At 37.1% G+C, this 288358-nt stretch overlaps 2 protein-coding genes across 4 annotated transcripts; one reads left to right on the top strand and one right to left on the bottom strand.

The window, feature by feature from the left end:
* Positions 1-11779: 11779 nt before the first annotated feature.
* On the top strand, positions 11780-16970 carry SERPINA7 (serpin family A member 7; the record flags this gene model as incomplete). The annotated part of the gene is made up of 5 exons (XM_079910600.1): positions 11780-11831; positions 13386-14021; positions 15100-15373; positions 16078-16225; positions 16773-16970. The coding sequence occupies 5 exons, from the start codon at positions 11780-11782 to the stop codon at positions 16968-16970; spliced, it is 1308 nt and encodes a 435-aa protein (XP_079766726.1).
* Positions 16971-59849: 42879 nt separating this feature from the next.
* NRK (Nik related kinase) lies at positions 59850-223468 on the bottom strand (the record flags this gene model as incomplete). Of its 3 annotated transcripts, XM_079911238.1 has the most annotated exons (29): positions 59850-59945; positions 61653-61792; positions 64443-64602; positions 67374-67523; positions 67814-67956; positions 69580-69684; positions 73326-73484; positions 75323-75466; positions 77626-77781; positions 78227-78413; positions 81480-81816; positions 83359-83723; positions 84783-84880; positions 87683-87777; positions 89942-90009; positions 102616-102723; positions 105003-106170; positions 106584-106647; positions 122196-122371; positions 123437-123515; positions 127648-127702; positions 129579-129709; positions 132350-132440; positions 133939-134049; positions 137119-137244; positions 145624-145695; positions 147011-147067; positions 216318-216383; positions 223412-223468. In XM_079911238.1, 29 exons carry the CDS (start codon positions 223466-223468, stop codon positions 59850-59852), a joined length of 4764 nt encoding a protein of 1587 aa, XP_079767364.1. The 3 variants fall into 3 exon arrangements, with proteins under 3 accessions (XP_079767364.1, XP_079767365.1, XP_079767366.1); XM_079911239.1 differs by lacking the exon at positions 67814-67956 and having other exon boundaries at positions 64443-64578; positions 69584-69684; XM_079911240.1 differs by lacking the exon at positions 67814-67956 and having other exon boundaries at positions 64443-64578; positions 69584-69684; positions 77626-77766.
* Positions 223469-288358: the final 64890 nt, after the last annotated feature.

The following is a 288358-nucleotide window of genomic DNA, read 5'->3' as shown; positions in this document are numbered from 1 at the left end:
ATAATACACCATAATCAAGTGGGATTTATTCCAGGGATACAAGGATGGTTCAACATCTGTAAATCAATCAATGCAGTACATCACATTAACAAAATGAAGGATAAACGTCATCTCAATAGATGATCCTCTCAATAGAAGGTCATCTCAATAAATGCAGAAAAAGCATTTGACAAAATTAAACACCCATTTATGATAAAAATCTCAACAAATTGGGTATAGAGGGAATGTACCTCAACATAGTAAAGGGCCACATATGACAATCCCACAGCTAACATCATACTCAATGGTAAAGAGCTGAAAGCTTTTCCTCCAAGAGCAGAAACAAGACAAGGATGCCCCCTCTCACCACTTTTATTCAACATAGTATTGGAAGTCCTAGCAAGAGCAATTAAGCAAGAAAAAGAAATAGACATCCAAATTGGAAAGAAAGAAGTAAAACTGTCACTATTTGCACATGATAAGATGTTATATATAGAAAAACCAAAAGACTCCATTAAAAAACTGCTAGAACTAATACAAGAATTTAGTAAATTTGCAGGATACAAAATCAATATACAAAAATATGTTGTGTTTCTATTCACTAGTAACAAACTATCAGAAAGAGAAATTAAGAAAACAATCCCATTTACAATTGCACCAAAAAGAATAAAATACCTAGGAATAAATTTAACCAAAGAGGTGAAAGACCTATATAATGAAAGCTACAAGAACTTAATCAAAGAAATTGTAGAAGACACAAATAAATGAAAATCTATGCCATGCACATGGATTAGAAAAATTAATATTGTTAACATGTTCATACTACCCAAAGCAATCTACAGATTTAATGCAATCCCTATCAAAATTCCAATGGCATTTTTTTATAGAAATAGAACAAACCATCCTAAAATTTGTATGGAACTGTAAAAGACCTCAAATAGCCAAATCAATCTTGAGAAAGAAGAAAAGAGGTGGAGACATCATGCTCCTAGATTTCAAAGTATATTATAAGGCTATAGAAATCAAAACTGTATGGTACTGGCAGAAAAACAGACACATAGATATCAATGGAACAGAATAGAGCACTCAGAAATAAACACACGTATAAATAGTCAATTAATCTACAACAAAGGAGCCAAGACTATACAAGGGGGAGAAGACAATCTCTTCAATAAATAGTATTGTGAAAACTGTATAGTCACATGCAAAAGAATGAAACTGGACCATTATCTCACACCATACACAAAAATTAACTCAAGCTATATTAAAGACTTAAATTTAAGACTGGCAACCATAAACTAGAAGAAACATAGATGGTAAGCTACTTCACATAGGTCTTGGTGATAATTTTGAATCTGACATCAAAAGCAAAAGCAACAAAAGCAAACAAACAAGCAAAACCAAGTGGGACTACATAAAACTGAAAAGCTTCTGCACAGCGAAGGAAACCATTAACAAAATGAAAAGGCAACCTACTGAATGAGAGAAAATATTTGTGAATCATATATCTGACAAGGGGTTAATATCTAAAATATATAAAGAACCCCTGAAACTCAAGAGCAAAAAAAAAAAATGCAATTAAGAATGGGCAGAAGATCTGAATGCATATTTTTTCCAAAGAAGACATACAGATAGCCAACAGGTACATGAAAAATGCTCAACATCACTTATCATCAGAGAAATGAAAATCAAGATCATAATGAGATGTCACCTCACACTTGTTAGAATGTCTATTATCAAAAAGAAAACAAATAACAAGTGTTGGTGAGTATGTGGAGAAAAGGGAATACTTGCGACTTGTTGCCGGGATTTAAATTCGTGTAGCCACTATGTAAAAGAATATGGAGTTTCCTCAAAAAATTAAAAATAAAACTACCATGTGATCTAGCAATTCTACTTCTGGGTATTTATCTGAAGAAAACAAAAACATTAACTCAAAAAGATACATGAACCCATGTTCATAACAGCATTATTTACAACATACATTAGCCAAAGTATGGAAACAGCTTACATGTCCATCGATGGATGAATGGATAAAAAAATGTGACATACGTACATATGTGTATATATATATATATATATATATACACACACACACGAATATATATATACATATGTATATATGTATACATATATATATTATAATTCAGCAATAGAAAAGAATGAAATCTTACCATTTATGACAACATGGATGATCCTTGAGGGCATTAAGCTAAGTGAAAAATGTCAGATAGAAAAAGACAAACAGAATGACCATCAAAAAGTCTACAAACAATAAATGCTGCAGAAGGTGTGGAGAAAAGGGAACCCTCCTACACTGTTAGTGGGAATTGGTACAATTGTAAATTGGTACAATCACTATGGAGAACAGTATGGAGGTTCCTTAAAAAACTAAAAATAGAACTACCATATGATCCAGCAATCCCACTCCTGGGCATATATCCATTGAAAGCCATAATTTGGAAAGATGTATACACCCCAATGTTCATTGCAGCACTATTTATTTACAATAGCCAAAACATGGAAGCAACCTAAATGTCCATCGACAGAGGAATAGATAAAGAAGATGTGGTACATATATAAAATGGAATATTACTCAGTCATAAAAAGGATGAAATAATACTATTTACAGCAACATGTTGGACTTAGAGATTATCATAATAAGTGAAGTAACTCAGAGAGAGACAAATATCATATGATATCATTTATATGTGGAGTTAAAAAAAATGATACAAATGAACTTATTTACAAAACAGAAACAGACTTAGAAAACAAATTTATGGTTACCAAAGAGGAAAGGTGGGGGAGAGGGATAAATTAGGAGTTTGGGATTAACATATACACACTACTATATATAAAATAGAAAATCAACAAGGACTTACTGTTTAACACAGGGAACTCTACTCAATATTCTGTAATAACCTATGTGAGAAAATAATCTGAAAAAGAATGGATACATGTATATGTATAACTGAATCACTGTGCTGTACACCTGAAGCTAACACAACATTGTAAATCAACTATACCTCAATATAAAATAAAAATTAAATTAAAAAAGAGAAAGACAAATACTGTATGTATATGTGGAACATAAAAACAAAAACGAAACTTAAAATAAAACAAAACCAGGGCTTCCCTGGTGGTGCAGTGGTTGAAAGTCTGCCTGCCAATGCAGGGGACACGGGTTTGTGCCCCGGTCTGGGAAGATCCCACATGCCGCGGAGCGGCTGGACCCGTGAGCCATGGCCGCTGAGCCTGCGCGTCCGGAGCCTGTGCTCCACAACGGGAGAGGCCACAACAGTGAGAGGCCCACATACCACAAAAAAAATAATAGTAATTAAAAAATAAAGCAAAATCAAAAACCCAAATTCATAGATACAGAGAACGGATTGGTGGTTGCCAACAGTTGTGGGTGAAGAGTGGGAGAAATGGGTAAAGGGGATCAAAAAGTATAAACTTCAGTTATAAAATAAATAAATCATGGGGATGCAATGAACAGCATGGTGACTATAGTTAATACTCTATTTCATATTTTAAAGATGCTAAGAAAGTACGTCTCATCACAAGGAAAAATTTTTTTTGTAACTATGTAAGGTGACAGATGTTAACTAGACATTGTGGTGATCATTTCACAATGTATATGCTGAATCATTATGTTGTACACGTGAAACTAATATAATGTTATATGTCAGACCTCAATTTAAAAAATATTTCTTTTAAAGAAGAAGAAAAAAAATGCTGAGAGGTCTAGACAAAGCTTCTGAGCCTTTTGATACATTCCCAGGTCCACAGGGAGGCGTGGACCTGCGTCAGTCACAGGGGCTGACAACATAGAGACCCCAGCAAGGCAACCTCCCTGGATTTGGCCACAGTTTCTCTGGAGCAGGAGAGGGAGAAGGAGCAGAGAGTGGGTGAAGCAACTGACTAGGATGGACAGCTGTTTCCTGGCTAGGACTCCTGGGGGCGTGCAGGGTGGGCCTGTTCAAGCAGCGATCAGGCTTCCCTGGAAGGAAGTGGCAACCAGAAGGCTGCAGCTGCTGTTGCTGCTGCTGTTTGCATTCTGTTATCCTGGCAACGGCTGCCATAAGGGCAATCTGAAGGACAGAGTTTGTAGTAATGCACCCCACACTGTGCCACTCTCCCTTTATTAACTTTAGCTAGATTACCTCTGGTGGGATCTAATTAAGTTTCTAAGGTCTCTTTGGGGCTGCTGGACAAAGCAATCTTGAGGGGTACTACACTTCTTTTCTCTCTTGAAGTTTCAACAACTTGCTGACAGCAGGGTGTTTATTGGCACCAGGGACATAGAGTACAAGTTACTCAGCTTGCGCGACAGCACCCCTCCCATCTCATTGTTGGAGAGCCCTAAACAGTGGCTACGATATTGCTTCCCTAGCTTTCTTTGAACCCGTCTGTTGGATCACTTGTCTGACTAGCCAGGTGAGATCTGCCAGGGAGTCAGGCATTAAGGAGGACTAGAAATTGCCCTCAGAGCTGAAAACTTTATATAAAAATATGCTAACACACTCTAAGAATGCCCCATGGCTTCCTCTAGCATTTCCCAAGACCCATACGCATGGCTGGCAAAGTGCCCCATGGGACTTTTAGACTCTTGCAAATAATCCACTAGCAACCTTTTAATATGCCCTGCAGACTCTGCTAATACCTCTCAAAGGTACTGCGCGGGATCTTCAGGCTGTTTGATTTTCCAGGATAGCATTGTGGTTAATTGACCGCTTGGCTCTCTACACCAATTTGTCAGGAGCTCAGTTGAGCTGGAGAGAAAGCTGATCTGCCAGATGTCAGAGTAGCTGTTTAAGACAACAAACCAAAGTGAAAGTAACACTCAAGCCTTACTTAAATCACTTACTGCAATAAGATAAGCAAAAAGCTAAACTGGAGAAAGTGCTGATTCCACTCTTTTCCATTTTGCCCATGGACCAGTACCAGCACAGGGTCAGATGGATGAACACAGACATGGAGATTGTCTCACTGTCTCACTGGAAGGAGCCCTGAACAAAATGCTCCCGTTGTTTTACGGTCCGAGGAGCTGGAGAATAGGAGAAGGGGAAGAGCTAAGAGTGTAATGAGTACTGATTCAGAAAGGAGAAAATGTGTCTTCAAGGTTCCTTCCCTCTCCATCCCCCACCCAAGGAGATTTCAGCAGAGGCACCTGAGGAAGGCCTCTGCCAAAGGCACCTGTTAAAAAGGCCCCCAAGTGGAGGCACCCAGGCTAGGAACGCAGCTATGTGTAAGAGCATGGCCAGCCAGGAGAGGCTGATTCCTTGACAGCACCGCCCTCCAGAGACTTCAATGCATTGGTTGTACAAGACATCTGTTGTAGGGAGAGCAATGTTCTCTTGTGAAGTCTGCCAGTTAAAGCCTTTGTAATTGCCTATGGTCAGGCCTGAAAATCACACATAAGTTTTTAACCACGAGCCAGACTCTTCATTTTCATTATATTTTTTAGTGGGTTTTTTTTAAGTGGATGCTCTAGGGCTCACCTTAACTTTTTAATACATCTTAACTTTTTAATATCAGCTTCAGATTTATATTAACTTAATTCCAGTTAGATATAGAAACACTACTTTTATATAGCTGTATTCACTTTACCCTATTTTGTGGTATTATTGTTATACATGTTAACTAATAAATGTTACAAACCCAAGAATACATTGTTATAACTATTACTTTATATAATTTTATGTTTCTTGAAGAATCTGAAAGAAGGAGAACAAGTACATGTTTATAGCTTTTGTTATATTAACCTTATTTATCATAGCTGGTTCTCTTCATTTGTTCCTGTGAATTCAAGTTACCATCTGGAGTAATTTCCTTAGTCCAATACAGCTTTGCTCCTACCTTCCACCATTGTGCTGTTTTTGCTAAATATATTACATTTCTATATGTTATAAGCTCTACAATATATTATGTACATATTTTTAATACAATTGCCTTTTAAATCTGTTAAGAAAGGAAAGGAGAGTAAATATGCTTGTATACAGTCTTTTTATAATTACATAGTTACTGTTGCTCTTTGTGTGTGCATGTGTGTGTGTGTGTGTGTGTGTGTGTGTGTATTCAAATTACAATCTGGGGTCACCCATTGTCAGCCTGAAGAACTTCCTTTAGTATTTATTGTACATTGAAGCTGTAGATTGCTTTGGGTAGTAGAGTCATTTACACAATGTTGATTCTTCCAATCCAAGAACAAGGTATATCTCTCCACCTATTTGTATCATCTTTGAGTTCTTTCATCAGTGTCTTATAATTTTCTGCATACAGTTCTTTTGTCTCCTTAGGTAGGTTTATTCCTAGATATTTTATTCTTTTTGTTGCAATGGTAAATGGGAGTGTTTTCTTGATTTCACTTTCAGATTTTTCATCATTAGTGTATAGGAATGCCAGAGATTTCTGTGCATTAATTTTGTATCCTGCTACTTAACCAAATTCATTGATTAGCTCTAGTAGTTTTCTGGTAGCATCTTTAGGATTCTCTATGTATAGTATCATGTCATCTGCAAACAGTGACAGCTTTACTTCCTATTTTCCAATTTGGATTCCTTTTATTTCTTTTTCTTCTCTGATTGCTGTGGCTAAAACTTCCAAGACTATGTTGAATAATAGTGGTGAGAGTGGGCAACCTTGTCTTGTTCCTGATCTTAATGGAAATGGTTTCAGTTTTTCACCATTGAGGACAATGTTGGCTGTGGGTTTGTCATATATGGCCTTTATTATGTTGAGGAAAGTTCCCTCTACCGCAGGTATGCTAGCAACAAATTCTTTAAGCTTTTGTTTGTCAGGAATGTGTTTATTTCACCTTCATTCTTGAAAGATCACTTTGCTTGATATAGGATTACTGGTTGACAGTTTTTTTCTTTGAACACTGTATTTTGGCCTCCATTGTCTCTGTCTCTCTCTTTATTTTTTAAATTGAGGTATAGTTGACATACAAAATTATATGTTTCAGACGTATGACATAGTAATTCAACATTTATACACATTACAAATTAAAAACCACAAGTGTAGCAAACATCTGTCATTGCAACATTATTGACAATTATTGTTACAATAACTTATAATAATAAGTTATTGCAATATTATTGACAATATTCCCTATGCTCTATATTATATATCTGAGACATTTATTTTATAACTGGAAGTTTGTACCTCTGAATCTCCTTCACTTATTTTGCCCAATCCCCCACCACTCTCCCCTCTGGTGACCACTGGTTTGTTCTCTGTATCTCTGAGTCTGTTTGTTTATTTATTTATAAAATATTCCACGTATAGGTGAGATCATACAGTATTTGTCTTTTCTGACTTATTTCACTTAACATAATATCCTCAGCGACCATCCATGTTGTTGCAAATGGCAAGATTTCTTTCTTTTTTTAAGGCTGAATAATATGCCATTGTGTATATATATATATATATATATATATATATATATATATATATATATATCTCACATATTTATCCATTCATCTATCGATGGATACTTAGGTTGCTTCCATATCTTGGCTATTGTAATTAATGCTTCAAGAAACACTGGCATGCATGTATCTTTTTTTTTTTAACATCTTTATTGGAGTATAATTGCTTTACAATGGTGTGTTAGTTTCTGCTTTATAACAAAGTGATAAAGTCATACATAAACATATGTTCCCATATGTCTTCCCTGTTGCGCGTGCATGTATCTTTCAAATTAGTGGGTTTTTTCTTTTTCTTTTTTTTTTTTTATAAATACCCAGAGGTGGAATTGCTGGATTGTATGGTAGTTCTATTTTTAGATTTTTGAGGAATCTCCATACTGTTTTCCACAGTGGCTGCACCAATTTACATTCCCACCAACAGTGCACGAAGGTTCCTTTTCTCCATATCTTCACCAACACTTTTTTGTTGTCTTTTTAAAAATTTTTATTGGAATATAGTTGATTTACAATGTTGTGTTAGTTTCAGGTGTACAGCAAATTGAATCAGTTATGCACATACATATATCCACTCTTTTTAAGATTCTTTTGCTTTTTGTTGTCTTTTTGATAATAGATATTCTGATAGGTGTGTGGTAATATCTCATTATAGTTTTGAGTTGCATTTCCCTGATGATTAAGGGTATTGAGCAGCTTTCATGTATCTGTTGGCCATCTGTATGTCTTCCTTGGGAAAATGTCTATTCAAATTCTCTGCCCAATTTTATTCAGATTTTTAAATATATATTGAGTTGTGTGAGTTTATTATATATTTTAGATGTTAACCCCTCACTGGATATACTATTTGAAAATATCTTCTCCAATTCAGTAGGTTGCCTTTTGCTTTTGTTGATGGTTTCCTTTACTGTGCAAAAACTTTTTAGTTTGATGTAGTAACATTTAGTTATTTTTGTTTTTATTTCCTTTTCCTGAGGAGACTGAACCAAAAAATGTCACTCTGACTGATGTCAGAGAGTGTACTGCCTATATTTTCTTCTAGGAGTTTTATGGTTTCAGGTCTCACATTCATGGTTTTAAACCAGTTTGAGGTTATTTGTGTAAATACTATAAGAAAGTGGTCCAGTTTCATTCTTTGCATGTGGCTGTTCAGTTTTCCCAACACTATTTATTGAAGACACTGTCTTTTTCCCACTGTATATATATTCTTGGCTCCTCTTTATAAATTAATCAACCATATAAGGATAGGTTTATTTCTGGACTCTCTATTCTCTTCCATTGATATCTATGTGTCTGTTTTTGTGGCAGTGTCATATAGTTTTGATTACTATAACTTTGTAGTGTAGTTTGAAATCATGGAGTATGATACCTCCAGCTCTGTTCTTCTTTCTCAAGATTGCTTTAGCTATTCAGGGTCTTTTGTGCTTTGTACAAATGTTAAGATTATTTGTTCCAGTTCTGTGAAAAAAATTTTGATGAAATTATGAAACTTTGAAATTGATTATCTGGTCTAGTAGAGGTAAAGGGAGTTGAAAACCCTATAAGGGGAATATCAAATGAAATGACAAAGTAATTAAGTGGTACTCTGAATTATAAGAGAGATACATATTTTTAGATCTGGTTGAGTTTATTGATATGGCTGCACTTCCTAGAGATTCTTTATTCAATGTGCTAGCTCCGGTAGCTTTACACGAGACCAAAATAATTATTTTAAATATAAGAACTACCATACGACCCAGCAATCCCACTACTGGACATATACCTTGAGAAAACCATAATTCAAAAAGAGTCATGTACCAAAATGTTCATTGCAGTTCTATTTACAATAGCCAGGACATGGAAGCAACCTAAGTGTCCATCAACAGATGAATGGATAAAGAAGATGTGGCACATATATACAATGGAATATTACTCAGCCATAAAAGGGAACAAAACTGAGTTATTTGTAGTGAGGTGGATGGACCTAGAGACTGTCATACAGAATGAAGTAAGTCAGAAAGAGAAGAACAAATACCGTATGCTAACACATATATATGGAATCTAAAAAAAAAAAAATACAAAATGGTCCAAAGAACCTAGGGGCAAGACGGGAATAAAGACGCAGACCTACTAGAGAATGGACTTGAGGATATGGGGAGGGGGAAGGGTAAGCTGGGACAAAGTGAGAGAGTGACATGGACATATATACACTACAAAACGTAAAATAGATAGCTAGTGGGAAGCAGCCTCACAGCACAGAGAGATCAGCTCGGTGCTTTGTGACCACCTAGAAGGGTGGGATAGGGAGGGTGGGAGGGAGGGAGATGGAAGAGGGAAGAGATATGGGGATATATGTATATGTATACCTGATTCACTTTGTTACAAAGCAGAAACTGACACACCATTGTAAAGCAATTATACTCTAATAAAGATTTAAAAAAAAATAAAAATATATAAGTTTTAGAGAAGATCTTACACATTAACAGTCAATCCATCAATTTCATCTTAGGGAGAATGTGTTACCAGAAAGGAGAACTGAACAGTAGTCTGGAATGGGAGGGAGGTGGAGTACAGGGACTATGGAGACTTGGGGTGGGGGAAGAGAATCAAGATAGTAGATGAAGGGGAAGAGAATGAACAGTTTCTGGATCCCTGCTATGTGCCAGGTACTATATAGTAGCTATATATATACCACCTCTAAATTTTACTTGATACTCCTGATAACCACATGATGTGGGGATTGTTATCATTCTGCTCTAGAAGAGAGGAAACTTAAGTTCAAGAGTGTTAAGTAACTTGCCCCAAATTACACAGTTCTTACATAGCAAAGGTATGACAGGAGCACAGGACTCCAGAGCACAGAACAGGGGAGTCTTTGTGTGTGTGTGGGGGGGCGGAGGGCTGCCCTTCTCATTTGTCAGCAACAGATCTTGCAGTTGCTACCTGCTAGCAAAGCTCAGCTGAATCAGATACAGCAGAAAATAAGCTGTGCCATTGTCTGACTATGCCGCCAGAGGGCACAACTTTGGAAGTTTTCTTTCTGGATAGTCTGCCTGTTTCGTCTGAAGCAAATACTTATAACTGAGAGAGCAGACTGTATGTTGTATATCAAGAGTGAGTATGGACTGACTTCAGTGTTGGGAGATCTGAGCTTTCCATTGCCTTGCTGCAGGACAAATACACCCATGACCATCCTATATGTGAGGTGTGCCCTCTCCTGTTCAGTTTGGGCAGTGGGTGTCAGGTAGTTGGAAAGATCCCTTGGGTTCAGGACTGATAGCAGCAGTGGGATTTTGAAATCCCATTATTAAGTGTGGTCATTTCCACACAGTAGGAGCTCTGTCTATGTTTGCTTGAGAAGAAACAATGTCACAGTACAACCACCCTCTATCTAGTTACTGCTTTGTCAAAATCCTCCAGTGGCTTTCTAGTGCCCTCAAGGTAAAGTTTGCACTATTTAACCTGGTTTCCAAGTCCTACCATAGACTGTGATCTAAGTTTATCTCAAACTAGCTCCCATTTCCTCAACATTCATCCCAATCTTAACATACACATATCCTTAACATAGTCCTGAAGAAGTGAGTGTCTGGAATTAGATGCTTCATATCACATCCTGCACATGGTAAATACTCAATAAGCAGGAGTTTCTACTACTACTACTACTAGACCTAGAAATTGGCAGAGGCAAGGTCGAACTCAGGTCTCCTGACTGAGTCCAGTGCTCTTTGCTCCCACTGCTTCTTTGCAGCACACAGTTCAGTACATAGTGAATATCGAACAATGAAATCTTTGATTCCACACTCCTTGGCTCCTTCTGTGTTCTCTTTTGGGGTCCTGTGACACAGGCAATGGCACAGATGATTATAGTGACCAGAGGACAGGACTGCTTTCCCCCTGAGCAGACATAGATGTGTATAGCATCAGAAGTCTAGCATTGGAAGCTACCTTTGACATCATCTCCTACAAGCCAATGCATAAGTAATTTCTACAGCACCCATTAAAAGAGATACACCCAGCCTCTGCCTATGTATATTTTTCTCTCAAAAGGCTGCTTATCCCAGCACTGTTTGGCTGTGATGGAGAAAATAATCTTTGCCCTGCTGCCTTTTGGCATGTTTGCCCTTGGTTCTCATCCTGCCTGGTGAAAAGACACATTTCCTAGCATGAACATGGGCCCTGCCTGCTCTGACAATCTTCTTCCTCTCTTGTTATAGATGAAGGATGTGGCAGCAAAGCAATCATTCAAAGTTCTATCCTTATCATTTTTCACTTTGTTCTTTTTGGCCTTGGTTTTGTACACCAGCTTTGAAACTATCACCCCAGGGCTAATGCCTGGGGTTAATGAGTAACTAAGAACACTCTACTTTTGCAATACAGGGCATGTTATAAAAATGGAAAGATTTTGCTTTCTGAGAGATGCAAGTGGCTTCTTGGGCATGTGCTGTAAGTACATTTTTTCTCTTTTGGAACCTTGAGCATCTCTATCAACAAGTCAGAATCCCAAATAACCATGAGCTCCAAATTATTACCTCTAGAGGCCAAGGTCTCTAGAGGTAATAATCATCTGATAATTGACCTCCTACCAGCCTCTGTGACTTTTTCAGAAAAAGGACTTTGGTGACAATGTGGAGATTGGATAGAAGGGTAGAAGCAGGGGGATTGGAGTGGGAGAGACTGAAGGTCGTGTGACCTGCTAGGAGCTGGTGAAGTAGTTCAGTCCATGAACTGAGGCAGTGACAGTAGAAAGGGAGAGAAAGGAACAGTTTTGAGAGGTATTTAGAAGGTAGTACTCATAAGGCATCATGACTCATTAGATGTGGGAAATGAGAATGAAGAAGCCCCTAGGATGACTCCCAGGTTTCTGGCATGGGAGCCTCAATAGACAGTGAGGTGGAATGAAGATGAAGGAGCAGCCTTGAGGGTGAAAAATATGATGCGTTTACTTTAGGAAACTGAGATTTCCAAATTGAAACTGAGGTATGTGTGGAACATTCTGTTGGCTATATGCAGTAGGCAGCTGGACAAATGGCTGGGAACACAGTACACTCTGCAATACAGTATGTAGTTTTGTGCAATGGCAGTTTAGTTCCTGGAAGTGGATGAGATCACTCAGGAAGAGAATGGAGGGCTAGCTCTTCCTTCCTATCACTCATATCCATGGTCGCTGGATTCCACAGCTGACTCCCTTTCTCTGCTGCCTCATACTCATCCAGGCTCGGAGAATCTTACATCATATTTTCTGGCTTCTGCTCTAATAATTAAAAGAAACCTGAATGAGTTTGAGAATAATAGTGATAAGATGTCTTGCAACTTAAATATGACTCTTTAGATGATACTGATGGTGAGAGATCTGAAATGCAAAAACTATACTTTAATCTTCCTGTTGTTTAGAAATATTCCTGTGACTTCCATGTGTTGCATGAATGCATTAATTTCAGGTCATGACCTTATACATGGCTCCATAAACTACCACCCTTCCATTCCAATTAAACATATCTTGTGAAAATTATTCTCCTTTGTCTTTTATCCAAAGAAAAGTACAGGTATTCTCTTATCTCTCATAGATTTTACCTTAAGAAAAACACCAAATTAAAAAAAATTTAAATTCTTATCTATAAAAAATAATGTAAGCAGAGAGATTGCTAATTTTATCTAAAGAGTCTTCCTTCTCCAAAAGGTTGCCTCTGGTTCAAATAAAAAGTAATTCAATTTCCATAAATTTGATTTATTCCCAGAGTTTTCATATGTCACTATTACATCTGAATGACAGTCCTTGCCATTATTTCTGTGGCCTCAGGAGGCCACCTATTTCCTGCTCCTATTAGATGTGGCATCAGTTTTTCAGGTGAGAAAGGCCTCCCCACAGGCCCTAGTGAGCACACCAGTAAATATTTTCTACAGTTTTACTAATCACAATGGGTGAATATTACGTGTTTCTGGTTCAGAGTTTTCATCCAGCTAAGATCCCCAATGGTTTTCTCACCTCATCTCTTATAGATTACCCTCCTTCCAAAATGCCACTGTTCTTCTATCTGGTTTTCTTGGTACTTGGGCTTCATTGTGCACCACCTAACAGCTGTGAAGGCAAAATAACCTCCTGCCTTTCCCCCCAACAAAATGCCACTTTCTATAAGATGTCATCTATCAATGCTGACTTTGCATTCAACCTGTACCGGAGGTTCACCGTGGAGACTCCAGATCAGAACATCTTCTTTTCCCCTGTGAGCATCTCTGCAGCTTTGGCCATGCTCTCCACTGGGGCCTGCTCCAGCACCCAAACTCAAATCCTGGAAAGCTTGGGGTTCAACCTTACAGACACCACAATGGCAGAGATCCAGCAGGGCTTCCAGTACCTGATTTGTTCCCTGAATTTTCCAAAGAAGGAGCTGGAATTACAGATGGGAAATGCCCTTTTCATTGGGAAGCAGCTGAAACCACTGGCAAAGTTCTTGGATGATGTCAACAACCTCTATGAGACTGAAGTCTTTTCTACAAACTTCTCCAATGTTTCTGCAGCCCAGCAGGAGATCAATAGTCATGTGGAGAGGAAAACCAAAGGGAAAATTGTGGGCCTCATCCAAGACCTCAAACCAAACACCATTATGGTTCTGGTGAACTATATTTTCTTTAAAGGTAAGGTTCTAAGATGTCCATTTCTAGTTCAGTGTTCCAATAATTTCATGGGGCACTTGGGGAAGCTCGTGGTGTCTTCTCACTGGCATCAGTAGGTGTCCCTTATACTACAGTGACCTGCTTCACTGGACATAGCTGTGTGTAGTTTTGGATCTTCCAGGAGGGATACACAGCTCGTGGATGAGCCCAGGAAATTTCTAGGGAGAGGGAACTTTCAGAGAGGTTAGTTAAAATGGTATGAACACCTTCCTCACATCTAGCTACAGAATCATGGTTTCCAAAAGATTTGGTGAGGTGAGACAAGCTTGCACTTGGCAGGTAAACAGAATTAGTTTTAAACCTTAAAGTGACCCTCACTTGCTGTTCATTCTTGGGCATGTTACATAAAGACTATCATGTCGCTATCATGTACTATGTACCCACTATATACTAAGCACCATGCTACATGTGTGGTTTACACACATTTTGTCTCATCTAATCTTCACAAGTGCCCAGGTTCACACAGTTAATAAGTTTCAGAGCTGGTATTCCCACCCAGGTTTGTCTGATTCTAAAGCTGGTGCTTGTAACAACAAGAATCATGTGACTCTTTCCTGAAGGTGCTGTGCCCAAATGATTTCTGCTGGTTCTACAGCACATGTCAGCCATGTTTGGTGGAGGAGTGAACGATTCTTGGCCACAAATCACACACTTGTAGACGGATAAAACGGCAGAACAGATCTGTTGTCTCATTTCACCCTGTGTGTTGGATGTGCTTATGCCTTTTTACGGAAGAGGAAACTGTGGCTCTGATGGGTTTAGTGTAAGTATAGTGGTTCTGAACACAGATGGAACATCTGTTGAACATGGAGTCTAACAACCCTGGGTGTGACTCCTCGCTCTGCCACCAGCTACCTGGGAGAACATGTAAAGTCACATTCTCTCCCTGATCCTCAGTTACTCATTTGTAAAACTGGTTGACAGAAGGTACCTACCTCTGTGGTGGTATTAATTACTAGATTAGATGACTGATAGAGAAGTTCATATTGGCACAAATACTGGTTTTAAACAAACAACTCTCTTCTCTTTGTATTTTAAGCCCAGTGGGCAAATCCTTTTGATCCATCCAAGACAGAAGAGGGTTCCAGTTTCTTAGTGGACAAGACCACAACAGTGCAAGTGCCCATGATGCACCAGATTGAACAATACTATCACCTGGTGGATACAGAGCTGAACTGCACAGTGCTGCAAATGGACTACAGCAAGAATGCTCTGGCACTCTTTGTCCTTCCCAAGGAGGGCCAGATTGAGTGGGTGGAAGGGGCCATGTCATCTAAAACACTGAAGAAGTGGAACCGCTTACTGCGGAAGGGGTAAACATCTTAGATGATGTGAGAAGTGGAGGGTGGGCATAATGGCACAGAGACCGAATTCAGCAGAAACCCAGAGGCAGGAGACTCACTCTGAACCACTTAGGAGGTGTGTGTTGATCACTACAATATAGTGAGGACATACTCTTTGCCAATCCCTTTGCTGGGCACTTTACATACTTTATTTCACCTAAGCACATCAACAAACCTGCAAAGGAGATAGTATTATAGGCATTTTTCAAATGAAGAAATCAGGACTAGAAAAATAAAATGAACTATCCAAAGTCAGCCAGCTAGTAAATTGGTGCCTTCCCCAGAGTCCAAGTGGAGCTTGGGGGATGGGTAGGATATTGATAGATATTTCATACTGAGCTGGAAGTGCTAGATGGAAAACGATGAAATTCCCCCTGGTACTACCCATTGACATTCATGCCACTGGCTTCCCAACCTTCATGAACACCCCCAGAGATTATAAGTGGGTCACATCTTCCAACTTCCATTGTTGCAGTCCCAAATGGGCTGAACCAGAGAGCATTCCTTCCAGGATAACTTCTGAGGTTTTGGTGCCACGTGTTGGCCTGCATAGTAGTGGTTGTCAATACCTAGGGGAGGAGCAGCGCCCAATACAATAACATGGAGACAGAGAGGGAGGGAATCATGAGCTTGGTGTATTGATAGCCATATGTTCCCTTCCCCTTTCTCCACAGGTGGATTAACTTGTTTGTTCCAAAGTTTTCCATTTCTGCCACATATGACCTTGGAGCCATCCTTTTGAAGATGGGCATCCAGGATGCCTTTGCTGACACTGCTGATTTTTCTGGACTCACAAAGGACAATGGTCTTAAACTTTCCAATGTAAGTTGGTAGATTAGAGTCCTTTAATATCCTTTAGATGTAAGAGCCATTGAGAGTCAGTTAATTCAACTCTCTCATTTTATCAGTGATAATTCTGAAGCCTGTAGAGGCAGAATGACTTTTCCTAAGCCAGGTTTACTCCAGGGCCATTCTCATTACCCCCAAACAAGTCATTGTAACAGTTACTTCCATCCTTGACCTTCATGTCCTAAATGATTCTGATAGAAGAACTTAATCATAAGAATTGACTCTGATGCGATACAGTTCTTGAGGAGGTGGCGGGGGCAGGGGAAATCTTAATAAGTGACTTCTAGAGGCAGAAAGCCATGGAAAGAGTGGTGGTTCCTTGACATCTAGCTCTAAAATCACCAGAGAGTCATTAACTACACTTAGACAAGTGTCCTTCATATTCAAGCACCATCAACACAATACAGGAAAGGGGTGGCCCCATCCTTCCTTCTTCTTTCCTGCTTCTAAACTGTTCCAAAGATGTTTCCTGTTTCTTCAGGGGATCAGCAATATTTATTCTCCCCCCCCCCCTCCACAGGCTGCCCACAAGGCTGTGCTGCATATTGGTGAAAAGGGAACTGAAGCTGTCCCTGAAGTCAGATTTCTGAATCAGCCTGAAATAACTCTTCTTCATCCTATCATCCAGTTTGATAGATCCTTCTTGTTGTTGATATTGGAGAAAAACACCAGGAGTATTCTCTTTCTAGGGAAAATTGTGGACCCAACAGAAGTGTAGTTGGGAAAGAGGTTGTTGGCTAATTGCATGTGCTTATTGCAATGAGAAATAAATAAATAGTATAGCCTGATGTGATCGATGTGGGCTTGGATGTGCTTTCCTTTGTACAGGGGTGGAGACTGGACCCTAGCCGAACTGCATTGGGTGTGAAAGAGGCCACTCTTATGTTCAGATAGTCAATGAGTGACTCATTACCCAAAGCAAAAGAAGGCCCCATGTCAATGCACTCCTCTTTGTCAGAACCCCAGTTAGTTAGCTCCAAGGAATTTTACTGGGCTGACAAATGCTCTGTCTTCTGCCCTCTTGGAGAATAGTTGAAATGCAGGTCAGGTCCTCCTAACCCATTATTTTCATAATAAGTACAATGAATATTAAGCAACATAAATGCAGTAGATTATGTATGAACTTCTCAACCTCCTTCCTCCCACCCCATCAAAATTGTTCTCTGTGTTCTTGCCAGAACTGCCATTGGTGGGTTGTAAAAAGGTGTTTTCACTACAGGACTGAGTCACCGACTGAGAGCTACTGCTAGGGATGTCGCTTTTGTGACCTAACAAGCATGGGACAAAAAAGCAATAGAGACAGAGATGAACTTCACTGTACAAGCCCACCTTGCCCCTAAAAAGTTTCCTTATTGATAAGCTATAAGTTGGCAGTGGAGAAGGAAAGTGATTCATTCATATTATATCTCATGGCCCTTCCTTTTCTGTATTCTAATCAGACTCCTTTCCAAATGTTGTACCTCAGTCCCACTTGCTCAAGTATAAATCTCCTGGTTAGTTTCACTGAAGTTTGATACCTCCCTATCCTCAGATCCTTCAGCAATTTTCCCTTGTCTGTTCATGCCCTTCTACCCCCATCCACCATACTAGACTTCCTCTCAGACAATACGTATTCAAATCTCCAATATTAGAATTCAGTACACATAAATAGTACAATGACTGTTAATGATGTACTGTCTGAAGTTCTAGCCCTAAGACGAAACTCTTCAGTGACAAGGAAATAATAATAAATGCATCAGTGCTTTTGCAGATATTGTGCTTCCAGATTGAACTAAATAGATATGTTTAGAAAAGTATGTAGCCCACAAACATTCTAGTGTTTTATTAGACAATTTGCATGGAGGTTTGCTGACTCCTGGTATAGTTTGCATTTTGGTTTTATGGATAATAAACTGGAAGCCCAGGAAGGGAAGGTGATTTATAGCACAGAAAAGTCATCACTAACATGCAGTTTGGTTTCACTGAAGTTACAATACAATCCTGGCTCTGCTACTTATACTGTTTTGTGATCTTGGACAACGTATTAAACCTTGCACCTTGTTTTCCTCATCTGTAAAATGGGAACACTAATAATATTCGTGTCAGCAGGATTTTGTGAACATTCCTTGCTACAGAATATGTAATGTTCTCATCACAGAGTCAGACATCTGATAAAAAGCCTTGTAAATATTAATTGTTTTTCTTGTTGGTCAACATCAGCCAGGAGCCTAGTGTCAAAGCCAAGGTTGTAGTGTGGGTCTCCCAGTTTGCAGATTTATGTTCTCTGGCACAGACCCTACATCCAGAGGCCAGAGTTAATGTTATACAGGCACCTTCCTAAACCTCCCCAAATGAATTGGATCAGAGGTTGTTCTTGGAGGAATATCAGTTTCTCCAGGGGTAAGTCAGGAATTACCAAGACACTGTCTTTCAAGCAGAGACTAAATCTCATTCAATCATTCATTCCTGTAGCCAGATCATGAAGAACTACGACTATTCACCATATAAATCTCAGCTTATTCTAGCAAACTAGGACTAGAAGATAACTTCCTTAATTTCAAAAATGTTAACCATAAAATACCTATACCAATATTTCAGTAGTAAAAGTTCACAGCAGAATTTTTACTAAATTGGGAAAAAGACAAGTATTTTCTCTATCATTGTTTCTATTAAACTTATACTGGAGGTCCTAGTGAATACAGCAAGATAAGAAAAAGAAATACACATTATAAAAAATGTAATGTAAAGGAGGAAACAAATCTCTCTACTCAGAAAAACCAAGAAAAATTTGTGGGTAAACTCTTAGAACAAAAGGGAGAAAACTTGTTGGGGGACAGGGTACAAAAGAGTAGTGGCATACATCGTATGAACTTCATCAGCTCTGTTTTCCTTTCTCCATTATAACAGAATCATAGCCACAAGGCTTCCCTGATATATTGCATTTCCTAGCCTCCCTTACAACTAAGTGTGACCATGAGACTAAGTTCTAATTAATGGAATATGAGTGCAGGTGTGTTGTGACATTTACTGGTCAGGGCATTACAATAGTTGGGTACCTCCTTCACTCTTTTTCCATCTCCTTTGAACTGGATTGTGGACTTACTTATGAACTAGTTTGACCACCAAGCAGATGAAGAGCTTTTTGGCAGTCTGGTGTAATGTATGTGCCTCTTTTCAGAATAGTTTAAATGCCAAAAATTTTAGGATTACAAAGGCCATCAGTAACATTGAAATATAATTATAAAAATAATACAATTGAAATGACTGATATAGTAATATGTATGCTTCCATCATAACATATTAATTAATAAGATCTTATAACTGGTATAATAAATACATTCTTTCCAAAGTAATAGGAAGTATAATTGTTTTGAAATTATGTGAACTTTGTTTGTGACAAAATCACAGGTACATTTGCCACTACTGTGGTTTGTGGCCCACAGTTATAAATGAACAAAATGCTAAATTTTGGTTGGAGGCTGGCAAAATTAAATATGAATTTTTTTTCATAAACAAATTTATAGATTCTCAGAATTTTGCCCTTAGACATCCTTGAAGTTTCTTTGGACTCCAGGTTAAAAATTCTGCCTTTGCAGAAAAACAGGATGGAAAAGACCTGATATCTAAATACCCACATGGAAAAGAGGTGGCCACTGACCTAAAATTCTTATCCCAGATGATTAGGTGACCAGAAATAATTTTCTGTCTTCTTTAAGAATTAGACTTATTGCTGAGTCTATTTACTAATCAGGCTGCCATAACAATACTACAAACTGATTAGCTTAAAAAAGAAATTAATTTTGTCACTGTTCTGGAGGCTAGAAGTCTGTGATCAAGGTGATGGCAAATTCCATTTCTGTTGAAATCTTTCTTCCTAGCTGAAGCCTTTGTGCTATGTCCTCTCATGGCTTTTCCTCCCATGCATACATGTGTGTGGAAAGAGCAAGTGAGCTCTCAGGTATCTCTTCTTATAAGGATACTAATCTTATCAGATCACGGCCCCACTTTGGTCACGTCATTTAACCTTAATTACTTCCTTAGTCCATATATAGCCACACTGGGGGAGGGGTAGGGCTTCAATGTATGAATGGGGGGAGCAAATACATTCAGTCCATAACACTAGCCTTATTCCAAGTCATACAGAAATTGGTAGCACTAGTGGGGATGTTGCTGGTTATATTCTCCAGGAAGCAGACAGAGTTCATCATACAGGATGTTTACAGGGAGTTTCTTTGCGACCGATGCAATGAAATGGATGAGGCTTCACACAACTCCCTCAATCAGTCATTGGATATGGGCCAGACATCTCTCTACAGCTGAGGCTATCCTATAAAGGTCTAAAGCTGAAGACTTTCTACTGACAGGACACCTAGAATCTGGAAAAACAAGTCCTTTCCCTGAAGAGGAATATGTATGGTACATCTCCATGTCCAACACAATCTATTTCTTATGCTGCTTAAATCTACTTCTTCATATAAGTCCAAGAAGCAGATCCTCCAGAGTCCTCCACTATCTGTTCTAGATTCCTATTCTTCTCAGCTGACCTCTGTACCTCACTTCGTGACATGACTGAGACCCTCATCCCTGACAAGTCTTGAACACTTCTCTGGCCAAGGTTGCTACATATGTCTATTTCCCATCAAAACTGGTCAAAAGAGTATCAAAAGGCACCATTTGGATTGCTCTGGTGCCAAGCATATTCAGCTTGCTCCCACTGTGTAACATTTCTTCCTCCTCCTGATAGAGAGGGTCAATTGCCTTTGCCTTAGATGGTGTAATAGTCTGAATCCATTTTTTAATGCTTGACTGCTAACATCTTCTAAGCCTCACCCCTCCCTATTCCCCTTGTGTACCACATCTGGGCAAGCTTATAAGTAACTAAGGTGTTCCCTCCTTTGGTGCTGATGGGAGGTTCAAATCACACAGCATGTACAAAAGAATCTCCATACCCTACGCACCATAAAACCCCAAGCCAGTTTCATTTCCCTGATCTCTGAAGTCATTTTTGGACGAGCATAAGAAACCAGCTCTTTTGAAAAATCCTTACTATGTAAGTAATAAGACTTTAACATGTGTATGTGTGTGTGTGTGTGTGTGTGTGTGTGTGTGTGTGTGTGTGTGTTTACCAGTCTTGACGTCTGAAACAAATTTTGAGCGGGGGTCCATTCTGTGTCTATAAGGATGGCCACAACAGATGGTGACTCCTCTTGTTGTTTGCTATTCCCTGAACAAAAGAATCCTGAAGTGTCAACACAACATCCATAGCTTATAGTACAATGGGACTCTTGCTGGTTTTCATGGGAGAAGTGTTTGTCTTTTGGAGATCATGATCTGCCACCCTAAAGAGCCCAGAATTGTAGGAACAGAAAGAAAAATTTCATCTCTGGACTGTCTTTAGATACAAGACTACAATATCAACTCTTCCCTGGATCTCTGCTCTGCTAGCATGCCCTGCAGATTTTGGACTTGCCAGCTTCCACAATCATGTGACCCAATTCCATAAAATCAAACAATGGATTTCATATACATTATATGTGTTGCTCATTTCCAGCTGAGGCCTCACTAAAGTCACCTTAATGTCCATATTTCTAGATTTCACTGTAAAACTCTTCCAGCATCTACCCGTTACCCAGTTCCAAAGCCACTTCCACATTTTTAGGTATTTGCTATAGCAGCACCCTATTTCTCACTAACAAAACATGTCATAGTCTGCTTGGGCTGCCATAACAAAATGTCATCAATTGGGTGGCTTATATGACAGAAATGTATCTTATCATAGTTTTAGAGGCTAGGAGTCCCAGATCAAGGTGCAGTAGGAATTATTTCTAACAAGTATTAGCCTCCTGCCTTATAGATAACCACCTTCTCACTCTATCCTGACATAGACTTTCTCAGTGTGTGTGTGTGTGTGTGTGTGTGTGTGGAGAGAGATCGCTCTCTCTCCTTCTTCTTGTAAGGTCCTCAGTGTTATCAGATTAGGACCCCACCCTTATGGCTTCGTTTTTAGCTTAATTACAGTCTAAAAGCTCTATCTCCATATACTGTCACATTGTGGATTAGGGTTTCAGCACATAAAATTTGGAGGGACATATTCAGTCCATAGGAGTGGTCCTGCAGCATTTAAAATGCCAACAGTATACTTCTGGACTCTAAATAGAAAGACTTCGGCCTGAAAAAGTCTTCAAGAAAAAAGGCTTGTTACTATTTACAATAGCCAGGACATGGAAGCAACCTAAATGTCCATCAACAGAGGAATGGATAAAAAATATGTGGTACATATATACAATGGAATATTACTCAGCCATAAAAAAGAATGAAATAATGCCATTTGCAGCAACATCCTTGGGTCTAGAGATCATCATACTGAGTGAAGTAAGTCAGACAAAGACAAATATCATATGACGTCATTTATAAGTGGAATCTAAAAAAATGGTACAAATGAACTTATTTACAAAACAGAAATAGTCGCAGATGTAGAAAACAAACTTATGATTACTAGGGGGAGGGGGGAAGGATAAATTGGGAGATTGGGATTGACATATACACATTACTATATATAAAATAGATAACTAGTAAGGACCTACTGTATAGCACAGGGAACTCTTCTCAACACTCTGTAATGACCTATATGGGAAAAGAATCTAAAAAAGAGTGGATATGGGGCTTCCTTGGTGACGCAGTGGTTGAGCGTCTGCCTGCCGATGCAGGGGACATGGGTTCATGCCCTGGTCTGGGAGGGTCCCACATGCCGCGGAGCGGCTGGGCCCGTGAGCCATGGCCACTGAGCCTGCGCGTCTGGAGCCTGCGCTCCGCAATGGGAGAGGCCACAACAGTGAGAGGCCCGTGTAGCGCAAAAAAAAAAAAAAAAAAAAAGAGTGGATATATGTATATGTGTAACTTATTTACTTTGCTGTACACCTGAAACTAACACAACATTTTAAATCAGCTATACTCCAATAAAATTTTTTAAAAAGTCTCATTAAGTCTCTTCAGTTAGAGAGAAAATGGTAGAATAGAAAACCTTAAAAGCCCATTCTTCCACAAAAATAGTAAACTGGCAAAACCTGTCAGAATCAATTTTACCAAACTCTGGAAAGTTATTAATATATACACACCTAACATAGGAGCACCAAATATATGGCAGTTATTAGCAGACCTAAAGGGAGATATTGACAGCAACACAATAATAGTAACAGACTTTAACATGCCACTTACATCAATGGATAGATCATCCAGACAGAAAGTCAACAAAATAACTTCAGCCTTAAATGAAATACTATAGCAGATGGACTAATAGATATATACAGAAAATTCCAAAATGCTCAGGCCCAGGTGGCTTCACTGTCAAATTCTACCAAATTTTTATAAAAGAATTAAAATGAATTATTCTCAAACTCTTGCAAAAATATAGAAGAAGAAAGAACACTTCCCAACTTATTCTATTAGGCCAGTATTACCTTGATACCAAGGCCAGACAAAGACTTCACACACACACACACAAAACAACAAATACCAATATCATTTATAGATATAGATGCAAATATCCTCAACAAAATACTAGTAGGCTGAACCTGGCAACATATAAAAAGTATTATACACCATGCCCATGGGAGATTTATCCCAGGAAAGCAATGGTGGTTCAACATACAGAACTCAATCAATATAATACAGTATATTAACAGAATGAATAAAAAAGCACAATAACATTTCAATAATTGAAGAGAAAGTGTTTGAAAAATTAAACACACCTTCATGATATAAGCAATCAAACAGGTAGGAATAAAAGGGAACTTCCTCAACATAATAAAGGACATTTGTTAAGAACCCAAAGCCAATACCATACTCAATAGTGAGAAACTGGCAGCATTTCTCCCCAAATCAGGAAAAAGACAAGGATGCCCAATATCACCACTTATATTCAATATTTTACTGGCATTTATATCCAAAGCAATTAAGCAAGAAAAATAAATAAATATCCGACAGATTGGAAAGGAGGAAAAATTATTTCTATTTGTAGATGAAAACCCTTAAGAATCCATAGGATACTACTGAAACTAATAAAGAAGTTCAGCCATATTGTAGGATATAAAGCAACATACAAAAATCAGGTCTATATCTATATACTAGCAATAAATAATCTTAAAGGAAATTAAGAAAACAATTCATTTACAATAGCATCATAAAGATTTAAATATTTAGGAATAAATTTAACTAAAGAAATGCAAGACTTGCAAATTGAAACTATACAATATTGTTGAAAGAAATTAAAGAATACATAAATTAATGGAAAGTCATCCGGGGTTCATGGATTAGAAGACTTAATATTGTTAAACTGGCATTACTCACCCAATATGGATCCACAGATTAAATGTAATCCTAGTCAAAATTCCAACCACCTTTTCTTGCAGAAATGGAAAAGCCGGTCCTAAAATTCATAAGGAAGTACAAGGGACACTGAGTAGCCAAAAAATCTTGAAAAAGAACAAAGATGTAGAAATTACACTTCCTGGTTTATAAACCTATGCCAACCTATAGTAATCAAAGCAGTGTGGTACTGGTATTGATAAACATGTGGATCAATGGAATAGAATTTAATTCTACAAATAAACCCATACATCTATGGTGAGTTGATTTTGGACAAGGGTCCCAAGACCATTCAATGAGAAAGTATAGTCTGTTTGACACATGATGTTGTGACAGCTGGATATCAACATGAAAAAGAATGAAGTTGGACCGTTATATCACACCATATACAAAAATTAACTTCAAATAGAAAAGGTTCTAATTAACTCAAGTAGATAAAGGTCTTTGAAAGGCTTATTAAGACTTCATTTAAACTGATACACTCAGTCTTTCAGCAAAGATCAGATTATAGCTGTTTCCTTCTCACCCAACCCAACAGATTTAGATGGCCTCAATTAAGAAAAGAGGTTGACAGAGAGTGAGGAAGCAAAGAAATAAGGTAGACTTAATCGTGTCTAGCAAAAAAGTTGGATATTATTGCTGTCATGTGGGACTGAACGAATGCAAATAGACTGAAAGCTTATTGAGTTTTGAGGCAATTGCACTGACAGAGAAACCACAAACTTGTTGTAGAAGAGTTTATGACTGTATAGCCTGGTCCCCAAACCTGTACCATCAGGAAGAGGGGTGTGGAAAATTGTGTACCCACCAAGGAAGGAAATATCCCCCAAACCCACTTGAGATATTACTATGGATAGCAATGGACAAGGGAATTTCTCACAGAGAGAAGATTCACTATCTAATCAGTGAACCTCCCTCACTACCAGGGCAGAGTGTCTTCAGACCTGATCAGTAAGATTCCATCATTGCTATGAACAAGTGATCACAGTATATCTTTCATTCTTCCGTTTTTATAATGGAAGTTTTTATTCAGCTTACTCTGTCCATATTCCACCATTGTCTATTGGAGACGTGGGAGAGACTTATAATTTAACTTTTAGTTCAAAAGGATCTACATGTGGACCTCATGGAGAGGACTGCACATCACCCAGAGATCCTGGATTTTGAACTGAATGTAGTAACTGGTTAGAACATTGGCTTATCTTCTTTGGAGAGGGAGTCAGTATATTCTAGATGTGAGAAGGAAGATGCATACAGATATATATAGCTAAGGAAACACTGTAGATGAGGGAATAAAGGCTCCAGGGGCTTAAGGAATTTTCCCAAACTTAAATGGCTTTTTTAGTGTTGAGACAGGATTCTTACTGCCATCTCACTCTGGAGCCTTTGCTCTTGGCTAGGACATTACTTGTCTCATGGAAAAATAGTAGAAATAAGGGCATTGCCAGCAGTACTGGTATTTGTACAGTTACTTCCTGCTACAGCAGGAGGCCACCCACAGGTAAATAGAAAGCAATTAGCAAAAGCAGTCAGAAAGCTTCATCATTTTTCAACATTTCCAAGAAGTTAGTTGGAAACTTGGAACTTGGAATTAAAGGCCCAGAAGCAGAGGGGGACCCACAAACCTTCTTGATGCATTCATTCATTCATTCAACAGACATAAATGGAGGGCCTATCATGTGCCAGGATCTGTTCCAACAAAACAAAACAAAAATATTCATGGAGATTACAATCCAAGTGTGGAAAGACTGACAGTAAACTAAATAAGTAAAATATATTAGGTCTTGCATAGTTATGAGTATCATGGAGAACAATAAAGCAAGGAAGAAGGAAAGTACAACAGTTCAGATATAATGGTCCCTTTCTGTGGGTTGGAGAAACAAGGGTTACTCTTTCTGTTTGATATACCACACTTCCCAGAACCTGAGATGAAACACCCTCACAAGGTCTAAGTTGATTTTTGCTCCCCCCATCACCTATTTGTTTTATTTCCTTGCAAATTATTAACTTTGCAAGGTACGATTTTGCAAGGGTTTGTCTCAGTCTGCACCTCCCTTCCCCTATCCTGTTGTGGCAATTGTCTTATCTACTTTCCATCTCTCTACTGCCCATCCAACAGGCCTGTTCTTTGCTGATTGTGGGCCTATGACTCCTGATGTTGTTCCACTTATTTCCTGCCTCTTATCTCAGTCTTTTCTTATTCATTCAAGGAGCCAGACTAGCACCACAAGTGTGAGTTTTGGAATCAGAGGAACCTGAATTTAAACCTTGGTTCTATCACTTACTGGGTATGGGAACTTTGGCAAATCACTTAATGCCTGAATAGCATGAGATGAATATAATGCTAGGAAAACAATCTAAACTTGTTATTTAGATTGACAAGTTGGCATCAGAATGTAGATTAATGCGACTCTTCTCTGGCAGTACATCCGAAGGCTCAGATCAGGCAAGAATTAAAGTTTGAGTATACCACTGAACAATGAAGTCCAACTGCTACGGTGCTGGTAAAAAGAAAAGGGTATATTAAATGGAGAGTGGAGTAAGGAAGTCATAAATGCTAAATATGATCTCAATACCAGCTAAAGAAATATGGGTTTTGCAAATAGGTCTTAACAAGTAGGTTCTTTCTTCCTGGTCATGGATTTATACCTATATATTTTAATTAATATAGTCCCTTTCTTCCAAAACTGTACATAAACTGTGTTTATGATGGCGAAATTTAGTCCACAAGTTGAGGAATATTGAAGTATAATCACAATAAGTCTAGAGGAAGTATGAGCATTACCCATAGATCCTGGAATTGGAGGTCAGTGAAGTGACTGAAGAAATGTTGGAAAGTGACAGAATTTATTTTGGATTATATATAAGATAATTGTATCTTTTTAGGTAAGAACATTTTTGGAAGAAAGTATTTGAGAAGAAGGAGATGTAGATATTGGGTAGCCCTAAGCATGGATTCTAATAGACATGTATTGCTTTTTAGCAACCCAGCATCAACTTTCCCAGTTCTTATTGTACTCCAGTTTCCTTTTAAAGAAGTACCCTTGCCTTTTATATTAAATCTACTTAAATCAATGGCATTTCTCTCCTCTAATGAAGGGGCAGGCATATCTTGACCTAAGTTAGAATAATCTAATGCTCTGTGGCTAGATTTTGGATCTTAATAATAGGGACACAAGAATGAAAATGTCTGAGGTCTAAGCAATCCACGTGTCAGTATCTTCATCAGACCAATCATGCTACATCACCACTTTTGATTATTCCTAGCCCAGTTGTCCAGTTTCCTGTTGGTTCTCTGAGCTCTTAATATCATTATAGCAAATTCACTTTTTAAGTTTGCCTGAGTTATTTTCTATTTTTTTAACTTTAAAAAATTAAAGAATTTCAATATGATAAACCAATGATGTACATGGGTACTAGCATTAGAGCATGGGTTTAAATTCTGGTCCCACAACTTATTTAAACTCTCTGGGCCTCAGTTTCTTTAGTATTTGTAGAAAGGAGATGATTAAAATGGCACCTACATCATAGAGTTATTGTGTGATGTGTCCAATAAATGTTAGCTTTTACTATCATGTAACTGACTAAATTTTCTTAAATTAAATATTCCTACCCTTTTGTCTTTCATTGCCATGTTATAAGGAGGAATCCCCTGTTGCCTGGGCAGCTCCCAGACATGGAATTTTATTGTGCTGATTGGTATAATGGATAGAGCTGCAGGACTGAAGGACCCTTAAAAGATTTGCTCAGTTTACCTTTGAAAGGTAAAGGTAAACTGAGCTAATTCTTAGGAAGAGGTGACTATTTCAAATTGATTTTCAATGATTTTTGGATATCGGACTGGAGTCTTTTGAATATAACGTTGTGATGTAACTGATCAGAGACAACAAGCTTTACATTGTATTAATTAAAATAAATTAGGTGTTTGTGCGATGTTATGGGGGAGGTTCTTCCCCTGATATGTTCCTGGGAGTTTCAGCTGAAGCATTCTGTCTTGTCCCCTCTGCCACATAATTTCTTTTTAGGCAATGTCGATCAATACTTCCTCTATCTGTGCTCATTTCTCGATTGTCTTCTGTAATTAAGTCTTCATCACCAACATGCACATAGTTAAATTTTTGACCTGAATAGTCTCTATGGTTCATAATATTCCCATTGGCCTGCCTCAGAGTTCTAAAGCACTTTGTCAATATTATTTAACTAATGTTTACTTTGAAAACACTGAGGACCTTTAAACTCTCCCCATTAAGTACTTTACTGTTTCCATCTGGCAGCAACAAGTTTTGCTAAAGACAGGGTTCAAATGTCTCTTTCCCTGGTGCTAGAGCAGGACTACTTGAGAAAAATCTCTGCTTTTAATAAAAGTGACTTTAACTATGAGAGGAACATCTTTTCTTATTGCTTATCCTAAATTATGCTCCCAGAATTTGCTAATTCTGTGGGAGCTTGGATTTATTTATTTGTTTATTTATTCATTCAGCTGTGAATCTTCCTCTTTATGGGAATGTAGCCCTTTTACTCCCCAACAATGCTGCATTTGTAGCAAAAGGCTTTGAAAATCAACTACATTTTTGATGTTCAGGCATACATACAAAACATTTAATGGTAGTTGACCCTTAGTAGTGGGGGATGGAGATGTGGATGTTGGGTATTTAAATTTTTATTTTATACATTTCTTTCTTTTTTAAAAAAAAGGATCATGTGATGCTTTTATAATTACACATTTTCCTAAACTGTAGATCCTTCCTTATGAAGCCATTTTCTAAGGAAATCTATTATAATAATACTCTCTATATCTAGGTATTTTATCCAGCTCAAATTCATGCTCAATCATGATAATTATTTTCTTGCATATGCCCTTGACTCCCTTGCTCTTCTTTCATTTTGGCACACTTACTTGGGAAACTAGAACCTTGATTAAATCCACCTTTCTTTCATACCTGCACCTGAAAAGCTGACCATGACTGGAGAAAAAAATTGCACAATAAATTAATGACCACATACCTAAAGTATGTTTTTAATGCTGCCAGATACCTTGTTATTTGTTTTAAATCCATTAAATCTCCCATCCACAAAGGTGACTATTTCACAGCTTCTTCTCTCTCTTCAAATCTCTAATACCATCTCCCCCATCTTCTCTCTCAACTGATTTCTTTGCTTCCTACTTTGGAGATAAATTGAAACAAAGGGGAATTTCCACATACTCTCATCACTACTTCTAACCACTTATCGGCATCTGCACCCATATACGCTAACTTCCTGCTTGTACAAAGATGATCTTTCCTTACTTTTCTCTAAAATCAATCTTTTTTGCACTAGATTGCATATTCTTTTAACCACTTTTGCTTAAGCCCCAGAGATTCTTCCTTCACTCTCCTATAAATTCTTATTTTTTTCTCTCTAGTGGATCATTCCAATAAATACACAAATTTCCTATTACTTCTTCCATCATAAAAGAAAAGTTCCCTGATATCACTTCCCTGTTATCTGGCACCAAATTCTTTTACTCACTTGCACAGTAAAACAAAAATTTTTACTAATACTTGACGTATACAATTTCTCTCATCCCATTCTCTGTTCTCTCTCTCTCTCTGCCCCCTCTCTCTCACACATGTGCATACACACTCATCTTTAATATAATTCACATGTATTGAAATAATTATATTGAAAGTGTACATTCAATGAGTTTTCACAAATGTATACACCCTCAAAATCCATCCTCAAATGGAGATATAAAATATTTGCATCAATCCAGAAAGTTTCCGCATGTCCCTTTGCAATGTCTCCACATCATTTACTGTTTCCATTTCTATTACTATAGGCTAGTTTAATCTGTTCTTAAATGTAAATGTACTTAATAGTCCATAGATAGATGCTTTTATGCCTAGCTTTTTTACCTCTGTATTGTAAGGATTGAAATTCCATGTGCTGCCTTGACATCTTTGAGACTCACGTAGCCCCAAATGGTTAGCTGTGGGTTCTCCTGATCTCACCATGTATGCTCCACATCCAGCAGGGAAAGCTTCCCACCTAGTTAGTCTCTTTATCAGTGGGTTCAGCGGCACCCAATCGGGTCCTGAACCTAAGGTGTTTTACTTCCATGACAACCCGTGAAACTATTCAAACAAATTACAGGTTTGTTTAAAGGTACTGTTTTTCACACGTCTGTATTTTTATATACTTCATTATAATATTTATATAATTTTATAGTAATGATTTTGGATTTGGGCAGAATTATAAATTTCTGTAATGGATGAGAATATCTTGTTTACTTCATACCACCAGGCCTCAAGACTGGATATAAACAAGGGAATGAGTATAGACAGAGAAGGGAAATAAGGACTGAACCCTGGGGAATGCCAGTGTTAAGGGGTTAGCTAGAATAGGAGAAACTAGAAAGGGCAGTGAGAAGAAGCTGTCAATGAGGTTGTAGAAAAAAACATAAGAATGCCATTTCTTGGAAATCAAGGGAAAAAGGTTTATCAAAGAGAAGGTGTAATCAACTGTGTCAAATGCTGTTGCTAGGTCAATTAATATGAAGTCTGAACCACATATGATGCACCTCAGCCCTGGGGTCTGACACTGGGAACACAAGCCCCCTTAGCTGTTTGAAAAACAGTGAGACTTTTAGTAAATGGCTGTAAGAAACAAAGACTCTTCTTGAAGAGCATGTGCATAGACTTGCACACTCACAGTCACAGCTCAGTGGCAGCAGATTGAAAACTGCCTAGAGTTCTGGCCAGTTTTCCAGGACTGCTGCAGCACACCCCCAGCCCACACCAGGCTCCTACTCCAGCCCCTCTTGCTCCGGTGTTGCTCCCCACTGAGACGGAGCCTACCATTGCCAATGAGAATGCACACACTTGAAGGGAATAGAGGCAGCTCAGACCTGACCCTGCCTCTGACCAGAGCTGGGCAGCGATTACCAGCTTGCATGTCCCTGTACACACTCCAGAGAAAGTGAAGCTAGCTCCAGGGCAGAGACAGCCACTGCAGGAGCATGCATTCCTCTACACACTTGGGAGAGGGTGGGGGCTGCTCAGTGGTGTAGTACCCACCCCTCTGGCCAGGACCCAGCCTCTAACTAAGGTATGCATACCAGGGGAAAAGTGAAACCAGCACAGAAGTGCAGCACCAAGCCCTCAAGCCCCAGCCATGTCCCAGACCAAGATGGAGACTGCCTTTATACCAAGGAGAAACCCAGTTCCCTGAGGGCTCCTGCTCCAGCTCCTCAGCCCCCAACCCCACCCATGATAAGGGGATGACAGCCACTAAGCTTAGGAAAAGTCCTGACTTGCACCTGGCTTTGGTTCTAGTCCCTCTGACTCCAGCCCTACCTCCCACTAAGGTGGTGGCTGCCAGCACACCCCAGGGAAAGATGCAGCCCATGCTCATTTCAGGTCCAGCTCTTCCACCAAACCCACTGTGCACAAGCAGATTGCATAGAGATACTCCCACACAAGGGCACACCTTGAAGACTGGGATGGGTAAATATTTCACCTAATTTCACAGAGACAGAGAAAGTTAAACAAAATGAAAAGACACAGGGACATGTTTCAAATTAAAGAACAAGGGGGAAAAATCACTGAAAAAAACCCCTAATGAAACAGAGATAATTACCTGATAAAGAGTTCAAAACAATAGTAATAAGAATACTAACTGAAGTGAGGAAAAGACTAGATGAACATAGTGAGAATTTTAACAAATAACCAGAAAATATAAAAAAGAAACAGTCAGAGCTGAAGAATACAATAACTGAAATGAAAAATACTTTAGAGGGAATTAACAGTGGATTAGGTGATACAGAAGAGTGCATAAGTGATCTGCAAAATAGAATAATGGAAGTCACCCAATTAGAACAGTAAAAAGGAAAACAAATTTTAAAAATGAGAATAGTTTAAGGGACTTCTGGAGAAACATCAAACATATATTTTTAAAATTAATTAATTTATTTTTGGCTGCGTTGGGTCTTTGTTGCTGTGAGTAGGCTTTCTCTAGTTGTGGCAAGTGGGGGCTACTCTTCATTGCAGTGCACAGGCTTCTCATTGTGGTGGCTTGTCTTGTTGTGGAGCATGGGCTCTAGGCATGAAGTCTTCAGTAGTTGTAGCTCGTGAGCTCTAGAGCACAGGCTCAGTAGTTATAGTGCATGGGCTTAGTTGCTCCACAGCATGTGGGGTCTTCCCAGACCAGGGCTCAAACCCGTGTCCCCTGCATTGGCAGGTGGATTCTTAACCACTGCACCACAAGGGAAGCCCCATAAAATGTATTAACATTCATATTATAGGGGTCCTGGAGGGAGAAGAGAGAGAGAAAGGGGTAGAAAAATTATTTGATGGAATTATGGCTGAAAATTTCCTGAACCTGAAGAAGGAAACATATATGTCCAGGTACAGGAAATACAGAGTTCTAAACAAGATGAACCCAATAGACCCACAACAAGACATATAATTAAGATGGCAAAAGTTAAAGAAAAAATGACAATTCTGAAGGCAGCAAGAGAAAAACAAACAAGAGTCACATACAAGGGAACCCCCACAAGTCTATCAGCTGATTTTTTAGCAGAAACTTTGCAGGCCAGAGGGGAGTGCCATAATATATTTAAAGTGCTGAAAGGGAAAAACTTACAACCTAGGATACTCTGCCTAGCAAGGTTATCATTCAGAATTGAAGGTGAGATAAAGAGCTTCTTAGACAAGCAAAAACCTAAGAGTCCATCAATACTAAACTGAACTTATAAGAAGTGTTAAAGGGTCTGCTTTAAGTGAAAAAGATAAGGCTACAACAAGAAAAATGAGTTATAGGAAGGGAAAAATCATACTGGTAAAGGCAAATGTATAGTAAAGGCTGTGGATCAGCCACTTAAATAAGCTAGTACAAAGATTAAAAGACAAAATTGTAAAATCAAATATAACTACAATAAATAGTTAATAGATAGACAGTAAGATGTAAAATATGACATCAAAAACACAAAACATGGAGGGGAGAGTAAAAAATGTAGAGCTTTTAGAATGTGTTTGAACTTAAATGATTATCAGTTTAAAACAGGTTAGATATGGTTATAGGTCAGCACATATGAACTCCATGGTAACCACAAATCAAAACCCAACAGTAGATAAACAGAAACTAGAGAGAAAGAAACAAAAACATAACAATAAACAAAATCATCAAACCACAAGGGAAGAGACTAAAAGAAGAAAAGAACAGAAAAAAACTACAAAAACAACCAGAAAACAAATAACACAATGGCAGTAAGTATTTACTTGTCAATAATCACTTTAAGTGTCAATGGATGAAATGCTCCCATCAAAAGACACAGGGTGGCTTAATGGATAAAAAAACAAACCATCTATATTCTGTTTACAAAAGACTCACTTCAGAGCTAAGGCCACAGACAGACTGAAAGTGAAGGGATGGAAGCAGATATTCCATGCAAATGGAATTGAAAAGAAATCTGGGGTAGCAATACTCATATGAGACAAAGTAGAATTTAAAACAAAGAAATCTATAATAAAAGACAAAAAAGAGCATTATATAGTGATAAAGGGATCAGTACAAGAGGATATAACTTTAGTAAATGTATATGCACCTAATATAGTAGAACTTACATATATAAGGCAAATATTAATAGACATAAAAAGAGAAACTGACAAGAATACAATAATAGTAGAGGACTTTAACACTCCACTTACATCAATGAACAGATCATCCAGACAGAAAATCAGTAGGGAAACAGTGGACTTAAATGACACACACATTATAGCAGTTGGACTTAAAAGATATCTACAGGGCATTCCATCCAAAAACAGCAGAATACACATTCTTTTCACATGCACATGGAATGTCCTCCAAGATAAATCACATGCTAGGCCACAAAACAAGTCTCAACAAATTTAAGAGGACAGAAATTATACCAAGCATCTTTTCTGACTACAAGGATATGAAAATAGAAATCAGTTACAGGAAGAAAAATGGGAAAAACATGAAAATGTAAATACTAAACAACATACTACTAAACAACCAATAGGTCAATGAAGAAATCAAAGGAAATCAGAAAATACTTCGAGACAAAAATAAAAACACAACTTTCCAAATTCTATCTGACTCAGCAAAAGCAGTTCTAAGAGGGAAGTTTATAGTGATAAAGTCATACCACAAGAAACAAAAAAAAACCCTCAAGTAAACAACCTAACCTACCATCTAACAAAATTAGAAAAAGAAGAACAAACAAAATCCAAAGTTAGAAGAAGGAAGGAAACAATGAAGATCAGAGTGGAAATAAAATAGAGATCTCTGACCAAATAGAAAGATCATTGAAACCAAGAGCTGGTTTTTTAAAAAGATAAAAAAAATTGATTAGCCTTTAGCCAGGTTCATTAGAAAAAAAGAGAAAGGACCCAAATAAACAAAATAAGAAATGAAAGGGGAGAAGTTACAATTGATATCACAGAAATACTAATATCATAAGAAAATACTATGAACAATTATAAGCAAACAAATTGGACAATCTAGAAGAAATAGATAAATTCATAGAAACATACAATTTTCCAAAACTGAATCAGGAAGAAATAGATAATCTGAACAGACTGATGACTAGCACTGAAATTGAATCAGTAATCAAAAAATTCCCAACAAACAAAAGTCCAGGATGAGATAGCTTCACAGGGGGATTCTACCAAACATATAAAGAAGAGGTAATACCTATCCTTCTCAAACTATTCCAAAAAATTAACAGAAGGGAACACTCCCAAATTCATTCTATGGGGACACCATTACCCTGATATGGAAACCAGAGAAAGACACTACAAAACCCCAAAATTACAGGCTAATATACCTGATGAATATATATGCAAAATATCTTCAACAAAATATTAGCAAACTGAATTCAACAATATATAAAAAGTATCATACACCGTGATCAAGTGGGATTTATTCTAGGGATGCAGGAATGCAAGATCAATATCTGCAAATCAATGTGTGACACATATTAACAAAATGAAGTGTAAAAATCACACGATCATCTCAATAGATGCAGAAAAAGCTTTTGACAACATGCAACATCAATTTATGATAGAAACTCTCAACAAAGTGAGTATAGAGGAAATGTACCTCCACATAATAAAAGCCATAAATGACAAACCAACAGTTAACATCATACTCAATGTTAAAAAGCTGAAAGCTTTCCTCTAAGATGAAGAATAAGACAATGATGACCACTTTCATCATATCTATTCTGCATAGTATTGGAAGTACTAGCCACAGCAATTAGACAAGAATAATACATAAAAAGTATCCAAATTGGAAGGGAAGAAGTAATACTATCACTATTTGCATATGATATACTATATATAGAAACCCATAAAATCTCCACCAAAAAATATTAGAACTAATAAATTAATTCAGTGAAGTTGTAAGATGCAAGATTACTATACAGAAATCTGTTGAATTTCTATACACTAATACCAAACTATCAGAAAGAGAACAATCCCATTTACAGTAACATAAAAAAGAATGAAATATCTAGTAATAAATTTAATCAAGGAGGTAAAAGAGCTATACTCTGAAAACTATAAGATATTGATGAAGGAAGCTGAAGGTGATAAAATAAATAGAAATATATCCCATGTTCATGAATTGGAAGAATTAATACAGTTAAAATGTCCATACTATCAAAAGCAATCTACAGATTTAATGCAACCCCTATCAAAATACCATGAAAATTTTCATAGAACTAAAACAAATAATCCTAAAATTTGTATGGAGCCACAAAAGATCCCAAATAGGCAAAGCAATCTTGAGAAAAAAGAAGAAAGCTGGAGGGATCATGCTCCCTGACTTCAGACTATACTACAAAACTATAGTAATCAAAACAGTATGGTACTGGCACAAAAACAGATACATAGATCAATGGAACAGAGTAGAGAGCCCAGAAATGAACCCACATAATATGTTCAATTAATCTATGACAAAGGAAGCAAAAATATGCAATGGAGAAGATAGTCTCTTCAATATGTGGTGCTGGGAAAACTGGATAGCTACATGTAAAAGAATGAAATTAGAACATTTTTCACACCACGTACAAAAATAAACTCAAAATAGATTTAAGCTGTGACAAAGTGAGAGAGTGGCATGGACATATATACACTACCAAATGTAAAATAGATAGCTAGTGGGAAGCAGCTGCATAGCACAGAGAGATCAGCTCGGTGCTTTGTGACCACCTAGAGGGCTGGGATAGGGAGGGTGGGAGGGAGGGAGACTCAAGAGGGAAGAGATATGGGAACATATGTATATGTATAACTGATTCACTTTGTTATAAAGCAGAAACTAACACACCATTGCAAAGCAATTATACTCCAATAAAGATGTAAAGAAAAAAAGACCTAAATGTAAGACTAGAAATCATAAAATACCTAAAATAAAACATAAAATGCACGAAGTACACTCTTTGACATAAATCTTAGCAATATTTTTTTGGACCTATCTCCTCCACCAAGGGAAACAAGAGCAAAAATTAACAAATGAGATCTAATTAAACTTAAAAGCTTTTGTGTAGCTAAGGAAGCCATCAATAAAACAAAAAGACAAACTACTGAATGAGAGAAGATATTTGTAAATGATATGCCTGATAAGGGGTTAACAGCCAAAAAATATAAAAGAGTTCATCCAACTCAATATAAAAAAAAACCAACCTGATTAAAAATTGGCCGAAGATCTGAATAGACATTTTTGCAAAGAAGATATACAGATGGCCAATAGGCACATGAAAAGATGCTCAGCATCACTAATCATAAGAGAAATGCAAATCAAAACCACAATGAGATATCACCTCACACCTGTCAGAATGGCTATCATCAGAAAGACAGCAAATAATAAATGTTGGCAAGGATGTGGAGAAAAGGGAACCCTAGTACACTGTTGGTGGGAATGTAAACTGGTATAGCCACTTTGGAAAACAGTATGGAGATTCCTCAAAAAAAGTAAAAATAGAACTGCCATATAATCCAGCAATCCCACTCCTGGTCATATACCTGGAGAAATCTCTAATTCAAAAAGATACATGCACCCCAATGCTCATACAAGCACTATGTACAATAGCTGAGATATGGAAGCAACCTAAGTGTCCATCAATAGACGAATGTATAAAGGAGATACACACGCACACACACACACACACACACACACACACACACACATACACACAATGGAATATTACTCAGCCATAAAAAGAATGAAATTTTGCCATTGTGACAACATGGGTGGACCTGGATGGTATTATGCTTAGTGAAGTCAGACAGAGAAAGACAAATACTGTATGTTTTCACTTATATGTGGAATCTAAAGTATAAAACAGTTCTTGCTCTCCTACAGTCTATTTTCAAAAAGTCAGAGTAATCCTTTTAATACTTAAGTCAGTTCATGTTTCTTCTGCATAAAACCATCTAATGACATCCTCTCAGAATAAAATCCAAAGTCCTTTAAGTGGTTTAGACTTTAACTTTATGAATTCTTCTTCTACTATTTGTTATCTCCATCAACTACAGCAACTTTAACCTCCTTGCTCCTTGAACTTACTAGGCATGTTCCAACCTCAGAGCCTTTGTGCTTGCTATTTCCTCTTTCTGTAATGTTTTTTGTTGAAATAGACATATGACTTGCTCCCTCACCTATTTAAAATCTTTGCTCAAATATTAACTCAGTGAGACTTACCCTGACCACCCTCTTTAAAATTGCAGCCAACAATTCCAGCACTCCTCCCCTTCAGCATGTTTTATTTTTCTGTAATATTTCATCTTCTAAAATACTCTATACTGTACTTATTAATTTTCCTTATTTAGTGTCTCACTCTCCTAGAAAATAAGTTCCACGAAGACAAGGATTTTGTCTCTTTTGTTCACTGCTATGTCACCAGCACCTAGAAGAGTTACTAAAAAAATACTAGATACTCCAGAAAAGCTGGTAAATTTTGAATCAAGCTCCACCTGGACTGCTTTTAAGGCTATTCTTAACGTGACATGTGTCACATCCTGAATTCATCCATTCTCACCATTGTTACCTTGCTGCCACTGCACAGATGCAGGTGATTCCTATTGCTGACACTCTCCACCTATAAGTGCTAGTTACTGCTGCCACCATTTGGGGCAAACTTGACCAATGTCCAGCTTCATGGATCTCCTGTCCAAATGCCACTGGTCACTTATGCAACCTCAGTACTCCAAACTACAACTTAGATTTTGCCTGAGTCATTATTTTCACCATCACAATGTGCTTTTGATATATTCATTTGTTATAATCATCTCTTGGTCTTAAACTTGGAACTATAAGGAAATGCCTTTTTATCACATCTCTGTGCTGGTTTAGAAAAGTCTAACAGTAAATATGCAATAACTCTTGTGCTATAACACATTTTGTTTTATGCTCACAGCTATTTCTTCTCCTAGGACACAAAGGTGCTTCTTGGGAGTGGGGTTAAGGTGAGTTCAATCGTCTTGGACTGAGTATGCCTTAATGTTGTCAGAAGGCCACATACTGTACCGATACTTACTGTTCTCTAACTTCTGTCTCTGTTACATGGGTGACTCATGTTGCTAGACTGGGTTCATTTGCAGGGCCCTAAAGTCTCTTCTGTCATACTCTCTGCATATAGTTTGTCAGATATACTTCTATGCAGGGCACATAAACCTTTAGTGTTCAAGGTTAAGTTCTTTCCTAGGAGATGAATTGCATCTAATAAGGGCCTTGATCAAAGATGGCGCTGCTATGGTCTAGTCAACACAGACTCAATCTCCTCCACATATCTGTCAGATGTGTTTAGAAGGGTGTTTATATGAAAAAATGAAATCAGATTTAGTTTCATGGAGTCAAGATTCTTTTACTGAGACTGTGTATCTTTTCAGCTGTATCTGGGGCAATATTGTTGGGGAGAAGACACCATAGATTTGAAGACTGTGTGATCCTGTCTGGGAAAGCAGTGTTCTGATATAGTCAATAGGGCCTAAGGCCTGACTGCATTCCTGGCCTTTAGTTCTCCTTTTGAAAAATATTTTATCCTTATGATGTTTAGGATTAGAATCTGCGGCCAGTGACTAAAAAATTCAAAATTTCCATTGCTTAAATATTTTAGAAATGTATTTCTCTCATGTAAAATCTGGAGTTTCATATGTCAGGGGTGACATGGCAGCTCTGATCAATGAAATCTTAGAGAACTTAAGCTCCTCCAGTTCATTTTCTACCTTGCTGGGTGGGGCCCTTACCTTTAGGTCTAAAGCATCAACCACGTTCCAGGCAGCAGGACAGATGAAAAGATAAAGAAAAACGTGCAACATGCAACCTTCAGCACTTTTATAAAGAAGGTTGTTGGAAGATGTCATGTGACACTTCTGCTTTCATCTCATTGGCCAGAACTTAATCACATGTCATACATAGGGAGGCTCAGAAATTTATTCTTTATTCTAGGGAGCTACATTTCCAACTAAAAATACTATTATTTGGCTGATTGAATCGAAGGGCTTGTAGTAGGCTTGAGAAAAATGCATATTAGGAGCAATCTCTGCTACCACACTTCTCAATTACATATATATGTAGTGCAGTTAGCATCTATAGGTATATGTGTGTGTATGTAGGTGCTCATGTGTGTAATGGGAGTAGTCTTTATGCGAGAGGTGGTATGAAATGAGATAGTGGTTTAAAACATGGACTTGATTCCATTCAATTTTGCTGTAAACTTAAAACTGATCTAAAAATAAAGTATATTAAAAATAGGAAAAATAACCCATGATCTTGGGTCAGCAGACCTTAGATTTAAACCCTGATTCTTCTACTTATAGGCCCTATGAACTTGGACAAGTTATTTCACCTCCCTGAACCTCAATTTGTCATCTGTAAAGCAGAAAATATATCAACTTTTGGGGCTACTGCAATTTTAATATCAATAATATATATAACTTGCTCAAGCACAGAATTTGACACATAGTAAGTTCAACAAATAGCAGCTCATATTAGTTATATATATGTATGATTATTTACATAAAAACTCACCTATATATCCATATGGAAGCCATTCAAACAACAATTTCAAAATTGTTGTAGCATTGCGTATTGATTTTCAAAGAGATAGTGTGGCTTTCTGAAAGGGCCTTAAAGTCAGAAGAGCTTTTAACTCAGATGGCCTTAAGCAATTCACTTACAATTTTTTTCATTTCCTTCCTTCCTTCCTTCCTTCCTTCCTTCCTTCCTCCTTCCCTCTCTCCCTTCCTCCCTTCTGTCTCTCTCACTTTTTTTTTTAAAACATCTTTATTGGAGTACAATTGCTTTACAATGTTGTGATAGTTGCTGTTGTATAACAAAGTGAATCAGCTATATGTATACATATATCCCTATATCTCCTCCCTCTTTCGTCTCCCTCCCACCCACCCTCCCTATTCCACCCTCTAGGTGGTCACAAAGCACGGAGCTGATCACCCTGTGCTATGCAGCTGCTTCCCACTAGCTATCTATTTTACATTTGATAGTATATATATGTCTGTGCCGCTGTCTCACTTCGTCCCAGCTTACCCTTCCCCCTCCCCTTGTCCTCAAGTCCATTCTCCACGTCTGCGTCTTTATTCCTGTCCTGCTCCTAGGTTCTTCAGAACCATTCTTTTTTTAGATTCCATATACATATATGTGTTAGCATATGGTATTTGTTTTTCTCTTTCTGACTTACTTCACTCTGTATGACAGACTCTAGGTCCATCCACCTCACTACAAATAACTCAATTTCGTTTCTTTTTATGGCTGAGTAATATTCCATTGTATCTATGTGCCACATCTTCTTTATCCATTTACCTCTAGATGGACACTTAGGTTGCTTCCATGTCCTGGTTATTGTAAATAGTGCTGCAATGAACATTGTGTTACATGACTCTTTTTGAATTATGATTTTTTCAGGGTATATGCCCAGTAGTGGGATTGCAGAGTTGTATGGTAGTTCTATTTTTAGCTTCTTGAGGAACCTCCATACTGATCTCCATAGTGGCTGTATCAATTTACATTCCCACCAACAGTGCAAGAAGGTTCCGTTTTCTCCACACCCTCTCCAGTGTTTATTGTTTGTAGAATTTTTGATGATGGCTATTCTGACTGTTATGAAGTGATACCTCATCATAGTTTTGATTTGCATTTCTCTAATTATTAGTGATGTTGAGCATCCTTTCATGTGTTTGTTGGCAATCTGTATATCTTATTTGGAGAAATGTCTATTTAGGTCTTCTGCCCATTTTCGGATTGGGTTGTTTGTTTTTTTGATATTGAGCTGCTTGTATAATTTGGAGATTAATCCCTTGTCAGTTGCTTCGTTTGCAAATATTTTCTCCCATTTTGAGGGTTGTCTTCCAACTTTTTTTTCTTCTTTGCATTGTAGTATCAAGGATCACAAAAGGTAATGGAAATGAATTAGGGAAAATATAAAGTACATCCTCTTTAGCATCCCTGGTCTCTACACACTACATGCTAGTAGCACCCACCTCACTCATTTGTGACAATGCAAATTATCTTCAGACATTGCCAAATGACCTCTGGGGAACAAAATTGTCCCCAGTTAAGAGCCACTACTGTAGGCAATAAAATATTGAGAAAGTAATGCTAAGTGTTATCAGTTTAGAATAGAATCATTTAATAAAAACTCTATTAAATATGAAATAAACTTAAAGCATTTTCTTTTGTAGTCTCCTGGTGTGCAAAGTTATTCTTTCCATAATCACAGGTTCATAGTGGAATGGCATGCAGGAAGCTGGAATTTTAAAAGAAAAAGACAAAATTATATGATACTAAAATTGTTGTACGTTCTATAATACTGCAATTGTTTTTAATAATCTGGTATGAAGTAGAATAATGAAACAAGTGTCACCTGTATAACCCACCCCTAGGCCTTCTAGTGAACTCATCCAGTCTTTCAACATCTCAGTTTCTGAATACTAATTTTGAGCAAAGGAGTAAAATTTTGGGAGGAAAATCGGCCTGAATATTTGTCAGTTTTCTTGGAATATTCCAAAAACATCACTATATCTATTTTCATAAAATAATTGAACTTGTCCCTTATTTCTCATACTTGAGCCTATAGCGCCACTTAGTGGCTAGTATGGTTCACAGGAAAAGCAAGTTTAAGAGTAGTTTTCTTCCTAAGGTCTAACAGGAAAACAGGTGCTATTCCTATTTTCTGATTTTGTTACAACGCTTATTTAAAATAACCAAGTGCAGCAGAACTATAATACAAATATCAAACAGCTGTAATTTCATCTAATCTCAGGGAAAAATTATATTCCCCCTTGATATTGCATTAGAGGCCTAAGCTCAAGTCCAGGTGAAGGAACTCCTTTTCTCTCTTGTGCTGCCTGAGTTTGCTCCAAAAGCAGCAATTAGAGCAAGGTAGAGGAATCAAGGGAAAAGGAATAGCTGGTAATAGCATAAAGGAGTTTTCCAGTGAAGAGGGTGATGGTGCCACCCAAACATGCCACGCAGAGCTTATGAAAATATTTTTTGAGGGGAGAGGACTTTGTTACTTTATTATTAAAGTAATACAAACAATTCAGAAAAGTATGAAGAATAAATAAGATAATATATAGTCCTACCTCTATGTAGATAATTACTTTTAACATTTTGGTGTGTGTGTGTGCATTTGTGTGTGTATGTGTATTTTCTATGCACAAGAGCTATAGAACAAATTGTTTTTCTCTCTGAAACTGCTACACTAAATTAAACTGAAGATTAATTTCAATTACAATTGAGGAACACAACATCCATTATTTGGTGAATTATTTTGTAATTGAAAAAGTAATATACGGGCATGACTAAAAATTCTAAGAGTACAACAGGATAGATAAAAAGATGTTTTACCCAATCAGAAACTGTTTTTCCTTTCTCAGAGACATTGTATGTTAATGGTAAAAGTTATTATGTAATATAGTAGGTAATATAAATAATATGATTCTTAATTATACTATATACATTTTTGCACCTTGTGTAATCCCTTTAATGAATCTGATTTTCCATATTGGCCCACATAGATAAACTCCATTTTTGTTAATGGCATATTTTCTGCTGCATAGGCTTACTATACTTTTTAAACCAATCACCTGCGGATAGAAATTCAGTATTTTTCCCTCAGTCCAGTACTTTATTACAACCAATCCTGCAACAAACATTCTTGTGCATATAACTGTGTCTGAGTATATCTGTAGTATATATTTCTACAAGTAAAATTGCTGGTTCAAAGGGAATGTGTGTGCTGAATGCTATTGTCAGATTGCCTTGCAAAGAGATTGTAACAATAGAACACAAAAGTGGCATAATATCAAAATCTTTAACCTTTGCTAATCTGACAGATAAAAAATGGGTTTTTTTGGTTCTCATTCCTGTGTTTTTTTCATTATGAGTGGGCCAAACATATTTAATAAGTTTATAAGTTATTCATATTTCTTTTGATGACCTTATTGTTCATGTTTTTAGCCTATTTTAGTCTATTGGGCTTGTATTAGTTTGGCACTGAAAGGAGAACATTATACAAGGATATGGATTCAGATAGTTTATTTGAGAGATGATCTCAGAAAGCAGGAGTTGGAGAGTTGGTAGAGTGAGAAAAAGAGGAAGGAAAGACAATAAAATGATGTATGGATGCATTATATAGGCCACTGCAAGTTTTAGGGACAAGATGGAGCAGACTCATTTCTCCCTGCCCCTTTCCACCAGGTACAGCTATAAACTCTGAATTTACAGTGCATTTGGCAACCAAAGAATTCTAAAAGGTGGTAATAGGGAGGCAAGGTTGTTGGGACTCCCAAGACTGGAGAAACAACACAGTGGCAAGTTATCATAAGTATTCCCAATCCTCAGCTGAGTAAAAAGAGATAGCCCAGATAGGATCATTTCTCCCCCAGATTTAAAGAGAGTCCCTCTGACAACATCAAGAAAGCCCAACACTACTAGAAAAGGAAATTTATCAGTAACCTCATGAGAAATAAGTGAACAAAGGAGGCACTCTTTCACCCCGCTGGGCCAGAGACTCCAATCCCACACTGGAAAATACTGGGGGTAGCCTGGTAACACCAGCAAGAGGGGTTCCACCACAATAATCAGCCCAGCCTGGAAAGCTCCTTTGTCTCCACTAGCATGAGACTCCCCTTCCCAGCCCAGAGACATTAGTTCACCAGTAGATGAGCTCCTACAACAACTGACCAGCCAGAGATATACACTCCATCATCCACAGACAGAGGAAACTATGCTACAACAACCTCATTGCCAGGGAAGCCTCTTTGGACCATGGTTTGAGACTCCCCTCTCCTACCCAGAGAACCAGGTACCTAGGACTACCCAGAGAACCAGGTACCTAGGACTAGGGAAACATCTTCCACCCCAGCAGCAGGTGGGAGCTACAGCAGCACCAGATAAACCAAACAGACCAAAATAATACTGCAAAGACTCTGAAAATAAATAAACTGTCATTGTAACCACAGATCACAAAAGTAGACCAGGACTTTGGTGTTAAATCTAGGCATGATGGCTTCCTGCTTAGATAAAAGATTTAAATGCGAGTCTCCTAACATAATCAATAAAATGTATAGGAAATATAAATCTATCATACCAAGAATCAGGGAAATCATAACTTGAATAAGAAAAGATAAGTAACAGATGCCAAAAGTAAGATGAATCAAATGTTGGAGTCATCTGGGCATCACTATCATGGTACCATAAGTCGTCCTTCGTATTTGTCCTCCCACTTCAACAACAAAACTTTGACAACCATCTATGAACAAAATCGCCTCTCTGAGATCCAGCACAATATGCCAAAGCACCTGGGAGGAGTCTCATCCACCTGTACATTGGATAGAAGTCAGACAGACCTTGGTACTGGTTTGGAATTTGCAGGAGACAATGAACTGGTTCTAGTCCCTATCGCCTATGGTCTGCAAACAACTGGAGGACGCTGACTTGAGCCTGTGATCTCTCCCAGAGGAGAATGGGAGAGTAGATGGGTAAACACCTGGCTTTCCCAGCTGTGTGGGACACTGCCAAAGAGACTCATTTCTCCCTCATAGCATCTAGAGTATTAACTTGTGAGCTCCACTACTGGGAGGAAGAAACAGATCAGGGGAGTGGCATAAAAGATTCCTGGAGGGTATTAAAAGGACATGATTCCTACTGACTGCATTCTGGACTCAATTAGGAAATCTACCCAGAAGCTGTAGGGAAAATCTCAACCACAGATCCCCTGGACTGGCCCATAGACACCCACAGTGTATTGCATACCAAATCCACACCTCCTCCAACTCTGTAGCTGGCTCCCTGTGGTGACCATGAGAGTGTGATTTGGAAGAAGACTAGGGAACATTCACAGAAAGCAGGCCAGGGTTTGTGGGCAAGGGAGAAAGCACAAACTTGAGCTGTAGTATCTCCTTCAAGAAAGCAAAAGAGAGACTATCAGCAACTGGCCTGATGCACTGTAGGATCAAGAGAAGCCATACAAGCTTAAGAATTCTGCCACAAGAAGGAACAGGAAGCAGGGAACAGCTGTATCCATACAAGGTCTGAGAGACTCTCAGAATTTACAGCAGGACTGATTAAAGGTATTTCTACCCTGAATGCAGTTAGTAAAGATTGGAGGTGGTAACTGTTATTTCAAATGTGAAAGCAGCAACACAAACCTCCAAGGAACATGAAAAATCAAGGAAACATGACAGCACTAAAAGATCACAATAATCTTCCAGTAACCAAACACAAAGATATGGAGATCTATGATTTATACAATAAAGAATTCAAAATAGCTGTTTTAAGGAAACTCAGTGAACTACAAAAAAACCCACAGGCAATTCAATGAAATCAAGAAAACAGTACACAATCAAAATGAGAAATTTAACAAAGAGAAATCATAAAAAAGAACCAAACATACAGTCAGAGCTGAAGAATTCAATGAATAAAATGAAAAAAACTGCAGTAAAGAACATAAACAGCAGAATAGGTCAAACAGAAGAAAGAATCAGTGGAATCAGCAAGATAGAGGATAGGGACTTTGAAATAACCCGGTCAGAGAACAACAAAAAGAGTGAAAAAATCCTATGTGATCTATCAGAGACCATAAAAGAAACCAATATACAAATCATTGGAATTCCAGAAGGCAAAGAGAGAGTGAAGGGGTCAGAAAGCTTATTAAATAAATAGTGGCTGAGAACTGGGGAGAGATTTAGACACCCAAATTCATGAAACTAATAGGTCACACCATTATTTCAATCCAAAACAATCTTCTCCAAGACACATTGTAATAGAACTGCCAAAATGACGACAAAGAAAGAATTTTAAAGGCAGCAAGTTGAAGAGAAGTTTGTAATCTACAAAAGAACTCTCATTAGACTATCAGTGGATTTCTCAGCAGAACACTTACAGGCCAAGAGAGAGTAGGATGATATATTCAAAGTGATGAAAGGAAAAAAAAATTTGCTAACCAAGAACTCTCTATCTGGCAAAGTTATCCTTCAATGAAAGAGAATAAAGACTTTCCCAGACAAACAAAAGCTTGGGGAATTTATCCCCACTAGACATGCCTTACAAGAAATACTGCAAGGAGTTCTTCAAAAAGAAATGAAAGGCGCTTCCCTGGTGGCGCAGTGGTTGAGAGTCCTCCTGCCGATGCAGGGGACACGGGTTCGTGCCCCGGCCGGGAAGATCCCACATGCTGTGGAGCGGCTGGGCCCGTGAGCCATGGCTGCTGAGCCTGCACGTCCGGAGCCTGTGCTCCGCAACGGGGGAGGCCACAACAGTGAGAGGCCCGCGTACTGTAAAAAAAAAAAAAAAAAAAAAAAAAAAAAGGAAATGAAAGGACACTATTTAGTGACAAAAACATGTGAAAATACAAAATTCAGTGGTAAAGGTAAATACACAGTTAGATTAAGACCACTCTAATTCTGTAATATGATGATGTGTTAACTACTTAACTATAGTATAAAGATTACAGGACAAGAGTATTAAAAATAACTGTAGCCACTATAATTTGTTAATGTATACATAGTATAAAAAGTGGTAAATTGTGACATTAAAAACATAAAGGGGGAAGTAAAAGGGTACAGTTTTTGTATGTGATTGAAGTTAAGTTTTTACCAGCATAACATAGAGTGTTTAAATATAAGATATTTTATGTACGTTTCATGGTAACCACAAGCTAAACTCCATAGTAGACTCACAAAAATAAAGAGAAGGGAATCAGAGCATACCACAGTGGAAAATCACCAATTCAAAAACGAAGGCAGTAAGAAAGATAGCAAGGAACAAGGGAACTACAAAACAGCTAGAAATCAATTAATAAGATATTAGTAAGTCCTTATATATCAATAATTATTCTAAATATAAATAGATTGAATTCTCTAATAAAAAGGCATAGAATGACTGGATGGATTGAAAAAAAACATCCAAGTATATGCTGCTTACAAGAGAATTGCTTCAGCTTTAAGGACACACTTAAGCTCAAAGTAAAGGAAAAGATATTCCATGCAAGTGAAAACCAAAAAGGAAAAGGGATAGTTGTCCTTATATCAGGTAAAATAGATTTTAAGCCAAGAAAAATAATGAGACAAAGAAGGTCGCTATATAATGATAAAGAGGTCAACTAAACAAGAAGAGATAACAATTGTAAATATATACATACTTAACATCAGAGCACCTAAATATATTAAGCAAATACTAACAGATCTGAAGGGAGAAATAGACAATATAAAATAATAGTATCGAACTTTAATACCCCATTTCTAGAAATGGATAGATCATCCAGACAGAAAATAAGCAAGGTATCACTGGACTTGAACCACACTTTAGAACAAATGAATCTAACAGACACATACAGGACATTCTACCATCTACCAACAGCAGAATACACATTACTATCAAGCATGAATGGAACATTTTCCAGGATACATCATATAATAGGCCACAAAACAAGTCTTAGCAAATTTAAGAAGACTAAAATCATACCAAATATCACTTCTGACCACAATGGTATGCAACTAGAAATCAAAATGAAGAAACTGGAAAATTTACAAATATATGGAATTAAACAACATTTTCCTGAACAACCAATGAATCAAAGAAGAAACCAAAAGGGAAATTTAAAATATATTAAAGAAATGAAAATGTAAAAACAACATACCAAAACACATGGGATGCTGTAAAAACAGTTCTAAGAGTTTAATCAGATTCTTGAATTGTTAGGCTTATGTCTTTCACCATATTTGGACATTTTCTGTCATTATTTCTTTATATTATTTTCCATACTACCCTCTCTTTCTCTTCTCTCCATCTGGGACCTTGATGGTACTCAAAAGTAATTAATCCAAAGACATCCACTCCAAGGCACAGAATAATCTTCTGAAAACAAAAGGCAAAGGAAAAAGTCTTGAAAGGAGACAGAAAGAAAAAAATGTATTACCTATAGAGGGGCATCAACTAGAATGAGAGCAGTTTTTTCATCTAACACCACGGAGGTCAAAAGGAACTGGCACATATTTTTCAAGTGCTGAAATAAGAGAACTGTCAATTTTGGATTCTATATCATGTGAAAATAGTCTTCAGGAATAAAGGTAGAAATACGTAAATTCATTCTAGGATTAAAGAAAACTAAAAGGATTGGTCTCTAGAAGAGCTACACTGAAAGATTGGTGAAGGGGTGTTTTTCAAACAGAAAGGAAATGATACGAGAAGCAATCTGGAGACTCAGGAAGAAGGAAGAAAAAAGGAAAGAGCCAGAAATATGATAATACAATAAACTATCCCTTCCCTCATGAGTTGTATAAATTATAATGATATTTACATGCCATTATCTAAAAATGATAGTTGAAGACTAAAGCACAATCTGATACTCAAGTTAAAGATATTTTAAAATGGAGAAGGTAAAGGGACCTAAATGGAAGTAAGGTTTTCACATTTTACTTCAAGTGGTCAAATGTTGATATCATTAGGCTATGATGAATCCCATAAGTATATATATAATTTAAATTTTTTTGAAGTATAGTTGATATACAATGTTGTGTTAATTTCTGCTGTACAGTAAAGTGACTCAGTTATACACATATATTTTTCATATTCTTTTCCATTATGGTTTATCACAGGATATTGAATATAGTTCTTTGTGCTATATAGTAGGACCTCATTGTTTATCCATCTTATTTATAATAGTTTGCATCTGCTAATCCCAAACTCCCTGTAATTCCTTCCCCCACCCCCTTCCCCTTGGCAACCACAAGTTTATAAGTCTGTTCTCTATGTCTGTGAGCCTGTTTCTGTTTCATGGATAGGTTCATTTGTGCCATATTTCAGATTCCATATATAAGTGATATCATATGGCATTTGTCTTTCTCTTTATGACTTACTTTGCTTAGTATGATAATCTCTAGGTCCATCCACGTTGCTGCAAATGGCATTCTTTCTTTCTTTTTTTTTGAGGCTGAGTAATATTCCGTTGTATATATGTACCACATTTTTATCCATTTCTTTGGAGATGGACATTTAGGTTTTTTCCATGCCTTGGCTATTGTAAATAGTGCTGCTATGGACATAGGGGTGCATGTATCTTTTTGAAGTTTGTTTTTTCTGGGTATATGCCCAGTAGTGGAATTGTTGGATCATATGGTAACTCTATCTTTGTTTTTTTGGGAGGGTCCATACTGTTCTCCACATGGCTGCACAAATTTACAAGACCACCAACAGTGTAAGAGGGTTCCCTTTTCTCCACACCCTCTCCAGCATTTATTATTTGTAGACTTTTTAATGATGGCCATTCTGACCAGTGTGAGGTGGTACCTCATTGTAGTTTTGATTTGCATTTCTCTAATAATTAGTGATTATGAACATGTTTTCATGTGCCTATTGGCTATATGTATGTCTTCTTTGGGGAGATGTCTATTTAGGTCTTCTGCCCATTTTTAGATTGGGTTGTTTGTTTATTTTTGTTATTGAACTGTATGACCTGTTTGTATATTTTGGAAATTAAGCCCTTGTCAGTCGCATTGTTTGTAAATATTTTCTCCCAGTCTGTAGAATGTCTTTTCATTTTGTTTATGGTTTCCTTTGCTGTGCAAAAGCTTGTAAGTTTGATTAGGTCCCATTTGTTTATTTTTGCTTTTATTTCTATTGCCTTGGGAGACTGACCTAAGAAAACATTGGTACAATTTATGTCAGAGAATGTTTTGTCTATGTTCTCTTCTAGGAGTTTTATGGTGCCTTGTCTTATGTAAGTGTTTAAGCCATTTTGAGTTTACTTTTGTGTATGGTGTGAGGGTGTGTTCTAACTTTATTGATTTACATGTGGCTATCTGACTTTCCCAGCACCATCTGCTGAAGAGACTGTCTTTTCCCCATTGTATATTCTTGCCTCTTTTTTCAAAGATTAATTGTCCATAAGTGTGTGGGTTGATTTCTGGGCTCTCTATTCTGTTCCATTGATCTGTATGTCTATTTTTGTGCCATTGCCATGCTGTTTTGATTACTGTAGCTTTGTAGTATTGTCTTAAGTCTGGAAAGGTTATGTGTTCTGCTTTGTTTTTTGTTTTCCTCAGGATTGCATTGGCAATTCTGGGTCTTTTATAGTTCCATATAAATTTTAGGATTATTTGTTCTAGCTCAGTAAAAAATGTCACAGGTAATTTGATAGGGATCACACTAAATCTGTAGATTGCTTTGGGTAGTATGGCCACTTTAACGATATTAATTCTTCCAATCCAAGAGCATAGGATATCTTTCCAACTTCAATTTCCTTTATTAATGTTTTGTAGTTCTCAGCATATAAGTCTTTCACCTCCTTGGTAAGGTTTATTCCTAAATATTTTATGTTTTTGATATAATTTTAAAAGTAATTGTTTGTTTACAGTCCCTTTCTGATATTTCATTATTAGTGTAAAGAACCAATAAGTATATTTTAATACCCAGTGTAACCACCAAAAAATTATACAAAGCAATACACTAAAAATCATTATAAATAAACTGAAATGGCCAAGTAGCCCACAGGAAGTCAAGAAAAGAGAACTAGAAGAAAGAACTAGAAGAAAAAAAAATAATACAATGACAGAATTAGGTTTTAAATTACTTATAGCACTAGATACTTGCACTGTAAACAACGAAATGTCTCAAACCAATAATGTAAGTTCCTACCTCAAGGAAATAGAAAAAGAAGAGCAAAATGCATCTATAAAAAGCAGAAGGAAGAGAATAATAAAAATAAGAGCAAGAATCAATAAAAGTGAAAATTGGAAAACTATCTAGAAAATCAACAAAACAAAGACAAGGTTTTCAAAAAGTCAATAAAATTGATAAGCCTCTGGCAGGACATACAAAAATAAAGAGATAGAAGACATAAATCACCACTACCAAGACTGAGGCAGGGAATATCACTAAGGATCCAGCAACTTAAAATAATTGGACCACTCCTCAAAAACAATACACTACTAAAACTCAACCAAGATGAATTAAACAATCTTAACAGCCCTATAACCATTAAAAAATTTAATTCATAGTTTCACAGCTACTCCCCAAAAAGAAATCTTCAGGCACAAGTGGTTTTGTTGGAGAATTCTGCCAAAAATGAATATATCATATAAGCTGTAGATTACATGAGTTTGGAGCTCTGAAGAGTGGTTCAGACTGGAAGTAATTATTTGGATGTTGTCTGTGTATAGATGACATTAAAATGCACTAGAATAAATGTTATCACCTAAGGAGAAATTGTAGATAGAAGAGATATAATATACTAGAACTGAACCCTGAGATACTACAACATTTAGAGATCACGGAGATGAAAAGAAATCAGAAGAGGAGACAGGAAGAAATGAGACCAGTTAGCAAAATTGTTCATGACTGTAGAGCCACAATCAACTGCACTAGTGATGTAGGAGACAAATCAGGAGAGAGTGGTATCCCAGTGGCCAGAGAAGAAATTATTTCAAGGAGGAGGGACTGATCAATTTTGCCAAACATTGCTGATATGTTAAATGAAAGAGGACTGGGAAAAACTGGCACTGTATTTAACAATGTAGAGGTCATTGATGACCTTGCAAAGAACTCATCAGCTCTTTCTGTGGAATGATGGGAATGAAAATCTGACTGGAATTACTATAAAAATGATTTGTAGAAGAGGAATTGCAGAGAATCAACTTAATACATGGGTGGATAAGATGGTGGGAGCTACTGATTGCTTTTATTTTCTCAGTGAAGAATGCAGGTCATTAGGTGAGAAGGAGAATCAGTGGAGGCAGATTTTAGAAGATTAAGGACAGAAGAGAAAATATGAAATTTTCATCTTCCCATATGTAAGTGGGAAGAGTGAGTGGAATAGGGAAATGTTGTATAAATTACTGAGTTGCATTGCCAGCCCACTGGTGGCTTTCAGGAATGAATTCAAAATGAGACAAGTTAGCACAGTTGTGTGTTTTCTATAGCCACAATCCGCTGCACTGATGTGGGTGTGGAGGAGACAAAGAATATGATTCAAGGAAATTTATAATTTTGCTAAGCTAAAGAAAGGCAATGAAGTTAAGGGCCCATGCATAGGATTGATTATGTTGATATACCACGAAATGTTAGCTGAGCCAATAAGGGATTGAGAACTTCTCTGAGTGAGGGTGAAGGGCAGTAAAAAGATGTTAGGATCATTGAATTGTGGGTCCATATGAAGTCAAAGAATTTTTGGAGTCCAGTGATGGAGTCAGTTGGAAAATGACGGTGGTGGTCTGAGACTGGAACAATTGAACCTAAGCTTGTAAAAGTATAATTAATGGTAATGATACAGTCTAGAGTGTATTACTCTGGAGGTGGGTGGCTGAGATAATGTGGTCAAGTTTAATTGGATAGTAAGCCATGGATTACAGGCCAAAGGATATTGACAGAATCATCTAAGTAGATATTAACTTTATCAAGAATTAGAAATAGTGTTGGAGGAAATGACAGCAAGCCAGCATTAAAATTTTTAAGGAATGAAGAGGAATGATGTGGAGGTCTATTCATGACTGAAACAAGGATGAGTAATGGATAGTATAGTCTGATAGCAAGAGATTCAACAGTGGAGACTACCAAGGAAAGAGAGACAATGACTTAGAAGGGACAATTGTTTGGAAGCTGCAACCGGGCACAAAGGAAAGGGTCAGGGTACTAGGGAGGGGACTGTAGAGAGAGTAATGAGAAGTGATTAGACATTTCTGTACTTCCTTATCATTGCAATAATAATGTTTCACTTTGAAATGTTCATTTCTTTGATTACATTAAGTTGAATTATTTTTTCATATGTAGGTGACAGGATAAGTAATTGTGGTCTTAATTTGTTCTAACTGAATTTACTCTCCCCAAGTTTATGGATGGGTCCTTTTCCTTGGGCAGGTACAAAGGTTATACAGTGGAACTCAAGGTAAAAATTGTGTCAAAATCTCATGCTGGATTTTTGTTTACTTTTTGCTTAAGCTCTTTGACACAATTTTCACAAAGGGAAAGGAAAGAGGTAATTACATTTTATATGGGATGAGGTGAGGACAGAAGTACAAGAGCTTAACAGGAGAGAGAGAGAGAGAGAGAGAGAGAGAGAGAGAGAGAGAGAGAGAGAGAGAGAGAGATATTCACCAGGAATAGGAAAGGATATGAGGAACTGTGGTTACTTAAAGCAGCAGGGACCTATGCCCACCCAGCACCCAGGGAGGTACTGTGACCACCGTGGATATGACCCTAGGTATCTGGGCTCCCTGCTTTGACAAAGATTTCCATAGCTACACAAGACACAGAAGTTGCAGAGTCACCGCAAGAGACTAAGTGAGCAATGAGTGTAACAATCTTGACCAGTGTAGACTATAGATCGGTGGGGTACCCCTATTTTTTCTGATCCCTCAGACCTTCGTACAACCCTAGTAGCTAAATAAGGAAAGAACAAATAATGATTAAGTTTAAATTTCCTCTCAGACTGGTGGGATAAGAGTTGGAGTTCAAATAACCAGTTTTTGTTTGTTTTGGATTGGTTTTTGCACATACAGGTTTGTGGAATAAAATTCATAAATACTTTCTACACTGTGAAATGAAGTGCCTATTTTCCCAGCCTGTCGTATAATATTAATTTTACTTTTAGAGAGAAGATTTTCATTTTTGTGTAGTCCAATTTACTTTGAACTTCATTATATTCATTTCTCACTATCTGGACTTGTGAGACTCAACTTCATGGTGTTAAAAGTTTGCTTTTAGAATTTTGGAAATATTGTTCCATTTGGCATGCATTTTAATGGCTACCTGCAAGTCAGACACACTCTTTCATCAGCTAAAAAAGTACCTTCAGGGGATGCCTGGAATTTGATATATCGGTTTATGGGAACATAATTTTAAATTTTGGGATCAATAGTATATTGACAAACTTTGATGACCCTTAAATATGTCTCAGGATGCTGCAACGTTGAGTCATTCTTGTGAAAAAGAATCAGATTCAAATCAAATGTTTGTACAAAACAGACAGTTATATAGCTTGTTTTTGTGCTGTTTTTATGTTATTAAATAACCTTTGTCATTTCTCATGATCCTTGGGTAATTACTAAAGGGGCATAGTGGTCCCTTATGTGTTGCTTTTAAAGGTAAACAAAACTTTAAAAGACACCCTTTTAGTTTTGTTTTGACCTACTCTTTGTTACATTTCAGGTTTGTAGGGTAAAGTAATTTGAAGTTACCCAAAATAGGTCATTACACTTTGGTCACTGGAACCCAGATGGTACTCTGATTAAACAATTGGATTTGTGAGTTTCCATTTCAGGCTGTTGTAAATTAAATAGCACTAAGGACAATCAAATCAAAAAGACTCAGTTTTCCCTTTACTCATGTTTTTATTGGGTCTTTGCTGTATAAGCACCAAATGAGGCACTTTGATGTATGGGATGGCAACATTATAAGAAAAAGTTAATCCCAAACCTGATTTTGTATTTCTCTACAAAGTAGGCTGTGCACTAGCTGCTGAAAATATAAATCCATATAGAATCAATTTTATTCCCTTAGGAACTATTCTTCTTTAATCAGTTGCCATGGTTGTAAACAATATAAAATGTAATACTGACAATGTTTTTTGAAACATGTTGGCCTTTATTACATTAGCTGTCTATTAAAGAGCAGGCACACTCAACCTGACTATCCTTAGGTGAGGGTTAAAGGACCTATAAAGAAAAAAGTGTTATTATACTGGAAAAAGATTGTTAATAGACTTGCAGTGTTGGAGTCTGTAAACCCACTGTTCCCTTTGAGAATGATAAAGTTACCAATAGCGATTTCTATTCATGACCTACACTATCCCATCCTTCGGTAAAGGATCCCCAGGATAATGCCATCTTTCAGCCTTAGGGCATCACCCTGCCTATTCTAATTCCAATCTGTGACGATATTTTTGTTCCTTGGCTCATAACACTGTCCCTTAAAGTAGTTGAAGTCGGTGGGTCCTATGTATCAAGCCGAATGAGTCAATTTGATCATAATGAAGTATTTTGAATTTAGCCTCTAAAAGCCTGAGCAAGCATGTCATGTCCACGTAACCCAACTCCTGAATGTCTGGCCATACTTGACAGATTAGGACCACACCAATTGGCTCTAACAGGAAAGTCTGATGAACACCTCTCCAGAATGTTCTGAGACAATAGGATCTTCATGGGACCGGTCCTCTAACGCTTTTGTGACCTGCTGAGAGAAGTGCTATTCCTCTCCTGATCCTAACTGAAGAACTTGGCTTCCTTGACAATCTTCCATGTTTATCTTCCATTTTCTACCATCACTCTGCACTAAACCCTTTATTGAATGTTAATAAACTATAAATCTTTACTCCACTTTTTGGATAAAGTTTCTCCTCTTTTTTCTCCACTGGACTTCAGGACAGACACTGGGATGGGATGGGAAGGAAGTCAACATTAAAACTTGCTCAGGTTTTACCCATACCCTGTGAGTCTGTGTGTCTGTTTAAAGTTCCACATATTTAGAGGAAAACTAATCCCACCACTGTACCCAGAAAGATTTTACTTTCTAATTCCACCACTGTACACAGAAAGATTTTAGTCAGGTTAATATACCTCTCCTTGGCTAGAATTCCTAATGGAACAATAGGCAGAACATGTAACACCTCCCAATCAGTGCATTATTATATACTTTATAGAAATGAATATTCCTTGAATGAGTCTTAATTCTGAGGTATTGGACGAGTGTATTTCAAATAATGACATCAATCAATACATTTAAAAACATTTTATTTTTAGAGGTTGAACAATGATTCATTGCAGACTTTCTGATGAAACAATTAGCAGTCTCAAAGATTATTTCAATAAATTTTAAAGTTAGAGCACAGATTGAATATAAATTGATTTAAATAGGCACAGTTTTGAAAAGAACTGAAGAGTACTTAAAAGATCCCATTGAATTCATGTGGCACTATTCCTAGTTTTATCGATAGTGTCTCAATTAAATGTCCTGGCAGAAAACACTTAGTGATTAATTTATCTAGAAACTGGTAGCACTGAAAATATTAAAATGTATGCATTCTAATGGTTTGCATGTGTATGCTTCTATGTATACATGTGTGATTTCTGCTTTGCCTATTTTACTATCTTAATGATTATCCTTTCTTACTGTTTCCTCTGAGGCTCTTACCTTACTTCAAGAGACCTAATCACACTGAACTTTTCTTGTCAGCCCTTTGCATACATCATTTTCTAGCTTTTGAACATTTTCAATAATTCCTTCTATTTTGGACAAGGGCTTTGGTGAAAGAACTAAAGTACACTAAAATAACACTGTACTCTGTCCCAATGCTACTCACAACTTGCCAGAACTTTCATGCTTCAACTCACAGGACTCGGGAATCTGGCTTTTCAGAAATCCCCCTCAATGCTTCTCTGGTGGGCCAGGGCTTCCAGGTACTGCTGCTACAAGGTGAGGTGTAGTTACTTTTTCTGTCACTGTGCACTGACTGTGAAATTTAATTGTCCCTTCACTTTCTTGTTTCAGCTGGCAAAGGATGTAAAAATTCCAGATGGATTAACATCTAAATTGGAAATATTCATTACCTACAAACCACTTTAAATATTTTCAGTCCTTCCTAAGTTGGCTATCCAACATCTCAATCTCCTTTCTTAATATGTGCCCAGCTTCCTTTCCTCATTAGCACCTTATCATTTAACGCTCAATTACACATTTGCAATGTCTCTTGCTTGTTTACTTTGGGACACCTCTGTAGATGCAGTTCACTATTGTGTATATTTATTAGAATAACAGCCACAGAGCACAATGGGAGTTGACTTCCTAAAATAGTTTACTGTCTTACTGTGTTAAAAATATGATTTTAAGATAAAATTTATTTTTGAACCTTAACTGAGTAAATATTATGAAGAAAAAATGAATTCTTAAAAGACTTGATTCTACACGCTACTTAAATGAGAAAATTTTCTGAAATTCAAACATAGCAAGCTCCATTTGCTCAGCGATGAGGTACTTGCACAAAGTTCCCCATGGCCTTTTTGGTGTACAAATTTATAATAATGAAGACTACTTCTAAGGAAATAATTTGACATAAAACTTTGTTTTCTCTTTAAACTACTGCATTTAAAAAGTCATTTGAGTTGTAAACACTCAAGGATAAGCCAGTTTTAAGATCACATTATTGTGTCACAGTAACAGAAATGTGAATCACATTTACTTTTAATTCATGGATTCAGGTTCTCCTAAATTCTCATTATTGAGCTACTACATTCTTGATATAAGTTGTTAGGAAAATCCAAATCATCATTCCTGGCGCCAAGGTGCCAAGAAATAACGTGCTATCATGAAATCACACATAGTCTGCTTTTGTATTTTGGTTTAACCAGGTAGCTTGAAAATTATTATCCCACTAGCACCGTCTTCAGATTTTAGAAGCAGAACTAGAGGAATTATAGTGAGGTATACTTTGTGGTAGTTCTGTTGCTTCTCTACTGCTCCAGAACTAACCATGGTATTGAGGATGGATATGCAGAAATGATGCTTTTCACCAGGTAGCAATTACCATAGGTGACCAAACGCCACCTATCTATGGCGTCTATAACTTATTGGAGTGATGACTAGAATGATTTTTTCACGACTATAAATTTGTAGACCTAGGTATTTGATGAAAGTTGTATTTTCTTTCAAAATCTTTTTTAACCTATTACATTAAGTCCCTACATGTGGACTTATCACTTTTAGATTAATTTCTGATATTACAGAAATAGAAACATGAAAAACACAAGTATTAGCAGCCAAAACTTTTTGCTGTTACATTTTGTAATTTTTGTTTAATGACTGGAGTGAAATTTTTATATAGTTTAATCTGGAATCAGGAAAATATTTAATGCTTCTGATGGTCACACTGTTGGCCAGATAAGAATTTTGATAAATCAACCAATTTGTCTTTGGGGATAGAATTTGACGCCTACTTTAAAGTATTAAAATATACAACTTATTCTACAGTACATGTGTATAGGAGTTCAGTCCTGTATTCAGGCTTGCAAGTGTATTATTCGGTGGTTTTTAAAAACGGCTATTGCACATCTTTGGAGTTTCTGAGGAAAATCAAGCATCCGAGGCTTTCTTCCTTTCTTCTTATCAGGAGAAAACCAGCTTAACATGGGGTGAAAGAACACAACTGTTCTCTGTCTGTGGGCTTAACTGTCATGGAGCAATGAGGAAATGGGTGGCCTTTTCCCCTTTATCACTGTAGTTTTCTCCAGGCATGCAGGTTGTTCAGCCTTAGTCTGGTTTATGTTTAGTCCTTATTATTTTCATTTCATAATCTAACCTTTGGTTCTTTATAGGACTTGGCAAATTTACATATGGTTTGTTGCTATTTTTATTTTTTTCCAAAAAAAACCCCCTCATTTAGGGCCAATTCTTTTGAAAGCTGTTTGGAATCTAACTTATTACAGGTTTCTTAACTCCATGTTGTAAAATCTGAATATAGATACTGTCCAAACTGTCCAAAGAGTAATGTTTGAATTCACAGTAACAAAAGTTACAAGGTTTGTGCAAAAGATATTGTACACCATTGGAGTACATAGAGCTTGCTATAGTTAATTTTATATATAAAGCTACATTTCTCATTAAAACTATTCTGTGCTACATTAAAAGTATCTGATTTAATTTTTCCCTACCAGTAAAACTGTATGCTCATTTAATATCAGAAATTTAAAATGCAAATTGTATATTTATGATGTTTGTAATTGTTATAATAAATCATTGGAACCTTTTAAACACCATAAGTGCTTTGGAGCTCTTCAAGTTTTCCAAGGGTCATGAAGTAAACCCGGCTATGGCGATTGCGCAGGATAGAGGTAAAGAACAGCTTTAAAAAGAGAGAAAGAGACACCATCAGTAAATATTTAATACATTGCAAACTGATATTTGATAGGTACAACTATAACTTCAATTTATCTTCACCAACGAATAAAATATTAAGCCATACTGTTTTTCAGAAAGGGATTTCCTCAGATTAAAGAATACAAATTTAAATTGGTATGGAGTCTAAATTACAATTAAAAAATAACCTTTTACCATATCCTATAATTGTACTTCATATAGTTTAAATAAAATTAGATTTTTGTAGGTGGAATTCATCTGCTAAACTTCTTGATTGGTTTGGTTAACAATTCTCCTTTGCTATTTGTTTAAAATCTATTTTTATTCAAGCTGGCTTTCCTTTTTCTTTTAATATATGGAAAATATTACCTTATTTAGATGTTCACATTGTTGCTGGTGTTTAAGTGGCCACTGAAATTTTCTACTTGGTGCAAGTCTCTATTTCAGTGGAACAGACTGACATCAATAGACTGAGATTATGAGCTAAACCAATCGGCTTAGAGAGGAACATGTTGTGTAAATATGGTCTGTGCCATAAAGAAAATTAGGACAGTACAATAATATAAATAGCAAACAGAGGTATCCTTGTTAGGACTAAGGTTTTCAACGTCCACAATGGATATACTTAGGAAGGTGTGTGATGTAATGATGATGATGATGATAATAACACTAGCTACCCGTGATTTAACACTTTTATGTGCCAGTCAATCTGTGAGATGCTTACTATATACATATTATTGATAATTTTCAGAATTGTTCCCAAAGTAGTTATTAATATTCCCATTCCTGAGGTGAAAAAGCTAAGGTTCAGAAGGACTAGTCGAACTTCTAGGTTTTTACACGTAATTAGGTGGCAAAGCTGGGACTGCATCCTAGATCTATCCGATCTCAATCACTGGTTCTTGCCATTATATCCCTTTATATTACAAAAAAGTACCTTTTCTTGATGCCCAGTGCTTTACCCTGTTTGTTCTGATATTAATTCAAATCCTTTGCAATTTCTTCCAAATGTGAATGTTTTCTGGTCTTATTAGAATTATTTCTTCACGCTATTATTTCTCATAACATGTCGGGACTGTAATGATGTCATGCAATTCATTTTTCCATCTAAACTATATGAATTGGTTAAAATTGATCACATTACACAAATAATTGCCAAATCTTGATTTTATTTTTCTTTCCTGTGAAATGGACATAATAATGTCCACTTGTGAAGATTAACTATGATAGCTTCTAAAGTATTTAGCACAAACTCTACCATATAATTAGGTGTTCAGCAAACATAAGTAACTTTTTCCTTCTTCTGTTATTGGATTACGTTGAAAACTATAAAAGGCAGATTTACTCAAGCATTCTTTTTCAAAATATCATATTAATATGAACATGAAAAGAACTATGCACCAAAGACAATAATGGAATTTGTAAGAAATAAAATAAAGGCTAAACTTTGCTTTGGACACAATTAGAAGTTTTACATTTTTGAAAATGATTTCTTTTGAAATCAAATTTCATGATTTACCAAATCAATGCTTCTAATGCAAATTGCAAAATTATTTTTATTAATTTATTATATTATTAAGAGTATGCCAATTTGGGAAATATATTTATAGCCAGAAAGAAAAGGATATAAATTTCCTTAGTTAATTTCATCACTTGCTTTATTTTTGCTTTAACTGGGGGATGTAAACTATACCTTGTCACCTCGGGTACACAGAAATCTCAGCTTCTTAATTGACCTGCGCTTCAGTTCACTTTCCAGAACCCTTGACTGCAAAGAGCGGACTTCAATGGCTTTTTGGCCCCATCCTGTGGCTCGCTGTGAACACTCATAAGCTACAATAAAAATTTAAAAATCAGAAAAACATAATATCTTTCTGTCAGTGATAGAAAATTATAAACGCAGTCAACATTTGATTATTAAGAGGGACATTATTACAGTTCAGGTAAATACATTCCTCTTTTCCTGCTTATAAGACTGTTGTTTGGCCATTATGCTGCTCAACAGTGTTGTTCAAACCTGCTATGTACTATCACCATTGTGACCAACTATTTAACATTGTGAATAACTAGATCTCAGTTAATGTTTGTATTCATATTCTCCAATACCACAGAAAAAGCTAAGGGTTAATCTAACCCTGTTTGTAGAAAGTCAAATCTAGCTACAGTGATTCTTTATTTTATAATCTAGTTGAGGTACAACATCCTGTAAGGGTTTCTACTTGTGCTTAAGTGACATATATGGAAACCTGACTAACTTTTCAAAATTAAAACTGCTAAAAAATGACTCGCTCAAATAATGACTTTAGCAACTCTAATGTAATTCAATTAATTACCATGTTATACATAGAACTAAAGCTAATTTGATACTGCTAAGCGTTTCTCTTGCTCAGGAAATTTTTATTAAGATATAAACTATTGGACCCTGTTTTATATTACTCAGTGACAATAAAGACTATGACAATTGCTTTAAAGCAGAAAACCTAATTATGTAAATAGCTATATAGTCAGCTGACACTGTAAGGTATTTTCTGACATGGGGAGCAGTATTTTTTCCAACAACTGCATACAGCAAAATTTTCTAAACATAATGCACAGTGTACTTGCTGAGCCCAAATACACAGTTCACATGGCATTACATAATTTCTATCTTAATTCTAAAACACATTAATCAGCCACTTAACCTAGCTACTGAGCTAGCTTGTGTATGGGATGGAATCCAGTGATTTAGTTCAGAATGCTTAATGATACTTGCTGTGATTGCTAAGTCTCTATATATTTGTTTGAAAAGCCAAAGCAAAGATCTTATTCGTAAAAACATTCATTATATCTAAAGGAATGTAGATTGGGAAAATCTGGATCTAGGTTAGTTTTAAATAACAAAGCAGTTGTTTTTAGACAGAAAAAGAGAGTAATTGATTTTCTTAATATTAGTGTTATAATGCAATCTTTATATACGCTCAAAATACCCTTCTTACACAGACCAAAATATCATGTTTTTATAGTGCTATAATTTAGTTTACACATAGAGGGATGCTTTTCAATTTTAGTGACTTAAAATAGCTCTTTGTTTTAGGTCAGAAGTTGTCCTGCCTAAGGACAAGAACTGTACCAGATGACTTTTTAAGACCTCTTTGAGTCCTATCATTGTCTACATGTGGCATAAATATGGCATAAATATAGGGGTTCTGTTTCCCATTTGAACTGAATTTCCTTATTCCAATTTCTGATTAATATATTGATCACAACCACTGTAAAGGTTAGAACAAGATTCATTATTTCAGGGTTTTTTTTTCCCAGATCTGTCAATTATATTGTAAGCGTTTACGTCTTGTCACAAAATGGTTTTAAACCCTCTGTGAGTTCTTACCTTTTGAAGAAATTGGAGGTTTTCAGGATAATCCTTAACACTATGTATGCAAAAGGAAAGGATTCTGCAGATGCAGTGCAAAGTGCCATCATCCCATAATGGAAAAAATGTCCATTAAAAAGAAGTTCTTTCAAACTGGTCTTTAAAGCCACATGTGGATCACATTTAGCCATTTTATAGAGATTTCAGAAGCTTCTGGCTTCTTTATTGATAAACTATTTTCTCTCTGTCTCTCTTGTCCTCCTTCCCTCCCTCCCTCCCTTCCTTCTCTCTCTCTCTCTCTCTCTCCCTCTCTCCCCCCCTCCCTCCCTCCCTCACCCTCTCCTTGTCCTTCTCCCTCTCCCTCTCCTTCTCCCTTCTCCTTTATTTGCTTCATTAACCTTATCTTACTTCCAGGAACATTTATCTTCAAGCAAATCATTCTACTCTCTCTCTAATATTTTTACTGTTCATATGCATTATTCTGTTCCCTATCTAGAATCACCTCTGTAGTCATCAAGACTCAGAGAAATACGAGTTTCAAGTTATTCAGATTGCCCAGATCAGCAGTCCTGCGATGGTCAGGAAGAAAAAAAGATGTCCTGGTCTAATGAAGATGAAAATTTTGTAAATGAAGTTTGACGAAATCTTAGTGACAACCTATATGTCACATATTCAGTTTGTATTTGATTCTTCACAGAAATATTACATGCTGAACAGAACACTATTGACTGTATAAAATGGAAGTATTTTGCTCTTCTCTTATGACTATTTGGCAGTCTCCTAAGATAAAGGTAAACCCCAAAAATCAATGTGATGGAATGAAACACTTTCAACACCTGTGTAAAAGCTGCAAGCAAAGGTATTTAAAATAAAATTACAGATTATTGTGGAAAAGAATTACTTTCCTATTTTAATTACATGATTATTAAAAATGAACAACTAAGACAGCCATAATCAGTCTCTTTGTGATAGCCTTGTGAAGTAATTAAGCATAAGACAAACATACACATTACCTTACAAGGGAGTAAGTATGCCATATCCCAAATTAACACTATATGCCTTGAGAAAAAGTGATACTTCAGGAAATAGAAGCTTTTCTGGGATCATCTGAAAGGAGAAAAATTTTATACATACCTACTGAAGATGGTATGTCTTTCCACACTTCAAGGATCTTCTTGAAGAGTTGTTCATTTGCTTCCATGGAAAGGGCTTCGGCATTGAAAGTGAGCATCATGCCAATTCCCAAGGAATCAGGTAAAATGATGATATTCTGTGGTATAATGATTTCCAGGGGCTGGAATTATGTTTCATAAGGATTTACATGTCCAACATTTTATCACTACTACTTTCATTGAAGCAGTTTGGTTGAGCAATAAAGACCAAAAAGGGGTTCAAAATGCAGGGAGGAGAGAAATTTCTATTTCAGTACTAAACAACATGCTATCCAACACTTGAAAAGAGCCTTCCCTATGTCATAAATCTGTCACTGTTTAATATTCTCCTTTATATTTAGGAGAAAACTTTGTAAAAAGCAGAGATATACTTCCAACACAGAGAAATTCATTGAAATTTCACAAACTATTATGTATAATGATAGAAGAAACATTACTTGTTTGATTTCAGATTCATTTCAGCACACTAATTAATACTTTAGTAAGGAATGTGTGAACCAAGTAACAAATACAAAATCACTGCTTATCAACCAATTTATTCAAATCAGAAATAGAAAATTAACTTTAAAATAGCTTGAGTTTAAATATTTACAAGGGGCAGCTTTATAATATCCTTCACTGCTTGAAATATATCCTCCCTTCACAAAAATATGGAATTTCTTATCTAATTTATATAATCTTAAAATATCTTCAATTCAGAGATGTATTAGGTGACAGAAGATGAAATACTAAGAAATATCTAAGAATTTCTAAATTTCATGATGCATAAAACAATGTGACAAAACTTGCCTAAACTACAGATATTGTCACATTAATCATATTTCCCTAAAAATCGAACAATTAATTCCTCTATCATTTTTCGAATTTAGCAAGTTAAAGGAAAAAATGTCAGAAACTATACTTGCCAAACCCAGCGTACTCAGGCCAAGTGCTTGAGGCCATGTCTCAGTCTCAGCAACAACAATTCTTAAAACTAAAATGGGGATCCAGAGGCGAAAAGCAATTTTAATGCGTTCCCTGGGCACTCTCATGAGCAGTTGAATCAGAAAAGAGATGAAGGAAGAGAGAAAAAGAAATTCAAGAAAAAAGATTGTCTCAAAAAATTTGTTTAAAATAGATCTGGGCTGTTGTAAATCCAGAAAGCCTCAGAGGTAATCTTCTTGCTTCTCAGATGATTCCTGAAGTAACCAGATATTCTGTAGCTTTACAGCTTTTGTAATCTAGCACTTTTGGAAAAGTATTATTTTTAGTACATTCTGTTTCAGAAGACACTCTCTCCTCCTTTATATTAGAGTCCTTTCTCTTTTAATGGGTCAAGACACTAGGGCATTTAGCTAAAAATTCTATTTTTTAATACACTTAAGGTATCCTAATTAGGCCAGAAAATGACTTTTTAAAAACCTCACCTTCTCTTATTCTTGTTTCCATAATAATTAACTGATCGTTTCAAAAGAAAATAATTCTTCTTGCTTAGTAGTCAAGTGGAACACAGAATTCAATCTTCCTAAATGACTTTCCAAATAAGTATAAACTTGGACCAACACTGTGGTGTTCAATAATGCACTACCTTCAAAATAAAGGCTATCTGACATGACATAAAAAATAAGATGCAGGAAGTGATGGAAGACACTCCAAGTGAAAAGTACTATAATATTTATAGTAAAATTAACCTACACTCATTTAAATGGCTTTGGCTGGGCTTGGTTCAGTATTTTCTGCCTTATGAACAGTGATTTCTATATAGTCATAGGTGACAACAGAATGATCAGCTAATTAGATTGTTAAATATGACCAAAACTTTAAAAAAATTCTCCACTAATGATCTGACAATTGCTCCATGTAATCTGTCAGAGATATATAGATAATTCTGAAAGCTGTGCAAAATATCACATTACTACAGTGGCTTAGCAGTACATAAAAGTTTTCTCCTGGAATTTTGTATAATGCTAAACTGCTAAAACTTTAGTGATTGACAAAATGGGGAATTCAAAAAGGGTGAAGCAGAGATTTGTTGGTTCAGTCCTTCCTTTTTAATATAATTTTCAATAGGACAAATATCATTTCTACCATCAAATTTGAGATATAGGAGAATTATATTATGTATGGTACGTGTGTGTGAGGGGTATTGTGTTATGTTCAATCTCTTTAGACAAATGATGTGTATAGTATTTTTACAACTATCCATATTTTAGATGCTGTGCCATATTTTCATATTTATAATTATTTGAGTTAAGAGTTGATGTGCATTAGCTTTTAAAATGCTGAATCTTTGATCAGAAATTCTAAGTATAACTTATACTGTAAGAGAATACTTTATGATAATTTGCTATATATCACAGTTAAAGTACTACAATCTGGATAAAGAAAGGACATACACATAATAATGTTGCAATACTGGTGTAATTTAAAAAAATCTATTAATGCATTATGAGGTGCAGAAGACTAAAGCAAGGGTTGCAAACTCATATGGCTACAAGGGCCAGTTATTATAAATACATAATGGTGGATGGATAGAGAATGTATAGCATATGTTGCATCTAAAAGTGGACAGGCACAAATTGGTTCCAGTTGATTATGGCCAGATAGTAATGTTGGCCTGATATTGTCAGATCATTGGTTTTTCAATAGAAATCCAGATTTTAAATGTAAATGATATTCACTTAAAAACAAACAAAAATCACTGTTGCAGACAAAATCTATCTGCGGAACAGACTTAGCTGTCTGGACTAAGAAACCATCAGTGATTTTTGTTTATCCATTACTACTTTCTGGCACTTTATACTTACCTTTTACATCTCAGTTCTAATATAGATATTGATACTCATATTTTTAAAACTTTAAGAGTTTTGACAGTTGGAAAATTGTGTTATACAGTAATTTCTAGGGATCTTACATTATTTGGCAGGGTCACATCAGACATAACCTCAGATTCTGCATCAATGATGTGATATCCATCTGCTGAACTGAAGAAAATCTTTAGTCTTTTTTCAGAACCAATAGCCAGGTCAACTGTCACTGGCTTATGACCAAGTGTTGGAAACACCTGTAGATATAAAACCAAATATGGCCAAAAGGCCAAAAATGACACTCTGTCTAAGGAGAAAATTCCCCTGCCCTTTTGTTTAACAGGTTTATAAAACCCAGAATTATTTTTAAAGTTACGTAATATATTTAGAGACCTATGTATTATAACTTTTCTTAGGTCTGTTATTACAATAAGAATGATTATATTCAGGTTCTAAATATTGAGTTTTCCTTCGAAGGCCAAATCTCCAAAAATCATAAGAGCCTTGTATGGCCCTGTACTCTGTTTGCTGTCTTTAAATTCCTTGCCTTGAGCTTCAGCAAATGAAGGAGCTCATCTGGTCTCTTAAACCGGTTTGCTGGATCAGCTGCCTGTATTTTTGCCAGTATTCGTATATAGGCTTCATAGGACATGTAGTCTCCTTCGGAGTCTGCTGATTGATCAATGCACACTTGGTAGGGAATGAGAAAGGCCAGACATGTTAACCTACCATAGACTGGATGTACTCTAGGCTCTTATGGCTCCTAGTCCAAGGAAACAAAAAGCCAAACAGGATTCATTGCCAAGTTCAGGTCACAGTAGAGGACTGGGCATCACAGGTTTCACCACACTGTAGTCATGAGGTGGGATTCAAGAACTGGAGTGAGGACTTGGACCAGGAATTGTGTATCAGGCTACACAGACTGTTGGTACTTACCTTCTTTGCTTTCCAGCTCCATACCAGGCAGCTCTGACCAATCAGCAGACACCCAAGAACAAACCCATATCCAAATACTGACAGCTGACCCAAGGCCCAATTTAGGGAGATCAGATCAGGGATGTGATTTGTGTCAGGACAGACCCAGACTATCTATATAGTAGTCTGTGCTATTTATAAAAGAACATATTTATTGTACAAATAGACATTGAGGAGTAGTCATAGATATTAACCCATCTTTATTGTATACATGTGATGTTTTGGCCTACAAAATATACCACGTAATCAGATCCTGACCTAAGATACAATAGTATTTCACGAATATGTTGTTGGGGTCTATCATGATGTATCCCTATCAGTGCTTTGTAAAAACTTGTCCAGGGACCAACCAGTTCAAAATCTCCTGGGTTGTTTGCTAAAAATATAGATTCCCAGGCTCCACTTCAGACCTACTAATTTGGCCTGGAGTTGGGTCTGAGATCTAAACTTTTAACAAATGCTCCAGATGATTCTTATGTATATCCCAGGTTAGGAGCTACTGGACTCTATGTAATATTGCCAGCTCATTAATCAGTCCTTATTACTATAGAATAAATACAAAATAATCTTATTTATGTTGAATTCTGGAGCATTATAAAAAGATAATGAAGATAAAAATAGTCCCTAGTTTATGAGATGTGATTAAAAATTTAGTGTTTGGGACACTAAATGGTTACCTTAAGAGGCTGATCCATAGAAGTTCAATTAAACCATAATAAGGGTGGAAACAGTACTCATAATCCAAATAAGCCTAACCACCATTCCTTGTAATAGTTCTAGAGAAGAATGTGTTTAGAGATCCAGCTTGGAAGGAATATAGAGCCATCCTTTCCTCCCCACCCCCATCTACTGTAGCCCTGGTAATTAGAGCAAAGCCTTTCTCTTCCTTCATTCCTCTTCCAGGTTCATTCCTCTACCATCCCTCTACAATGGTAGAGGTTTCCCCCTTTACCATTGTCACACCTTTCCTTACCTTCCCTCTGCTCTCCACCCCCCACTAAGAGAGAACAGGGACTTTCTCAGCTTCAAGTCATTGGGGTGGCACCCAAAGCTTGTGTTTGTGGCTTTAGAAGAGAAGGTCTTCATGTTGACTACAGGAATTGGGAGTGAGGAGCTGGTGGGGAGGTCCTTTAAGGGGAGGGGTCAGGGATTTCCCTCACACTCTCCCTTGGTGTGGTGCCTGTGAATTATCTAAAAAAGGGTTAAATGATAATTATTGACATGGTATATTTAAATTACATTAATTGTAGAAGAATGGTATATATTTCCGCTACTCTATTCCAAATACTGTTCTGTTTACAATTTCTCAAAAGAAAAACCAAAGGAAAAGGAGACCACTCACTTTAATGGCAGTGCTTTCATCAAAGGACTTTGGTGCCCATGCATACAGGTGAATTGATGATTTCAAAGCAATTGCAATATATGTTGTTTCTTCATGTTGCACTACAGTGATAAAATACAAAGAAGTAACGATGCCACAGAGTTAACAAGAACACTCAAGTATTTGTGTTTGTTGTTGAAAATGTCATAATAACAATGTAAGACCATAGATCATTTATTTTAGAATAGTTATTTGGTTACAATTTGATTCCCAAAAGAAGGTGACAAAAATACTGTATAGTTTTATGGAGTGTATGCATTAGCCTTTAAGAACACTCTAAATTGTACACTGAAAACTACAGAAAATTGCTGAAAGAAATTAAAGAAGACCTAAATAAATGGAAATACTTCCTCTGTTCATGGACAGGTAGACTTAACATTGTTAAATGAGAGATGTGATTAAAAATCATCAGCAGTCAGCAGTACTGACCTTAAGAGGTCAGTACTATCCAAAGTGATCTACAGATTCATTGCAATCTCTATTAAAGTCCCAATGCCCCCCTATGCATAGATGGAAATGCTGATTAAAATTCACTTGGAATTGGAAGAGGTTCCAAATAGCCAAAACAATCTTGAAAATGAAAAACAAAGTTGGAGGACTCACGGTTCCCAATTTCTAAACTTACTACAAGCTACAGTAATCAAAACAGTGTAGTACTGACCTAAGGACACGCATATAGATCAATGGAGTAGAATTGAAAGTCTACAAGTAAAGCCATTCATTTATGGTCAGTGGTGCCAGGACTATTCAATAGGGAAAGAATAATCTCTTCATCAAATGGTACTGTGACAACTGAATATCCAAGCACAAAAAAATGAATTGGACCTCCTACTTCAATCCATATATAAAAAATAACTTGAAATGGATCAAAGACCTAAATGTAAGAGTTAAAACTATGAAACTCTTAGAATTAAATATAGGAATAAACCTTCATGGCAATAGAGTCTATTTGACACCGAAAGCATAAGCGACAAAAGAAAGAAACAGATAAATTGGGTTTCATTAAAATTAATACTTCTATGTATCAAAGGACACTATCAAGAAAGTGAAAAGGCAAAGTATGGAATGGGAATAAATATCTGCAAATCATATATCTGATAAAGGTTTAATGTCCAGAATATATAAAGAATACTTACAACTCAACAACAAAAAAATAAATAAGCCAAGGAAGATATACAAATGATCAACAAACACTTGAAAAGATGCTCAACAACATTATTCATCAGGGAAGTGCAAATCAAAACTATAATGTGATGCCACGTTACACCCACTTGGATGGCTAGGATCAAAAGACTGACATTTACAGGTGTTGGTAAGAATGAAGAGAAAAATGGAGCTTTCATACTTATGGCAATGTAAAACAGTTCTGTCAGTCACTTTTAAAAATATTCTGGCAGTACTATCTAAGAGAAAAGAAAATATGCACTCCAATGTACAAAGACATGTATGAAAATGTTCATAGCAGAATTATTCCTAATAGCCAAAAAGTGGAAAAAGTGCAAACGTATAAAACAATGGATGTATAAAAAATTGGATAAACAAAAGGTGATATATATATATATATATATATATATATATATACAATGCAATACTATTCAGCAATAAAAAGGAATACTGATACATGTTGAATAGGTTAAAGCATGGATGAACCTTGAAAACATTATGCTAAGTGACAGAAGCTTGTCACAAAAGACCACATAATGTATAATTCCATTTAAATAAATCGTGGAAAAAAGACAAATCCACAGCAAAGAAAGTAGATCAGTAGCTACTTAGGACTATGAGGGGAATAAGGTAAGAGGAATAAAATATGGAGTGACTGCTAATGGCCATGAGGTTTCTTTTTGGAATGATGAAAATTAGATCATGGTGATGGTTACACAACTCTATAAACATACCCTAAAGCCTTTAATTGTACACTTTAATGGGGTGTATTTTATGATATGTAAATTATTTCAATAGAGCATTTTTTTATTAAAAAAGAGAAAAAATATAAAAAGTATATGCTTGCTCTTGGCTAGACCTTCTGGCTCTCATGAAATATTTTGTCCTACTTCTAGATTTATATTTGTGCTAAAACCCCGCTTCTTTGACTGAGACACTGCTTCTATATTCGCTAGCCAGACTTCATCTGAGACTAATATATACGAATTCTCTCTCTCCTCTCCCCTCCCCTCCTCTCTCCTTCTCTTTCTCATTCTGTGTCGCTGTCTCTCTGAGTCTAGCTTTGCTTTCTTTTTTTTTAAACCGTTCAGAAGTAGGTCAAAGAAGCATGATTAATAAACCCCCAAGAAGCAAAGGAATTCTTTGTTAAGCAAATAGTTCCAATAATTTTAATAAACGACAGTAACTGATGTCGGTCCATTATTTTGTTGACCTTGGAAGGCCATGAAAATACCACGCAAGTATGGCTATGTTGTTGTCCTCCTATGTAAAGGTGCTACTGTTCCACCTGTCAGTAGGACAAATGTTATTGGTTGTTATGAGAGCTGGGATGGGTTGGAATGCAGTCAGCCAGGAAAACTGGACTAAACTAGTCCATCTGTTTACCAAAAGCATAGATTTGCAAGATGATTATCTTTGTAAACTCTCTCTTATTCAACTAAAAACTCGATAAGTTAGTAAGAGGCAGTTCTGCTATATAAACTTTTGGGTTAACATCTGGGAATATCTTTCACCTCTGGCTACCACATTTATGTAATATGATTTGGAGGAAATTAGTGATACATAAAACTAGAAGAAAGTAGTATATTTAGTTGATGCCTAAGTTGTCTGGGTGCTCATTCCTACCTTTATTGGTGTTTGTGTACATATGTACACACATATGGAAACCTATCCTTGGAAAGGCTCTTTGTATGCAGAACAAAAACGGTCAGTCAGTGTAGAAATATACTGCTGCAACTCATATTATGCGATTCCAGCTATCTCTTACCTATGCCACTAGTTCTGCCTCACAGGCAATTAGTAAAGAGGAAAGAAGAAAACAAAGGCTGAGAGTAGAGGGGATTTGCTTCAGAAACAGAAAGAATTGGATAACATTACTTCCAAGTTGTTGACAGATTAGAGCAGGACTCTAAGACCTTGGATGTGTTACTCCATTTCACAGTGGATGGTTGTGAAGAGACAGGGGAAATGAAAACACAGTAATCAGATAGGAAATATTTAGCAATTATACTCATGAATATCGACAGTGGGAATGAGAGCCAGCAGATAATTGATGAATTTTCGTTTTGACTCATGGTAAAGTTTCCTGGTCAGTATTAGGAGGGATTTTCTGATTTTGAAAAATAGGAATTATTATGTGATCCTATTTTATTGCTGTTCCAAGAAAAGATAATGTCATATAAATCTCCTTGTAGGTTATTGAAGATACATCAACACCATTTATATAATTGAAGTTAGATAGAAGCAGGAAGAAATATCAGTTCATATGAACTAATTAGAGTGACTGGGAAGGGAAGAAAGGTGAGAAAGTGAACCAAACTTAACTCCAATAGCTATTTCAGTCAATCTATATTTTCTCAATAACAGCCAAGATTGTGACATAAAAGACCTGAAAGGTATCTCAGTGAAATTCACTCATTTTTGTATTTGAAGTTGCAAATTCTTTTCTTTCTCTACTTTGCCTTTCACAATAATGTTCTTCACCAAATGAAGGGAAGCAAAATTTATATAGCTATAGTAAACACGAAATGAGACTTACAGACACTGAAGTGTTCACAGCCTGTCAACTTATCAATAGCTTTGCAGGCTTCCTCTGTCTTGAGCATTTCCTCTTGTCTTCTTTTACTTTCTGGATCATCATTCAAAATCTTGTTTCTCAGCCAGGTCAAATGATACACCCGAAGTCTGTTCTTATGGCCTAATAAGAAAAGATACAATGTTTCAATTCAGTCTATTTTTTTTTATATATTAGAAGAACAAAAATGGTAAAGGTATTTTTGTCTTTTTAACCAAATGTTTTCATTAAAGTAAAAATGCACTTTAAAAAATCTATGCTGCATCAGAGTCTTCCCTTTAGAGTTTGGAAATGTGATAGCAAAGTCTCTCAGTCTCTCACTTCCAAGAGATAGCTGAAGTATCTACCAGCTACCTATGTAGAAGCAAATATAAAATACTTCTTTGGGACAGGTTAAGACTGCCACTGTGCAGGCAACAGAATCACCATCCATTCATTTGTACCTTAGCTTCTTATCTAAGTCATGACCTTTCTGGGATTCAGAGACCCAGAAGCTATCTCTGGTAGTGTGTATATATGAGAAGGGTGTCTTATGTATTGCTTGTTAGGCATTCTGGGCCAGTGAGATGGGTCTTTGTACTCTTTCATTCCAGTATACTTACGAAGTAAGTCCCATCAAATTTCTACAATTCCTTCAGAAAAACAAGCCATTAAAATTACACATTTCTTTTCATATATAGTGACTTTACATCCATTTTTAGGGTTTATGACTGTAAGATTCCTGGGCCCAACAGTAAGATTCTCATTTATGTAATTAATCTTAAATATATTTTTATACAACATTTTTGAGCAGTGTTAGAATTCAAGCATCTATAGCTATTGCCATTCTATTCTCAAATGGTAAAATAAAATTGAAATCCAAACTATTAGATATCTTTCTATACTGACATCCTCAGTACTATTTGATGCAAAAATAATCCACATTTAAGAGAAACTTAAGAATTAAAAAGAGAACATTTGGGTTAGAGAAAGCTGGATAAAACGTAAAGAAATCTGTTATCCAGATGTGCAGTCTGTAAGCCACCCAGATGTTTTCAAAAACTAAATGTTGCTTCTGTGTGCCTCAAGCAATTAAAAATGAATGACCAAAAAATCATGACACTTTAGTATATCTGTAGAGGATTTCTCTAACCAAAACTTAAAGCAAAGTTAATCATATTTAGGACTATACATAATCATTAATTAATGTGCAATATCATTATTAGGTACAGACAGGAAGTATATAAACACATAAAATTACTGTGATTAGCATAATTTTATTCTACAGTCGAACCATTTAAAAAATTTTTCCTAATCTTTCAACAGTCATTTTTTTGCCTAAAGTCAGCATTAATGTTAATGCTTTCCTGATACCAAGTACTGTTTAGTAATCACAATAATTATGAACATCCATATACTTGGTCTTTCATATTTCAAGGTTCAGGATCTGACTGACCAAAACTAAGAAGTTCAACTACTATGTGGGAAGAATGGAGAGATCTTAGGGGATCCATTCTTGTTACTAGTCCTATCTGTAGGCCCTTATTATACAGCTGTGGCAGAGACAACAGAGTCTCATTTTTATCCAATTATTGTCCTTTTTGTTCTTTGTTGCTTCTAACACAAGAAAGGTATATAGTGGTGGTTAGTGTGGTCGTGTGTGCATGGGTGGGTGAAGCTGTGAGTTGTGAAGATGTAGGTGGCTACTCAGAAAAGACGTGAAAGGATGCAAATGGCATGGTTTTTCTTGTCACTGACCTTGGACAGGTACATTGCAATCAAATATCCAGACACCAAAGGAGAGTCAGAAGTTTAAATTGTAAATAGGTAAGAAAATACAAGTAGGAAAGCCTGGTGTCCCAATTAAAGTGTATATTTATAGTGCTTTCCTATGAATACTTTCACTTGAGAGAGTCTTTAGCCCAGTTTGAAACCTAATTTATCTGCATAATTACTCAGTTAATTTTAGTTCTTAAACAAACCGGAGATGGTAATCAGCAAATTGAGTGGCTCTACAACTTGAATTTGACGGAATGGTCTTCGCTTTATAAGTTTAGTAATGTCTGCCTTTCCGCTTCTGTCCATCAGATACAGATTTGATCGAGTTCCCAACAGCAAATTCACTCCTGTTCGTATATGAAAAGAAAAGTGCTATATTAGCTCAGATTACATTTTTATAATTGAATTTATACTAGTATTTTTGCTACTCCAGTGTGCTGATCTATGTAAAGGTGACGTTTATCATCTTAGGCTAATGTTAACTTCATTCTGTGTAAAAATGAACTCTCTGCCAACAGAACAAATTTATTTTCATTAAAATATTGAAGATAATACCCTCTGGCAATATTCTACTGGCTGGTGTCTTGTTTGCCATCACACAAATAGAACTTTATGTATATCTCAGCACCTTTCAGTAGTGTCCCAAACTTTATAAAAATCAATCAACCTTTTTGAAAGTTACCATTAAATATAAAATATGCCTAGTATATATCAAGCCTTCAATTCAGTTGATTTCTCATTGCTAACTGTAACATGGTTTTAATGCTTTTAGAATAATTGCATGTAAATTGTTTTTAAATTGAGTGATTCTGTGTTCACACATATATTAAAAAAACGTATATTGCTAAATGCCTATAAAATTAGTTTCTACTTTCATGTATTTACACTCCTACACTCTGTTATTTGTGTGCTGGCTTTATTCATTCTAATAGAAACACTGTTTATAGACTGAATGAGAAGACTAAAATAGCAGATTGAAGTAAAGTTAGAATATACTTCAAATGGGGGTCAGTCTCAAGATGGTGGAGTAGAAAGACCCTGAACACACCTCTTTCCATGGGCATACAAAAATTACAACTATTTACGGAGCAACTGTGTATCAGAATGACCTGAAGACTAGCAGAAAAGATTTTCCACAACTAAAGACATAAAGAAGGAGCCACAACAAGATGGAAAGGAGTGGCAGAGATGTGGTTTAGTAAAGACCCACACCCCAGGGTCGATGACTCATAAACAAAAGGGATATCATAACCACAGAGGTTCTACTCAAGGAGCAAGGGGTCTGAAACCCACATTGGGTTCCCCAGCCTGGGGGTCTGGCACTGGGAAAATGAGTTCCTAGAACATCTGCCTTTGAAAATCAAGTGGGGCTTATGTTCAGGGGAGCTGGAGGGCTATAGGAAAAGGAAATTTCATTCTTACAGGGCATGCACAAAATCTCACATGCTCCAAGTGGCATGACGCAGGGCAGATGCAGTAGTGTGAAAGATGCCTGGGTCAGAACCACTTGTTGTTCTTAGAGAATCCCCCTGGAGAGGCATGAGGCAGCTGGGACCCCCCTGAGGACTGACACTGGCAGCAGCCATTTTGGGGATCTCGGTCTACCACATTGACACATATTATAATCTTTTATTTTTCAAAATATAAAACCACAAATGATAAAAATGAGTTACTAGACATTAAGTTCATCTCTGGGTAGTTGCCTGACTGGAATGATAATGAAGTAAACTTTGCTTTCTTGTTATCCAATACATTTTATTAGTAGAACTTTGAGGATGGCTTATTTTTTTCCAAATTGTTTAATCCACATAACTATAATGTTTGCTACACTGCTCTATTTTTAATTTAAAATTCTGTCTCCTGTTCAATCATACATTAAGCAAAGTCTATAAAACTGAAGGTAGGATGTTGGCATTTATTTGGGATTTTTCCCTTCCTTGCATTCATTTATTCTGTTTCATTTATGATTCAGACCCGCTTGAGGTAAAATATTGTCTCAGCATTACCAATGTGGTTACAATTCTTCTGGAACAAAAGGTTGAAAAAGTCTATCAAAGTTAAGATATTACACAAGGAACTTTCTCTACAAATCCTCAAGATATTTTAAAAACAAGAACCTGAAGAAATTTCTTTTAATATCTCATTAGGTATTATATGTTGCATTCTGCCCAAATTAAAAATGCTAAACTTGAATTTTCAAATAATCATAACCTAGTCCAATTTTATATTTTAGCCAAGTTAATTTGGGCCGTAAAGAAAAACAGAATAAAAAGGGTAGGAAGTAATTCAAACAGCAAACTGCATTGAGTAAAAATAAATCAGCAAATAAATAAATAAGCAAGTTAACTACTGTGTGTGTATATGTATGTGTATATATGTATATACTTGGAAATGGTTTTTCAATAGCAAACACATGTTTACATCTATGATTTTTCACAAGTTTGCTATATAGATAAAAATATATTCTTTAAAATATAACAACTCAGTTTTAAGAAACAAAACTCACCCCACAAAGAACCACAGCAGATCTCAGAAGTGAATTCCTTTTCATACATGTGGATTAGTGGTTTTTTACATTCAGGAGAGACATAGAGTGGGTTAACATTGACTTCAGAGGGTTGCTTAGATGATTTCTCAGGTACTTCCACTAATCCAGCATATACTGTGAAGAGAAGATATTGAGAGAACTTACACCATATGCGCTTGAGTGTTTCCACAAATGAGACATAGCTTAGAAATATTCCTTTTCCTTTACTGTATTTTATTTTTTTATTGGAGCTATAATTTCTATAAATCCTAAACCATCAGTTAACACAAATCAAGATGGTCAGAATACATTTCTGAATATGAATATACTTCAAGTTACTGTGATTAAATTGCAAGTAAAATCCAGAAGAGGGACCCAATTTCTCAATTGTAGTTCAAATTTAGGTGCCATAAAGACTAAGTGAAGAGTAGATTTAAAAATATATATACATCCATCTGAATTTATGTCAAATGAGTATCAGAATGATTTGATTCTTTTCTGATAATGAACCAGTGGTCAAACACTGTATTTAATATGTGAACAGACTGCAGCATTCAGAGATTATATTAAATACACTTACAGATGGTACTGGCAAAGTCAACATTTGCAGCCCCTTCAGAACCTTTGGAAGGAGATGAGTGGCTGGCAGAAAAACCTGATTCTGTTGATACTTCTGATATGTCCACAGTGTCATTCTCATCACCAGGTGCTGCAGGTGCAGCGCCTGAGGCAACGGCATTTGAGGCTTCACTTCTACCACCTAACTCCTAAAAGATGATTAAAAATTTATTTTGACTTTATTAGGAAATTAACAGTGAGAGAAATATGATATGCCTAGCGGTTATTTGAAAAAGAGAATACAAAATTTGTAACATCTTATAATTCTTTATCCTTATAAAATCCACATTTACCAGTAGAACTCAACAATGTTATCAAAAAAGAAATAGGGCTTCCCTGGTGGCGCAGTGGTTGAGAGTCCGCCTGCCGATGCAGGGGACACGGGTTCATGCCCCGGTCTGGGAAGATCCCACATGCCGCGGAGCGGCTGGGCCCGTGAGCCGTGGCCGCTGAGCCTGCACGTCCAGAGCCTGTGCTCCGCAACGGGAGAGGCCACAATAGTGAGAGGCCCACGTACCGAAAAAAAAAAAAACCAAAACTAACTAACCTATATTGAGACAACTGATGCCAAAGTAGAAATTCAAGGAGCATGAACTCCTTAGCTGTATAATTTACGGACCTAAAATTTGTGGAGTTTTTACTATGCATTAGATACCCTGCTAGGCATCTTATTTACATATTGTTGTGAATCCTTGCAACAACCCAAAAAGTAAGATCATCTCCATTTTACTTACAAGGAAACTAAAGCTTAGCGAAGTTATATAATTTATTCAAGGTCATAGAGATAATTAAGAGGATCAGTTTGAAGCCAAAGTCTGTTTGATTCCAAAGCTTACATTCAGCTATGCTATGGTAGATTCAATTCCATTTTGTCAAATGACAAAGCTAATGATAGAAAATCAACTAACACAAATTCAAGAGTGTGAACATGCTTCAGTGAAAATTTAGCCAGATTCCATTAATTTACAGAGAAGAAATTCAACGATAAAAGTCACAAAATGTGACAGAATTTATGTGGGATGCCATATCCTGTGGAAAAACATACCAACAGGTTTTGGTAAGCCTGTTTGCTGATAAGCATTTCTTTGTTTCTAAACAGTGATTGAGACAGCTGTGCTGCCCTGTCAAAGACTTGTTTTTATGACCTTTCCTGCCACAAAAGTGTTGCCGCATAGCAATGGGAGATCAGCTCGGTGCTTTGTGACCACCTAGAGGGGTGGGATAGGGAGGGTGGGAGGGAGGGAGACGCAAGAGGGAAGAGATATGGGAACATATGTATATATATAACTGATTCACTTTGTTATAAAGCAGAAACTAACACACCATTGTAAAGCATTTATACTCCAATAAAGATGTTAAATTAAAAAAATAAAAGATTATCTCATCCTAAAAAAAATTAAAATAAAAAGATCCATTTACTCTGTAAACGTCAAAAACATTTCTTAAGATAACTGGAGATAACCAGGGGTGCTATGAAAACTGTGCTGGGACATCCTTTTTTAATGTTTTTAATTAAGATAAGTAGGTAGGCAGTTAGGTAGGTAGGTAGTAGGTAGGTAGGATGGATGGATGGATGGAAAGATAGCTAGATAGACAGATAGATAGATAGGTAGATAGATAGATAGACAGATAGAGAGGCAGACATAGATACTTTCCCGCTGATGTTGCTTTCCCATTGGAAACCATCTAGGGAGTTTCCTCCTTCCTTGTTTTCTTTGTTTCCTTCCTTCATTGATTTCTTCCGTAATTACTGTATGCCTGCCATAGACGAAGCCCTAGGTTGGACCCTGGGATTGTGTGAGTAGGTAAAGAAAAGTAATCAAGGATGGATTAAAAATAGTTCCTGCCTTTTAAGAGTTTACAATCTATCGTGACAGAAGAGCAAGTAAACAAATAAATAAATTACAAAGTCATAAGTACTAAAATAAAACGATGGGCAAAATGCTTGCAAGTGCAGATGAAGGGGTGTGTAATTCTGCCTTGGGAAGTCAAAGATGATATATGAGTTGGATCATGAAGGATGACTAGTTCACAAGCAGAGAAGAGGTAAGGGGAAGCCTTATAGACAAAAGGAAGTGCTTGAACATGGTCACTAATTCATGAAAGAGCATGGCATCTTCTAAGCTAGTTATGATAGGACAATAGGCTGGGAAAATAAATTGGCATGATTTTTCCTTTGTCTGGAATCTCATCTCTGTTTTCAGATATCCAATACTCCCCATTTGTCAAGAATTAGTTCAAAACCCACGTGTTCCAGGAAATCTCTGTGATAATTCCTATTTATCTAGCATATGTGAAGCTACTTGAGTATTTTAAAACATATCTATAAAGTCTGTAAATATTTTGTGAATGACAAAATAATTGTCTAAACACAGTACACTACTTCTGTTTTAAATTGTATGTGTTAACACTTCCTCAAATAGTTAAAATAGAAGATAACAATTCCACTCCTAGGTATATAGCTCAAAGAATTAAAAAGAGAGACTCCAACAACTGATATTTGTATACCAATGTTCACAGCAGCCAAAGGTGAAAACGACCCAAGTGTCTATCAACATATGAATGGATAAACAAAATGTGATATATTCATACTACAGAATCTTATTCAGCCTTAAAAAGGAAGGAAATTCTGATACATGCTACAAAATGGATGAACCTTGAAAATATTATGCTAAGTGAAATACAGACACAAAAGGACAAATATTGTATGATTCTGCCTATATAAGGTACCTACACAGAAAGTAGAATAGAGGTTATTAGGGACTGGGGGGAGGGATAATGGGGAGTAAATTGTTTGTTTGAGATGATAAAAAATTTCCAGAAATGAATAGTAGTAATTGTTGTAAAACATTGCGAATGTACTTAATTCCACTGAACTGTACACTTAAAAAATGGTTAAAACATAAAATTTTATGTTATATGTATTTTATCACAATAAAACCTCCCAGAAAAATGTGTGTGTTAAGAGACACTATCCCAAGCATGTGATCTGAGTAATAAAGGTAAACAAATAAGATATTTTTGTCCCTGGAAGAAAATAGGAACCATCCAAATTAGAAGAAATAAAGATCTATCTACAGCTATAATTAAGAGTCTTTAAGGCTTTGGGATAGAAGTTTAAAATATATTTGTAATGGCTGGAAATATGACATATCACACGAAGAAATGCATTCACAAGGAGAAGAGTTCATTCTCCTTTTCAAATGGCACATTACCTCTGGTTTATGTTCAAATTCCTGGGATGCTGGTCTCTCCAATACTGGATCATGTATCTCTGAGCAATTTTCTTCTCCATTGAGTTCAAGGGCTTCACTCTCTTCATTGGTTCCACTGATTCCCTCATTTCCATTACTCTCTTTGCCTCTTCTTCCACTGCCTGTATTGGCTCTGTGTCCTTCATGGTCTCCAATGGCTTCACTGCCCCTAATGGCTGTACTTCCTCCGTGGCTTCTACTAGCTCTCTGGCTTCCATTGCTGCTGAAAGTTCCTTCCCCTCCATCACTTCCATCTTTACCATCTTGCTTGTAACTTCCACCTCTGCCACAGCTTGGTCTGATAACAAGATCCAATTAATGATAGAAAACCACCCAACAAAAACATATTTGAAAGTCAACAAATGAAACAAAATTAGTATGCCTTACACATATGTACTATCTCCAGGCATGTTTCTGTTCTATGTGAACACTACTGGTATGATATAGATATGAAAAATGTCCCTATGTCTTGTCAGTCTTAAATATTAAATTAACACCATAGCCACTGTCAATTCCCTGGCTGCATTTGGATGGCAGATGGAAGAGAACTTGCATCCTTTATTAGGAACATGTGTTAGGTTAGTAGCAATAATATGTTTTATTTTCTTAAACCGTAGACTACTTCATGCATTAGCAACTTCACAGCCACATGAATGATCAAGCCCATATTTTTGGTTCAACCACAACATATTTAAATAATTCTTATAATATATGTAATTTATGTTAATTTAAACATGTGCCTTTATTTTCTAACATGTGTATTGTCTGCTTTGCAACAGATTTCCATTGATTGTTCTACTATTATCATCAGGAAGTTCAGTAATATAGATCTCATTAAGTTAAGATAGTCACTTAATTATTTGCTAAGAACACCAAGCTTAGCAAAATGTCTCAATGATCTTTTGCATAAGGGACAACATAAATATGTACCTATGATAATTCTAAAAGCAAATGAATTTAAGAACGGAATTCCTGGTAGTTTTTTAGTTGGCAAAAAAGAAAAAATGTTGAATGAATTGTAGTCTGTTCTGTCATGTATATCCCCAGTAACATTTGAAAATTAAAATAAAATATGGATTTCAATATTATAAAGCAAACAATTCTCCCACTGTTAATTACTTTTCTAAAAATATACTATATTAATGAATCACCTTTGAGAGCAGTTTAAATACAAACCATAAGCACATGTAAATAAGAACACACTGGCTGCTTATAGAGCAGGAACAAGTAACTATATATATATATATAGCATACTGGTGGTATGCCAAAAACACTACTTCACTAAATATTACCTCTTTGAGCAGCTACTCTATAAGAAGATAAAATTGAACAAGCACTGAATTTAGTTACAGCAGTCTTCAGAATCCCAAGGATAATGCTATGTTAGTAAGTTGGAGCTTAAAACTATCAAGTAGGTATCATGTTTGCACTTCATTTTTCTCAGCAAATTTAGAGATTTTGTTCACAAACATCAGGGCTTCAACTTACAATTATTAATAGGCACACTACTTAATTTGTCAGCCCATTTCTCACACTCATTGTGTTTTACAGGGTAGAATGATTCAGTAGCATTAATTTTAACAGAAACACCCAGACAGGTCCAGTTATAAAGAACTTAATAAATAGTTGAATGCTAATAAAATATAGTATTACAAGAAATGCAAAATTAAGTGTTTTGCATTAAAATAATTTAAAATCTATTGTTGAAAATCAACCATTTACCAACATGCAAGTGCAATTCATTCATCCTCTTGGTAATAAATTTTAAAAGTAAACCAAAGATGCAAATAGTTTTGAAATGATAAAATATGGATAATGCAAGTAATCCAGAAAAACCAACCTTGGCCAACTAGGAGCATCATCACGACTATTGCCTTTGTCATCAACAACCTCATCATTGTCATCATCATCTTGGTCTTCACCAGCATCATTAGCCTGATCAACCTGGTTATCCAACTCATCACAGCCATTGTCATGGTCATAAGTATCTTCATAAGCATCATTAGAATCATCATCATCACCATCAGTATCAGCACCAGCATCATAGAGTTCAACATAATCACCATCCTCTTCAGGTGGCTGAATGACAGGTGCAGGAGTTAACCAATCATTCCGGAAGATTTCAGAGAGTGCATTATAGCCTACCCATTCATTTGTCAAGTAAACGGGGGGTGATATTTTTCCTACTTTAAATCCATCTGGAACCTGTGTGCACAAGAAAGGTTAATGTAGTCTCTAGTAGCCTTTCATTTTCTTCTAGATTGGAAAGCTTCCAGGCTGATAATATTTTAAAATGTATTTTCAATTGAAATGAAGATGTTCACTCACTATATAGAGCCAACATTTTTGTGAGGATGAGCTGCCAAAACCCAAACCTCAGGCTATGATCATTAATGGCCTTTCTGGATCACACAGGGCAAAATTTACTCACTTTGTTTTATATTAGTCCTACTTATCTGCTGAGAACTAGACATTTGGTTTTGGTGCTGGAGAAGAGAACAGATGATTTAACATTCTAGAGAAGACTGTCACTTTTTTCCTTTTGCTTTATCCTTTGATATTGGGATTAGCTCTTAAAATTGATACGTTAATTTCCCAGCTCTAGTTTTATACAACATAGGTTGTATTAAAGTAATGTAAACACTTCTAAGAAGTAAATTCATATAAATTCACCTTTAAGTATGGTATGTGTCCTATAAGCAACCTCTGAGCAATCTGAAAGGGGTGTATGTGTAGTAGGGTAGAGGTAATTACAAAAGTAAAACAGAATGATCTGAAAGCAAACTGCAAAAATAAGTAGAAGGCCTTTTTATTTATGAAATCGGAAGGCATTTTATTTTTTGCTAAATGTTTTATCTTTATGCATTGCCTCATCATCCACGAAATATTAGACAAAAACTGAGCATCTAAACCTTACTCCTTAATTTGAGATTAGCTTCTGCAAATAGCTTTTTATCACTCCTCTCCCGAATATGTTATGACACAAGAATGTGAAAGTAAAATATTTTATGATAGATTAAATGTTTTTATATTTTACATTACAAAACATTTTACATTAAATGTTTTTACATCGATTAAATTTAATTTCTAGATTTCATATTCTGCATACTGACATACCAATAGAAATATATATTTGAAAGATTAATTTAAAAACTGAACACTTTAGCCTTTCCCTCGAATGAAGCTGAAAATATGTAAGTTAAAAGAAATTGAAATTTAAAAAGAACAGATATAAATGCTTTAAGAGTTAAGATGGAAACCTACATGGATGTCAACCAGCAACCTCTGATCAATAGTAGAATAAGGTGGTGATGACTGGGACCTCCTCCTGGTCACAGGGCTCTCTTCCTCAGAAGAAGATTCTGTGGAATGCCAAAAAGACATTAGTAACAGTTGTGATCACAGCCATGGACTTCATTTTTATAGTGTACCAGTTCAATCCCTTGGTATTTTTCTTGTAGTCTCTTTCCATTCTGGAGATATCACTTGGTAAATTCTTATGGGGCTAAGATCCTATGTTCTGTTTTCACAGACAGTGACAGGCTCAAGGTTTGTTCTGTTAGACTTGCATGGCTTTTTTTTTTTCAGTATTAAGTGTACACTTGCTAGGTATTTCTCTCTATCTGTGTAACAAGGTACATAATAAGACTGGTATACAGATAGTCCCATGGAAAAAAGAGAATGTATCAAGAAAAGGAAGGGCTGGGTGGTATTTCTGGCCTCCCATACTAACCAGTAGAAAAACAGCCCAACAGTATACTAGAAGATGATGGATTAGACAAAACTTTCAAGAGGAGAGTTGACTCTTGAATCTTAATCCCCCAATTTCTACTCAATGATATATCTTCAAGTATTTCAATACAGTTGAAAAGTGAACAACTGAAAAGTGGCAAATCTTAGCCTTTTTTTTTTTGTTTGTTTGTTTTTTTGTTTTTTTTTTGTTTTTGTTTTTGTCTTAGCCTTTTTTTATAAAGCCAGGAACCCTTCTATAGAAGCTCTCTGCAATAGAACTTTCTGCAGTAATGGAAATGTTCTGTATCTGCATTGTCCAATACAGTAGCCACTATCCACACGTGGCTATTGAGCATTTGAAATATGGCCAGTGTGTCTGAGAGGTTGAATTTAAAATTTAACTTCATTTTCATTTTAGTTTTAATTTTAATAGCCACATTTTGCTAGTTGTATCACAATGCACAGCTCATTTCTATAGTGTAAATATTTCCATTTAAAATGCAAATTTGTCTGGATTAGAAGTCTGGATTTTTTTTTTTTTTGCGGTACACAGGCCTCTCACTGTTGTGGCCTCTCCCGTTGCAGAGCGCAGGCTCCGGACGCACAGGCTCAGCGGCCATGGCTCACAGGCCAAGCCGCTCCCGCGGCATGTGGGATCTTCCTGGATCAGGGCACGAACCCGTGTCCCCTGCATCGGCAGGCGGACTCTCAACCACTGCGCCACCAGGGAAGCCCAGAAGACTGGATTTTTGATATTAAGATTTGTGGTATAGTAAATAACATCTGTGGTTAAAATAGAGTGAGAATATTTAGGCTCAAAGATCAGTAGATCTGGGTGAGTGTACTTAGAAAAAGCTTCACTAAGGGGACTCTCATGTCCCTTTTTATGGTTTTTGTGTGCTTGGAATTTGAAGATAAATAGTACCATCCCTCTTTTATTTGCAGCCTTGATACATAGCCAAAGTATTGACACTAGAACTCGAAAAAGCATGTATTTGAAAACATTTCTATCTTTTGAGAATATTGTACTGAACACATCTTACACTTTATGTTCACATCGTCTGACACTGTTGTACTTTTGCAATTTATTATCTTTCCGTAGGAAACTATTTTCTCTCAGGTCTTTTGGTGTATCATTAGGCTAAGTAAGAAGTTTGGGTGAATGTCTGAGATTTTGAGGCAAATTTGTAGTAAGGTGTTCTGATTTCCTGCATCATGAAGTATTGAGTCTCATGGGAACTTCAAATCATCTATGTAGCACACACAATAAAATAAAAGAATTTTAGAGCTAAAAAGAACTTTAGCTATTATCTACCCAGATACTCTCCCTTTCTCCCTCCCACCACTGTTCATAAACGTTTTGGGGCCTATTCCAGAGTTTCCTTATTTCAAAATATACAATATGAATAAACCTTAAAGTTTTAGCTGTTTCTTCAGTATTAGCAAAATTAACCCTAGTCAAACCAGAAAGATTCTGGGGAAAAAAGTCCTAAAGTTTCTCTTCACACAGGCTTATCTTATTTCTCACAAGATAATATTTCTGCACAAGGGGACACTACCATTTAAAAGAATTATGCCATTATCTGAGTCTCCTAAGAAGAAGAATGGGGTTTTAAAATTCAGGTCTTCGACTATATGATTTTCATACAGTGTACCTATATATCCATTTAATTATTGACATTTTAATAAAATCTATATGCTATATTTTACAGCCAACTTGGGGACTCAGTCAGGCATTTTTCCCTTACTTAACTTACTTGAATTGCTTAAAAGTAGATAGTGCAAGATTTTATGACCCAAGGCATAACTTTTCACTTTGTTTATCTGATATGTCACAAATCTATAATTCATTTAAACTCTCTCAAAAGTACATCATAAAATAAAATACTTATTTGAAATTCATATCACAGTTTGTAAAGTTATTTTCTATGATTTTATGGATTAATTTTTCATTTTGAGTAACTACATTAATTTTTAACATTTAAGAGATACTGTATATATCTTACTTTGGGGAGGTGAAATAACAAACTGATAAATAAAACACATGCCCGCAACTACTCCATTTAATATTTCAATATTCTAAAGATTGCCTATAAATTTTAGCCTGTTGTAGAAGCCTCTCTCAAATTCCTTTCCCAAATTTTTCACACATGGTTTAGAAACTAAAGCTGACCCCCCCTCCCGCCTCCCTAGACACATTCTTAACTACTACCCAACTGAAAGAAGAAACTTCAGAAAAATTACTTTCCATTTCTCAAAGGTCATCACTGATCACCTAATTGCCAAATCCAACGGCCTCCTGGTCTTAATCTTACTTGGCTTCCCTGACACTATTGATTCATTCCTTCTTGAAATTCTTTCTTAACTTTTGCAAAATAAACTATTAAACATTAACTCCGTTTTGACTGTTTAAACCTTGTGCTTTGAATCACCTGATGCTGCTGGGCAATTTTGAGGATTTTGCGAACTTCTTTGTCTTATGTCAATGGGCTTCTGAGCTTGTTCCAAAAGAGACCGCTGAGGAACACTAATGAAAAGACAGAAAAGCATGTGTCACATCCTAACATTCATAAAGGGAATGTACAACTCCACATCAAGACCAACAAAAGTTTTAAGTATATGGGTATATATCAAACTAAAAAGAAGTAGAGCTTAAGTAATATTTTCCAATTTCCCCAGATCTGCTCTTTTATCTAGAAGAGAGAAACAATTTCCAAAATATAAAAAATTGTCTTTATACAAGTATGTTTCCTTCACATATATATTTCTAAAAATTTCTATGAACTTTCTTTAAGCTAATATTCAGACATTATTGCTACCTGGGTAAAACAGCAAGAAACATAAATTTATAGTGTATGTGAGTATTTTAACATGATAAAAACTAAGTTATTTTTATGTTAAATATTCCACTATTATAATCCTTATTTCAAATGCTTGGAATTTGTGTTTTTTAATGTCCTGTTCCTAATTTAGATACATGGATAAATAGATAGGACACTTTAGTTTTCACTATTCAAATTCAGGGAATATTTAGAAAGTTTCTTTGGACCAGTTCTGCTAAATTTTATAGCTGCTTTGGAATTTCTAAATAGGAAGGACTTTGGTTATTGATTTAGGCCTAGAACAGACAAGAGTCTTTTCTATGACCCCAAATTTCAGGAAAGACTTAAGTTTCAGTTAAATTGATTTCATAAATATAACTATATTTAAAGTAAATATATATGCAATTCATAAATTCAAAACCCTTTTTTGTAAGAAGAACAACCAATTCCAGTTTAGTAGCAATATTGATTTTTATATACCCCATGCTTAACAGTTATATTGATTTTATATCATACCCCATGATACCAAAACAGATACACAAAACTAAACTGATTTCTCCCCCTTTGTTGTCAGAAGGATCATGACAACTCATTCATTGAATGCATAGTAAGAGAAAGTTCCCAACCTTGCTTTAAAATTTTTCAAAATTTCTGTACACCAGTTAAATCTAAGGACACAAATACATGGGGGTTTTAAAGAATAATAAGATAAGAATATACATGCTAAATACTATCAGCTCTATGCTATCTGACCATACTGTCCAGAATCTTGAATACAGTAAGTACTCAATAAGTATTTACTGAATGACTGAGTGAATGAATATAGGTTAAGTTCTCTCCACTATGAGTTGGAGTTGGAAGGGGTATGATTTTCAAGGAACATCTAAATTAAAATTTAGCATTCAAAAAATATGTCATGAAGAACCTAGGGGTAAGACAGGAATAAAGACACAGACCTACTAGAGAATGGACTTGAGGATATGTGGAGGGGGAAGGGTAAGCTGTGACAAAGCGAGAGAGTGGCATGGACATATATACACTACCAAACGTAAAATAGATAGCTAGTGGGAAGCAGCCGCATAGCACAGGGAGATCAGCTTGGTGCTTTGTGAGCACCTAGAGGGGTGGGATAGGGAGGGTGGGAGGGAGGGAGACGCAAGAGGGAAGAGATAAGATGGGAACATATGTATATGTATAACTGATTCACTTTGTTATAAAGCAGAAACTAACACACCATTGTAAACCAATTATACTCCAATAAAGATGTAAAAAAACCCCAAATATAACACATTGCATACATCTAAAATATGAAACATGATCTTTGAAAATTACTGAAGATTATCAATATTACAGAGTTAAAAATTACAGTGACTGGTATAAAATATTGCTATAATATTGAGTTTTAGATTTGATTTTCCCTATAGGTTATTTTAGGTTTGCCCATTCTGTGGCATTAGGTTCTGAGGTTAGCGATTGTGTGTGTGTTTTACCATGTAGTACATCACAAATATCATGTAATTGAAGTGTACATGATACACATGAAATTTCACATCTTTTTATTGTAAATTACTAATTGAACACTGTCCAAGAATTCACTGCTGTTTGTGTTATTAAATTGTGAATGTTACCAGATAATCATCAAACTAAATAACACTGAGATTGCAGTATGTCCAAAGGTGAAAGATCTAGTTAATGGATTGTTGCAGTTTTAAGGTTTTAAATATGGGCCGGTGATATCATTGATGACTATGTTGTCATTAATATTTTAGTTTTGAATTCACACAGAACTTAGTATCAAATAAATAAGCTTTAATTTCTCATATGACAGTAAATCAGAGTAATCTGAATATAGAAATCAGAGACACATACCTTGAAGAGAACTTGACACGATGTACACGATCCTGGTTGTAAGGCATAGAAATAGATCTCTCTTGAACCTTAAAGATACAATGCAATACTTTGGTAGAATTCTGAATCATACGTTTTTTGAGTTATTAATTCATGGGAAAATGTCATTCTTCACGAAGAGATATTTTCTTAAAAATCTAGCTTATAAAATCTGATTTTCATAAATAGATTGTATTTCATTATTACTTATAGTATAACATTAGAACTACTTAACCATAATTTTTGAATACATCCTTGAATTTTAGTATAACAACAGATTCTGGAGATCATATAATAAAACACCCTCATTTATTATTGAGGAATCTGTATCCCAGAGATGGAAAATGACTTTTCTAAGAACTTTACATCAAGTCAAAGGATATCTTTAATCAGACTGTAGGTCTCCCACCTGCTAATTTAATGTTCTTTCTATGTTTTCATATTACTTTTTATACCAAGTTCAAACTTCTCACTCACTCACCCTTTCTAAAGCTAATACTAGATTTTCAAAAGTTGTAACACACATACACATCACTAAAAACCTCTCAGGAGTCTAAAGTATTCCTTCTTTATTTTAAAAAATTTTTTATTGGAGTATAGATGCAATATTGTGTTAGTTTATACTGTACAGCAAAGTGAATCAGCTATATGTATACATATAGCCCCTCTTTTTTTTTTTTTTTTTTGTGGTACGCGGGCCTCTCACTGCCGTGGTCTCTCCCGTTGCGGAGCACAGGCTCCGGACGTGCAGGCTCAGCGGCCATGGCTCACAGGCCCAGCCGCTCCGCGGCATGTGGGATCCTCCCAGACTGGGGCATGAACCTGTGTCCCCTGCATCGGCAGGTGGACTCTCAACCACTGCGCCACCAGGGAAGCCCCCCTCTTTTTTGGATTACCTTCTCATTTAGGTCACCACAGAGCATTGAGTAGAGTTCCCTGTGCTATACAGTAGGTTCTCATTAGTTATTTTATACATAGTATCAATAGTGTATATATGTCAATCCCAATCTCTCAATTCATCCCACCCCCTCTTTTGCCCTTGGCATCTATATGTTTGTTCTCTATGTCTCTATTTCTGCTTTGTAAATAAGATCGCCTGTACCATTTTTTTTCAGATTCCACATATGTGTGTTAATATACAATATCTGTTTTTCTCTTTCTGACTTACTTCACTCTGTATGACAGACTCTAAGTCCATCCACGTCTGCACAAATGACCAATTTCGCTCCTTTTTATGACTGAGTAATATTCTGTTTTATATATGTACCACATCTTCTTTATCCATTCCTCTGTTGACGGACATTTAGGTTGCTTCCATGTCCTGGCTATTTTAAATAGTACTACAATGAACAATGGGGTGCATGTGTCTTTTGAATTATGGTTTTCTCTGGGTATATTCCCAGTAGTGGGATTGCTGGGTCATATGGTAATTCCATATTTAGTTTTTTAAGGAATCTGAATACTGTTCTCCATAGTGGCTCTATCAATTTACATTCCCACCAACAATGCATGAAGATTCCCTTTTCTCCACACCCTCTCCAGCATTTATTGTTTGTAGATTTTTTGATGATGGACATTCTGACAGGTGTCAGGTGGTACCTCATTGTAGTTTTGATTTGCATTTCTCTAATAATTAGTGATGTTGAGCATCTTTTCGTGTGTGCGTCGGCCATTTGTATGTCTTCTTTGGAGAAATGTCTATTTAGGTCTTCTGCCCATTTTTGGACTGGGTTGTTTATTTTTATTGATACTGAGCTTCATGAGCTGTTTGTATATTTTGGAGATTAATCCTCTGTCAGTTGCCTCATTCGGAAATATTTTCTCTTATTCTTTGGGCTGTCTTTTCGTTTTGTTTATGGTTTCCTTTGTTGTGCAAAAGCTTTTAAGTTTAACTATGTCCCATTTGTTTATCTTTGTTTTTATTCTTATTACTCTAGGAGGTGGGTCAAAAAAGATCTTGCTAAGATTTATGTCAAAGAGTGTTCTGCCTATGTTTTCCTCCAAGAGTTTTATAGTGTCTGGCCTTACTCATCTTTAAGAAAGTATGTTTTTTTCACTTTACAACTTGACTGTAATGTCATAATCAGAGTTTCAAATACTTTTCAATTCTAAATAAATAAATTTTTATTTTATTAACTATTCATTCATCTCATACAGCAAAAGACTCAAGAAAGAGCACATATAATGATCCAGCTTCCATCAGCAGTGCAGATTTACCTTCTGCCAGCATTAATATATAGGGCCATGGAGTGTTGCCTTGCCTAATTTAATTTTATATCTCTAGGTTTCTACTCAAAATAGTTTTTAGCTACCCCCCAAAATAGATCATTCTGACATTCAACAAGGCAGTCATATTAGATTCTTTAGAAAGGAAAATTCAACATGTTACAATAAAAAATAAATTTAGCATTTTCATGCTGATAACATCACGCTATAGTTTCTAGAAACTATAATAACCTTACTACACTTTTTTTTCTCTTATGTAGTAACTTATCAAGGTTGTCTTTATACTCCAACAGACAGATACATAAGAAGTGAGAAATGTTGTCAATCGTTCACATGTTTTGTTAATGAATGTTTCCAAATACAACCAGATGTTTGGCAGTATGCAGGATAAGCATCTGACTGACTTTTTCCACTTTTGATTCAGATAACTGGAATCATATTGACCCAGTCTAGGCCTCCTGGTTCATGAAGCTGATCTCAGAAAGTTTATTGAAACTAGTTTACCAGAGGCCAAAATTACTCAGAAGAGATAAAGGACCAAAATAAGTAAGGCTAATGCCTAATATGAATTGACTGTATTTGTTCTGAAAAATGGGGAGAAGAAAATGAGTAGTAAGAATAGCATATGTTATGGCAAATGATGTATTCCAAATCAACCAGACACAGCTCATTATATTTTGGGCTTAACGTATCATGCTTATAGTAATAATTCTTATCTGAGAGTAAGAGTAAAGTCATCATTTAATAAGGCAGAGAGGGGGACACATTGCCTCTTGTAATTAAATAATAAAATCCAGCCTATGTTCCTTCTGCCAGTAATTAGTATTTATAAAGCAGTACTCTGTTATTCATTTCAGAGGACTGTTAGTATCAGAAAGAACATATTTATAAAGGATGGACCCAGCAATTCCTCTACTGGGCATATACCCAGAGAAAACCATAATTCCAAAAGACACATGTGGATAGCTTCAAGACGGCAGAGGAGTAAGACATGGAGATCACCTTCCTCCCCACAAGTACATCAAAAATACATCTACATGAGGAACAGCTCCTACAGAACACCTACTGAACGCTGGCAGAAGACCTCAGACTTCCCAAAAGGCAAGAAACTCCCCACATACTTGGGTAGGGCAAAAGAAAAAAGAAAAAACAGAGACAAAAGAATAGTGATGGGACCTGCACCTCTGGGAGGGAGCTGTGAAGGAGGAATAGTTTCCACACACTAGTAAGCCACTTCACTGGCAGAGATAGGGGGTGGGCGGGCGGGGAGAAGCTTCGGAGACATGGAGGAGAGAATAGCAACAGGGGTGCTGAGGGCAAAGCGGAGAGATTCTCGCAACAGAGAATCACTGCTGACCAGGACTCACCAGCCTTAGAGGCTTGTCTGCTCACCTGCTGGGGTGGGTGGGTGCTGGAGGCTGAGGCTTGGGCTTCGGAATTCAGAACCCAGGGAGAGGACTGGGGTTGGCTGCATGAACACAGCCTGAAGGGGGCTAGTGCACCACAGCTAGCCAGGAGGGAGACTGGGAAAAAGTCTGGAATTGCCTAAGAGGCAAAAGACCATTGTTTTGGGGTGCGTGAAGAGAGGGGATTCAGAGTACCACCTAAACAAGCTCCAGAGATGGGCGTGAGCCATGGCTACCAGCACAGAACCCAGAGACAGGCATGAAATGCTAAGGCTGCTACTGCAGCCACCAAGAAGACTGTGTGCAAGCACAGGTTACTATCCACATCTCCCCTCCTGGAAGCCTGTAGAGCCCGCCACTGCCAGGGTCCCGTGATCCAGGGAAAACTTCCCCGGGAGAACACACGGCGCGCCTCAGGCTGTTGCGATGTCATGTGGGCCTCCGCCGCTGCAGGTTTGCCCTGCATGCCGTACCCCTCCCTCCCCCTGGCCTGAGTGAGCCAGAGTCCCCAAATCAGCAGCTACTTTAACCCTGTCCTGTCAGGGCGGGGAACAGATGCCTCAGGCGACCTACATGTAAAGGTGAGGCCAAATCCAAAGCTGAACCCCAGGAGCTGTGCGAACAAAGAAGAGAAAGGGATATCTCTCCATGCAGCCACAGGAGCAGCGGATTAAATCTCTACAATCAAATTAATGTACCCTGCATCTGTGGAATACCTGAATAGGCAACGAATCATCCCAAAATTGAGGCGGTGACTTTGGGAGCAACTATAGACTTGTGGTTTCTTTTCTGCACCTAATTTGTTTCTGGTTTTATGTTTATCTTAGTTTAGTATTTAGAGCTTATTATCATAGGTAGATTTGTTTATTGATTTGGTTGCTCTCTCCCTTTCTTTATATATATATACATATATATATATATATATATATATATATATATATATATATTTCCCTTGTTCACCCTTTGTGAGTATGTATGCTTCTTTGTGTGATTTTTTTCTGTATAGCTTTGCTTTTAGCATTTGTCCTAGGGTTCTTTCTGTCGGATTTTTGGGGTATTTTTTTAGTATAGTTTTTAGCACTGTTATCATTGGTGGATTTGCTTTTTGGTTTGGTTGCTCTCTTCTTTCATTAATTACTTTTTATTTTTAATAATATATATTTTATTTTTTATTTTAATAACTATTTTTCTTTCTTTCTTTTTTTTCCTCCCTTTTCTTCAGAGCCATTTGGCTGACAGACTCTAGGTGCTCCAGCAGGTGTCAGGCCTAAGTCTCTGAGGTGGGAGAGCTGAGTTCAGGACATTGGACCACCAGGGACCTCCCAGAGCCACGTAATATCAAATGGCGAGAGCTCCTTCAGAGATCTCCATCTCAACGTGAAGACCCAGCTCCACTCAACGACCAGCAAGCTACAGTGCTGGACACCCTATGCCAAACAACTAGCAAGACAGGAACACAACCCCACCCATTAGCAGAGAGGCTGCCTAAAATCACAATAAGTTCACAGACACCCAAAAACACACCACCGGATATGGTCCTGCCCACCAGAAAGACAAGATCTAGTCTCATCCACCAGAACACAGGCACCAGTCCCCTCCACCAGGAAGCCTACACAACCCACTGAATCAACCTCACCCACGGGGTCAGACACCAAAAACAACGGGAATTGTGAACCTCTAGCCTGTGAAAACGAGACCCCAAACACAGTAAGTTAAGCGAAATGAGAAGACAGAGAAATACATAGCAGACGAAGGAGCAAGCAAACCAAATAAATGAAGAGGAAATAGGCAGTCAACCTGAAAAAGAATTCAGAGTAAAGACAGTAAAGATGATCCGAAATCTTGGAAATAAAATATACAAGAAATGGGCTTCACTGGTGGCGCAGTGGTTGAGAGTCCACCTGCCGATGCAGGGACCATGGGTTCATGCCCCGGTCTGGGAAGATCCCACATGCCACGGAGTGGCTAGGCTCATGAGCCACGGCCGCTGAGCCTGTGCGTCAGGAGCCTGGGCTCCACAATGGTAGAGGCCACAACAGTGAGAGGCCCGCATACCGCAAAAATAATTTAAAAAAATACAAGAAACGTTTAACAAGGACCTAGAAGAACTAAAGAGCAAACAAACAGTGATGAACAACACAATAAATGAAATGAAAAACTCTCTAGAAGGAATCAATAGCAGAAAAACTGAGGCAGAAGAACGGATAAGTGACCTGGAAGATAAAATAGTGGAAATAACTACTGCAGAGCAGGATAAAGAAAAAAGAATGAAGAGAATTGAGGACAGGCTCAGAGACCTCTGGGAAAACATTAAATGCACCAGCATTTGAATTATAGTGGTCCCAAAAGAAGAAGAGAGAAAAAAAGGCACTGAGAAAATATTTGAAGAGATTATACTTGAAAACTTCCCTAATAATGGAAAGAAAATAGTCAATCAAGTCCACAAGCACAGAGGGTCCCATACAGGATAAATCCAAGGTGAAACACGTCAAGACACATATTAATCAAACTATCAAAAATTAAATAAAAAGAAAAAATATTAAAAGCAGCAAGGGAAAAGCAACAAATAACATACAAGGGAATCCCCATATGGTTAACATCTGATCTTTCTGCAGAAACTCTACAAGCCAGAAGGGAGTGGCAGGACATATTTAAAATGATGAAAGGGAAAAACCTACAACCAAGATTACTCTACCCAGCAAGGATCTCATTTAGATTCAACAGGAAATTAAAACCTTTACAGACAAGCAAAAGTTAAGAGAATTCAGCACCACCAAACCAGCTTTACAACAAATGCTAAAGGAACTTCTCTATGCAGGAAACACAAGAGAAGGAAAACACCTACAATAACAAACCCAAAACAATTAAGAAAATGGTAATAGGAACACACATATCAATAACTACCTTAAAGGTAAATGGATTAAATGCTCCAACAAAAGACACAGACTGGCTGAATGGATACAAAAACAAGACCTGTACATATGCTGTCTACAAGAGACCCACTTCAGACCTAGGGACACATACAGACTGAAAGTGAGGGGATGGAAAAACATATTCCATGCAAATGGAAATCAAAAGAAAGCTGGAGTAGCAATTCTCATATCACACGAAATACACTTTAAAATAAATACTATTACAAGAAAAAAAGGACACTACATAAAGATCAAGGGATCAATCCAAGAAGAAGACATAACAATTGTAAATATTTATGCACCCAACATAGGAGCACCTCAATACATAAGGCAAATGTTAACAGCCATAAAAGGGGAAATCGACAGTAACACAATCATAGTAGGGAATCTTAACACCCCACTTTCACCAATGGACAGATCATCCAAAATGAAAATAAAAAAGGAAACACAAGCTTTAAATGATACATTAAACAAGATGGATTTAATTGATATTTATAGGATATTCCATCCAAAAACAACAGAATACACTTTCTTCTCAAGTGTTCATGGAACATTCTCCAGGACAGATCATATCTTGGGTCACAAATGAAGCCTTGGTAAATTTAAGAAAACTGAAATCTTACCAAGTATCTTTTCTGACCGCAATGCTATGAGACTAGATATCCATTACAGGAAAAAACCTGTGAAACATACAAACACATGGAGGCTAAAAAACACACTACTAAATAACCAAGAGATCACTGAAGATATCAAAGAGGAAATCAAAAAATACCTAGAAACAAATGACAATGAAAACAAGATGACCCCAAACCTATGGGATGCAGCAAAAGCAGTTCTAAGAGGGAAGTTTATAGCAATACAATCCTATCTCAAGAAAGAAGAAACATCTCAAATAAACAACCTAACCTTACACCTAAAGCAATTAGAGAAAGAAGAACAAAAAAACCCCAAGGTTAGCAGAAAGAAAGAAATCATAAAAATCAGATCAGAAATAAATAAAAAAGAAATGAAGGAAACAGTAGCTGAGATCAGTAAAATGAAAAGCTGGTTCTTTGAGAAGATAAACAAAATTGATAAATCACGAGCCATACTCATAAAGAAAAATGGGAGAAGGCTCAAATCAATAGAATGAGCAATGAAGAATGATAAGTAACAACGGACACTGCAAAAATACAAAGGGTCATGAGAGATTACTACAAGCAACTGTATGCCAATAAAATGGACAACCTGGAAGAAATGGACAAATTCTTAGATTAGAAAAGCATGACCTCCCGAGTCTGAACCAGGAAGAAATAGAAAATATAAACAGACCAATCACAAGCACTGAAATTGAAACTGTGATTAAAAATCTTCCAACAAACAAAAGCCCAGGACCAGATGGCTTCACAGGCGAATTCTATCAAACATTTAGAGAAGAGCTAACACCTATCCTTCTCAAACTCTTCCAAAATATACCAGAGTGAGGAACTCTCCCAAACTTATTCTACAAGGCCACTATCTCCCTGACACCAAAACCAGACAAAGACGTCACAAAAAAGATAACTATAGACCAATATCACTGATGAACATAGATGCAAAAATCGCCAACAAAATACTAGCAAACAGAATCCAACAGCACATTAAAAGATTCATACACCATGATCAAGTGAGGTTTAACCCAGGAATGCAAGGATTCTTCAATATATGCAAATCAATCAATGTGATAAACCATATTAACAAATTGAAGGAGAAAAATCATATGATCATGTCAGTAGATGCAGAAAGAGCGTTCAAAAAAATTCAACAGCCATTTATGATAAAAACTCTCCAGAAAGTAGGCATAGAGGGAACCTATCTCAACATAAAAAAGGCCATATATGACAAACCCACAGCCAAAATCGTTCTCAAAGTTGAAAAACTGAAACCATTTCCACTAAGATCAGGAACAAGACAAGGTTGCCCATTCTCACCACTATTATTCAACATAGTTTTGGAAGTTTTAGTCACAGCAATCAGAGAAGAAAAAGAAATAAAAGGAATACAAATTGGAAAAGAAGTAAAACTGCCACTGTTTGCAGATGACATGATACTATACATAGAGAATCCTAAAGATGCTACCAGAAAACTGGTAAACGTAAATCAGTGAATTTGGTGAAGTAGCAGGATATAAAATTAATGCACAGAAATCTCTTGTATTCCTAAACAGTAATGATGAAAAATCTGAAAGAGAAATTAAGAAAACACTCCCATTTACCTTTGCAACAAAAATAATAAAATACTTAGGAATAAACCTACTTAAGGAGACAAAAGACCTGCATGCAGAAACGTATAAGACACTGAAGAAAGAAATTAAAGATGATACAAACAGATGGAGAGATATACCATGTTCTTAATTGGGAAGAATCAACATTTTGAAAATGACTCTACAACCCAAAGCAATCTACAGATTAAATGCAATCCCTATCAAACTATCACTGTTATTTTTCACAGAACTAGAACAAAAAATTTCACAATTTGTATGGAAACCAAAAAGAGCCCAAATAGCTAAAGCAATCTTGAGAAAGAAAAACGGAGCTGGAGGAATTAGGCTCCCTGACTTCAGACTATACTACAAAGCTACAGTCATCAAGACAGTATGATACTGGCACAAAAACAGAAATATAGATCAATGGAAGGATAGAAAGCCCAGAGGTAAACCCATGCACGTATCACCTTATCTTTGATAAAGGAGGAAAGTGTATACAATGGAGAAAAGACAGCCTCTTCAGTAAGTGGTGCTGGGAAAACTGGACAGCTACATGTAAAAGAATGAAATTGGAACACTCTCTAACACTATACACAAAAATAAACTCAAAATGGATTAAAGATCTAAATGTAAGGCCAGACACTATAAAAATCTTAAAGGAAAACATAGCAGAACACTCCATGACATAAATCCCAGCAAGATCTTTTTCTGACCCATCGCCTAGAAAAATGGAAATAAAAACAAAAATAAACAAATGGGACCTAATGAAACTTAAACGCTTTTGCACAGCAAAGGAAACCATAAACAAGACCAAAAGACAACCCTCTTAATGGGAGAATATATTTGCAAATGAAGCAATTGACAAAGGATTAATCTCCAAAATATACAGACAGATCATGCAGGTCAATGTCAAAAAAACAAACAACCCAATCCAAAAATGGGCAGAACACCTAAATAGACATTTCTCCAAAGAAGATATACAGATTATCAACAAACACATGAAAGGATGCTCAACATCACTAATCATTAGAGAAATGCAAATGCAAATACAGTGAAGTATCACCTCACACCAGTCAGAATGGCCATCATCAAAATATCTACAAACAATAAATGCTGGAGAGGGTGTGGAGAAAAGGGAACCCTCTTGCACTGCTGGTGGGAATGTAAATTGATACAGCCACTATGGAGAACAATATGGAGGTTCCTTAAAAAACTAAAAATAGAACTACCATACGACCCAGCAATTCCACTACTGGGCATATACCCTGAGAAAACCATAATTCAAAAAGAGTCATGGACCACAATGTTCATTGCAGCTCTATTTACAATAGCCAGGACATGGAAGCAACCTAAGTGTCCATCGACAGATGAATAGATAAAGAAGATGTGGCAATATGTATACAATGGAGTATTACCCAGCTATAAAAAGAAATGAAATTGATTTATTTGTAGTGAGGTGGATGGACCTAGAGACTATCATACAGAGTGAAGTAAGTCAGAAAGAGAAAAATAAATACTGTATGCTAATACATATATATGGAATCTAAAAAAAAATGGTTCTGAAGAATCTAGGGGCAGGACAAGAATAAGAGGCAGATGTAGAGAATGGACTTGAGGACACGGGGAGAGGGAATGGTAAGCTGGGAAGTTCTGAGTGAGTGGCATGGACATATATACACTACCAAATGTAAAATAGATAGCTAGTTGGAAGCAGCTGCATAGCACATGGAGATCAGCTTGGTGTTTTGTGTCCACCTAGAGGGGTGGGATAGGGAGGCTGAGAGGGAGATGCAAGAGGGAGGAGATATGTGGGTATATGTTTATGTAAAGCTGATTCACTTTGTTATAAAGCAGAAACTAACACACCATTGTAAAGCAATTATACTCCAATAAAGATGTTAAAAAAATATGTACAGCTGCATGTAAAGGATGTTTTAAAACATCTATCATGCCATTCTGTGTGTGTATGTGTACAGATATGGAATTAAACACATAAGAATATATAAAAAATAAGTCACATGCACCCCAATGTTCATTTCAGCACTATTTACAATAGCCAGGTCATGGAAGCAACCTAAATGCCCATCAACCGACAAATGGTTAAAGAAGATGTGGTACATATATAAAATGGAATATTACTCAGTCATAAAAAGGAACAAAACTGGATCATTTGTACTGATGTGGATGGACCTAGAGACTGTCATACAGAGTAAAGTAAGTCAAAAAGAGAAAAACAAATATCGTATATTAATGCTTTTATGTGGAATCTATTAAAATGGTACAGATGCACCAGATTGCAAGGTAGAAATAGAGACAGAGATGTAGAGAACAAACATATGGATACCAAGTGGAGAAAGCAAGGGTGGTGGGGTGGTGGTGGGATGAATTCGAAGATTGGGATTGACATATATACACTAATATGTATAAAATAGATAACTAGTAAGAATCTGCTGTATAAAAAATAAATAAGTGAAATAAAATTAAAAAAATAAGAAGGATGATTGTCCATGACATACATCATAATGGACTACTGTGAAGTATCTTGAAAGAGGAAATATAGTGATCTTGGGCCCTTGTCCTAATTAAGAACAGCAATGAGACTCATGACTCACTATGAGTAAGGCAAGAATTTCTGAGTTCTTCACCCATCCACCTATCTGTCCTTAGTGACCAAAAATTTTTTAGCTAGCTAGCTGTAAGGAATGCTGTCTATAATGACACTACCTTGTCCACACAGGAATTGAAACTGCTACTTGGTCCTCACCAATACCATGTGCTAAATATCTATTAATAAACTCGTGAAAACAAAAGTCAACCTGGACACCAGGACTGACTTGATTATTCCCATAAATCTAAGAAAATAAGTGACAGATTAAATAACCCAGACCCTGTCATAAACTACATCTCAGGACAGAAATGATCAAGGGAAGAAGTATGTGTGATTGTGTTACAAGCTGAACTACTGAATATTTCATGGGCAATATTTTTACTTAGAAGAATGACTGATGAGACAAACTGTAGTTATTCAACTTGGGTATCTGGCAGGCATTTTATTTAAAATCAACAAAGTAAGCCTATCAATTCAAAGATAAAACAACTGATGTTAGTTGTTAGCAATGATAAAATTGAGTTTTCAATTGAATATTAGAATTTTAAACTCATCTATCACTGTGCATTTGACAGCTTATCAATACTCAATAATTTTTATGATGAAATTGATGATATTAACAAATGCCATTTTTTGGTGTTGTAAAATAAAACATGTAAATATTTGGAAAGATCTACATATACAGTGAACCAATATTTTCCGACTGAGCAATGCACGAAGATACAAAATTGTGTATGAGCAAAACATATATTCACAGCACACAAGAGACTTACAGATTTTAATATTACTGAATATTCAAAATTTCACTGATATGGTTTTGGACTCCACTTCTCTAGTTGTGGTGTATTTCAAAGAATATCCACAATTATCTGAAAAATCTATGGAAATTCTCTTTTTCCAACCACCTATATGTGAGAAGTCAGCTTTTACTCATATACTTCAACCTAAACAACATATGGCAACAGGTTGAATGCAGAAGCAGATATGAGAATCCAGCTGTTTTCCATTAAGCAAGATGGAAAATTGTTATTTTCACTAAAATTTGTTTCTTATATTAATATCTAATAGTTTTCTTACTTTTTAAATGAAGTAATAAATATTTTAAATTTTTTGGTTTTAATTTCTAATACATCATACATTGAATGACACAATCCAACTAAGTAAAAGCTTTTGGGGTCTTCAATGTTAAAGAGTATAAAGACATCCTGAGACCAAAATGTTTAAGAACCATTGTTCCAGGCACTTATTAGTGCCACAGCAACTCATATAGAGAAACTCACCTCATTTTCTTTAGGATTTGGAATGTATGGCTGCAATGGTTCTATTTGGACTTCAGCCTGAATCGAATGAAATACTTCATCATTATCTGATGATTCATCTTCCTTTTCCTTGAAACAAAAAGGAAAATAAATATTTTAAACTGTAAATAATAACCTGTAAATAATACGAGCAATTCCCATCATCTTAATGTTCAATTAAAAAAATAATTTTCAAATATTCAAATTGATTTAAGCCTCTAGTTTCTAATAGTTTTTGGTCCTGGATCCCTTTCAGAATCTGAGTAATGCTACAGATTCTTTGTAGAAAACTGCATACAGACAGACACATATCTCTGCAAGTATTTTCAGGGGGATCACTGGCCACCTGCAACTCACCTATTAAACCCAGGTTAAAAATCTCTGGTCTAAAGCTTAACTCATAGCCGCAAACTGTCATATTTAATAAGCGGTTATAGCTACAAAGTTTGGTCCTCCTGTGCAGTGGAAGATCTGCAACACAGCAGTGCAAATATTTCTTCTTGATTGAGTCCTAGTAGTTTAGGAAAGTTTCTGTTTTCCCATTTAAGCCAACTGATATTTCTTCAACTCAAACAGAATAATGGGAATGTGTTTTCTTTCCTTCTAGTGAGTTGAAGCACTCACATATGTCTTTAAACGCTAATAAATTTTCAGGTATTTCAAAAGACCTATGACTTTGACTAGAACATCAATAATTTTCTTTTTCTTTATGCTTTCTTTAAGAGTTACACATAAAGGCAGGAATGCCTATACAAGATCCTAGGGTCATGGGATTAGTAACTATTATTTAGTGACTTTTTCTTCCATTTTAGAATGGCTTCTCACATAAATATTTAAAACACTGAATGCCAATAAGTATGGGTCATGCTACTAGTCTTGCAGAAATGCATAAAAGTCTTTTTAAAAAATGCAAAGCCCATTAGATCCAATTGTTACTAAGGCTCATTGGGAATAGTCATTAGCATTTTAGATGCCTTAATGTCAGGCAAATAGTAGCATTCTAGACTCATGCCACCCTTTCTCTATTTGGTTTCTTTTGCTTCTTATCTTCCTGTTTTTTGGGGGACTAGACATTCATTTCCCCTTTTGGGTCTTTCTTTTCTTGTTGCTTTTACCTTTTCTCATGTTAAACATATCAGGGAAATAGTATTTGTTCAATTAACTCAATGGACAAAAACCAAAAGTCTCCCTTATTCAGACATTCAGACAAGGTTCATTTGTAATAACTACATTAATTATTATTAGGTAAATGGATGTTGATACCAGGGTTTAATTTAGGATCTTCACAATGATTCCTTTTATGTAAATGGATGCTATGAAGTATTAGGAAACAACTGCTCTCCTGGTCTTTTTGACCTCTATAATTTGCTTACAAAGCCCACAAACCCTTCAGGATCAGATTAGATTTGCCAGATTGTATCCATGAACTCCAGCCCAATTATATCCATTTATATTAGAGAATTTTGAAAGAATGAAGTTTTGTTGACTAAACCAAAATAAGATAAAGAGATTAACATATTGTACCCCACACTTCAAAAGAGTGCAGAGATGAATTTGTAACTTGTGTCATGTTCTATGCAGGTACTTCATCAATTATGTAAAATGAGTGAAAAATAAGTGAGACAAGTCATACTTATGGTAACCATGTACAAAATGTTTTAGAAAATGCTTTTCCTTCTCAGTTTGACCTTTAACATCCTGATGTACAAAAGCTAGTGCAATTCTCTTAAATAATACATTCAGCATTCTATGGGAAGGAAGAGCAAAATAAACTTAGAAGTTGGAGGAACAAAATCAAATTTGTTTTTGTGTTTAGTTTTAATGAGTTATATTTGAAATTTTGACCTATGAAAGTAATTTTTTTTTTTTTTTTGCTGTATGCGGGATGCACAGGCTCAGCGGCCATGGCACACAGGCCAAGCCGCTCTGCGGCATGTGGGATCTTCCCGGACCAGGGCACGAACCCGTGTCCCCTGCATTGACAGGTGGACCCACAACCACTGCGCCACCAGGGAAGCCCTGAAAGTAATTTTTAAAGATCCAGTATAGTAACTTTAAATGTGCATATGACATCCCTTTATTGGCTAAGGGAATAATAGGTAGAAATTTAACTAATAATTAAAGCTATATCTCTACAGAGATATTAAGCAATTACCTGGGTCATTCAAGCAAATTTTTCTTTCTCAAATTTAGTCACAATTATCTGGAAATTTCAGGATAATTTATTTGAAGCACAAGTTATTTAGATAATCTTCTCTGGGACACAAGGAATATTTATTTCATTTGGTTTTTACAGAGAGAACACTTGAGTATGAACTAGCATATTTTCTCTGCATATTTGACTTAGGAAAAATATCAGAAACTCTTACATTTGCAACTTGTCTCAATTCTTCCTCATGCTGATTAAAGATATCCTCCCATCTGCGTTGGCGCCTTTGCCTATGGGCTTCTAAATCTGATAGCTCAAACTCTTCAGGTCTGCGTGACAACTTTGCCCGGAACCTCTTTGGTGATAGTCTTTTTGCCAATGCCTGCCTTAGACTAGAAACTTTTGATTTTTTCTTCCGTGCTTGTTCTGGTTGAGAGTAAAACACGTCTGATGACAGGTTTTCCATCAGTGTTTGCAGTAGACCAAGCGGCTTTGAATTATGTGAGTTTGGTGCTCGAAGTAAGTCTCTTGATAGTCCCTCTATCAGTGCTTGAACAGAGCCAACTGCCTGCGTGGGCTCTAGTGCCCAGGCCTGTGCTTGAGGTGACCTTTCATTTTGCCCCTCTACTGGAATGAGCACCTGAGTATCCAAATGTAGTGGCAACAGCACGTGGTGGTTCTGTGACAGTAGGGGCAGGAATACCTGGGCATGTACTCGTAATGACTCAGGTTCCTCTGCCTCTGTCTCTGCCTGTGTAGGCTCAGCAGCCTGTTCCTGTACCTCTGGCTGCTCGGGTGCCCTGTTCTGTTCCAGCTGCTGTTCAGGTACCTGGTTCTGTCTCTGCTGTTGTTCAGGGACCTGGCCCTGCCTTTGCTGTTGTTCAGGTACCTGATCTTGCCCTTGAACTTCCTCTGGTACCTGGTCCAGATCCTGCAGCTCTCCTGAGGCCTGGGGCTGGGCCTGAGCCTGCTGCTCTTTGGGTACCTGGGCCTGTACCTTTAGAGGCCTAGGGGCCTTAACCTGAGCCTGTAGTGGCATAAGCATCCAGGCTGTCCTCCGTAGTCGTGGAGGTGCCTTCATTTGCATCTGTAGGGGCCTAGATGCCTTAGCCTTAACCTGAGCCTGTAGTGGCATGAACACCCGAGCTGCCCCCTGTAGTCGCTGAGGTGCCTGGGCTTGCCCCTGTAGAGGCCTAGGTGCACTGTCATGAGCCTGTAGTGGCATGAACACCCTGGCTGCTCCCTGGAGATGCTGAAGGGCCTGAACCTGTGGCTCTTCTCGATCAGGTAACCACCTTGGCTGAGACGGTTCTCCATGCAGGACTCTAAGTGGTCTGCATCTACTGCTCGTAGGCAATCTCAGAAGCTCATGAGTACAAGAAGGTCCCCTAGAAATAAACATACAAATGAATGCTGTACAATTAGAGTTGTCAGTAGAGTGAAGTCATTCAGGGGAAATGCTTTTATTTTAAAAGATGAACATTTTCTGCAATAAAGGTATCTTCAGTAAATCTTTCTTGAATCATTCCTGTAATGTCTGAAAGTCTTTGCATTACTAATATATTCAGTACAAACGGTCTAATAATATACTTGATCATTCTATTACCAGAAATTAAGGACTCTTTGGGTAGTAATAAAAACTTTTCCTCAACATTTCCACTCAAATATCTCTTGCAAATACAGATCTGTTTTTATTTTATCAGAAAGGATTAAGTTTTCTGAGTCACATACAACAGTATGGAATCAACTGTCTTACATGAATTGCTAACATCAAATTATATATGTAATATGTCTAACGCACCTGAATCTTCTCATGGTATACTGCTCCTTAATAGCTTCTTCTCTTTCAAAGATCAGAGGTATTCCTTTTTATGAAAGAGGAAAAAAATGCATAACAGTCAACAGAGATTAAGATAATCCACCTTAGTCAATGTGCACCTTTACTGCTCAGGAAGCTGAGTGAATTTATAAGGACAAGAGGACTGTAACCCTTCACATAACGCCTAGTTGGTAATGTAGACAATATCCTTGTTCCTAGGCCTACTTCTGCAGCATGGTGCATCTATTCCATAGAGACTAATTTCTCTCAGCATAGGAAAAATATTTAGCAATCTGATTGCTGCAATTCTAAAGAGGAAAAATTGAGAAAGGTAAAAAGGGAAAGGGCCAAGAGAAACTAGATGGTTGGTGAGCATGGCTTACAGGTGTGTACTCTGGATTTAAGGACTTTATGGCTTGGGCTCACATCTATCTTTTGTCCTTTCAATGAGAAGGTAAAAAATCTAAATTCTGGGTTTTACACTTGACACACTGAAAATGTTTGGCATCTTTCCTGTCAGCTGTGCAGTACTGAAATATAGAAGCTTAAAAATAAAAGACTTTTCTTTTGAATTTCCTATATTAAAGACTTCGGGAATGCGGCCCCCACTTTTCATGCATCACCTCAGGGACTTCTATAGCCTCATGAAGAAGCTCAGGGTAAAGGCACAGCTGCCAAAGCAGGAGTAAGAGATACTTGACACCAGGAGGGAGATCCCAAAGAGGCCGCAGCTGCAGAAGGTGGGAGTCCTGGTCACTGTTGGCCTTCCCTGAGGGCTTTGACTGGGTTCCTCAGGCTGTGCACTGGCTGAGCATCACCCGCCTCATGGACCCATCCTGCCTCACGTCACCAAACCAGTCGCCCTATTGCCAAAATGAGCTAAAGTCTGAAAATTGCTCAGCAGGACCAGGCATAGCACGAGCCTCCTATCTTGTGGTTTCACTTGCCAAGGACCACTATCTAAATAATTCCGTGTGGCTGACAGGGTCTTGGTGCTCCAGTCAGGTGTCAGGCCTGAGGCTCTGAGTGGGAGAGCTGAGTTCAGGACATTGGACAACTGGAGACCTCACAGCCCCACATAATATCAATCAGTGAAAGCTCTCCCAGAGATCTCCATCTCAATGCTAAGACCCAGCTCCACCCAACAGCCAGCAAGCTCCAGTGCTGGACGCCCCTTGCCAAACAACTAGCAAGACAGGAACACAACACCAGCCATTAGCAGAGAAGCTGCCTAAAATCATAATAAGTTCACAGCCATCCCAAAACACACCACCAGACGTGGCCCTGCCCACCTGAAAGACAATATCCAGCCTCATCCACCAGAACACAGGCACCAGTCCCCTCCACCAGGATTCCTACACAACGCACTGAACCAACCACACCCACTGGGGGCAGACACCAAAAACAACGGGAACTATGAACCTCTAGCCTGTGAAAACGAGACCCCAAACACAGTAAGCTGGGCAAAATGAGAAGACAGAGAAATACACAGCGGATGAAGGAGCAAGGTAAAAACCCACCAGACCAAACAAATGAAGAGGAAATAGGCAGTCTACCTGAAAAAGAATTCAGAAAAATGATAGTAAAGATGATACAAAATCTTGGAAATAAAATATAGAAGAGAGGACGAGGGGAAGATGGCGGAAGAGTAAGATGCGGAGATCACCTTCTTCCCCACAGATACACCAGAAATACATCTACACGTGGAACAACTCCTACAGAACACCTACTGAACGCTGGCAGAAGATCTCAGACCTCCCAAAAGGCAAGAAATTCCCCACGTACCTGGGTAGGGCAAAAGAAAAAAGAATAAACAGACACAAAAGGACAGGGAATGGGACCTGCACCAGTGGGAGGGAGCCGTGAGGGAGGAAAGGTTTCCACACACTATGAAGCACCTTCGCGGGTGGAGACTGCGGGTGGCAGAGGGGGAAGTTTCGGAGCAGCGGAGGAGGGCGCAGCAACAGGGGTGCGGAGGGCAATGGGAGAGATTCCCGCACAGAGGATCGGTGCCGACCGGCACTCACCAGCCCGAGAGGCTTGTCTGCTCACCCGCCGGGGTGGGCGGGGCTGGGGGCTGAGGCTTGGGCTTCGGTCAGAGCACAGGGAGAGGACTGGGGCTGGCGGCGTGAACACTGACTGCAGGGTGCTAGTACACCACGGCTAGCCGGGAGGGAGTCTGGGGAAAAGCTGAACCTGCAGAAGAGGCAAGAGACTTTTTCTTCCCTCTTTGTTTCTGTTGCGCGAGGAGAGGGGATTAAGAGTGCTGCTTAAAGGAGCTCCAGAGATGGGCGCGAACCGCGGCTAAAAGCGCGGACCACAGAGACGTGCATGAGACGCGAAGGCTGCTGCTGCCGCGACCAAGAAGCCTGTGTGCGAGCACAGGTCACTATCCACACTCCCCTTCCGGGGAGCCTGTGCAGCCCGCCACTGCCAGGGTGCCAGGATCTAGGGACAACTTCCCCGGGAGAACGCACGGCACGCCTCAGGCTGCTGCAACGTCACGCAGGCCCGCCCCGCACTCCGTGCCACTCCCTCCCCCCCGCGGCCTGAGTGAGCCAGAGTCCCTGAAGCAGCTGCTCCTTTAACCCCGTCCTGTCTGAGGGAAGAACAGACGCCCTCCGGAGACCTACATGCAGAGGCGGGGCGAAATCCAAAGCTGAACCCCGGGAGCTGTGCGAGCAAAGAAGAGAAAGGGAAATCTCTCCCAGCAGCCTCAGAAGCAGCGGATTAAAGCTCCACAATCAACTTGATGTACCCTGCATCTGTGGAATACATGAATAGACAACGAATCATCCCAAATTGAGGAGGTGGACTTTGGGAGCAAGATTTATGATTTTTTCCCCTTTTCCTCTTTATGTGAGTGTGTATGTGTATGCTTCTGTGTGAGATTTTGTCTGTATAGCTTTGCTTCCACCATTTGTCCTAGGGTTCTATCTGTCCGTTTTTTAAAATTATTATTAATTTTAATAACTTTATTTTATTTTACTTTATCTTCTCTTTCTTTCTTTCTTTCCTTCCTTCCTTCCTTCCTATACTTCTTTAGACAACGAATCACCCAAATTGAGGAGGTGCACTTTGAGAGCAAGATTTAGGATTTTTTCCCCTTTTCCTCTTTTTGTGAGTGTGTATGTGTATGCTTCTGTGTGAGATTTTGTCTGTATAGCTTTGCTTCCACCATTTGTCCTAGGGTTCTACCATCTATTTTTATTTTTTTCTTAATAATTAATTTCTATTTTAATAACTTTATTATATTTTATCTTACTTTACTTTATTTTAATTTATCTTCTTTCTTTCTTTCTTTTCCTTCCTTCCCTCCTTCCTTCCTTCCTCCCTCCCTCCTTTCATTCTTTCTTTCCTTCTTTCTTTCTTTCTACTCCTACTAATTGCTTCTTTCTACATTTTCTCCCTTTTATTCTGAGCCAGGTAGATGAAAGGCTCTTGGTGCTGCAGCCAGGAGTCACTTCTGTGCCTCTGTGGTGGGAGAGCCAACTTCAGGACACTGGTCCACAAGAGACCTCCTAGCTCCACATAATATCAAATGGCGAAAATGTCCCAGAGATCTCCAACTCAACACCAGCACCCAGCTTCACTCAACGAGCAGCAAGCTACAGTGCTGGACACCCTATGCCAAATAACTAGCAAGACAGGAACACAACCCCACCCTTTAGCAGAGAGGCTGCCTAAAATCATAATAAGTCCACAGAAACCCCAAAACACACCAACAGACGTGGATCTGCCAACCAGAAAGACAAGATCCAGCCTCATCCACCAGAACACAGGCACTAGTCCCCTCCACCAGGAAGCCTACACAACCCACTGAACCAACCTTAGCCACTGGGGACAGACACCAAAAACAACGGGAAATACGAACTTGCAGCCTGCAAAAAGGAGACCCCAAACACAGTAAGATAAGCAAAATGAGAAGACAGAAAATATGCAGCAGATGAAGGAGCAAGATAAAACCCCACTAGACCTAACAAATGAAGAGGAAATAGGCAGTCTACCTGAAAAAGAATTCAGAATAATGATAGTAAAGATGATCCAAAATCTTGGAAATAGAATAGACAAAATGCAAGAAACATTTAACAAGGACCTAGAAGAACTAAAGATGAAACAAGAAATGATGAACAACACAATAAATGAAATTAAAAATACTCTAGAAGGGAAGAATAGCAGAATAACTGAGGCAGAAGAACGGATAAGTGACCTGGAAGATAAAATAGTGGAAATAACTACTGCAGAGCAGAATAAAGAAAAAAGAATGAAAAGAACTGAGGACAGTCTCAGAGACTTCTGGGACAATATTAAACACACCAACATTCTTATTATAGGAGTTCCAGAAGAAGAAGAGAAAAAGAAAGGGACTGAGAAAATATTTAGTTGAAAATTTGCCTAATATGGGAAAGAAAATAGTTAATCAAGTCCAGGAAGCACAGAGAGTCCCATACAGGATAAACCCAAGGAGAAACACGCCACGACACATATTAATCAAACTGTAAAAAATTAAATACAAGGAAAACTTATTAAAAGCAGCAAGGGAAAAACAACAAATAACACACAAGGGAATCCCCATAAGGTTAACAGCTGAACTTTCAGCAGAAACTCTGCAAGCCAGAAGGGACTGGCAGGACATATTTAAAGTGATGAAGGAGAAAAAACTGCAACCAAGATTACTCTACCCAGCAAGGATCTCATTCAGATTTGATGGAGAAATTAAAAACTTTACAGAGAAGCAAAAGCTGAGAGAGTTCAGCACCACAAAACCAGCTTTACAACACATGCTAAAGAAACTTCTCTAAGCAAGAAACACAAAAGAGGGAAAAGACCTACAATACCAAGCCCAAAGCAATTAAGAAAATGGGAATAGGAACATACATATCGATAATAACCTTAAATGTAAGTGGACTAAATGCTCCCACCAAAAGACACAGATTGGCTGAATGGATACAAAAACAAGACCCATATATATGCTGTCTACAAGAGACCCACTTCAGACCTAGAGACACATACAGACTGAAAGTAAGGGGATGGGAAAAGATATTCCATGCAAATGGAAACCAAAAGAAAGCTGGAGTAGCAATTCTCATATCAGAAAAAATAGATTTTAAAATAAAGATTATTAGAAGAGACAAAGAAGGACACTATATAATGTTCAAGGGATCGATCCAAGAAGAAGGTATAACAATTGTAAATATTTATGCACCCAACATAGGAGCACCTCAATATATAAGGCAAATACTAACAGCCATAAAAGGGGAAACCGACAGTAACACATTCATAGTAGGGGACTTTAACATGCCACTTTCACCAATGGACAGATCATCCAAAATGAAAATAAATAAGGAAACACAAGCTTTAAATGATACATTAAACATAATGGACTTAATTGATAATTATAGGACATTCCATCCAAAAAGAGCAGAATGCATATTTTTCTCAACTGCTCATGGAACATTCTCCAGGATAGATCATATCTTGGGTCAGAAATCAAGCCTTGGTAAATTTAAGAAAATTGAAAATATATCAAGTATCATTTCTGTCCATGACGCTATAAGACTAGATATCAATTACAGGAAAAGATCTGTAAAAAATACAAACACATGGAGGCTAAACAATACACTACTTCATAACGAAGTGATCACTGAAAAAATCAAAGAGGAAATCAATAAATACCTAGAAACAAATGACGATGGAGATATGAGGACCCAAAACCTATGGGATGCAGCATAAGCAGTTCTAAGAGGGAAGTTTATAGCAATACAATCCTTCCTTAAGAAACAGGAAACATCTCGAATAAACAACCTAAACTTGCACCTAAAGCAATTAGAGAAAGAAAGACAAAAAAACCCCAAAGTTAGCAGAAGGAAAGAAATCATAAAAATCAGATCAGAAAAAAATGAAAAAGGAATGAAGGAAATGATAGCAAAGATCAATAAAACTAAAATCTGGTTCTTTGAGAAGATAAACGAAATTGATAAACCATTAGCCAGACTCATCAAGAAAAAAAGGGAGAAGACTCAAATCAATAGAATTAGAAATGAAAAAGGAAAAGAAACAACTGACCCTGCAGAAATACAAAAGATCATGAGAGATTAGTACAAGCAACTCTATGCCAATAAAATGGACACCTGGAAGAAATGGACAAATTCTTAGAAATGCACAACCTGCCAAGACAGAATCAGGAAAAAATAGAAAATATGAACAGACCAATCACAAGCACTGAAATTGAAACTGTGATTAAAAATCTTCCAACAAACAAAAGCTCAGGACCAGATGGCTTAAGGCGAATTCTATCAAACATTTAGAGAAGAGCTAACACCTATCTTTCTCAAGCTCACCCAAAATATATCAGAGGGAGGAACACTCTCAAACTCTTTCAACGAGGCCACCATGACCTTGATACCAAAACCAGACAAGGAAGTCACAAAGAAAGAAAACTACAGGCCAATATCACTGATGAACATAGATGCAAAAATCCACAACAAAATACTAGCAAACAGAATCCAACAGCACATTACAAGGATCATACGCCATGATCCAGTGGGGCTTATTGCAGGAATGCAAAGATTCCTCAATATACGCAAATCAATTAGTGTGATATACAATATTAACAAATTGAAAGAGAAAAACCATATGATCATCTCAATAGATGCAGAGAAAGCTTTCGACAAAATTCAACACCCGTTTATGATAAAAACCCTCCAGAAAGTAGGCATAGAGGAAACTATCCTCAACATAATGAAGGCCATATATTACAAACCTACAGCCAACATCGTCCTCAATGGTGAAAAACTGAAGGCATTTCCACTAAGATCAGGAACAAGACAAGGTTGCCCACTCTCAGTACTCTTATTCAACATAGTTTTGGAAGTTTTGTCACAGCAATCAGAGAAGAAAAGGAAATAAAAGTAATCCAAATTGGAAAAGAAGAACTAAAGCTGTCACTGTTTGCAGATTACATGATACTATACATAGAGAATCCTAAAGATACTACCAGAAAACTACTAGAGCTAATCAATGAATTTGGTAAAGTAGCAGGATACAAAATTAATGCACAAAATCTCTGGCATTCCTATACACGAATGAAGAAATATCTGAAAGTGAAATCAAGAAAACACTCCCATTTAGCATTGCAACAAAAAAGAATAAAATATCTAGGAATAAACCTACCTAAGGAGACAAAAGACCTGTATGCAGAAAATTATAAGACACTGATGAAAGAAATTAAAGATGATACAAATAGATAGAGAGATATACCATGCTCTTGGATTGGAAGAATCAACATTGTAAAAATGAATCTACTACCTAAAGCAATCTACAGATTCAATGCAATCCCCATCAAACTACCACTGGTATTTTTCACAGAACTAGAACAAAAAATTTCACAATTTGTATGGAAACACAAAAGACCCCGAAGAGCCAAAGCAATCTTGAGAACGAAAAACGGAGCTGGATTGGTGCTTTGTGACCACCTGGAGGGGTGGGATAAGGAGGGTGGGGCGGAGGGAGATGCAAGAGGGAAGAGATATGGGACATATGTATATGTATAACTGTTTCACTTTGATATAAAGCAGAAACTAACACACCATAGTAAAGCAATTATACCCCAATAAAGATGTTAAAAAAAAAAGAAAAAGAAAAACGGAGCTGGAGGAATCAGGCTCCCAGACTTCAGTCTATACTACAAAGCTACAGTAATCAAGACAGTATGGTACTGGCACAAAACAGAAAGATAGATCAATTGAAAAGGATAGAAAGCCCAGAGGTAAACCCACGCACATATGGTCATCTTATCTTTGATAAAGGAGGCAGGAATGTACAGTGGAGAATGGATCGCCTCTTCAATAAGTGGTGCTGGGAAAACTCGACAGGTACATGTAAAACTATCAGATTAGATCACTCCCTAACACCATACACAAAAATAAGCTAAAAATGGATTAACGACCTAAATGTAAGGCCAGAAACTATCAAACTCTTAGAGTAAAATATAGGGAGAACACTCTATGACATAAATCACAGCAAGGTCCTTTTTGACCCACCTCCTAGAGAAATGGAAATAAAAACAAAAATAAACAAATGGGACCTAATGAAACTTCAAAGCTTTTGCACAGCAAAGGAAAGCATAAACAGGACCAAAAGACAACCCTCAGAACGGGAGAAAATATTTACCAATGAAGCAACTGACAAAGGATTAATCTCCAAAATTTATAAGCAGCTCAATAACAAAAAAACAAACAACCCATTCCAAAAATGGGCAGAAGACCTAAATAGACATTTCTCCAAAGAAGATATACAGACTGCCAACAAACACATGAAAGAATGCTCAACATCATTAATCATTAGAGAAATGCAAATCAAAACTACAATGAGATACCATCTCACACCAGTCAGAATGCCAATCATCAAAAAAATCTAGAAACAATAAGTGCTGGAGAGGGTGTGGAGAAAAGGGAACACTCTTGTACTGCTGGTGGGAATGTGAATTGGTACAGCCACTATGGAAAACAGTATGGAGGTTCCTTAAAAAACTCCAAATAGAACTACCATATGACCCAGCAATCCCACTACTGGGCATATACCCTGAGCAAACCATAATTCAAAAATAGTCATGTACCAACATGTTCATTGCAGCTCTATTTACAATAGCCCGGAGATGGAAACAACATAAGTGTCCATCATCAGATGAATGGATAAAGAAGATGTGGCACATATATACGATGGAATATTACTCAGCCATAAAATGAAACAAAATTGAGATATTTGTAATGAGGTGGATAGACCTAGAGTCTGTCATACAGAGTGAAGTATGTCAGAAAGAGAAAGACAAATACCATATGCTAACACACATATATGGAATTTAAGAAAAAAATGTCATGAAGAACCTAGGGGTAAGACAGGAATAAAGACACAGACCTACTAGAGAACAGACTTGAGGATATGGGGAGGGGGAAGGGTGAGATGTGACAAAGCAAGAGAGAGGCATGGACATATATACACTACCAAATGTAAGGTAGATACCTAGTGGGAAGTAGTCGCATAGCACAGGAAAATCAGCTCGGTGCTTTGTGACCACCTGGAGGGGTGGAATAGGGAGTGTGGGAGGGAGGGAGATGCAAGAGGGAAGAGATATAGGAACATATGTATATGTATAACTGATTCACTTTGTTATAAAGCAGAAACTAACACACGATTGTAAAGCAATTATACTGTAATAAAGATGTAGAAAAAAAACCAAAAAGAAACCAGGGAATGAATGTGCAGGTAACAATTCACCATAATGCATATTTTACATTAATTCATAAAATATGTAGCAAGTGTCAATGTGATATATTCATATATATGAATATATATGCATATATTCATATGCAAGTATAAATATTATTATATGGTTGTTAACTGAAGCAGAGTTTAACCTCAACATGCATTTTCCCTAATTTTACCTTTATTCTGAGAGAATGAGAATAAGTTCTGTACCTGCTTATGCTCAGGGGAAATCAAGTCTATGCATTGAGATTTAAACAATCCAAACTCATTAAGAGGAGGTTGGGGAGGGTTTACACAAAGTCTAGTTTAAATACTGAAAACTGAAATAAATTTTTAGAAACCATGAAAAAATATATACAAGAAACATTTAACAAGGACCTAGAAGAACTAAAGAGCAGGCAAACAGTGATGAACAACACAATAAATGAAATTAAAAATTCTCTATAAGGAATCAATAGCAGAAAAACTGAGACAGAAGAACGGATAAAGGACCTGGAACATAAAATAGTGGAAATGACCACTGCAGAGCAGGATAAAGAAAAAAGAATGAAAAGAATTGAGGACAGTCTCAGAGACTTCTGGGACAACATTAAATGCACCAACATTCGAATTATAGGGGTCCCAAAAGAAGAACAGAGAAAAAAAGGCACTGAGAACATATTTGGAGAGATTATACTGGAAAAATTCCCTAATATGGGAAAGGAAATAGTCAATCAAGTCCACAAGCACAGAGAGTCCCATACAGGATAAATCCAAGGTGAAACACGTCAAGACACATATTAGTCAAACTATCAAAAATTAAATACAAAAAAAAAATTAAACCCAGCAAGGGAAAAGCAACAAATAACATACAAGGGATCCCCATATGGTTAACATCTGATCTTGCAGCAGAAACTCTACAAGCCCGAAGGGAGTGGCAGGACATATTTAAGTGATGAAAGAAAAAAACCTACAACCAAGATTACTCTCCCCAGCAAGGATCTCATTCAGATTCAACAGGAAATTAAAACCTTACAGACAAGCAAAAGTTAAGAGAATTCAGCACCACCAAACCAGCTTTACAACAAATGCTAAAGGAACATCTCTAGGCAGGAAACACAAGAGAAGGAAAAGACCTACAAAAACAAACACAAAACAATTAAGAAAATGTTAATAGAAACATATATATCGATAATTACCTTAAACGTAAATGGGTTAAATGATCCAACCAAAAGACACACACTGGCTGAATGGATGCAAAGAAAATACGTGTGCATATGCTGTCTACAAGAGACCTACTTCAGACTTAGGGACAAATATAGACTGAAAATGAGGGTATGGAAAAAGATATTCCATGCAAATGGAAATCAAAAGAAAGCTGGAGTATCAATTCTCATATCAGACGAAATAGAATTTAAAATAAAGACTATTACAAGTGACAAAGAAGGACACTACATAATGATCAAGGGATGAATCCAAAAAGAAGATATAACAATTGTAAATATTTATGCACCCAACATAGGAGCACCTCAATGCATAAGGCAAATGCTAACAGCCATAAAAGGGGAAATCAACAGTAACACAATCATAGTAGGGGTCATTAACACCCCACTTTCACCAATGGACAGATCATCCAAATGAATCTAAATAAGGAAACACAAGCTTTAAATGATACATTAAACAAGATGGACTTAATTGATATGTATAGGACAGTCCATCCAAAAACAACAGAATACACTTTCTTCTCAAGCGCTCATGGAACATCTTCCAGGATAGATCATATCTTGGGCCACAAATGAAGCCTTGATAAATTTACGAAACTTGAAATTGTATCAAGTATCTTTTCTGACCACAACGCTATGAAACTAGATACCCATTACAGGAAAGAATCTGTAAAAAATACAAACACATGGAGGCTAAACAATATGCTACTAAATAACCAAGAGATCACTTGAAGAAATCAAAGAGGAAATCAAAAAATACCTAGAAACAGATGACAATGAAAACACAGTGACCCAAAACCTATGGGATGCAGCAAAAGCAGTTCTAAGAGGGAAGTTTATAGCAATAAAAACCTACCTCAAGAAATGAGAAAAATCTCAAAGAAACAACCTAACCTTACACCAAAAGCAATTACAGAAAGAACAGCAAAAACAACAAGAAAACAACCCAAAGTTAGCAGAAGGAAAGAAATCATAAAGATCAGATCAGAAATAAATGATAAACAAATGAAGAAAATGAGAGCAAAGATCAATAAAACTAAAAGCTGGTTCTTTGAGAAGACAAACAAAATTGATAAACCACTAGCAAGACTCATCAAGAAAAAAAGGGAGAAGACAAAAATTAACAGAATTAGAAATGACACTGGAGAAATAACAACAGACACTGCAGAAATACAAAGGATCATGAGAGATTAACACAAGCAAGTATATGCCAAAAAAAATGGACAACCTGAAAGAAACGGACAAATTCCTAGAAAAGCACAACCTCCTGAGCCTGAACCAGGAAGAAATAGAAAATATAAACAGACCAATCACAAGCACTGAAATTGAAACTGTGATTAAATATCTTCCAACAAACAAAAGCCAAGGACCAGATGGCTTCAAAGCCAAATTCTATCAAACATTTAGAGAAGAGCTATCACCTATCTTTCTCAAACACTTCCAAAACATAGAAGGGGGAGGAACACTCCCAAACTCATTCTATGAGGCCACCATCACCCTGATACCAAAACCAGACAAAGATGTCACAAACAAAGAAAGAAAACTACAGGCCAATATCACTGATGAACATAGATGCAAAAATCCTCAACAAAATACTAGCAAACAGAATCCAACAGTACATTAAAAGGATCATACACGATGATCAAGTAGGGTTTATACCAGGGATGCAAGGATTTTTCAATATACGCAAATCAATCAATGTGAAACACCATATTAAAAAATTGAAGGATAAAAACCATATGATCATCTCAATAGATGCAAAAAAGTTTTCGACAAAATTCAACAACATTTAAGATAAAAATCCTCCAGAAAGTAGTCAGAGAGGGAACTTACCTCAACATAATAAAGGCCATATATGACAAACCCACAGCCAACATTGTTCTCAATGGTGAAAAACTGAAACCATTTCCACTAAGATCGGGAACAAGACAAGGTTTCCCACTTTCACCACTATTATTCAACATAGTTTTGGAAGTTTTAGCCACAGAAATCAGACAAGAAAAGAAATAAAATGAATTCAAATTGGAAAAGAAGAAGTAAAGCTGTTACTCTTTGCAGATGACATGATACTATACATAGACAGTCCTAAAGACTCTATCAGAAAACCACTAGAGCTAATCAATGAATTTGGTACACTAGCAGGATACAGAATTAATGCACAGAAATCTCTTGCATTCCTATACACTAATGATGAAAACTCTGAAAGAGAAATTAAGGAAACACTCCCATTTACCATTGCAACAAAAAGAATAAAATACCTAGGAATAAACCTACCTAAGGAGACAAAAGACCTGTATGCAGAAAATTATAAAACACTGATGAAGGAAATTAAAGACGATACAAACAGATGGAGAGATATGCCATGTTCTTGGATTGGAAGAATCAACATTGTGAAAATGAATCTACTACCCAAAGCAATCTACAGATTCAGTGCAATCCCTATCAAACTACCAATGGCATTTTTCATAGAACTAGAACAAAAATTTTCACAATTTGTATGGAAACCAAAAAGAGCCCAAATAGCTAAAGCAATCTTGAGAAAGAAAAACGGAGCTGGAGGAATCAAGCTCCCAGACTTCAGACTATACTACAAAGTTACAGTAATGAAGACAGTATGGCACTGGCACAAAAACAGAAAGATAGATCAATGGAACAGGATAGAAAGCCCAGAGGTAAACCCACACACATATGGTCACCTTATGTTTGATAAAGGAGGCAAGAATATACAATGGAGAAAAGACAGCCTCTTAAGTAAGTGTGCTGGAAAAACTGGACAGCTACATATAAAAGGATGAAATTAGAACACTCCCTAACACTATGCACAAAAATGAAATGGATTAAAGACCTAAATGTAAGGCCAGACACTATAAAACTCTTAGAGGAAAACATAGACAGAACACTCTATGACATAATTCATAGCAAGATCCTTTTTGACCCACTTCCTAGAGAAATGGAAATAAAAACAAAAATAAACAAATGGGACCTAATGAAACGTAAAAGCTTTTGCACAACAAAGGAAACCATAAACAAGACGAAAAGACAGCCCTCAGAATGGGAGAATATATTTGCAAATGAAGCAACCGACAAAGAATTAATCTCCTAAATATACAGGCAGCTCATGCAGCTCAATATGAAAAAAACAAAAAACCCAATCCAAAAATGGGCAGAAGACCTAAATAGACATTTCTCCAAAGAAGATATACAGATTGCCAACAAACACATGAAAGGATGCTCAACATCACTAATCCTTAGAGAAATGCAAATCAAAACTACATTGAAGTATCACCTCACACCAGTCAGAATGGCCATCATCAACAAATCTACAAACAATAAATGCTGGAGAGGAAACCAGCAAGGAACACTCTTGCACTGTTGGTGGGAATGTAAATTGATACAGCCACTATGGAGAACAGTATTGAGGTTCCTTAAAAATCTAAAAGTAGAACTACCATACGACCCAGCAATTCCACTACTGGGCATATACCCTGAGAAAACCATAATTCAAAAAGAGTCATGGACCACAATGTTCACTGCAGCTCTATTTACAATAGCCAGGACATGGAAACAACCTAAGTGTCCATCGACAGATGAATGGATAAAGAAGATGTGGCACATGTATACAATGCAATATTACTGAGCCATAACAAGATACGAAATTGAGTTATTTGTAGTGAGGTGGATGGACCTAGAGACTGTCATACAGAGTGAAGTAAGTCAGAAAGAGAAAAACAAATACCGTATGCTAACACATATATATGGAATCTAAAACAAAAAAAGGTCTTAAGAACCTAGGGTTAGGACAGGAATAAAGATGCAGACATAGAGAATGGATTTGAGACACAGGGAGGGGGAAGGGTAAGCTGGGACGAAGTCAGAGAATAGCATTGACATATATACACTATCAAATGTCAATTAGATAGCTAGTGGGAAGCCGCCCCATAGCACAGGGAGATCAGCTCGGTGCTTTGTGACCACTTAGAGGGGTGGGATAGGGAGGGTTGGAGGGAGACACAAGAGGGAGGGGATATAAGTCTACATATAGCTGATTCACTTTGTTATATAGAAGAAACTACCAGAATATTTTAAAGCAATGATACTCCAATAAAGACATTAAAAAAAAAAGAGTTTAGGACAACTATATTTACATCTTCCATGTAATCTCCATATAATCGTGTCTTTTCCTGCAGGTTACATTTTGAAAATCTTGCAGCTCTGGTAATTAGCGAATTCTCAACTAGATGTGTGGTCTTCCTGTATCCATTTGTGACTGGTCGGCTTCTGTGTTGCTGGTCCAATAAATTCTCCACCATGGGTAAATAAATTAATTCCTTCTGCTTCTCACTCCAAAATAAGATATGTATATTTATGTAGATGGAAGGAGCTCACTGCAATCAATCTTAGAGTGAATCTGAGAATGCCTGCTATCTTTTTCAGGCTCCCCCCTTGCTATTCCATTACCACTCAACCCTGCCTATGGTGCCCTAAGTTAAATGCGGAATATGGTATACAGCCTATAAAGTTAGAACTTCCTAAGTAATTTCCTCTGGGTTTGATGAACATTCATCCTGCCATTTTTGACATTAAAATCTAGAAGCTTACTTTTATTTGCATAAATGTGTTCCTTTAATTTCATCTTAAAGTTGGAGATTCGTACATAAAATCAACTTTGTATGGTACACTGATATTACTTCAAAATTAGTAGTCAGAAAATGGATAATTACAAATCCATTTATCTCATTGGAGTTAATTAACATATTAGCCAAAAAAGAATAATAAGATATAGATTTTGTTATCTTTTTAAAAATTTTATTTCTTCAGTTAGGAGTTTTCTTAAAATGAAATTGGCATATCACAAAATTCTTCTGGAGGCCTTCAAAGTCTTTGTAAATATGAACACGTGCCAGTTGTAACTGACAAAAAATTATAATCTTATGTATATATATATGATCAGGTAAGAGACAATGAATTAAATGCATATGGCATATTAGTGGAAAAACTAAATATCAGTGGTCTCAGAATTTTTACTTTCAACCTAATTCTTAAATATTTTTTTCTGAAAAAATTTAATAAATTTTGCTCTCATTTGAATATTTATTCCAGTAAAATGAAGATTCACATATTCTACCTTTTTTCTGTCTCTTTTTAATGATTCCAGTAAGGTGCTTCTTTAATGACTCAACAACATGCCCTTCATTTTTTATATTCCGAACAAATGGGTGATGAAGCATGTTTGCAGAAGTAGGACGAAATAAGAAATTTTTTATCATGCACTTTTCCATGAAATTATGGAACTTGCGGGACCTAAAAGAAATGAGTCAAAGAGATAAAAGAGCATTCTCAGGCCTGCCACACCTCCTCCCACCTCCACCCACATGCCACTCTGAAGGTTGTATTTTTGAAGAGAGTTGTCTCTAGCTATTAATAGTCTTTTCAATAGCCAAATATTCTGCAGTTTGACAATATACATTACACAGCAATGCCATTCAAACCTCTGAAGAGGCCAGAGTCAATGGCATTTTCTACCCAAATAATAGTAGAAACTTCAATGAGTTCGGAAGTATGTACATGATAAAAAGTCAAGTGGTGTGAAGGCAATTAAGTGGTTGATGTGATTTATGTAGACCATGAGACTAGATTGGTCATCCCACAGTAGTCATACTTTGAAGCCTGAGTGTTTCACTTGACTATATGCACTTTAAGCTATAAAGGTGCCAATGTAATGATCCAGAAAAGGGTGTTAATAGTACCATGACTAATTAATCTTATAAAATGGCCCACAGAAACAGATGTGACCAGAGAGCCTGAATCTGTGGGAAGGGTTAAATTTAATCACAAGGAAGAATGTCTGCAATCAAATCATAGTAACCACTTCTACCAGGAAAGCAATAAATACTAAGACAAGCAAGAGCTTCAGGTACTAGATCAAAAAGCTTCAGGAAGAAAGATTCCCAAGTTTAGTTGGGCTGTAGCACGCTGAGAGAACAAGTCCTCTTTTCTAGGTCTTTGGATGTTTAGTTTAATGGGTAAAAAGACTGGGCTATATATCACAATCACTGACTGCCTATCTGGGCTCAGTGAGAAACTTCTCAAATGGCTTCCATTAGTCCATCCCATTACTGAAGAAATAACTGAATATGCCACTAATGCCAGGACAGTAATGTCATCACAATATACTATGGAGAGTATTATTTCTGATTGGCTAGCTAGCTCTTAATGAACACTAGTCATTTAGACCCCCTTACTTAAGGTATTGGTTTTTAGGAAATATTGTCCAATAAGGATGTTGAAGCAGGACTGACCAAATGAATTCTGCTACATAAAAATGTCAGGTTAATGTGTTTAAGAGATTAAGTCATTCATCTTTACCATCCGCTGGATTTGACTTTGGGAGCAGATTCTCGCAAAATAACGAATAGGGCTTCCAAAGGCTGAAGGTTACACAGGGCTGCAAAGTAAAATAGATAAGCTTAGAATGAGTAATAAGGGTAACTACAGAACACACTTCTTATTCCAGAGGGGATTCTCACTATTCTTTCACATATCATGTTGAATAGATACTAAGGAATAGATACAAAAGAATGTAGTTAGAGGAAAGCTGATTTTAACGCAAACAGTCCATTATATAAGATCCTAAAGCTTCACTATTGCCAGGTGTGACAAATAATAATAAATTACACTAGATAAAAATTTTGAAATGTGTGATTGATAATTTATATCTAGAGAAGTAAACAATACAGGTGGAGACAAGCACTCTTCTGTGTTTTGTACTGCAGGTATCTACAGCTGTAAAATTGGAATATGTAATTATAGGCTGAAAAAGTCAACCAGACTAATAACTATTTGCAATAATATATAAACAATGATTTAGTAGTCTAAAAAGAGGAGAATAATCTGTTTTGGAAGCTGACAGTCCTAGGAAAAGAAGTAGATAGAGTAACTATTAAGAACACACCCTCTAGAGTAAGATCATCTGTGTTCAAATCCTAATTCTACCTTTGTGACCTTGGGCAAATTACTTAACCTCTCTGTGCCTTGGTTTCTTCATCTTAAAAACAGGAAATATATCAAGAATTCCTTCAAAGAGTTGCTATGAGGATTAAATGGCAACCTACATATAAAAGTGTCTGGCACAGAGTAAGCACTTAATAAATATTAGCTATTGATATTATAAGATTTTAACTATCTGGCACCTCAATTCTGTGCCAAATTACTAGACTTTCATTCTCTTTTTTTAGACACACAGCCATACAAAGAAAAGCCTATTCCAATATGTGGTATATAATTTCATTACCTCATTGGCTTGGGAATTCTGGGATTTTCTGTAAGTGTTTAAATATGTGTCTCACTTCACTTATTTCCTCTTGTGTTTTGATTAAAGAAAACAGGCAGTGCAATAATTCCCCCAAAGGAAAGCCATAGTGTAAATTTCATCTAACACTAGAAGTGTGCCATTCATCTGAGGACATTTTGATATTAATAACTCTTTAGAGGCATCCTTCCTCTCCCAAAATACATCTCCAGAGAAATTACAATGTCGAACTGGCCTCTCATAGTAGTAGAAAGAAACTCCCCAGGGTAATTTCATTAGAGTAATATAAAGGCAATTGTTCAAAGGTCAAACTTTCGTTTCAATTACATGGGTATAAATTAATAGAAGGTGCAGGTATATAAATGAGGGCAAAATTAGCCCCCAGCTCAAAACATCCGGATAATATTTGATTCTCTTCATTCCTTTACTGTGTCCAATCAATCACCAGAATCTGTCCTTTAAACATACTGTAAGTAAATTTTTACAATATTAAGCAGTTGTCATTTATTAACATCTGAGCATCTCAGTTAACTAAAAACATCTTCAGTGTCAAGAGTTAGGGCATAGGCTGGGTAAGTTTTCATGAAAGGAAAGGAGAAGTCCACAAATGAATGAGGCATAGGGTGGGTACAAGAACTATGTCAAACAGCAATTGTGGAGGTTTCCTATATTGTTTAATTTTAGGAATTCCAGTTAATGTCCCCTTCACCCCATATATCCTAATGTTGCCTAAATTTTCACCATTAGAAGCTCATTCCTTTGAAGTAGTAAATCTACTTTAAAAATACATATCTTGATAGATTAGAAACATTAAACTGGGTGTAGTTTGAATTATTTTAAATAACGTGGTTTAACACCTACAATATGTTGAGATCCAAAGGAATCTTCTGAATACTGAAGAAATGGATCTCCTGATGGGACAGGGGTAAAGACACTCAGGTAAAGATTGATCTGGGGTGTAAGGGAAGGACACTACAAGGAATAGAAGTAGGACTATAAACAAGCATGTCTGATAGTATTACAAACAATCTCTACAACACCAAGGAGAATGCTAACATAGGAAAAGATACAGTTCTGATTAAGGTAAATTGGCTGGTGTAGATCCTTGACAAGGAAGGAGAGTTGGAGTAAACTGTCAATCCAGTCCTGCTTCTCCAGGCAACGATTCACTTTTCTATAAAAAACAAAGAAACTAAGAACTACACATATTCAATATTAATTGACCTATGATATTCCGGTGTTTGAATAACTACTAGTAATGTTCTGGCCTTGGTTTAAAGGACTGCACATCAAGTTTGAATTTCTATCCAGAATCCAAGGACTTAAAGTCCTGATGTGCAAGGGTCCTGATTCTCTCTCCTCTGAGAGTCCCTACAGCACCCTTTTAGTGAGAAGGTATTCTCTATTTCTTTTTACTTCCCTGGGAGAGACTCACCAAAGGCAGAAGGGGATTTTGTTATTTGGACCTCAGAGGTAATTATCACATAACTGTCACTTTGGAAGGCCATCCTTTGTGAGATGATAAATATCACAACCTGGGGGATTTCTGTATTTAAATTGATGACAGCCATTTCCATCCAAAATTAATACTCCAGGCAATAAAGGAGACTGGTGAAAGACAAATGTTTTAGCAGTATGGCTATTTCAAGTTGTTCATGACTAAAGTTGCACCATTCCAATGACTACTTATCCAGGCATGCTGGTCCTATTTTCTACTGTGAGTTAAGAATCTCCTGGTCCTCAGCTATCTTTTGCAAAAAGTTGCCATTTGTGTATTCTGTGAAGAACTCCCTCTCTGTATTTCTTCTGTGAGTTGCTCATTACGCCTCTTTTCTCCAATGATTTATTGTTTTAGAATAAAAAAGTGAAACCAAAAAAGGTGAATCAAAAAGTACAAATCTGTAAAATGTAGAAAGCTAGTCTTTTTGGAAAGACAATAGAAATAATATACTACTTGATGCAGTCATTCATCCTAACCAAATACATGCATCAATATTCATGAAATACAATATGTGTATTTAAAGAGAGCAAGAGAGGAGGAGGAAGAGGAAGAGTGGAGGAGCTCAATATAATTTAAGCATGTTTCATAAAGAGAAATAATCATGAGATAATGAGGAATAATATGTACCTTCCCAGTTTCATCTCAATTATATATATGTGGAGTAAACAATTTTTCCATCATTTAAAAACTCACCCAATATAGGTACTTTGTAGCTTTTTGGGCACTAGCAGAGACGCAGCAGTGACCTGATCTCCACATCTGGCTCAGCTTTAATCCAAGCCCGTTCTATGATATGTGATATTCCAAGGGACACCAGGAATTCTTAACAATTCTGTTACCACTATTTCTACTCCCATTAGCCTTGAAACACAGTGATAATATAGTAGATACTGTGCAGATGAAGCAGGTAGGGACATGGGAACCTACAAGATCTGCTTGGAGAGGGAGAAGCAAAGCAATTCCAACCCCTGCCCCCTGACACACACACACTCCAGGCACTTCTCTCACTTCTCATCAATACTAGGAATGTATTTATTATTTATATCCTTGGATTTAGGTATTGAGGACAACAAATATGCTCTGCTTATGGGGTCATACATTAGATGGTTATTAATCATTTATACACAAGTTCACATTCTATTTTCACTTTCCTATCAGAAAACAGTGTCCTGAGAGAACAGAATGCTGACAGGTCATTTAAATGATGGGAAGGAGGGGGAAACAAGAGGAAATGAAGCCTTCTGAACAATTAGGGGCAATGAAGTGGCTGATAGGAGCAAGGAAGGCACCAATGATGAGCTAGACTGACTCCAAAGGAAAATAAAAAACTTACTTCTCAATGTTGTTGAGGATTGGCTCAATTAAAAGTAACTACTGGGGGATTTTCTCAACTGTCACAGTCTGAAGTAGTAGCAGGGTATAACTGTAAATGTTTGGGAACCTAAATATTCCACCAGTGAATATGTACTGAATGCCTTTATATTCTGTTTGGTTAGGGCTATCAGGGCCAAATGTTATTGAGGCTAAATTGAAACAACACTCAATCATCCTAAAATAAGATATCTTAAGAGAGAAAAATACAAACTCTTCTTATAGACATATCTGGCCATTCTGACTGCAGCGTTCGGTAAGCAGGAAAAGGCCACCATTTATAGTTTGGCACATAGTGTGGCACCTTTGTAGCCAGTACAAGCTAGCTAGTACAAGTGACAGATTTGTACAACATGTTTCCCTAACTTTGAACAAACAACAAATATTTTTACTCACGAGGAGCCCCTTCAGCCATTTCAATAGCAGTGATTCCCACGGACCACACATCACTCTGCAAAAGAAAAGATGATCAAAAAAATGTCACTTAAAAATGGGAAACTGATAGTATTTAGAATTTCAAAACAATCTTTGGCTGAGGGGAGATGTCAATGCTACAGCCATTTTATGGGTTTTCTATAATGGGGCTTCATTAGAGACTGATGTTATAGGAAGATCTTATTGACCCTGTGACCAGCCAGTACTACACTACACAACCAGTTGACATGGGATGGGATTCAATGTAAGGAAAATTCATCTTGGATGTATTGCTATTGTTACCTTAACTGAAATAACAGAAGGAATTTATTGTAAAGAAGTCCTATCACATACTACTAGCTGTAAAGAAGTTGGATCTTAGGTAAATGATTTAACTCTTTGTATCTCAATTTCACCTTATGTAGAGATGATAATGGTATACACATCATAGAACTAGTATAAGTATTAAATGAAATACTATATATAAGCACTTCAGCAGTGCCTTGAATATAGTATATTGAAGATAGAATTATTATAATTCTAGGAAATTATGGTCTAGGAGGCTCCAGGAAATGACCCTCACTACTATTAACTGTACTTTGTTTTTTAGAATGTGGAAAGGGCACAGGGCTAGAGGTGCACTGTTTGGCTTAATGACTCCTAAGCAAGTTAACTGAATTGTTAAAACACCTGTTTATAGATGTCTTGGCTTCAAAGGGTTGTTGTGATGGTTTAAGTTTTCTTTAAGTTACATGGGACTAAAAATTAAAGACATATAATTAAAATGGGTGAAAGTCCTTGGAAGACTGCCAAAAATTGTACAGCTATAAAACATTATTTTTTTTACAGCAAGCCACTTAAAGAACATTACACTTCCATTGTCTCCATAGCTCCTAATAGTACTGGGCTATAATAAGCTCTCATCAGGTCTGCTTGCAGATCAAGCAGGGGGCATTTAAGGGAAAGGGAAAAGAGATGAAACTTGAATTAATCAACTTCAAGTATTGAGTCCTAGGTTCCATACAACGAAACCACAATGAATTGTTTGGATGACTTATGATGTGGAGAGTGAGTGTGGTTTTTCCAGTCTATAGCAAATGGAGAGTTTTCTTTCCACACCAGCTTTTTGAAATGTGTACATAGATGTATATTGTCCAAATTGCAGTTTCAGTGGAAATTTTAATAAACAGCATGAATTGTTACTTAATTTGTCTATTCCACTGATTTTCTGTGGTTTGGAGGTGAACCATGCCAAGGATTTTCTCCATTACTCTGAGTAATCAAATTATTATTTTTTTCTCTCTGGAGCTAAGTTACTGTGGGGATTAATAATTGGCTTTACATTTATTCATTTTTAAGTTTACAAAGCACTCTGTCCCTGGAAGTTAAATTTCCATATAAAGCCACATAATATAATATTTTTACCAAGAAGTTGCAAGCAATATGAACTAGACATTCTTCCTCAAATATGGATAACTCCCAATGGTCTACTTTGTCTACATTCTTAGAAAATATTATTTTTATGCACATCATTAAACCACATATAGGAACAGTGTCTAGCATTTCTTATTAGAGTCTATGTGAAAGAAGCAACTGCCTGCTTTTTATAGGGAAATCAGCTTGATGCTTTGTGATGACCTAGAGGGGTAGGATAGGGAGGGTGGGAGGGAGGCTCAAGAGGGAGGTGATATGGGGATATATGTATACATATAGCTGATTCACTTTGTTGTACAGCAGAAACTAACACAACATTGTAAGCAATTATACTCCAATAAAGATATAAAAAAGAATACATTAAAAGAATCATAAAAAGGGAGCTGCCTGCTTTTTATTCTTTTATTTCATAACTTAAAATAAAAAGTCAAAAGTCCTTTCCAAAATTTGATTCCTACTATCTGAATCCTTACACTTACTCTGTAATCATAGGAGCGTCTGGGGTCCTCGTCACAGTCAATCACCTCAGGTGCCATCCAGTATGGTGTCCCAATGAAGCTATTTCTCCTCCCATTAGTTCTGCTCACCTGGGCACTCACTCCAAAATCCACTGCAAAATTCATTTGTCAAAATAATTAATCAGTAACAAAAAGGTCAATAAATTATTGCTTTAACTTGGAAAGCCAATACAAAAGCCACAATGGATAACAGATTTTCATTCCAGCCCAGCAAACTTTACCATGAAGTCTACTCCAGGAACACTGGGAAATAGGCTTTTGCTGGTATTTATATTGGAAAGAGAATCAGCAGTGCTATTATAAATCTACAGTAGGTTTGGCTGAATGTTTACCATGAATATTAAAAATAAAGTTCCATCAGTACACCCTGAACCTCTGAAGTGATAACATATGTAGTATTTGGACCTGCCACCAAGCTGGAGGAAGACCAGCACTATAAGCAACATCTAAGAAATCTAAAACTTATTAGTACTTTATTAGGAAGTCTCATTTGTGATATTAGAAAGCCCTACCACACTGATAAAGAAAAAGGAATTTATGCTAAAATTTAGTTTAAGTTCTTCTACAGATCTTCTGAATCAGATGCAAATATTTACTGCAGTATCCATATCTTAGCTTAGACTATAAAAGGTCAGTCTTCTATTCATCTGTGGGATATATTATATGAAAATATTTAGTATGGTATCCTCAGAAACAGACAGAAAAAAGGCTAAAGTAGACTGGGGTTATTTAGTCCAGAAAAATAAGACAGGGATGAAAAATGAAGTAGATTTCCTAATTTAGAATGGTTTCCAGGAATCTAGAGGATGGCTAACAACCTTGACTGAAAAGTAGTTTAAAGAACTTGGGAAAGGAAAAGAAAATTTTTAAAGTTAAGAGTTTAAGGCAGTGTTAAAGGAAGGACTAAGAAGAACAATAACAACAAAATGTCCATAATATATGAAAATCATCATTGGGTGTTGCACGATCTCATTAGCTAGATATTTTATTGAGAATAGGTTACATCAGAGCTCAGCATTTTCACTATCCCTGAGGGCCAACATTAAGGGCCAAGAAATACCTATGAAGGCCATAAACTGATATATGACATTCAGAGAAGAAAATGAAAGGAGAAAAGACTGGAAGAAACAGTGATGAATGGAAGAAAAGGGAAAAAAGAAAAGCTGAAGTTAAAAGTAGAGATGAGACCCCAGCAGTGGCATCATTCACCTTTTCTTTAAAGACCTAGGTACCAGAATATGAGGATTATTGATCAATTGCAATTGCAGCAGAATCACTGTCCAGTCTCTTTCCTTTCTGTTACTCCCTTTGGCTGTCATTGAGTTTGGTTTCTGCAACTTTCTCCTTATAACATGTTGTTTAAAAATATGCTGGGATCTAAGAAATCTAAAACCAAATGTATAAGGATTATGTATATAATAAGCCTGATTAAATTTTACTCTAGTGCTAAAAGGTCTCTCCTACAGAGTCAAGTACATGATCTTTAGTGCATGGACTTTGTGACAGGTTTTTCAGTGGCTTTTCACGTATTTACAATTTCTCTTCTGTGTTGCAAATGGTAGGGCTGGCCAGCAACTTGACCCAGATATATGGTAGTGCTGCCACATGTGAACAGAGTAGCTGTGTGACATACTATCTACCCTGCACACTTGAATGTGAGATCCAAATGACTCTCATGAATTTTAACACAGTGTCTTAAAATTCTGTTTCTAGCTTTGTAGCTTGTAGACACAAAATACACAGTACATTTTCTTGAAATTACTTTTCACTTATTTTAAGAACAATTATTGCCTCATGCTTCTTCCAGAAATATTCAGTGAAAAGCATTCTCAGTGAATGAACAAACTCTCTTCTTTGGTTATATTTATTTAGCAGAAAAATGGGAATGATTTTAAAGTCATGCTAGAGACATGGTAGGCAAGAATTGATATGATTAAAAAGTAATGCAGGGTTTGATACCAGTGATTTTATGTTCTATTGTATATATCAGTGAGGTCATCTGCCATTACATAGTACTGACATTATTCATATGGTATTATTTAAAAACAAATCAACAATATTTATTTTAAACCTTAAAAGGTGCAATATATTGTCCCCTGTGTGCCTGTGAGACATTATGTGTAGTTTTTCAAATAAATTATGCCATTCTGAACCCTGGAATAGAAAGCCAGGAACTTTTTGGTATTTTGATTTCTAATTCTCAATTTGATTTGGATATTACTGGAGCATTATTTCTAACTGATATCAGTTCTTTAAATATTTGAGGGGAAATTCCAATGAAGCAATTTGTGCTTAAGTCATTTAAAAGTTCTTTGATTTTCTTTGGAAAATATGGCTCTGTGATGTGGAAGAATTGTCTTTTTGTTTAATCCTTGTCCATGGCGCAGAAACTTCCACATAGTAAATACTCAATTCAATTGTTAAAATAAATGTAATAGCTGAATCTATTAGAGGGTTAAGCAATGATCAAAATGTAAAACTCCTATTATACTTGAAAAGTTGTTTTTATCTACATGATTTCAGAGAAGCAGTTAAGTGCATCTTTCTCTTGTCCCAACCTCCCTTCCCAAACAAATTTTCAAACTTTGACTTGTTTTGCAGGCAGGGAAGACACGGCCTAAATAAGTAGAGGGGATTGTTAGTGACATGATAGAAAACACAGTAATCTTAAAGGATTTTTCTCTATTAAGATATTTTGGGCCTCACTTAAAGTATTACAAGAATAAACTTACCTAGTTTTACTTCAGCATTATGAGTCAGTAGCACATTCTGACCTTTGATGTCCCGGTGAATTACACGGTGTGCATGAAGATGAGCTAAGCCCTGCATATATATACATATATATATATATATATACACATTTATATTAAAAAGCAACATCAGTATATATTTTTCTCTTTTTCTGGTACTCTTCTTAGTATTTTTGAAAAAACTTTTGGTAAGAAAAATGGCCCAGATTTGCATTTTTCAGACAAAATTCTTTCTTTAGGCTGGAATTACCACAACCAGTTCCCAGACATACTACTTTTGGCTATAAGGAAAGGAAAATAAATCAGGACACCCATGAAAGAAACAAAACACCAAAAATTAATGTTTGTATACATTGGGCCATTTACCGTCCTTTCTAGCCTCCATTTTTCCAACGAACCATATGAGTAAAGACCTGGATATCTTAAATATCATAGCTCGCATTGTTTTACTCTATTCCTCATCCAACCATTTGTTTAGTCCAAAATATTTTCTAGTCAACCTTGTAGGCTGAGAATTTGGGGGAATATGGAAATTCATTTTAAAGCATTTGCCATTTGTATTGGCTTACCATGCTGTCTCCAGACCATTCACCACTAAAACTAACCCTTGACCTGGCTAACCCATGCCCTGGCTTCAGTGAGATTGCTCTAGATACAAACTGGGGATTAATAACAGAAGTAACAGTAAAAACAGCTAATATTTATTGGGTCCTTATTCTTGGCCAAGCACTTTGCTAAGTGCTTTACGTGGAGTAAATTACTAAGTCCTTATAGCAACCCTTTAAGGAAGGTGCTAATACCACCCCAAATTACAGATGAGGAAAATGAGATTTGGAGAAATTAAGTAATTGGCTCAAGGACACACAACTAATACATGATGAACCAGAATTTAAACTCAGTCCAGAGTTTGCACTCTTAATATTTACACTATTACCACAAGTGAATCCAATTAAGATGACAGGAAAGACATTCTAATCTTTTATCAGTGGTGCTGTTCAGTTCTGTTAATATCCTTCTTGGGTGACTCTAAGCACTTAAGACACAAAGAAAAATTTGAGTTTGGTAGATCAAGAAGATTGGCACTTTCATCCAATTTGTTGTTAAAAATAAGGAACGTTTTAAAAGTAAGCCATTATTCAGAGAGAATATCTGTCTGCAAAACAGTTTGTAGATGGTTTGGAGCCATTGAGTAAAACACTGACTTCTCAACTTATCTTAATCTCTAATGACAGTGCTATGCTTTTTAAAAAAAAAAACTTTAAAAATCATAACAACATAATAAATACTCCAAGTTGTCATATCCCTGATCCACTGAACACTACAGTCTGACTTTGACAGAGCCATTAAAGGCCACGATTTGGAAGGACCTGGTTAGCCATCTGCTGGCGTACCTTAAAGTTTAAGGACATCATCTGAAAATCTGCTTTCTCTAAAGCCTTTTTCAGTATCCTGACCCAGAAGTTATGTTAAGAATTCTCAAATCATCCTCTATGAGCAGGTATAAGGTACATTGTATATATTACCACCAGGTTTTTTCAAGACCAGGGGAGAATGACTATATGAATGCTCACCTGGAGGATTTCTCGGCAGATATAAGCAATCCAATCTTCTTTCAAACTCTGATTTCTGGTCATTCTCACTACATCAGTGACTGAGCCTGCTGCACATAACTCCATCACCATCTGCAGGGAAGCCAGCAAAGTATCAAGGTTTAGGAAGTAATTCTCTGAAAATATCTGGAGAGTTTTAGTTCATATGGCTTGTATTTATATGCAATGTTTAGACACTAAGACATTGCAAAGACTGGCTCAATTGTCTGGTAGAATGAAAAAGAACTGGGAAAAAATCCAAAGATCTGTGGAGGGAGAGAAGGCAGGTACCACACCAGGGATTTTTAACCAGGACCTGGGATTTGAGCTAAGCCTTGAAGGATAGGTAGTGTTTGTATATGCTGAGAAAGAAAAACGTTCAGTTTATTGAAAACCGAATAAGACTTGCCTTTAGAAAGAAGCTTGTACAGGGGTAAGTCTGAGTGATGACTGGAGTAGAACAAAAAACACAGTTGAGGGAATAGTTTGCAGGTGGAGAAGCAGGATATGGAGGATCTCAAAACAATTTACACTTCAACATTAAGACTAGATTTTTTTAAATTGTTGTTTTATTTTCAAATTCTAGAATATTTTCCCCAAGAAACTGGCAAAATACAACTCCAAGGGGGAAACTGTCAGTTCCATTACTGTAGGGCATTTTTTTCCAAATAACTTTACTGCTAAAGAAAATCTATTTTAAGGTTAATACTTTGACAGTATCTCATTCAGATTTTACTTTATTAATAAATGCAATTTCTCAGGAAATTTATTTTTGCCACTAATGAATCAGGTGCCCAACTAGTAAATTTGCTTCCCTATATTAGCTAATTAGAGGGCTGACCAATGTGAAGGAGAATGTAACTATTATAACCAACTTCACAAACTTTAAGCACAGGTTTATGCATTAATGCCCATGTCAATACTACCTTGACAGTAGAACAAGACATGCCTTTTTTAAAAATAAGTGTAGGTAAGTTAATTATTGCCATAGATGAAGGGAAGCAAAAGGATAAACCCCAAATCATGAATATTCAAAAAGTCTACCTTATTTCCTTTTGGAACACTAAGATTTTCTTTTCAGAAAATTACTCCCTTATTTTATATTTGTTCACAATTGATATATCATGTGTTTTTTACCTGAGTATACTCTCCCAAAAAAGAAGAAAAGAAAAACAGCCTAAAAAAATCAATAATACAGATAAACCCAAAAGGTTAATTTTCATGTCAACTATATCAAACAGGCACAACATATACACTGTGGTAATGGAAGAAAAGGGGCTCATTTTGAATCACGACAAACATGAATTAAAGCCATTCACTAAGATGAACATTGGAAAATCTTGCTAGTATTACCAGAGTCAGAAGAGCTCTACTGTGAAAGGAATGCAAGGCATTCTCATTTTCCTGGCTTTGTAAGCACAGTGCCTGGCACATACATTTTATACATGATAATTATTTAGTCATTTACTTCCTATGTGTTCTGATTAACATGGGAAAGAAAGTGTGAATGGTCCCATGAAAATTCTTACCTCAACAAATAACTTTTGCATGCAGTGCCTATTCATCCTTCAGATCTCAGTGCAAGAAAAAGTTTCTCAAGGAAGAGTTTCCCATTCCTTAACTTAGATTCCTTTGTTATTTGCCCACACAGAAGCATGTTATTTCCCTTCTGACAAATTATACATTTATTTGTGTGATTATTTGATTGATATTTGTCTTTGCAAGTAAACTTTAAGTTCCAGTGGGCCAGGGTCATGTCAATTCAGCTTACCATGGTATTCTCAGCATCTAGCAAAGCCTGGCAAGTCGATGGGTTTCGAATGAATAGATGTTGAATGACTAAACAAATTGAGCACTAAGAAACATATCTAATAAGTAGACCGCCATACTGTCAGGAGGAAAAAAACTTGTAAGTAAAAATATATTAAAAGACAAATTTTGTATGCCCCCACAAAAGAAAAATAAAAACAGTAGCCGCGAAAAATGTGCAGTGATATTTAATAAAATCTGAACTGGAATTGTCAGAGAATAGAGGATTTAGTTAACTGGACATTTGGGAGAAAATAGGGTTAAATCGAAGATCTCTAAATTTGAGGGTTCTCGAAGTGTGGTACCCAGACGAATAGCATCAACATCACCTGTAAACTTGCTAAAAAGTCCAAATTTGTGGACCCACACCCCAGACCAATTGAATCAGTAACTCTGTGGGTGGGGCCCAGCAATGTGTGTTTTATCAGGATCCCCATGAAATTCTGATGCAGGCTAAAGTTTGAGAACCACTGTTTCAATTCAATCCCTTGTTGAAAACCATTCTATGTCCACTATCCTGTTTCCTAAAGTTCACACATAAAATGTAACAGAATCTTTCTTTGACTCTTGAAGATCCTGAAAAGTCTCAGTCATTATTTTTTTAAAAAATGCTACTCTTGACTTGGACTAGAAATCGAAATGTAAGCAAGTGTACACTGACCCCAGATTATGTTCTAAATATTCCTTTTTAAATAAAGATATCGTTGATCAAAGCTCATTTTCCTGTGATTTGATTACGTCTCCTATAGGGGGAGGCAGCAACAATTCTGGTAACTGTAGCATGGGTCTCATTTAGCCTCTAAAATTTATATCTTCATTGATTTGTAATTCATGATGCTATAGGCATGAAGCCTAAGAAAAGGATGTCAACTAACCACTTAGAAAACAGTTTCTAGGAATTATGCTTAAACATAAGTGTATATACTTAGCAAACACTTAAATTGCATTCATATGCTCTTCCCAAATGTGAATTAGAATCTATATTTATCCAGTCATTATTCCCAGGCCCATCAGGTAGTCTCCTTAGCTATACCTTTAATTTACAAGTAAATGTAGTAACTACATAAAGTTAAAAGCAACAAAACTCTATTAAAAAATATGTTAGATATTTCCAGAGTTCGAGTCTTCTCCCATCCTACCCCTGAGCCCCTTGACAGGCACTTAATTTATTTTTCCATATTTTATCACTCCCATATCCAGGAATCAGAGCACTTTTTTTCCATACTACTTTGATCAGTTGAATGCTTAAGTTTTCCTGTAGGTGCACAAAAATGACATCTCAGCTTATGAAAGTTTATGCCCTCAAGTGAGACTTAGTCTTATGCAATAAGATCAAGGTAACTGAATACACACCCAAAGTTGATGTCTCTGGCCAGGGGGACTCAGCTTGAAAAATGCACCGTAGAAGGACACAATGTTCTTGTGGAAAGAGTACTTCTTCAAAAGGTTGAGTTCAGTCCTGAGATCTTCTTCTTCATCCTGTAGAATAAGAATAGACAATAAAATTCCGAAGCTATGCCACTCAATGACTATGGGACCCTAAACTATAGTAGATCAAAGAAGGAGAATCCTATGGCAACCCATTATATCCCACAGCAATTTATAATAAGATCTCAACTAGAATTGTCAGGATGGAGATCTGGGGTTAACTGGGAATTGGGGAGAAAATAAAGGTTAATTAAATATCTTTTAATTCAATGGTTCTTTAAGTGTGATCCCTGGACCAGCAGCAATGGCCACTGTGTAAAGTTTTCACTAACTGGAATCACCCAATTAAAGTGTAAAATTCAATGGTTTTTAGCATATTTACAAAATTATTCAACCATCACCACAATCAATTTTAGAACATTTTTATCACCCCAAGAGGAAACCCCATACCCTTTAGCTATCACCCCCAAATTCTGCCACACACATTCCAGCTTTAGGCAACCACAAATATATTTTCTATCTCTGTAGATTTATCTATCTTTAACATCTTATATAAATGAAAATCATACAGTATGTGAACTTTTGTGACTAGCTTTTTTTCCCCAGAATTCATCCATTTGTAATACATATCAGTATTTCATTCCTTTTCATTTACCATTCATCAACTGAAGGAGTTATTTCTACCCTTTGGCTCTTATGAATAATGCTGCTATGAGCATTCATATCAATTTTTTGTGTGGATATGTTTTCATTTCTCATTGGTATATACCTAGAAGTGAAATTGTTAGGTCAAATGGTAATGCTATATTTAACATTTTGTTGAAATGCCAAACTTTTCCACAGTGGCTACACCATTTTACATTCCCAGATCAATGATGGTTCTCATTTCTCTATACCCTCACCAACACTTATTATTTTCTGTTTTATTATAACCATCATAGTGGGTGGAAAGTTGTATCTCATTGTGGTTTTGATTTGTAATTCCCTAAAGACTGATGGTGTTAAGGATCATTTTATGGGCAGAGGCATGTCTAATAGAATATCTTTGCCCCTATTTTTAAATTGGGTTAATAGTCTTTTTATTATTGAACTGTAAGATTTATTTATATATTCTATATGTAAGTACTTTATAAGTGTATGATTTGCAAATATTTCCTCCCATTCTGCATGTGCTCATTTCACTTTCTTGATAGTGCCTTCTGAGGGACAAAATTTTTAATTTTGATGAAGTCCAGTTTATCAATTTCTTATTTTGTTGATTGTACTTTTGGTGGCATATGTAAGGATCCATTGCAAATCCAAGGTCATGAAGATGAACTCCAATTTTTCTTCAAAACATTTTATAGGTTTAGCTCTTACATTTAGGATTTTTATCCATTTTGAGGTAATTTTCATATAAAGTAGGGGACTAACTTCATTCTTTTACATGTGGATATCCAGTTGACTCAGCATCATTTGTTGAAAAGACTAGTCTTTCCCTATGAATTGTCTTTTCACCCATGTCAAAAATTAGTTGACCACAGATATATGGAAATAGTTCTATTTCACTGATCTATGTATCTATCCTTATGCTTGCACCACACTGCCTTGATTAATTTGTGATTGACTGAAGTTTAAAGGTATTGGATTGATTTGTCCTATCTTTTTAAATGCTGAAATTCATTATTTTCCTAATCATTACAGTGGTAAATATGTAAAAAAATACTATCTATCTATCTAGAGAGATAAGTGGTCTGAATTTCTACTAGCTATAAATTTCATTTCATTGTAAATAAACAAAGCTCTCCTACAGCATCTATAACACTTCAATTTAAACTTTTCAGGAATACTATTATTGTACAAAGTGAAATATATTTGTAGTATGTAAAAAAAGACTTATTTTTTTAACATCTTTATTGGAGTATAATTGCTTTACAATGGTGTGTTAGTTTCTGCTTTATAACAAAGTGAATCAGTTATACATATACATATATCCCCATATCTCTTTCCTCTTCCGTCTCCCTCCCTCCCACCCTCCCTATCCCACCCCTCTAGGTAGTCACAAAGCACCGAGCTGATCTCTCTGTGCTATGCGGTTGCTTCCCACTAGCTATCTATTTTACATTTGGCAGTGTATAAATGTCCATGGCAATCTCTCACTTTGTGCCAGCTTACCCTTCCCCCTCCCCATATCTTCAAGTTCATTCTCTAGTAGGTCTGTGTCTTTGTTCCCGTCTTGCCCCTAGGTTCTTCATGACCATTTTTTTTGTTTGTTTCTTAGATTCTATATATATGTGTTAGCATACAGTAATTGCTTCTCTCTTTCTGATTTACTTCACTCTGTATGACAGACTCTAGATCCATCCACCACACTACAAATAACTCAATTTCGTTTCTTTTTATGGCTGAGTAATATTCCATTGTATATATGTGCCACATCTTCGTTATCCATTCATCTGTTGATGGACACTTAGGTGGCTTCCATGTCCTGGATACCGTAAATAGAGCTGCAATGAACATTGTGGTCCATGACTCTTTTTGAATTATGGTTATCTCAGGGTATATGCCCAGTAGTGGGATGGCTGGGTCGTATGGTAGTTTTATTTTTAGTTTTTTAAGGAAACTCCATACTGTTCTCCATAGTGGCTGTATCAATTTACATTCCCACCAACAGTGCAAGAGGGATTCCACACCCTCTCCAGCATTTATTGTTTGTAGATATTTTGATGATGGCCATTCTGACCATTGTGAGGTGATACTTCACCGAAGTTTTGATTTGCATTTCTCTAATGATTAGTGATGTTGAGCATCCTTTCATGTGTTTGTTGGCAATCTGTATATCTTATTTGGAGAACTGACTTTTAGGTCTCCTGCCCGTTTTTGGATTGGGTTGTTTGTTTTTTCGATATTGAGCTACATGAGCTGTTTATATAATTTGGAGATTAATCCTTTGTCCATTGATTCATTTGCAAATATTTTCTCTAATTCTGAGGGTTGTCTTTTCGTCTTCTTTATGGTTTCCTTTGCTGTGCAAAAGTTTTGAAGTTTCATTAGGTCCCATTTGTTTATTTTTGTTTTTATTTCCTTTACTCTAGGAGGTGGGTCAAAAAGGATCTTGCTGTGATTTATGTCATAGAGTGTTCTGCCTATGTTTTCCTCTAAGTGTTTGAGAGTGTCGGCCTTACAGTAGGTCTTTATTCCATTGTGAGTTTATTTTTGTGTATAGTGTTAGGGAGTGTTCTAATTTCATTCTTTTACATGTAGCTGTCCAGTTCTCCCAGCACCACTTATTGAAGAGGCTGCCTTTTCTCCACTGTATATTATTGCCTCCTTTATCAAAGATAAGGTGACCATATGTGCATGGGTTTATCTCTGGGGTTTCTATCCTGTTCCATTGATCTATCTTTCTGTTTTTGTGCCAGTACCATACTGTCTTGATTACTGTAGCTTTGTAGTATAGTCTTATGTCAGGGAGCCTAATTCCTCCAGCTCCATTTTTCTTTCTCAAGATTGTTTTGGCTATTTGGGCTCATTTTGGTTTCCATACAAATTGTGAAAATTTTTGTTGTAGTTCCGTGAAAAATGCCATTGGTAGTTGGATAGGGATAGCACTGAATCTGTAGATTGCTTTGGGTAGTATAGTCATTTTCACAATGTTGATTCTTCCAATCCAAGAACTTGGCATATCTCTCCATCTGTTTGTATAATCTTTAATTTCTTTCATCAGTGTCTTATTATTTTCTTCATACAGGTCTTTTGTCTCCTTAGGTAGGTTTATTCCTATATATTTTATTCTTTTTGTTGTAATGGTAAATGGGAGTATTTTCTTAATTTCACTTTCAGATTTTTCATCATTAGTGTATAGGAATGCCAGAGACTTCTGGGCATTACTTTTGTATCCTGCTAGTGTACCAAATTCATTGATTAGCTCTAGTAGTTTTCTGGTAGCATCTTTAGGATTCTCTATGTATAGTATCATGTCATCTGCAAACAGTGACAGCTTTACTTCTTCTTCTCTGATTTGAGTTTCTTTTATTTCTTTTTCTTCTCTGATTTCTGTGGCTAAAACTTCCAAAACTATGTTGAATAATGGTGAGAGTGGGCAACCTTGTCTTGTTCCCGATCTTAGTGGAAATGGTTTCAGTTTTTCACCTTTGAGAACAATGTTGGCTGTGGGTTTGTCATATATGGCCTTTATTATGTTGAGGTAGGTTGCCTCTATGCCTACTTTCTGGAGAGTTTTTATCATAAGTGGGTGTTGAGTTTTGTCGAAAGCTTTTTCTGCATCTATTGAGATGATCATATATTTTTTCTCCTTCAATTTGTTAATATGGTGTATCACATTGATTGATTTGAGTATACTGAAGAATCCTTGCATCCTTGGGATAAACCCCACTTGATCATGGTGTATGATCCTTTTAATGTGTTGTTGGATTTTGTTTGCTAGTATTTTGTTGAGGATTTTTGCATCTGTGTTCAACAGAGATATTGGCCTGTAGTTTTCTTCCTTTCTGAAATCTTTTTCTGGTTTTGGTATCAGACTGATGGTGGCCTCATAGAATGAGTTTGGGAGTGTTCCTCTCTCTGCTATAGTTTGGGTGAGTTTGAGAAGGATAGGTGTTAGCTCTTCTGTAAATGTTTGATAGAATTTGCCTGTGAAGCTGTCTGGTCCTGGGCTTTTGCTTGTTGAAGATTTTTAATCACAGTCTCAATTTCAGTGCTTGTGATTGGTCTGTTCATATTTTCTATTTCTTTCTGGTTCAGTCTCAGAAGGCTGCGCTTTTCTAAGAATTTGTGCATTTCGTCCAGGTTGCCCATTTCATTGGCATAGAGTTGCTTGTAGTAATCTCTCATGATCCTTTGTATTTCTGCAGTGTCATTTGTTACTTCTCCTTTTTCATTTCTAATTCTGTTGATTTGAGTCTTCTCCCTTTTTTTCTTGATGAGTCTGGCTAATGGTTTATCAATTTTGTTTATTTTCTCAAAGAATCGGCTTTTAGTTTTATTGATCTTTGCTATTGTTTCCTTCATTTCTTTTTCATTTATTTCGATATAATCTTTATGATTTCTTTCCTTCTGCTAACTTTTGTATTTTTTTGTTCTTCTTTCTCTAATTGCTTTAGATGTACGGTTAGGTTATTTATTTGAGATGTTTCTTGTTTCTTAAGGTAGGATTTTATTGCTATAAACTCCCCTCTTAGAACTGCTTTTGCTGTATCCCGTTGGTTTTGGGTCCTCGTGTTTTCATTGTGATTTGTTTCTAGGTATTTTTTGATTTCCTCTTTGATTTATTCAGTGATCTCTTGGTTATTAAGTGAAGACTTTCAAATTAAAGATACAGTTAAACTCCTGTTCTTAAATCCAGTGAAAAATGATACCTTTGGCTTATTTTGGGCAATGAATTAGAACAGGGCCAACTGACATTAAAAGCAATTAATGTGTGAACTTTTAACTATCTTTAGTTCTCCTCAGCATTTCCCTCAATTACCTTGACTTGAAGACCTGGAGGTAGGGGAAAATGCATCTCTAGAACATTTTTTAGCATTTCCCTAGGCTTTTCCAGTGGATTTATCCATAAACATTCAATTACTATAAAAAAATCTAGACACCTGTATGTCTTTGGGGGAGGGGATGGAGCCGTATTTCTCCAGTTGGAAACCCCAATGACAGTTTCTCTTTGTACTTATTGTGTAATAAAGGCATGAATGAATAAAACAATCACTTGTAGCATGAGAATTATATGGAAGTTCAGGTTCCCGTTTCGTCCCAGCCTCCCAAGGAAGCTTGGTTAATAAGTTTCCTTCGAATCCCCTTAACCTGTTTTCTACAAGGTAAAGATCAATCCTTGTGGCTTTCATTCTTGCCATGTAGGACCCTTAAACGTTCTGCCTCCCTTGTGATGTTGCCCTTCTTTGAAATTGTAACAATATCTGCAATCATATAGGAATAAACCTCAGAACCTAGCAATTCTTTATGTACAGGGGCACTCTCAGTTCCTAGCAAAGCATCAAGGTTCTGCTGAGAGAAATATGAACTCATAAAGAGTGCAATAAATAAGAATGAGATGATGGTGTGAGGATAAGAACTCAAAGAACAGGTTAAAAAGAAGCACAGGTTAGATTGAGTCGTTTAACTTGTTTGGTAGTTTGATATCAAAGAGCTTCCTTTTCTTTTCTGGGTAAGAAATCTCATGTCCTCAGGCAGGAAGAGGAGAATGGCTCGGCTCTAGGCAGCTCTGTAGTTACATTTAACCGTACTTTTAACCTTGTTATAGGCGGGCCAAATATTCTGGTGCCATTTTACCTATGAGAAACCTGAAGCCTAGAGAGGTAAGACTACTTTTCCAAGTACTTCTTGGCTATTTAGTGGTAGACTTGGCATTTGAACTCATGTTTCTGGACTTCCACTTTATTGCTCTTTCCATAAACTCCTGACTTAATGAGATGTGTGTGCAAGTCACAAACTCTTTACCCCAAAGGATTCAGGGTGATTTAGAGACGCTAACTGACTGATCACTTATTTTTCTTACTAAAATATATAATCAGAGGATACAAAGTTCCCAACTAGAAAAACTTTTAAGAGTGGGTTTCCCATATAAATGTAAACTCCCCCAAAACCAATAGACCAAGATCAGATATGTTTGGAAAGCATTAGTATGTTTGTCATTCTCAATTAACAGGAAGTTGAGCTTGTGAGAAACACATAAGTACATTATATCTATCAGGCCAAGTGGGTAATTTAAAACTGTCACATATATCCCAGTAATATGATGCTATAGCATTTCCTGGCTCAGGGCCAGTTGATCCCAGAGTGGACTGAATATCCTGCTTTTTGTCAAGAAGAGGCAGCTCAAGGATGCCAAAACTTGCTTTGAAATTTCACCCAGTTCTAGAATCAAAATGTTTTTCCTTATAAAAAGAATATCAGAGAGGGTTTGAAGATGAACTTTAAATGAATTTATTAACACAAATGTTTGATGAAACCAAAATTGGTGAAACAATTATAATTTTCATACCTTACCTTCCACAGCTTTTTTTAAAAAGAATGTGATCATTTTATTATTATTTTATTTATTTTTTTGGCTGCATTGGTTCTTCGTTGCTGCACACAGGCTTCCTCTAGTTGTGGTGAGCGGGGGCTACTTTTTTTGTGGTACGCGGGCTTCTCATTGCGGTGGCTTCTCTTGTTGTGGAGCACGGGCTGTAGGAATGTGAGCTTCAGTAGTTATGGCATGTGGGCTCAGTAGTTGTGGCCCGAGGGCTCTAGAGCGCAGGCTCAGTAGTTGTGGCACACGGGCTTAGTTGCTCCATGGCATGTGGGATCCTCCTAGACCAGGGATCGAACCTGTGTCCCCTGCATTGGCAGGTGGACTCTTAACCACTGCATCACCAGGGAAGTCCCTTTCACAGATTCTTGATCAACCAAAGCATGTTATTAATCAGTACTGCCTGTTACTTTTGGATATGCTTTGTTTCCCAAGATACACTGTAAACAAAACAGGAGCCCAGTACTTACTAAACCAATCATGAAACTCTTTACCAATACCTTCCTAATATAACTAGAACGTTCTTCCGGATGTGATTGTTAATGGAAAAGGTTATTTTAAATGAGCCTGAGAGCATTTATTAAGACACAAAAGGTTGAAAATATCTGACTACTAGATAGTTAACTGCAGGGGAGACAATTAAGAAAAAAATATCAATTATATTGTAAGAGCAAAATTCTACATTTAGGCCCAGAGAATATTTTGATAGATCACTAACATCTAGATCATCAACATCTACTGAAAAAGAATTTCCTTTGCCAGAGCTTATTCTAGAGCCAGCAAATTATCAGAGTAATAGAGATTGCTTTGTAAAGCAGTTAAAAAGCTTCAAGTAGAAAGCACTTTCACACTCCTTCATGTATTCAAGTACTGTGCCAGATGTCTGAACACTCTTAGGCTGGGTAGCCTGTTGGTTTTCTGTCTGCTACTGGTCTCACACATACAAAAAAGTAGTCATCATTGTGCTCATATATGATGGCAATGTTTCTTAGAATCATAATGGGGGGAAAGCCAGTCAGTCCGGAATACCGTGTAAAAGGTGTAAAAAGGACCTTACCAAGGCCAATTTTAGGCAAAATTCACTCTTGTTCGCATCATCTCTTTTGTTATTACTCAGCTAAAGGGCATAGAGCACTGTGAATTTACTCAGTCCTTCATCTGCAGTTAACGCTTACCTGTTCAGGGAACCATTTCTTCTAGGCCCTGCTTTCTGATAGATGCTAGTGTTCACATATAATGAATGAAACTATGTGAATATGTTAAAAACATAAATATGTTATCACTTTTAGGCAAGAAAATTTTAGTGGTGGCCTTCTAAAGATAATGATACAACACAAAGGGACTTGTTTAACTTGAAAATTAAAGGAAAGACGGCTTGTGGGCTAATGAAGACTTTCAGTACTTACACTGTATCTCCACCCGACAGACTTTTGATATTTATTCACTCTCACTCGCCTCCCTATTTCAGGTAAAGGGGTCTGCAAAACCAAGAACAAAATGTTATTAAACCCACTGGTACACTCTGAAAATGATTTATTCTTAAGTGCTTTGTGCTCTTCTAGTACTAAATGGAAGAGTAACATAATATTATTCCTCTCTCAATTTTTACTAATAGTTTTAATAAAAAATCATATTCTAATATATACAGAAACTTGGCACCAAATTCATAGTAACAAATTTTACTGCCATTAATGGTATATTACAATTTGATATTAGTAAAGTGCTATTTCCCCTAAAAAATAAACAAGGTAATTGACACTATCTATGGGCTGAACATGAGTTTTAACTATTTCAAGTTAGAGTATCTGAAATGTAGATTGTGGGTCAAAGTCTCTCAAGTTAAAAAAAGGAAATAAGTATTTTAGAGAGTCTCACTCAAAAAGCACCAGGCTGATTATTTGGAAGTCATGGTTTATAGGGCAAAATAAATCCACAAAACCTCAAAATTCATTGAAACTCACGTTGGTTTGCAACATTTGACATTTACTGGCAAAACAAAAAGCATGCAACTCTTTAAATAGTTTCAGCAATTCACTTCCTGCACAAATTGGAAAAGAACAGTTTATGGCATTGATAACAACTCAGTCAACATGTACAATTTTTCAGATATAATATTTGAGAATTTTCCTTTAGGGTGTAGTGAAGTGAATATGTTTTGACCTTTGCTATGCTCATGCTAATATTATCTTGAGAAAGTGAGGCACTCATGCTAAAGAAAGAGGACAGAAATCAGGGCTTAACAAATTCTATGACAATATGTTATGAACCACGACACAGCTTTATGAATGTTAGCAGGAACAGTGCCAATTAAACTGCCTATCTTGCGCATCTGTCAGAAAATACATGAAAAATGTGCATCTCAGACAAGTTCTTTTCCTTCTACCTGTCATTGAAAATCTAGTGTCCTCAACTCTCAAAACAAATGGTTGGGGAGGGAAAGAAATAATGATGAAACAGAGGATTAACACAACATTAGAGGAAATCGACTTTTTACTATCCCTGGAAACAGATAATCAACTAGAAATAGGAGTACAGCTATTTTTTCATTTTTACAGAATACTAAAATATATAGCACTTTCATTGTGAATAAAAGTTTTTTATGTGTAAATGTAATAAATAATAAAAATAATATACTAATGATAGAAATAATATTAAATTCTAAATATAATAAATGCAGATTAAGATAATTATATATAACAATGATGGAAAAAACAAATACAATATTTTCTGAGCCGTTTATCACAAGACCATAGTCCACTAAGGGAACAGAATACAGATAGGAGGTAATATTACCTTACGAGCATTCATCACTTTAACAGCTGTAAGTGCACCAGTCTTTTCATGGAGTCCCTGAAACACAGGATAGTAATAAACATCAAATGCTGGCTATATAATCTAGCAATCAAGAAGTAAACAAAGTAAAAAATATTAAAATTAAATAAGGTTAAACATTGTAGCCTATTGTGAAATATAAAATATTATATAGAGATTAACTATAAGGTATTATGTAGAGGACAGAAATATTAAATTATGAACATTTTAAAGAAACCCCAACCATGTCACTCAAAAAATCAAGCAAATTTATGCAGTTTGCTTTTTATGTTTTGATTTGAGTAGTGGACATGATTGGCCATTTGAAGGCATTGCTTTCTTAGTATCTTTAATCTAGGTTTACATGGCACTGAAGCACCCAGATAAAAAGTAAAAATTTCAGACTGGAGATAGGGTAAAAGGAAATGTTTTATTGAACATTTTTCCAACTGATTATGTGGTACTATGCAGACAGATATTTCTATTGAACACCTCTTCACATACTAAAAAAGTTTTTTCCATAATGATCACAGATAAGAGTGATACATAATTAATTCAATGGCCTTTAAACCATTTAGTGTGCCCTCAATCATATGAACCAAAAATATTTATGAACAGGAGTTCTGAAAGATTCTTTCTTATTGAAAACACTCTGAGTTCTAAGTACTTGGACTTAGAAAATGTGAGTACAAGTTACAAGTTTATAATTTTCATAAATGAACACAGAGGTTTGGAACAAGAGTTCTTGTTTTGTGGCTGGTGCCTTTTAAAATATTTCAAGCTGTAGTCATAGAAAAAAATCAGTCTGATATTGATATGAGTAAAGCTTGAACTTGAAACAGAATGCCTTTTATGATAGTTCTCCAGCAGATTTGATTCTTCAGCTGTACTGGGTTAGACAGTATCTCCACAGAATTCAGGTTCACCCATAACCTCATATTGTGACCTTCCTCGAAAATAGGGTCTTTGCAGTTGTTATCAAGTTAAATGAGGTCATACTGGATTACAATGGTCAATGACTAGTATGTTTATAAGAGAAAAGGGAGGGATATTTGCACACACACACACACACACACACACACACACACACACACACACAAAGGGAAGATGGTCATATGAAGACAGGAAAAAAGTGGAGTGATGCAGCTATGAGTCAAGAGATGCCAAGGATTGCTGGCAACCACTAGAAGCTAGGAAGAGGGAAGGAAGTATTCTTCCCTAGAGCCTTCAGAGGGAGAATGAATCTGCAGACTTATAGTCTTGAGAACTATAAGAGAATAAATTTCTGTTTAAAGCCACCTAATTTGTGGATTTATTACTGCAACTGTAGTAAACTAATATAGGGGCAAAAAAAGGACTGTCACTAGTCACAGATCTCATGTGAAAAACAGCCACACTTTTTAACTTATAGAATGATCAAATGAGGGATGGTATTTCTGTATAATATTTTAAATATCTTGGGTAACCTGTCAAGTGAGTAACTATGCAAAATATCGAGATTCCTTGATTTCAGGACAGTGATACTTAAATATATTGTTAGTTTGTTGTTAAACCTCTCTTATAAAGCATATGCTTTGAAGTATATGAATACTGTTTTTAGATGATTCCTACAAGTTTTCTCATCAAAATAAAGCCAACTGATCAAAGAAGCTCAAAAGAAAAAGAATCCCACTCTACCATTACTATCAATGTTACATGCTACATGAGTGTCAAAACTCCATTTTATCCACTGATATGTTTGATAGGATTTAATCCCATACATTTAAGGTTACTTCAATCCTATTGATCAAGCCACTGTTTGTAAATGAAGCCATGTGTCAGAAATGGATCAGAAGACTTTCAAGGAAATACAGTAACTCTAGAAACACCAGCACTTTGATTTAACTCCAGTTCATGCCTAAGAACTAGCATTAAACAGCTATACTGGTTAGATTGTTGTAGCACTGATGGGGAATGGCATGGATTGTTGGTTTCACTTTATGCAGTCAGGCCTGTGAGAGTCAGGTCAAGGTGTTTTGTGTTCAGTTGTGTCCTCCAAAAAAATATGCTGAAGTTCTAACCACTGGTACCTGTGGGTGTGACCTTTTCTGAAAATAGAGTCTTTGTAGATGTAATCAAGTTAAGATGAAGTCATACTCAATTAGAGATGGCCCTAAAGCCAATAACTAGTGACCTTATAAGAAGAGGAAAATTTAGACACAGATACCCAGGGAGAATGCCATGTGATGACAGAAGCAAAGATTGGACCAGTGTGTCTACAAGTCAAGGAAAACCAAGGATTGCTGGCAATCGCCCAAAGCTAGAAGAGGCAAGGAAGTCTTCCTCCCTAGTGCCTTCAGAGGGAGAATGGCCCTACAGACACTTTGAGTTTGGAATTCTAGCCTCCAGAATTGTGAGGGAATAAATTTCTTTTCTTTTAAGCCATCCGGTTTGTGGTAATTTGTTACAGCAGACCTAGGAAACTAGTACACAAGGCTAGAAGGATAGAAACTAAGCAAAGGAATAGGGCTGGACTTGGGATACAGTTCAGAAACTAATGATCAAGGTATAAGGAAATGTCTAGGATCAGGCGAGCAGTTTTGGGTGGAGCATGACAGCTACCAAAGACTAGAATTTTTAAAGGAAAGGAAAATGTTGTAGGTTATTGACTGATCAGAGAAAAGTAATTAACATTTTAGATATTAACCCCTCATCAGATAGATGATTTGTAAATATTTTCTCTCATTCTGTAGGTTGCCTTTTCATTTTGCTGATTGTTTCTTTTGCTGTGCAGAAGATTTTTTGTTTGATGTAGTCCCACTTAAGTTTTTGATTTTGTTGCTTGTGCTTTTGGTGTCATATCCAAAAAATCCTTTCCAAGATCAACGTCAAGAAGATATTCCCCCTATGTTCTCTTCTTAGGAGCTTTACAACTCCAGGTTAAGTCTTTAACCCATTTTGTGTTAATTTTTGTAAGTGGTGTAAGATAGGGGTCCAATTTCATTCTCTTGCATGTGGAAATTTAAACATGTTGGAGAGTCCCACATTTATTTACAGCTCTGGGAGAAAATATATATTAATATTTTAATCTATTTAGCCCCATCATGACGTAGAAAGTATTGTTTTTCTAATTATTCCCATAAACACTTTTTAGTCAAATTTTACTCACATCTGTGTGCACAAATACAACATGTTGGAAACTGGTTCTCACACACCCTTTAGAGGAGTTAAAATGTTTACTCCCTTGATTCTAAGAGGTTTTTGTGAGCCAAAATACTATCCTGTGCAACACAAATATTCGGCTTGTTAGCAAAGGTATTAGCCATATATTGCATTATTTGATCTATGGTTAGTAAACCACAAAAGTTTTTAAAGTCTGGAATACACAGCCATCATACTCATGTCACATATTAGTGAGATAACTGAATATCTTTAAAAGGTGCCACCAATTGCCATAGAACAGAGAAAATCAACTTGGTTCCATCCTCATTATCTGGGATTTATTCTCTCACTTGAAAACTGCACAAAATTATTTTGACAGACAAGGAATCCTAATGTGGGGTTTTAAAAACATGCTCACTGTGTCTATAGAGGAATTAAACCCCAGATCTTGGAACCATATATGGGGTTAATATGCCTAACCATTATGTAAGCTTCCATAGAAGTCTAGAATATCCAGATAATAGATAAATGGAAAACTGCTTCCTGTTAACTTAGTATTTCAGAGACTATCTTTTGTATCTGGACTTTTAGACTATTTTTATTTTAAATAATAATTTCAGACTTAGAGAACAGTTTCAAAGACAGTAAAGAGTGTTCCTGTATATCCTTCACCCAGCTTCTTTTAATGTTAACATCTTATATGACCATGGCACAATTGTCAAAACTAAGAAATTAATATTGGTCTAATACTCTTAACTGCATTATAGTATTTATTAGGATTTCCTCAGTTTTTACACTAAAGTCCTTTTTGTAGGACTTGCATTGGGAACCTGCATTCCATTTAGCTGTCATATCTCCTTAGGCTCTTGCAATCTGTGACAGTTCCTTAGTCTACTTTTCTATTTTTCATGAACTTGAGACTTTTCAGGAATACTGGTCAAGTATTCTATAGAATGTCCCTCACTTTGGGTTTGTCTGATGTTTTCTCATGATTAGACTGAGGTCATGGGTTTGAGGAAAGAACACCACAGAGATGAAGTGCCTTTCTCATTACATCATGTCAGGGGTACATGGTATAACCATGACTTATCACTGGTGAAGTTAACCTAGATCACTTGGTTTAAGTGATGTCTGCCAGGTTTCTTTACTGTAAAGTTACTATTTGCCCCTTTCATACTCTATTCACTCTATCAATCAGAAGTGATTGATGTTGCTTTTGAAGAGGGATAACACTATTCTTGAGCATTTATCTAAAGAACGTAGAAGTCATCTTGAGATAAACAATATTTGTTCAGTGGTGCCATCTTGTGGTTCACTGACTACATAGAAGCTGTTTTGTGATCTTAGCTGAAGGTCATGTTGTCATAAACAGATTGTCTCCCAAATGAGATGTTGAACCAGCACCAGCAAATTCAATTTCTAGAATGTGTCTTTTATCAATTACAATGTATGTTTTATGGAAATTTAAACACCATTTGTTGAAAACACACATAGAGAACGCTAAGAAAGGAGTTTGGCTTTGAATTCTAGATTGAATGTTAAATAATCTCACATTTCCCACTGGTCTTAGTGACTATTATACAGGAAAATCACAAGGAAAACCTTAAACTATAAATGTGGGTTTTTTGGGTCTGATTTTCCTACCATCAGTAATTCCAATAATATCATGCAGGAGGTACTAACTGCACTGGATTAGCAATGCTCCCTTAAATAGAGTTTGTGTGCAAAGAATGACCTTTTAATTCTCAAGCATCACAGAGCAAGAAGAATATTTTCCTAGCTCTCATTCCTACCATAAGAAAAGAAGCCCTCTCATATTTTTAAATTAATTTTTATTGGAGTATAGTTGTTTTACATTGTTGTGTTAGTTTCTGCCGTACAGCAAAGTGAATCAGCTATACGTATACATATATTCCCTCTTTTCTGGATTTCCTTCCCATTTAGGTCACCACACAGCACTGATTAGATTTCCCTGTGCTATACAGTAGGTGCTCATTAGTTATCTATTTTATACATAGTAGTGTATATATGTCAATCCCAAACTCCCAATTCACCCACCCCCCTTTCCCCCCAGTATCCATACATCCATTCTACATCTGTGTCTCTATTTCTGCTTTGCAAATAAGTTCATTGGTATCATTTTTCTAGATTCCATATATAAGCGATATTACACAATATTTCTTTTTCTCCTTCTGACTTACTTCATTCTGTATGACAGTCTCTAGGTCGATACACATCTCTACAAATTGCACAATTTTGTTCCATTTTATGGCTGAGTAATATTCCACTGTATATATGTACCACATCTTCTTTTTTCCATTCTTCTGTTGACATACATTTAGGTTGCTTTCATGTCCTGGCTATTGTAAATAGTGCTGCAATGAACATTGGGGTGGATGTGTCTTTTTGAATTATGGTTTTCTCTGGGTAAATGCCCAGGAGTGGGATTGCTGGGTCATATGATAGTTCTATTTTTAGTTTTTTAAGGAACCTCTATGCTTTTATCCATAGTGGTTGTATCAATTTACATTCCCATCAACACTGCAGGAGGGTTCCCTTTTCTCCACACCCTTTCCAGCATTTATTGTTTGTAGATATTTTGATGGTGGCCATTCTGACCAGTGTCAGGTGATACCTCATTGTAGTTTTGATTTTAATTTCTCTAAAAATTAGCGATGTTGAGCATACTTTCATGTGTTTTTTTGGCCATCTGTATGTCTTCTTTGGAGAAATAACTATTTAGGTCTTCCACCCATTTTTTGATTGGGTTGTTTTTTTGATATTGAGCTGCATGAGCTATTTGTATACTTTGGAAATTAATCTGTGGTCAGTTGGTTTGTTTGCAAATATTTTCTCCAATTCTGAGGGTTGTCTTTTCATCTTGTTTATAGTTTCCTTTGGTGTGCAAAAGTTTTTAAGTTTCATTAGGTCCCATTTGTTTATTTTTGTTTTTATATTCATTACTCTAGGTGGTGGGTCAAAAAAGATCTTGCTGTGATTTATGTCAAAGTGTTCTGCCTATGTTTTCCTCTAAGAGTTTTATATTGTCTGGCTTTACATTTAGGTCTTTAATCCATTTTGAGTTTATTTTTGTGTATGGTGTTAGGGAGTGTTCTAATTTTATTCTTTTATGTGTAGCTGTCCAGTGTTCCCAGCATCATTTATTGAAGAGGCTGTCTTTTCTCCATTTTATATTCGTGCCTCCTTTGTGAAAGATAAGGTGACCATATGTACGTGGGTTTATCTCTGGGCTTTCCATCCTGTTCCATTGATCTATATTTCTGTTTTTGTTCTGGTACCATACTGTCTTGATTACTGTAGCTTTGTAGGATAGTCTGAAGTCAGGGAGCCTGATTCCTCCAGCTCCATTTTTCTTTCTCAAGATTGCTTTGGCTATTTGGGGTCTTTTGGGTTTCCATACAAATTGTAAAATTTTTTGTTCTAATTTGGTGAAACATGCCCTTGGTAATTTGATAGGGATTGAATTGAATCTGTAGATTGCTTTGTGTAGTATAGTCATTTTCATAATATTGATTCTTCCAATCCAAGAACATGGTATATCTCTCCATCTGTTTGTGTTGTCTTTAATTTCTTTCATCAGTATTTTATAGTTTTCTGAGTACAGATCTTTTGCCTCCTTATGTAGGTTTATTCCTGGGTATTTTATTCTTTTTGTTGCAATGGTAAATGGGATTGTTTCTTTAATATCTCTTTCTGATCTTTCATCGTTAGTATATAGGAATGCAAGAAATTTCTGTGCATTAATTTTGTATCCTGTTATTTTACCAAACTCATTGATGAGCTCTAGTAGCTTTCTGGTGGCATCTTTAGGATGCAAACAGTGACAGTTTTACCCCTTCTTTTCCAATTTGGACTCCTTTTTTTCTTTTTCTTCTCTGATTGCCATGGCTAGGACTTCCAAAACTATGTTGAATAAAAGTGGCGCGAGTGGACATTCTTATCTTGTTCCTGATCTTAGAGGAAATGTTTGCAGTTTTTCATCATTGAAAATGATGTTTCCTGTGGGTTTGTCATATATGGCCTTTATTTCGTTGAGGTAGGTTGCCTCTATGCCCACTTTCTGGAGTGTTTTTATCATAAATGGGTGTTGAATTTTGTTGAAAGATTTTTCTGCATCTATTCAGATGATCATATGGTTTTTATTCTTCAATTTGTTAATATGGTGCATCACATTGATTGATTTGTGTATATTGAAGAATCCTTGCATCCCTGGGATAAATCCCACTTGATCAGGGTGTATGATCCTTTTAATGTGTTGTTGGATTCTGTTTGCTAGTATTTTGTTGAGAATTTTTGCATCTATGTACATCAATGATATTGGCCTGTAATTTTCTTTTTTGGTGATACCTTTTTCTGGTTTCATTATCACCAGGATGGTGGTTTTGTAGAATGAGCTCAGGAGTGTTCCTCCCTCTGCAAATTTTTGGAAAAGTTTGAGAAGGATATGTGTTAGCTCTTCTCTAAATGTTTGATAGAATTCACCTGTGAAGCCATCTGGTCCCAGACTTTTGTTTGTTGGAAGATTTTTAATCACAGTTTCAATTTCATTACTTGTGATTGGTCTATTCATATTTTCTATTTCTTCCTGGTTCAGGCTTGGAAGGTTGTACCTTTCTAAGAATTTGTCCATTTCTTTCAGGTTGTCCATTTTTTTGCATATAGTTACTTCTAGTTGTCTCTTATGATCCTTTGTATTTTTGCAGTGTCAGTTTTAACTTCTTCTTTTTCATTTCTAATTTTGTTGATTTTGAGTCCTCTCCTTTTTTTCTTGATGAGTCTGGCTAATGGTTTATCAATTTTGTTTATCTTCTCAAAGAACCAGCTTTTAGTTTCATTGAAATTTGCTATTGTTCTTTTCATTTATTTCTGCCCTGATATTTATAATTTCTTTCCTTCTACTAACTTTGGGTTTTATTTGTTCTTCTTTCTCTAATTGCTTTTGGTGTAAGGTTAGGTTGTTTATTTGAGATTTTTCTTGTTTCTTGAGGTAGGATTATATTGCTATAAACTTCCTTCTTAGAACTGTTTTTGTTGCATCCCATAGGTTTTGTGTTGTCATGTTTTCATTGTCATTTGTTTCTAAGTAGTTTTTAATTTCCTCTTTGATTTCCTCACTGATCCACTGGTTATTTAGTAGTATATTGTGTAGCCTCCATGTGTTTACATTTTTTACAGTTTTTTTTTCTGTAATTGATTTCTAATATCATAGTGTTGTGGTCAGAAAAGATGCTTGATACAATTTCAATTTTCATAGATTTACTGAGGCTTGATTTGTGACCCAAGATGTGATCTATCCTGGAGACTGTTCTGTGTGCACTTGAGAAGAAAGTGTATTCTGCTGCTTTAGGATGGAATGTCCTATTAACATTAATTATGTCTATCTGGTCTAATGTGTCATTTAAGGCTTGTGTTTCCTTATTAATTTTCTGTCTGGATCATCTGTCCATTGGTGTAAGTGGAGTGTTAAAGTCCCCAACTATTATCGTGTTACTGTCGATTTCCCCTTTTATGGCTGTTAGCATTTGCCTTATGTATGGAGGTGCTCCCATGTTGGGTGCTTAAATATTTACAATTGCTATATCTTCTTCTTGGATTTATCCCTTGATCATTATGTAGTGTCCTTCCTTGTCTCTTGTAATTGTCTTTATCTTAAAGTCTATTTTTCTGATATGAGTATGGCTACTTCAGCTTTCTTTTGATTTCCCTTTGCATGGAATATCTTTTTCTATCCCCTCACTTTCAGTCTGTATGTGTCCCTAGGTCTGAAGTGGGTCTCTTGTAGATAGCATATATACGAGTCTTGTTTTTGTATCCATTCAGCCAATCTGTGCCTTTCGGTTGGAGCCTTTAATCCATTTACATTTAAGGTAATTATCGATATGTATGTTCCTATTACCATTTTCTTAATTGTTTTGGGTTTGTTTTTGTAGGTCTTTTTCTTCTCTTGTGTTTCCCACCTAGAGAAGTTCCTTTAGCATTTGTTGTGGAGCTGGTTTGGTGGTGCTGAATTCTCTTAGCTTTTACTTTTCTGTAACGCTTTTGATTTCTCCATCGAATTTGAATGAGATCCTTGCTGAGTAGAGTAATCTTGGTTGTAGGTTTTTCCCTTTCATCACTTTAAATATATCTTGCCACTCCCTTCTGGCCTGCAGAGTTTCTGCTGAAAAATCTGCTGATAAGCTTATGGTGATTCCCTTGTATATTATTTGTTGCTTTTTCCCTTGCTGCTTTTAATATTTTTTCTTTGTATTTAATTTTTGATAGTTTGATTAATATGTCTCAGCATGTTTCTCCTTGGATTTATCCTGTATGGGACTCTCTGCACTTCCTGGATTTGGGTGACTATTTCCTTTCCCATGTTAGGGAAGTTTTCAAGTATAATCTCTTCAGACCCTTTCTCTTTCTCTTCTTCTGGGACCCGTATAATTCAAATGTTGTTGCATTTAATGTTGTCCCAGAGGTCTCTGAGACTGTGCTCAATTCTTTGCATTCTTTTTTCTTTTTTCTGCTCTGCAGCTGTTATTTCCACCATTCTATCTTCCACCTTACTTATCCATTCTTCTGACTCAGTTATTCTGCTATTGATTCCTTCTATTGTATTTTTCGTTTCAGTTATTGTGTCATTTATCACCGTTTGTTTGTTCTTTAGTTCTTCTAGGTCTTTGTTAAACATTTCTTGTATCTTCTTGATCTGTGCCTCCATTCTATTTCCGAGATCTTGGATCATCTTTACTATCATTACCGTGAATTCCTTTTCGGGTAGCTTGCCTATTTCCTCTTCATTTATTTGGTCTTGTGGGTTTTTTATCTTGCTCCCTCGTCTGCAACATATTTTTATGTCTTCTCATTTTGTCTAACTTACTGTGTTTGTGTTCTCCTTTCTGCAGGCCACACGGTCATAGTTCCTCTTGCTTCTGGTGTCTGCCCCCAGGTGGGTGAGGTTGATCCAGGGGCTTGCGTAGGCTTCCTGGTGGGAGGGACTGGTGCCTGTGCTCTGGTGGGTGGAACTGAGTCTTGTCCCTCTGATGGGCATGGCAGCTTCAGGTGGTGTGCTTTGGGGGGTCTGTGAGCTTAGTACAAATTTAGGCGGCCTGTCTGCAGATGGGTGGGGCTGTGTTCCTGTCTTGCTGGTTGTTTGGCATGAGGCTTCCAGCACAGGAGCCATCTGGGTGGCCGTCTTGTCACAGAGACACCTGAGGGGTGGCCATCCTGTCATTGGCTCCTCCTCCAGGTGCAGTCTTCTGAGGGCCAGGCACTAGGTCTGAGGCATGCAGGGCACTGGGTGCTCGGGCCTGGAGGGCTACATCTCAGCTCCAGAGTGTAGTGTTAGTAGGCTCAGCTGGTGCCTGGGGTCTAGTTTATGTCTCAGATCTGAGTTTCACCCTCTCATATTTGAGTAACAGAAGATATGTAGTAACAATTGTTTGTAGCCATTCCTGACTCTAGGCTCAAGCCTATTGACATTTGGCACCAAATCACCTATATTTCCACCTCAGGCAACTGTCTGTCTTGTCAATAAGCTCATTTAATTTATTTAAGTTTAGTTATTAATAGATGAAGCTCATATGATATGATTTTAGGGGCAACAGAAGGTCAACTACTCAAAAAATCTCCCCCTCCTATCCACCTTACAACCCACTACAAAGTATAAAATCACTATTATGGCCTCAATTTTATTAAAGGAATGATACTCTCTGATCATTCAAATGTTAGCTGAGAAAGACACATTGATTTATCATTTGTCATTAACACTTTAGCATGAGTTATAGGATCCGATTAAATAACTGCAAGATTGATAATGAACAGTTAAGTGTTGATGGAGGAAGGAAAGGGCTAGAGTCTGAGGAGTTCCAGGAGAGATTGCTCCTCAGCCATAATGAAGGTAGGAGGTGCCTAGAATGGGTGAAGGTGGCTGAGAAGGCATTCTCAAAGTGTGAGGGAGTAAAAAAAATGGGTGGCGGGGTGGAGAGATGAAGAGACAAAATGCAACAAGTCCAATTTTACTGGAGAAATATACAGTATTTAAGATGTATTACCTGAAACAATTACAGAATGAAACCAAATACAAAGACTAGTTAACAACATGAACTCGTTGGTCCCAAATATAGTCTAAGTACAGTTTAAAGGGTTCAAGAGACTAAATATATGATAAAACAAGAAGGTCTTAAATAAAGTCCTAAGAAACATCCCTTACTAATTTATGATGGTACTATTTTCTAGGATTGTACTCCAAAATATAGTAATTAGGATAAACTTGTATTCTTTTTCCAGGACCATTTGAAATTATCCAGGAAAGAACATAAATTCCTCAATGTGTTGATTTCAATTTGGCAGTGATTTGTGTTCTTATTAATTAATTAATTTAGATAATCAAATAAACAGCATTATTTCATCTGCCTCCCCCAGGAAAAACAGAGTTTATTGCTGTGCTGTTGTTCTTCAATGGCTCCAAGCTGAATATAAGCATTGTGAATCTGTCCTATGAACATAAAATGTGACATGTCCCTGAATTTAGGGCACTAGTTACATATAAAACATTGTTAAAAAGTATATGTGTCTGCTTTAAACAAAAAACATTACAGGAAAATCTTTGTATACATAACAAAATAAATGAAGTAATGGCCATAAAAGAACTCTCTGGTTTACAAATGGACTTATACTAGCTTTCATTAAACACCAAACTCCTCAAATTTATTTTTGGAAAGTCAAATTACCACATTTCAGATTATTTCCAATTTGAGGGAATATATCAAAAGTAGTAAAGCAAGGTCAACTTGTAGATTGGGAATCCAGAATCAAACTATAGATTACCTAATGATTACAAAAGAAAATTACAAATTGTCAGTATCCTGGTCACTTGAAACTTAGCCTTATTGACTTCTAGCAGACCAACCAGTCCACCATACTTCCTTTTGGCCCACAGCATCTCAAGATTTCCATTTTTGTTTGATTGGCTTATCTTCTGCCTTTGGACCTATTCAGATGGTGATAAATAGCTATTCCACTTATTCATTATGATTTCTGTTAGGAAATCTAGAAGATAGATGTAGATATGGAAGGAAGAGTAGGGAGAAGGAAGAGTAGGGAGAAGGACAGTAGTAGAGCAGGGAACAGGTGACTGCCCCAGGCAGGGCCCAATCTTCTCAAATCCGTTATTATACAGAACCACATTGACAATGATAAATAAGATATATGGGTAAATTAATTACATGCAGACAATTACAATGGAAAAATAAATTAAGGCAATAAAGTCTAGTTCTCAATCACATAATCATATCAAGGATTTAGTCACTTCATCAATAAACTCAGGTAAAAAATAAAAGTTCCTGAAATCTGGGAATATATGTCTTATATTTTGGTATCTCTAGTGCCTAGCACAACGGCTAGTATATAAGACCCTTTTAACGAATACTAGTTAAGTGAATGATGAATAGAGTAACTGGGAAGGCTTCCTGGAAGAGGTAGAATATCAATTGGACCATGAAGATGGCATAGCATTTGAACAGATTCTGAAGGGCAGGATGGACCCAGTGAGTGATACACCATGAACAAAGACTATGAGGTAATACAGATTATGAAGGCAGAGCCACTGAAAAAGAAAAGAAAAGGAAAATGTGGGAGTGGCCATAAATAGAAGAGAGATGAAAAGGAGAGAATACAAGAGTGCACCTGTTTTTGTAATGCCAGAAATTTCAGTGTAAATTTTTAAAAACTAAAATCTTGTTTAAAAGAGGACAGAAGTGATCACTGAGAAATTAGCCATTAGTAGTATAGTACTTTATGACTGGCTTTTGTTAGCTAATGGTCTAATGCAAAGCTCAGGTGGTTAAAGCAATGAAAAACCAGCACTGAATTTCAGTAATGATCAATTTCTTGGGGATTACACATTTTAAACCACAACAAATGATTTAAAATAGCAGTTGTGACAGCTGTGTTGGAAAAATCCATCATTATGCAGCAGTTAATTACCACGTTTTTCCCCCCCGGAAAGAACACAAGACAGTCCTCAATGGCCTTGTAATTTTGATTAGGCTAAAAACTTTATTTTTAATAATGCAGTTAAGGAAACTGTTGTGGAAAGACTGCCAACTATTCGGCAGTTCTTACATAGTCCTTCTAGTTATTTACTTTGCCTTCTGTTGGCAAATCTAAACCACATAATCTCCAGGGCATTCTTTCTTTCTTTTCAATTGGTTTTGTGGTGGCAAAAGGCCACAAGGCACTCACTGCACTCATGTCCATTTGGTAACCTTGTTTTTCATTCACACAGTTTTGTCCTTCTAGTCATTTGTTTGGGTGCCAGCTTTCTCCTAGCAAACAAACCAAGTGAGGCTTCAAGGCCACCAAGAGTGCAGCCCTAAACAGCATTGACTGAGTACTTCATGCTGTGCTGTGGAGGGATAACACAACATGGCTAACAGGATAGTTTTTGTCAGCATCGTGTCTATGCAGAAAAACAGACATGGGTCTCAAGAGAACTTTCAAAGGTTAGCAAGCCCATAACCCTGCCTCCAAGCAGGGACTTTCCTTAACCAATGTTTGAGATGGGGAGTAATGGTGGTTTGGTCCTTGTTTGAAAAGTCTTTTCCTTTGCTTCCCCTTTTAGTCTTCATCACTACCAACAAGCTCAACGATGCCAAAGGAACAGATGAATTTGGAGAAGTCAGGGTTTGGAGGTGTGGCCAAGACTGGAGAGGATCTAGCACAGACTGGTAGTAGTGGTGAGTGGGCAGAGTTGGGAGACGTATAAGGGAACATGTTAACCACCCTACACCTCACTGCTTATCCATCAGGAAGATTTATTTACTCTAAAGATTGCCAAAGGAAGAGATGCAGTCTGTTAGGGGAGCTCCTTAAAGGAACTCCATAGACTTTAACTTTAGATTTGCTTTAAAATGTTGCAAGGAACTCACAGATGTGTAGATGTTTGAAAAGCACAATTTGATAATTGACAAGATTATTAAGACTCACAATTTTTATAATTCCCACAAAGCCTAGTACAGTGCTAGGACACAACAGCTGTGTTCATTAAATTTGATTGAGGGGAAATAGTTATTTAACTGACAAGGGGTACTAAAAAGACTCTTTGATTTGATATTTGCATGAGTACCCCATCATCACAAAAGTCTTGATACAACCAAATGTATAAAAGTTGGAAAATTCTTTTTGGATGTGACTTTCTCCTTTTGGAGAGAATTCAGAATAAGCAGGAGCAGATATTTCTGGCTTTGAGCAGATGGAGCCTGGAGTTGAATAAATACTATTTTAACCTTGACACCTTAAGATAGAAAGCTTCCATAATCAAGTTGCTACAACTTGCAGAACTTGCAATTTTGGGGGAAACAGGAGATACACTTCCTTCAAGAATAGTAACAAACAGATTGTTGCTGGACTTTATATTTTTTATGACACAGTTGTCACTTCTAGGTCCCTATGAAGAAGTGTCATATCTGTATAAATATATCATGAGATTTAATCTGCATTCATGTTGTTTCAGCAACATAAATGAAACTTACATTATAAGTTGGTACTTTATATTTCTGAGGCCTCATAAATTCCTTTTACCTAATTAGTCTATTTACCTATCCATCTCCACTATTAGACTGGCAGCTCTCTAAGGACAAATTTCCTCTCTGTATATCTTTATAGTCTAGCACAAAGCCTGGCATATCACCATCACACAGCAAATATGTGTTAAACTAAACCAAGTCAGTCTCCATATGGAGCTCTAAATAGGGGAGGACAACGCATGGGCAAAGGTGTGTATGTATGTGTGGGTGTGATGGTGGGGGAGTGTGCAGAGAAATGCCAAATTATGTGGGCAAAGATTTGGAGAGAGGCCAGAGTCCAATGTGCCTTATGATACACTGGGTTTTCTGACAAAGACTGAAATGCTGCAGTGCAGCAGGCTACTCCAGGAACTCAAAGACCGTTACTTGTCCATAGATGAATTTCATTTTTTGACCCTATAATCACCTTTGTGGTTCCACTCTGAGGCCACTCAAAGTTCCTCACAATTCTCTTTTGTCAGAGATCCTCAAGGGAGATGATATGTGCTAGTCAGAGGGCATGATCTTACATAAATAATAGAAGTACCAAGGCTCTTGCCAAATTGGTACAAGTTTGGTTTGTCAGGTGAAATTACCTAATTCTTATCCATGCTTCCCTTAACCCATGGCTACTATTCCCAAAGCTTCTTTAGTAAAGATCTGCTGTTTATACCCCTTGTGGCTATATCTACTACAACTACATGAGACAGAAAGAGTTCCAAGTTCCTCGCTTCTTTTTTTCTTTTTGTTAGCAAGCCCCCAAATTACCCAAATTACCTGGCTAAATGGAGCCAAATAATATGTACTGAAACAGAAATTTTGTAGCTAAAAAGCTACTAACCATCAGCATAATCCAACAGAATAATGTTTTTCCTCATCCAGAAATCTGGGACAGTCATAGCAATGCTTATTAGAACTGTGAAGGGAATCGGAAGAGGGCCTTCATGGTTTAGGTGCCTATGTAGCTTAGAAACTGCCCTGTAATTTGAGGCAGTTATGTATGCTTATACAGCAGCTTCAAATGAGTTTTATTACCCTTGTTATTACTCCTGCAGGAAAAATAGGTCAAAATATGTAGCAACATCATTTGCAAATGGAGCTACTCTCTATTGTGCTACAGCATTCAAACAGCAAATTGCTCAAAATGGACAATAAAGCTCAATGTTCTTGGCTGCAGGATACACACAACATTTGCTGGAAATAAATGAATAGCTACTAGTAGGCCACTAAGGGAAGCTCTCAACGCACTGCTATGTGGCAAGCACGTCAGTGTCCACGAGGGACAAAAGTATAAAGCCATTGAGTATTTGTGCTACAAATGGGTGACATCATGAAAACTTTGATGCTGGTCACAAACTCAGGTTTAAAGTCAGTCTGTAACTATGCTCATGCTGAGTAAACTGTGTAAGAACTCTGTGAGACTAGGGACCACACTATGTCAAATGCTCTGAAAACACTTCCAAACAGCTTTGTCTATAATATATAGTGAAATAATGATCAAGTGAGAGATGATGATTTAGTTCTCCATGTGTGAAGCTTCCCCACAGTGATATCTTCCCCCTCTGAAGGCCCAATACACTACAAAAATAAAGAAAGAACTCAGCTACTAGAAGCCACTTTTGTATTCAGATTTTTTTCCTCTCAGTTTCCATTTTCTTCCATTGCCATAGATAGTATCCTTTTTTTCTTTAAGGTTTGTCTGGGCTTCACTATGGGGTAGTTGGTGAGGGCATGGGCAAGGGCAAAGGATGAACCCCTCTATAAGCAAACAGGCTTCAGCATACACTAGATAATGCTTCTTTGCAATGTCACAATGTTTTAACGCAGATTGCTGTCTTTATGCAATGCATGAATCAGTTAACACTCAGGCAAAATGCATTCCATCTGCTCACACAGATGAAAGCTACAGTGTTTTCAATTCCATCAAATAGCACAGCTAGTTGAAAGAAAAAGACAGATGGGTAAGGAAAGAGACTCAACCAAAAGAAGCAGCTTTGCCTCAAAATCTACCCAATCAAAACAGGATCCTCAACTCTCCCAGGTCTGTCTACAGAGGTACAAACACAACACCCTCAGTATGAAGCTAAGGTGGAGAGGATGCTGATGCCTTAAAGAAAAAAAGTCCTTAAAAACCTAATTGTCGGGCTTCCCTGGTGGCGCAGTGGTTGAGAGTCCGCCTGCTGATGCAGGGGACACGGGTTTGTGCCCCGGTCTGGGAGGATCCCACATGCCGTGGAGTGGCTGGGCCCATGAGCCATGTCTGCTAGGCCTGCACGTCCGAAGCCTGTGCTCCGCAATGGGAAAGGTCACGTCAGTGAGAGGCACACGTACCGCATAAAACAAACAAACAAAACAAAACCTAATTGTCTCCATAATCTACAGCAGTGATTAGCAGTTCTCTAAGGCACCTTTGAAGCACCTATATTTGACAGGGATGGACACTAAGACTTAGGGAAATGCCAAGGAGAAGGGAAAATGGAAAAAGAAGGAGTAGTGGGGGAAGTGAGAGAACAGGCAGGGCATAGAAAAGATTGAGAAAGGAGGTGAAGAGAGAAAAATGGTTTCCACAGAAGATAGGCCAAGAAACACCAACAGCTTTCAGGGTCTAATCAATGCTCTAAAGCATAGATGTGAAGAAATTAAAGGGCATTTTCCACCAATATTAATTTGGTAATTTACCACTAACTCCCCATCTCTGCCAGCCTCAAAAAGTTTGGGAGTCCTCATTCTAGCCCCTAAGATGACTTAAACATACATCTCATTGAACTGACCTTTAACTGACCTTTGTGGGCAATACTTCATGCCTTAGATGTTTACCCCCTTATTACTCCACTGATACCCCATTCCTTCAGGATCCTGCTCTGGCCTTTCCAAAGTCAAAGCATTAGCTAACCTTCTCTTACTGATGTATTGGGAAGGTCTTGTCTAGTGACCTTCCTTCTCACCAAGGAACTACACGTGCATTTTAACTAGAGCTGTCTGCTTTTTGGAGGGCCTTTTTAACTCAAAGGAATTATCTAGGCAAAGGGAATTTCAACACATTTTGGCAACTATAGTGCTGGATTTGCCAATAACAGGCTGTTTACATCAAGTCTGCAGAAATGAAATCTGAAGAGTGTGAAATCAACTAAAAGGCTCGAAGTTAAACCCCTCAGTGCATCTCTCACAGTTGTGTGCAGACAGAAGTGGGTGGGGAGAAAGGATAGCGGGATATAGCCTCCCAAAAAATGCTGAGTTGAAAATTGTAACAGGATAAAAGGAAAATGGTGCTAGTACACAGGGAAATAAAAGTACAGGAAGATCTTAGATAAGGCTAATCAAAAGAGGAAAGCTACCGAGGCAAGTCAAATCTAGCAAGGCAATATGGAAGACTAAGAGACTAAGGCAATAATAAGGCTGAATAATAAGGCTGAAAACATATGTTTATGCCAAATACATCATTATTTCATTAAATTCTGTGTGTGTGTTCACACACATGTGGGAGGAGCATCAGTGGGGAACAGTGTGTGCGTGTGTGTGTGTGTAGCAATGACGACTCCCAGATTTGCAGGAAAGGAACAAAAGAGATCTAAAGGATCATGGGGGCGTATAGAAATAAACTTTGCCTTTTACACAATTTTGACTTTTTCCTTTCCTCTTTCAAATAGTTTTGCCATTTTTTCCTGCTGTATTCTCTACCACTAGTCCCCCAGATTAGCAGCAGAGGCACAATTAAGCCCAAGACTTCCTTCACAGTCTGATGCTCCTTTCACTCCTTCACACAACCTCCATATTTAAGGAATATTTATTAAATCCCACCTATATGCTAGACACCAGGCAATATATTATAAAAATTAGTTATAGTTTCTACTTTTAAATAATTTTCTAGATAGTAATAAAGGTACACAAACTACCAACATGAAGGAGAAAAAGTGGCAACTTTTATAAGGGTGCACATGAAAACTTATGAGGTCCTTGAAAGTATCAGAATTATACTTAAGATTTTCCTATTGAAAGTATTTCACAAATCCAGACCAGCATTCCTGTAAATCAGTGAGATCCTATATATTTGACTATTTTCAAATTCCTAGTATATAACTGAAATCATACATAACAGCTACATTTTCTTAGGCCATATGTTCTATATGGTCTCATATTGATGGCAATGCCACATATTACTGTTATAATTATAAGCTTCAGGGTGGATTCTTGATGAAATCCAATGGAGCAATCTGCTAATATTTAGAGGATATAAGGAAAAGAACTGATATAATAGGCTATTTGAATTTTTTGTTTTAATTTTTATTTGTAATGGAAGGAAGAGTTTCACCTGTAAAGATCCCTGTGAATTCAAATGCAGGCACAGATGTGCTGTTTAAATATTATTTTAGCCAGATAAGTGTTTCTTTGACAATGCTGAGACATTAAATAATAGAAATATGTTTGATGAGATTTATTTTCAGGGTGGGTTTGTGTAAGTCAGGGACTGTGGCCTAATTCTTAGTCTGTCATTAGGCCACTACGTTTAGGTGGCCTATATATAACCTTAGCAGGCTCATTTTGGCTAATAATCAGACCTTTCAAAAACATATATCAGTTTTCCCAGCACCACTTATTGAAGAGGCTGTCTTTTCTCCATTGTATACTCTTGCTTCCTTTATCAAAGATAAGGTGAGCATATGTGCATGGTTTTATCTCTGGGCTTTCTATCCTGTTTCATTGATCTACATTTCTGCTTTTGTGCTGGTACCATACTGTCTTGATTACTGTAGCTTTGTAGTATAGTCTGAAGTCAGGAAGCTGGATTCTTCCAGCTCCATTTTTCTTTCTCAAGATTACTTTGGCTATTCAGGGTCTTTTATGTTTCCATACAAATTGTGAAATTTTTTGTTCTACTTCTGTGAAAAATGCCATTGGTAGTTTGATAGGGATTGCATTGAATCTGTGGATTGCTTTGGGCAGTATAGCCATAGTATTCCTCAGAACCTCCAAAAAAATAAAAACAAACATATATCACACCTGGCTTAGGATCAGAGTACAGAGTCCAGAGAAGACACTTCACCCATACCTCACTTTGTCAAAAGAGCATCTGTAAGATGTAGCTTTGGTTGTCATTTTGCCTTTTCAGAAGATTAAGTAGATTATGCTTCATAATTTAGAAGAATTTTCAGAAAAGACGTTCTGAATTATTTCAAAATCTAAATTGAAATAACTTCAGTATATTTATCCAGGTTGCCAAATAGACAATATTAAGAAATCTACTTTAATGACTGGGTAAGAATGATTTTCAATTAACTCATCAAGACTATACCAAGGATAGTTTTTCATTAATTTTTACTGCATAAAATCCAACAAAAATTAATTGAATGCCTGTTTGCAAAGCATTTTGCTAGGAAGTGTGTGATAGAAAATCTAGTGCTGCCAAAGGACTTGAAAAAAATTGTTATTCTTAACAGATTAAATAATCTTACGATTGTCTATTATATTAATTTGCTTAACACTTTTTTCCAATCAACCAACAAGTATTATTAATTATTATGCTATGTGTTTACTACTATTATTTGATATCCATGGGAGGTTCAAAATAGCCCTTTCCTATTTAATCAAAATTATTGCTGGATTGGATAAATATCTGAGTAAAAAAATATTTTTGAGTATATATTAAAATATTAATTTCTCTATGAACTATTTATATATACAAGTTTTTGATTCCTAAATACATGAGGATTTTTGTTACCATTTTGTTGTTGCTTTCTAAATTGTATTGACTTTTGGTCAGAGAGTATGTTCTTTGGGATACAGATTTTTTAATATTTAAGATTTTCTTTATAGCCAAGCATATAACCAAATTTTCAAAATGCCTCTTATGTGCTGGGAAAGAATGTTTGTTCCCTAATAGTTGGTTGCAGAGTTCTACTTATTTCTAAGAAATCAAGTTTGCTAATTATATTTTCATTAATTTTATTTTTGTCAACTTGGTCTGTAAAATTCTGAGACAGGGGTCAAAGTCTTCCACTGTGATTGGGGATAGATCAATTTCTCCTTGTAATTCTATCAATTTAGCTTCACTTACTTCTGATATTTTAATATTTTACCGATACATTTTAAATTTCATCATTATGCAATAAACTTCTTTTAATAAAAATACACTTAAGCCAGGAAAAAAATCCATTTGAGTTCATAACACAAATTAAAATCTATCATGAAAAAAATCCTGCTTTTATTACTTACTTTTTGTTTTGGTTTGTTTTAAGCACCTGACTTACACTTTTTGAGAGTTATGCCACCTAGAGTACTTCCCAGGCTAAGGAGTGTCCCTTGGGCCAAACTTTGAAAACAAAACAACTGACTGAACTGGTTTATCCCTGAATTGACTGACAAATGGCTGTGTTGGCAGAATCTAAAAGAAGAAAAGATTATTTTGCCGTAGTAATGCCTACAAGGCTGTAAGACCAATATCTTTTTCCTAAATAAGTGTTCAACAGATAGGGAAATAGAGCTAGAGACCTGCAAAGCAAGGTAGCAAAGGCAGATTTTTTCTTTTATTCCAATTTTATTTATTAATACACAAAGTCCAATTCCTTTCAGGCCCAAATTACAATATTTACATAAACAGTAGCTCAGCAGCCTTCACCACTTGTGTGGGTTTAAATGTTTGTTGCACCGCTTATCAGAGGCTGCAACATATTGCAGGGTTTCCACTTCAGCAAGACAATTATTTAAAAAAAGATTCCACTATCTCTCTAAGTCCACAAGTGGGATTTCACAAAACCAAAATACTCTGGTTCCAAGGGTCTTTGCTGGTGATATGGTCATGAGTCACTGTCAGTGAGGTAATACAGAAGTTGCTCTTATTTATCATATAGTGTACCTTTATTCCACTGTGAATTATGAGAAGTCAGAAAATTCCTTGTCTTTGTGGGGCAGTACCTGAAAGGGTGTGAGCTCAGGGGCCTCCTCTGGGAGGACACTGTACCTGTAAAAATTGAGCCTTCCCTCCAAGGAATAAAATGCTATCTGCTATCCTCCATTATCTCTCCTCCTGTCTTCCCCAAACTACCACTCCAGGCATAAGCTTAGAGAAATAGTGAAATTGTTTTATAATTGTCTTGCTGAAATGAAACCCCTGTAATATGTTTCAGCAGCTGAAAGGAATGCAAAAACATTTACGTTCAGGGGAGATTCACAAATTAAAATAAACATCTGGGGCAATCATGAAGGGGAAAAATATTTCTGAAGAGGACCCTGAAGAGGAGCTGTGTAGAAGAATGGAGTAGACTCATCCACTTTGACTGGGTGAAGGTGGGAAACTGGGGGAAGCAGGGAAGGGGAGGGAGGGAAGGAAGGAAAGGAGAGGGAGAGAGAGGGATGGGGAGGGAGGGAGAGAGAGAAGGAGAAGAGGGAGAAGAAGAAGAAGAAGACGAGGAGGAGGAGGGAGGGGGGAGGGAGGAGAAGGTAGAAGAGGGAGTGGGGAGGAAGATGATGAAGGCAGGAAGAGAAAGAGGTGCAGGAGGAGCAGGAGAAGGTGGAGAAGAAGGAGGAGGAGGAGGGGAGGGGAAGGAGGAGAGGGGAGGAGATGAGAAAGACTGACTCTCTTTGAGAGTAGGCAAAGTGTGCAGCCAAAGCAATTCATTTTACAAGTCCTTTCTTCTTAGTATCTGTGAAGTTTACTAGTCTCGTAGCAAAATTCAGACACCTTAAATGACTTAGGTTTACTCTTTCAAATTAACTCTGGACTAACCAACTCTTGCCTCAGAGAAAGCCAAATGGAAACTAGTTTTCTACCTTGACAAGTTTAACTACCAAATTACATCAATAAGATTATTCAGGTATTGAGAACCATATATGTGTGTGCATGAGCATATGTGTGTTTCACTTATTAGGTATATATTCATTAAACTTTGGATGGTTTGGTACGTTTGCCACCAGCTAAAATAAATGACAATTTTCTATAAAGATCAGATTTTTTCCTCTACTTGGTACATTTGATGGTTTCAGAGTTTTCCCACTAATACATATTTTATTCCTTTTACTTTTAAAGGATTTCGAAACTTCTAGCTCAAACAATAGGGAGAGATTTTTCTAATCAATAGGGTGAATAAATTTGCAAAATTGGCCGGATATAACTGGGCAGTGGTCTATAGATATGTTAAGATCTCCTCTATACTTACAAGGTAATGAGATGTACTATACCACATTACAGACTAAATATCTGTCTTTTGTCTGTGTCCCATTTAGAGTTTTGAAATTAAGCAGCACCGAGAACTGCAGGATCATTTCTTCAGGAATTTGTAACTCTATGCTCTGCCCCTTCGGATATATAAATTAAACTCAGCATGTCCTTGCAGTATGCATTCTAAATATACTTATAACAATAGAGAAAAACCTTTTTAACCCTTTTTTAAAAGTTTCCATTCAAATTACAACTTTATACTGTTATGCATGACACTGAATGACCATGGATAAAGAAGAACTTAGAAGATCATCCTCTTGCAAAAAGTGACTCAGTTTGGTTTAAACACATTGTTCTCCTGCATTAATGACCAAATTGACTCCAAAGGCAGAGCATCTGAGAGATGCTTTGGCATAAGGTTTTCTTATATAGTTTTCAGATATGACTACACATGGTGAGAAACAACAGTTTGAGAAATGTCAAGGTGAGAAATGAAAGTCTCCTAAATAGAATTCAGAGATTGTTAGGCTCCCTCTTTCATTTGAAAAATACAAAAAGTTCAGACGCTCTTGAAGAGACTCTACTTAAGCCAATTTGAGCATTATCATTTTTTAAAGAGAAGAATATTCTTTTACAAAGAATAACAGAAATCACTGAAGTGATGGTAATTGAATCTTTCCAGGAAAGTTTAGAGGTATTAAGGTTATAAAGCTGAGAGAAGGTTCAATGGTAACCTGGAAGATTGTCTTCAAATATACACATATATATATATACATACACACACACACACACACACACACACACACACACACACACATATATACATATGGTGTGACTACAGGAAAGTGATAAAAAGGAAATAGGCTTTAATTAAAGCGGGAAATATTTTTTTAATTTAATTTTATTTATTTTTTTATACAGCAGGTTCTTATTAGTCATCCATTTTATACACATCAGTGTATACATGTCAATCCCAGTCTCCCAGTTCATCATAAAGCAGGAAAGATTTTGACTAAATGGAAGCAAGAATTCTTTGACAATTAGAATGATAACACATGGGAATGGGTTACCTTCTTTTCACAGAGACTTTTAAAAACTGTGTGTGTGTGTGTGTGTGTATAACTAACTTGAAAGTATGAAGTTTGGCCAGTCTAAATATAGGTTTTGGTGTTGAAACAAAACTCTCTATTCTCTGATATTAACAGTATTCAATAATACAACTGCCTTCTTATCTTTTGCGACTTTAGCATCCTTAGAATCATCTCTAGTGTTTTCATAGTGGCTTTCCTTCTTGTCTTTCAGGAAATGTAATCAATGTAGTACAAAAGACTGGGCTAAGGTTTCATAAAAATCATATATCATACCATCCCATAGCTTAACTATTATTCCTTGTCCACCATTTATACAATATTGCTTTTGTTTTTCCCAGGCCTATCATGCAGGATAAATGGAATATAAACTCCCATGCTAGTTCCTAATTTTTTGGTGAATACAATTCCTAATTCTCAAATCAGTCACTCAGCATTCAGAAGATTTAAGGACAGTTAAAGTATGAATTTGCTAAGTACTATGCAGGGCCTCTCTCACCCAAATGTATTGCCCACTGGAAACAAATTCAGTCAACTCTTGATGCTGCGATGCATCAAGAGCATAACAAGCACAAGCCCCTCCACCCTGGTTTTAACATCTGCCATTAATTGTATCCATCATAAACGCTGACTTAGGAAAGTTAAAGCTACAAACACATGCATTTCATATTTTTAATTTTTTTCTTCCAGTTTTATTGAGATATAACTGCCATATAGCACTGTATACATTTAAGGTGTATAGCACAATGACTTGAACTACGTACATCATGAAATGATTACCACAATACGTTTAATGAACATTATCTCATAGATACAAAATTAAATAGCAAAAATATTTTTATTGTGATGAGAACTCTCAGGATTTACTCTCTTAACAACTTTCATATATAACATACAGCAGCATTAATTATATTTATCATGTTGTACATTACATCCCTAGTAGTTACTTATCTTACAATTGGAAGTTTGTAGCTTTTGACCACCTTCATCCAATTTCCCCTTCTCCCACCCCCACCTCTGGTACCCACAAATCTGATCTCTTTTTTCTATGAGTTTGTTTTTGAAGTATAATTGACATATAGCACTGTTAGTTCCTGTTACACAACATAGGGATTTTACTACCTGTTTTTATAAATAAAGTTTTATTGTAATACAGCCATTTACATATTGCCAATGGCTGCTTTAGTACAAACACACACATTTTAAAACCAACTTTTTCTCTGTATACTTTGTGTATTAAATGATCCATATCATAATACCAAAATATTCTGTCCTCCATTGCTATTTTTTGAAACAAATCTATGAATAATCTTAGCCAAAGGAAAGTTCTAAGGAAAGCACTTTAGAGACTATAAAATGTATTTCTTCTTCATTTTGGAGATGTGTGACAACTTTCCTTTTATTCTGATTTTTTAGTGTCTTATGATTATATTTCATTTGTGTAGGATAATTATCTGGCTGTGTTTTTTCTTTTCCCCTTTGTAATTTTAGTGGTTAACCAGTAAAAAATTATTCTTGCATTTAATAGAAGGCAGTCAATGATATTTATATATTACTATGTTCAAAACTAGCTCTTGAGTAATCCATTTCACAGTTAAGGTGAAAGTACAGTAGAGAATAATTTACTGTAACAAAGACCCAAGTATAATTATTTTCAAAATTAGAAGCCACTCACTTTTTCTTCCTTGATGACAAAATTCTTTCAATAACTATTTTAGAGCAAGTAAGTTTGTATCTTATCACTGTTTCATTTTGTGTGAAGCTCAAATATCTAAATTAAATTCATGGTAGACATCATAAAAATTTGATAATATATGAAAATAATTTTTTAACATTTTTATTGGAGTATAATTGCTTTACAATGGTGTGTTAGTTTCTGCTCTATAACAAAGTGAATCAGTTATACATATACATATGTTCCCATATCTCTTCCTTCTTGCATCTCCCTCCCTCCCACCCTCCCTATCCCACCCCTCCAGGCGGTCACAAAGCACCGAGCTGGTATGAAAATAATTTAAATTATTTAAAACTATGTCTATATGTTTATATTTATGTTCAAATGGTTGTTGACAAGAGTGTCAAGACAATCGTGGAGAAGTAATAAATTTTTTTAACAAACGGTGTTGGGATAACCTGCAAAAGAATTAAGTTGTACCCCTCCCTCATACCATATACAAAAATTAACCTGAAATGGATCAGCTGCCTAAACATGAGAGCCAAAATTATAAAACTCTTAGAAAAAAACATAGGAGTAAATCTTTGGATCAGGTAATGGTTTCTTAGAACAACTAAAGAAAATATAGATAAATTGGAGTTCATCAAAATTAAAAGAAAAGAAGAATGGGAGAAAATATTTGCAAATCACGTGTCTGATCAGGGACTTATATCAGCAAAGGATTTGAGTAGACATTTACCCTAGGAAGATTCACAAGTGGTTAATAAGTACATTAAAATATACTCAACAACATTGGTCATTAGGGTAATGCAAATCAAAGCCACAATGAGACACTACTCTGTCTCCACAAGGATGGCTATAATATTTTTTTATAATGAAAAAGAGTGTTGGTGAGGAGGGAAAGAAAGCAGAAATTTTATACACTTTTAATGAGAATGTAAAATGGTGCAGCCATTGTGGAAAACAGTCTTGTAGTTCCTCAGTCATATACTTATCATGTGATCCAGAAATTTCATCCCAAGGTGTATACCCAATAGGATAGAAGACATACATCCATGCAAAAACTTGTACATGAATCATCATAGCAACATTATTTATAATAGTCAAAAATGTTGAAATAACCTAAATCTCTATCAAAACTGAAGAATGGATAAACAAAGTGTGGTATATCCATACAATGAAGTATTATTCAGCCATTAAAAAAGAATGATGCACTGATTCACACTACAACATGATGAACCCTGAAAATAGTATGTTAAGTGAAAGTATCTGGTCACAAAAAGGTCACATATTGTATGATTCTATTATGTTTATGTAAAATTTCTAGAATATGCAAATATTTTGAGATGGTATATTAGTGATTGTCAGTGGCTGGGGGAAGGGGGAATGGGGAATGATTGCAAATGGGTACAGGATTTCCTTTGTGGGTAATGAAAAGGTTGTGGAATCAGATAGTAGTCATGGTTGCACCAATTTGTGAATATATCAATACTAAAAAATACTGAATTACACACTATTAAAAGGTGAAATTTATGTTAATTTTATCTTAACAAAGCTGTTATTGAAAAATGAAAATAAGTTAAATAATGACTGTAGGAACATTAAGTAAGAATCTCCTCTAGTCTTAACAGAACAATGTAGCAAAAGAAACAGCTTAATAATAATTGCTAATATATTAGAATGGCACATAAATATATGTTTAATCTCTTTGGACAGTGAAGCAAGCTCTGGTATGGTAAAAAGAGTGTGCTGGTCTTTGAATTTCAGATGTTTACCATTACATGATTATGTGACCAGCTATCAGGCAAGTTACTTGACCTTCCTGAATCTCAGTTTCCTCATCTGTAAAATATGAATGATGATACCTTTCTCACAGGAACGTTTTGGAGGTCAAAAAAATAACGTACATGGAGGACGAGGGGAAGATGGTGGAAGAGTAAGACGCGGAGATCACCTTCCTCCCCACAGATACACCAGAAATACATCTACACATGGAACAACTCCTACAGAACACCTACTGAATGCTGGCAGAAGACCTCAGACCTCCCAAAAGGCAAGAAACTCCCCACGTACCTGGGTAAGGCAAAAGAAAAAAAGAAAAAGCAGAGACAAAAGAATAGGGACGGGACCTGCACCAGTGGGAGGGAGCTGTGAAGGAGGAAAAGTTTCCACACACTAGGAAGCCCCTTCGTGGGTGGAGACTGCGGGTGGTGGAGGGGTGGAGCTTCGAAGCCGTGGAGGAGAGTGCAGCAACAGGCGTGCAGAGGGCAAAGCAGGGAGATTCCTGCACAGAGGATCGGTGCCGACTGGCACTCACCAGCCCGAGAGGCTTGTCTGCTCACCCGCCGGGGTGGGCGGGGCTGCCAGCTGAGGCTCGGGCTTTGGTCAGAGCGCAGGGAGAGGACTGGGGTTGGCAGCATGAGCACAGCCTGAAGGGGTTAGTACACCACGGCTAGCAGGGAGGGAGTCCGGGAAAAGGTCTGGAGCTGCCAAAGAGGCGAGAGACTTTTTCTTCCCTCTTTATTTCCTGGTGCACGAGGAGAGGGGATTGAGAGCGCTGCTTAAAGGAGCTCCAGAGACGGGCACGAGCCGAGGCTAAAAGCACGGACCCCAGAGATGGGTGGGAGATGCTAAGGCTGCTGCTGCCGCCACCAAGGGGCCTGTGCGCGAGCACATGTCACTATCCACACCTCTCTTCCGGGGAGCCTGTGCAGCCTGCCACTGCCAGGTTCCCGGGATCCAGGGACAACTTCCCTGGGAGAACGCACGGCGGGCCTCACTCAGGCTGGTGAAACGTCATGCCAGCCTCTGCCGCTGCAGGCTCGCCCCCGCACTCCGTGGCCCTCCCTTCCCCCGGCCTGAGTGAGCCAGAGCCCCCGAATAAGCGGCTCCTTTAACCCCATCCTGTCTGAGCGAAAAACAGATGCCCTCCAGCGACCTATACGCAGAGGCGGGGCCAAATCCAAAGTTGAGCCCCTGGGAGCTGTGAGAACAAAGAAGAGAAAGGGAAATCTCTCCCAGCAGCCTCAGAAGCAGCGGATTAAAGTTCCACAATCAACTTGAGGTACCCTGCATCTGTGGAATACATGAAGAGACAATGAATCATCCCAAATTGAGGAGATAGACTTTGAGAGCAAGATTTATGATTTTTCCCCTTTTCCTCATTTTGTGAGTGTGTATGTGTATGCTTCTGTATGAGATTTTGTCTGTATAGCTTTGCTTCCACCATTTGTCCTAGGGTTCTATGCGTCCGTTTTTTTAAAAAATTATTTTTAAAATTTTTTTCTTAATAATTAACTTTAATTTTAATAACTTTATTTTATTTTACTTTATCTTCTTTCTTTCTTTCCTTCCTTCCCTCCTTTAGAGCAACGAATCATCCCAAATTGGGAGGTGGACTTTGAGAGCAAGATTTATGATTTTTTCCCCTTTTCCTTTTTGTGAGTGTGTATGTGTACGCTTCTGTATGAGATTTTGTCTGTATAGCTTTGCTTCCACCATTTGTCCTAAGGTTCTATCCATCTGTTTTTTTAAAATTTTTTTCTTAATAATTATTTTTTAATTTAATAACTTTATTTTATTTTACTTTATCTTCTTTCTTTCTCTCTTTTTTCCTTCCTTCCTTCCTCCCACTGTCCCTCCCTCTTTTCTTTCTTTCTTTCCTTCTTTCCTTCTTTTCTCCTTCCTTCCTTCCTTCCTTCCTTTCTTTCTTTTTCTTTCTTTCTTTCTTTCTTTCTTTCTTTCTTCCTACTTCTACTAATTCTTTCTCTCTACTTTTTCTCCCTTTTATTCTGAGCTGTGTGGATGAAAGTCTCTTGGTGCTACAGCCAGGAGTCAGTGCTGTGCCTCTGAGGTGGGAGAGCCAACTTCAGGACACTGGTCAACAAGAGACCTCCCAGCTCCACATAATATCAAACAGCGAAAATGTCCCAGAGATCTCCAACTCAACACCAGCACCCAGCTTCACTCAACGACCAGCAAGGTACAGCGCTGGACACCCTATACCAGACAACTAGCAAAAGAGGAACACAACCCCACACATTAGCAGAGAGGCTGCCTAAAATCATAATAAGTCCACAGAAACCCCAAAACACACCACCAGACATGGACCTGCCCACCAGAGAGACAAGAACCAGCCTCATCCACCACAACACAGGCACTAGTCCCCTCCACCAGGAAGCCTACACAACCCACTGAGCCAACCTTAGCCACTGGGGACAGACACCAAAAACAACGGGAACTACAAAGCTGCAGCCTGCAAAAAGGAGACCCCAAACACAGTAAGATAAGCAAAATGAGAAGACAGAAAAACACATAGCAGATGAAGGAGAAAGATAAAAATGCACCAGACCTAAAAATGAAGAGGAAATAGGCAGTCTACCTGAAAAGGAATTCAGAATAATGATAGTAAAGATGATCCCAAACCTTGGAAATAGAATAGACAAAATGCAAGAAACATTTAACAAGGACCTAGAAGAACTAAAGATGAAACAAACAATGATGAACAACAGAATAAATGAAACGAAAACTACTCTAGATGGGATTAATAGCAGAAAAACGGAGGCAGAAGAAGGGATAAGTGACCTGGAAGATAAAATAGTGGAAATAACTACTGCAGAGCAGAATAACGAAAAAAGAATGAAAAGAACTGAGAACAGTCTCAGAGACCTCAGGAACAACATTAAACATACCAACATACGAATTACAGGAGCTCCAGAAGAAGAAGAGAAAAAGAGAAAAAGAAAGGGACTGAGAAAATATTTGCAGAGATTATAGTTGAAAACTTCCCTAAGTTCTTCCCTAAGAACTTCCCTAAACTCCCCTAAGAAAGGAAATAGTTAATCAAGTCTAGGAAGCACAGAGAGTCCCATACAGGATAAAGCCAAGGAGAAATATGCCAAGACATGTATTGCCAAATATGCCAAGACACGGATTAATGAAGCTGTCAAAAATTAAATACAAAGAAAGCATATTAAAAGCAGCAAGGGAAAAACAACAAATAACACACAAGGGAATCCCCATAAGGTTAACAGCTGATCTTTAAGCAGAAACTCTGCAAGCCAGAAGGGAGTAGCAAGACATATTGAAAGTGATGAAGGAGAAAAACCTGCAACCAAGATTACTTTACCCAGCAAAGATCTCATTCAGATTTGATGGAGAAATTAAAATATTTACAGACAAGCAAAAGCTGAGAGAGTTCAGCACCACCAAACCAGCTTTACAACAAATGCTAAAGGAACTTCTCCAGGCAAGAAACACAAGAGAAGGAAAAAACCTACAATAACGAACCCAAAACAATTTAGAAAATGGGAATAGGAACATACATATTGATAATAACCTTAAATGTAAATGGACTAAATGCTCCCACCAAAAGACACAGATTGGCTGAATGGATACAAAAACAAGACCCATATATGTATGCTGTCTACAAGAGACCCACTTCTGACCTAGAGACACATACAGACTGAAAGTAAGGGGATGGAAAAAGATATTCCATGCAAATGGAAACGCAAAGAAAGCTGGAGTAGCAATTCTCATATCAGACAAAATAGACTTTAAAATAAAGACTATTACAAGAGAAAAAGAAGGACACTACATAATGATCAAGGGATCGATCCAAGAAGAAGATATAACAATTGTAAATATTTATGCACCCAACATAGGAGCACCTCAATACATAAGGCAAATACTAACAGCCATAAAAGGGGAAATCAACAGTAACACATTCTTATTAGGGGACTTTAACACCCCACTTTCACCAATGGACAGATCATCCAAAATGAAAATAAATAAGGAAACACAAGCTTTAAATGATACATTAAACAAGACGGACTTAATTGATATTTGTAGGACACTCCATCCAAGCACAACAGAATACACATTTTCCTCAAGTGCTCATGGAACATTCTCCAGGATAGATCATATCTTGGGTCAGAAATCAAGCCTTGGTAAATTTAAGAAAATTGAAATTGTATCAAGTATCTCTTCCGACCACAATGCTATGAGACTAGATATCAATTACAGGAAAAGATCTGTAAAAACTACAAACACATGGAGGCTAAACAATACACTACTTAATAACGAAGTGATCACTGAAGAAATCAAAGAGGAAATCAAAAAATACCTAGAAACAAATGACGATGGAGACACGATGACCCAAAACCTATGGGATGCAGCAAAAGCAGTTCTAAGAGGGAAGTTTATAGCAATACAAGCCCACCTTAAGAAACAGTAAACATCTCAAATAAACAACCTAACCTTGCACATAAAGCAATTAGAGAAAGAAGAACAAAAAACCCCAAAGTTAGCAGAAGGAAAGAAATCATAAAAATCAGATCAGAAATAAATGAAAAAGAAATGAAGGAAATGATAGCAAAGATCAATAAAACTAAAACCTGGTTCTTTGAGAAGATATACAGAATAGATAAACCATTAGCCAGATTCATCAAGAAAAAAAGGGAAAAGACTCAAATCAATAGAATTAGAAATGAAAAAGGAGAAGTAACAACTGACACTGCAGAAATACAAAAGATCATGAGAGATTACTACAAGCAACTCTATGCCAATAAAATGGACAACCTGGAAGAAATGGACAAATTCTTAGAAATGCACAACCTGCCAAGACTGAATCAGGAAGAACTAGAAAATATGAATGGAGCAATCATAAGCACTGAAATTGAAACTGTAATTAAAAATCTTCCAACAAACAAAAGCCCAGGACCAGATGGCTTCATAGGTGAATTCTATCAAACATTTAGAGAAGAGCTAACACCTATCCTTCTCAAACTCTTCCAAAATATAGCAGAGGGAGGAACACGCCCAAATTCATTCTACGAGGCCACCATCACCTTGATACCAAAACCAGACAAGGTTGTCACAAAGAAAGAAAACTACAGGCCAATATCACTGATGAACATAGACGCAAAAATCCTCAACAAAATACTAGCAAACAGAATCCAACAGCACATTAAAAGGATCATACACCATGATCAAGTGGGGTTTATTCCAGGAATGCAAGGATTCTTCAATATATGCAAATCAATCAATGTGATAAACCATATTAACAAACTGAAGGAGAAAAACCATATGATCATCTCAATAGATGCAAAGAAAGCTTCTGACAAAATTCAACACCCATTTAAGATAAAAATCCTGCAGAAAGTAGGCATAGAGGGAACTTTCATCAACATAATAAAGGCCATATATTACAAACCCACAGCCAACATCATCCTCAATGGTGAAAACCTGAAAGCATTTCCATTAAGATCAGGAACAAGACAAGGTTGCCCACTCTCACCACTCTTATTCAACATAGTTTTGGAAGTTTTAGCCACAGCAATAAGAGAAGAAAAAGAAATAAAAGGAATCCAAATCGGAAAAGAAGAAGTAAAGCTGTCACTGTTTGCAGATAACATGATACTTTACATAGAGAATCCTAAAGATGCTACCAGAAAACTATTAGAGCTAATCAAAGAATTTCGTAAAGTTGCAGGATACAAAATTAAAGCTCAGAAATCTCTTGCATTCCTATATACTAATGATGAAAAATCTGAAAGTGAAATCAAGAAAACACTCCCATTTACCATTGCAACAAAAAGAATAAAATATCGAGGAATAAACCTACCGAAGGAGACAAAAGACCTGTATGCAGAAAATTATAAGACACTGATGAAAGAAATTAAAGATGATACAAATAGATGGAGAGATATACCATGTTCTTGGACTGGAAGAATCAACATTGTGAAAATGACTCTACTACCCAAAGCAATCTACAGATTCAATGCAATCCCTATCAAACTACCACTGTCATTTTTCACAGAACTAGAATAAAAAAATTTCACAATTTGTATGGAAATACAAAAGACCCCGAATAGCCAAAGCAATCTTGAGAACGAAAAACGGAGCTGGAGGAATCAGGCTCCCTGATTTCAGACTATACTACAAAGCTACATTAATCAAGACAGTATGGTACTGGCACAAAACAGAAAGATAGATCAATGGAACAGGATAGAAAGCCCAGAGATAAACCCGTGCACATATGGTCACCTAATGTTTGATAAAGGAGGCAGGAATATACAGTGGAGAAAGGACAGCCTCTTCAATAAGTGGTGCTGGGAAAACTGGACAGGTACATGTAAAAGTATGAGATTAGATCACTCCCTAACACCATACACAAAAATAAGCTCAAAATGGGTTAAAGACCTAAATGTAAGGCCAGAAACTATCAAACTCTTAGAGGAAAACATAGGCAGAACACTCTATGACATAAATCACAGCAAGATCCTTTTTGACCCACCTCCTAGATAAATGGAAATAAAAGCATAAATAAACAAATGGGACCTAATGAAACTTCAAAGCTTTTGCACAGCAAAGGAAACCATAAATAAGACAAAAAGACAACCCTCAGAATGGGAGAAAATATTTGCAAATGAAGCAACTGACAAAGGATTAATTTCCAAAACTTTCAAGCAGCTCATGCAGCTCAATAAAAAAAATAACAAAAACAACGCAATCCAAAAATGGGCAGAAGACCTAAATAGACATTTCTCCAAAGAAGATATACAGACTGCCAACGAACATGTGAAAGAATGCTCAACATCATTAATCATTAGAGAAATGCAAATGAAAACTACCATGAGATATCATCTCACACCAGTTAGAATGGCCATCGTCAAAAAATCTAGAAACAATAAATGCTGGAGAGGGTGTGGAGAAAAGGGAACAGTCTTGCACTGCTGGTGGGAATGTGAATTGGTACAGCCACTATGGAGAACAGTATAGAGGTTCCTTAAAAAACTACAAATAGAACTACCATATGACCCAGCAATCCCACTACTGGGCATATACCCTGAGAAAACCATAATTCAAAAAGAGTCATGTACCAAAATGTTCATTGCAGCTCTATTTACAATAGCCCAGAGATGGAATCAACCTACGTGTCCATCAACAGATGAATGGATAAAGAAGATGTGGCACATATATACAATGGAATATTACTCAGCCATAAAAAGAAACGAAATTGAGCTATTTGTAATGATGTGGATAGACCTAGAGTCTATCCTACAGAGTGAAGTAAGTCAGAAAGAGAAAGACAAATGCCGTATGCTAACACATATATATGGAATTTCAGAAAAAAAAATGTCATGAAGAACCTAGGGGCAAGACAGGAATAAAGTCACAGACCTACTGGAGAACGGACTTGAGGATATGGGGAGGGGGAAGGGTGAGCTGTGACAAAGCGAGAGAGAGGCATGGACATATATACACTACCAAACGTAAGGTAGATAGCTAATGGGAGGCAGCCGTATAGTACAGGGATATCAGCTCGGTGCTTTGTGACCACCTGGAGAGCTTGGGATAGGGAGGGTATGGGGGAGGGAGACGCAAGAGGAAAGACATATGGGAGCATATGTATATGTATAACTGATTCACTTTGTTATAAAGCAGAAACTAACACACCATTGTAAAGCAATTATACCCCAATAAAGATGTTAAAAAAATAAAGAAATAACGTACATGAAAGAAGTAGCACAGTGCCTGACACAAAGCAAGCCAAAAAAAAAAAAAAGAATCCAAACAGAACTAATTCATTCAATGCAAGGTGCTGGGCTTGAGCTTTAAAAACAAATTAAGTCAAGGACTTCACCTTCAAGAAGTTCAGGGTCAACTAGGCTATTAAAAATTACCATAAAACAGGTTTATTATTCTTTCCAAGCTTTCTGTGTAGCAAGGGCTACTCAACTGCCTATTTACCCCTCAGAAGATTTCTGTACCCTCCTACCCCCACTGTCACACATGATTATGGAAACATCAAGTAAGTTAGTACAAAGAATTCTACTTGTATATGTTGTTGTTAAATGAACACTATAAAGCAGTTATTTCTCACTGGGGATATCTATAGTATATTTTTAAAAAGTAGTTTACAGTAGAAGCTTGGTTTCCATGCACTCTGTTGAGAAACACATTCCAGTGTATTTCTGAGATATATGAGGACTTCTCAGTTGCTGCTGTTCTCTAGGTTCAAGCCACATTTTATCTTAACCACACCCTTGTTGGGTTATGAGTAACTAAAATAATGCTGATACTGGCTATATATAATTGTTTGACAAGTCACTGACATAAAAGTACTCTAATTTATCACTGGGGATTCTTGTCTCATAGGTTTCATTTATAGATGCTCTTTATAGGTTGAAGACAACCATGTTCAACCAGAGAGCATAGTTTGCCTTGGCTCCTCTTATTTCTTTTTCAAAATTATCACCTTATCAAGTTTACTATTTTAATAGGTCTATTTGTGCTTGGAAATGGAAATCAGGTCTCCCAAACATAATTAGGTTATATTACAGCATATATTGCTCAATATTGCTCAATGAATTATTCTTTCACATTCAATACTGATACAATCAATGATACAGGTTTTCCTCATTTCTCTAACTGAAAGAAATATTTTTGAGCAAGCAATTACAGGAAAGCAAGACAGTAAAATATTCATAAAATAATACCCACTCCTCTTAGAGGCAATCTTTACTCTTCTAAGATGAGTATAATTCTCTTACACTGAGAATAATTGTTCATTAATTCTTTCCCCCTTCCCCCATAGCTTAAAAAAAATCTACAACAATTCCCAGTGAAAGTGAAAATAATCCTAAAAACTATAAAACTGATAATAGTCTTTTTTACATTGGCCAAAATGTCTTGGGTCAGTTAGATTCTGATTTCGGCAACCTGATACATCACTTTGACCCAGGTGACTCCATCTTGACCCAGACACTGCGATAGGCTAACAGATGTTTCTCAAATTTCACATGACATTATCCATTCCACCTGTTTTTGTGACAGATGATTTACTTTCTGACACTTAAACAAATCTCCCCTCCTCCCACCCTCCCCCCAAATCAGGTCACCTCAACAGAGAATGAGGTGACCTTAATGAGGTTCTAGTCCAACCCCTTAAGCTTATAAGAGGCAGAAACAACCTCCAGAAAGTGTAAGTAACCTTAGCGGTGTCACTTGGAGGAGGGGTGTAGCCAGTGGTGTGGCTGAGCCTGAAATTATGCCTCTGGGGTTTCAGTCTCAGTGCTTTTCTATAACTACATAATTTTATCTCTATAGCATTTTGGATATCTATCCATTCATCCATCCAGATATCTTTTAAATCACTCCCTTTCAAAATCCAAGGAGAAAACAATTGGAGATGGAGCACATTTTGGGGGGTCGGGTTTACTTAAGTAAAATTTACATTAGTAAAATTTACTTGTTTTACTGTATATTTCTATGTGTTTTGACAACCACAGTCGTGTAACTACCACCATAATCAAGATATAGAGTAGTTTCATTATCCTGGAAAATTCCCTTGGGTGGCACTTTATTCTTACTATATTGACAGTGCTGGTAATGAACTTAGCAGTCAATGGAAAGTTCTGTTTGACTAAATGTTTAGCTTAACTGTGAGGTAACCATAAACACTTTTGGTTCCACTTTTGCTGAAAAGCTTTCTAAAATGCCAGAGTACATTTGCTGCCTTATTATGTAGAAAAGAGAAAGGCAGGAGATACAGACCGATTTACTTGATCAAGTAGGGTTCCTCAGGTGACAAGTCTGGGAGGGATGCTACCAAGTTAAGGAAGGAAGGAAGGAAGGAAGAACAAAAGAGGAAGGGGAGATGGCAAAGGAAATTTTGCTTATTCATATATTTTGCAGACAGTCTTAAAGGTTGATATAGACAGAAGATTTGTGAAACCGTGGGGAATGTGTGCTTGCCTGACAGCAAATGCCTGGAAATAGCTTTTTATGCTTATTTTGTTATTTTCCTCCTTGTCCTACAAGTTATTTATGTAACAAAACCCCAGTAAATTAAGGCTCCCTTAGGTTGGGATTAACCAATCAAGATAGGATTGTAAAAAAATTAGTTTTCTTTTTCTTTTAATATAGTTTTCTACAAATTGATATAAACGCCATCAGGATTTTTTTTTTAAATTTCCTTTTCTTGGCCTCAGATGCTGAGAAATCCAGATCTTTATTATTCAACTAACTCATTTTCTGATGTTAGATTACTGGTGTAATTATCTTTATTCTTCTCCTAATTGGTTTCTGATCTCTCACCTTGATCTTAACAAATGTATATTAACATTATAAATTACCTCAACATTATAAATTACCTAATATTATAAATTACCTTTTTCTCTGAAAAAGGAGAGGTTTAATTTACATATTATTTACATCCGGTTGCTTGGAAACTGGCTAAAAAAGAGTAATGTGGAATCTAAATCTGTACCAACCTTTTGCTTTTTAACTGACAGCCCATTTTATGAAGAGTGTGATTCTAATCAAAGATTATAGAGCAATACTACTTTGTTAATAATAGATCAGAGCAATAAAAATAATGATTGCTTTAAAAAGGAAATAAATCAATCTCAATTTCTTCTACATGCTGGTTATTGTTTCACTATTACTGCAGGACAAAGAGCCATTAGACTCAAATAACTAATGACAACGATAAAAATTAAAATTTTATATGGCTTTCTATGTACTGGGTTTTGTTCTAACAATTATTACCATATATAAGCCCAATTAATCCTCACTACTACCTTATTGGGTAAGTAGTATTATTACACCCACTGTGCAGATGAGAAAATTAAGGGGTCCCATGTCCAAGATCACATAGGTACTTAAGTGTCAGAGCCAGGATACAAATTCAAAACTCCAGATCCTATGTTTTGAATGATTATACAACACTGCCTTTCACTATTTGTTGAGTCAAATAATTCTCTTAACTGAACCCAACAACCCACTTACTGATCAAACCTATTTGATTTAGCATCTATTTGAAACAGCCTCATATACATGGATAGTTAAGTTTAGATACTACTGTATCTAAGAAAACCAGGCCCTTTTATCTCTTTAAGTGGTCCTGAGGTACCTATTTCTGTCCCTAAGTAGTCAGTGATCCTGTGGTGGTGGTATCCTTAGCTTGGTATATTGTTTTTTTCTACTTGGAATTGCCTACAAGCATAATAAACATTGATGTCGTTTTCTACTGCTATTGCATCCATGAAGAGTCTTAAATAAGGATCACGCACATTGGCAATATTGATGTGATGCTGTAATCAAACATCTAGATGTTTAGCATCTTATGTACATAAGCACTAACCCTATGACATAGTGGACTACAATGAGACTTCTCATGGCATCCCAGGAGCATTAGTGTTACTTTATTACAGACTGTTTACATACCACTGAAGACAAAGTGGCAAAAGTGGAAAATAAACACACTCCCAGAATTTGGAATTCCTTTAAGAACAAGAATTCTGGTGAGAGTTGTTAGATACCTAGGTATTTTCTCAGCAAAGGTTTCTCATAAATTTCTTGATTTTCAAATTTTTTGTAAGCAACAATTAATGTATCTAAATAAAATGATTAGATATATTTTCATAAGGTATCAATTCAAAGCTTTGACAAACTGTCCCAAAAGATTTCTTTTTAATTAAAGAAGGAATGATTACAGGACATAGATCAATAGAAGCAACAAAAAAGTTACTATCCCCAATTTTTCTTTTGAGTGTGGTTGATAAACATAAAACTTGAAGAAAGATGGTAAAAATTAGGTAAAAAGTATCTTCATGGATCAAATGGCTCAGAGGAAAACTATCAATATAATGACTGTTGATTGACTAATAGCTATAGAGTGACTACTCATCCTAATGACCCTTAGTTTATTTATTAAATTTGTTGTTCTGTTAATGTTAGGTACATTAGAGTGGTGTTTAAAAGTGAGGCATGAACAAAGAAGTGAGGCCTAAGTTAATACCTTAATTACATATTTTATCTTCCACAAAAATATAGTATCTACAGTGGTTTAGTGGATTTCACGCTATCTTCTTTGTGTCAGAGTCAGACCACAATTAAAAAATATTACTGATTCACTTTGTTATAAAGCAGAAACTAACACACCATTGTAAAGCAATTATACTCCAATAAAGATGTTAAAAGATATTACTGTCTCAATAAAAAGTGAGGCATGAATATCTATGGGTCTCTACTGCCAATAATTTTCCTTCATTCTTTTGTTTTATAAGATAAAGATCATCATTTAGGAGATAGTAACCTGAGGAGATAAACAATTATGTATGCTGCAAATGCAGACTTGTCCCCAGCTAGAGGAGGTGAGAGGGCATGAGGAGAAAGCTTCCAGAAACTCCCCCAATTTCAATCTTCTCAATCAGAATAATTTCAATGTCTTTCCCTCCTTCTCTCCCACAAACCCCCACTGTCATTCATAGCTCCTTTTATAGTACTCATTTCAATATCCACTGTATTACAATTATTTCTGAATTCTCTCCTGGTTGAATTATGAAGATACATTTCCCCTTCTCCCAATTCTAGTTTTTGCTTCTTCCCTGAGATCAGTACTTCCATTTTACCGTTCAATATTGTTTCTTCCATTGAACCAAAACTCTTTTTTATCCTTGTTATTGAATCAAAGCACAGAGATGCCAACCTCAGGCCCTTTCACCTTCTCTTTCCCTCTGTTCAACAGCTTATGTATTACCATGTGCACAGTTCATGATTGATTCTGTCAGGAAGACAAACAGTATACTCCCTTCAGGTCACTAGGACAACCCAGTGTTTATGCCTCTTAATTAAGATTAGTTTCTCAAGTGTAGATTTCTGTGTCCTGAAAGGTGGTAACTAACATTTACTGAGTACTTCTTAAGTATCAGGTACTGTATCTTGTGAGGTAAGTATTATTATCATTAATTTTGCAGATGAGGAAACCTGAGGCTCAGACTGGTTAAGGAATTTGCCTAAGGTCACACAGAAAGGGGCAGAGTTAGGGTTAAAACCCAGGTCTGAGTGACTCCAAAGCTCATGCTTTCTGCAATACACTATGCAGCTCCCGAAGGCAATCCAGGAGAGCTAGTACAACTGAGGACTCCCTTGCAAATACTGAAACTCAACCTCAGAGAGAGCAGAATATTTATCATCTGACATGTGCACTTACGATGTCATGTACCAGACCATAGTGAACCTGGGTTTAGTCAACTTGGGTGCAGGTTAAAAGAAACACAGGTGAAGTGTACTTTACTATAAAAAGTTTGGTGCTTCCTGTGACTCAAATGATTAAGTTTCATCTGAAGCCCATCAACCAGATATAAAATTATATTCATGTGGCTTGCAGATGTTAGCGTTTCCTCAGTTTCTTTCTGGGAATATATCAAACGTAGGTTGTGTCTTGAGGCTATTGTGTCTTGAATGAAATAGCCAGCCATATAGTTAATCAAGAGTTAATTTAACCAAATAATTGGTTTGACAATGTTTCTTTTTCATTATTAAACTGATTGGCTAAGTTGACTGGAATAGACCAATCTGTTTGGCGGCAAAACAACAAAAGTTCTAAAATCATTTGCAAAGTATTTCACTCTGTAAATCTTACCAGGAGAGGGGATCATACATCTCTCTCCATTACCATCCTCAACTTCTGCCCTTTCTGAGAAATCTTGCACTGGTTTACAGATCTGAAAGTTCTGCAGAAACATTTAGTGAATTCTAGCCCATCATCACAGGGAAATTTACTGCAGAATGCTGTTACAGTATTCCAAACCATGGCACTAAGCTGCCACCACTAACTTGCCAAAAAAGAACTTTGCGAAGACAGCCCCAAAATGCTACTCGACTGTGTATTAAGATATAAGGAACAAATTGCTTAAGTTTCCAATTCACTAACAGGATACATATGCAAAGCAAGGAAAAGTAACTAATTCTATAATCAAAACCAGGGCTACATGTATTTCTAAACTTTTAGGGATTTGTGGTGTGGGAGTAGAGGAGTGAGGAGATTTGCTTTTATCAATGCCCAAGGACATGCTTGCATAGTTTATAGTTTATTTTTACTGTGAAAGAGAGTCTTAAATACCTTCCTCGAGTCTATATCCTCTAAGAACTTAATCTGAAGGATAACCTATATAAATGCATGTGCTTAACATGGGGACATAGAGTATGTGCAATGGAGGGACAAAAGAGCACCTACAAGGATGGTATATAGCTAAGGAATGTACTAAGGCAGTGGCTCTCCAGGTTGGTGCATGCATCAGAATTATTTAATCTGTTAAAACAAACTGCCTGTCCGCACAACCAGCACTCCTTCCACAGAGTTTGAGTTTCTGATTTAGTAGTTCTGAGGTGGCAACCAAGAATTTGTACTTCTAACAAGTTCCTGAGTGATACTGATGCTGCTGGTCCAGATGCCAAACTTTGGGAACCACTGTGTAAGGGTATTAACATGTGAAAGTAGAATCTGTGAATCAACTGCTCCAAAAGGTCATAAAAATAAAAAATAAAGAGTAATTCTAAGGACCACTGGGACACTGCACTGAACTTTACAGGAAGAACCTGGTAAACCAGGGGAGGAAAAAAACTAATTTCATTACTCAGTTGATGGATGTGAAGTTCACAAGGGTGTAATAGGGTATTCAAAAGGATTTTTAAGTCATTATATCCCACCTTCCTTTGCCACCAAGGCTGTTAAGGTCTTACGGGTTTTGGGAAGTTGAGCATATTTCCAGTAAGTCCATATTGACTAGATTTTAATTCTACTGTATGATCTGCCAAGACGTCAGTACCAGCTTCTGGGCTCCCCGTAAAGAAAGTGGTCCCCACTCATGCCACTTCAGCTGGCTTCCTTAATTAAAAACATTGGTGCTGCTTTAGGGAATAGATGCTAACTTGGGAGCCAGGGGAGTAAAAATGAGTTCATGTGCTTGGCTTGGTTTAAATCCTGCTGCTTAGATTTGATATGTGCTTTAATCCCTGTTTTACATGGCCAAATACTAAAAAGAAAAAAAAATAATAAAAAGTCCAAGACTCAAGTCATCTGACCAAAGAGCAACGAAAAAATCCAAGAGCAGATGAATTAAAACCACATTTTTTAAGGGAACGTAGTCTCTTAACTATATGTTGCTCAGGACGTCTGGACAAATGGGCTTTATTGATATCTGGAAAGAAAGATAAAAGTCATGGTAGAATTCATGATTACCAATGTCCCAAAACTTCTTTTTAACGAGACCAGTACTTTCAATATTTCACTATTTTTCATTTAACTTAAAACAACCTAATCTACAAGACCATTTTCCCCATCCCCTCTAACCAGCCTTCAGCCAAGATCCCTGTGCTTGCATTTTCAGCATATTGAAAGGTTCTGACAGGTCTTCTGAAAGGTTTCTTTCACCTAAGAGTCAGTTCCCCTATCTGCCAGAGGACGTAGTAGGACACACAACTCTGGCTGAGGTTCACGTGAGCAAACAGAAAATGGCATTTCAAAATGATATGACATAGTTTAACTAATTTCCCTGAATTGACAAATAAATTTAAAGTTGCTTTGAATTTGTGTTTTTGCCTGCGTGTGTGCATGCGTGTGTGTCTGTGTGTTTCTCTTCACTGAATAGGCCACATCAATCAGCTGTTAAATACAGTGTAACCTAAATGGTAGGGTTAAGTCCCTCCAGCCTTTCTCCTTTTGTTGCTTTGCATTTAAATGAACCAGGGTCAATGGAGGGTCATTCTAAGCAAAAGTGACTTGAGCCTGTGAGAGTAAGAGAAACAGGCTCCCTCCATCAAGGGCAAATGGATAACCTCTGGCAAAGTGTATTTTGCCTTCATCTCCTGCCCCACTTTCACTGGCTCCTCCCATGTCGCCCTTAAGGCTCTCTCTTACAGAGGTGCTACATCTGGCTTTGCTTTCCTTGGGAACAACTCCCATGTTACAAAACTCTCCCTCCCGACTCTCTCATAGCCACCAAAAATAATTTACCTGCCTTGTGCCTCATTTCCCTTGGGATTAGGGTGAGAACTAATCTCATCTGTGCTAAAATGTTAATTAGTAGTTTAATGTATTACTTAATTTATAATATGCATGTAAATAGGTGATTTCTGGTGAGAAGTCCAAAGAAATGACTCTTTAATAATGGGAATTTTCAGGAATGCAGCAGGTTTGTCTTTGGGATATATATTTGGTCTGGGATATCTTTCCTGAAACTCATACCATACTGAGTCAAATCTCTGCCCTCCCAGCACATATGCTTAATTTTTTCCACTTATGAAAAAAGTAATATACCCTCTCTGAGATTTCTAGGTTACACGTAGAATTTCAAGTTCACCTAGGCAGTGGTTCCCAGTCAGAATCTCTTAGTGTGGGTCTTGAACATTTGCATTTTTAAATGATTCCTCCAGAGGATTTTGATATGCACTCCTGCTTGAGAACCATGGAAATACAGAAGTAAGGGCATTCTGCTCCATCAGAAGGCAGCAAGTCCAGGCCTGATACTGCCTTTGCTCATAATGCTGCTTAAACACAGTTTCTTAGTTCATGTCAAATTATGAATTGCTCTGGAAAAAATGCAACATTGAAATCCATGAGTATATATTCTTTCATTCATTCTCTCTCCCTTACTGCCTCTCACCCCACCCCTGCATATCAATTATCAGTGGTTATTTGACCTGCTACAGGGCCATAAGGAACAATACAGAGAGACATTTTAAGATTAGGCAGGCCAGGACTTCACTTAATTTCAGTGCTTTCAAGTGTTCATCGCCATCTAATGTATCTGGGACAAATTACTCAAAATTTTACATAATAATACAAAGCATATGGAGATAAGCATGGTGAAAAGTAACTCTGGAAAGTCAACTAATAAGTCACTTTTACATTTCTCCAGATTTTGTCCAAAAAAATTAAAGAGACTTATAGCAGTCAAGGTCATTTACCACACTTAGAATTGTCAGTATGTAAAGAAAAAAATGAGAGGGTATATGAAACGAAAATAAAAGAACTTGTCAAGGCAAAGAGATGTAAAGTGGGGCTGATGTGAGTTGAAGATAGAGGATTCATTTTTCAGAGGCTGGAATAACTAAAGCCTGATTTATGAAATTTCTTTTTCTCCTTGTATTTTGATAAATACTAATAAGCCTCCTTAATGTAAATTGAATAATATCCTTTATTCCTAGCCGTCACTCAGAAGAGTCTGAAGGTACATTTGAATCGTCATTCTGATTTCAAAAATTATAGTTTCACTGGTATAATAAGAGAATAATTATAACTATAAACTTGAATTATTACAGTTTTAATTAGTCATAATCTGGTATGAGAGGGAAAATGAAATATTTCATCTCAGGTCCCTATGAAGAATTAGCATACTTAGGGGATGACTATCTGGAAATTAGAGCATTAGCTAACATCTAAGAAGCCTTGAACAACTGAGTATGAGTTAACAAGGAATTGGAACATGGTACTTCTAAAACAAAGTGAGGCTTTACACCTTTAGATATTTGACCTTAAGCAAGTCACATCTCCTCTCAGGGTTTGAGTTTCGTCATCTGTAAAAATCTGACCTCTAGGGAGTCCTTCCAGCTCTATCCTGCAGTCAAGTTTGATTCTTCCTCACTTGTCTCAGCTTTCTGACTAGCGAATCTTAAAATAACTTTTATATTAAAGAAAGGCATCCCTCCATCAATTCCTGCACTCAGTGGTAATAACATTTTTATAATGCTTTCAGTCTTGATGAAAGGCTTTTTGCATGTTCTCTCCTGGGGATAATAACAGATGCACTGAATAATGTGTTTATTATCCCCATTATTTTTGTGAAACTGCTGCTTAGAGATGTTAAGTGACCCACCTCCTGGTCACTCACTTCATGGATTAAATTCATATCTGTATGACACCAAAACACATGCTCCCACTATGGCATGGCAGGGGACTAGACAGACTTGATTATCCAAGGATGGAAGCTGCATACTTCAAACTTGTGTCAAAATAAGTCCCTACATGAATTTTTAGCTGACTACTTAGAATCTATACTATGAACCTAAACTGAAACCTTCCTGGCCAGGGCTCTCATCAAAGGGATTAGTTTTTTAAACAGTATGTGTCTACTGTCTAGTTTTTTTGAGAGAAGAGCTTTTCCTCTTGAAATTGTATAGCACAATATCGATAGCATGTCTAATTTATTTCTGTTCTGGTTGGTTCCAAAACCTATATTGTGCACCAGACACTTTGCTGTTGAAAGATTTTACATAAAATTTATTCTTAAAAATAAAAGCCAGTTCTCAGTGAGAAAATTTAATTGAATCCTTCTTAAATATTTACTATTCAGAATAGGCACTTCATGAATGGCTAATTAATTTCTCATGTAGCTTCTAATGTTCCCCATAAAATATACCATGTAATTTGGCTTTGTCAATTGACTGAAAAGATAATTCTCTAATTCTCTCTGTCTTCATTAGAAAGGCTCTCTGAGACTGAGTGGAAGAAAACAATAATGCTTGAAACTGGGAGAATTATATACACTGGAGCCTTATCCTAAACACTCCTTTGGGGCTTGGTGGAACCACCTTCTAGGTTCTCATTGATCTAACTATATCATGTATCAATAGAAAGGTGTTACTTTTTGTACTTACCAATCCTCTTGTGGTTTTATATAGCATAGTTAAAGTGAGGGCTTTGAAGGCCAGAGAGATCTGGTTTCAAACCTGGCTTGGCCACTTACTGCCTGACTTTAGATGGGTTATTTAACTTCTCCATGCCTCAGTTTCATATACAAAATGAGAAATAAGATTTATAAAATCTACCTCATGGGATTTCTATGAGGCTCAAGTCAGTTAATGTCTATAAAGAATATAGAATAGTGTCTGGTATATAGTAAGCAATTAATGGTAATGAATTGTTTTGGGCTAGGGTTCAAGACTGATTTACTTTTTATCTATATATTAGAGTGCATGGCCTTCCCCACTTATTATTTAGGAACTACTTTTGCCTGAAACACTAGAAAGAGTTGATGATGGCAGAAGGTCCAATAAATTAAGTCACTGAGAAAGCTGGGAGATGGTGACCTTGTTTCAGGCTCTATTTCTCTCTCTACTGGGGACTCTTAGCAAATCCAGAGAGGGCATAACTAACAATGTCACATCAAGTAGAGAGCTCCAGTATATCACTGCCCCTTTTGTAATCTTCTTAAAATCTACAGAAGCATTCTTCCTGTGTGATTATCAGTTGTCCTTGAGGACATTCTCTGGGCCACCCTGAGGGAATTAGGAGCAGAGCGAGATGGTTGGATTTAAACAGTTCTGCTGGCAATGTCTCTATTCTGCACTGTAGATCAGTCATGCCCTATGTATCCTTCTTTAAGGTAAACTCCCAGTATCATAGGCAAAATGATTTAACTCACAACTCTTAAAAAGAAATGACCCACATGCAGCGGGGCTCTAAACAACACAAATGGTCTTCCTATGAAGAAACAACTCTGTAAATTGAAGCCAGTGATATCCTGGCCTGTGAAACAGAATAACGAAGACTGTTTACCGAGAAACAAAACAAACAAACATCATTGACTGATATTGGCTGAAATCACATTAGGTGCTTGGGTCCATATTAGGTACAATAAAACTGGAGAGTGACTAATCAAGTCATCAGCCCGGTGCCCTTCCACTTTTAGAGAAGGAAAAAAAAAGTGATATTGATTCTCTTTTTCGGCCCAGGGGACTGAGCAGGCAAAATGTTCTCCTCGGCATGTCAAAGAGAAATTTCTCCTTTCCTCTACTCAGCCTCTCAGCAAAGAGAAAATTACACACTTGTACTAGGTGGGCCCTATAGCTACCAGCAAAGCAGCCTTGCTATGGAGCCTGAAAGCACACCAAACATTTGCCAGAAGAAGCAAGGAGGAGTACCAGCTGTTCTAGGACCAGAAGACCACTCCTATCTAGACATTGGAAGCTTCTTAGTAGGCTGAACTGGCATTCTCTACCATACCACAGCAGGTGGGTGAGATAATCTCCCTCTTACTTCTTAACACAGGGCTGGTGGATGGCAAATCTGTGACCTGGGGAAAGCTGTTCTAGATAAGGCTGGCAGATCAACTATAGGACAGGCCCAGTTAAATTTGAATTTCAAATAAACAAACATTTTTTAGCATAAGTATATACTATTGGGACATACTGACACACACACAAAAATTTGTTCTTTATCAAAATTAAAATTTAACTGGGCATCCTGTATTTTTATTTGTAAAATCTGGCAGCCTTTATTGTAAGTTCTCTCTTACCCTTCTATTTTTAAAAAAATTTTATTTTATATTGGAGTATAGTTGATGTACAATGTTGTGTTAGTTTCAGGTGTACAGCAAAGTGAATCAGTTATACATATACATTTATCTATTCTTTTTCAGATTCTTTTCCCCACATAGGTTATTACAGAGGATCGAGTAGAGCTCCCTGTACTATGGAGTAGGTCCTTGTTGATTATATATTTTATATATAGTAGTGTGTATATGTTAATTTTTTCCTCTCCATTTCCCCCACTCCCCCATCTGATCATCAGGGCCCTGGAATATAAGATTTTAATAAAGAAAACCACAAAGTATAGAATTAACCAATGAAATTTCATTCATCATAATGCTACTTCAGGGGATATTAAAGAAACAATGTATAGTATCTAGTCCCTGACCTCACAGCCTTTTTACAATAAAAAGTTTGATTGGGGCCAAGTGAAGTTACTTGGGGCCACATTTCATTCTGCATATTTTAATGCAAATAAAGGGCAAGTTGCATCCTTAAAGGCTCAAGTGACTTTTGCTTCTATATAAACCTGAGATACAACCTTAGGCACTAAATCTCTGTTGCTATAACTCATTCAAACTGCATTGCATTTCTCTACTAAGTACATAATGATATATTAAATGCAAATAAATGGCAAGATAATTCGCAGCACCAACAGAACTCAGAAGAGATAAGTATTTATAAAGGAGTTGATACCACATTACTATATTTACCAATACTGTAGAAAGGCCAATCATTTGCCTATTTTTTTTAAAAAATACAAACTCTGCTGATTTGTAGAGAGTTAGGAAGGCTTTACAACTCAATTTCAATGGAGTCATGTAAATAGTTACTTTGATATTTATTTCTTTAAATGAATTATCCTTATAAATTAACTGGCCATATTCTAATTGATTTATGTAAACCCTCTCCCAACCCAACTCATCACTCATGCCACTGCCAGATCCAAAATGGTGAAGGGAATGGGGGGAGGTTAATCTGAAAAGTTCTGGCCTCATACTGGAGCATCCCATCTGAAGGGCATCAGGGAGGTAAGTTGACAGTGCGTTATGCTTCTCTAATCTCCCTCCCTTGATGTCCAAGCATTAAGATCTGTCTGAGAAGTCCCTTCTAAAAACCATTTTGGACACAATGTAAAACATCCATTTTCCATTTTAGTAAGGCTATGGGTACTAGATGGCAACAAACATTTTGGTAATTTCTGTCAAATAATCAGTCAATTAATTATGTCAGTTTATTTTTGGAGGGGATGGTGGTGGTGGTGAAGAAATCAGTCAAACCAATTTTCACATTGTGCTGGCTGGGGTAAACATAGACTCTGCTCCCTACAAATATCACCACTCTGTTTTTCACTTCTCTTAAACTACTTTGCACCTTTCTACTCCCATCTGTTAGTTCTGTCCTGAGTACGGTTGAGGGGAGGATACAACTACCTCTTACTCAGTACAATATGTTGCTCAAGTATGAAAAGGCATAAATCAAGCATGTATGTATGGTGCCCCTAACTGATGGGAGTTTCCCAAGACATGGGACTAGAAATGTAACCCAACAACCAAGGTGTATATATATATATATATATATATATATATATATATATATATATACACACACACACACATATATATAGATATATACATAGATATATACATATACATATATATGTATATATATATCAGTGTAGGGCCTTGCAAAATCCACATTACTAAAACTTTTAGAGTTTAACATTTTGGAGCATTTAATTTTTTGAAACTCACTAAAATTTAAGGTAGTTTAAAAACCCATTACTGCAACTGGCAAGCGTGGGTAGAAGGCTGAGAGAAGCAAAGTCATTTGAAGGCTCTTATTTATGTGTTTTTCTTTCTAATGGCTGCCAATCTTCCAAGTCAGGAAATATTTGCACATGTTCTAGACATCTTCCTGAAGGTATGAGGCTCTCTTGAAACCATCCTTACCCTTGGCTGTGCCAAAGACACTACAGCAAACTACAGTACCCCAAGAAAAAATATACTCTTTCAAGCTTCTTAAATGACTCATTCAGCAGAAAGTAATTAAAAAAAAAGTAAGGCTAATATTTCCATCCTTTGGAAATATTTGTCTCTACACAGTGCCACCTTTTTCTAATAGTCAGAGTAGAAATTTACTTAGGTGGCATAATTTTTTTTTTTTAGGTGGCATAATTTTTAAAGGCCAACCTGTCTCCAGCACTGGCTTAACAGGGTGTCATTAGTCAATCCTTTCCATCAAGGCACATCTGCAGACAGCCCCTATTAAAATATGTCATTTGGGAGGGGGTCACTTTTGTACACATCTTTTTAGTCCCACAAGAAATTGTGCCAAGCACCCACATGTAGAAGGTATTCTGCTAGTCCCAAAGAGATTATAAAGGTGATTCAGATAGATTTTTCTGGACACACCTAATTTTTTCATAGCACGTACTTGTAGAATGACAACGATGATAATAAAATGAGAAAATGAATGTAGGCAATAGAAAACATACTAAGACATTTACATTGAATTTTTTGCTTGGCATACATTCCTGATGCTCTTTGTGCCTAGTACGTGCAAGGCACTTTATGAGGTGTTCTGGAAGTACAGCCAAAATGAAAATGTCCTGGTCTCTGCCTCTGAAGAAATTTGTGAACTAGTTTTATTTATATATTTATTTATTGTGAACTAGTTTTAAAGACTAATGAATTCTTAGGCATCAACTGCAAGCTTTGGAACTGGTTTTTTACTGTCATTGCAACACATTATTTTGTGACAAGGTGGGAGGAACTTGGCTGCCTACAAAATTCTTGTAGAGGCTAACCACCAGGAAAGCCTCAAGTTCTGCTAAAACTTGCATCTCCATCTGGAGGGATACTATAAGAAGAATTTTACTTAAGCAGCACACCTGGTATACACCTCCTCATCTTCCTCATCTCAATGCCAAACCTGCCTCCATCTACCTGTTCAACTCTCTTCCTCTGCCAGCCTCTAATCTTCCAAGCTATAGCCACTTAGCCCCTACATGTAATTTATTCCCAGCCTAGACTGTGGGAGAAGTTGTGCTCTTAAGCAGGAAACAAACAATTATTCCTAGAAATGCATCTATTAGATAATACACAGATTATTTTTAATTTGTTAATTTTAAAAATACCCACCAATCAGAAACCAATCATCCACAAAGGAGATCCTGAGGTTCTGTTTCATCTTTGAGAGCCACTAATTTTCAATGATCATTTGTTGCCTTGCCCTTCCCTGGGGCTCCCAGTAGGAGCAGTAAGTGAGGCAAAATATCTCTGGCCCTGCTCACTAGACGAGAGTAAAGCATTAGCAAGCACTTCTTTGCCTTTCTAGGGCTTCTAAGGGTTTGAGTGGGGATTTAGTCATGAGCTTCGAGTGTCCTATAAAGCCCATCTGCTTGCTCCAGTCCACTTCTGGAATTCTACTAAGTCCCTCAGACTAGACTGTGCCTTAGTGCCCATCATGAAAAAAACAAATATGCCAGAGGGACAAATCATAAATAATCGTCATCACTGACCTCAGCTCACCAGTCTCCTGTAAATTTTTATATTTGGGCAGATATATTTTTCAACTGGCTGATCTAGTTTAGTGTTTTTTGACTCTGGCTTGTACCTGTTGATCTGAATATAATGTAGTAGAGTTAGGAACACAGACCTAGTGGCCAGGCAAATTTTGGTTTGACTCCTGACTTTGCAACTTAATAGCTTTGTTCAGTAACTCAAATTTTGGATCCTTAATTTCTTCTTTTATGAGATGGGGGAGATGATGATAACAATGGTACCTACCTCAAAACACTTGTATGAGATATAAATGATAGTGTAAATTAAGCACTAGGTGCAATGTAAGCACTCAGTGAATGTTACCCAGTTTTTCTTTAATGATACCAGTTCTTAGAACACTGAGCTCACTATCTCTAAAGTGACAAACATTTCATTCTCCATCTTTTTTTCTCACTCAATTTGTGTACCAAATAATTTTATTTAATTTTAATTCTTTTCTCAGAGTTAGGAAAAGCTGTCCTTCTCTGAGGACTCTCAGACGTGTCCTTTTTGATCATGGTGGTGTTTTTGTTTTGTTTCTCTTCAGAGTTAATGATTTATACAAAATGTTACTGGCAGTGCTTAGAATGTAATCAATCTTCTTTTCCCTCAGGGGAACCTGAATAATCCAACCTCCTTTTCCTAGTCATAAAGGAACTCTGCCTATAAATGACATACCTAAAATGAGCTTTATTATTTTTCCAGCACGAATTACACATAAACCACCTCCATATTATTATTTCTCCAATTGAAAAGACACATAATTTATGCCTTATTGTTCCTCTCTCCATGCTCTGCTAGAGGAGGAATACAAATTACTGAGTGTAGCTGAACAGAGAAAAATAAGAGTACTGGTTAAATAACTGCTTAATATTCTGACATTCTTTGATATTTTAGCATTATTTTACTCATAGCCTCTTTATAAGAGCCTGCCTTTAATGTAGCCCCAGCAACATAAAAGTTTAAGAGCTTCCACTTTTGCTTTGGCACCTCCAGAGAGCTACAGTGGCACATTAATTTCTAAATGCTATTTTGGCATCATCTACAAAACTACCTTAGACACAGATACACAAGTATGGTATAATGTTGAAAGTCCTAAAACCAAGTTAGGGCTCATTGTTATTTTCAAGAGTTAGAAATGCCTAAATGCTATTTTCCAAAGTGTCTGTTTCAAGAAATGTGGAGAGGACCCGGCTAACTAATTTTTTGTGGTCAACTATTAGAGGATCAAGGAAAGAAAGAACTTTTGATCCTTCAACCACCTTCACCGAATTTACTGAAAATCTGACAACAGTGTCATATATACACACACACACACACACACACACACACAGACACACACACACACGTATATAATATTCTATGTAGTATAAATAGATGGTATGTAGAGCTTAGAGGGGAAGATGGCGGAAGAGTAAGACGCGGAGATCACCTTCCTCCCCACAGATACACCAGAAATACATCTACACATAGAACAACTCCTACAGAACACCTACTGAACGCTGGCAGAAGATCTCAGACCTCCCAAAAGACAAGAAAGTCCCCACGTACCTGCATAGGGCAAAAGAAAAAAGAATAAACAGAGACAAAAGGATAGGGATGGGACCTGCACCAGTGGGAGGGAGCTGTGAGGAGGAAAGGTTTCCACACACTAGGAAGACCCTTCTCGGTCAGAGACTGCGGGTGGCAGAGGGAGGAAGCTTCGGAGCCGCAGAGGAGAGCGCAGCCACAGGGGTGTGGAGGGCAAAGCGGAGAGATTCCCGCACAGAGGATCGGTGCTGACCGGCACTCACCAGCCCGAGAGGCTTGTCTGCTCCCCGCCGGGGTGGGCGGGGCTGCGAGCTGAGGCTCGGGCTTTGGTCGGAGCGCAGGGAGAGGACTGGGGTTGGCGGCGTGAACACAGCCTGCAGGGGGTTAGTGCACCGCGGCTAGCCGGGAGGGAGTCCAGGGAAAAGTCTGGACCTGCCGAAGAGGCAAGAGACTTTTTCTTCCCTCTTTATTTCCTGGTGCGCAAGGAGAGGGGATTAAGACGCTGCTTAAAGGAGCTCCAGAGACAGGCGTGAGCCGTGGCTAAAAGCGCGGACCCCAGAGACTGCATGAGACGCTAAGGCTGCTGCTGCCACCACCAAGAAGCCTGTGTGCGAGCACATGTCACTATCCACAACCCCCTTCCAGGGAAACTGTGCAGCCAGCCACTGCCAGAGTCCCGGGATCCAGGGACAACTTCCCTGGGAACGCACAGCACGCCTCAGGCTGCTGCAACATCACGCCGGCCTCTGCCGCCGCAGGCCAGGCCCGCCCCGCACTCCGTGCCCCTCCCTCCCCCCCGGCCTGAGTGAGCCAGAGCCCCCGAATCAGCTGCTCCTATAACTCCGTCCTGTCTGAGCGAAGAACAGACACCCTCCAGCGACCTACACGCAGAGGCGGGGCCAAATCCAAAGCTGAGCCCCGGGAGCTGTGAGAACAAAGAAGAGAAAGGGAAATCTCTCCCAGCACCCTCAGAAGCAGCAGATTAAAGTTCCACAATCAACTTGATGTACCCTGCATCTGTGGAATAAATGAATAGACAACGAATCATCCCAAATTGAGGAGGTGGACTTTGAGAGCAAGATTTATGATTTTTTCCCCTTTTTGTGAGTGTGTATGTGTATGTTTCTCTGTGAGATTTTGTCTGTATAGCTTTGCTTTCACCATTTGTCCTAGGGTTCTATCCGTCCATTTTTCTTTTTCTTTAAAAAAATTTTTTTTCCTAATAATTAATTTTTATTTTAACAACTTTATCTTACTTTCTTTTACTTTATCTTCTTTCTTTCTTTCCTTCCTTCCCTCCTTCATTTCTTCCTCTCTCTCTCCCTCCATCCCGCCCTCCTTTCTTTCTTTCTTTCTTTCTTCCGTTCTTTCTTTCCTTCTTTCTTTCTACTATTTTCCCTTTTATTCTGAGCCGTGTGGATGAAAGGCTCTTGGTGCTAGAGCCAGGAGTCAGTGCTGTGCCTCTCAGGTGGGAGAGCCAACTTCAGGACACTGGTCAACAAGAGACCTCCCAGCTCCACATAATATCAAACGGTGAAAATCTCCCAGAGATCTTCATCTCAACACAAGCACCCAGCTTCACTCAACGACCAGCAAGCTACAGTGCTGGACAACCTATACCAAGCAACTAGCAAGACAGGAACACAAACCCACCCATTAGCAGAGAGGCTGCCTAAATCATAATAACTCCACAGACACCCCAAAACACACCACCAGACATGGACCTCCCCATCAGAAAGACAAGATCCAGCCTCATCCTCCAGAACACAGGCACTAGTCTCCTCCGCCAGGAAGCCTACACAACCCACTGAACCAACTTTAGCCACTGGGTACAGACACCAAAAACAACGGAAACTATGAACCTGCAGCCTGCAAAAAGGAGACCCCAAGCACAGTAAGATAAGCAAAATAAGAAGACAGAAAAACACAGAGCAGATGAAGGAGCAAGGTAAAAACCCACCAGACCTAACAAATGAAGAAGAAATAGGCAGTCTACCTGAAAAAGAATTCCGAATATTGATATAAAGATGATGCAAAATCTTGGAAATAGAATATACAAAATGCAAGAAACATTTAACAAGGACCTAGAAGAACTAAAGATGAAACAAACAACGATGAACAACACAATAAATGAAATTAGAAACACTCTAGAAGGGATCAATAGCAGAATAACTGAGGCAGAAGAACGGATAAGTGACCTGGAAGATAAAATAGTGGAAATAACTACTGCAGAGCAGAATAAAGAAAAAAGAATGAAAAGAACTGAGGACAGTCTCAGAGACCTCTGGGCCAACATTAAATGCAACAATATTCGAATTATAGGGGTTCCAGAAGAAGAAGAGAAAAAGAAAGGGACTGAGAAAATATTTGAAGAGATTATAGTTGAAAACTTCCCTAATATGGAAAAGGAAATAGTTAATGAAGACCAGGAAGCATAGAGAGTCCCATACAGGATAAGTCCAAGGAGAAATAGGTCAAGACACATATTAATCAAACTGTCAAAAATTAAATACAAGGAAAACATATTAAAAGCAGCAAGGGAAAAACAACAAATAACACACAAGGGAATGCCCATAAGGTTAACACCTGGTCTTTCAGCAGAAACTTTGCAAACCAGAAGGCACTGGCAGGACATATTTAAAGTGATGAAGGAGAAAAACCTACAAACAAGATTACTCTACCCAGCAAGGATCTCATTCAGATTTGATGGAGAAATTAAAAGCTTTACAGACAAGCAAAAGCTGAGAGAGTTCAGCACCACCAAACCAGCTTTACAACAAATGCTAAAGGAACTTCTCCAGGCAAGAAACATAAGAGAAGGAAAAAACCTACAATAACAAACTCAAAACAATTAACAAAAAGGGAATAAGAACATAAATATCGATAATTACCTTAAATGTAAATGGACTAAATGCTCCCACCAAAAGACACAGATTGGCTGAATGGATACAAAAACAAGACCCATATATATGCTGTCTACAAGATACCCACTTCAGACATAGAGACACATACAGACTGAAAGTAAGGGGATGGAAAAAGATATTCCATGCAAATGGAAACCAAAGGAATGCTGGAGTAGCAATTCTCATATCAGACAAAGTAGACTTTAAAATAAAGACTATTACAAGAGAAAAAGAAGGACACTACATAATGATCAAGGGATTGATCCAAGAAGAGGATATCACAATTGTAAATATTTATGCACCCAACATAGGAGCACCTCAATACATAAGGAAAATACTAACAGCCATAGAAGGGGACATCGACAGTAACACATTCTTATTAGGGGACTTTAACACCCCACTTTCACCAATGGTAAGATCATCCAAAATGAAAATAAATAAGGAAACACAAGCTTTAAATAATACATTAAACAAGACGGACTTAATTGATATTTATAGGACATTCCATCCAAAAACAACAGAATATATATTTTTCTCAAGTGCTCATGGAACATTCTCCAGGATAGATCATATCTTGGGTCAGAAATCAAGCCTTGGTAAATTTAAGAAAATTGACATTGTATCAAGTATCTTTTCCGACAACAACACTATGAGACTAGATATCAATTACAGGAAAAGATCTGTAAAAAATACAAACATATGGAGGCTAAACAATACACTACTTCATAACGAAGTGATCACTGAAGAAATCAAAGAGGAAATCAAAAAATACCTAGAAACAAATGACAATGGAGACACGACGACCCAAAACCTATGGGATGCAGCAAAAGCAGTTCTAAGAGGGAAGTTTATAGTAATACAATCCTTCCTTAAGAAACAGGAAACATCTCGAATAAACAACCTAACCTTGCAACTGAAGCAATTAGAGAAAGAAGAACAAAAAACCCCAAAGTTACCAGAAGGAAAGAAATCATAAAGATCAGATCAGAAATAAATGAAAAAGAAATGAAGGAAATGATAGCAAATATGAATAAAATTCAAAGCTGATTCTTTGAGAAGATAAACAAAATTGATAAACTATTAGCCAGATTCATCAAGAAAAAAAGGTAGAAGACTCATATCCATAGAATTAGAAATGAAAGAGGCGAATTAACAACTGGCACTGCAGAAATACAAAAGATCATGAGAGATTACTACAAGCAACACTATGCCAGTAAAATGGACAACCTGGAAGAAATGGACAAATTCTTACAAACGCACAACCTGCCAAGAGTGAATCAGGAAGAAATAGAAAATATGAACAGACCAATCACAAGCACTAAAATTGAAACTGTGATTAAAAATCTTCCAACAAACTAAAGCCCAGGACCAGATGGCTTCACAGGCGAATTCTATCAAACATTTAGAGAAGAGCTAACACCTATCCTTCTCAAACTCTTCTAAAATATAACAGAGGGAGGAACACTTCCAAACTCATTCTATGAGGCCACCATCAACTTGATACGAAAACCAGACAAGGATGTCACAAACAAAGAAAACTACAGGCCAATATCACTGATGAACATAAATGCAAAAATCCTCAACAAAATACTAGCAAACAGAATCCAACAGCACATTAAAAGGATCATACACCATGATCAAGTGGGGTTTATTCCAGGAATGCAAGGATTCTTCAATATACGCAAATTAATCAACGTGATACACCATATTAACAAATTGAAGGAGAAAAACCATATGATCATCTCAATAGATGCAGAGAAAGCTTTTGACAAAATTCAACATTGATTTATGATAAAAATCCTCCAGAAAGTAGGCATAGAGGGAACTTTCCTCAACATAATAAAGGCCATATATGACAAACCCACAGCCAACATCATTCTCAATGGTAAAAAACTGAAACCATTTCCACTAAGATCAGGAACAAGACAAGGTTGCCCACTCTCACCACTCTTATTCAATATAGTTTTGGAAGTTTTAGCCACAGCAATCAGAGAAGAAAAGGAAATAGAAGGAATCCAAATCAGAAAAGAAGAAGTAAAGCTGTCACTGTTTGCCGATGACATGATACTATACATAGAAAATCCTAAAGATGCTACCAGAAAACTACTAGAGATAATCAATGAATTTGGTAAAGTAGCAGGATACAAAATTAATGCACAGAAATCTCTGGCATTCCTATACACTAATGATGAAAAATCTGAAAGTGAAATCAAGAAAACACTCCCATTTACCACTGCAACAGAAAAGTAAAATATCTAGGAATAAACCTACCTAAGGACACAAAAGACCTGTATGCAGAAAATTATAAGACACTGATGAAAGGCATTAAAGATGATCCAAATAGATGGAGAGATATAACATGTTCTTGGATGGGAAGAATCAACATTGTGAAAATGACTCTACTACCCAAAGCAATCTACAGATTCAATGCAATCCCTATCAAACTACCACTGGCGTTTTTCACAGAACTAGAATAAAAAATTTCAGAATTTGTGTGGAAACACAAAAGACCCCGAATAGCCAAAGCAATCTTGAGAACGAAAAATGGAGCTGGAGGAATCAGGCTCCCTGATTTCAGACTATACTACAAAGCTACAGTAATCAAGACAGTATGGTACTGGCACAAAAACAGAAAGATAGATCAATGGAACAGGATAGAAAGCCCAGAGATAAACCCACGCACATATGGTCACCTTGTCTTTGATAAAGGAGGCAGGAATATACAGTGGAGAAATGATAGCTTCTTCAGTAAGTGGTGCTGGGAAAACTGGACAGGTACATGTAGAAGTATGAGATTAGATCACTCCCTAACACCATACACAAAAATAAGCTCAAAATGGATTAAATCCCTAAATGTAAGGCCAGAAACTCTCAAACTGTTAGAAGAAAACATAAGCAGGACACTATGACATAAATCACAGCAAGATCCTTTTTGAAACATCTCCTGGAGAATGGAAATAAAAACAAAAATAAACAAATGGGACATTCAAAGCTTTTGCACACAAAGGAAACCATAAACAAGACCAAAAGTCAACCCTCAGAATGGGAGAAAATATTTGCAAATGAAGCAACTGACAAAGGATTAATCTTTACAATTTATAAGCAGCTCATGCAGCTCAGTAACAAAATAACAAACAACCCAATTCAAAAATGGGCAGAAGACCTAAATAACATTTTTCCAAAGAAGATATACAGACGGCCAACAAACACATGACAGAATGCTCAACATCATCAATCATTAGAGAAATGCAAGTCAAAACTACAATGAGATATCACGTCACACCAGTCAGAATGGCCATTATCAAAAAATCTAGAAACAATAAATGCTGGAGAGGGTGTGGAGAAAAGGGAACACTTTTGTACTGCTGGTGGGAATGTGAATTGGTACAGCCACTATAGAGAACAGTATGGAGGTTCCTTAAAAAACTAAAAATAGAACTACCATATGACCCAGAAATCCCACTACTGGGCAAATGCCCTGAGAAAACCATAATTCAATAACAGTCATCTACCAACATGTTCATTGCAGCTCTATTTACAATAGCCAGGAGATGGAAACAACCTAAATGTCCATCATCGGATGAATGGAGAAAGAAGATGTGGCACATATATACAATGGAATATTACTCAGCCATAAAAATAAATGAAATTGAGCTATTTGTAATGCGGTGGATGGACCTAGATTCTGTCATACAGAGTGAAGTAAGTCAGAAAGAGAAAGACAAATACCGTATGCTAACACATATATATGGAATTTAAGAAAAAAATGTCATGAAGAAACTAGGGGTAAGACAGGAATAAAGACACAGGCCTACTAGAGAATTGACTTGTGGAAATTGGGAGGGGGAAGGGTAAGCTGTGACAATGTGAGAGAGTGGCGTGGCCATATATACACTACCAAACGTAAAATAGATAGCTAGTGGGAAGCAGCAGCATAGCACAGGGAGATCAGCTTGGTGCTTTGTGACCACCTAGAAGGGTGGGATAGGGAGGGTGAGAGGGAGGGAGACGCAAGAGGGAAGACTAATGGGAACATATGTATATGTATAACTGATTCACTTTGTTATAAAGCAGAAACGAACACACCATTGTAAAGCAATTATACTCCAATAAATATGTAATAAAAAATGAACAAAGTAGTGGTACCGACAACAACAAGGATGAATCTCAAATGCATCATGCTAAGTGAAAGAAGCTAGACTTAAAAGGATAAATATGTGTGCATCTAATTATAGGACATTCTGGAAAACGCAAAACTATGGTGATGGAAAAGAGACCACTAGTTGCCAGTGGCTGGAGTTGAGGAAGGGTTGGCTACAGAGGGGCATCAGGAGGTATTTTGGGGGGTGATGGAACTGTTCCATATCTTGATTGTCAAAATAAACTGTATGCCCCCTCAAAAATATATATGGTATGTATATACATATATTTGCATTTTGTGTATATATGTATATACAAACATATATGTATGTATATACATATATACATTTATATGTATATATTATACATATATAAATGTACATATATATACATATATATGTACATTTATATGTATATTCCTATACATAAATGTACATATATAGTTTATATAAATATATTCATATATATGCAAAATAAAACAAAACTTGATTTTAAATATATTAGACAAAGAGCACATTAGTATTTTTAGCAATACTCCCAGCACTCTTTAAAATGGGCTTTTTCACATAAATTTTCCTAGGACTGATATATTTAAAACATCTTTAAGTGTAAAATTGAAGCATCAATTTTGTAATTTTGTATATCAATTTTTAAAAATTTATTTAAAAAAAATTATTGGAGTAGAGTTGCTTTATAATATTGTGTTAGTTTCTACTGCACAGCACAGTTAGCTATACATATACATATATCCCCTCTTTTCTGTATTCCCTTCCCATTTAGGTCACCACAGAGCAGTGAGTAGAGTTCTCATTAATTAACAATTTTATGCATAGTATCAATAGTGTATATATGTCAATCCCAATCTCCTAATTGTATGCCAATTTTTAAGTAACTGCATTATTTCCCACACAGAGATTTATATTTTATTAAAAATCTATAATTGGGATGCTTTTATCTGATTGAACAAAGCCACCATGCTATAGTTTATTAGTCTTGGCTTTTGTTTAGAAATATGTATTTGTCTCCATTCATTTAAATTTGTCTTTTCTGCTCATAAAACCCATTTATAAAATCAACTGGATTAAGTATATGAAGATATGAAGACATGAGACCATGATTTTTGTATTACCCCAACACACCAAATATAGAATTTCAATTTCTCCCCATATATATCTGTGAACTGATTAAATAGATGTGTAGTTGTGAAAATTTTTTATTGTGGCCTCCAGAGAGCACAAATTCTACATACGACTTTTATTTTTACCTTTCATTTCTATCATGCTATTGCTTCTTCCTCCCTCAAGTTTTATCAGGAGGCAGAAGTAAATTTTGGTATAACACAAAAAGAAAAAGACAAGCCTACAACTCAGAGACTGGGTTATATTCCACAGTTGGAGAGATGTCATGGACATGATAGAAATATTTCATTTTCTCCAAGGCCGCTAAGCCTCAGCACTTTCCACTAATTTGGTCCCCTGAGTCTCAATTTATTTAGTGTATGTTGTTTCTTTCACCCCCATTGCAAATATTCAAACTCAGTTTTCTTGTTGAGGAAAAACTTGTTCCTGGAGGGTGAGTTAGAAGGTTCATTAGACTTTCCACATCCAAAAAAAAAAAAAAAGGACATCCCTATGTTCTCCCTCCTTTTGCCCAATCTCACCCTGGCACTCCCTTTCCTTTCTGTTACTCATCACTCCCTCCTTAATATAGAGCTACAGTCATAGGGAAAATAACTTCCTTCTTTAAGTCTACTAAAACTAAATCAATAAAAATGACCATCCCCCCCAAAAAAATGGTTTCTGGTAATTCTAACTAACACCTAGTACTTAATATATTGCTTGGGACACAGTGAACATTCGATAAATATTTTTTAATTGTATTATGGAAAATTAAACATTCAAAGCAATGTTTTTATTTAATGGATAAATTGATGTTTCCTATGCTAGAGAAGCCAGAGGATTACTTAAGAAAGACCAACCTCTACTTTTGAGGCATATAATCACAAGGGGGTGATGTCATAGGAAGAAGGAGGAACCAAGAGAGGGATCTGGTCTTATGGTACTGCACCAGGAAGGCACAACAGCCTCGTAAGCCTGTGGCCTCAACTCAGCTTCAGCTTCAGTTCCTGCTTCTGAGGCTTGCAATGTATAATGAAATGCACAGTGTTATGCACTTTATGGGTGCTTAAGCAATATTTGTTGGCTGACTTAATTGAGCTATATTTGCAAAATGGCAAGGATGTGAGGAAACTTTCCTACCTAAAAAGAAAGCATTCACAGTGCTAGACATTTGTTAGGCAAATAAACAGTATAATTTCAGCCTAAAAGGAAAAATATTCAAACCCCTATCCAATAGGCCTAGTGGCTAGGCAATCCAAATGTCAGCACCATGTTTCTGAAACTTAATTTAAAATATCATAAATTGTATGTCATCAACTTTGAGGACGTTTCTTTCCTGCCTTTCTGTTCCCGTTCCCTGTCCTAACTGCAAATCCAGAAAACGTAACTAGTAAACCTAAATATCACCTGTCTGGTGAGATTTCCAAGTAAAAGCAATGTGTCAAGCAGTGATTTAAAAAAAATCAAACTTAACAGGGACGCATTGGACAGTGTTTTAAAAAGAAATTACCGTATTCAACAGTACACTTCCAGAGAGCAATAGATTCAGGAATTTGCTCATCATTGTAATGACACACCTTCTATATCTGACTTAATCTGCTGAGTGCCAAGGGGCAGATGATCCCTCTAATATATCTCAAGGACAGATGGTTACTTATGCCCAGGGTATGTTTTTAAGTTTTAGGACAATAATATATTTGGTCCAGTCCCTTCCTTCCACCAGCATTAACTGAGTTCCAACTAGGCATCAGGGACGTGTGAAAATTAAGCTCTAGATCCAACTGTAAAGTTTTACCCTATTTCAGGTGAATTTTTCCTTTGCTTGAAACAGTTGCCTTGAACCTTTTCCCACTTCTTTTTCTGCCTTCACCACCTGCAAATGGCAACGTGGGAATAGGTGATTAAAGTTAGAAGTACAGTCAAGACGTCATGAAGGGCAAGGCAAACTGGTTCACTCTGGCGATTCAGTTCATTGTCTTACCCCAATAGTATTCTGCTTAAGAAAATGCTGTTAGATAACAGTAACACAGTTTTACCTTTGCATTGGGCATCATAGTAGTTACTGAGATAAATATTAGGTCTTGCTATCAGGTAGTAAAGTGGACGAAAGAATGGAAAAACATGATGAGAATCATTTTATTTGGTGAAATGAGGAACTACTTCACCTAATAGCCAATAATCAACTTCTATTTTGCAAGGTGGTGAAAGAACTATAAGCTAGTTATTATTATGCTGGTGACAGTAAGAATAAGAATAGTTTACATTCTTGAGTTCCAGGCACTGTGCTAGGTGTATTGTTGAAGAGCCAGAAGAACGCTGGAGATTATCTAACGAAACACATTTATTTTATACTTGAGGAAACAGGCCCAGAAAAGTCAATTTATAAGTATTGTGTCAGTTAATGGGAGAGTCAGGTTGCCACTCACTGAGCCAACCTAAGGTGCTTTGGTCTCTTTCTTAATATTTCATAAAATAACTGTGGTCTCTCCGTGTATATTGCTCTTCAGGAAATTGTTTATTTTTTAAATAGTAACATTAAAAACAAGTTTCAAACTATTTTCTTTTTGTTAATTTGGTCTCACATGGGCAAATTCTAATTCAAATGACAATTCTTAAGCTATGAGACTAGCATCTAAAAGTGAAGAGGAAACTACGTTTTATAACTCTACTAGAGGAAAAAAAGAAAGAGCAGTACTTTCTCCTAAAAAGAGAGAGAAAAATAAAACCCACAATTTTAAGTGAGGTTTGTACTGGCAGGAGGTGGGAGAGGGTAGAAAGACAGGCATTTAATTAGAAGAAAAAGAAGGAAAGGAAAAGGGTTTCAATGTGGAATGTGCAACTCAGCCTTCATTTCAACGTGCACAGACCTCAGTAGATAGCTGGAAACCTGCCAGAGAACGAGGCCTTGGAAACAAGCTGGAAGACATTGGAGAGACTTTAACCAAAACAAACACCAGCAGGGGATGTGGTTGGCAGAGCTGAAAAAGCAAAGGACTCTATGAGTCACTCTGACATTAATTTTGAATGGTATCATGCTTCCATTTTGTTATACAGGGTATCTATACAGAATTGTATATGTATGTATATATATATATATATATATATAAAAAATATACATACACACATACATATATATTATTTAGGTAAAGAACATGTAACATTACAGTCATTAGAAATATACAATTAAAAAATATAGAGTAGAAAAGTACATCCAGTATCTCACTATTCTAACCATTTAATTCACCATTTTTCATGTGCAAGTTTTAACTGTAAGAGTATACAAATAATATGCAATACTTTACTAAATATCATAAACATAGTTCTATGCTGCTAGATACCTTCATAAACATTGCTTTTCAGAGAAATAATATATTAACTGAGATAATTTACTTCATTTAATTTTTTACTATTTAGTGTTTTGCTGAATTTGTCTTCCTACAAGTAATAGGAACAGTGATAATGATATCAGTAGCTATCTTTTAAGGATAGCTACCATGTGCCAAGTGCTTTATATGCATTGTTTTTAAATTTTATAAAATCTTGCAAGGTAGGTATTATTAGCTCCATTTTATAAATAAGGAAATTTATACTCAGAAGTTAAGTGACTTGCTCAAGGTCATAGCTAATTAATGGCCAAGTAAGCACTGAATTAAGTCTGTCTTGTTCCAAAGCAGGTCCACTTTTCACCACAAAATGCCACCTTTCTGCTAAAATGAATATATGCTTTTTCTATATTTTTGTATTTATCATAGATTTCCAGAGGCGGAATTATTGGTATAAAGAGTATGAACATTTTAAAAGCATTTACTACATACTCAAGGTTGTTTTCCATGAAGGAGGTATTTATATAAAGTGCCACTATCCCAAAAATTTTTACAGAAGGAAATAAATTTGAGGGAGAAAAAAGAGGTTACATCAATGAGTGACAAAGGAAAATCTGTCTAATGTAAATAAAGCATCTGTAATCATTCACCTTCTGTAACATAGAGGTTTCTAGTTTGAAGATCTGATGGTAGGAAGTGTTCTCTATCTCTGGATGTGAATAGGTACATATAAAAGTCTTAGGAATTATAAATGTGTACAGGACATAGCATATAGTAGATGCTTCATGAAGGTTCAATTTGACATGGACTTCTGGCTCCTGATGAAGATGTGGAAAGCTGAAAGGAGTGCCACCTCCACCCTAACAACAATCAAAACATGAATAACCTACGAAATCATTACTTTTCTTGAACCCAGAGAGAAGTCTCAAGGCAACCAGCCAGCCTGAAGTCTGAAAAAAGACAAGCACTTGCAGGGAGAGATGGGACATGAGCACTGGCTCACCCGTGGCTACAGAGGGAAGACAGGATCACATAGAAGCTGGTATAAAGAATTCTGCTGAACATGGATGGACCTGGAGATTATCATACTAAGTGAAGTAAGTCAGACAGAGAAAGACAAATATCACATGATATCACTTATATGCAGAATCTAAAAAAATGATACAAATGCACTTATTTACAAAACAGAAACAGACTCACAGACATAGACAATGAACTTATGGTTACCAGTGGGGGAAGCGTGGAGGGGAGGGACAGATTGGGAGTTTGGGACTGACATGTACACACTGCTATATTTAAAATAGATAACCAACAAGGACCTACTGTATAGCACAGGGAACACTGTTCAATATTCTGAAGTGACCTAAATGGGAAAATAATTTTAAAAAGAATAGCTATGTGTATATGTATAACTGAATCACTTTGCTGTACACCTGAAACTAACACAACATTGTTGATCAACTGTTTCAATAAAAAATAAAAATTAAAAAAAAGAATTCTGCTGAATTTTTAATGAACTGCTAAAGGCCAAGTATGGGCTAGCATAAGAGTACAGTACGCTCATGAGCCACAGATACAAGAGGAATACATGCACAGTCATAAGCTTTTCTCCACAGATTTCTGGTACTGATCTGATGGAGAGAAGAAGCCCTTGCAGTAGGAAAAGCGTGAAACCATGTGCAATTTCTCTCCCCGCCCCCCATGGAATAAAAGCCCTAAGCCTTAGGGGAAGGGCACATCAAACCCTATTCCCCGCAGGGTGCAGAGGAAGACCTGATATAGCTGGGGGAAATGTAAAAAAAAAAATAATTCACTCCTCTATTTCTGGGGGGTAGCGCAGGAATTAGTCCTGGGTCCAAAACATTTAGGATGTCTTACCACTAATAGAGGGGCAGGGTAAATAAGAAAGTCTCACTCTCATGACCTAGAAGCACAGTATCTGCCTAAGACTGGGGTTGAATCAGGAAAACAGAGAACTCCCTGCCCCACACCATCAGGCTAACAAGCACTTAAAGAAGCGATAGCAGTATACCACTAGGGGAGGCAGGAGAGCATTGAGCGAGAATCTGAAGCACAGAAGCACGAGGAAGAAGCTCAGAGAAACCCGAGGACGGTAAATACCCCACCAAACACACACACACACACACACACACACACACACACACACACACACACAAAATAAAAACAAAACCCCTAGACATTTCATATTTAAACTGCTGAAAAACAAAGATAAGGAGAAAAATCTTAAAGGCAGCCAGAAGATAGAAGGAGGAACGAAAATGACAACGGACTTCAGAAACTATGCAAGCCAGAAGACAATAGAGTGTTATCTTTAAAGTGCTGAAAGAAACTACAGTAACTGTCAACCCCAAATTCTATATCCAATGTAAATATCTTTTAAAAATGAAGAAGTAAGGACTTCTCACACTAAAGCAGAGACTTCATTACCAGAAGCCCTGCACTAAAAGAAATGTTAGAGGAAGTTCTTCAGGCTTAAAGAGTATCGTACCCAGATAGAAACTTGGATTTACCCAACGAAATGAAGATTCCAGAAATAGCTCAAATGAGTATAAATATAAATTTTTCTTCTTTTTAAATTGCTCTAAAAGATAACTGACTAAAGAAAAAGTAGTAGTATTGAGTAGAGGGAAAATAGTAGTAGTAGTGTAGGTTCATATCATACCTAAGAGCAAAATGTATAACAACCATAAGCATAGTACACAAACTAGGACACCACACAGTGAAGTGGTAGAATACTACTTGAAGGTATACTGTGTAATTTAAGATGTATATTGAAAAGTCTTGATTGTGGTGGTAGTTACATGTCTGGACATGTTTGTCCAAACTCATAAAATTCTACACTTAAAAGGATGAATTTACCAAGTGTAAACTATACCTAAATAAGCCCTAGTTTATTTATTTTTTTAAAGATTTTTTTGATGTGGACCATTTTAAAAGTCTTTATTGAATTTGTTACAATATTGCTTGTGTTTTCTGTTTTGGTTTTTTTTGGCCACAAGGCATGTGGGATCTTAGCACCCCAACCAGGGATCGAACCCACACCCCCTGAATTGGAAGGCGAAGTCCTAACCACTGGACTGCCAGGGAAGTCCCCTAAGCCCTAGTTTTTTAAAAAAGAGAATTATCATGCACAACTCACCTTTTTACCCTCTTGACTTTTCTTCTTATGGCATCACAATTCTGATGACTGCTGATGAGAAACCATCTTTTTGTGTTATCTAGCCTTACCTTTGCTTTTTGCCTTATATAACTGAGGTTTTTACTCCTAATATCTGATGGTGGAGAGAGCTCTATACCTTCAAATCAAGCCAAGTATACACACGCGCACACACACACACACACACTTAACTACACACCCCTCAGGAATTAAAATGTGCGTGGAGCCATGGAAATTATAAATGTGCCATAAAGAAGAGAAACTTCTATGTATAAGGTGTAGGTATCTATGCACAAAGTGGCAAAATTTGCTTAGATCACACAAATGTTAACTAATCATTCAGTCTAGAATGCAATTGAAGTAACAGAAACAATATATTTGTGTCTGTATCACATTTCCGTCTATAGCTTATTGTTTCTGTTAATAGGTCAGGTCAAAATGGCTTGAAAAAACTTTTGTCATGAATATTGATACTCTCTCTGTTCCTTATACTCACCAAGGTTCTTTCTGCTTTTAGGATCCTTCCACAATGCTATTTCTCCTACTCAAAGTCTGTGCTTTAGGCACATTTGCGCAACTTTTAAAGATCTCCCCACCCTACCTGGGTAGATGAATTTAAAAAATAAGCTACTTCTGGGCAGATGCAGCCCTAAGGTTACAAGGCTTGGCAGGCAGAGGGCACCTTTGTCTGAACTAGAAAGAGGCCCCTTCCACTGGACCCATTTCAAGACACGTCTACACAACCCATACATAGAGGACCGGTGGTCAGTCGACAGTAAGGATCAGCCTAGGGACAGTGATCTGGTTTTTGAGGGACATTCCTGGGGAAGAGGAACCCTGCATTTGTACATAACATTATACAAGGTTGAGAAAATGTCTATTCACCATATTAGAGAGTGAGGGAAGGGCACCTGATCAAGGTGATAGGGCCACTAAAGCACCCCCCATCTCCAATCCAGCCCTTACCACTGCCCCTGCTCTACCTAGAATGAATCAACATCATCCTCTACAACCATACCTTTGCTTGGTTATCTCATATTTGTCCTCCTGATGTCATTTTAACAGTGATTCCCCCAGGGAGCCTGACTTTCAATCTAAATTAAGCCCCCTGTTCTTTACTTTTATATCACTATGAATTTTCTTACAGAAATATATTACAATTGCAATTATATAGTTATTCCTGTGCTTACTTATATATTTGCCTCCTCCAAGCCCCCACGCACCCACACACAAATACACACATTTAATCACTTACATATTTCTAGACCATAAACCCTGGAAGAGTAGGGACTATCTGTTTTGTTCACCACTTAAGACTATCACAGTGCCTGGCATATATTTTATGCTTAATAAATATCATTAAACAAATGCAGAGATTTTCTTGTTAGATTATTTGGGAAGCTATCACATACGTGTGCACATTCATGTACATAGTATGATATAGAATGCTATGGAAACTTTTTGTAACATTCAGCTTAAAAGTTGAATGTCAGTAATTAGAATGGTATGGACATATAATATCAAACAAGTGATATTTTTATTTGGGTACATATTATTTGAATTAGTTCTCTTTTCCTTTAGTGATTTTATTAATTTTCTGCTAATAATGTTTAGATCTTATGTTTTGTTGGTTGGTTCACTATAGCTTTCCAATCCATTTTTTCGTAATAATTCTCACAGTTGTTACTGAGCTATCTTAATTTGATCATTCTCTCAAAGTGAAATATGTTTTGGCATTATTTGATTTGCAGTGTAGGGTTTCGACTTAACAATCATTTTTGTTATTAGAAAATGCAGAATGAATACCTAATGTAACTCCACTTACCAAATAGATTCTGCCATAAGTACCAAGGCCAATGGTTTTATCCAGTGAGAATATTCCAGTGGGATCCTGCAAAAATGTAGGATAAAACTTTTCAATTTTCTTGGAAAAACAGCCAAGCATTAAATTATCTAGAGTGGAATTTCTAATCTGTCTTGTTCCTTTAGAATTTCCATGGGAAGAACCTAAGTATTATTTACCAAAAGCATAGCGTTGTCACAATCTCCCTGGACTGAGTGTAGTCATTTATAAAAAAGAAGCAATGGTGTGAACATTAACTGTATAATTATCATAAAACTGTAAAATGCATACAATTATGTCTAGTTGAGGCATATTCATAAGTTAATTAGAAAGGCTATTAAAAGTAGAACTAAATTAATTTACTTGCAATTGAAATACTCTTTTGATATCCATCTTTTGAGTGCTAACCAGACAGGCAGAAAGTTTACCATATGGCAATGGTAATATTGAGTAGATATGTAATGATGAGTAGGTACTGGCTACAAAGTCTAGATTGTTTATATAATAGTAATTCTTAAGAAAGAATATTGCCTCTAAATATAAATAACAAAATAACATCATGGTATTAAAAGAGCATCATTTTTTTTTAAAAAAACTAGACAATATAACATGTTTATTAGCAGATTCTTAAGGCTTCCATATTTATCCTTAAACATTGTTTCCTTACCTTAAAATATGGATATTCATTTCTTGTTCACCAAAAAACATGGTTTCTTGAATTTTATCACTATTTAAACTCTTACTCTAGCAGCTTATTTTGCTATTTTAGCAAAAGAGATATGAAGTATGAGTAGATGCCAATTTATGCACAAAGTAATAGGAGCACTGGCAAATTCTTGGAAATTCACATGCCTTATAGAAAGCACATTTTATATATACAAACTTTGTATAACTTTGTTTAAAAATATTTTTATCACTGTGACAAATGTGAGCTAAACAGAAAAACTATTGAGCAAATGCAATGTATATGACAAATTATAGATTCCTTTAAACTGGTGTGATATTTGTTTAATCTAGCAAAAGTGTCATAGGAAAATGACACAGCTCTGGGATTACTTCAGTCAATAAGTATTCAACTGGACAGAGTCAGGAGACTAAAGTTATAGCCCCAGTTCTGCCATTAATTAACTATATGACTTTGTGTAAGTTATTTACTCTCTCTGGGACTCAGTTTTCACATATATAAAATAAAGGTGCTGTGTTAAGTGATTTCCTAGCTCTAAAATTCTTTAGAAAAAAATCAGATTCTGACATTCTAAAATCCAGATGTTTCCAATGCATTGATATGACAATTGTTAGCAGCCTACTTTCTTAAAATTAGCATTAAACTCAATGTCACAATATGCACAGCATTACTGTAGGAAAATATTTCAGGGAACATACTCCCAATGAAAATACAAATTTTTTTTAAATGATAATTTTGAGGATTCAAGAAAACTAAAAATAGATTGTTATAGTGGACTTTGATAATAGGCATATCATTGCTGTTATAATTCATTGAAAAATTTATGGGAAAAAGCCAACAAAGAAGTTCCTAAGGTTTGGCTTGAAGAGTTTATCAATTTAGCATATTTCTTTAAAGGAGATCTTTGAGGAACTTATATGAGACATTATTAATTCTGGAGAAACAGTCTCTGGTCATCTGTCAAAAGAATCAAATATGTTAGCTGATTCCTATCGGTAAACCATTCTTTGTTACAGTTGAGGCTGCATTTTAGCTAAAAACAAACAAACAAACAAACAAAACCCCGATATCATATATCAGAGAATTACTGTATTATCTGAACAAGTTTATTTCCGAATCTTTGAGCACGGTCTTTAATTTCTGTAATCCTTTTTCTAGCCCTCAATAATGTAAGTACTTTACTCATATTTGAACCCAGGTATCTACCTACTCAAAAAAGACACCAAGGAAATGAACGGGACAACAAAATGCCGGTGGAATTCTTGAAGGCCTTATTTTATCTATATTCATGTTGTTTGGAAAATTTTTCCTGCTCACAAATGACCAGAACATCTTAATTCTCCTCATGCTCACATTTAATAAAAAAAAGGTTTTTAAAAACTTTTTTTCTGTTCTTAAAGGCAGCTCATTTTAGTATTCATCTAAGACTATTTTTTTCATTAGTTTTATGCAATATTTTTTGTTTCCATCTCCACACTAATCTCTTTCAAGACTAAATGATTGTCAAACTCGGCAAAAAGAGGAAGGGAACTATGCTAATTACTAGAGTAATATTACTCAATTTCTTGTATCAGATTTTCCACTGAATTATAGTCAGAGAAAGCTTATTCTGGGCTCCCAAAGAAGGAAGTATTGAGAAGTCAACTTTTTTTGGTCACTGTGAAATTTAAAGTCCTCACCAAGGGGGTCTCTATGATTACTTGGTCTTCTCCTCTGCCCTGCTACTCGGAGATAAGAAAACCAGAAGAGGAAAGATCTTTATATTTATGACTGCTATATCAATTTAGAGAATACTTGGTGGTTCAGTATGTTCCGGTGTTCCATTTGGTTAAAAGAATGGTCACTTAACAAGAAAACTTAATTTGTGAAAGTTTTTTTCAAAAGATATTACTAAAAGTCTAAGTTTTAAAACATTTTTGAACCATAAAATGTTGGGCAAATACTCCATACTTCGTTATGTTTTTCTATGTATCTAAATTAACTCTTGCAATTTAAAAGTCCTAGTCTGCCCCCTGAAATCCTGAAATTGGGGAGTTGTTTCTGTCTTCTGAATTCAAGAAGAGGGGGGAAAATGGGAACATTGATGGGTAATTTTATTAAAGGCAGGGGGTTGGGGGTAACAGGAAGAAAAAGAACCACTAGAAGGCAGTGTTTGCTGGTCATGGAAGAGACGCAAAAGCAAAGGCTGATCTACAGGACCAAATACAGCAGAAATTAAGAACAAAGTGGAAATGATAAATGGTCATCATAGGTAGCAATAAATTTCAGATTTAGGGCAGTAAAAGAGAATCATAGAACACATTCCAGTAGTTAGACAGCTAAAGGAAGAAAAGAGATTGCACAGTACCTAGAAAGAGCAGAGGCTATTGTTCTTTTGTTTTAAATATTAGAAAATGTGATTTTATGAAAATAGTTTATGGAGAGAGAACCTGAAAGTGGCAGATAAAACAAAGTAAGTGTCAGAGTAAGTTTCAGAGATATTTGGAGGAATGGGCTTCACAATTCAAGTGGAAAATTTAAAAAGGATAATCTCTTCCTTTAGACTAGTGTTTCTCAAACTGTGAACTGCATAGACTCTCCTTACATGAGACTCATCTGGAGAATCTTGTTTAAAATACAGATTCCTTGTCCCAACCATGGAATTATGAAACTAGAATTTCTGTGGATGGGTCTCAAGATCCAAGATCATTCTTGGGCACTGTTCTGGTGCACTAACATAAAACCCACTGCTCTAGATATTGAGGGGAAAAAGACTGAGAAAACTGATTGAAGTACAATGTCATTTTGAGGTGATGCTCTGGGATACCTAATGGAGGATATGTTGAATATTTCAATCTTTGTGGACTAGAAGGTAAAACTGATTCAAAATAGGGGGCTAAGGGACTTGAGAAAGTGAAAGTTTCTCATGACTGAGTGTGGAAAGCAGGCTTGGTCTGGGTGAAGGAAGACTGGGAGAGCTGGCAGTTATATTTAAATATAAACTTAATGTAATTCAAATATAGTTTTTTGGATCATGTACTATTTCAGATCACCTCTGCCACCACTGTCCTCCAGGCCTGTCTAATCCTGACCCCAATATAGATTAGGACTACACACGGCAGTGTCAAATACCAAGGCCAGAGTTGTGAGGAATGTCACTACCATACTGGGCACAGAAGGCAAAGGGGACTATCATAGTGAAAGACATGCCAGATTTGGAGATGAAGAAATAGTTTCCAGTCCCAAGGATTGAGTGACATATGCATAGTAGGGAAAAAACCTTATATATATATATATATATATATATATATATATATATATATATATATATATCTCCCCAGGTATTGCTGCTGGCAGACAATGTGAAACACACACAGATTTTATATATATATATATATATATATATATATACACACATACATACATATGTATATATATGTATATATATATACATATATATATGGTTTTGCCATTCTCTTTTTCAAAAAGGAAGCACAAACCACAAATCTCTGTACTTTCTTTTCTGTTTTGTCACCTATAGGAAATGTTTATTCAATAGTAAGTCAGGAAAAATGGAAAAATGACAGTAACCCACTAATTAACAAAGAAAATGTAGCTTACCCACCTGGCAGTCTCTGGTTATTATGTTTACTCTTTTATTTTACGTCTTTAACTTTAGGGAATTATGCAAAAAAGAAAGTACATTTCTCTCTCCCCTCTCCCTGCTTCCCCAGCTTTCACTATTGTTTAATATTTTAGGTCTTAAAAGATATCTATCTAATAACAAAAATGCCAAATAACCTTCTACTACTTTCTTTAAATCACAATTTGCACAGCCAGCTTGGTCTCTTTCAAAGGTCCTTGTCTTGTGGTCATTTAGCTGGCCAGCCCTAGAATGGACATAATATATCAATCTTAAACTAGACCCATATTTAATCATTCTATACTCTTCAAGATTCTTTTCTTGCTCAGTGTGAAACTCCAAAGTCTGAATCCCCCCTCATTATCTGGCTGTTGCCAAGTTGGTATACTTGGTGTTGACAGATGCCAACTTTCTGACCTCATATGTATCCTATTGAGGATAATTATCACAAGGGATCTCACCATATGCAGGTTTCTTTGCTTGCTTTATCATCTCTACTTTGCATCAAAATGCAAACTTCCAAACAGATAACTTAGATATCTCTTGACCTTTTCATTTACTCTTATTTCTTCAGCAACTTAGGAAATAAGTCAAATGCAAAGAAATCCAAAATCACTAATCTATACCTCAGTGACCAAAACAACAGTGAATGTTTTGCATCTCTAAAAATTTGATGTAAAAAAAGAATTCTAAATGGGGGTGCTCTTCTTCTGCTTGATTTCTCAGGGTTTAGACCCTGATGGATGTTCAGGAAGAGGGGAAACTTATGCATAATTTGCTCACATGGTGAAGATCTCCATGATATAAAATAGCTCCTATGTAATAGAAATTTAGAAATTGTTAGAAGTTGAGGACCTTACGAGACTTTCATGAAGTCTGTAAAATAAGGCCAAACATCAATGCCCTGAAATTTTGTCTTCTCCCTATCCCTATATTAAAAACTAACCTCATCTTTCTCCCCTCCACACCTCCACCAACCCCCAGAAAACTATTTAAGTGAGCTGCAATGTAAAGATTGTAGCCTTTCCCCTTATCTTCTTGGCTCTCACCAAGTTCTCATGTCCAGGGCCATGACCGGGTCAGTTAGTCTGGGCCATTTCCCCCCATTTTTTTTTTTTTTGCAGCAATCAAACCTTTTCTCCTTGTTTTTGGAATTCCGTGCTCTATCATTTCTAGGAGGTCTTTCCCATTCCTCCCTTCAGTCAATTTAAAAAAGAGTTTATTTCAGTTTGCCTATGTGTGGTTTCCATATTTGCCCTAGTTTTTTTTTTTTTTTCTCTTTCCCCCACCGTACACAGAGAATGTTGGAGGAGGGTAACATTTCATTCATTGGTTTTACACTTGGGAGCAAATCTAGTCAGAATGTGAAAGTGCTGTTCAGAAAGGAAACCACCAATTGAGGCCTCCATATTCCAGAAATCTCATGTATACACTGAGTGGAAAAATATTTAACTTTTAAAAATTCTGTGACTTTATTTTATGAAGCTGCATCAATAACCACAATGCTGATTATCTGTAATTCAACACGTTTACATTGAGGCTCCTTTAAAAAAAAGGCTGAGAACAATTTGCTAAAATGTTACCCATGTGCATCACCTCCTCCTCCACATTGTTTTAGTGTGAAATTATATAGGTGAGCCTTGGGGAATGCCCCATTTTTGAGGGGGACAGGTGTCTGCCATCATCAGGAAAACAATATTTAAATGTAAATATGTATAAAATTAAGGCACTGCTACTTTGAATAGCCCCATAACCTCAAGGTTAATATTTAGCTTTCCCCAAAGCAAGCAGGCCACTGCCCTGTACTACAGTTGCCTGGTGATCATTCCAGCACGGTGCATGCTTATTCCCTTTAGAGAGTCCAGGGGCCCTTTGCATTCAAGAGAGGGTGCGAGTGAAATGCCAATCTAAAACGGGAACTTGAAAAACGGATTTGGGTGGGATCCAATATCTGCCAGAAACCAGATGCCAATGAAATAAACGGTGCTGCTAAAATAATAAGTCTACTAATAACGACGGCGATAATAGCTCACCAATCAATTACAACTCTGGAGGAAAGCTGGGCATTTGGGAAAAGGAGAATCCGCAAACGAAAACCACGAGAAAAAGCTAAATCTGGTTAGCAAGTGAGCGCAATACATTTTATTTTTTAAATTGGGGTGTGCAGAATTCACTTCTTCCCCAAGCGGCGTCGAGTTCTTTAGCTCCAGCAATACTAAATCAGGACCAGTGCCCTGGCAGAGTAAGAAGGTTTTAGAAAGTGCTATTAGAAAGTGAGACTTCAACGCTTGAATTTTCTGGCCCGCTGGCACCTAGAAGGAAAGGTCACGCTGAGAGTGGGCATCTCTTCTGGCAAAAGAAGAAGCAAACGACGGGGCGGCAGGGTGACAGAGAGGCGTGCTTTCAGGAAGCCACGCGTCGTCGCGCTCTTTGGCCTCTCCTTGGGCCCCGCTAGGACAAGTACCCGAGCGCCGCTAGACCAAACGGGCCACATTTAGAACAGGTCCCGCTGTTTGTGGCCCGCACCAACCTACTGCCACCTCTTCCCACCATCCCTCTTCCCCCGGCCCTTTGCCTTTCCGTGAGTTTGGAGCAACCCGGGTACCCAGGGGGCGCCTTTCCCGCAAGCCCACTCCCGGGGCCCCCTCCTGCAGTCGCGGTCTTATCGAAGTCCTGGCCTAGCCAGGCTTTCGGACGTCTGTTCCCTCCATCGATGCTCAGAACTCGCAGAAGAGAGCACTTCGGGGGTGACGGGCGTCCTCTACTCACCGGCAAGTGGCCCAGATCCGTGACCTCCTTGTCCCTCCAACCCCCAGGTCCCGCCATGACTTCGAGCGGAACCGGAGCGGGTGACTGAGTTAGGCACGCTCGGGGAGTCTGAGGTGGAAGCGGACAGAAGTCGAAGGAGGAGAAGGGAAAGGGAAAGGGCCGGGGAAGGCAACGGGGTCCAGGGTTTGCGGCGTGGGAGAAAGAGGAGGGGAATGTGGAGGGAAAAGAGCGAGGAGTGGAGGGAAGCCGGAGTTTGAGAGGCGGGAAAACGAGTCTGGCTAAGGCGAGAGAAGAGTCTGAGCGTCCGTCCCGGAGACCAAGGAGTGAGAAGGGTGCTCCGAGGGCGAGAGCGCAGCGTCTGTCCCGGCAGGGTGCGCCTCTTTCAGGGTGGGGAGGGGGGCGGTGCAAGGAGGGGGCCCGGGAGCAGCTCGAAGGGGATTGGTGCAGCGTCACGTCGCCAGGTGGGCAGCCCCGCGGCGGGGAGGCGGGCGAGGGGGCCACTGGCCGAGAGAGGTGCTGAAGGACTATAACGGTTTGCGAGCCGGCCCCCGGCGCCCGCCCCCTCCCACGTCCACCGCTGAGCCCGCCGCCCCCGCCCCCGCTGGCGAGTGTTCCACAGGAAACTTTTTCGAGGCAGCTGCCAGCCCCGGAAAACCGGTCCCGCTCCGCGCCGCTCCCAGTCTGGGCCCCACAGCTCTGCAGTCCAAACAGCCCGCGCCCTCACCTCTCCACGAAACACTTGTGACTTTTCTAGTTGTCTATTTTCTCTTTCTGCTCCTCTAATTTTATTGCTCCATTTATTGCAAAGACCCATCAAGATAGATAAGGAAATGACTTACCACTGGGTTAGGGATCAGACCTAGGCGAGCCCCTGTGCGGGCGGGGCGGGGAGAAAACACCAAGTGCGCCGCAGGGCTACCACAGCTTGGTCTTCGAAGCCACTAGCCTAGGGCAGCGCAGCGTGGACAGGGCCGCTGCGAAGTCCCCACGAGGGGGTCTACATCTCTTCTAGCCCCGGGCTAGTTGGTACTAGGCCCGGGCTGCCCAGTCGGAACCGCACCTGTTCACAGGTGCTGGGAGTTAAGAGAGACTGAGTCTCAGAAGCCCTGGTTACCCCGGGTCCTAAGTTTGTAGTTCGCCGCGTTCGCAAAGCGCAGAGAAAGTTCCTGCGTCCTTCCCAGTCTCCAGCTCTTGGGCCGGGTTTCATTCATTCGCTCCTTTGTTGCAGAACATTTCCGGGTGCCCAGGCTGTTCGCCTCCGTTTCCCCACAAAGCGCAGGAGGTCCGATACACGGTTTAAAAGAATCTGACAGAGGCGATTTAACCTTGAGAGGTAAGGCACCTCTTGAAGAGTTTATGGGAAAGGGAGATGGTGTGTACGACTAACCGCATTCTAAGCTCTTGCACTGCAAAGAACTTTAGAAAACGTCCCAAAGCTGCTTACTTTCCCTGGAGCTCATCGACTGCTTTCGCGCACCCGCACTCCGGAGTCAGAACGCGATGTGGGGGGTTGTTTCCGGTTTCTTTCTTTTTTAAGTAAAAAATTTCTACCTCCTCTAGGAAGATTTACAGGAATAATTCTTCCCACAGACCTGGAGCTCACCATTTCTGACCCTGGCTTCTAACTTTTGTTATTATTTTCTTTATATATTGGTGGATTTTGTTTATTTCGTGTCTGTTTCAACTTCCGAGTTTGACCCCTTTACATTCCTTAACCTCCGAACCTCAGTGAGTTCTGTAATCGCCACAGTCTGAAGAACCCGGTCTCGCTAAATAAAGAAAATTCTCTGTGAACGGGTGCGGGAAAACCAACTGCCGCCTCCCCCCAAAAAGAGACTCGGATGTTCTGGATCGAATTTTCGTGTTAATTCAAATATGATGTAAACCAAGCAAATTTTATTTTCCAAGAATTCAAATCTTGACAACTCCACCGCACAAAATCTTGCCTTTTTAAAATACAGTTTAAGCATTCCTGAATGATCAGAAAAACTCTTCTAGATCTTGCTAAATATTAATCTGAAAATAACATTTCATAGCTACAGCTGGGCAGGTGAACTAATTAATAGAAAGTTACACTTTTTAATACATATCTAGGTTTTAGAAATCAAGAGAGTCAAGAAATACAACATTTAAAGGAAATCTGAAGAGAATCTTTGCTAAAGGGAAGAAGTGTTGAGACTTTTTTTTTTTTTAACAATGCAGTTTGCTGACGGTAGGGTGTGGGGAAATGCCCCGTGGCCCCCGATGGCAGAGAGTGTTTTAGCCTGTCTAAGGGGACAAGTCCAGACCAGGCAAAAGAATCCAGGCTAGATCGTTGGGCTCTCTAGTTGCAAGGCTCCGTGGGAGGCTAGCGGCTTCTTGACTCCATGGGGATTAGCCGCATCGCCGGGTGGAACCCCCGTGGTAGGGGGAGGGGAAGCTAGGTGTTTGATCAGAACTTGACAGACAACCTACACATTTTTAAAGTTATTATTATTTTCAAGGAAAAAAGAGTTATGGAAGAGCGTGGAAACTTTGCCTTGTAAGCTGCCATTATGGGGATTTTTGTGGCCAGTTTGGGGAAGGTCAGCCCGGCTAGCCGACCAGAAGGCAAATAGATGGCCCCCAAGCATGAGGCTGAGACAAACCCTGAAGTAGGGCACTTGTTTTCCAACTTCAGGACTTCTTTTCCCCTCACCCCACAGCCATCACTTCCCCTTCTCCCTTCCAAAGTGTTTTTTCTCTCTTTATTTCCTGACCTCAAACTGCGTGAAAATAACCCTAGTCAATCCAGAGTCTGGGAACTTGTCAGATTGTATTTTACCCAGAAATAATTTCTTTGCCAACACTTTATGTCCCATATTTATTCCATCCATTTCTCCTCCAATCCATTCTGTTATCTTAAGGCCCTGTGCACTTTGTAACTTTTGATTGTTGTTATTTTTTTAATAGCTAAAATTTATTGAGTACTTGCTATATGTTCTGGACAAAGTGTTTTGTATATAATTATCTCATTTAATTTTGTCAAAAATTCTTCCAGCTTTTAAATTATCTCTGTTTTATAGGCAAGGAAGTTGAGGCACAGAGAGATGAAGTAACTTTCCTAAAGCCTCACAGCTAGTAATTGGAGGAGCCTGGCTTCCAATTCAGGCAGTCTGACTCCAGAACCCACTTGTCAATGACTGTTGAAGGGCCGGTGCATATTTTGAGACTGTGTGAAGAGGAGCCAAATTCAAAAAAGCTTCAGGGTAAGTGAGATCAGATGACATTAGCTAGGCCCCTGAATATCCAGTTCCCCTTTCCCCGCTTTCGGCCTGCAAGCCCTCCTAACAGAAATAACAAGGGCTTTATAAGAAGTAATGGAACCCAGCTATACCCCAAGAGTAGCCAGTGACTTGCCTGTGCAGAGAGTACCAAGTGGATCACCTCACAGGGAAAAATCATGGATTTCAAGCTTAAGAAACTTCCAGAGAAAAAAACCAGCAATTTTCAATGCTTAGAAAATATTAAAATCCATTCCTATTCCTTCTAGAGAGTTTTTTGGCTGAAAAGAAACCTTATTCAGTGGAGGCTTGAAGGAGGCTGTGTTTGTGAGCAATCGTGCTTAGCAGACCTGAGACGCTAAATGGCAAGGTTACAGCCAGTTAGCTCAGTTGGTAAGAGTACTGCAGACATGGTGCCAAGGGTATGGGTTTGATCCTCCAGAGGGCCAGTGTGCATCTCTCTACTCTTTGGCCCTTGATAGCACCTCAACTCTGGCCAGCCAGCGATGCTTTCATCTTTGTATACAAAGAATTACATATTTGTTTTTTCATGTAAATTGCTAATTGCCGTAATCTGGAGAAATTATACTGTAAGAGCATGTGTGTGTTATGAAAAATACAGATTCAAAAGATTCTAGGCTGCTTTTTCTTCTTTTTTCATTTATACATTTATAACTGGTAATATATATCTTAATCAACACTAAAAATGAATCTCATAAAATGCTTTATTACACATCTGTTAAGCATTTAAACACACAAAATGGTCTGCCATTTATTGTTTTTCCTCCATTCTGACACCTTGGGTATGAAAATGAGTGTCTTGTAAACTTTTGTTAGGACAAGTTTGCAGCCTACATTACTGATCCTTAGTGGGAATAGCAGAATTAGGTTACACAGCAATCTTCTTGACAAGATACTTTGCACATTTGTGATTGTAAATACTCAAGGTCCAATATCTCCCAGTATACATGTGAATGGCTGGGGCAGCCTATCGTTAAAAGTCTCAGGATTCCTCTTTGAGGGAGGAACCTCCTTTGGGAACCATTGGGCTAAAGGACCTTCTTATGGTTTTCATTCTTCTTTTTGGAGACAACTTTGAAACTGTAGGATTTCTGCCACAGTCCCCAACACTCTTGCCACTGATTCTTTGGATTTTTCCTATGTGTCAATCTTCTGGGGACAAAGCAAAAAAAAACACCTGATGTTTCTCAGGCTAAAGGTCATGAAATGTGCCTTCTGACCATAGTTTGCAAAGCTTCTGTCACTTGTCATGGAATGCTCTTAAGCTCGGCATGATTTGAGCTATGCTTGTTTCTAAAATGGGGCCCTAGAAATCTGATCCCAGCTGAACATGGGTCTTGTCGCTATTGAAAACTGGAATGCTACTCTAAAAAAAGACAATTGTTTTATAAAGAGACCTAAAACAGGGAAATTAAAACCAAAAGTCAGTTGAATTTCTGAAGTTAGCCATGGGGCTTCCTTTTTTCTCACTCTTTTCCCTCTTTGAAGGCCATACCATCCTAGTCCTGGAATTCCCAACCCAAGAACTTCAGGCTAGCCAGCCTCCCTCCCTTAGCACAAACACATATAGGAACACATCTACCAGGATGGTAATGAAGCTTATGCTTCAAGATACCTCACTTGCACTTCTAAGGTCCTGGGAGTAGTACTAGTAATTCTGCATTGGCAATTTTATATTCTGTTTTGAAGTGGGCTCCCAAAATTATAAAAGCTTAAGATCCAACAGAACTTGGATTTGGCCCTGAATGCATAATGTATAAAGAACATAGTAAAGTTGAAGTATGTGTGTGTGTGTGTGTGTGTTTAATCTCCATAATATTACTGAGACTTAAAAAAGTGAGTTGCAATTAGCAATCCACAACTAGAGTGTGTGTATTTTGAAAAGACAGAAAAATAAAAGGAGGAAGAGAGAAATAGCACGGAAGTTTAAGAAATTAAACATTTACATAGAAAGGAATACATTACATAAGTAGGATGGATATCCTTTGAATTGAGGATTAAAAGGAAAGAGAAAATGGAAGTGATATTGTTATGAGAGTGTGCTATAGACTGATGACAGGAAATATATGGGCAATGCTTTCCTAAATCTAGGTCACAGCACTGCCACTGGGGGAGGAAGTAATAATGATAGAATATTTTTAATGTCTTATATTATTGTATTAGAAAATATCAACTCATTGTGATGTCAAACAACTCAAAGTTGAATGCAGAAAAAGGTAACAGTCTCTACCTTCTCTATCCAATCACATACTACCACCACAACCCCCTCCCCCAAGTTGTTAACAATTTGGTGTACGCCATTCTCGATGACAATAAACTTTAGGAAAACACACACACATGGCATTCTCTCCTTATTCTTTTGTTCCCTTATTTTTTAATTTATTTCTCAAGAAGCAGGATTCTTGTTCATGGCTCTGTCTTGTAGAGAGCAACACATACACGCACAAATACACACAGAATCAAGAATGTCCTGAGAGAACATTACTTCAACAAAAAAATATTGTGGTACACTACACAATAGTGTTGGAAAAGAGAGAAAATTGATAAAGTACTCAGCTGTTGTGCTGAGGGGCAAGTCTCTAGGCTCAGAAAAATGACAGACTTAAAATTTTTTTAAAAACCCTACATATGTGATTATGGTGATCTTCAGAATATAATAGAAGTGCTGCAAATTTGAAAACAGGCAAAATTCCAATTTTCAAAACAGAACAAAAAGATAGATTCCAGAAACTATAGACCAGTAAACTTGATATTGGTTCTAAGGGAATTCTCACAGAATATTATATAGATGGCTCCTACGAGGTACTTCCCAGGAGCAAGCAGGGATACATTAATAAGGTACCATGACAAATCACCTCATATTTTATTTTGAATGATGTGACATCAACCTTCAAGGTAACCCCCAGTGAACCAGGCATCTTGTCATTCATGACATGACCTTATGTGGTATCCTCCCACAATTAATGAGGGCTGACCTGTGTGGCCAATAGAATATGGATGAAGTGCTAATGTATGACTTATAAAGCTAGGTCATAAAAGACATTGAAGCTTCTACCTAGGTGTCTCAGATTGCTTGATCTGGTGGAAGCCATTTGCCAGGGTTTGAAGACATTGAAGCAGCCCTGTGGTGAGACCTACATGGAGAAGAACTGAGACCTGTGGACAACATCCAATACCATCTTGACAATTATGTAATGAGTTACATTGGAAGTGAATTTCCCAGCCCCATTCAAGCCTTAAGATGATAGCACTCACAGGTAACATCTGACTGCAACTTCATGACAGACCCTGAACTAAGCCACTCCTAAATTCCTAACCCATAGAAAACATGAGAGATAAGAAAAGATGATATTTTTACACCGCTAAATTTTGGGGTGAATTGTTACAAAGCAATAAATAACTAATCAGATGAGTTGCTCACCAAGTAGACCAGGATACTACTATAGTCAATTTATTTTTATTTCAGTAAAGAATCTTATAATATCCTCTTAGACTAGATAGGCAAATGTGGGATGGAAAAAGCACAGAAGGGCATGATTAGATGAACAAAACAGTTGACCAATGAATCAATAGCAAATTGAAGAGAATTTGTGATACTGATATAAGGTTATGCTGAGCATAATGAAATATATATTCTGGAGTAGCACTGTTCAGTAGAACTTCTGTGGTGGTAAAAATGTTCAATATCTGCACTGTTAATTAAGTATGATAGCCTCTAGAAACATGTGGCTGATTACTTGAAATGTGACTATTACAACTTAGTAATTGAATTTTAAATTTAATTTAATTTTAATTGAGGTAACTTTAAATTTATTTATACAGTGCATAATTTATACAGTGTATAATTTAAAATTATACAATGGCTAGAGGCCACTATACTGGACAGTGCAACTCTCTATGATTTAAGAAATAAGGTTTGTTAAAATTAGTGGAAAAATAAATAGAATCCTAAGGAGAGTAACTCTAAAAGGAATGTGATACAGATTTTCTATCCTTGTCTTGGTTTTCAACTTATTTATCAATGTTTTAGGTGACAACATGAAATACATGCATATAACTTTTGTTGATGAACCCAAACTGTGAAGAATTATTAATATATAGGTTGACCACCTCAAGGCTGAGCAAGAAGGGAGTAGAGCTAAGGAAGTGATTGGGCTGAGACATAAGGTAGTCTTTAGGGTTAATTCAAGGGAAAGGGTCCCAAGGTCAGAATAGGGTAGAGAAGACAAGCAATAAATTGGCCATAGGTTTGGGAGGCAGTGAAGCAGATAAGCTGAGAAGATAAAACTAGAGATGAGACTGGAGCTGCCAGGAAGCTAGAATGATGAATGAGCAGGGGGTTAGGAAAGGGAGGCAGGGGGCAAACTGAAATGCAGCAAAGAATAAGCACAAGTGAAGGCCCATTCTGCTGGCTTTTGGCTGTCTTGTTCCTCTGGTTGTTTTTGCTTATGGCATTTTGCATTCCCTCTGGGCATGGACTAGAGCATTAAAGTAGCAGAGGCATTCTGTAGAGAATCGGACTGTGCAAGAACCTAGAATTATTGGCCTAAACCAACCAGGTGACATTTTACAGATATAAGTGTGAATTTTTGCATCTTGGTTTGAAAAACAAATAATCAATTCCATAAGAACAAGAAGGGGAGAAACAACTTTAAAAGGTAACGTTAATCTAGTATTGCAGTGATACCAGAAAGACCAGTAAGATAACCAAATCAAGGACAATTTTTAAAATTGTACCCAGGTAAAGACACCAGAAGAGGGCTGATTGTTTCAGAATATTATATTTAAACAAATTAAATATTCTCCAAACTAGGGAAAATGAATAATGGTTAATAATTTAGAAATTGTGACATTTGGAAATGTTGAGGTACTGGTGATGTACAGCCTTTTGAGGAGAAGGCTTAGGGAGATGGAGTAGCTATCTTCACATATTTTTAATGGGAAGTCATAATAAAGAGGGATCAGTGGATAGATGTTCCAAGAAGGTAAAACATTTAGCAATTTAAAGAACATTCTAATAGTTGTCACTATAAAGAATTAGCTGCTTTATGAAGGAAAGAACTCTCTCTAAGTGGAAATATTTCAGGAGGAGACTACCCTGGATCATCTTCCCTGGATTTGTACAAAGAACTCATGGATTAGAAGGTAGATTGAACTAAAGCAACCCTAAATCCTTTCCAATTCTGAGAAACTGCAACTACTGTTCTTTCCCCCTATGTATTGTGGTATCTGGCTATTCACTCAGAAGTCATTGCTATTCTGTTTCCAACTTAGGGACATGTACTATCCTTAAGTCACACCCATGAAACTACATTTTATATAAAGTCACAGAACAAATGCTACACTTGGTTAGAATTCAAAGACATAACTAGCTATTTTTATATGTGGAGCAAGTGCCAAGCAATGCAAACATTGCCACCCCTCCTTCCCTCTCCCTTTAGCCTCCTCCTGATCCTAGGCGTTACCACACAAAGTGCACTCTCAATCACAATCTGCAAGTATGTACTTCCATTTCTTCTGTTTTTCTCTTTGCAGTATTCAAACATTAAAGAGGGTCTTTAAGGACAGGTTTTTGTGTGTGTATGTGTGTGTGTTGGGGGGGTAGTGTGTTACTTCTGGGAATGTATGACTATGCTACTCTCCCAACCATAATTTAGGGAACAAATCCAATCAATTATTCCTCTTATAGTGCTTCCAAGAAGAATCTGTGAGAGTGGTACATGCCCTACATGATATACATTCTCATCCAAGGAGGATACTGAAAGCACAGTGATAGTATTCTTTAATATTTTTCCATTTACAATAACCATACATACTTGCTGTAACAAGTCAAGTCATATATGGATGTGTAAAGAAAAAGTTAATAATCGCTTCTTCTCCCATCTCACATCATTGAGATAATCAGTGTTAATAGTCTGGGTTTCATCTTTCCATACTTTTATCTTTTCTCATAAAAATATGCAAGCATAATATATTTTCCTCTATTTTTTAAGTGAGAAAATAAGATTGTACTATACATATCACTCAGCAACTTGTTTTATTTCACTTAATATTTTATACACAGCAAAGCATATAGATCTAACTTACTGTTTTAAGCGTGTCAGGAAAAGACTGTTAGCTTTGATCACATAAAAACTAAAATAATTCAATGGACCTGGAAAAATATTTGTAATATATATGACCAAAAAATTCTTAATCTCACTAATAGGCAAGGAGCTATTAAAAATTGATAGAGAAAAAAGTCTCTCCAATGGAAAAATGGGCAAAAGCTATGAATAGGCAATTCACAGAAGAAGAAATACAAGTAACGAATAAATATATAAAAACTTGCTCTACTTCATAGTAGTCAGGGAAAATTAAATCCAGAGAAAAAGGATATTTCATTAAAATTATGAAACTAATAAAACTTTATTGTAAAAAAGGGTAACAGTAAAACTATGAAATAAAAGTATATAAAGTAAAGAATAATAATCTCATCTTCACCTTTGCAGTCTCACTTTCCGTGAGTTAACAGTATTTACTATTTACCACACAATTCTCCATTCTTTTACAAACCTAAACAAACCCATAACAAAGTCTATTCTTTTACATTATTTTTTTCTTTTTAAATTTTATTGAAGTATAGCTAACTTAAAATATTATTTTAGTTTCAGGTGTATGACATAGTGATTAGACATTTATATACAATATGAATTGATCACCACAATGTATAGTAATGATCTGTCACCACACAAAGTTATTACAATATTATTGACTATTCTCTATGCTGTACATTACATCCCAGTGACTTATTTATTTTACAACTGGAAGTTTGTACTTCTTAATCCTTTTCATCGATTTCACCCAAACCCTCAAACTCCTCCTCTCTAAAGACCATCAGTTTTTTCCTGTTTCTATGGGTCTGTTTCTGTTTTGTTTGTTAATTTGTTTTGCTTTTTAGATTCCACATATAAGTGAAGTAGTATGGTATTTTTCTTCCTCTGACTGACTTATTTTATTTAGCATAACACCCTCTTAGTCTATCCATGTTGTTGCAAATGGCACAATTTCATTCTTCTTTATGACTGAATAATATTCCATTATATATATATATATACACACATATATATGTATATATATATATATATATATATATATATATATATACATACACATATCACATCTTCTTTACCATTCATCTGTTGATGGACACTTAGGTTGCTCCCACATCTTGGCTATTGTAAATAATGCTGGAATGAACATAGGGGTGTATGTGTATATATATATATATATGTATATATTTATATATATATATATATATGTGTATATATATATATATATATATATATATATATATTCTAATTAGTGTTTTAATTTTATTCTGATAAATGCCCACAAATGGAATTTCTGGATCATATGGTAGTTCTATTTTTAATTTTATGAGGAACCTTCATGCTCTTTTGCATAGTGATTTTACCAATTTTCATTCCTATCAACAGTGCACATGGGTTCCCCTGTCCTCACCAACATATGTTAGTCCTAGCCTTTTAGATAGTAGCCATTCTGACAGGTGTGAGTTGATATCTCATGGTGGTTTTGATTTGCATTTCCTTGATGATTTGTGATGTTCAGTATCTTTTCATGTACGTGTTAGCCATCTGTATGTTTTCTTTGGAAAAATATAGATCTTCTGCCCATTTTTAATCAGACTGCTTTTTTCTTTGATATTGAGTTGTATGAGCTTGTAATATGTTTTGATATTATCACCTTATCAGATATGTGATTTGCAAATATTTTCTCCCATTCCATAGGTTGCCTTTAAATTTTGTTGATTGTTTACTTTGCTGTGCAAAAGCTTTTTAGTTATATATAATCTCATTTGTTTATTTTTGCTTTTGTTCCCCTTGCCTGAGGAAACAGATCCAAAAAAGTATTGCTAAGATCGATGTCAAAGAGCATATTTCCTATGCTTTATTCAAGGAGTTTTATAGTTTCAGGTATTATATTTATGTCTTTAATCCATTTTGGGGTGGTGTTTCTTTGTTTAGGGAATAAAAATGTGGTCCAAAAAAAAAGTGGTCCACTTCATTCTTTTGCATGTAGCTGTCCAGTTTTCCCAGCACCATTTATTGAAGAGACTGTCTTTTCCCCACTGTATATTCATAGCCCTTTGAAGGGACTGTCTTTTCCCCACTGTATATTCATAGCCCCTTTGTTGTAAATTAATTGACCTTGTAAGCATAGGTTTGTTTCTGGGCTCTCTTTTCTGTTCCACTGATCTGTGTATTTGTTTTTGTTTTGGTGTCAGTACCATACAGTTCTGATCACTATACCTTTGTAATAAAGTTTGAAATCAGGGAACATAAAACCTCCAGCTTTGTTCTTCTTCTTAAGACTGCATTGGCTATTCAGGTTTATTTTTGTGTGTGTGGTTCCATACAAATTTTAAGATTGTTTGTTCCAGTTCTGTAAAAAATGCCATTGGGATTTTGATAGGGATTGCATTGAATCTGTAGATTGCTTTGCATAGTATGAACATTTTAACAATATTCATTCTTAAAATCCATGAGCACAGTGTATATTTCCATTTGTTTGTGTCATCTTCTATTTCTTTCATCAATGCCTTATAGTTTCCAGAGTACAGGTCTTTCACTTCCTAGATTAAATTTATTCCTAGGTATTTTATTCTTTTTGATGCAATTGTAAATAGGATTGTTTTCTTACTTTCTCTTTCTGATAGTTTGCTATTAGTGTATAGAAATGCAAATGATTCTGTTTATTGACTTTGTAACTACAACTTTACTGAATTTATTTATAGGATATAACAGTTTTTGGTGGAGTCTTTAGAGTTTTCTTATATAGTGTCATGTTATGTGCAAGTAGTGACAGTTTTACTTCTTCCTTTCCAATTTGGCTGGCTTTATATCTCTTTTTTGGTCTGATTACTGTGGCTAGGACTTCCAATACTATGTTGAATAAAAGTGGCAAAAGTGTGAATCCTTGACTTGTTGCTGATTTTAGAGGAAAAATTTTCAGCTTGTCATTGTTGAGTATTATGTTAGCTGTGGATTGGTCATATATGGCCTTTACTATGCTGAGGAATGTTCCCGCTATACCCATTTTGTTGAAAGTTTTTAACATAAATGGATGTTGAATTTCGTCAAATGCTTTTTCTGCATCTATTGCGATGATCATATGATTTTTATACATTGTTAACATAGTGTATCATGTTTGCTGATTTATGGATATTGAAACAACCTTGTATCACTGGAATAAATCCCACTTGAACATGGTGTATGATCCTTTTAATGTATTGTTGAATTGTGCTTCCTAATAATTTGTTGAGGACTTTTGCATCTATGTTCATCAGGGATATTGGCCTGTAATTTTCTTCTTTGTAATGTCTTTATCTGGCCTTTGTTTCAGAGTAATGCTAGCCTCATAAAATAAATTTGGAAACATTTCTTCCTGTTTATTTTTTTGAAATAATTTGAGGATAGATATTAATTCTTTAAATATTTGGTAGAATTCACCTGTGATGCCCTGGACTTTTGTTTGTTGGGAGCTTTTTGATTACTGATTCAATTGCATTACTAGTAATCAGTCTGTTCATATTTTCTACTTTTTCCTGATTCAGTCTTGGAAGATTTTATGTTTATAGGACTTTATCCATTTATTCTTGGTTGTCTAATATTTTGGTGTGTAGTTGTTCATAGTTATCTCTTATGATACTTTGTTCTTCTGTGGTATATGTTGTAACTTCTCCTTTTGCATTTTTGATTTCATTTATTTGGACCCTGTCTCTTTTTCTCTTGATGAATCTAGCTAAAGGTTTATCAATTTTGTTTATCTTTTCAAAGAAGCAGCCATGAGTTTCATTGATCTTTTCTATTGCTGATTTTTTTTAATCTCTATTTTATTTCCACTATGATCTTTGTCATTTCCTTCTTTCTACTAACTTTGGGCTTCGCTTGTTCTTCTTTTCCTAGTTCCTTTAAATGTAAACTTAGATTATTTGAGATTTTTCCTGAGGTAGGCCTGTATCACTGTAAACTTCCCTCTTAGAACTGCTTTTGCTGTGTCCCATAGCTTTTGGAATATTGTGTTTCCATTTTCATTTGTCTATAGGTATTTATTGATTTCCTCTTTGATTTCTTCAATGACACATTGGTCATTTAGTAGCATGCTGTTTAGACTCCAGGTGTTTGCATTTTCTTCAGTTTCTTTCTTGTAATTAATTTCTAGTCTTACCTCGTTGTGGTTGGAAAAAATGCTTGATATGATTTCAATCTTCTTAAATTTGAGACGTTTTGTGACCTCACATGTGATCTATCCTGGAAAATATTCCATGTACACTTGAAAAAAATGTGTATTCTTCTATTTTGGGGTGGAACGTGTTACATATATCTACTAAGTTTATCTGGTCTAATGTATCATTTAAGGTCAATGTTTCCTTACTAATTTTTTTTTTTTTTGGACTGGATGATTTATCCACTGATTTTTTCTTTTTTCGGTACGCGGGCCTCTCACTACTGTGGCCTCTCACGTTGCGGAGCACAGGCTCTGGACAAGCAGGCTCAGCGGCCATGGCTCACAGGCCCAGCCGTTACGTGGCATGTGGGATCTTCCCGGACCGGGGCACGAACCCGTGTGCCCTGCATCGGCAGGCGGACTCTCAACCACTGCGCCACCAGGGAAGCCCCCACTGATGTTTTATAAGTAGGGTGTTAAAATGCCCTAATATTATTGTATTACTCTCAATTTCTCTCTTTATGTATTTGCTTTATGCATTTCAGTGCTCCTATGTTGGGTGTATAGATATTTACAAGTGTTATATCGTCTTTTGGGATTGATACCTTTATCATTATATAATGGCTTTGTCTCTTGCTGCAGTCTTTGTTTTAAAGATTATTTTGTCTGATGTAAGTATTGCTACCCCAGCTGTTTTTGGTTTCCATTTTCATGGAATATCTTTCTCCTTCCCCTCATTTACAGTCTGAGTGTGTCTTTAGCTCTTAAAGTGAGCCACTTGTTGGCAGCATATATATGGATCTTGTTCTTTTAATCCATTCAGCCATGCTATGTCTTTTAATTGGAACATTTAGTTCATTTACATTTACAGTAATCATTGATAGCTATGTACTTATTGCCATATTGTTACTGTTTCTTGGTGGGTTTTATATTTCTATTTGTTTTTATAGTTCTTCTCTGTTTCTTTCTTCTCTCATTTTCCCTCTGTGATTTGATGACTTTCTTCAGTGTTTTGTTTGTATTCCTTTCTTTTTATTTTTTGTGTTTTTGTTATAGGTTTTTGATTTGTGGTTACCATGAGATTCATGTATGAAAACCTATGTAAGAAATGGAAAAATTCTTAGAAAAGCACAACCTTCCAAGACTGAACCAGGAAGAAATAGAAAATATAAATAGAACAATCACAAGCACTAAAATTGAAACTGTGATTAAAATCTTCCAACAAACAAAAGTCCAGGACCAGATGGCTTCACAGGCAAATTCTATCAAACATTTAGAGAAGAGCTAACACCTGTACTTCTCAAACCCTTCCAAAATATAGCAGAGGGAGGAACACTCCCAACCTCATTCTACAAGGCCACCATCACCCTGATAGCAAAACCAGACAAAGGTGTCATAAAGAAAGAAAACTAAAGGCCAACATCACTGAAGAACATAGATGAAAAAATCCTCAACAAAATACTAGCAAACAGAATCCAACAGAATATTAAAAGGATCATACAGTATGATCAACTGGAGTTTATCCCAGGAATGCAAAGATTTTTCAATATATGCAAATTAATCAATATGATACACCATATTAACAAATTGAAGGATAAAAACCATATGATCATCTCAATAGATGCAGAAAAAGCTTCTGACAAAATTCAACACTCATTTATGATAAAAACCCTCTAGAAAGTAGGGATAGACAGAACTTTCCTCAACATAATAAAGGCCATATATGAAAAACTCACAGCCAACATTGTTCTCAAAGGTGAAAAACTGAAACCATTTCCTCAAAGATCAGGACCAGGACATGGTTGTCCACTCGCACCACTATTATTCAACATAGTTTTGGAAGTTTTAGCCACAGCAATCAGAGAAGAAAAAGAAATAAAAGGAATCAAAATCAGAAAAGAAGAAGTAAAGCTGGTGCTGTTTGCAGATGACGTGATAGTATACATAGAGAATCCTAAAGATGCTACCAGAAAACTACTAGAGCTAATCGATGAATTTCATAAAATAACAGGATACAAGATTAATGCACAGAAATCTCTTGCAATCCTATACACTAATGATGAAAAATCTGAAAGGGAAATTAAGGAAACACTCCCATTTACCATTGCAACAAAAAGAACAAAATACCTAGGAATAAACCTACCGAAGGAGACAAAAGACCTGTACGCAAAAATCTATAAGACCTGATGAAAGAAATTAAAGATAATACAAACAGATGGAGAGATATGCCATGTTCTTGGATTGGAAGAATTAACCTTGTGAAAATGACTATACAACCCAAATCAATCTACAGATACAATGCAATCCCTATCAAACTACCAATGGCATTTTTCACAGAAGTAGAACAAATAATTTCACAATTTGTATGGAAACAGAAAATACCCTGAATAGCCAAAGCAACCTTGAGAAAGAAAAACGGAGCTGGAGGAATCAGGCCCCCAGACTTCAGACTATACTACAAAGCTATAGTAATCAATACTGTATGGTACTGTCACAAAAACAGAAATATAGATCAAAGGAACAGGATAGAGAGCCCAGAAATAAACCCACGCACATATGGTAAACTTATTTTTGATACAGGAGGCAAGAATATACAATGGAGAAAAGACAGCCTTTGAAAAAGTGGTGCTGGGAAAACTGGACATCTACATGTAAAAGAATGAAATTAGAACACTCCCTAACACCATACACAAAAATAAACTCAAAATTGATTAAAGACCTAAATGTAAGGCCAGAAACTCTAAAACTCTTAAAGGAGAACAGAGGCAGAACACTCTATGACATAAATCACAGGAAGATCCTTCTTGACCCACCTCCTAGAGAAATGGAAATAAAAACAAAAATAAACAAATGGGACCTAATGAAACTTAAAAGCTTTTGTACAGCAAAGGAAACCATAAACAAGACGAAAAGACAGCCCTCAGAATGGGAGAAAATATTTGCAAATGAAGCAACTGACAAAGGATTAATCTCCAAAATTTATAAGCAGCTCATGCAGCTCAATATCAACAAAACAAAAAAACCCAATCCAAAAATGGGCAGAAGACCTAATAGACATTTCTCCAAAGAAGATCACAGTGGTCAGAGTGGCCATCACAAAAAATCTACAAACTATAAGTTACATCTCACACCGGTCAGAGTGGCCATCATCAAAAAATCTACAAACTGTAAGTGTTGGAGAGGGTGTGCAGTAAAGGGAACCCTCTTGCACTGTTGGTGGGAAAGTAAATTGATACAGCCACTATGGAGAACAGTATGGAGGTTCCTTAAAAAACTAAAAATAGAACTACCATATGACCCATCAATCCCACTACTGGGCATATACCCTGAGAAAACCATAATTCAAAAGCACACATGTACCACAATATTCACTGCAGCACTATTTACAGTAGCCAGGACATGGAAGCAACCTAAGTGTCCATCGACAGATGAATGGATAAAAAAGATGTGGCACATATATACAACGGAACATTAGCCATAAAAAGAAATGAAATTGAGTTATTTTTAGTGAGGTGGATGGACCTAGAGTCTCTCATACAGAGTGAAGTAAGTCAGAAAGAGAAAAACAAGTACTATATGCTAACACATATATATGGAATCTAAAAAAAAAAAAAAAAGGTCCTGAAGAACCTAGGGGCAGGACAGGAATAAAGATGCAGACGTAGAGAATGGACTTGAGGACACAGGGAGGGGGAAGGGTAAGCTGGGACGAAGTGAGAGAGTGGCATGGAGATATATACACTACCAAATGTAAAATCGATAGCTAGTGGGAAACAGCCATATAGCACAGGGAGATCAGCTCGGTGCTTTGTGACCACCTAGAGGGGTGGGATAGGGAGGGCTGGAGGGAGATACAAGAGGGAGGAGATATGGGGATATATGTATATGTATGGCTGATTCAGTTTGTTTTAAAGCGGAAACTAATACAACATTGTAGAGCAATTATACTCCAATAAAAATGTTAAAAAAAAACAGCCTATGTATATAGCAGTCTACTTTAATTTAATGGTTGCTTATGTTCTGGCATATATTAAAAGCACTACATTTTTACTCTCCCTTTCTTGTCTTATGTTTTTGACATCATACTTTACATATTTTAATATTTTGTCTTGTTTAATTATTTTAGATATAGATGATTTTACTAATTTTGTCTTTTAACCTTCATACAAGCTTTATAGGTGATTGATTCACTACTTTTACTATATGTTTGCCTTTACCAGTGAGAGTTTTTCTTTCATGATTTTCTTATTTCTAAATATGGCCTTTTCTTTTCTTTTATATTCTGTTTAAAGAAGTCCCTATAATGAACTCCTTTAGCTTTTGCTTCTCTGGGAAAACCCTGATCTCTCCAATTCTGGACAATTTTGCTGAGTAGTGTATTTTTGTTTGTAAGTTTTTTTCTTCCTTCAGCCCTTTGAATATATCATCCCAGTCCCTTCTGGCCTCTAAAGTCTCTGCTGAAAAATCAGCTGGTAGTCTTCTATTGGTTCCCTCATATATAACTAGTTGTTTTTCTGTTGCTGCTTTAAGATTCTATCTTTATATTTAACTTTTGACATTTTAATTATAATTTTTCTTGGTGTAGGTCTCTTTGGGTTCATTTTGTTTGGGACTCCTCTCTGCTTCCTGGACGTAGATGTCTGTTTCCTTCACCAGGTTAGGGAAGTTTTCAGCTGTTATTTCTTCAGATAGGTTTTCTGTAATTTTCTATCTTTTCCTTCCTGGACCCTTACAATCTGAATGTTAGTATGATTGATTTTCTCCAGAGGTCCCTTAAACTGTCTTCATTTTTTATTTAAATCTTTACTGGAGTATAATTGCTTTACAATGGTGTGTTAGTTTCGGATTTACAACAAAGTGAAACAGTTATACATATACATATGTTCCCATATCTATTCTGTCCTGCGTCTCCCTTCCTCCCACCCTCCCAATCCCACCTCTCTAGATGGTCACAAAGCACTAAGATGATCTCCCTGTGCTATATGGCTGCTTCCCACTAGCTATCTATTTTACTTTTGGTAGTGTATATATGTCCATGACACTCTCTCACTTTGTCACAGCTTACCCTTTCCCCTTCCCATATCCTCAAGTCCATTCTCTAGTAGGTCTGTGTCTTTATTCCTGTCTTATCCCTAGGTTCTTCATGACAATTCTTTTTCTTAAATTCCATATATATGTGTTAGCAAACGGTATTTGTCTTTCTATTTCTGACTTACTTCACTCTGTATGAAAGACTCTAGGTCTATCCACCTCATTACAAATATCTCAATTTCGTTTCTTTTTATGGCTGAGTAATATTCCATCGTATATATGTGCCACATCTTCTTTATCCATTCAACTGATGATGGACACTTAGGTTGTTTCCATCTCCTGGCTATTTTAAATAGAGCTGCAATGAACATGTTGGTACACGACTCTTTTTGAATTATGGTTTTCTCAGGGTATATGCCCAGTAGTGGGATTGATGGGTCATATGGTAGTTCTATTTGTAGTTTTTTAAGGAACCTCTATGCTGTTCTCCATAGTGGCTGTACCAATTCACATTCCCACCAGCAGTGCAAGACTGTTCCCTTTTCTCCACACCCTCTCCAGCATTTATTGTTTCTAGATTTTTGATGATGGCCATATTGACTGGTGTGAGATGATATCTCATTGTAGTTTTGATTTGTGTTTCTCTAATGATTAATGATGTTGAGCATTCTTTCATGTGTTTGTTGGCAGTCTGTATATCTTGTTTGGAGAAATGTCTATTTAGGTCTTCTGCCCATTTTTAGATTGGGTTGTTTGTTTTTTTGTTATTGAGCTGCATGAGTTGCTTGTAAATTTTGGAGATTATTCCTTTGTCAGTTGCTTTATTTGCAAATGGTTTCTCCCATCCTGAGGGTTGTCATTTTGTCTTGTTTATGGTTTCCTTTGCTGTGCAAAAGCTTTGAAGTTTCATTAGGTCCCATTTGTTTATTTTCGTTTTTATTTCCATTTCTCTGGGAGGTGGGTCAAAAAGGATCTTGCTGTGATTTATGTCATAGAGTGTTTGGCCTATGTTTTCCTCTAAGAGTTTGATAGTTTCTGGCCTTACATTTAGGTCTTTAATCCATTTTGAGCTTATTTTTGTGTATGGTGTTAGGGAGTGATGTAATCTCATACTTTTATATATACCTGTCCAGTTTTGCCAGCACCACTTATTGAAGAGGCTGTCCTTTCTCCACTGTACATTCCTGCCTCCTTTATCAAGATAAGGTGACCGTATGTGCGTGGGTTTATCACTGGGCTTTCTCTCCTGTTCCGTTGATATATCTTACTGTTTTCATGCCAGTACCATACTGTCTTGATTACTGTAGCTTTGTAGTATAGTCTGAGTCAGGGAGCCTGATTCCTCCAGCACCATTTTTCATTCTCAAGATTGCTTTGGGTATTCGGGGTCTTTTGTGTTTTCATACAAATTGTGAAATTTTTTGTTCTAGTTCTGTGAAAAATGACAGTGGTAGTTTGATAGGGATTGCATTGAATCTGTAGATTGCTTTGGGTTGTAGGGTCATTTTCACAATGTTGATTCTTCCAATCCAAGAACATGGTATATCTCTCTATCTATTTGTATCATCTTTGATTTCTTTCATCAGTGTCTTATAATTTTCTGCATACAGGTCTTTTGTCTCCTTTGGTAGGTTTATTCCTCGATATGTTATTCTTTTTGTTGCAATGGTAAATGGGAGGGTTTTCTTGATTTCACTTTCAGATTTTTCATCATTAGTATACAGGAATGCCAGCGATTTCTGTGCATTAATTTTGTATCCTGTTACTTTATGAAATTCATTGATTAGCTCTAGTAGTTTTCTGATAGCATCTTTAGGATTCTCTATGTATAGTATCATGTCATCTGCAAACAGTGACAGCTTTACTTCTTCTTTTTCAGTTTGCATTCCTTTTATTTCCTTTTCTTCTCTGATTGCTGTTGCTAAAACTTCCAAAACTATGTTGAACAAGAGTGGTGAGAGTGGGCAACCTTGTTTTGTTCCTGATCATAGTGGAAATGCTTTCGGTTTTTTACCATTGAGGATGATGTTGGCTGTGGGTTTGTCATATATGGCCTTTATTATGTTGAGGAAAGTTCTCTCCATGCCTACTTTCTGCAGGGTTTTTATCATAAATGGGTGTTGAATTTTGTCAAAAGCTTTCTTTGCATCTATTGAGATGACCATATGGTTTTTTCCTTCAATTTGTTAATATGGTGTATCACATTGTTTGATTTGCATATATTGAAAAATTCTTGCATTCCTGGAATAAACCCCCGTGATCATGGTGTATGATGCTTTTAATGTGCTGTTGGATTCTGTTTGCTAGTATATTGTTGATGATTTTTGCATCTATGTTCATCAGTGATATTGGCCTGTAGTTTTCTTTCTTTGTGATATCCTTGTCTGGTTTTTGGTATCAGGGTGATGTTAGCCTCGTAGAATGAGGTTGGGAGTGCTCCGCCCTCTGATATATTTTGGAAGAGTTTGAGAAAGATAGATGTTAGCTCTTCTCTCAATGTTTGATAGAATTTGCCTGTGAAGCCATCTGGTCCTGGGCTTTTGTTTGTTGGAAGATATTTAATCACGGTTTCAATTTCAGTGCTTGTGATTGGTCTGTTCATATTTTCTATTTCTTCCTTTTTCAGTCTTGGCACGTTGTGTGTTTCTAAGAATTAATCCATTTCTTCCACGTTGTCCATTTTATTGGCATAGAGTTGCTTGTAGTAATCTCTCATGATCTTTTATATTTCTGCAGTGTCAGTTGTTACTTCCCCTTTTTCATTTCTAATGCTATTGATTTGAGTCTTCTACCTTTTTTTCACGATGAGTCTGGATAATGGTTTAACAATTTTTCTTATCTTCTCAAAGAACCAGCTTTTAGTTTTATTGATCTTTGCTGTCGTTTCCTTCATTTCTTTTCTATTTATTTCTTATCTGATCTTTATGATTATTTTCCTTCTGCTAACTTTGGGGTTTTTTTTCTCTTCTTTCTCTAATAGCTTTAGGTGCAAGTTTAGGTTGTTTATTCGAGATGTTTCCTGTTTCTAAAGGTAGGATTGTATTGCTATAAACTTCCCTCTTAGAACTGCTTTTGCTGCATCCCATAGGTTTTGGGTCGTTGTGTTTCCCTTGTCATTTGTTTCTGGGTATTTTTTGATTTCCTCTTTGATTTCTTCAGTGATCACTTCATTATTAAGTGGTGTATTGTTTAGCCTCCATGTGTTTGTATTTTTGCAGATCTTTTCCTGTAATTGATATATAGTCTCATAGCGTTGTGGTTGGAAAAGATACTTGATACAATTTCAATTTTCTTCAAGTTACCAAGGCTTGATTTGTGACGGAAGATACGATCTAGCCTGGAGAATGTTCCATGAGCACTTGAGGAAAATGTGTATTCTGTTGTTTTTGGATGGAATGTCCCATAAATATCAATTAAGTCCATCTTGTTTAATGTATAATTTAAAGCTTGTGTTTCCTTATTTATTTTCATTTTGGATGATCTGTCCATTGGTGAAAGTGGGGTGTTAAAGTCCCCTACTCTGAATGTGTTACTGTCGATTTCCCCTTTTATGGCTGTTAGTATTTGCCTTATGTATTGAGGTGCTCCTATGTTGGGTGCATAAATATTTACAATTGTTATATCTTCTTCTTGGAATGATCCCTTGATCATTATGTAGTGTCCTTCTTTTTCTCTTGTAATAGTCTTTATTTTAAAGTCTATTTTGTCTGATATGAGAATTGCTACTCCAGCCCTCTTTTGGTTTCCATTTGCATGGAATATCTTTTTCCATCCCCTCACTTTCAGTCTGTATGTGTCTCTAGGTCTGTATGTGTCTCAAGTGAGTCTCTTGTAGACAGCATATATATGGGTCTTATTTTTGTATCCATTCAGCCAGTCAGTGTCTTTTGGTGGGAGCATTTAATCCATTTACATTTAAGGTAATTATCGATATGTATGTTCCTATTTCCATTTTCTTAATTGTTTTGGGTATGTTATTATAGGTCTTTTCCTTCTCTTGTTTTTCTTGCCTAGAGAAGATCCTATAGCATTTGTTGTAAAGCTGGTTTGGTGGTGCTGAACTCCCTCAGCTTTTGCTTGTCTGTAAAGATTTTAATTTCTCCAGCAAATCTGAATGAGATACTTGCTGGGTAGAGTAATCTTGGTTGTAGGCTTTTCTCCTTCATCACTTTCAGTATGTCCTGCCACTCCCTTCTGGCTTGCAGTGTTTCTGCTGAGAGATCAGCTGTTAACCTTATGGGGATTCCCTTGTGTGTTATTTGTTGTTTATCCCTTGCTGCTTTTAATATGCTTTCTTTGTATTTAATTTTTGACAGTTTGATTAATATGTGCCTTGGCATATTTCTCCTTGGATTTATCCTGTATGGGACTCTCTTGCTTCCTGGACTTGATTAACTATTTCCTTTCCCATATTAGGGAAGTTTTCAACTACAATCTCTTCAAATATTTTCTCAGTCCCTTTCTTTTTCTCTTCTTCTTCTGGAACCCCTATAATTCGAATATTGGTGCATTTAATGTTGTCCCAGAGGTCTCTGAGACTTTCCTCAGTTCTTTTCATTCTTTTTTCTTTATTCTGCTTTGCAGTAGTTATTTCCACTAATGTATCTTCCAGGTCACTTATCCGTTCTTCTGCTTCAGTTATTCTGCTATTGATCCCTTCTACAGTATTTTAAATTTCATTTATTGTGTTGTTCATCATTGCTTGTTTCATCTTTAGTTCTTCTAGGTCCTTGTTAAATGTTTCTTGCATTTTGTCTATTCTATTTCCAAAATTTTGGATCATCTTTACTATCATTATTCTGGAGTCTTTTTCAGGTAGACTGCGTATTTCCTCTTCATTTGTTAGGTCTGGTGGGTTTTTATCTTGCTCCTTCATCTGCTGTGTGTTTTTCTGTCTTCTCATTTTGCTTATCTTACTGTGTTTGGGGTCTCCTTTTTGCAGGCTGCAGGTTCGTAGTTCCCGTTGTTTTTGGTGTCTGTTCCCAGTGGCTAAAGTTGGTTTACTGGGTTGTGTAGGCTTCCTGGTAGAGGGGACTAGTACCTGTGTTCTGGTGGATGAGGCTGGATCTTGTCTTTCTGGTTGGGAAGCCCACATCTGGTGGTGTGTTTTGAGGTGTTTGTTGACTTATTATGATTTTAGGCGTCTTCTCTGCTAAAGGGTGGGGTTGTGTTCCTGTCTCGCTAGTTGTTTGGGCTAGGGTGCCCAGCACTGTAGCTTGCACGTCATTGAGTGAAGCTGGGTGTTGGCGTTGAGATGGAGATCTCTGGGAGATTTTCGCCATATGGTAGTATGTGGAGCTGGGAGGTCTCTTGTGGACCAGTGTTCTGAAGTTGGCTCTCCCACCTGAGTGGCATGGCACTGACTCCTGGCTGTAGCACCAAGAGCCTTTCCTCCACACGGCTCAGAATAAAAGGGAGAAAAAGTAGCAAGCAGGAAAGAAAGAGGATAAAATAAAATAAAATAAAGTAAGGTAAAATAAAGTAAAGTTATTAAAATAAAACAATAATTATTAAATTTATTTTTAAAAGTAAAAGAAAGAAACAAACAAAAAAAACGGATGCATAGAACCCTAGGACAAATGGTGAAAGCAAAGTTATATGACAAAATGTCATACAGAAACATACACATACACACTCACAAAAAGAGGAGAAGGGGAAAAAAAATAAATCTTGCTCTCAAAGTTCACCTCCTCAATTTGGGATGATTCGTGGTCTATTCAGGTATTCCACAGGTGTATGGTACATCAAGTTGATTTTGGAGATTTAATCCGCTGCTCCTGAGGCTGCTGGGAGAGATTTCCCTTTCTCTTCTTTGTTTGCACAGCTCCCAGGGTTCAGCTTTGGATTTGGCCCCACCTCTGCGTGTAGGTCGCTGAAGGGCATCTGTCCTTCACTCAGGTTGGGGTTAACGGAGCTGTTGATTCGGGGGCTCTGGCTCACTCAGGCCGGGAGGAGGGAGGGGCACGGAGTGCGGGGCGAGCCTGCGGCGGCAGAGGCCAGCGTGACGTTGCACCAGCCTGAGGTGCACCGTGCTTCCTCCCAGGGGAGTTGTCCCTGGATCCCGGGACCCTGGCAGTGGCAGGCTGCACAGGCTCCCGGGAAGGGAGGTGTGGATAGTGACCTGTGCTTGTGCACAGGCTTCTTGGTGGTGGCAGCAGCAGCCTTAGCATCTCCTGCCCGTCTCTGGTGTCCGCGCTGTTAGCTGCGGCTTGTGCCCATCTCTAGAGCTCCTTTAAGCAGCGCTCTTTAGCCCCTCTCCTCGCACATCAGGAAACAAAGAGGGAAGAAAAAGTCTCTTGCCTCATCGGCAGGTCCAGAATTTTCCCTGGACCCTCTCCCGGCTAGCCGTGGTGCACTAACCCCCTTCAGGCTGTGTTCATGCCGCCCACCCCAGTTCTCTCCCTGGGCTCCAACCGAAGCCTGAGCCTCAGCTGGCAGCCCCGCCTGCCCCGGCGGTTGAGCAGACAAGCCTCTTGGGCTGGTGAGTGCTGGTCAGCACCGATCCTCTGTGCAGAAATCTCTCTGCTTTGCCCTCTGCACCCCTGTTGCTGCACTCTCCTCCGTGGCCCTGAAGCTCCCCCACTCTGCCACCCATAGTCTCCGCCCACGAAAGGGCTTCTAGTGTGTGGAAACCTTTCCTCCTTCACGGCTCCCTCCCACTGGTGCACGTCCCATCCCTATTCTTTTGTCTCTGTTTATTCTTTTCTCTTTTGCCCTACCCAGGTACGTGGGGAGTTTCTTGCTTTTGGGGAGGTCTGATGTCTTCTGCCAGCATTCAGTAGGTGTTCTGTAGGAGTTGTTCCACGTGTAGATATATTTCTGATGTATCTGTGGGGAGGAAGGTGATCTCTGCATCTTACTCTTCCGCCATCTTTCCCCTCTCCTGTCTTCATTTTTAAGTCTTTTTTCTTTTTGCTGCTCTGATTGGGTGATTTCCACTACCTTCTCTTCCAGATCACTGGTCCATTCTTCTGCATACTCTAATCTGTTGTTGATTCCCTCTATTGTATTTTTCATTTCAGTTATTGTATTCTTGAGATCCATTTGGTTCTTTTTTTGTATTTTCTATCTCTTTGTTGAAGTTCTCACTGAGTTCATCCATTCTTCTCCTGAGTTTGGTGGGCATGTTTTTGACTATTGCTTTCAACTCTTTTCCTGGTAAACTGCTTATCTGCCTTTCCTTTAGTGAGCTTTTGTCTTGTTCTTTTTTTTGGAAGGTATTCCTTTGTCTCCTTTATTTTACCTAACTCTCTGTGTTTGTTTCTATGTGTTAGGTATATCAGCTATGTTTCCCTATCTTGAAAGAGTGGCATTATGTGGAAGATGTCCTGTGGGGCCCAGTGGTACAATCTCTCCAGTCATCAAAGCCAATTTTTCCAGGTGTGCTTGGTTGGGCTCTGGTTACTATGGGTACAGTGGTGGGTAGGGTTGGTCCCCAGACTGGCTGGCTGTGAGGCTTGGCTGATACTTCTGTGTGTATGCTGGTGTATGGGGCTGGTTCCCGGCATTGCTGGCTCTATGGGTTGGTCATGACTGCTATGGACATCCTGATGGGTGGGACTTGTCTCTGGCCCTCCTGACTATGAGGACTGCCTATGACTGCTGTTGGCATGCTGGTGTTTGGAGCTGGCCCCCTGGATTGAGAGCACCTGGGAGGGGCACTGGTGCTGGCCAAGGTGGCCCACTGGGTGGGGCAGGGCAGAGCTACTTTGGAAGGGCCTGTGGGGTTGGGTCATGGTGTTAGCTAAGTTGGTGGAGAGTGACAGAAATGGTACCCATAACTGTCTGGCCAGCTAGGTGAAAGATTTTTTTTTTAAATGACACCTATTGTCACTTCTATGCCCAGAGAAATTTCCACCAGTTTCCCTTCTATCACATGCCCTGAAATTAGTCAATTTATCTCTTTCTCATATGACACAGGTACTCTGTAAGCTGCTGCCTCTGCAGTTGGGCCTTAGAGTAAATGAATATGTACATGAACCCTTCAAGAGTACAGTCTCCGTTTTCCACATCCCTCTGGCTCTTCTGGATATAAGCCTGGCTGGTTTCAAAGCCACACAATATGGGGACTTTACTTCCCAATGCAGTCCTCTGGGCTGGGGAGTCTGACATAGGACTCAGAGCCCTTTCTACTTACAGCAGACCTTTGTAGTTTTGATATTCCTCCTGCTTGGGGGTTGCTACACTAGGAGAGTGGATTCTGACTAGACTACCTCTCTGCCTCTCCTACCTATCTTGATATGGCCTTTTGTTTGTATTCTTTGTTGTAGAAAATCTGTTCTGCTTGTCTTCAGGTCATTCTTGGAGATAGTTGTTCTATAAGTAGTGGTAGTTTTGGTGCATCCATGGGAGGAGATGAGCTCACGATCTTCCTACCACACCATCTTGATCTGGACCAACAAAAACTATTTTAAATAAAATTGTGACCTCCTAAGTATATTACCTTGAAACCTGCTTTTTTTCATTTAACAATTTTCATGGATACCTCCCTGGTGTATATGCAAAGACTCAGCCCATTGTTTTAAATAGCTACATAGTATTCCATAGGTTAGATCTATCACAATTTATTCAACCTATTGGTGGACTTTCAAGTAGTTTCCAGATTTTATTCCCTTATAAATAATCCTTCAATAAATATCCTTATAGTTATACCTTATGTGCTGATGCTTATATTATCTATTACAGATTTTCAGAACTGAAATTTCTGTCTCAAAGGTTATGTCCGTTTAAAATTTTTAATAATATTGTCACATTGCTTTCCAAATGTTTGGTGGTAAGCACATTCTTACCAGCAGTTTACAAGGGTTCTCCTATTTCTATACATTTGCTCCAATAGATAATTCCAATATTTTTTCTTTTTCTTTGTATTTAATTTATTTATTTAAACATCTTTATTGGAGTATAATTGTTTACAATGTTGTGTTAGTTTATGCTGTACAACAAAATGAATCAGCTATACATATACATATATCCCCATATCCCCACCCCTCTTGCGTCTCCTTCCCACCCTCCCTATCCCACCCCTCTAGGTGGTCACAAAGCACCGAGCTGATCTCCCTGTGTTATATGACTGCTTCCCACTAGCTATCTATTTTACATTTGGTTATGTATACATGTCCATGCCACTCTCTCACTTCGTCCCAGCTTACACCTACCCCTCCCTTTGTCCTCAAGTCCATTCTCTATGTCTGCGTCTCCATTCCTGTCCTGCCACTAGGTTCTTCAGAACTTTTTTTTTTTTAGATTCCAGATATATGTGTTAGCATACGGCATTTGTTTTTTCCTTTCTGACTTACTTCACTCTGCATGACAGACTCTAGGTTTTCTTTGTATTTTAAAATAACAATTGTTTTTCCATGCTGCTTGGTTCATGACAAAATATAAGCCTACAAATGTTCATCCATATCAATAATTATTCTCATTTTAAGCCAATATAATGCATATACATATGCCTCATATAAAATAAAAGGTATTTGCTATTCGACTCTGTGTGCCTAAATTATTTTGTGGGACCTTAATTTTTTAAAATTAAGACTTTATATATTTTGAGCAGTTTTAGGTTCACAGCAAAATTGAGGGGAAGATACAGAGTTTTTCCAGATACCCCTGCCCCCACACATGCATAATCTCCCCCATTATCAACATCTCCCATAAGAATGGGATATTTGTTACAAATGATGAACCTACACTGACACATCATAATGACCAAAGTCTATAGTTTAATATTAGGGTTCACTCTTGGTGTTGTACATTCTATGGATTTGGACAAATGTATAATGACATGTATGTATCATCATGGTGTCATACAGAATATTTTCACTGTCCTAAAAATCCTCTGTGCTCCACCTATTTATTCCTCCCTCCCCAACTGCTGGCAACCACTGATCTTGCTGTCTATAAAATTTTACCTTTTCTAGTAAAGGGGAAGTCCCATAGCTGGAATTATACAGTATATAGTCTTTTGTGATTGGCTTTTTCACTTAGTAATATGCACTTAAGTTTCCTCTATGTATTTTCACAGCTTGCATAGTGTTGCATAATGTTCCATTGTCTGGATGTACCACAGTTTATTTGCACATTCACCTACTGAAGGAAATATCAGTTGCTTTCATATTTTAGCAATTATGAATAAAGTTGCTACAAACATCTGTGGGCAAGTTTTCGTATGGATATAAGATTTTAATTCCCTTGGGTAAATACCAAGGAGAATGACTGTTGAATTATTTGTATGTTCAGTTATGTAAGAAACCACCAAACTATTGTCCAAAATGTTTATACCATTTTGCATTCTCTCTAGTAATGAATGAGAGTTTCTGTTGCTCCACATCCTTGCCAGCATTGTGTTTCCAGTGTTCTGTATTTTGGCCATTCTAATAAATGTGTGGTGGTATCTCATTATTGTTTTAATTTGCATTTCCCTGATGACATATAATGTGGAGCATCTTTTCATAAGCTTATGTGCCATCAGTATCTCTTTGTTGGTGAGATTTCCATTAAAATTTTTGGACAATTTTTAAATTAGATTTGTTTCCGTGTTGTGGAGTTTTAAGAGTTCTTTGTGTATTTATATAACCAGGCTTTTATCAGATGTGTCTTTTGTAAAAATTTTCTCCCATTCTGGGCCTTGTTTTATTATCTTGACATTGTCTTTCACAGAGCAGAAGTTCTTAATTTTAACGAAGTCCAGCTTATCAATTATTTCTTTCATAGGGTATGCCTTTGGTATTGTATCTATAAAGTCATCAGCATACACAAAGTTTTTTTTTTAATTTTTATATTTTATTTTATTTATTTTTTTATACCACAGGTTCTTATTAGTCATCAATTTTATACACATCAGTGTACACATGTCAATCCCAATCGCCCAATTCATCACACCACCATCCCCACCCCCCTGCGGCTTCCCCCCTTGGTGTCCATACGTTCATTCTCTACATCTGTGTCTCAACTTCTGCCCTGCAAACCAGTTCATCTGTACCATTTTTCTAGGTTCCACATACATGTGTTAATACACGATATTTGTTTTTCTCTTTATGACTTACTTCACTCTGTATGACAGTCTCTAGATCCATCCACATCTCAACAAATGACCCAATTTCGTTCCTCTTTATGGCTGAGTAATATTTCATTGTATATATATACCATACCTTCTTTATCCATTCGTCTGTCGAAGGGCATTTAGGTTGCTTTCATGACCTGGCTATTGTAAATAGTGCTGCAATGAACTTTGGGGTGCATGTGTCTTTTTGAATTATGGTTTTCTCTGGGTATATGCCCAGTAGTGGGATTGCTGGATCATATGGTAATACTATTTTTAGTTTTTTAAGGAATCTCCATATTTTCTCCATAGTGGCTGTATCAATTTACATTCCCACCAACAGTGCAAGAGTGTTCCCTTTTCTACACACCCTCTCCAGCATTTATTGTTTGTAGATTTTCTGATGATGCCCATTCTAACAGTGTGAGGTGATACCTCATTGTAGTTTTGATTTGCATTTCTCTAATAATTAGTGATGTTGAGCAGCTTTTCATGTGCTTCTTGGCCATCTGTATGTCTTCTTTGGAGAAATGTCTATTTAGGTCTTCTGCCCATTTTGGGATTGGGTTGTTTCTTTCTTTAATTTTGAGTTGCATGAGCTGTTTATATATTTTGGAGATTAATCCTTTGTCCGTTGATTCATTTGCAAATATTTTCTCCCATTCTGAGGGTTGTCTTTTCATCTTGTTTATGGTTTCCTTTGCTGTTCAAAAGCTTTGAAGTTTCACTAGGTCCCATTTGTTTATTTTTGTTTTTATTTCCATTACTCTAGGAGGTGGGTCAAAAAAGATCTTGCTGTGATTTATGTCAGAGTGTTTTTCCTATGTTTTCCTCTAAGAATTTTATAGTGTCCGGTCTTACATTTAGGACTTGAATCCATTTATTTATTTTTATTTTTAGAGTTTATTTTTGTGTATGGTGTTAGGGAGTGTTCTAATTTCATTCTTTTACATGTAGCTGTCCAGTTTTCCCAGCACCACTTATTGAAGAGACTGTCTTTTCTCCATTGTATATCCTTGCCTCCTTTGTCATAGGCTACTTGACCATAGGTGCGTGTGTTTATCTCTGGGCTTTCTATCTTGTTCCATTGATCTATGTTTCTGCTTTTGTGCCAGTACCATATTGTCTTGATTACTGTAGCTTTGTAGTATAGTCTGAGGTCAGGGTGTCTGATTCCTCCCGCTCTGTTTTTTTCCCTCAAGATTGCTTTGGCTATTCATGGTCTTTTGTGTCTCCATACAAATTTTCAGATTTTTTGTTCTAGTTCTGTAAAATATGCCATTAGTAATTTGATTGGGATTGCATTGAATCTGTAGATTGCTTTGGGTAGTATAGTCATTTTCACAATCTTGATTCTTCCAATCCAAGAACATGGTATATCTCTCCATCTCTTGGTATCGTCTTTAGTTTCTTTCATCAGTGTCTTGTAGTTTTTTGCATACAGGTCTTTTGTCTCCCTAGGTAGGTTTATTCCTAGGTATTTTATTCTTTTTGTTGCAATGGTAAATGGGAGTTTTTTCCTTAATTTATCTTTCAGATTTTTCATCTTTAGTGTATAGGAATGCAAGAGATTTCTGTGCATTAATTTTGTATCCTGCAACTTTACCAAATTCATTGATTAGCTCTAGTAGTTTTCTGGTGGCATTTTTAGGATTCTCTATGTATAGTATCATGTCATCTGCACACAGTGACAGTTTTACTTCTTCTTTTCCAATTTGTATTCCTTTTATTTCTTTTTCTTCTCAGATTGCCGTGGCTAGGACTTCCAAAACTGTGTTGAATAATAGTGGTGAGAGTGGACATCTTTGTCTTGTTCCTGATCTTAGAGGAAATGCTTTCAGTTTTTCACCATTGAGAATGATGTTTGCTGTGGGTTTGTCATATATGGCCTTTATTATGTTGAGGTAGGTTCCCTCTATGCCCACTTTCTGGAGAGTTTTTAAAATAAATGTGTGTTGAATTTTGTCAAAAGCTTTTTCTGCATCTATTGAGATGATCAGATGGTTTTTATTCTTCAATTTGTTAATATGGTGTATCATATTGATTGATTTGTGTATATTGAAGAATCTTTGCATCCCTGGGATAAATCCCACTTGATCATGATGTATGATCCTTTAAATGTCTGTTGGATTCTGTTTGCTAGTATTTTGTTGAGGATTTTTGCATCTATATTCATCAGTGATATAGGTCTGTAATTTTCTTTTTTTGTACTATCTCTGTCTGGTTTTGGTATCATGGTGATGGTGACCTCCTAGAATGAGTTTGGGAGTGTTCCTGCGTCTGCAATTTTTCTGGAAGAGTTTGAGAAGGATGGATGTTAGCTCTTCTCTAAATTTTTGATAGAATTCACCTGTGAAGCCATCTGGTCCTGGACTTTTGTTTGTTGGAAGAATTTTAATCACAGTTTCAATTTCATTACTTGTGATTGGTCTGTTCATATTTTCTGTTTCTTCCTGGTTCAGCCTTGGAAGGTTATACCTTTCTAAGAATTCATCCATTTCTTCCAGGTTGTCCATTTTCTTGGCATAGAGTTGCTTGTAGTAGTCTCTTAGGATGCTTTGTATTTCTTCAGCGTCTATTGTAACTTCTCCTTTTTCATATCAAATTTTATCGATTCGAGTCCTCTCACTATTTTTCTTGATGAGTCTGGCTAATGGTTTAACAATTTTGTTTATCTTCTCAAAGAACCAGCTTTTAGTTTTATTGATCTTTGCTATTGTTTTCTTTGTTTCTATTTCATTTAGTTCTGATCTGATCTTTATGATTTCTTTCCTTCTGCTAACTTTGGGTTTTGTTTGTTCTTCTTTCTAGTTCCTTTAGGTGTAAGGTTAGATTGTTTATTTGAGATTTTTCTTGTTTCTTGAAGTAGGCTTGTATAGCTATAAACTTTCCTCTTAGAACTGCTTTTGCTGCATCCCATAGGTTTTGGATCGTCGTGTTTTCATTGTCATTTGTCTCTAGGTATTTTTTGATTTTCTCTTTGATTTCTTCAGTGATCTCTTGGTTTTTTAGTAATGTATTGTTTAGCTTCCATGTGTTTGTGTTTTTTACGTTTTTTTCCCTGTAATTCATTTCTAATCTCAAAGCGTTGTGGTCAGAAAAGATGCTGGGTATGATTTCAAATTTCTTAAATTTACTGAGACTTGATTTTTGACCCAAGATGTGATCTATCCTGGGGAATGTTCCATGCACACTTGAGAAGAAGGTGTAATCTGCTGTTTTTGGATGGAATGTCCTATAAATATCTATTAAATCTATCTGGTCTATTGTATCATTTAAAGCTTCTGTTTCCTTATATTTTTTCATTTTGGATGATCTGTCCATTGGTGTAAGTGAGGTGTTAACCTCTCCTACTATTATTGTGTTACTGTCGATTTCCTCTTTTATAGCTGTTAGCAGTTGCCTTATGTATCGACGTGCTCCTATGTTGGGTACATATATATTTATAATAGTTATATCTTATTCTTGGATTGATCCCTTGATCATTATATAGTGTCCTTCCTTGTCTCTTGTAAACACTCTTTATTTTAAAGTCTATTATTTCTGATATGAGTATTGCTACTCCAGCTTTCTTTTGATTTCCATTTGCATGGAATATCTTTTTCCACCCCCTCACTTTCAGTCTGTATATGTCCCTAGGTCTGATGTGGGTCTCTTGTAAACAGCATATATATGGGTCTTATTTTTGTATACATTCAGCAAGCCTATGTCTTTGGTTGGAGCATTTAATCCATTCACGTTTAAGGTAATTATCGATATGCATGTTCCTATGACCATTTTCTTAATTGTTTTGGGTTTGTTTTGTAGGTCCTTTTTTCTCTTGTGTTTCCCACTTAGAGAAGTTCCTTTAGCATCTATTGTAGAGCTGGTTTCGTGGTGCTGAATTCTCTTAGCTTTTGCCTGTCTATGAAGCTTTTGATTTCTCCATCGAATCTGAATGAGATCCTTCTGGGGTAGAGTAATCTTGGTTGTAGGTTCTTCCCTTTCATCACTTTAAATATATCATGCCAATCCCTTCTGGCTTGTAGAGTTTCTGCTGATAAATCAGCTGTTAACCTTATGAGAGTTCCTTTGTATGTTATTTGTCATTTTTCCCTTGCTGCTTTCAATAATTTTTCTTTGTCTTTAATTTTTGCCAAATTGATCACTATGTGTCTCGGCGTGTTTCTCTTTGGGTTTATCCTGTATGGGACTCACTGTGCTTCCTGGACTTGTGTGGCTATTTGCTTTCCCATGTTAGGGAAGTTTTCGACTATAATCTCTTCAAATATTTTCTCTGGTCCTTTCTCTCTCTCTTCTCCTTCTGAGACCCCTATAATACGAATGTTGTTGCGTTTAATGTTGTCCCAGAGGTCTCTTAGGCTGTCTTGATTTCTTTTCATTCTTTTTTCTTTATTCTGTTCCACAGCAGTGAATTCCACCTGTCCACCTGAATTCCATTCTGTCTTCCGGGTCACTTATCCGCTCTTCTGCCTCAGTTATTCTGCTATTGATTCCTTCTAGTGTGGTTTTCATTTCAGTTATTGTATTGCTCATGTTTGTTTATTTGTTCTTTAATTCTTCTAGGTCTTTTAAAAATATTTCTTGCATCTTCTCGATCTTTGCCTCCATTCTTTTCCTGAGGTCCTGGATCATCTTCACTGTCATTATTCTGAATTCTTTTTCTGGAAGGTTACCTATCTCCACTTCATTTAGTTGTTTTTCTGGGGTTTTATCTTCTTCCTTCATCTGGCACAAAGCTCTCTGCCTTTTCATCTTGTCTATCTTTCTGTGAATGTAGTTTTTGTTCCACAGGCTGCAGGACTGTAGTTCGTCTTGCTTCTGCTGTCTGCCCTCTGGTGAATGAGGCTATCTAAGAGGCTTGTGTAAGTTTCCTGATTGGAGGGACTGGTGATGCGTAGAGCTGACTGTTGCTCTGGTGGGCAGAGCTCAGTAAAACTTTAATCTGCTTGACTATTGATGGTTGGGGCTGGGTTCCCTCCTTGTTGGTTGTTTGGCCTGAGGCAACCCAACACTGGAGCCTACCTGGGCTCTTTGGTGGGGCTAATGGCAGTCTCTTGGAGGGCTCACGCCAAGGAATACTTCCCAGAACTTCTGCTGCCAGTGTCCTTGTCCCCACGGTGAGCCAGAGCTACCCCCCGCCTCTTCAGGAGACCCTCCAACACAAGCAGGTAGGTTTGGTTCAGTCTCCCTTGGGGTCACTGCTCCTTTCCCTGGGTCCCGATGTGCACACTACTTTGTATGTGCCCTTCACGAGTGGTGTCTCTGTTTCTCCCAGTCCTGTCAAAGTCCTGCAAACAAATCCCACTAGGCTTCAAAGTCTGATTCTCTAAGAATTCCTCCTCCCATTGCCAGACCCCCAGGTTGGGAAGCCGGATGTGGGGCTCAGAACCTTCACTCCAGTGGGTGGACTTCTGTGGTATAAGTGTTCTGCAGTCTGTGAGTCACCCACCCAGCAGTTGCGGGATTTGATTTTACTGTGATTTTGCCCCTCCTACCATTTTATTGTCGCTTCTCCTTTGTCTTTGGATGTTGGTTATCTTTTTTGGTGAGTTCCAGTGTCTTCCTGTCGATGATTGTCCAGCAGCTAGTTGTGATTCTGGTGTTCTCACAAGAGGGAGTGAGAATACCTCCTTCTACTCCACCATCTTGGTTCCTCCATACCCAAGATTTTCTAGGCATTCTCCTATGTTATCTTCTAGGAGTTTTGTAGTTTTGGCATTTTACAATTAGGTCTGACTTATTTTGATTAATTTTTATAACAGGTATAAGGTCTGTATCTAGATTCTTTCTTGTTTTATTTATTTATTTTTACATATCGAGGTCCAACTATTCTAACATTATTTGTTGAAAATATTATTTTTGCTCCATGTATTGCCTTTGCTCCTTTGTCGAAGATCCATTAACTATATTTATGTGGGTTTATTTTTTTAGCTTTGTGTTCTGTTTCCTTGATTTATTTGTATGTTCTTTTACTAATATCATACTGTCATGATTAGTGTAGCTTTATATTAAGTCTTGAAGTCTGGTAGTGTCAGTCTTCCAACTTTGTTCTCTCCTTCAATGTTGTGTTTGTTATTCTGTCTTTTGCCACTCCATATAAACTTTAGTGTTAGTTGTCAATATTCACAAAATGACTTGCTGGGATTTTGATTGGGATTGCATGAAATCTATAGATCAAGTTGGGAAGAATCGACATCTTGACAGTATTTTCTTCCTATCCATGAACATGGAGCATCTCTCCATTTATTTAGCTCTTCTTTGATTCATTTATCAGATTTATGCAGTTTTTCTCATGTAGATCTTATACATTATTTTTTTTAGATTTATACCTCAGTATTTCATTTTTGGGGGTCCTAATGTAAATGATATTGTGTTTTAAATTTCAAATTCCACTTGTTCATTGCTGGTATATAGGAAAGTGATTGACTTTGTATATTAACCTTGTGTCTTCCATCCTAGCTATAAATGTTTATTAGCTCCAGGAGTTTCTCTGTTGATTCTTTCAGATTTTCTACTTAGGCAATCATATCTTCTGCAAACAAATAGAGTTTTAATTTTTCTTTCTCAATCTGTATACTTTTTATTTCCTTTTTTTGTCTTATTGCATTAATTAGGACTTCCAGGATGATGTTGAAAGGAGTGTGTATGGTTAGGCCATGCAAGATGGCTGTTCTCTTGCTCTCTGTACATCCCCCTTGCTCGACCAGCCCTGCTTCTCTCACATGACTATCCAATCCTCTTAATTATAGGGCTTAATTAGTAACTGCCTTTGAAGTTGCCCCCTACCCCAGCTGCTGGTTTCCCTGCTAATTGATGAGTCAACCTGACGTCAATCTCTCCTATTAATGGTAACTTCCTTCTTACCCGAGTAGTGAAGATGGCTACCATGTTCTGCTTGCCGTCTGCTGGCCATGGTGGAGTGTCACTCCAGGACCTTTGTTTCAGACATGTAAGATCCCCTGTCCAATAAACCCTTGATATCTCTGTCACTGGGCTCTTTCTTCAGTCTCAAGGCTGGGCAACTACAAGGCTTGCAGGCCCACAGGGTGTAGTTTAACAATTGACAAGACATCCAGGAGGCCATGGAAGCTCCTGTGAACACTGAGATGTTGGGAATTAAGGACAGGGAATGGAACGTTGTGGAGGAAATCCTGAGGTGGCTGTCCACTAGCATGTGGGTCCCTGTGGCAGCTGACTACCATGAGAGATGTCTTTCTCTGCCATTATACTGATGATATTTTGTTGACCTCAGGGTCTCTTTCCAGTTTAAAAGTTGCAGCCCTGTGCTCATAGTTCCTCTGACTGCATGTGAATGGCTGGTGAATACAAACAAAACACAAGGACCTGGATTACCTACAAAATACAAGCATACTCCCAACACGCTACCCATAAACAATAACAGACACAGGATTTAGGGATATTGACTCAGGGATAGACTTGTGAATTGGACATGGCCAGTTACCCAGAGGCGTTTGGTTGGGGCCTGTGGCAATGGCAAAGTATCCTTCGGCTTCTAGTCCCAGCTATGGCGGGGGCAGAGCAACAATACAGTGTAGTGGAACAACATCTATATGCAGGCTACAGTGCATTACAACAGGTCGAAGACATTACAAAAGGCCTACCCAAGTCATTGAGCAATGCAGAAAAATGCTATTGGGGGTCTAGAACACCTGTGCATGACATAGAGGACCCCCATGGGCATCGATAGCGACCAAGGAATCCACTTTACCAGCCATGAAGTTCAGGAATGGGCCAATAAAAATGACATACACTGGTATTTCCACCTGCCCTACAACTCCATTACTACCACGCTAACTGGAGGGATGAATGGGCTGCTTAAACAGCAGTTGAGACTGGAAACTTGCTCTCAACATGTGGACCAGAGGCTAACTCAAGCCCTGTGAACTATAACTGAACATCCCAGGAGAAATCGTCCCAGTGCCTATGCTATGTTAACCCAGAAGCAACTAGTCAACACCATCAGGTTCAACTGTTGACCACCGAAGGACCTTTGCTAACTATTGATCAGGACAATAACTTACTTTTGCCCTAGCTACAGGATCTACTTCCAGGTGAATACGTTATAAAATGGCCCTAGGACTGGCAGGTATGTCCCTGGTGGTTTGGGTTTGCCACCCCATGGGGAATAGGATTAGAAAGGGACTTACAGGTTTCACCTGTGTTCTACCCGACCCCACCTAAGACTACTAAGGTAATTTATCCAGATCTCCTACTGGAGAAAGACATCACTCTATTAACCATATGGTCTGTTGTTATACTGCCTCTTCAGTATTTGGCACCAGCTGTGGAAACTGAGGGTGGACCGGTAGTATGGTACTGCAGGCCAGGACAAAGACCAAAGGCAGGGGTGGTATTATCTCAGAATGTTGTTACTGCTTGTATTTTGTTTAATGGTCATGATATTCTTTGTATTGTGCCTGTTAAACATCTCACTTTCATCCCTAGTCTCAGTGGAGGGAATCTCTTCATGGACTGGGCAAAAATGGTGGCCTCACTGTAAAACGAGTTTGATTGCTGGGTCTGCAGTGAGATGCCATTGTTGTCCTCCTCTGGACTTCGATGAAAAACTGACCCAACAAGCACCTGGCTCCAAAGTTAGCCTACCTCCAGGACTCTTGATACTCTTTAGTTGCTGTCTTTATTGCACTTGTGGTATTTGGCGGCAGTGCACTTCTACATACCTGACTCTAGGGATATCATGGAAAAGGGCAGACCAAGACTGTAAGTGTCATGCAGAGTGTGTAGCGGTTGAGTGTATGATCAGGCCACTCAAGATGGCTGTTCTCTTGCTCTCTGTACATCCCCGTGCTCAACCACTACCTGCTTCTCTCACATAACTATCTAATCTTCCTAATTATAGGGCTTAATTAGTAATGCCTAGGTATTGAATACTTGCCCCTTGCCCCAGCTGCTGATTTCCTTAGTAACTGATGAGCCAACCTTACATCAATTCCTCCCTGTAAATGGTAGCCTCCTTCTCCCCTGAGTAACGAAGATGGCTGTCAGGTCCTACCTACCGTCTGCCATCTGTGGTGAGGAGTTACTCCAGGACGTTTGTTTTGGATGTGTAAAATGCCCTGTCCAGTAAGCCACTGATGTCTCTGTTGTTGTCTCCAGGTTCTTTCCTCAGTCTCAAGGCTGGGCGACTACAAGGCTTGCAGCCCAACAGAGTGGTAAGAGAGGACATCCTTGCCTTGTTCCTGATCTTAGTGGAAAAGCTTCCAGTTTCTCATTATGAAATATGTTAGCTTTATCAAGCTGAAGAAGTTCCCATTTATTTCTACTTTCTGAGAGTTTTAATCACAAACACATTGTTGGATTTTGTCAATTATGATGACTTTTTAGATACAGTGTTTCTTCTGTCTATTAATATTTTCATGTGATTTTTCTTTTCTTGCCTGTTATTTTTTCCTTCCCTCTTAGTTGGGATAGAATGGTTAGAGTGGGCTGGAGTTGGATATTTCACTTCACCCAGGTCAGTTAAGCTCTGATTATACCCTGGAAGGTTAGGTTCTGGTTAACAAGTTTCCCATGAGGGTGGGCATTAAGGAGAACCGAGTACTCTGATGTATTGATATTTCAGAATGGTTCCTTTACCTTTTCCCCTGCTGGAAGCACAAGAAGATTTTTCTCCAGTATCTACTGTGAGAACCTATTCAACTCCGGGAGGTAAGTTTCACAATATCATTGGGGCCCCTCTGACTGGGTCCCCCTGGAGTTTTAACTCTCAGACTTGTCCACACTGAGCCTCCAGCAATTCCTCATTTACAGTTCAGGTTTTTCTACCCAGGCATTTGTTCCCACAGCAGTTTCCGCTCATGAGTTTCCATTCTTATAAGCTGCAAATCTCTGTATTCCCGTTTGTCTCTCCAATTTTGAGGACAGTGGTTTGACTTGTGCCCTCTCCTCTCTTATGGTTGTTGATTTTTTTCACTCTGTTCAGCTTTTTACTTGTTTGTTAGAGTGGTGATTTCCAAACACCTTACATACAGAACAGGGTCTTGAATCTATTGATTTTTTTTCTTTCAAGTGTATGGGTTTGTGGCCGGGGGTGATAGTGGTAGGGGAAAGTGTTTAAATATAGCAGAAAGTATTATTACATTGAGGCCTATCATTCATTTCATTTTATCTAACTCTGCAGAATTCTTAGCTCATTCTTTGGTGTCTGGCCTATCTGGTAGACTGATGAGAAGACGTTCAACTAACACAGCCAATGTGCCAACTAAAATTTAGAGGCAATGTTTTTGCACACCTCCTGGCCAGACTAGCATAATAATCATCATTTCACTGAGGAATTAAGTTATCATTGTAGTAGTATGCTTTTATGGAGATTTTCTAGCAGATTAGAAACTTCCTAAAAAGAAGGTTCTGATGCTTTATTTGGGGTAAGAAAAAAATAGCAAATATTGATTTTCCAGATTGCAGCCTAGAACTTCTTGGTCAGATATCTCAGTAAGAACAACAGAACTGCCACCAAGGGTCTTTCATGACCCATACAGCCCAGCATTTTGTCTCAGACCCAGAGAAGATTATTTATAATACCTTTGATTTATTGAATGCTTAAATCATGAAAATCACTGTGCTAATGTTTTACATTAATCATCTCATATGAGTTCTATGAGGATGACATTAATATCTCCACTTTTGCATAAGACAATTGAGGCTCACAGAAGTAATTTGTTCAAGGCAGAGTGAGAACTTAAACCCAATTCTGTGAAATTTTAAAGCTACTATGGTCCATGGCAGGTCAGCAAACTTTTTCTATAAATGGTCATATAGTAAATATTTCTGGCTTTGCAGACAATACAGTCTCTGCAACTAATTCACTCTGCCATTGTTGCATGAAAGCAGCCATAGGTAATACACAAACAAATGAGAATGGCTGTGTTCCACTGAATCTTTATTTAAAAATACTGAAATTTGAATGCCACATAATTTTCACTTGTCATGAAATACCATTTTCCTTTTTCTTTCAACCATTTAAAAATATAAAAAACATTCTTAGATCATGGGTCTTCCAAAAGCAGGTGGTGGTTCAGATTTGTCTTGTGGGGCCATAGTTTGCTGATCCCTAATCTATGGCATCTCAAAGGTTGCAGAGCTTATCAAGCACATGAATTGAAAGACTTCTTCAGCCATTAACTTTCTCTTAATAGCTCAATATGGGTCAGTCATTCATGCCCACATCTAAGCCTTTTTGGAGATGTTTGTCTATTCAGTACCATATATATACTGATTTTATCTGGTACAAAGTAATCCTCTTCTAAGGACCTATTCAAATATTCTAGCATTCACTGAACAATCCTGTATTTATTGGAGTCTTTTATTTTTTTTAAACTGGCTCTTCATTTTACATACCATGCTAAACGTCTGCCCACTATGCCAACATTTGTTCTACAACATATTCATCCTCCAACAGCTTAGGGGCATCTTCTACACAGCAATTAATGACTCTCATAAAAATAACAAATATGGGGCTTCCCTGGTGGCGCAGTGGTTGAGAGTCTGCCTGCCGATGCAGGGGACACGGGTTCGTGCCCCGGTCCGGGAAGATCCCACATGCCGCGGAGCGGCTAGGCCCATAAGCCATGGCCGCTGAGCCTGCGTGTCCGGAGCCTGTGCTCCGCAACGGGAGAGGCCGCAATAGTGAGAGGCCCGCGTACCGCAAAAAAACCCACAACCCCCCCCAAAACCCCCTAAAACAACAAAAAAACAAATATGTAACTTTTAAAGTATTAAGAGTGATTGAAGGATTATACCATTGTCAGTGATTTCAATAATAGACAGCATTACTAAAAAGCTCTTAGACATTGCAGTCCATTCCAAGAAATGCCTTTTTTTCTTTCCTGATTCCTTTAAACATTACTCTTTTGCACTTTATCCCTCAATGCCAAGAGATAATGGGAGCAGTGGCAGCAAATGTCTTGCTCACCAGTGCCTAGCACAGTGCCTGTCACATAGTAGGTACTCACTTGTTAAATAACTGAATTATTCAGCGTCCCATGTTAGCTGGAAAATTCCCACACTGCTCAGATCATGGGCTTTGATGACTTTGTTGAGATACAGCATAAGATTTAGTCTCTTCAACAGGATTAATGGTCCCCCAAATGCTGGCAGGTCAGAGATATTCTAAAGCTTTGGGAGGAAGAAAAACGGGAGACGTTTTCAACACTTTTTATTTGTCAGAGGATTTGCTGGTAGGTCAGAAAACTACTTTAGAATGATACTGCCTCCTCTTCCACAACTTCTGGTGACTGATGGGATGGAGAATCCCCCAAGTTATTCTATACCACTTTTTTTTTGGCTGCGCCGTGCAGCTTGCGGGATCTTAGTTCCCTGACCAGGGATTGAACCCGGGGCAGTGGCAGTGAAAGTGCCGAGTCCTACCCACTGGACTGCCAGGGAACTCCCTATTCTATACCTTGAAGATCATCATTTGGGCCAGAGTTACTGTCTGGTGAGGGGAATTGCGAAGTTATTTCTTGGTGTCTGTAGGCTTGGCTTTATTATTTGTATGCTCTGTTATCTGAATAAATGTGAGGAAAAAAAGGTTAACAAGATCAAAATTGTGGGTATAGTTTTCATGTGTACCTTTTAGTTTTTGCTGTGTTCCAGAACTGTAGACCCCAACACTAACCATTGTCAATTCTATGGTGTAACTTATGGCTTTCATCATAAGATGGGCAGAGTGTGTATGTGAATAGCTGAATACAAAATCTCCCTCCACTACATTTAAATAAGTTCATAGCCTATGTCTTACTAGTGGTGGTGGGTCAGAAGTGTCTGTCACCCTAGAAAAGATGTCCAAAGGGAAACAAAAGTAAGTGGGGAGTGATGGAAGATTATTATTTCAGTGTGCAAAATAGGGAAACTATCTGCCATATCTCTAGGCCCTGACTAGACTTTCTTGGAAATAAGTAGGATTCATTCATTTAAGGAATATTTATGGGGTACCTATTATGTGTCAAATAGACAAGAACTACCTTTTAACAATTGCTAGGAAAATAATAAAAAGGATAGGAGAATAATAATGGGACTGTCCTTATATAAGGTAGTAAAATTAAAGTCTCATTGAAAAGGTGACATTTAGCTGAGAATGCTACCTGCTATATATGTTTTATGCCTCATTTTGCCGTAAGACCAACTGTTTTATTGAGTTGGGGTAAATATTTTCTATCCCTCTTTTTTTTTTCTGGCCATGCTGTGCGGCTTGTGGGATCTTAGTTCCCTGACCAGGGATCAAACTTGCACCCTCTGCAGTGAAAGTACAGAGTACTAAACACTGGACTGCCAGGGAATTACTGAGAATATTTTCTATATGAGAACTTTTCCCACTAAAATAATCTGTAGATGTTAGAGAGCAAGTTTTTAGGTTCTGTGCAGAAAGGAAGAGAACTGATATTTATTGAGCATTTGCCCTCAACCAGACTCCTCACATATATTATTTCATTATATTTATTTCCTAAAAGAGGTCCAGGCAGTCTGCATTATTATTTCCATTTTGTGGATGAACATACTGAGACTGAATAAGGTAAAATAACTTGCCCAAAGTAACGTAGGAGTCCGGGATTCAAAATTAAGATTGCTTTTCCTCTGAAATCCATGTTCTTGTTATTATACCATGATGCTACCCAGCAGTGTGAGTTAATTCACCAAGAATACTCATTGCTACCATATTGGGAGAGGTACTGCATTAACAGCTTTAGGGACATTCTTTCACTTGACCCACAGTTGGTTCCTGCAGGAACTACTAACATTCTATGTATGAAGAAATCAAGCATGGACTAGGAGACTTAAGCAACTTGCTCAAGTCACATAGCTAGTCAATTACAGATACCCACTTTCACCACCTGATAATTTTTCAGGAGGTGCTCTGCTTGTCAAGCTTTAGACTTATGACTGGGCCAGTTTGATGTTCCCAAAGTGGCTTTCTCTCAAAGTCAGGTTGAAGGAAATGCTAACCATTCAGTTGGGTCCTCACATTTCTTCCATCCAGGTCCAGATTCTCTGGGACCAAAGTGAGGCAGTAAAACAAGATCACTCTCCGAATGCAAAGCAAACGGAATAAGACAGGGGATACTGTTGGTACTTTCCTTTGCCAAAGAAATGCTATTTCCCCTAGGAAATAAAAAAAAGCCAGAAGTCACAAGGGAAGCTCAGCAAGAGAGTGAATTCAGCCTACTGCCAGAAGTAAAATGCCTGCCTGTGAGCATCCCTTCCTTTTAAATACAGTTTTCAATACATTACTACTTTTTTAAAAACACCTTTATTGGAGTATAATTGCTTTACAATGTTGTGTTAGTTGCTGCTGTATAACAAAGTGAATCAGCTATATGTATACATATAATCCCATATCCCCTCCTTCTTGCGTCTCCCTCCCACCCTCCCTATCCCACCCCTCTAGGTGGTCACAAAGCACCGAGCTGATCTCCCTGTGCTATGTGGCTGCTTCCCACCGGCTATCTATTTTACGTTTGGTAGAGTATACATGTCCATGCCACTCTCTCACTTTGTCCCAGCTCACCCTTCCCCCTCCCCGTGTCCTCAAGTCCATTTTCTTTGTCTGCGTCTTTATTCCTGTCCTGCCCCTAGGTTCATCAGGACCATTTTTTTTTCTTTTTAGATTCCATATATATGTGTTAGCATACAGTATTTGTTTTTCTATTTCTGACTTACTTCACTCTGTATGACAGACTCTAGGTCCATCCACCTCACTACAATTAACTCAGTTTCGTTTCTTTTTATGGCTGTGTAATATTCCACAGTATATATGTGTCACATCTTTTTATTTTTAAACATCTTTATTGGAGTATAATTGCTTTACAATGGTATGTTAGTTTCTGCTTTTTAACAAAGTGAATCAGTTATACACATACCTATGTTCCCATATCTCTTCCCTCTTGCGTCTCCCTCCCTCCCACCCTCCTTATCCCACCCCACTAGGTGGTCACAAAGCACCGAGCTGATCTCCCTGTGCTATGTGGCTGCTTCCCACTAGCTATCTATTTTACGTTTGGTAGTGTATATATGTCCATGCCACTCTCTCACTGTATCACAGCTTACCCTTCCCCCTCCCCATATCCTCAAGTCCATTCTCTAGTAGGTCTGTGTCTTTATTCCCATCTTACCCCTAGCTTCTTCATGACCGCTTTTTTTTCCCCTTAGATTCCATATATATGTGTTAGCATATGGTATTTGTTTTTCTCTTTCTGACTTACTTCACTCTGTATGACAGACTCTAGGTCCATCCACCTCACTACAAATAACTCAATTTTGTATCTTTTTATGGCTCAGTAATATTCCATTGTATATATATGCAACATCTTTATCCATTCATCTGTCGATGGACACTTAGGTTGCTTCCATGTCCTGACTATTGTAAATAGTGCTGCAATGAACCTTGTGGTACATGATTCTTTTTGAATTATGGTTTTCTCAGGGGTTATGCCCAGTACTGGGATTGCTGTGTCGTATGATAGTTCTATTTTTAGTTTTTTAAGGAACCTCCATACAGTTCTCCATAGTGGCTGTATCAATTTACATTCCCACCAACAGTACTACTTTTTTAAAAGATGTTTTTGAACATTTTTATTATGAGGACAGATGTTTTGTTGTTCTACTCAGAAAACCAAGGCTCACAAACCTGATTTGTCTAAGCAGCTGGAAAATATCGAACGCAGAAGGGAGAGGGGCTGAAGCCTAGAAAACTTGTGAGGTTGAGGGTATATCTTAGGTTCTGCATTGCTGTTCACGCATCCCCTCCCCTCACCTAGAGTGACGGTGCTCTCGCCATCACACATAGCCTCGTCTATAACCTGGTGTCCTCTCTGCATTTTTACCTCCTCATGTACTGTTCTGAGGAAGGGAGCTGCTAAATTCATCAGAAAATGATGGATAAAGCTAAACATTTTCTCTTCCTAAGGAGGGTGGCTGAATTTTAATAATTTAATGTGTATTACAAACTTCTTGACACTGTGCTAGATATTAAATTTAATAAATTTAATTAAGTTTAATCTGTGATAATCCAATAAGGTAGGCATTATTATTATTAGCACCACCCTCATTTTATAAATTTGGGAAAATGGGCTCAGAGAGATTGAATAATTTTCCCAAGCCCACCAAGCTAATAAGTAGTACAGATATGATTAGAATATAAGTCTGACTGAATCTTAAGTGTGTGTTCTTAACCAATACTACAGTATTTTGGCTTTAAACCAAAAAGACAAAGCACTAACTGCAATTTAGGTATCAGCAAACTGGATGAGGGAGGTATTTGTGGGGTAGTGAGGAACAGGGAAGAAGACAAAAAGTGTCTTCATGATATCCCTATAATCACACCATGAATTAGGCTGCCTATTCCACTCACTACTCATCCACTCACTACTCATAATGATGAAGAACGGCTCTTCCAAGCCCAGTGTCTCTCAGTCTATATCATTACTGAATGGGTGAAAATATCATTGTTCTATCCTATGCATGAACAATGCAAGCTGGTTCTAATGCTAAATCATACCCTTTTGGAGAAAAGGGAAAAGGAAATTTTTCTCTAGAGAATTGTTAGCATATGTCCCAAGGGGTTTAAATCTGTATGCTACTTGATACTAACCTTTGATTTGTTAGCACCCTTTGAAAGTGAATAAACATTGCTCAGTTGGTACAACAGAATCCAAAAGTGTACTAAAGTTTACTCTTCTTGACTTGTGGGTTCTACCCGCTTTGACCATTATGCCATGATCAGTTTGCAGGTGAATGAAATAGTCCCAATTCCCAGAAGAATATATTGAATTCTGAGTTGGGTGATATAGCCATTAATTTGGGGATCTTAAATTATATTGGTCTTGCATTAGTAATGGGAAAAGACAACTGGCTTTTTATCTTCATGGATCTACTAACAGATAAAAGGTTGCTAATATACATGCCATTTAATAGCCTTACTTTAGTAGATGGTAATTTTTAACAACTTTTATTTCTCTCAGACTTCTGAGTTTATTTCAGTGGATTCTGCCCCACCCCAAATTTCACAAGTTCTGTTTCTCCCTTCCCCCAAGTATTGAAGGAGGCAAGTTGGAAGAGGATCTTAGTATGTTAACCATGTTGTACCCTTAATCCCCTTAGCCAAACTTGAGCCCCAAGTCTCACTCACACCATATTTTAGTCACTGGAAAATGTACTCCTTGACGCTTTATTCAAAAATACCACCCATTAAATTTGTGCAAAGTAGCATTTTCAGCAATGTTTCTGGGTTTCTCAGGAGATATATATATATATATATATAATTTTTTTCCCTCACAGTATTAGCCTCTATGCTCAAATCTGTCTTACAATATGACATGATTTCTCAAGTAACACTGGTTATTAGAGGTTTTCTGTTTACATTTACAAACACACCCACACAGCGAATTTTCCTTTGGGGAAATTTTCAACAGTATTTCCATAGGCCTGTCTGGCTACCAAATTACTTTTTAAATTTTTTTGCTTACTGGGCTAGGATTTGGCTTCCTTGGGTCTATGCCCTTGGCTTGGAATGTACTCTCATTTATGCAAATGAGGACCCCAACTAATGAGAGATTTTTTTGTTTGGGATGAGTATTCTTCAAATATTAAGTATTTAAAATTTATAGATTAAAATTAAATTTAAGTAATATTAATTATTTTTTCAAGTGCCTTTAAAACAAACTACTTTGCTGTGAGAAGAAATCCTCAAGCTCATCAACACAAATACTATATTTTATTGATTTCTAAAGGACAAAAAAGTACTTTCTGGTTCATTTAATGCAGTTTCACTCTGACATATTGCTATTTGTACTGTTACAGGATGTATGTATTGTTATAGGATCAGGATAAACTAGGTTGCAGTGAAAGGAATATGCTCCCTAATTATGTCTTTGTTTTTATCTAAACACATAGTTGGAATACATCACCCCGGTGTCTAAATCTTTACAGAAATTCTGATGGGAAAAAAATGTCATTCTATCTTCTTTTTATTTTCAACTTGAATTGAGAGATTTTTAACATCTTCATTTTATTTAACTTTTTCTTGCTGCCACTGTCAATTTCTATATGAACTATTGGATCACTTGGCTGTTAGCAGTGTGATGACAGCATTTTTATGAGGAAAGGAAGGGTCCTGCTAACCCCCACCATATGGGTACTGGCATGTCGTTAGTTAGATGGCCTTAGAAGGTGAAATGAGAGGCTTAGCTCTGTATTTGATATCACTGGGGACACCCATTTAAAGATGAGTAGCTTTATGTAAATGGTTATTATGTGTTTGCTACATTCTGTTTAACACTCTTCTCCTTTTGAGCAAAAGAGTTGCCTTAATTCTCAGGTCTTCCTGATTGATTCATTCTTGATTCAATATCTTGCCCTATTATGAAGAAATGTCATTATTTTTTGTATTTTTAGACAAGAAACTCATACTGTATTTTTTAAGTGATAAGGAGTTCAGTACTTGCAAAGGTTGGAGTGAGTATAGGCTGACAAGAGTAGAGCAGGAAGAACATTATTCCTGTGTTTGGTGACATTAGGTCTGCTCTTTGACCTGGAAGCTACCTACTAATACTTCCACCCTCCTGGACACTCCTTTTGCTCTTCTTTCTCTGCAAGTGCCAAAAAATATGTTGTTTATGTATGGTGTTGTGGACAGTAGGTGGGAAATATATGTTATTGAGAGATACATTGCCCCCCAAGATGTGATTAGTATTGAATTTATGTTATTGCCTAATGCAATACTTTTAATCATATTATTATTGTTGTATTTGTTGTCTAATGTAGTTTATCAACTTTAAAATGGCCCTGTTTCTCAGCAATTTGTATTTCACTATGTGTAGATTCCATGGTATAAGTTGAAAGATGTTGAAATCCCTCCCTGCTCCCCATTGTCTCTGTAGTCAGCCTGTGCCAGTGCCTGAAGTTCCCAACTTAGAGTATCCTTTCATCCCTTGGATCAAGTCTTTGTCGAAGTCTCCTGCTAAAATATATAGATACATGGGAGTTAATAAATCACCCTGAGCCTTTAATTCCTTAGCTTATATGAATTTACAAGATTATATCTAGTATAAAACAGGCTGCTAAAGGAATATGACACAGGGTAAGGAAGTTTAAATAGGAAGAAATGGGGGAGGAAATATTTTAGATATTTCTGGAAATTGGGCAGCAGGTTGGATTAATTCAACAATTTTGCCTGTTGATCCCAATTAAAGGTACATCAAGTGGCCTAACCCTACCTGCATAGCAGTATATTGCATTAACATTGCCTATCTCAATGGTTTCCACATTGTTATTGTTGCTGTTGTTGTTTGTTCTTATTTACCATCTTTTTTCCCCTTTTTCCCACCTTGCAAACCATGTTGGAGGTCTATCTTTCCTTTTTAGTCTCTCTCCTTTTCAAAGATTCATTTGAATTCTCTTTTGAAGGCCATTTAAATCTGTTAGATTCATCTTCTTTCTAAATGATTTCTAACTGAATAGAGACATGCGGTTGGAACTTGTTTACTGATAGGTTAAGGCATTCAGATAAAAACTGAGAAAATTACTTTATTCTGTTTCTTTTTTTAAAAAAACTACCTTTTTTTGCAATTTTTAAAGCATTCAAGGACCAACAGTGAATTTTCTTAATTTTCTCTTTTACTTCCAAACAAGGGACATTCTGTCTGCTATCCTTTTTAATTTACTGAAGTGAAAGCTACAGGAGATATTAACTATCTCTGCTCCAAGGTTAACATCTTTCCTCCAATCAATAGAACTCACAATAATCAGGCTTACATTGTAGTTTCCAATTTCTCACCTTTTAGCTTCCAAAGCTTTTTGGGTGGTGCTTTAAAAAAATTTTTTTATTGGAGTACATAGAGTTGGTTTACAATGTTGTGTTAGTTTCAGGTGTACAATAAAGTGAATCAGTTGTGTGTGTATATATATATATATATATATATATATATATATATATATATATACATTCCAGAAATATCTTGTAAAGGATTTTATATTTAGACTTGAGTTTATTGTTGGGAATATTAATACCTGCCTTGTGGGGTTATTGTGGGAATTAAAGGAGATAATGTATGAGAAAGCATTTTGTAATCACAGAAATGTAATTCTGAAAGTCTACCTGCCAGCCTCAAAAAAAGCCAGAAAAACCCTTTATGCTTCTCTTTCTTTTGGCTGAGAATCTCTGAATGAGCATTAGTCCTAGAATCAGGCTACCTTGGTTCTATTTTCTGTCACTTTTTAGCTGTGTTATCATTGGACGAGTCACTTAACTTCTATGGGCCTTGCTTTCTTCTTCTATAAAAACAAAGATAATATCTACCTAACATAAGTATTGAGAGGATTAAATATGATGATATGAAAAATGCATGCACAGTGCTTGGAACACAGGAAGTACTTAATACATTGTAGGTCCCATCCCACTGGTACCATTGTAGGTAACCATTAAAAGCATGAAGAAAACTTTGTCAAAGTAGAACCTCTATTTTGTCTTACTTGTTGAATTCCACCTTTTCAAAATTGCAAGATCCCCTAAATACCTTCTTCTGGATTTGTGATTTGGTTAAGATGATGATTACCGAGGCAGGTTTACAGTGAAATCTGGAATGATCAGTCTACAGCATTGCTCAGTTCTCCTTGTGCAGTTCCATGAGAGACCCACACTTGTTGGAAGAAGCTAACCTTCACAGAGAGAAGAATATGTTCTTTGGTTAAGGTTACAGGAGCAGCTATACACTCCTATGAAAAGGCTCTAGATATATGCATTGGCACCTCTGATAACCTTTTCTCTGTGTGTTGACGTTTCTGTTGCCTTTGCATAGTCCTTAATGTTTTAATATGTTTAGGCAAAGTTGATAGGCTCTTGCCTAGCAAAGTAGGACTTAGCTACAACAGAGCCTGGTGGTTTCCATATGTGGACCTTAATATATGAATTATCTTCCAAGATTTGCTTTCAGAATGCTTGACAGGCACATAAATTTACTGATATCAACCTCATCTGTCATTATAATTAGAAAATGAGGCTTTCATGTCTCAATGATATTCTTGACTTACAAACTAGGCATTATATTCCAAGTATCCCATATGCTCTAGATTTCTTTTGTCTTTTAAGACACTCATGGAAGCTCTGCCAGAATTAAGAGGCTGTCAAAGTTCTATTACAAGCATGGTTTAATTACTGATGTAGGGCAAGGGTAAAGAACATATCATAGATGTTATGGCCAAAGCTGAGCCTTCCTACATTGCAGCCCCAGTTATAAACATTTTTCTGTGATGCATATAAACATTAGTGACTTACATGTCTATCCACCTTTTAAACATAGATCCAAGGGCTTCTGCAAAGCAACTAAGTGGAGGTGGCAAACTTAACATGCAGAAGTATACAGAAAGATTGATTATGGGGTCTTTTGAATATTTTCCCTTAAATATCCCAAGGAATTCAGAGACTCTTAATCCCTAGAAAGGATCCTGTCAAGTTTAACCAAACCCAAGGAATTATTTGGGCCCCAGCTCAGTGGATACAATGGACATATTCCAGGTTGAGACTGGAATTGATATGGGGGTAAAAAGAATGTGAACAGGTTTTGTTCATTTTCCTTTCCTTCTATCACACAGACATGTTTGTTCCCCACTCTCATAGGAGGGTCATGCAGAGGGAAAAATAGAGTGGGAGAGACATAAAGCAAGGGAAAAGTGTGTATGTGGGAACCAAGAAGGCAAAAATGGCGAAAATGTCAAGATACAACTAAGCAGGGTGTTGCATTGGGTTTTGTGCAGCAAAAGAAAATGAAAGTTGGAACCAGAAACTCCAAGAGACCAGAGTGGTCTTAAGGGTCTAGCTGGCAAGAGGTTAGTTAGCTTAGGGAAGGTTCTGGGAATCTGAGCTCAGATTTTTATATAGGATTGGACTCACCCATTAAAATCATTTTCTTTTCACATTTCTGGTATCCACTCAGCTAAGTTTATTGAAGCAGCCATTTGTATAATCAAGGTCATAGTTTTCACTGTTAGACATTTATTTCCTTTTGTATTGTGCTTATCTATGCAGATTATCAATGTGTCAATTACAACATCTTGATCAGCTTAAAGAGGATAAACCCCATTGCACCCAAAGAAAATTGGGGTGGTTACCATCACTGTACCTTTGGAAATAAAAAAGAGTCATGTATGCCTCCCTCAAGAACTTACAATCCAGCTGGTTTTCTCCCAGTAGTTTAGCAGCTTGTAGAATCCCCTTGATATCTCAGTTCTTATTGGCTAGGTTATACCATAATAATATGCCAAAATCACAGTTCTTAAAAATGGCTGATGTTTGAGCCAGATTTCACACTCATCTGTGTGGAAGCTTGATTCCTATTAAGTAAGAGGTTGTGAAATATATGGAAAATAGGAGGTACTTGCCCTCATACAGATCAAAAGATTAGGTTGATTGACACTCTTCAAGCAGGGTTGTACCATTTACTATCTTTTTTCTTTTTTCCACCCAACCTAAGTGGTTTTATAACTCTTCAAAAGTTACTTAACAGAGACTGAGCGTTAAAGTCCTCATCTGTATAATGGGAGTAATATTATTTACCTTACAGGGTAATTATGAGAATCGATGGGATAAAAATACGTAAATTGTCTGTGGTAGAAACCATGAATTGTTTCCCCAAATTCTGCACTATCCTTCTTTCTTTATAGCAGAATGGGTACTTTTATTTTGCCATATGCCCATCTAGAATAAAGGCTTCATCTCCCAGTCTCTTTTGAATCTGGATGTGGCCATGTGACTAAGTTCTGACCAAAGCAATTAGGTTGGAGAAGAAGGAAATGACAAGGAACAGGGAGCAACCTCCAGCCAACTGCCAGGAAAGAACTGAATCCTGCCAACTGTGAGTTAGCTTGGAATCAGATTTGTCCCCAGTCAAACCTTCACATGAAACACAGACTCAGTCAACACCTTGATTGTAACCTTGTGAGAGAATGTGAGACAGGAGTTGCAACTAAGCCATGCCCAGATTCTTGACCCACAGAACTGAGTCATTTTAAATTGCTAGATGTTGGGATAACGTATAATGCAGCAGTAGGAAATTGGGACAGGGATAAATTATGAATGGAATATGTGAATTCCAGAAAGTGTCCTTAAGGAGACAGAGTGTGCCCTTCTTCAGCTCCTTTGTCTTGATAGATGGAAGAAGTATACAATGACTGGAACTATAGCAGCTATTTTGAACAGTGAAGTGAGAACAGAGCAGAGCAACAAGTAAACAGGGACCTGGATTCCTGAAATTATTATGTGAAATACTGCTATAGATCATCTGTATCTATCTAAACAACAGAGAGAAAAAATACCAACTTTTTGTTTATTTTATTTTGTTTATTTTGATTTTATTCTTGGGTCTCCTGTCACTTGAAGACAAATCTAGTCCTAGCTAATAGGGGTGTCTGATACTACTCTTAACACCTGATAAATATTTAATAAATACTAGTTTTCTTTCTTTGCATCAAAAAGAATAAAATACCTAGGAACATATTTAACCAATGAGGCAAAAGACTTCTCCACTTAAAATTATAAGACATTAATGAACGAAGTTTAAGAAGACACAAATAAATGGAAATATATTCCATGTTCATGGATTGGAAGAATTAATAATGTTAATATATATATACTACCCAAAGTGATCTACAGATCCAGTGCAATTCCTATCAAAATCCCAATGGCATTTTTCACAGAAGTGGAAAAAAACAATTCTAAAATTTGTATGGAACCACAGAAGGACCCAAATAGCTAAAGCAATCTTAAGAAAGAAGAACAGAGCTAGAGACACACACTCCCTGATTTCAAACTATACTACAAAGCTATAGTAATTAAAACAGTATGGTTTTGGCATAAAAACAGACTCATAGATCAGTGGGACAGAATAGACAGCTAAGAAAAAAACCCTACATATATACGGTCAATTTATTATAAGGAAGCCAGGAATATACAGCGGGAAAAGGACAGTCTCTTAATTAAATGGAGTTGGGAAAACTGGAGAACTGCATACAAAAGAATAAAACTAGACAACTACCTAGCACCATATACAAAAATTAACTCGGAATGGATCAAAGACTTGTATGTAAGACCTTACACTATTAAACTCCTAGAAGAAAACACAGGCAGTAAACTCCTTGACATCAGCCTCGGTGATGATTTTTTGGAACTGACAACAAAAGCAAAGGGAACAAAAGCAAAAATAAATGGGTAGGACTACATCAAACTAAAAAGCTTTTGCACAGCAAAGGAATAATCAACAAAAAAGGCAACCTATTAAATGGGAGAAAATATTTGCAATTCATAAATCTGATAAGGGGTTAATATCTAAAATATATAAAGAACTCATACAACTCAATAGCAAAAACTCAAAAAATCTGATTTTAAAATGGGCAGAGGATCTGAATAAACATTTTACCAAAGAAGACTTTCAGATGGTCAACAGGTACATGAAAATAGGCTCAACATCACTCATCAGAGAAATGTGAATCAAAACCACGAGATATCACCTCACACCTGTCACAATGGCTATCATCACAAAGACAACAAATAACAAGTGTTGCCAATGATGTGGAGAAAAGGGAGCTCTTTTTTTTATTTTTTTAACATCTTTATTGGATATAATTGCTTTACAATGGTGTGTTAGTTTCTGCTGTATAACAAAATGAATCAGCTATATATATATACATATATCCCCATATCCCCTCCCTCTTGCATCTCCCTCCCACCCTTCCTATCCCACCCCTCTAGGTGATCACAAAGCACTGAGCTGATCTCCCTGTGCTATGTGGGAGGGGAGGGAATGTATCAATTTACATTCCCACCAACAGTGCAAGAGGGTTCCCAAAAGTCACCTCTTGTGCACTGAAGATGGGAACATAAACTGGTGCAGCCATTATGGGAAACAGTATGGACATTCCTCAAAAAATTAAAAAATAGAACTACCATATGATCCAGAAATTTCACTTCTGGGTATTTGTCAGGAAAAAGTAAAAACATTAACTCAGAACATATTTTCACCCTCATGTTCATTGCAGCATTATTTACAATAGTAAAGATATGAAAATAACTTAAATGTCATGGATAGATGAATGGATAATGAAAATGTTACACACATACACAATGGAATATTATTCAGCCATAAAAAGAATGAAGTCTTGCCATTTGTATCAACATGGATGGACCTTGAGGGCATTATGCTATGCGAAATAAGTCAGAGAAAGACAAATACCATATAATCTCACTTATATGTGGAACCTAAAAAGAAAAAAACTCAGAGATACAGAGAACATATTGGTGGTTACCAGAGGCCTGGTGTGAGGCGTGGGTTAAATGGATAAATGGGGTCAAAAGGTACAAATTTCCAGTTAAAAATAAGTAAGTCATGTGAATTTAATGTACATCATGTGACTATAGTTAATAACACTGTACTGCATATCTTAAAGTTGTTAAGAGAGTAGATTCTAAAAGTTCTCATCATAAGAAAAATAATGAAACTATGTATGGTGATGGATATTTACTAGACTTATTGTGGTGATCATTTCGGAACATAAACAAATATCAAATCATGTTGTACACCTGAAGCTAATAAAATGTTATATGCCAATTATACCTCAATAATTTAGAAAAAGAAATTCTAGTTTTCTTTCTACTCCAAGTGTCATGGAAGAATGAATACAATATACATTATGGTGAAGTTCTTGTCTTTCAGAAACATGCAGTCTAACTTCAAAATTGTTTTAATGGTTTAGCTAAATTTTTCTCACTAAACTCCATTCCCAGAAGTCTCTCCCTCTTAACATTTAAATATGCCAGATTCTCTAAAGAATGCTGAATCTGTTTTGTAATGGGAAAAATTTATTTTGTGATAGCAATATTCACCCCTAATTCTATCCATTGGGTAAAAAAATGGAGCTTTCTATATTTTTCTTCTTACTTAACTAAGAATCTTTACATATATAATGCGTTCTGGTTTTATCACTGGCAAATTGTATTAATTTACCCAAGCTCCTTACCATCTTGGAGACTCAGACTCCCCATTGGCAAGACAAAAATAATATTACCCTCCTCATAGTGTAGACTAAATGAGATAATGCACCTAAAATATTTATCATAGTACTCCACACAAGTAAATACTATATAAATTCAAGTATCATGTTATTTAAAGTGTTATTATAAATACATTTCTCTAGGGCAAAATTTTTGAGTTGATCTTGGCCTATTTTAAATTAATATATTGACTCTGAGGTCCTCTGGAGACAATGCTTAAACCTGAAAGAATGAGTCTGATGTTGAAATACTCAGGTACTAAGGCAGACTAATAGGGTGGATTTTTTTATTTTGTTTTGTTTTTGTTCAGGGGGTGAACTTTCCCAAACATCCATCAAATTCCTCTCCATGAAGGAAGGCACCATCGATTCTTATATCTATGGCAGGCCCAATAACAACAGATGATTACATTTTTTTTAAGAACTTCACAGGTGGAAACTTTATCCACCATACCTCACCTTTATTCAGTATTCCATTATGTTTTCCTGTCCCTTAGCTCTTCAAGAAGCTCTTCCTTAGGTCTTGGTTTGTATACCTGGACTCATAGAAAGACCTAAATACCTAGAAGTTTCTTCACTAGCTGACCTTTGGTATCATTTACAACTTATACAATGTATATATTTAAGGACAAAATGGAGCTCAAATTTTGGTCTCTCTGGATTTTATGTGCTTTTGGCTGTGGGGCTCATCTGTGGGATAATTAATTTTGGCAAATATTTGCTGGCCTGGTTTTCTGGAAGTAAGAGATTGTCATTAATCTGGTCCTAGGTTCTTATGAATTTCTCTATGCTGCTCATCCAGCTGCTTTGGCTTGCCAGAGACTCCTCAATACTAAAATTTTCATACAAAGCTCTGTGCTCTCCACCCGGCTCAAGCAGCTTAGTTCCCTCAGGAGTGTGCTCAGAATTGAAATCACTGGAAAATTATTGTAGCTCTAATTGATGATAAAGAAATCCTGAGCTGGCCCCAGGGTTTAACAGGATCAGATATTTTATAAAAATGAGATTTTGACAGAACAAATAGCATCTATAGGCTTTAATGTTAATGAAGAAGTACATTCTTCATAGAAGATAAAGATGTTCTAACTTGTCATCATGAGATTTCAGTGTGGTTTTCTTTCTTTTTCTGGCTGTGTAGCTAGATATGGTTATACACTTTACTCTCCTTTCGAGGATTTGGGTTGAGTGTGTGTGTGTGTGTGTGTGTGTGTGTGTGTGTGTGTGTATATATATATATACACATCTCCTTATCTCCAGAATGAAGTAAACAGTCTTTTTTTTTAGAAAGTGTGATACTTGTGACTTATTGATATTCATGGTTTTTAACCAGTGGTGCTAAATGTCCACAGGTTTTAATGCTCTAGTCCAGAGACCAACGAAATTTTCCACTAGTTGATGTGATTGCCCGTCAGAGTGTATTTGGAGTCTATTTATTTTCTCTCCCTGTCTTGTATTGTGGCATATCCTACCTTATTCACACCCACTTGGATGGCCATAACTTAAAATAAAAACCTGAAAACAGTAAGCGTTGGTGAGGATGTGGTGAAATTGGAACCCTTATATATTGCTGGTAGGAATATAAAATGATGCAGCTGCAGGAAAACAGTTTAGCAGTTCCTCAAAAAGTTAATCATAGAATTAATACAGAACCCAGCAATTCCACTCCACTCATAGGTATATACCCAAAAGAACTGAAAATGGATGTTTAAGAAAAAAGCCTATACATGAATGTACATAACAGCACTATTCACAATAACCAAAAGGTGGAAACAACCCAACCCAAGTGTCCATCAGCTTATGAGGAGATAAACAAAATGTGGTATATCCATATAACGTAATATTATTCAGCCATTAAAAGGGGTGAAGTACTAATACATGCTACAGTATTGATGAACATTGAATATGTGATGCTAACTGAATTATGCCAGACACAAAAAGTCACATATTGAATGACTCCATTTATATTAAATAACCAGAATAGGTAAATACATAGAGCCAGGAAGCAGATTGGTGGTTGCCAAGGGCTGGGGGGAGGAGGGAAGTAGTAGTGATTGCTTAATGGGTATGGAGTTTTCTTTTGGTGTGATGAAAATGTTTTGGAACTAGATAGAGGTATTGGTCACACACAAAACATTCTAAATGTACTAAATGTCACTTAATTGTACACTTTAAATGGTTAATTGTATGTTACATGAATTTAACCTCAAAAATGTTAAAAATTTTTTTATCTTATTGGTTTATCAAGGAACTCTACTGGCTTCTTTAGTAGGCTGTCACATTCATGTTGCTTTTGTGGGAATGTGTGTTATAGCAGTGAGGTTCACATTTTGCACTCTGAAATGAATTGGGTTTTAGAGGGCAGAAGATACAGAAAAACACCTCTTTGAGGTAAAGGTATATATTTTTAAAAAACAGTATTAGCCAGTTGAGAGCCCCAATGTCCAGTTAAAAGGCTCTTAAAGTCATCTGGGTCAACCTAATCCCTAATTATAACTCTCTTGGGTGCCATAGATCATGGCTATTGAAAATCAATGAGTCTAACTGAAACGCTAACTTTCTTCTGTTTAACTTGTCGCATGTTATGCTTCAGCAACAGTATCCTGTTTGCACATCTCCAGATATGAATTTTATTTCATTTCTTGTTCTCTTTGTATTTTCTGTACATTTTCTTTGGAATGTTCTTCTCCTTGGTCACATAGCACACTTTTACTCTTCTTTTGAGACCTAAGTCAAAGTATCACCTCTTCAAGAAGACTTAGGTAGAATAGCAGAAGGAAAAACTAATATCTTGTACATACTTCTATTAGTCCACTTAGGACAGGTAATTATAATTGCATGCTTGAATTTCTAACTTCCACACTAGACTGTGTTCCTTAAGGACAGGAACCTTATCCACTATGCTCTCTGCTATGTTATTTTCTGCCTGGGAAATTGCAGGGCCTATAAGAGGAATTCATAAATGTATGTTATGCAAAAGACAGTATGATGTTGGTTTTCTTGGAGGCAAGAAAATAATGAAAACACCCTTGGAAATCTAGTAATATCTGAGAGTGATCTCAGCTGCCATAGAATTCTTTTTGAGAATTTTAGCTTCAAGGAATCCTGTCTCAAAGCCTTAATCATCTATCTCCTCCCAAGATATAATGTCTCTGCTGTTTTGTTCCCAGCTTCTCCAGTTCAGAAAGGTTCCTGATTATTTGTGCTGGCAAGAGTATTTCCTGTAGATGCTCTTAATGTAAAATACAGCATTCTGAGATCATGGGATCTACACCGAAGAACTTTTTTTCTACTTGTATCTGCTGCCATGGCTCAATTGTTCTGAAGACTTGGACACTTCTTTTGTGACCTGATTTTCTCTAAAAAAGACAACTCCCTCATCCCTAGAGCCCTTGAAGGTCTCTAGAAGCTTTAGCGAGGCAGATGAGTCCGCCAACCCCAGCACTCTGCCAGTTTCCATCCTGTACATGTTTTTAACCCTCAGGGTAGAGTGAATGCCTGGAGATATTCTTTCATAACATTTGTTTGGCAAGAAAAATAGAAAAAAATGATAGCAGCCAAGGGTCACAGTTTCTACATTCTGCAAGAATATCTTTAAGCATATTCTGCTTTTATTTTTGTAAAGTAAAAAAGCTCATTTTTGTAACAACTCCTTGCATTCTTTTTTGTTTTGTTTTGTTCCTGGGATGGGACTATCTCAGCTCTAATTCTAGATTGCTTGTATCATTTGCATTTTTGTTTTACTTGAAAGTGTTATGCTATACTCCCTACCTTTTCTCTTATTATGCATCCCATCCTTCCCATATTTAATTTTCAACTTCTAGAGGAGGCACTCTTAATAAGGGACCACTGGCCCTTAATGGCACACATAGATGGGCTTCTGGAAATACATGAAGCCTCTCAGATTTGTGAGCTGAGCAAACTTATGTATATTCATATATTTTTTGAGGAATCGAATCCATAAATTTCACCAGATTCTCAACATGGTCTATGAGCCAAAAATATGTTCAGAACTATCACTGTGTACAAACCTAGACAAATCTGCCTTAAGAGACTTCTTCAGAAAATAAAGTGTCTCTGGCCTGAAAAGGAGTTTCTTCTCAAGAGGAGCTTTCTTTTTCTTTGGGGAGTTCTCATGAAATGAGACTAGAACTTTCTGGACTGTAAAAAACTGGTTTTGGAATTACACCCTCACACCTAGAGATTGAGTCTCCTTGTTCAAGCTGCTGGAACTTACAGACTACTAGCTGAGCTGTTAGAAATCACATAAAAAACACCAGTTGTAGCTCCTAAAGGAGAAACAGCAAAGGAACTGTTGCTGGACTTATAAATCTTTTTCAAATATTTGAGGTCCAGTTGTTATTTGTAGGTTGCTGGGGAAAATGTTCCAGCATATTAATATCTGTGAATTTATATGTGTAAACCTGTGTACATTTCTTTATCAATCTGCATTTATTCAGCACTCTAAAATGATTTACACCCTCCCAGTCCCTGAATACCCTGAGGACAGAGTGTTACACATACTCCCAATTATTTATGCATAAAAATATGAGGTTTGGCTATTGGACCCACTGACATAGCTAAACATTTTTGGCCTCCTCACAAGGTAAAGAGTGGAGATGTGGCGGTTTGTGGACTTACATTCCATAGTCTGCATTGGTCTGTGGGGGAAGTAAAAAGTGGGGAGAAAAAGTTTCTTCAACTTCTTAAGCTACACTCTCAGAAACAGTTTCACCCATTGAGGCACAATATCAGAAGTAGGGCACTTTCAGCTTTTGTCAACTTGGAGCTCTAATTTCTGCCCTTAAATCATCCCCTTCCCCAATACTATACGCTATGCATATGTTTGCCTTGGTGAGATGGGGGAGGGTTACATATGAAGTGCTTATATTTCATACTTGGTACATTTCTTGTCTAGGATCATAAAAGCAGGGACCATGATTTAAACTTTACATGCACAATGTTCAGCATATAATAATATCTACTGATTGATTTCAATTTTCATGTTGACTAGTAATTTCTGACCTTTGCTGACTTAAAATGGTATCTCTGAGTCCTAGAGATAGGGTGGTTGGACTTTCATTTAAAGGTACAAAACCAAAAGGCAGAGATCACCAAATACAGGCATTCTTTTCTTACTGGTGGTCAACTTGGTTTGGATCTAGTTAGATTGGATATAACTAGTTAGACTGGACAAGACTGGAAGCTTCCAGGACTTACTTTCATTCACACAAGCATGACAGATGACCCTTCTAATAGGTGTATTAAAATACACGGAAAAGAATCCAGTTTCCAAAATTGTTCCACATGGTAAGACCTGTGTTGTTTAGTTCAAGTCAATTTAGCGATGAGCAAGGAAGTTTTACAGAAGGGCAAGTCAGATGAACTATTGTTTCAACAAACCCTTCTTTTCTGGGAGCTTATTGGCCATCCATTAAAATGTAAGTGCTATGGGGACAGGCATTTGTATTTGTTTTGTTCACTTTAGTGACCTAGTGAGTAGAACAGTGCCTGGCAGAGAGAGTGCGCAGTAAAACTTTCCAGGTAGACTCAATTAACAAGAGCTTAGTGAGCAGTAATTATATGCCTAACAAAGTGGTAATTTCTTTGAAGATACGAAGAAAATTTTAAATATGAAGCACTCCTTATCCTCCATAAATTTAGAATCCACCTGAGAAGATTAAATAAGCAGATATAAAAACAATTACAGAGACGCAAAAGGGAGGAGATATGGGGATATATGTATATGTAAAGCTGATTCACTTTGTTATAAAGCAGAAACTAACACACCATTGTAAAGCAATTATACTCCAATAAAGGTGTTTAAAAAAACAACCCCAAAAAAACCAAAACCGAAAAACAATTACATGCTAAAACACCCAGACCAAAAACAGATGTTTGAGTTCTCTTTATGGCTCTGCTACTAATATGCTGGGATACCTTGGACAAGTCACTTTATTTGGGGGCAATATAATTTCCTTATTTGGAAAATTGTGGATTACATAAAATTAGAGATTGAAAATAAGACAGTGCTATATTTACAAATTCAGAGAAACAGGAGACACAGTGGACTTGTAATAGCCAAAGAAAGTGTTAGGCAAAAGATGGACTAGAACTTGGCCCTGAAAGATGAATGTCAGTTAATTTTGTGGATGGAAGGATTAAAAGAATTTCAGGAAGAAATACAGTACATACAAAGGCATAGAATAAAATATGAGTTTGACTTAGTTAGGATGTCTTCAATAGTTGAGAATATATTTTGGAGAAGAGGGAGGGATAAAGTTGCCAAGAGGGAGAAGTTCATGTAGTAGGAGGTGCAAAGTGTCAGAAAAGAGACTTGGACCCAATTCAGGAGATAAGAATCAGTCATGTATAAAGTGTGTTTGTATGTGTACATGTAGTGTTTATAACAGTGCCTGGCACACAGTGAACTCCATCTATGTCTAAACAATTACGTGCATGTGTGTGAAATAGAAGGGGAGGTGGAATGTAGTAAATAAAACTTGAGTGAAAAGATTAGTCTGATGAGTGTAGTAATAATAGTGTTCAAGGTGGATTAGAAGAGAGATCAGCTAGATGGGTATTTCACTATTTGAGCATATAGTCATGGAACTATAATCATAGATCCCAGTTGAAAATATTCTTAGATATCGAGTACTTTAACCTCACACTTAAGGTAGAAATCCTTTCTGCATTCTCCCAATCTCTGACAGTTTGCAGTGACAGAGTTTACTGTTTTGCAAGGCAGCCCATTCCATTTATGGGTATTTTGTATCCTTAGAGCTTTCTGATCCTAAGCCTAAATTTGCCTCCTCATGACTTCTACTCATTATCTTGGTTCTCCCCTTGGTACTGCACTGTATATGTCTAATTTTGTTTCCACATCATATTCTGGCTAAATTTTCTCTTTTTCAGGAAAAAAACATTTTCAGTTTATTCAAACATCCCTCCTTGGCATGATTTTAGAAACTTCACCATCTGGACTATCTTATTCTGAAATGTCTTTAGACTGATAGACTTCCCATTAGAATGTGGGTGCCCAGAAATGAACACAGTCTACAAGATGTGGTCTGACTAGTGCTGAGTCCCTCCTTTGAACTGGGCATTCTCTTTGTATTGCTCTCTTCTAACACTGCATTTGCTTTCTAAGAAGCTACATCACACTATTGACTCATTTCAACTTCTGATTGCCTAAAAGCCACAACTATGTAATGGCTTGTTGACCTGGTAAACTTCCTCTTTACTATTTTGGCCTTTCAAACCTGTTGATATCTTGTGAGTAGAAAATCCAGGGGACGAGGCAGGTTGAAAAACTTCTTTCTTAAAAATGTCTAGGTTTGTTGTTATTTTGGGGGAGAAGGGAGTGTTGAGGTATAGTTACAACTCAGTAATTCAAGAGTAGTTGGAAGATCTATCTACTGAATCAGTGAAAAGTCTGAATCACTTTCTAATGTGAAAAAAATGATGTTTGAAATAACAATAGTAATTGGAATAAAGGCTTTGAAATTTTCAAGGAAAGGATGTGTTAGTCATCTTTGAATAACAGGCATGACTAGTAATTAACAGTACCCTACCTTACACATATTTCATGTTTAGAATCCTTTAAAATAGTTCCTGTAATGGTCAATGTTGGACATTAATTTGATGAGCCAACATTTTTTCCCTATACAGCAGAGAGAAAAATACAAGTAATAGCTAACTCTTTTATAGCAACTACTATATGTGAGGCTGTCTTCTAAGCACTTTACATGTTCATTTGAACTTCTCAATGATTCCATAATGTGAGCACTATTGTTATAATCACTTCCTCATCTCTATTTTACAGCTGAGGAAACTGAGGTATTGAGAATTTAACTAAATTCTGCAAAGCCAGTAATTTCAAATATGGAATTTGAATCCAGATAGTCTGGCTCCAGAGTTGGTGCTCATAGTATTTCTCATATACAATCACTCATTTCAATCAGAATAGCATAATCCAAATACTGATTTACAGTATCTAGAAAATGTCCCCAACTTGCTTGGGCTAAGAAGACCAAACTTAAGTAAGTTAAGTTTCTATACTCCAGACTAATATATCTTCTCTCCTGCAAGTGGTGGTGGTGGTTGTGGGGGAGGAAGTTTTTCAATTGATTCCAGTCCCTTTGTGCATGTAGTATATTTGATTAAACATTTTAAAATCTCACAGATGAATCCACATGACATAAAGACGTTTGAAAAGATTTAAAGTTATATGAATTGGCAAAACATTGGCTGCCCTCCACCTGAAAAGGTGGATGGATGGATAAATATCTTAAGGATCCAGTTTATGAATTGCTGAGAGCATGACTGAAATAGTGGAAAGAGAGGTCAAATAGAAATATTGGATTCTACTTTTGCCTCTGTCACTAATTAGCTCTCTGGCCTTGGATAAGTCACTTAACCTTTCTGAGTCTCAGTTTCCCCCTCTTTAAAATAAGAGGATTAGATGATCTTTCAGGACTCTTCCAATCCTAACATTCCATGTTTTAAAAGATTAAAGGAAACCAATGGTAGAGAAGTAGAAAAAATGTTTAAAGAACCGCCATGAATGGAGAAATAAAACCTAGCCTTGGCCTCACCAGTTTTAATCATCCTGGGTTGTAACTGGAGCTGAAAAACAAAGGAGATCAATGACCCTCATCCTCCACAATGTGGCTCAGAACTGGGTTTGCTCACATTAAAAGAAAGGAAAGGGAAGGGAAGGAAAAAACAAATATTTCAACCTAATAAAGCTAATTTCATGTGAATTGGCATCAGTGCAAAACAAATTAGATGAGTAGTTTACAGTATATCTCCCATAATAATCTGGCTTGTCTTGAAACGTTGAGCTTTTTAAACAAATTTTACTGCCTAGTCTACGGCTTTGTGGTTTCATCGTGCTCAAGGAAAAATGCTGACAACTTGTTTTCTGTTTCCACTGGCAGCATTACTGTTTTTAAATTGAAATGATAAATGGTTGGGTATGGTGCAATGGTAGAACTCTGAATTCTATACTGATATTCTATATTTCTCTTTAATGAATACATTTTAATTCCCTGGTAGGTTTCAACTGTGTTAGACAAAATGGCCATCATGTGATAATTGTAATCAGTGAACAATTATATGTATTTTGGTCCTAATACTTGAGGTTACATCCTAATTTAGACTTTTTTTTTTCATTATATGGGAGTACTTTCAAGAAGACCAGGGAACTCTGAAGAGAAAATTCCTTTTTGTTTTTTCTACTTGGGGAAACACAGGTGTGCAGAATATTTTTGTAAATTTTTTTGTCTGTGACTTTCAAAACATTTGAGA

The sequence above is a fragment of the Stenella coeruleoalba genome (genome assembly GCF_951394435.1).
Source record: "Stenella coeruleoalba genome assembly, chromosome: X".
Taxonomy (NCBI): Eukaryota; Metazoa; Chordata; class Mammalia; order Artiodactyla; family Delphinidae; genus Stenella; species Stenella coeruleoalba.
This window is presented reverse-complemented; position numbering and strand designations above follow the sequence as displayed.